The sequence below is a fragment of the Anarhichas minor genome, unplaced genomic scaffold (genome assembly GCF_050575085.1).
Source record: "Anarhichas minor isolate MPS153535 unplaced genomic scaffold, ASM5057508v1 ptg000025l, whole genome shotgun sequence".
NCBI classification, from domain to species: Eukaryota; Metazoa; Chordata; class Actinopteri; order Perciformes; family Anarhichadidae; genus Anarhichas; species Anarhichas minor.
In genome coordinates this window covers 6,184,466-6,472,180 of record NW_027466471.1, presented here as the reverse complement: position 1 = coordinate 6,472,180, position 287,715 = coordinate 6,184,466, and the positions used below count along the sequence as shown (strand labels likewise).

The window sequence follows — 287,715 nt, the reverse complement described above, 5'->3', positions numbered from 1 at the left end:
TCTCAACAACTATTGGATGGATTTTCCATTAAATTCTGTACAAAAAAAAAAGATTTTTGAAAAACCTCGGACTCTTTCCGTGGCGCCACCATGAGGTCGGGGGTCACTTTGTAGTTTTGAGTGAAATGTTTTCAACAACTGTGTGATGGATTGCAATGAAACTTGGAAAAGAAGTTACATAATACAAGCAAATCATCAGTCATCCATAAAAGAATGCACTGCAAAATAAAGGTGTGCAGACCTGCTGCTGCATCAATGTCTTCTGGCTCTCAATCACTCAGCTTTTCTTTTGTCCCTTTTCAAATACCAACGTGTTTGAGACAAAAAAAGGGGGGCCTCCCTCCACGTAATTCACCAGACTCTCCTGAAAAGTGGAACCGACACGATGACTCTTCAGCCACTGAATAAACAGTTTATGATAGATTTTGCTTAGCCCCAAAAAAAGGCAACTATATTTTGCTTTTTCTCACTTCTCCAGCATACTTCAGCAACCTTTCCCCAACTTCTCTTGAAATGTCCTCTTCAGATCTCTCTGTGAGCTGCGACAATTAAGATGAGACGTTTTTTAAACCGTTTTTTCAAACCTGATATACTGTAGTTTTATTGTCTGGCAGCCAGTCAGGCAGACGGAGCAGGAGACCGACAAAGAGAGAGAGAGACACACACAAAGGAGGCAGGCAGACAGGGAAACAGCTAGGTCTCTTTTTTCATGCTTTTGATTGAAAGGAAGCAGTAATCTTGGCATTAGCTTAACATCGCGGTGAGTGGGCTTGACAGGCTCCAGTTCCCCCTCTGTGTTTCCACTGTGCAAAGCCTGGGAGCTGCAGGTAGGCACACGCCCACCCGTCTGACCGACTCACTGTAACACAACACCTGCAAGGGTTCGAGCGCCTCTCCCCTTCAGTCTCTTCACACTCCGTCCTTCATTATCGCTCAGACTGAGAACAATGGGGTCAGAGCTGAGGCTCTCGCCACCTTTCCGTCTGGCTCCCTTCGTTTTTATTTTTTTAATGTTCCCTTCCTCCGTGCTGATGCTGTCAGGAAGTCATAAATGCAGATCTTTAGATGTGGCCCGAGTGGGGTAACGGAAGCGATTAGAGGGTTGTAAGGTTCAAGATGAAAGCCAGAGGAATTGAGTTATTTAGCAGAAGCCTCGTGTGTGTGTGTGTGTGTGTGTGTGTGTGTGTGTGTGTGTGTGTGTGTGTGTGTGTGTGTGTGTGTGTGTGTGTGTGTGTGTGTGTGCGCGTGTGCGCGTGTGTGTGTGTGTGCTCGATTCTTATAAACTCTTCTCTGTTCTGCCAGAGAGTGGCTGAAATAAAAAACAAAATCTATAAAAAAAATAGAAAACTAATCAGGATTTGTAAGCGTGAAACGGGAGGCTGTTAAAGCTTTTATCACTCGAGAGGAACAACACTTAGTAAGTTATGGTGTGAAAAAGAAAAAAAATTGATAAGAACGAATATTTGTATCCTCCACCTTCCAGATTGCTGCAAGTTTGCAGCAATTATGCAGATACAGTTATCGTGAACTGTAGAGAGGTCTCTCCCTGGTTAACTGCTCTTTTGCATTGTGGAAATGACACTAGCTCTGATGATTCATTTTGTTTAATTATTTTTAACTGATTATGATTTTGTTTACATACATATTTCTTAGCGTTATTGAGTGAAATTCTTAACTGTGTGAGCCGACCTGGTTTTAAAACGATGACAGTGAGCGTAACTATATGGTTAACAAGGATTATCCAATCACTGTAGAATTCACAAAACCTAATCAATCGAGGAAGTATAAGTCTGCTAAGGAAGTTCTATCTTTTAATATTTCTGTCCTCTCGGGGCATGAAGAAAGCAGTTTTCATTAATTTAATGTGTTCCCAATTCGTCACATACTAATGCTTTGTCAGACCCTTTGGCGTCACTGGCTAGCACAGCAGAAAGTGCGCAGCAAACACCATAAACAGTATATAGGAAGTGGACGTAGTCACCGGGATGTCACCCATTGGTTGGCCCGGTCCGCCTCATAAGACCCTGAAGGGTACCCTGCTCGTCAGTATCAGATGCAGAGGGGCGTGGCAAAGCATCGGTAATAGACGCCCTTAGAATGAGAACAGGCTGGCATTGGAGACTCCAAATGGAGCCCTTTCATTTGTCACAAGCTAACCTGGTTTGGCCTGGCCTGGTCCATGTCAACTCAGCTCAGCTATAACACCCCCACAAGGGAAATCTACAGGATGATGTATGGCCCTAGCCGCCGCATTAATGCAACATTTCCATAAGAAAAATTGCATGACACGGCTGATATAAGAAGTTAGCGATCACAAAGACGCTGTGACACAGCATGGGAAATTACTTATCGGAGAACCGTCATCGGCACTTTGCTGAAAATTGGTGATGGGAGACAGAGACAGAGACAGAGACAGAGACACAGGCTTTCCTGTGGAACGGCAGAGCCGAGTGGGTTAGACGCAGAGAAGGATCTTGTAACTTGTAGAAGTCTTCAGGTGACACTTGAAATACATTTCAACACCGATGTCAATTATGTTCTACACATTCTAACGCTTATGAAATGCAAAGGATGTGATTTGGATGTAATTTCACTCTGTTCTCCGCCAGCAGGTGATATTCTGGGAGTCTCTGAAGCGTAACCGCTGTTCTTTGAAACTCTACACCGTAATGACAGAGTTAATTGCTGTGCATATGAGAAACACGTCAGTCTCAAACAGCTTGGTCGGATTCTCCTCGTTTTCACATCTGTCCTGCGTGTCTTATATATCTGTCCTCCTTCATTTCTCTATCTGAAGGACCTCCCTTAAGGAAAAACGTCATCTTAGTCGTCGCACGCTGTTACATTTGCAATTAGCATGTGCACTTCTTTTTTTTCTGCTCATGCTTCCCAACCAGCTAAGCGGTGAAAGCGCTGTGGGCACTTGCATTACCGTTACATCACTTACAGTAGGCAGCAACAGGAGGAACATCGGGAGGATTGTGTTTCTCTTCCCTATGCTGATCACACAACATCTTTTACTCCATTCGCTTTTATCCCGGGGCTGTCTCTTACACGGCTGCATAAATGAACCGGCGGTGCTGCAGAGCTGCTCCACCGTATTGATTTTGTGGTCTCATTATAAAGAATGTGCCTCTCTTGTGGCACTGCAAAGCTCATTATGTAAACCTGCCATTCGGTGTTTATCAACTCACGGTTCAAGTCATGCAAATGACTTCTTTGACATTTGAAAAAGAAAAGAATTGCTTCCTATTTCTAACTTTTTGTTGCAGTGTAGATAGTTAGATACCCTCAGTGCTGTCTGCACAGCAGCCGTAAACACATCTTGAGTTAAATGAGGTTAACTAATAATCCAGCCCAATGTACGTACAACCCTCAAGGGATTTTGTTTGCAGGCTCCAAGTTAAAATGTTAATGTGTAATTAGCCTCCGCTGCTAAGTAGGATTTGTAGTCGATGCGTTGAGCATCTTGCATATAGATGTTATTTGATTATTTATGGCTGTTGCTTGCACTTGGCGCGATTGTACAGCAGACATTGCTTTACTTTCAACAGATGGATAGCTTTTGGGAATTTATTTTGCAACCTTTAAATGTACTTGTGGCCTTTTAGTTAGGAAAAGGTGGTTTGCTTCATAATTTAACGCAGGGTAGGAGAAGGATTTCAACTCGTCTGTTTGACTTCACTGGATGAGGGCTTTCCTGTAGCTAGTGATGTGTTCCTGTTGCCATGAGAAGTGTCTTACGGCCAGCAAGCGACAGACGTGCTAGTGTGGGTGTAGTGACACAACTGGTCTAATTGCACTGATTGGCTTGGCTCTAATCAGGTTTATAGACTGAGACGTTGGTTTCCTGAGGGATTGCATGCTTATATCACTTCTGTTGTGTGCCTTTGAAATACTCATTTTTTTCCGAAATCTCTGCCTACTTACCCCTGATTTCCGCATCTCTCCTGCCGCAGTGGGATTTACTGGCAGCCTTTAAAAAGTATTTCCCGTGTTGATCGCTGTGCTTCTCATATTGTACCTCATCTTCTGACATAACCGTAATGGTAACGACAATCACCGCTCCACTGCGGACCGGCAACGTCTGTTTGCAATAGGCCATACCACACTGTGTAATACATTTTCTTTTCGTACATTTTGTTTTTGCACATTAGCGGGGCGTCTCAATAATCTGCCTGCCCGAGCATTCTCATCTCATTCATTAGTTCAGAGCTGGATGTGAGCCGCATCGCTCCTACAATATGGTCGGTGGAGATAACAACATTCAGACACATTCACTCCGTACGTTGGCAACACAACAGCTACTGTGGCACAATGCGTTGTCAGTCAGCGGCCGTGGCCTCGCGCTGCGGTGGGATTGAATGTCCCGGTTTTATCGGAGATGATTCATAATGCTATTGGATATGATGCACTAACATTAAACAAGATACTCTGTTATCAGTATCACAACATCAAGAGCCAACACGGAACGTAATTGTGTTTTGCTTGTTCCGACCTCCGTTATGAATAAATATATGTCCTGTCATAGAGGGAAATGGGGAGAAACGGAGTCTGCGGGATGTGGTTTTATTCCATTTCTGAAGATGTATGTGATGTTTATGTGCAGGGAGGGCAGGGCCAGCGGAGAGCAGGAAGAGAAAGAGTAAACGTAATGTACAGAGAAGTGAATAAGGAACAGAGACAGACAACGAGAGACAGAGAGAGTGACTAAGACAGCATGTGCTCGTGGTGTGCTCTGCTCTCTCCTGACCCTTGGACAGCACATTACCTTGATGGAGATTAGCATCATGCTTGGTCAGATCCGATAGGCCCGTCGCTGTGGAACGGAAGGCCAGCTAGCCAGTTATCAGCGGGGACACAGACTCAATCACTTAGCATAATGGAACCTGCATCAAATGAGCTGGGAGCTCAACAACAACAACAAAAATGCCATTAACAGAGCTGAAATGATTTTTCTTTGATGGCGATTCCTGTGGCAAATGAAATCATGCGACAGTTGCCGACTTTATGACTGAAACAGATGTGATATCATGTGTTATTTATGAGGTAACGTGGCATTTTAATGGCTTTTTACTTCTTTTTTTGGTCACAAGGACGTATAACTGCTGTCTCCAGCATGCTGTCCGCAGTGTTACACCGCTGATGGTGCAGTAACGGAAATGCTCGCAAAGCTCGCTGAGCAGCAGCAGCAGCAGAGAGGATGGCATTAGGCACACAATGAGGCACAGATAGAGATTGTATCACACCTTGTAAAACTCTGAAGCACACCTATTATGAGGAGGCAGGAGGCTGCGAGATGTGAAAACTGCACCAGATGGATACGACGACAGAAAACCATCACACCTCTTATTTCGGTCCCTGCAGGCCACCCGCTTATATCCTGTGTCTGCTTTTTCCAGTTTTGCTGCGAGGAGAAGAAAAGAACACAACAAATAACAGCTGCATCACTGAGTGCTGAAGCACATGCCAAAAAAACTGCATGTATATATAGAAATAGTCTTGACATTGGAAAGTAAATTCTTTGAGGCATTTAGACTCCTTTGCCAGATGTCTTCACATTTTTTTGAGTCGTACCGCAGCACAAGGTTAAACACAGGCGCTATTTTATCATCAAGGTCTCTCTGCCTCTGTCCAAGAACCAGAGGTCACGTCGGTTACAGATACTGATGCATATGATTTGCATGCCTTCGTACATACATGCTGTGTTGATTATAGCTTTATGGCTGCTGAGACAAAGTCCTGCGAGGATAAATTAAAAAAAAATATATATATATATTTAAATCCATTTCTTTTCTCCAAATCTCCTTGAGCCTGTTATATCCATAGTGGAAAACATTTAGTGAGACGCCGTTTAATATTGACTTTGAGACTTTTCTCATTTACAGTCCGGGTCTGTGGAGGAAAAGGGTTTGTATCCATCAGTAACTCTTGTACCAGACAGCTATTGTTTTATTGATTGCGCATCCTCTTTTATTTGTGGGAAAATGACCCCAGGAACACAGTGTCCCTCAGCTGCTTCTCTCACACTCTAAATAGCAATCTAATTTCTGCTAGGACTCAAAGTACTTGTGCATGAATTGCTGCGAGTCTATCAAGCTTTCTCTTCTTCCCATTTCCCCCCCCCCCCCCCCCCCCCTCTAGAAATGACATAAAAAAATCATTTCAGGGCTCATGCATTTTGGATTTGGAAATACTTAACCAGAGACCCACAGAAATGGAATTCTCTGTTATGCTTCTCCCAGCTGATGGCTTAGCCGATGTTTACTGAGGACGAGAGCCTGAGGAGGATGTGCTTAACCCCTTGAAGTCTGGTCTGCCACTGCGTTTAGTTACTCCTGTGCCGGACACACGTTTCTAAACCATATTGTGTTATGTTTTCAACCCCGGGCAGCCTAATTTAAAGCGTTACTTGACTCGGCAACCTCGCAGGCTGGGAGTCCCAGGTCTGTATCGTGACTAAGCACAGCGTGGCGTGGCGCAGCGTCGCCTGAAGGGGCCCCGCAGTCGGCCTCCGTAAAGTGAGTTTCCAAGTAGAATGTGCATTACGCCGTGTGACAGTTTCAACACCCCCATCGCTGCTCCACGGGGCGCTGAGCTTCAGTCATTCCACCATCTCTCTCTCTCACTGTGTGGAGTTAATGTGGCATTTAGCTCAGTGACATTCTGCCATTTTCTTTCTTTCTTTTTTTTTTTTTACTGCTGTGTCTTCTCTCCGGCACCTCGGGAGAAACACTGAGTCTCAGTTTGCATCCTGCAGCTCCCACTGCTCTTTTGACCAGGGTCAAACTCAACACCAGGCGTATGGCCTTTGCACAGAATGACCAGCTCCTCTATGGATTGACAAAAGTGTGGCCTTGTGTGACGAGGTACATGAAGAAGTGAAAAGGGATAAACAGGGCGATGTCAAACAATAAGAGAGGCAGGCGGAGGACTGTATCATCAGACCAAAGAGATAATTGGATCAAAGGGAGAGACGGCGAAGGCCATGTGCTACCAAGCATGTCCTTATCAGCAGCAATTTTCCTTGCTTTGCCCACACAGCTCTGTATCAGCTGGGTCCAGATTGATTAAGTTGCCCCGCTTGTATCATCGGGAGCGATGATTGACAGGCCTGGGAGAGGTTCTGATATTCAAATGCGTAACCTCATTCTTTTTTTTAGTGGTGGTGGTGGTGGTGGGGGGGGGGGGGGGGTCTCTTAAGCACCAGCTGTGTGTGTGTGTGTGTGTGTGTGTGGGATGTGAGTTGAATGTGTGTCACAGAGTGGGAGCTTGTTTTGATTCGCAGATGCTTTTTTTCCCAGACAAAGTAAAAGAGCACTTTTTCTTCTTTGCTAGATCTGTTTTCATTAAGTCTTTAATTAAGTAGTGAGGGGAATGCAGAGCTCAAATGGCCATGTGGGCCTGGTGGAGTAAACAGGCTACAGCCATGCTAGTTTGGCTATGTGAGGTTGGCACTGCAGTGCTTTGAGCTAAATGCTAACGTCAGCATGCCAACAGGCTCACAATGGCAATGCTAACATGCCGATGTTTGACGTAAATGGAAAGTTAAGGGATTACAAATTATCATGGCAACCCATTCAGCGGTTGTCGAAACATTTCACCAAAAACCAGAAACGTCAACCTCGTTTTGGTGCTATCGAGAAGAGTCAGGAGTTAACCAAAGCCAGTAGGGTTCATCCTCTTAGGACCATAAATCTCACAAAGTTCTATGGCGATTTATCAAAAACCTGTTGAGATGTTTCAGTCTTGATTAGAATGGTGGATCCAACGACTGAATGACCAAACAACATCATATTCAAGAATATGGTGTTGTTATAAATGCATTCAATCTCCCGTTATTATTCATTTTAATACGTTGAGTACTCCTTGGTCGTGCCTGAAGCCAGAAACACTACGTGACATATTGTTTGACTCGTGCTGAACCTTTTAGCTGTTAGAGGTTTTCCAGAGTCATTTGGAGAGCCGCCCCAGCAGCCTAAGTTCTTGACCTACTTTTTAAAAACAATGTAGCGAGTCGTAGGTAGTTATCTCCTCTCATCTTTCTCCTCGGATGATTTTTGCTGGTGGCGGGGGTGTGATGTCAGTTTACTTTGGATCATTCTCAGACAGAGAACACCCATCAACCTCCCCTCCTCTTCCCGTCTCCACTTGGCTATCTTTTCCTTTTCTTTTCTGTTTTTTCCTCTCCACTTCTCCCATCCTTCCTGTCCTTTCTTTTCCTTTCCTTTCCTCTTCTTGTATAATTTCATTTAACTTTGTCCTTATTTATAAATCTATGGTAATTTGCTACAAAGAGTGTCCTCCACACATCCCGAGAAAGGATATCCGTTGCTTTGCGATAGATAATTGTTTTTAATGATTAAGAAGTACAGAGGCATGTCCAGGCCTAATGGCTTTTAGATCACAGAGGCAGAGTTATAAAGATAGCAGCTTATCTCCAGTCACTGAATCTCTTTGTTTGGTTGCAGTTCTTCCAAGTTGGCGCTTTGCCTCTGTTCTCTCGCCGCTCTTCTGTCCCTCGATCCCTCTCGTCTTTTTGAGTCGTCTTTGGCCCGCTTCCAGAATCAATCCGTCACCTCTTTAAAGAGAGACTTTCTTGCATTTGGGCCTCTGTTTCAACAAGGGCCTACAGCGACAGGGTGCCTTATTCATGTCCACTTCATTGTCTTTTAATAATCAAACCATGATGGATTGCGCCCATACAGATATGCATTTGAAAGCAACATCTAAGGGACTAAAAATGGGGGAGGAAAAAGGAAAAAACACCAGCATGCTTTTTTTTCTTCTTCACATAATAGCTTAAGGACGACTTGTTGGAGCGAGCATCTGAGTGTGTGTGTGTGTATATTGGATGCTGGTTTGGCTCTTGTTTCAAAAAAACACAGACAGGTTCCTCCCTCTCTATTCCCTCCTCTTATCATGGCCTCCTGGGTTCAGGCAGAGAGCTCCTCCTGTCTTTTCTCTCTGATTTATCAGGCCAGGGTTGACAAGTGTAAACACCTGCCAGAGTATCTTCCCCATTAGGGAGCCCTAGGTGGTTGGATGTGTTCCATTTTTTTTATCCCATATGGTGGATCAATGCATTATTCTCAGCTGGCTGTCTTTCTAAACATATTTTTTCTCTTCTACTTTTACACCTCGCCCTAAACACTGTTTTCTTCCAGCCTGCACGTGAACAGGTGTTACTATGGACGATTTCCTGAATCTCTTGGTTTAGCAATTTGGCATTCATGTAGCGGAGTTGTAAAAGTGTATGCTTTTAGCGTGGTCTGGTGCCGCGGATGTTGTGTTCACACCCGCGCATAACGCTGTGCGAGTTGTTTCGCACAGCAGAAACTTCTGAAGTGGCTGGAAATTCCCCCGCTGTTATTCATCCACCTGTAAAATCACTTTGGCATTTATTCAGTTCCAGCAATCATGAAAAGCAACTGGAAAAAGCAACACACAGGCCAACCACGCCTCTCTGTCAGATATGATTTTTCCTACTCATCTCAGGCTCATCTCTGGTTCATTTTGTTTGTCCAGGTTTTGAGCTCTTTTACATCCACCCATTCACAATGCAGATGACTTGAATTACTCGCAGGGTTTCGTAAATTACTTTCCGGAAACAACATTTGAATCGTCCACAGAACATGTTGTTGTGTGGTTGTGTTGACGGTGGTGTCTGTGGCTCATCGTGAGTAACAAAGACAAATATGTTCCCTCATAGTTTGGTCAAAGCCAACACTTTTATTACTGCACACAATTCATGAACGGATGCAAAAACACAAATACTCTTTCTGGCACTCGGACACATTTTCCAAAAATTCCAACAAAAGATACAAATAGCACCGCCTCCCCCACATGTGGTGACTGGCCACAGTTACAGACACGTAAGCCACCCCTTCGCTTTGGCATTCCTGTCATCCGTAAACCCTTCAGCACCAATCTGTGGACATTAACCAGACTGACAAATATAAACACAAGCAGGCTGTGCTCGCATCAAAGCTGTCAGACAGCATTTATAAGAAGCTGCTACTACCTTCATATTGAACACTTCCTCCAGACATGATCAAAAACCCGAGTGCGTGAAGACAAATCTCTTTTACTCTCAGTAATGACAATGACTCTAAAAAAGTTGAGAGAAAGTTGTTGAGACACAACACAGCGTCAATGTCTGAAGACAGAACATTCAACCAATGTGTGTCCTTACCCAACAGGTCAACTATTCCGTACAGCTGCGCTATGTAAAGCCACTGATAGCAGCTATTCAGAATATGTGACAAGGACTCAAGTACACTGATTGACATGAAGCCAGCAGTGAGGAACACACAAATAAATACAAACACAAAAGAAGTCCTCCAAGTTGTTTGTAACCACCCAATGCTGAAGTGCCTTAAACTTAATTCTCTCTAATGGCCTTCAGGGAGCGACTCCTCTGGTTACAAAAAATACGTCTGATTGTATAGAAGTCTATGAGAAAATGACTCTACTTCTCTCTTGATTTATTCCCTCAGTAAACATTGTAAACATGAGTTTATGGTCTCAATCTCAAGTTTCAAGTCTTCTTCAATACAGCATGATGTTCATTTAGTAAATTATGGTCCATTTAGAGTCAAATAGACCATAAAGCAGGGTATGCTTTAGGGCGTGGCTACCTTGTGATTGACAGGTCACCACCACAGCGTCGTCCAGTCAGGAAATTGTCCGTGTTTTTGTCTAATACAACTTTAAACCTATGACAGAGTGTTTTCAGTTCATGAAAGTTAATTGGAACATTTTTGGTCAAAAATAAATGTCTTATTCAATGTTTGGTTGTATCAAGCTCCACCCTCTCCCATCACCTCTGGTTGCAAGAAAACAAGTTGGCGACGGCCAAAAACCAAGATTCTTATATACAGTCTATGATCAGATCTGACACCAATGGACATCATTTAACAAAACCGTTAAATTACCGTTTAAAAGCATAAAACCGTTATCTGATCTTACACCACTATGGTTAAGGTTTGGTTAGGTTTATGTACAAAAGACGACTTGGTTAGCGTTCAGTAAAGAACAGCTGTTTGTGGCTCTGCAACAGCGTTACAATACTTCCTCCTTCCCCTCCTGACAGACGAGGCCGCCGGAGGGCTTTTGTCACGAGCGTAAACATATGATGTTTTGGAGGCGTTTGCTTAAACAACTGACACAGTGGCCTTTTCTCCCGAGGACGGCTCCTAAACACATTCAGAAGCATCGGCCTATCATCAACAGGTCTGCTCTGATGTAACTAAATGGCAGTCTCTCACTTCATTGAGCACTCTGATGGCTTGCACTGCGGGGGGCCTTCAGGAAATGAATGACTGGGACCTTCTTAAGATTAACCAGCTGTGTGCGAGTGTGCATGTTGGGAAAATCTGCCCTAACCAAGCTTGATTACGTGTGTCTGAAACCCTGTTTTTCCGTTTGCTGGCGCACTTAACAAGACAAACTAAACGTCAGTAACGTTTCCTTCCTTTTCCTCACCTGAAGGCCACCGTGGCTGACCTTAACAAAAGTGTGTTAGTGTGTGTGTGTTTAAGCTCCCGGTAGCCACAGCTAACATGTTGATGCCGCAGCAGTAATGACATCATTAGGCCTGATAATGTGTTTATTGTTCAAACTAATGCAGTTTGGGGCGATTGCCCCTGTGGGGCTGCTCCGTCTATTAAGAGAAAGTGACTTTTATGTGTTTTTGTCATGTTTTCCGGTCTTAGCTGTGTGAATTTTGCTTCTTGCAAGGATGCAAGATGACTGAGGTGTGTGTGTAGTTACTCATAAGATGGCATGGGTATGTAGAGGGATCCTGGGGGGTCCTTGTGTTTTTATTACCTGCTGGTAGCCTCCTGCCAGCATCCAGCTTGATTAACTCACCCCTTTCTAATTCACATACACACATACACGTACACAAACATACACACACACACGCACACACACAACCAGCTACTTTATCACTGAGAGTGTTTGGGAGGTTTAAGGGAATAGCAGCTAAGGTTCTCAAAATGTTATCTATTAAAAGCCTGAGGAGGAGGCACAGGGCTCCGTGTTACTCGTTATGTCTTCTCTTTGGTTTGCTTTTTCAAGGACAGCTTTTACAAGAGAGGAAATCCACACACTTCCACCTGCGCAAGTGTGTGTGTGTTTTTTTTTTTTACTGTAAAGTTTGAGCACATGTCTAAGCTTTGATTCCCGCATGCTGATGTTCTCAGTTTGTGTGCGCATTTAAACATATGGTCTACGGTGCTGTATAAAAAGTAGCATTTTAGATCAGGATTCAACACACACAGTCACACACGAGGGAGCAATTTGCTCTTCCACAAAAAAAGAGCGTAATTCGGTAAAGACTGCTTCTCGCTCCCTCCTGTTACCCATGTGTGGCAGCTGGAATAGCGAAAGGGCCCACTGGAAGGCTTCAGAGTTTCACTTAAGTCATTTTGCGCTCAATTTGCTTTGTGTATCGCAGGAGGCAGTGTGAGATGGTTCGGCTAACAGTTTTTAACATTCTATTACGCCCCATTGAGAAAGATGGAGGAGCACAATCAATCCCTTGAGGTTCATTTCAATGATGCAGCAGCATGCACAGCACCTCATAGTTGTTTTCACGTTTGATTCTGACATAAGCAAGTCATATCTGGAAAATATAATTACAGAATGATTAGACTCCAGCACAGATCACATGTTGTTGCCTTGCTGCAACCTCCATCCGTCATTCACTGTGGTCGCTCCCTCGGGGCTAAACCTCTCTGCCTCGTGCCACTTCCTGCTCATCAATCAGTCAATTACTGAAAAGGGACTTCCGGGGTCAAGATTGAGGAGAAGAACACATTTCAGTCCCTCAGCGGAGGATTTTAGTACAGAAGTACAGAAGGAAGAAAAAGACATTTTGCAGTTGGAAGACACAGCGCAAGGGTTGCTCGGTCAACCTTCGCCGTGTGATAAAGGTTGAGGGTGAGGGAAAATCCATTTGAGTATTTTTTTTTCTTTTTCTCTCGTAAAATATAGAGTGCAATGCAAGACATAAAACAGTGTAAGGATAGGAGGCCAAGGAGCGAGGAAGGAGGGAGGAGCGGCTTGTGAGATCAAGGTCGTTTCCAGGCTTTAGTATTGGTATTCTCCTCAGTGTTAAAGTGATTCTCCCAGTGAATAGTGTTTTCATTCCTCTCCTGAATGAGATTCACAGGAGCATGGAGAGAGAGAGGGAGACATGACAAAGAAAAGAGAAAGTAATTCCCCCTCTCTCTCTCTCTCTCTCTCTCTCTCTTTCTCCCTCCTTCCTCCCCCCCTGTGTGTTCCCCCCTCCGTCATACAATAGCGAATGAAAATACAGCGTGGGATAAACAACTTTTATCAGACTGAAGCAAATGAAATCGACTATTTTATTCAATTCTTCATCCTCGAAGCATCCCTCACTCTATCTACCCGGCAACATCTCACCCCTGCAGCTTCAACTGTGGGGAAAAAAGCAAGAAAAAAAAAGAAGTGCTTTATGCAAATGAAATGCTTTATTCTTGATTAGATTACAGACGCAATAATTGTCTCGGATGATTTATGGGTGTAATTTGTTGCCTCAAACCGCAGTAGGAAAAGCTCCGTTGCCATGGTTTGTGAAATGGAGACATTAGATCAACACAATGTAGGGCACCTGCAATAAAAACCACCTCAGTTGGCTCATGTACATTACATTAGCAAATTAGCTTGTTGAGCACATTGTGTTTTAAAGGTAAATAATCAATCAGATCTAGGTGTTCTTTTTTCTTTCCCAGGCAGCGTCAGGCTTATTGAGTGAGAATAGAGAGTCAACAGTTGGTGTTAAAGGTGCAGACCAAGCACAATGAGAAATGAGATAGAGAGGAAAGAAAATAAAGTACGAGCCCGCTGGTGGATCTTAAACCAAAGCTGTGGAAAAGTGGAGAGTTTAACAGGCCATACTGATGCACCGATTTCGCCCGCGATACTCATCTGCTTTTAGGAGTTGGGATGTGGGATTGCTACCCCTTCTAGGAGACTGACAAGTGGGCAAATTAGGCACTTGCCTCGCCACCCGGCTCCATCTCCAGGTACCGCTGATACTTTACAGGAGGGTTAATCTCAACAAGAGCTCTCCCACTTCACTAAGACCCTGTCACACACAGTGAGAGAGAGGCACAGAGACCTCCTCTGCCTGACATCGATCTATGACGCATATTACCTCCCTTATCCAATTATTTCGGTTTCGCTTGCAACTCGCCTCACTTGAGTCATCGAAAATGCATATATAAATATATCTCTGACAGATTGCAACGGGCCGTGCAAAACGCACAGACAGCTAATTCAGGTGGACTTGAATTTGTGTGGCTAAATCCTTTATTTTTTCTGCCCCCCCCCCAGCTTCTGCGTTTCTTTGTTTCACACAAAGAATGCAGGAACCGCGGAGGGAAAGTAATTGAGGAGGCATTCAGGTGAAAACAGATTTGTTTGACAAACTTTGTTTTTTTTTCTTTTTCTTCCCGCCTTCCCCCCATCCCTTTCCCTTCATCCCTCTCCATCTCCTCCTTGTCCACCGCTTCTGTCTCTTTTTGTGCAGGCTGAGGTAGATCTGTAGCAGAGGACCAGCAGCACCAGCAGCAGCAGCAGCAGCGGCGGCAGCGTTGGTGCGACCATGAGGTCAGAGGCCTTGTTACTCTACTTCACGCTACTGCACATAGCCGGGGCGGGCTTCCCTGAGGACAGCGAGCCTATCAGCATCTCACACGGCAACTGTAAGTTCATCTTTCTCTCTTCACTTTTCTGTCTTTCTTTTCTCGTGCACTGTCCCTCCTCTCATTGCAAAGTCCTCCCTCGCTCTCTCCCAGCACTCTTTTCCCTCTCCCCCTTTGTCTTCCTCTTGCAAATCCCCCTCCTCGGTATCTCTCTCACTTGCTCTATCCTTTCGCTCCTCCACGTCCCTCTCAACCCTTGCTTCCTCTGCCACCCCCGCCTCCCCCTGCACTGAATGCACTTTTGGTGGCATGGAGTGTAATTTGGCGCCCAAGGATAGGCCCTCCACACACACTGAAATGAAGGACTTAAAGCAGCATTTGAAACGGAGCCCACCCGACATCAAAGGATAATCCGCTATTTTTCTGTTGGGCTCCTAATGCTGTGTGTGATAGCATAGACGCTGTTGCAGGCTATAAAAGATACGGCCATTGTTTCCTCTGTTTCTCCGTGTGTCCTGCACCGTCCTATACCCTCTCTGGGACTGTCGCTGCACTTAGCGCTGCTGTCCAGGAGACCTGCTCCTCTCTCAGAGTGTTTGTTCAAACCAAGAGCTTTCATCCAAAGCCACCAACAATAGAACGATTGCATGGTACAGTGCAGCACAGTTTCAGCCTACAATTTATGGTCAGAGGAGAAGCTCTGCCAACACTTGTGGTGGCGTTTTCTTCAAGCTAAAACACACGGATTGACATTTGACCCTAAAACCCATGAGAGGCTTGGCAAAGTGTTATTACTGTCCTACAGTTACTGCAGTTATAAATGCTACACAGGCAGGGCTTTCATTTTTGTCCTCTCCTTGCAGACACAAAGCAGTACCCGGCGTTTGTAGGCCACAAACCTGGCAGGAACAACACGCAGCGGCACAAACTGGACATCCAGCTCATCATAATCATGAACAGGACGTTATACATCGCTGCCAGGTGGGTGATCATTGCTAGATTTTGTCCACAGCAAAGAGATACTGTTGCTGTTTTCGGACAGAGAGAGACGTCAATTCAAGAAGACGTTCGAAATAGAGCTTGACTGCTTGTCTTTATGGAATGAACGTGCAGGCCGCTGTAGATTATGATTAATTAAACTGAGCGAGTGTGGGTCCACCAGGATTATTAAATCCGTCATCACCCCCTCTCATATTACAGCTGCTGATTGAAGTTGCAGCTATGAACGATTCTTATCAATTGTTGCCAGTTGAGGATAGTGAACATGTGATCCTGTTTTAACTTGACGATGGCTGAGGGCTGTAGTTGAGCTATCCAACTGAACTTGCTGTGCTCTTTTCTTTTAAATATTTTTGGGATCAGGAGGGACTCATTGGGAGCAAAATGCTGAGACTTTGAAGCATTTTGCAGTCTGGTCTTTTTTTCTTTCATTACCTCTTTGTTGTTTTCTATTTTGGGCTTGCAGTCTGCCAGAACCCCTTTTACCTCGTACGACGTCTCTGCAGACTTGTGGCCTGTTTTTGTGAAACACCCAGGCGGACGCACAAACTCACGCAAACAGACACACACACATGCACGTGTACGGATGAAAACTACAGATGAATTAAACACTCATTTCAAAGAAAAGACTTTGGAGTTGATATAATCCACATTTAGGATCTTGATGCACCATCCAGACAGCCTTAATGCACCTTCTGTGTTGTCGATAAACAGTAACAGTTCAAATACAGACGTTTTGAGCCCTTTATTTGTTGGCAGCATGGGTGCTCTCACAAATCGATTCCAACAAAAACTCTTTGTTTTACTGCCAGGCTGTTTTTTTCCCCCCCTTGTTTGTCACCTGCCTTTATCGCCTCGTGTCTATCCGTCAATGTGTTTTTCACCTGCTCTTCTTTAATTTTGTGTGACTCATCTCTCAGAGATAATATAGCTCAATTACACCACCTGGAGACACGGAGAAAACCGATATTGATTCTGTCTTCTCTCTTGTCATTGTTATTTTAGACATGTTCATGGCAAAGTGAGCGGTCTATAAAGACAGTCAGCTTCATGTACAAAGCATCAACAGGCAGGTTTGCCTTGGATGCGGTTCCTGAATGTGTCTGCAGTATAACGTTACGGCGGCACTGAAGCGGCCTTAATAAATTGGATCCTTCTCTGTTTGTTCTGTGCCGTCCATGGCTAATTGAGTGGCAGGCTTGATTGGATACTGTTAAAAGCCACAATAGGGGTCTTTCTTTGTTTTCCTCCCAAGCACGTCAAATTAAGTGGCTGAGGGAGGCCGCTGCTTTAAGTGGCAGAGCTTTTTGACGTATCTGTGGTCATTAAGAGGAGGTGTGTGGAGAGTGGAGAAGGCAACAGAGCGAACGAGTGAGCCTGTGTGTGTGTGTGTGTGTGTGTGTGTGTGTGTGTGTGTGTGTGTGTGTGTGTGTGTGTGTGTGTGTGTGTGTGTGTGTGTGTGTGTGTGTGTGTGTGTGTGTGTGTGTGGTGCCAGAGACTTTGGTCTGCCTGTCGCCCACCTGCTCCACATGGGGTGTCAGGGGCCTGAGGGGTATAGGAGGGAAATGAGACAGAGGGTTTATTGGAGGGGTGTGTTTGCGACTGTTTGTAAGTGTGAGTGTATGTGTGTGTGAGAGAGAGGGTGTGTGTTGCCCGCTTTAGTATGCCGACCAGTTGTCGCATGGATTTAAAAGTAATTTCTTGAGTGTGACATGTGTGCCTGTGGAGGTACTTTGGGGATGAACGAACACGTGTTGGTGCGCCTGTTGGCGTGGATACTACAGCGCGTGCTCGTGCCTGCAGTGAGTTGTGTGTGCACGTGCGAGGTCACCTGGTGCGTCGCTCTCACTCGTGCATACTTGCTCAAAGCAGACGGGAATGCTGACACATGGCCCGAGGTATGTGGCCCCCCCGAATAACTGGAACGGCTGCCCGAGATCAGACCGAGCCGGACGGCCGCCATTGATCCGGACATAGAGAAGGATGTTGGAGTCAATAACATGGACGCACAAACGACAGCCAGCGCACAAAGATCCATCGTCACTAACAAGATATCGATGGAGACATGTACAAGTTGAATGACAAAGCAGTTTAAGGCAAACAGAGGAGACAATCAGCACTTCAGAAATCAATGTGAGAGCGGGCCAACAGTCAACCCTGGCAAGTCTCAAGCTACGAAACAACCAACAAAGCTGCAGGGAGAGAGAAAAACTAGGCAACATCAATAGTTGCTTTTATGACTGTTGTCCAATCAAATGACTTGTTTATTCTGGGGCCAGCATCTCACAGCTTTGCCATCATGCCTCTAGACCAGTGAGCCTCAGTTCTTGGTGCGCGGCAGCTTGCAGATGGCCACTGTGAACGCGGTCCAAAGCTCAACACTGTTTCAGCCTGTTTTCTGAATGGCTGCTCAGTGTATTAAGTCCCTTTTGGCTCCTGTTTGGTCGCTGGCAATCAAATCACAAGAGTTTTAAGCTGTGAGATGCATACAAACATAGCAACTGATGAAATTGTAAATAGACAAAAGTGGCTTAATCCACAGAGGGAAAGAGGCAAGTCTTTGGCAAGGGAGGAACTCAACAGATGCAGTGATTGATAATTCATCCTCGGGTTTGAGCCTTGAATGCAATGTATTGATTTGGTAGAATCAGACGCTCTCTTTGCAGTGCTGTGTTCAGCAATTTATATGTGGGCAGCCATTGCAGAGAATGGCTCCTGTTGATGAGGTCGTAGCTTGTTCAATATGTGTAAAATATCATTAGCCCTCTTAGACTCGCACATATTGAGCGTTGATTATGAATTCAATGCACGACTAGTTTCGGCCCTTAATATTATGAATCTTATTCCATGACTCAGTTTCCATCAGGTGCATTATCCAGAGGAACAGCACAGCCTGATCAGACAGCTGTCTTTTCATATGCAGGCGATCAAAAGGCCTCTTGTTTGTTCAGTTTTAACAAGACAGGCATTGGATTCTTTCACTTTTCATCAAATATCTCTGCTCTTAAGAAGAGGGATGCATAACAGAATCGCTCTCCGCACAGATGCAGTCTCACACAGAGAAAACACTTCTGAAACCGTGGTAAGAGGGGTTTTGTTTGTGAAGTCAAAGATGAACATGAGATTCAGCTCAGTCGGCTCATGTTCAGCTACTGTTTCGTTTTTTATTTTTATGGTGGCAATCAGCCGCACATTATCCACGACAAACTGAGACATGATTTGTATTAAAGTGCGGGCGATGAACATAAAAGCCTCTCCACGCACGAGCTCGGTGCTTTATGTGGGTCCCTGCCGTCATGCATGTTTGGAGGTGTTTAGCAGCAGAGTCACGTTTCGGTAAAAGCAATAAAGTGTTTTTGATGCAGTGAGAGATGGACGCAGGAGGATTCCTGCCCCAGCAGTCCATATTTCACGGTCAGGATACACTATGTTGGGCATTCAGGGGGAATTTATCAAAGTGCAATGGGGGGATTTATCATTCTGATCTCTGAAAACATATATATCTCTGTGTGAGTGTGCACTTGAGTGTGGGTGTGTAGATGTAGCCACAGCAAGCCATGACTTTGAGTTTTAGATTTTTAGAGTCAGACTATTTTTTTGAATATCGACTGAAGAGGCCAAAACTCCAAAGTGGGTCATGTTTCTGTAGTTTGTAACTGATTTCTATCAGTTAGGGTGACATTGTACTCACCAAGGTAAGATTAAGTAAGATTGGTGGGGACACAGAGCCTGAGGGGGCAAGAGTCGAGCAGTCAGGCAGTCAGACAGGTTGTAAACGAGCCAACAGTTTTATCAGATCATCTCGACCACTTTATTTGGAGGTAGAGCCGAAGGTGAGCACACCTGAAATATTGGTAATACTATAAAAAAAAACTATACGGCAAGTATAGACTCGATGAAAACCAAGGTTGTATGGAACTAGAATTTCCCTTTGAGCACACGAGGAGAAGAGACACTCCATACGTAATTGCGCATGTGTGTGTGTGTGTGTGTGTGTGAATGTGTTACTGTATAGCCTGCCTAGCGAGCATGCCCCAGGTCTCTCCACATGCAGGGCATAGTCGCCATTCTCGGCCCTCAGTCGGCTTTCACCATGGTAACACCAGCTGCACTCTGTGTACACCCCTCTATGAGGCTGGGAAGCATGGGAACCAGAGATAGAGTGTGTGTGTGTGTGTGTGTTGGGGGGGGGGACAGTGTGAGACAGGAAAAGATCAGTGTGAGAGTGCAGGACCCAAAATTTGTGGCTGCACTCACACAGAGACACAAACATCCACACAAAGACGCTCGCACACACATACAGGCTCAAAAATCGAGATTACCTTCCCTCCGTCGAGTCCTCTGGAACAGTCGTGCCTCTGTGGCCACGGTTCTTCCCTGTCGGGTCTTTTTAGGTCTCGCAGCGGAGGCCACTAGAGTCTCCATTATTGTAGCAGCACCAAATCCTGTTAAAACCCACTAATGACTGGGATTACACGGTTGCCTCCTCTCCCTCTGCTCGCAGCACCAGCGACATCCAGCCACGTCCACACTCTGAAACAAAAGCTTGCCGCTCCAGCGGTCGCAATCACCTGAATTACAAGTTGGAACTAAGTTTCCGTTAAAAACGTTACTCTGAAAAATATGTATAATACTTTTTAAGTTTTAGCAATTCGTCCGGCAAAAATATACAGAGCCTGGAAATAGTAATTGAGGTTCTCCAATTAGTACAAGTGATTATAACGGCAAGAACTAGAGTTACATGTTGTTGTATCTGATCTGTGGATCTGTGTATTAATTAACTGGACATTATGTTAATGTGTTAGGAATATTGATTAAGGGCATGTTCTCTCAGTTGGTGTGCACATAATTAATTCATTAGCACAATTTATGTTATTAAGTTAACTGGATGGCATGAATGGTAAATTCCCGTATTTTCTCGCCTGGAGATGTGTTCAAATATTTTTTGAGACCACTGAACGAAATTCAATCGATAAATGTAAAATAAAGCACATCTTTTATGCAGATGGTATGCATGCCTGCCTAACTGCGCCTAACTAAGTGTGCAAGCTGAAAACATGCACCTCACCCCACTGACCCAGACACACACACATAAACACACATCCACTCGCATACACACAGTCACAAAAAGGAGATGCGGAGAGGATGTAGAAAACCCGTAATGAGAACCTCAACCTTCGAAAAGAACAACCTGCCTCAGCTCGGGGGGGTGAGTGAACTCTGGCTTGTTGTATTTCATGCCACCGCATCAGTGAGGGCCCCTCGGTGCCCTCAGCCCATTCAGAACCGCCCCCTCCCCCCCACACACAGCCCGAAGGTGCCTGCTGGCTTCCCCGGTCCCCCACCCCCCCAATCCACTTTGTGAAGAGGATTTGAACCAGGAGAAAGCCAAAAACAATGCACAATGGACCCTCCTCATACCGCCCGTGATCCAGTTATGTAGAGAGAGGAATATGGGCAAAGAGGGGTGGCGGGAGGTGGAGAGGAGGGCGGACGTGCAGGCATTTAGCTTGCAGAAAAAGAGGGGCGGTGCATGGCCAAAGGTGCGGGCTGCATGCTAATCTCGTTCCTTCTCTATTTCTCCCAAGATAGTTTGACAAAGGCCCAGCAGACGGACCAGGCCGGGCCGGCCGTCACCGCGGAAGAAATGCGCTGTTATGAAAACGACATTCTTCCACACAAAGGCCCAGTTGTTGTGGTGGCCACGCATGGCTACATGTCATGTCCGACGGAGACCTTCTATGCCACTCCATCTCACACTCTCGCCCGCGCTCAGTTGGTCCACTGTCTTGCCTCTGACCATTCAGCCCTTTCTCTCTGTCTGGGCTCATCCTTTTACAGTGACTCAATGATTGTGTCCAAGAGGATATTTGCATACCTTCCGCCCCACTCACACAGTTTTTGTCGCTGAGTTTCGGGAAACGCGTCGCTCAACCGATGTCCTGGGCTCCTCGCTCGTCAAAGGCTTCTGTTATTTTCGTTTTCCCCAGAATCTCACGGTGTTGTTTTTCTCGAAATTTCACAGCACGGCCGCAAAACAGTAGACCCTTCTGTTTTGCGTAAAAACACTGTGCCATCCTCAGGACATGTTTGACTCATAGTTTACAGTTGAGAGTGAGGAAATGATAGGAAAGAGAGCTACAGGCAGAAAAAACATCCCTCGGTGGATTTCGGTAAATGAAGTCACTTGTGGAAAGCGTCCAAGTTTCAGGCCTGGCCACTCCAGATAAATTCTGACTGGACATATCAAGATATAAACAAATATAGGCTTTAAATATGACGTAGTGTGGATGGATTCAAGATACAGACGAGAGCTTTCTAATAATTCCTGATCATTCTGATGGACCCAGTCTGACTGGTTCTAGATTAATGTGACTGTGACTAAGGCAACAGAAAGAGGGAGTTCAACTAATGGCGAAGAGGAAAAGAATAAATGAACTGGCACTTGCAACTACTCACAGAATGCAGAGTATCATCTTGATCTGCACTTCATGAGTTATTACATAACTTTATTCAAAGGCATTTACCTGATCTAAAATGCGTGGGTGAGTCCAAAAACTACTCAAACGAAGTGGAAGAACACTCCTACAACGTTTTTCAGTCTCATAAATAATTTTACAAGTGAGACGTAAATATGTACATCTGTAATGTAAATTGATTCTACTCTAGGAAACAATAAACAATAGAGCACATATTTTCATATTCACACCGAGCTGCTCAGTGCAAATGGAAGCAGGCCGTTGCGTATTAGAATTAGGTCGGATCAGTACTCTTTGCAACAGCTTTGCCCCAACAGGACGGCAGCTTTCACTCAGACCAGTTGTTTAGTCTGAACTATTCTCAGCGGGCAACTGTCTTGAAATCTGACCTCGGCCTTAGGCTGCTAGGTCAGTAGGAGGCCTGTCTTCTTCAGATTTTCAACAGTCACAGCAAGAAAAGGTTTTAAAACCTTGAAACTCACATCATCTCCAGTGTGTTTGCTTATTCTTTGTCATGTCCTTTTGGAACAAGTTTTCATTCAAAACACAACTCTGTAAACGTGTTTTATACTTTCTCTCTCCAAAGGTTTGAAGACTTTTAGCAATTCATCCGGCACAAATATATATACAGAGGCTGGCATTAGTATCAACTTATTGCAACAGCAGGATGTCAGAGGTTGTTGTGGCTCACTTGTGTACCGACTTCTTTCCTTTATATCAACATTGTTAGTTTATTGCTTTGATTATATTAGTACTTATACCCTTAAGACTTGTTGCTTGTATTTTGTGTCAGCGCTACTGGCTGCTATCGGGTGCACGTACAACACTGTGCAACCTCATGTATAAACAGTAAAAGTTCTCAGGCAATGGAGGCAGTGGATCTACTGAGGGTATGGTACTGAGGGTATGGTACTGAGGGTATGGTACTGAGGGTATGGTACTGAGGGTATGGTACTGAGGGTATGGTGTAGTACAAACAACATGGCGTAGTCTGTTAAAATGATAACGTTTTGTTAGCACATAATTAATTCATTAGCACAAATCCAGTTGGCCTGGTCACACCACACAAAATCTGACTGGACTGTAAATATGAGTTCACATCTGACTTTCCACATCACCCCCAGTATGTTTGGTTATCCCAAATGTCCTTTTGTTTCCTGCATTCATCAATTTATAGAGTAGCCGCTTAGCTTATTGCGTTTTAGTTCAACTTTCTTGATAATTCATAAATCATTTCAGGTATTTTTTAAGCAAAAAAATAAATAAAAAATATCTTGTTGCAGCTTCTCTTCTGTGAGGATTGTAGAAGGAATATATTTGGGTTTTGGTACTATTTGTTAATCTTTTTTTTTACATTAGTCAAACCAAGTGATTTAACGATTAATCAAGAACATTCTGGGCAGATTAATCAATAACAAAAAAACTCCAATAGTAACAATAGTTTGTGAATGCAATGCTTTTTGGATGTCACATGTCAGATCCCAGCTCTGAATGGATCACTTGTTTTAAGCAGGTTCCAACCCTGCCAGTTGATTTTCATTGGTTATTAATTAAACGGAAATCACTGGCTTCCTGGAGGGTTGGAAATCAATTCTAAGAGTTCAAGTTTCCTCGGAAAACGGTCCACAATAGTGTTAACTCAAGTGCATTTGTAGTTAATGGTCTACAACGTACAATACCACCAGTGTAGTCCCTTAGACCGCGCCTTTGCTTTCTGTCTTCTCCTCATCACAGTGAGGTTGTAACGATGTGACTCACACACCAGAATGTGCCGTAGTATGAGTTCAGGTGCAGTGGTGAAGAAGGGAAAGGGTGCATGTGTGTGTTTGTGTGAGCATGTTGGGGTAAAAGGAGAGCAGCACGGGGGGGGGGGGGGGTCTCCTTGCACATGTGTGTGTTTAGAAAGCTGGTGTTGACACAGACACAGCCACTCCATTGTCCTTCTCCAACTCCAGTCAGGATGTTTGAGGGACGCCTCATCGCTTGGCTCGCTCTAATCTCAGCTGGAAACAAAACAAAATAAACCCCGCGGCTGGAAGGCCTCGGCCCCCGAGGACGCTGTCAGCAGCGGGACTAAGAGAGGCAGGAGACGGGGCGCATAGCCGGGACGGTTACTGTCCAAAATCACGGAGCAGTCGATTGCATATTACTCATGGGCTTGTTTTAAAATAACCCACGGGATTACACTAAATCTGCCAAGTAATCCTCTGATTTAATAGCTTTTGATTTAGCTTCGTCTTTTTTAATATAAAGTTTGAGTTTTATTATAAAGATATAAATGAAGTTCATTTAACAAGTCGGTGAACTTCAGGAGACGTAGCTGAACATTATAACGATATCGTCCATTACAGTTATCAACCATCATCCTTCTTTTCTGTTAAATGTGTCTTCGACATCTTAAATGTGTCTGGTGTGGATTTTCTTTCTTTCTTTAATGTAATCTTTCACAAATTACAGCTGCCATTTTAATAATCACATTTACTGTAGCCACATGTTGGTGTTTCCTGTTACCGTGGCAGCAAGGTGAAAGAAACACTAAAACAGGGGGCCATTCAGGAACCCTGGAAATTCAATCCAGATCAATTAGCCGGAGTGGTGAAATGGTCGAGCTACCACAGCGCCTTAATGAAAAACATTTCGCAGCGCAGTTCACTTGTTTTTTTTATCTCGGCAGACGGCACGGTGACACTCAGCGTGTGGCGTTTGCTCGAGAGGGAGAAGTTAAATGTAGGAAGGATGTGGCGGTGCATCTCAGTGACCTGAAGATGATCTCCTCCTTTCCTTTTCTCCTTTCATGGCTGAATATTACATGAAATTTGTTATTTCAATGGATTTTATAGAACATGAATTCTTTTTTTTAAAGAACAATAAACTGTGCTTTGAAAACCATCAGAAAGAATTCAGAAGTCGCTGCTTTGTGTTTAAAGATGTATATTCAACATTTTACCCTTTTATGGATTAGCATGTCAAATTAGATTTAGCATGAATGCAAAATGATGTAAATGTTCATCTGTATATCTGTGGAAGATTTCTTTATCATCTAGCGTTAAACTTGAATATGTTTGTTTGAATGATACTATCTATGCAGATCTATAAGTCACGTGATCAGTGGACTGTACACCATGTACACCGTGATGTAGAAGAGTTGTGTGATGAGACAGACTTTAGGGCAGACCTGGAAAGAAGTGACAAAAACAACAAAACAACAAAACAAAGCACGAATTTCACCGACAGAGATTTCGGCCCCTTGGCCTCACCGGAAAAGTGTCCTCTTCCCGCTGAGAAACGCTTGAGCGTTTGCTCAATTTCAACCTGCTCTCCAAGATTAATTATTCAATTTGGCCGTCGCAGCCGATAATGTACAGTAAACTGTGTTTCTTTTTTTTTTATCCTGGAGGACACGACGGTGGCCCCCAGGAAAGCGATATAAGTGGATTCATTTCAGAGATGCCTGTTCCTCCAAAGACTTTATTAGATTTAGTTAATGAGAGAGCGAGGCAGAGCAGGCTGGCTGAGCGCAGGTTAGGGAGCTGGAAACGTAATTAAGCTGCGAGTCTGACGACGCCACTGTTGCACACTTTGATTAAAAACACGTTCAGCGGCTAATCTCCGACAAATTAAAGCGGTTACATCGCTTGCCGCGGTCACCTTTGGTTCGCTCCTTCGAAACGAGGTAAATCCCCCACCCCTTCTCTTTATTGTCTCTCGTCCGCTCACACCTTCTTCTACTACAGCCGTACCCTCCCTCTCTGCCTGTCTGCACCCTTAATTCTCGGCGGGGTAAGTAGGTGCAGCTACGCACCAAGGCCCACCAGCCGGGCCCGTCTGTCGGGGAGGCAGTTAACCCTTGTGGGTTTTATGTCTTCCATATGCCCTGCTGCAGCCTATGCGGCCGGAGCGTGTAACACAGGAGAAGTCTGTATATTTCACTGCCCAGCACACACAAGTCTTCTTGTCTGAGCCATAATGAGTGTTGGTATAGATTTCCTGTGGCTCAAACACTAGGCTTAATTGACCTGAACAGCTCTGAGTGACTTGGCACCTCCCGTCTCAGCCCTTCCCCTCCTCCCTCACCCCTCCCACACACCCCCCCCCCCCCCCCCCCCCCCCCCCCTCGGGACCTTTCTCTGTGGACAAAGAGGCTTTTGTCCCCAGGCCTGCGCCACAGCGCTCTAAACCTTTGTTGACTGTTTCTGTCTGACAGAGCAAATAGCTCTGGCCTCCTTTTGTTTATTGTCATTTTTTTTGAAGTTCGAACAAAGTTTATACAAAGCCCCCTTTTTCTGACGTTGTTTGCTGCCCGCAGGGGGGGAAAGTAGAGGGGAGAAAAATAAATGGATTTATTGTTTGTTGAATTTTTTTGACTGTCTGCTGCTGTCTTGACTCTTATCTTCTCATCTCTCTCTCTCTCTCCCTCCTTTCTCTCTCCCTCCTTTCTCCCTCCCTCCCTCCCTCGCAGGGATCACATATACACGGTGGACACGGACACTGCCAATAGTGACGAGATCTTTTTCAGTAAGGTGAGTGAGACGTCCGCCTCTCTGAGGACGAGTTGTTCTCAGCGTGATCGACAACCTAACCCCTAATGACTCGCCTCCTGGGTGCCACTAGGTGTTTGTGTGTGCATGCCGCACGTGTGTGTGTGTGTGTGTGTGTGACCGTCAGCAGTCCTACTCACCACTCACCGGCGTGAGCCTGCCAAGCACGCCGCACTGACCCCGTTGAGAAGATTATCCAATCAATCAACCAGCAAACCGCCTGCGTCATCCGCGCTCGTCAGTGGGACAGTGGAAGAAGGGCTGATGGGTGTGTAACGGAAGCTGGGAGGACAGAGGAGAAAGTGGGGGAGGAAAGAGAGAGGGACAAAAAAAGCAGAGGGTAAGAGGAGATGAATTGCGGGGAGGATTGCGAGGAAGACAAGGTGCATCTGGGCGAGGAAGGAGCGCCTCATATTTACACAGGCCCCTCAGCAGTAATAACCCACTCTCCATTCCAATGCCACCACTTCTCTCCGGCATAATTTTGTTCTCTCAACGTAATGCATGCCAACAGAATTCAGACAAGACCGTTGTGGTGTGCAACAACCCGCCTACCCTCCACCTCATCCACTTCAATGTCAAAGCCCCGGCGAGTGGGTCTTAATGAGAGCGGGCTGCAGATGAAAGGCCAATGGGAGACGCGTAGATTGATTGATGACTGAGGGGTCTTTAATCAGTGGCCGAGCTCCAAACATGTTGTACGACAGCGGCGGCCTGAGCCGCCAGATCGGCTATAACCCTCATGCGACACGGGAGTGGGGGTGGGGGGAGGAGGGGTTGCCAGATATAACTTAGCACTGACTGATAAGTGTGTGTGACAATGAAAGAGACCGTGTATATTTCTGTGTTTGTAGTGGACTGGCAGGTATTGACTAGCGCTGACCTGCAGGCCAAGGCAGTGTGTGTGTGTCTGTGTGTGTGTGTGTGTGTGTGTCTGTGTGTGTGTGTGTGTGTGTGTGTCTGTGTGTGTGTGTGTGTGTGCTAGTGTGTGCACAGGGATGGCCAGCCTATCAATCCACAGAAATGAGCTCCGAGGCGGGATCTGTCCTTGGACAGACTCGGCTCTGATCCGGGGTCAGTATCGTATTTCCTCTTCCCCTGTTAGCGAATTAGAAGTTCAAGGAGGTAAACTAATCTCCAGTCAGCGCTTAGAACAAAGTTCACCTCAGAGCAGGTGCCTCATTAGGGGGATCAATGACGGAGAATCTCAGATGATGATTATTGATCCCAGTATGGATTGGTTATTGAGCTCTGTGGTGCCTTCTGTTTTTTTGTTTTCTTCATCTTTTTTTCGACTACCTTATTTTTTCTTTCTTCAGAAAATGACATGGAAGTCCAGACAAGCAGATGTGGACACTTGCAGAATGAAAGGGAAGCACAAGGTAGAGAAAACACACACACACACACACACACACACACACACACACTTAAACATACGGACACTTCAACCTCTGTGCTTTCTCCCCAACTTCATTTATAGAACAGATGTCACCCTATTCCTTCACAAAGCTCTTCTAGAGAAAATCACACATTATACAATACAGAGAAGCTGTAACAGACGTCATTTCTCACAGTCTCTCTGTTTCTCTCTCACACGCACACACAGACACACACACACACACCCACACACACATTAACAGACATGGAGGTTTAATAACACACTCCCTGCAGCTCATATTACATTTATATCAACGACAATCTTCAAATCAAATAGCAGTGCAATTGTGTTTTCTTTGGAGTTGCCGTACGTTCTAACAAAACTGTGAAAATGAATAAATATTTCATTACATTTCATATGTACATTACAAACGTTACATTTCATGATTACGCGCTTGATGTTTGTTTCCCATGCCTCCCACTTGCCCGTGGAGCACCGCATGCTGTACTTCAAAAGAAGGAAAGAAAGAAAGAGGCCCTTGTTTAAAAAAAAACAAAAATGTAGCTTTTAGCGTGAAAGTGTCTCTTATAAAAGACGCTGGAGTCTCATGACTTATGTCTCTTTCCGTCCCTCCCGGCCTGTGCCCCCCCGAAGGATGAGTGTCACAATTTCATCAAAGTCCTCCTGCAGCAAAATGACGACACCTTGTTTGTGTGTGGGACAAATGCTTTCAACCCCTCCTGTCGGACCTACAAGGTACGCGCACACACACACGCACACACACACACACACACACACACACACACACACACACACACACACACACACACACACAGACACACACACACTTGTAAGAACAGCTCTGTGGTGCTCTTTTCCCTTTTGAGAACCCAAAGGCAGGCCTTCGTTACACATGTGTGCATGTAGTCTCTTAAAACTCCTCTCTTGTTCTCCTCTGCCTCTCTTTTCATTCTTCCCTCTGTCACACAGATATTTTTCACATGCAACCCCAAGCATGCAGGAGTTTAGAAGGTTAGGGGGGGGTGGGTGGTGGAGCGATGAAGAGATGGACATAGATGGATGACTTTCACAACTCAGCAGGCCCTCCTCCTATGTCTTTATCTCCAGGTGTACTTTGACACGCTCTATTTAGAAGCGGAGAAACCTAACTACCTGGAGCGCCGTCTTGCATACACACTCACTGAAGGCACCGGCCTGAAATCCGACCCCCCCCCCCCCCCCGTAAATAGCCCGCATTCGTGCGGGGCGAGTCTGAAATAGTTTCAAGATTCCTTTCCAGAGAAGCAAAACCCAAGAAGACACACTTTGACGAACTCGGGTCGAGAAGGAGAGCAGGTTGACGACAAGATTGGCTCGATGGACAAAAATAAAGATGTCAAGAAGACATGGGGGGGGGGGGGGGAAGAATGATTGGCATACAGTGAAGCAGATGGACAAATACATTAAAAAGAAGGCATAGAGGCAGATGGAAAGACATAAAAAGCAGATGGGCTGCCTTCAGACTGAAAATGTCCCGATTGTTTTACTTCCCTACAGACATAAATCTGATGTTGAGTGAGCAGCATTGTCATCGCGTTGAGTAAAACTTAGCTCGTTCACGAGACAAGCTGCAGCGGCTGGGCTGACCTAGCGTTAGGAACGTAAAAGTCAATGCATGCCGCACATAAATCACTGCACATGACGGGTGATGTCAATCTCAAAATGTAATGTTTGTTAAGAAAACTATTTAGTCATGTTGTGAAAAATGACACATCTTTGATGAAATAGGTTTATTTCATCAAAGGATTATTTGTTTATTCAAATGTTTTCCTGTGTTTCAAATTTGCTCGGTCCAATTAGACCCGTATTTCAGTGAGTCATTAATGTGCCTCCAACTGCTCTTTCCCTTAAAAAGTAATTCCACCCACACACTGACTACACTGTAATTATTTTTGGTTGAATGAAATAGCCATTTTAGTCTGGGAATACCTGAATCAATATGCCATGACTAAGTTCAAATGAAATGTAAAGGCAGTCAAAGGAGGATATTGAAATTCAAATGCCTGGGCACGTGTGTGTGTGTGTGGGGGGACGGGACACAAACAGAAGTGTGCATGCACCCATACAAACACTGACAACTGTACAAACAGGCAAACACACATTTTTACAAAATCATCAGCCCCCCCCCCCCCCCCCCCACACACACACACAGACACATTGTACTGCGGGCAGGCTGGCAGGCTCTCTGGGCAGATACCAGGCCTTTGATGGCGTGCTGGGCTCATCCACTCTGTCTGGTAAAAAAAAAAAGTGTGTGTGTGTTTGTGGTTAAATCCACCTTGGCCACAGTTTGCCTCTCCATCTCCCCAGTGTGACAGCACTGAAAAGAGCTTCTGTTTCGGGGCCAGCCTCATCCCACATTAATCAACAGCGCTGCGAGGGTGAGCGAGAGAAGGGAGGAGGGGGGGGAGCAGAGGTGGAAGAGAGACGGGGGGGGCGGCAGATAGAACCCTGTGCTGTCTTCTCCTCCAACACCTTTCCTGACCGGTTACCTCTTTATTTTTTACAAACCCTACCGACATGCTCTCCTCATTAGCTCATCATCGAATTATACCGCCCCTCAGCTTGTGCTGGTATGGAAACATAACTTACACATGCATGCACACACAGAAAAAAACAAAAAACACAGACAGACACCTTGGCAGCCACGGCACAATCCTCACCCCCGGGCACCACACAGCACCCAAGTCCCTCTCTTTTTCTATTCATCCTCCCTCTCTCTCCCTCCTCTCCTGCCAGCCTCGATCCCCCCCCCCCCCCCCCCCCTCCTTCGCTCCCACCACTCCACCATCTTTCCCCTCTGTTGCTTTCTCCCTCCGTCACTCCCTTGCTGTGTTGTAATAATAAACGCCCCATCCAGCTGGGCTGATCTATGACTGGAGTCGGTTTCTCCGCCTGTTGCCGGGTGATGCTGGGGTGGGGGGGCGGAGAATCAGCGGGTCCCAGGTGAAGACTTGATTCTGGTGGACTGGGGAAATTCACGTGTGCCAAGTGTGAGATGTGATGAATGCAAACGGAGGGACATATCGTCGTAAACACACCCGCACATGCCTCTTTATGCTACAGCTCTTCCAGAAGATTGACAGGAAATGATATTCAATCCAAAGAAAGACAATAAAAAACTGTGTAAAAGGTCATCCATTGATAATTGCCAGGACACTTGTTTTGACAATTATGTCCATAAATAATCAAATTTGTGTCATATTCGTGCAATGTTTGTTCCCCATGGTTTTGAAAAGATCAATCTTGCTGGAATGTTGAAGGGTAAAATAAAAGAGGTTCTTCCTGTGTTGGTTCAAAAAAGCAACATGGGAGCTTCTGGCCTTGGGACCCTTGTTGCATGTCACACCCTTCTCTCTCTCCCCTATTTCTACAAATAAAGGCCAAAAATGCACCAAAAAAAAGGCCAAAAAACATCATATTTCTGTCAACAGCTGCAAACACTCTGGTTTCAGGCTCTGGTGGAAAAGGTGGTCAGGGGGGAGGGTTCCTCCTTCCTGGTTGCAGAGAAATGGGCCATGACTATTAATCTCCCAGGGAGATGTGTCCTTGTTTGGTTTACACAAGCGCTCCTGGCCCAGGTGTGAACTTGTGCACTTGACCTTTTGATGGTGGAAATGTGGATCGCATGCAAAGAAATGTGCGGCGATTCAACTCAGCTGCGAGCCGCAGGACACCGGTCTGAAAATTGATCGACGCGCCACAATCCGTGTTATGATTAATCTGTCAGCGGCTGCCCTTGCTGACACCAACAATTGGGACAAAATCATGAATCAGCTAATAAAAGCCATTATTATTCTGGAACTTTGGAAATGAGATTTGCCCCTAAGAGAATAAATGTGCACTTTTCAATGAAACAAACAAGGAAACAGATTCAAGCCAACAGTTATTAAGTGGGACAATGGCTACACTAAGTTTGTCCTCGGTAAGATTTCACAAATCCTTCAGCAATGATAAATAAAGCCCATAAAAGAGTAAAAACAACAGAGACACAGAGGCAGAACGTGTCCCTCACCCCGAGTGCTGTAGCCGCTGCTGAACCAATTATAACACTCCTGATGGGCATGTTTTGGATCTACATTGTGTTTGTCTAATTAATTAGCATATAGCCTATGGAAAACACCATAGAGCCGTCGTAGTAATTAATTCATCTGGAATCACTGCACCCCGAGCCAAGGTTACTGTACAATTTGTTTGCGGAGCTACGCTAGCTCCCTACAGAACGGCAAGTTGTCGAGGCAGCGCTGACAAAGTGTGACAGCGCTATGGTTCCCTTCCCCATTACTTTGAATTGTGCTGCTACAAAGCCGAAGCACTTCTTTCCTTTTTGAAGCCAGTGGACTTCACAGCATAATAAGGTTTGCCTGGTACACGAGGTAACAAAAACAAAAACAAAATTTCATCTGGTCGTTTAAACATCAAATTTCTTCATGGTCATTTTTTAAAATGCTGTAAATCGGTGTGGCAGATTGTTATTGCTCATTTTTTAAGTATTGGATGCAGCTTTGCACAAGGCTAACAGCTGGAAAGTGTGATCTCGGCCGTGTTTTGTTTTAATGCGCTCATGCCAACGTGACAGGAGACGGGGGGTTGTGGGTGTATCTGCGGCCGGGCTGGGAGTGTCTTCCTCTGTTCAAATGGCAGGAATAGATCAGTGACAGCCGGCCGAGCCCAGCAGACAGAGGTCACTGCCTCGGTGAAATCAACTGAGGAGACGGGGGGGTGGGAGGGGTTGGGCGGCTGTTGCGCGTGAGAGATACGCGACTGTTTGTGGCATGTCAGAGAGGGGGGACTGTTTGCGTGAAGGTAGCTGACACAGAAGCTGCTGACGTTGTCAAGCCGCACCCAGACGCTCTGATTCAGTGGACGCACCTAACCTGCAGCCACTCGCGTCCCTTATGATTATCTCGACCGAATCTATAATTACAGTCTGCCCTGTCTAATAAAATACATATCTTCAAACCAGCGTGCCTCCGTATATTATCCTACTCTAATTTCTGAAGAAACAGAGTGAATGAGAAATCGAGAAATGCGCTGCTGCTGGTGGTTGTGTGTGTTTGTTGTTAAAGGTCACTTGTAATTTTCCCTGCCAAATCAGCATCAACAATTTCTCTGGCAGGCTTTTTCGGCATTGCGTCGGAGTGCGTGTGACCTTTTTCAGTGGGCAGATGATAACCGTTTCCGCCGAGACAGGAATAGAAAACAAAATGACCTGTTTAGGGACCAGAAAGGGCGGCGTAAGCAGTTAGTTTGCAGCCTTGGCTCTCCTCTTTGTCGAGAGTGAGAGAGAGAAAGAGAGAGAGGGGGGAGGGAGGGGAGAAAGTGAGTAAGTGGAGTCCGAGAGATAGAAACAGAGATGGAGAAGAAAAAATGACTCCGTAGGCAAACAGTGTGTTCAATGATGTTCCCTGACCTCGGCCTCTGGACCAGCGCAGTGTGGCTTTCCTTCCCTCCTCTCCTGTGTGTATGTCTCATCTTTAGCCGGGGCGAGAGTGAGGGAGGCGCGATGGGGAAGACAAGCTGAACCCATGGGGGGGGACGATCGGTGACCTTTCACCCACATCTGATCCTGCGCCATGCCCTGCCAATCCCACTGTAACCAAACTTGGCGCAAAAAAGTTGTTTAAATTCCAATTGACAGAGATCATTTCGCTGAGCCCTGGACTACACGAGTAGTGCTTTTTAAACAGTGGACAAGGCCTCAGAAAAGCTTATGGAAATCGGACTTCAGAGGGAATTAGCTGTAAGTTTGGATAAACTACGCTCTCATCTTTTTCCTTGTCTAGGTGCAGAATTAAAACTAGAAATGTACCAAATCAGGGAACAAGTCTTGCCGAAGGAAAAGCTCTCAGCACAAGACGAAGTTGAGGCTGCAAAAACTGAAATAATGACTACTGTATGATGTGCTATTTAAAAACTACTGTGGTTTAGTAAAAAATTCTTCCCATTCCCCACGCTCAGGGCCATGTTCTCACCCATTTTTTCTCTGCCCATTTATTTTCTCTTCACAGCGAAAGCACAAACTTTAGAAATCAGGGCACAGCGGCGTACGGGTTAAAGATCTGTCTTTGAGGGTTGTTAAAGCTCTTCTTTAATGCCAGTAGAGGTTGAGGGATAAAGGATTGGCAGGAGGAAGCAAACCACGTCCACCCATGCTGCGGAACATGCTGCTGTGGAAAATGTCAGTTTTTTTGTTAATCTCCCTCCATGACAGTTTGCCCGATACTCCCAGATGGGCGGCTTTGACAGCTCTCAGGACGACACCTAAGTGGCATCCAGGGGATTTGGGTTTAGGTCAGAGTTAGATGGACTCTCTCCTTGGCTGGGCACAGCTTTTGGGGACTATTCTATCACAACACACCACATTTCTTCACTTTAACGCAGGATAAGAAGAAGGGCTTTTGGATCGTCATTGTTTTGACATTTGAGGCCATTTCTCATTTAGATCTGTTCCTCCAACCGGGAGCCAACGTTTCCTGTCTTAGTTGTATTTCAAGTCTGTTCTTTTGTTTGACAGCGCTACATTGTCTTGACCCGCTGTTGACCTCTCACCTCACTTGTGACCCTATAGTTGGACACCCTGGAGGCTCTGGGGGAGGAGATCAGTGGGATGGCACGCTGCCCCTATGACTGCAAGCACGCCAACGTCGCCCTGTTTGCAGGTAAGATTGAAATGCATCCGTATCATGTCAAATTTACAGTTTACTTATCTGTAATGGAAGTGCTAATGCAAGTCCTTTCCTGTGGCTTAACATGAGAGAACGTCACACAAGTTTCCGTGAGGTGAAAATAGATTAAGTATGTGTGATAGTACTCTAACTGCCATGAGGCGAAACCATTAATCCTAATTTCATCCTATCTGCACATATTAAACATTGGAACATGTTTGAGCTAGATGGGAGAGTTGAGTCTATTTGAGCAGGTGGATTAGTTGCGGTTGTGTTAAATATCGCTCCTAAGACCCTGCGGTGTCTTTCTTACGGCGATACCCTGACAACATGTCAAGAATGAAAGCCAATCTGTGTTACATGCGCTCGAGCAAATCAACAAACTGGAGGCCGCGTTTGCTCAGCGTCAGGAATTTCTCTGCTTTGTAGAACCCTTTTAGAAACACACCGAAAGTGCTTTCTCTAGCTTCTGCCGTCGTCCTCTTCATCTCCCGTTCGCTTTCTCTCGAAATGCACGAGCTCAAAAACAAGTCGCAAGCTGATGGGACCAGAATGAGTCGGCTTTCCGTTGGCTGGGGTGAGATTGTTCTGAGGCACCAGTACCCGCAGGCTGCTAAAGACATCCCGGTCCCCGTTCGCCTTTGCTGCGAACTGATTTATGGCGGTATTGATGAGCCCCCCCCCCCGCCTGTTTAAAGCAGAGGAGGAATGACAACGCCTATAGCTTTGACCAGTTAATGTGTAGCAGAGCTGCTTGGAGGGAGCTGGAAGCACTGAGTAATCAAGAGGGTTCCTCTGACTGCCATCCTTTCAATTATGTAGTTTGAGTTTCCACTGTGGTTATAGCCGAGGCAGGCTGAGGTCATGCTGGTGGCGGATTGTGTTTGTGGAGCATGTGGCGTGCACGTACGCTCACGCCAGTGTGTCGTTCTGTGCGCGCGTGTGTGTGTTAACGCAGGGCTCCAGTGTTTGTTTGAGCTTTGGAAGTGTGTTTGCGATAGAGCAAGCAATTACAAATGTGCAACATGCTTAAGCGTGTGCACAGCCCTGTTTGTTGTCCGTCAGAGAGCCTCCTTGCTTTGTGTGGTTCAGTCACTCTCCAGGTCTGAGCCATCTGTAACGTGTTTGTGTATCCAGCCGCAGAGAGCAGGAATCTCTTGAGTGGCTTTATGTATTTTTCTTTATACTCCCTTCACCTTTTTCTTTTTTTTTTTGTTCTCTTCCTTTATGGCTCTCTCTTCATTCTTCTGCCCTCTCCATCTCCACCTTTTCCTCTTATTGCTCTTTTTGCCGTCTTTGCGTTCCCTCTCCAGACGGCAAGCTGTACTCGGCCACCGTGACAGACTTCCTTGCGATCGATGCGGTCATCTATCGTAGCCTAGGAGACAGCCCGACTCTGCGCACTGTCAAGCACGACTCCAAGTGGCTGAAAGGTGAGCGTGGGACACACACACACACACACACACACACATACAAACAAAGTCTATGTGGCTGGAAAGCACCAAGCCGACTTGACAAGCTGGAAAAAAAACAACTTGTGTTTGCGTGCTCGACCGTGTGTTTGTGATTTATGATTTGTGTGTGAATGTAGGTACGAAGAGCAGCAGCACTTATGCTAATGCTGCATGCTCTGTTTGACGCAGTCATTTTGCCAACCTGGCCCGGTAGAGTTGATGTAGCCAGTAAATTGCTCTGCCCCGGGGAGAAACAAGCACAAGTCCAGCCTGTCAGAGCTCAATAGAGAGATCCCTCTCTCCTTGCATGCAAATTGTTTCGTTGATATAATGGATGATAGATTGAGGCACTCAAGGCTCACAGTCGGTGCCTTTCTGTATAATATGACAGATATTCTGGCTGTTTACTGTGAAATATGGTGTCAGAACTGTTTTGTCACGGTAAAAACGTCTTTTTTTTTCTCCTCCCGCAGAGCCCTACTTTGTCAAGGCAGTCGATTACGGGGGCTTCATCTATTTCTTCTTTCGGGAAATTGCTATGGAGTACAATACAATGGGGAAGGTAAGCACCCTGCCCTATTCTCCCGCTATTGTTTGAACCGTAATCAGAGGTGACTTCCTATTTACCAGGAGAATGAGGAAGTGCCTGAGGAAGCTAACAGGATATGGGTGTATCACATAACTGGAAGAAAGCTTTCAGGAGCTGTAAAGTGGCCAAACATTTTTCAGTAACAGATAAACGCTGGGCAGGATGCAGGACCTAAAATAGATCCAAAAACAAAAATGCGTGGACGTCTGGAGATCCCATTTTGAAGTCTAAATATACCGCTTGAATTGCACGTCTGCGTCCCTCCAGCAACGCTCCCGTTTGACCTATTGTCTGGACGTTTCCCCAAGAGGAATTTCACCCAAGTGTTTCTGAGAAACGAGACGGAAAGGTTGAAAAAGAAGCAGACTTTCCTCAGGTGTTACAGTAGCAGTCAGACATTTTTCTATTAATCTTCTCAATTCAGTTTTGGACCCTGCCCTGAACGAGTTTAATTGGATACCAGGTATGAGATAATCCGTAATGGAAATGAATCACTTGATATGTATTCTTCAGAATAAATTAAAGGGAACACACAAGAGAGGGTGAGAAAGAGAGGGGACGGGAACGGAGCAGAGGTAACGAGAAACAGAGAAATAATGGATTCGCCGCCAGAAGTGACAGCCATGTGTTATACAGGGCATGAATACAGATCAGGCCTCTCAATCTGCTGGGTGTTTTGAAAAGCAATGTCAGTATAATTATGCATGTGGTGGTAGAGCTGATGGTGCAGAGAGCAATTTAACATCCACTGAATGATATCTCTTCATTATTACAAAGTAGATTGGCCTTGCCTGACAATGTGAGCTTTATGGCAAATTGATCAATCTGCTGTGGCGGGTTTGTGTTCACTTTAGTTTTAATGTTGGATTGTTAAATTGCTATCTGGAATAAATATTTCGTTACACGAGTGAATTAACAAGCCTTGGCTGAGGTATTTGTTCTGTGCTCGTTCGTGAGTGTATGTGTGCCGGTAACACACAGCGAGAAGAAGTGTGAGAAACTGAAATGGTGTACGAGATGTTACAAGAAGTGATATTTCGGTATCAAGCGAATGCAAATTCTGAAAATATGACGTTACTCGACGAGCCTTGATGAAAATGTGTTTGGGATGCAGTAAACTCACCATTGACGCGTTCAGGTTACGCACCCTGTTTTTTTCCCTGATAATGCCACATGGTGAACAGCAAATCCGTGTTGTAAACGTTAGCCGTTAGCTACTGTGCCGCAAACAGCTAACATTAACGGGAAGTGCCATTGATTTATATCGTGATGCATTCAGGCACCAGTCACTAAACATTTGAATTGGGCGAAGGCAAATTATAACGCTGTCATGATGTGTTCAAATGTAATCTTGTAAAATGCGATTTTTGGCGAGAAACTTCTAACGATTGATGTAACCATATAAAATAGATATTAGAGAGTTGATTATGGGCTGTTTTACCTCTACAAAAACTAGTACACAAACAGTACTAAAGGAGTATGTTGAAGTACATGGGATCTACTGTTTTAGTTTTTAATGCAGGTGGTATCGACAACTAAACTTCGTGACATCCCTGGTATACAGTGTAACGTAATTCCACATTCAACTCGACAGGCTCCCCTGATCTGTGTAAAACGTTTTCTGTAATTCTAAAAGCTCTGTAATGTCACAGTGAACAGACCCATGTAGGCACTTGTGAGAGTGTGTGTGTGTTTTCTGTGCTTTTTCTGCATGCGCTCTTGCATCAGTCGTAATGCACGCATGGGTGAGCGTGTGTATGTGTGGTTGTCTGCAGTCGCCTGTGTGTGTGTGTGTGTAGAGATCTGGTTTAAATGCATGTTCGCTCCCATTCACACTGTTTACTCTAGGGCACTATTTCAGGTCAGAGTTAGATTTATTGCTGTTAAGTATAGTGTGACAACAACTAATTACAATACTGACTGTGTGATCTTACGGCAGAGATGTAATTACAGCGCCGGCTCCTATTTGAAGCCGTGTACTTTACATTTTCTGTTGCCAGGTGCTGACTCTTTAACAGCATATCAAACACACAAATGTACTCTTCTGTGTCTTTAACTTGCTGTAAAGTGATGAAATGTTGGATTAACACACTGCGGTGTCTCCCAAGGATTTCTATCATTCAAACGACCAAAAAGGGCCTGTAGTGTGTTCTGCCGGGAACCAAACGAAAACGTTTCGTATCCTCTGATGTTCAAAGTTCATTCTTGACTTTAAAAACAGCAGTTGAGAAAACAATCTCACCACCAAATCCTTTTATTGGCTGTTATTGAGCTTTTGGTCATATCAGTGATCTCCATTAGGAGCTTGGCCAGTTGTCATGGAAATGTTTTTGAACCGACTGAATACCTCTCTGCTCACTGCTCCATATTCAGAACCGTGGTAACGCCGTTCGGCTTGCTCAGACGCCGTCTTTACCATAGCAATGCTACTTTAGGAGCAACAGTGATTGGCGGTACCACGGTTTTGCACTGGCACAACTCACGTTGCCGCAGTTTCACACGCGTGTGGGGGAATTACAGTGGTTTTTACTTCAAAAAATGCAAAAGGTTCTCTCTCTAGAGCTAGTGCACGACAGACTCCGTGAAGAGGACCAGCTTCCTATTTAATATTGTATATCCAAAAAGATGAAATGTATTCTTTGGTTACAGTTTTGTTCAACCAACTCCTGGCCCTTAAAGGGGAACTTTCTCCATTTTTCTTATGTTTTACTTTTGTTGCTAAGCGAAATAAAATAACAAAATTACCTCAAGTGAATCTCGCAACGTCGGTTGGTGTTGAGCACAGCTGTGTGTGTGTGTGTGTCTCCGTCAGGTGGTGTTTCCTCGGGTGGCCAGGGTCTGTAAGATCGACCGAGGCGGCTCGCCCCGCGTCCTGGAGAAGCAGTGGACCTCGTTTCTCAAGTCTCGCCTGAACTGCTCCATCCCCGGAGACTCCCACTTCTACTTCAACATCCTGCAGGCCGTGACAGACGTCATCCACGTCAACGGGAGGGACGTAGTGATGGCGACCTTCTCCACACCTTACAACAGGTACCCACGAGGAACCTTTATACCAGATTTGAGGGAAGCAACAGATGGAAGTGATTCGTTGAGGTTGTTTTATTCGGCTATCCTCATTTACTCTGGTCTCACACGAGTTCACGCGTTGTCATCAACTGTTTTGCACTTTCCATTTATTAGCACGATCATCTTTCCTGCTTTGAAGGGCCTTTTAAAAATGCCCTCAATTCATCAACATTATGACAGTCTGACCTTTATTAGTAGCGTGTGGCCCATGCTGTGCATCATGCCAACAAGTAATTCCTGAGACCGCCGGGTCAACATTTACATGTCCTGTCCAGACAGTTGTGCTGCTCTTTTTTTGCATTGCAGGTGTTTCATCTTATTTCTCCCTTTTCAAAGTCCACATGCAGAGCTGCTTTCATATTCATAGGCAGGGGGAGTTGTTATCTAAATTGAAAATTACCACAAATCCACAACTCGGCTGATAGCTCGCACATATTGTAATTTTTTCCATTTTATGGCTGCTATTTAGCCGATAAGACAATTGCTTGTGACGATGCAATTGAGCATGGTTAATGGACATCAAAACCCAATGAAGCACCGCCTCTGAAAATTGCTATAAGCGGCAGTTTTGATCCTGGCATTAATTTTCCATTTCATAGTCAGGGGCTGAAATTAGAGGGAGCACATTCAGAACTGGGGGGCGACGCTCAGGGGTTTGTGTCGTCACATCGTCTGTGTGTCACTCGCTCACAGGACGGCTCGCTCACCATCCATCCGCCTCGGCAGCAGCCCGATGCAAACAGACACGTGACTGTCCAACTTTCAATTACTGTCATATAGCAGCTAAGCCAAGAATTAACAACTCTCTGACCTTACTCTCTATAATACCACCCTTGTGTACTCCGTCTCCCCGATGTCTCCATGAGTTTAACCCACAATGCAACAGCCAGAAAAAAATGCAGCCAGCTGTGAGAGATTTCTATTTTAAAAGAATAAACAATCCCCTAGTTCCAATTCTAATTTATGAGAGCAGATGCACGAAAAATGTAGAGAAGTGAGTCAGCAGTCTGTTATGCGTTGATTCCACTCGGATGGAAAGAAGCCGACGGCTCCGCTGCTAACACAAGACGGGTGCTTTTTCCCCCCTGAAATGAGAGGCAATAAAAAAGATAATCTGTTGTCTGGAGTTCTTGCCCAACACTGGACTTGTGATGAACTCTGATGCCTCGAGGCTTTTGGGGAAACCCAGTCTAGGAGGGACGGGTTAGGGAATGTGTGTCCTCATGAGGCTCGGCAGGCAGAGACACTGTAGCTCACAGACTATGCAACAACACTACAGTGTATGCACTGATGTAATGGCCTTGACACTGCAATCAATAGGAATAACTTCTACTATAATTAGCACCATGAATCAATGCTTTTAAAAGAAATGGAAAAAAACTGCATTGCTTTGTGAATGAGTGAGGGAAGTGAGGATAAAGAACTTTTACTTATCACGGCAAACTTGACCATATCACCCGGCGTGAACAAACAACAGCTATAACGAGCCGTCCTCGAGGGATTTAACCCCTCTGAGAGACGGGTTGCAAATCCTCGTTTCTGTCACTTGGTGATAGTCCAAACTTGGCCAGGTGTTTCTTTGATATGTTCAGATGAGAGGACCGTTTACGTGAGCTTTTGTCTGTGTGTGTGTGTGTGTGTGTGTGTGTGTGTGTGTGTGTGTCATGGCAGTATTCCAGGCTCGGCGGTGTGCGCCTATGACATGGCGGAGGTGGCCAACACGTTCACAGGGCGTTTCAAAGAGCAGAAATCCCAAGACTCCACCTGGACGCCTTTTCCTGAAGACAAGGTTCCCAAGCCAAGGTACAGCAGCAGTTAATTAACCACAGCACACGTGAACACAAACGCACACACAGGATTTGCACATGCATAAGTCACACAGTGTCTCTCTCTCTCTCTTCCTCTCTTCCTTCTCGCTACTGGCGAGATGTATGGTCCGCCTTGTCATTGCATAAGACTTGTTGAATCACGACGTGTTAATATCGCCGCATTTTTAGCTCGTGTTGCGTCACTTATCAATACGTCCCCTTTTTCACTAAGGGATTACACATCCTGTGTCACACCGTGGCGCACTGTATGCACACAGATACCACCTCTTTCTTCACAGTTGCACCCCCCCCCCCCCCACATCCCATTACCTCACCTCTCCCCCACACGCAGCTGCATCAAAGAAGGGCTCGGTATCAACAAATGAAGCATGAGATCATTTTACAGATGGCTGGCTAATTCCACAAATGCACCAGCCTGATCAATCTCCCATCTATTGCTTGCTAATTAGCGCGCTAAGAGCTGCTCTTCTATCCTCCATTAGAAAAAAAACTGATTTACTACAAAGATCCGGGCCACGATAATTGTTGCTACCCCGTGTGTGTGTGTGTGTGTGTGTGTGTGTGTGTGTGTGTGTGTGTGTGTGTGTGTGTTCCCATATGGCTGAGGAGGCGGTTCCCCACCAAAAGAGAGCGCGAGCTGTACTCTCTGTGAGTGCACATTTAATTACCTGTTTATGTTCAACAAGGTCAGACGTCGCGTGGATGCGATAATGTCGCCGAAGTTGTTGTTCCCGCGGCGATTGATGCGATGAATTTCATCTCTCATCTGCTTGTGCGTCCGGTCCTTTTTATCTGCAGGCAAACAGACGGAGAGTTGTGACAATGCCACCTAGGTCCGGCCCCACAGCAGACTGCTCTCCCATGTGTTACACCCTCATGCTGAATCATTTACAGATTTTTTTCCGTATTTAAGAGATGTCTGCTTCCGTTCGGCTCACCATATGTCTGTTGACATAAATGTAGCTGCAGCAAAGAAGATCTCATAGTAGGCCTACTGCCATTTCTTTTTTTTACAGTGACAAAATTGTTCTGCTTTCCCTTCATTCAACAAAATATTAATTTCTGAGGATAATTTAACATTAGCATCAGCTGGCTTGAACTCATCGCTTTGTTTGTTTGAGGAGTTCACCTCGAATAGTTAAATTACTCCGCTTCCTCTTGCAGGATTGCATTTTATAAAAAACTATATTAAAACAAAATGTTTCTTTGAAATGCTGTCCTTTCCCCTCCATAGACATGATAGAGATATAGGAATGCACAGAACGGCTGAAGGATTTTTCTTTATTACTGGATTCCCTTTATACTCGTGTCTACACACCACTACTTAAAAAAAAAAATAATTTCATTGGCAGACGAAGAAATGCATTTCTCTTGAGTACACACACACACACGCATGCATATATATTTTGGGTTTGGTCCTTGACATGTTGACAGTGTCAGACGTTCAGGGGCCAGCTGGCTAATATTACGTGGTCTGGCAGGGTATCAAAGACCACGCAGTAAAGGGGTTTTACAAGCTCTCGGAGGTGAGATGCCTACAAAGGGGATATGCTATCAAAAGCTGCTTCTTCTTTACAAGCAGCTCACCAACTCCCTGTAAAAGGATCAGATAGATAGAACGTCTCGGTGCTTTACTGCGAGTCCAGGGGAAAAAAAGACATGTTGTGTCCTCACCTTTGCCTTGACCAAAGCCTCTCGGCTTGCGAGTTTAGTCATTTATGGCTGTGCTCTCCTTTGAATTTATGGAAGTAGAACTTTCTGTCAGCTATTGGAACTCTGGCCGTGAAGAATTGCTCAATCAAAAGAGTCAATTTAACGCTAAAGGAAGGTCTGGCTCAAAACATTAGCATTCCGCTGTGGTATTTCACAACCGTCTTGGTCGGCGCTGAGCACGGGATGCGGCGACGGTGCAATTGCAAAATAGATAGCGCAGCCTGGGAAGAGGAAGAAATATACGGCCAATGGCAGCACCATCGAAGGGTTTTTTACTTATTTTTTTCTTCATCCCTTCTCTTCATCCCCCCTCCTCTTCCTCCTCTCCCTCCGTAGGCCTGGCAACTGCGCCGGCACCCCATCCATGGAGAAGTACAAGGTATCCAATGAGTTCCCTGACGACACGCTCAACTTCATCAAGATGCATCCACTGATGGACGAGGCAGTGCCCTCCATCGCCAACAGGCCCTGGTTCCTCAAGACTATGGTCCGGTAAGTATCACACACTCCAAAGGCTTCAGCCCCAGGACAAGAATTACTCTCATTAAAACACAGTGGCACAACACACACCAGCCGCTGACCTATTTTCTCTGCAGCAGAGGAAACTCTGATCTACACTTTACTATCTCTCTCCCAGAGTGGCCGTGTGGTGATGACAGAGTAAACAATTTGAGTTCTCATAGATGTTGGTGTTTTAGTTTCAAGTCCATTCTAAGCCCTTATTAAGAGGATGATCTCGCAAATTGCCTGTTTGAATCCTCTGAGGATCTGTCAAAGAGAGAATACTGGAGTAAAAAGTTATTTTGTCTGTGGTTGATTTTTCTACGGAGTTTCTGGAGTTGGGCCCATTTCCCCAAAAGCCAGTGTGCACTGTGGCTGATGCCGTTTGATCATAAAGGTCTGTCTGGCTTTTACAGCTACACTACCCAGAGACATTTCAGCCAGCCTCTTGGGGGGGGGGGGGGGGGGGGGGGGGATACGACAGCGCACCCCAATCCCATCGGCAAGGCGGAACTCTGCTGACAGCATTTGGTGAAAAGTAAAAATAAAAAAAACTGAATTCTAGCTTTTAATTTGGTCCTGCTTCTGAATCGCAGCTGCTTAAGATTTAAGGTCAGGATTGCTTGCCAGGCCCTTGACAGGCCTCAGCGGCAGCAGCATCACTTTAAAAAACGGGCTACATGAAGAATTCTTCACAGGTTTTTACAAATGATTTGCATCGTACCACCGCTGAGGTCTGACCTACATACCGAGCTGGCGGTAGGCAGAATACGAGCGGCTTTCATCAAGGTTATCCCCTATAACTCTCGCTGTTCATTAGTGCGCCGAATCATACAACCGTATTATGATTAACACATTGTATCAGTCTTTACGTAATCAGCAGTCGGACCATTTCATTTTGATTTGCGATGACACCGCGGCGAGCAGAGCCTCGCGTGCCAGTCAGAGGCAGGAGTTAAAAGCCTTATGTAAGCTCAAGAAGCATCATGAAGAGGAGTGAGGCCTTTTTACGATGTTTATCTGTCACGGTCTCTACGTACTGTAATACCATTCTTGAGCGGAAGTCAACTGGAAACAAAATCAGTAAAATGGTTTTAAACCTTGTTACGCCCTGGAGAGGACACCCCAATATCCGGCACGAGCTCTCGCTGCAAATTTTTAAAAAAGCTTGTCTGTCCTGAGACTTGCTGTTGCTGCGGTGGAGGCCTCAGCTGGCTGGGCACAGTGAATCAACTGGACGGGGGGGGCACTCTTGAGATTTTTATTATCATGAATAGGAGTGACGGTGAATGTCTTAGTCCTTGAGATTGTATTATTTCGCTGGGATCAAATCCCATTGACACAGTCCTTGGAGCTTCTGTTCAGCTTGAATAGATCCAGACCACAACAGACCTTCAGATTGCTGTTATTTTTTGATTAGATGAGGCTGGTGTCCCACGGAGCGTTTTAAGGGATATTTCAAGAAAAATCCAAAGGGTAGAAGGGATAAGAGGTTGTGCTGTGTTGTTTTAATGGGCTCATGGTGTAAACTGCACTCTGCAGTGAGGTTAAATTTACACTCATCGCATCCAAAAACAAGTTCTGGACCTTTTCACAAAGACAACAGTCAGTAAACAGTTAATGAGGGTGAAAGTGAACCTTCCTAGATTTCCCGATAAGCTCTCATCTTTAATCTTTAAATCCCATCTCCTTCAGTTAGAAACATCACCAACACGTGCATTTGCATGAAACACACTTGTGTGCAGACACTAGAAACTATAGTTGAGGGATAGATACCGGCATCTGGGATGCAATAAAATCAATGGTAAAAAGGAAATAGCCTCAAGAGGTGTTTCTTGAAACCTGTTCTTGTTATCTGATCACAAATAACAGCCACGAGCGCAACAGGTCTCCGATCCAGAATACGCTGACTGGCGTCTAATTTGCTAACTTGAATCTGCTTGGTATGTTATTTATTTAATTTTTTTAAGAATGATGAAATTTAAATTGAGTTTTTATCCACCTGGTTCTGATCACCAGCTGTCACAAAGTAGAGCTCACAACTGTGGCTGTTAGGAACGACCTGACATGCCCTATGGCATCGTGATTGAGTTTCTGTTGAAACAAAAATCAATTAATAAGATTATTAAGGCTGTGTAATCTCCCGCTGCTCCTTATTCTCTTTCAGACACCTGTCGTGAATGACGGAAGGCAGATCAATTGATTGATTGATTATATATATATTTATTTGGGCATATTTTTAGGTGTTTTTATTAATTTTTCTTTTAGTCGCAAGTATGTTTTATTTTTAAGAATGCAAATTTAATGTTGAATGTGGTTCAGAAGAAAGAACAGTTTTAAACATGAACATTCAATCCCGGCTGGTGTTCTTCATCAACTGACTGCTTGGTGTTGCTTCTCCCAGGTATCGTCTGACACGCATCGTGGTGGACAATGAAGCGGGCCCCCATAGGAACCAGACGGTGGTCTTCCTGGGATCTGAGAAAGGCATCATCGTCAAGTTCCTGGCCAACATGGACAGCGGCTTCCTGAACGACAGCGTGTTTCTGGAGGAGCTCAACGTCTACAACCCGGACAAGTACGTCGCCCTGGGTCTACGTGTGTGTGCGTGTGTGTGTGCGTGTGGATATAAATAGAGGGAACACATGGATACTGTTGCTACAAACAAAGGAAGGCCGGCTATTGCATATGTGTGTGTTTTAGAGTGTGTGATTTTGTTTCCAACCATCTCGAGACTCGGCCAAAGCCGCCAACCCACCAGCTCCATCAGTACCAGTCAGCTCCCCCGACCCAGGCTATGTAGTGAGGCCAGCCAGCCAGATGGTTACTCTATCATTTAAAAGAGTTTTATCAGGTTACACTCTGCCCGACCACAGCGACTAAATTAAAGACGTAGACCCTAAGGCCCTGGATAACGCAGCGCTGTGGTTCCCGACCTCAGCGGAGCCCAGCTCCTCCAAAACGTTTGGCTGATTAAAAGAAACAAGCACACACACATACACGCACACACACACATACCGAGGTCTGTGTTTGTCTTCAGAGCCAGCCTCGAATCTCTTGCTAAAATGTTACACTGCTGTTGGTGCATGCACACGGACGGCAAGCTAGTTGAGGAGCGCGTGCAAGCTGGGCCCGCTGGGGTGAGCGAGTTAAGCATTGTCGTGTACTTGAGGTAGAAGCGAATAAGGGAAAAATCAGGCGCAGCGTGACCCTTGCCAAAGCAAATATTTAGTTGAGGGGTAATGGATGAAGGGTGAACGAGTGGCGGCACAAGCGGAGGAGGGCAGAAAAGAGCAGAGGAGAGAGGCCCGGGAGAAGAGAGATTGAAAGAAGCACAGCGGAGGATCCGTTATTGTGTTAGACAGCCGAGGAGAAGGAGAAGAGGGGAAGGAGAGCGAGGACTTGACGGGAGGGCTTTCAAGGTTACCACTGTTTGTTACCTGACATGCTGCGGCCATGTGACGAGCCGTATGGAGGGGATAAAGGGCAGGTCCTGCCCTCTCTCCTCTCCCGCAGCTGTGTCTCCTTTCCTGCCTCCTTCCCGTGTCTCCTCTTCTGTCTGTGTAGCCGGGGCCGAGCGTCAGCCACCAGCCATCTGGCTTTAGTCGCATATACAGTAAGTGACTTTGCCCGTCTGCCTGCCTGGCCCGATTGTCGTGCATTACCCATTGTAGATGGACTCAAAAGCTCTAATTGAGAGCGTTAATGCGGGACGAGAGCATGGCGAAGGGGAGATTAAATCCCAGGAGCTGGATGGCGGGATGGAGAGAGGGAGTGGATGGAGAGAAGGGATGGAAAGCTCGACACGCCCAGAGGGATTAGAGTGTGTGCTCCTAAGGGGGCGAGCAGACAAAAGAAGACCGGCAGGGATGGAGGAATGGTAGAGTGGGGAGGAGGAGGGGTTGTGTTAGTGGGTTTTACAGTTAAGTGCAGTGTTATTGCTGACTGCTCACTGTGCCCATCTGTCTGTTTATCTGTTGAATCGGTATCACCCCTTTCTTTATCTCTCTTTATCTCCTACTCTGTTGCTGACCCCCGTGTTCTGGAGTCCAGCTTTATCTCTGTTCTCCCTGACCTCGCGGTTTGTCTTTCTGCCACATCTTAATCTTCTTCTCTTTTTTTTATCTCTTTAAATTAACTGTTAAATCTCATTCTATGGCCTCTCACATCTCTCCGTGCTTATTTTTTATTTTATTTTTTTTAACAATACTTTGTCTCTAAATAACCAGACAGTTGAAGAATAACCCATGTTCCATCCTCTCCTCCGTCTCCTAGGTGCAGCATAGACGGCGTGGAGGACAAGCGCATTGTCGGCATGCAGATCGACAGCAAGAGTCACGCTTTGTGGGTCGCTTTCACCTCCTGTGTGGTTAAGGTGCCGCTGTCTCGCTGTGAAAGACACGGGAGATGCAAGAAGTGAGTTTGATGTTTGCACATGAAAGCGTTCTGTCAACAAACTCCAGTTTACAATATGATGAGGGGCTGATTGTGTGTGCGTGTCTCACCTAGGTCTTGTATAGCCGCCAGAGACCCGTACTGTGGTTGGGTGTCAGAAGGAGCCTGCAAACAGGTGGTTGGTAACACAAAGTAAGTAACATGTTAGTTAATGCATTCACTGTATCAGCTCTTTTTAATGGACAGAGACACGTTCACAAAGCACAGGTGTGAATAATTAATTAAATGAGCTGAATGATTTGTTTTCATTTACAAAAACAAAGTTGCAGTAATTAAAACTAAGCCTCATCATTAAGCTGTAGTGTTGTTTTATTTGCCAAGGAGACTCTATTGCTTCTATATTTAGGAACATTGAGTATTTCATTATGAGAGAATGTTCACATGGGATTTTACAGTATAGACAAAATACTTCTACTCTGTGTCTCCTGTAATTACTTCGACATCTGTAGAATTAAGTCAGTTTTAGTTTATGTCACTTCTAAAGTCACTGTTGTCCCTCCCTGCGGTCATGGTGATCGTCCTTTACAGTTACAATACAGTAAAACATTGCATTGGTTACATAGCTACAACTGTAAGGATTACAGATACTAGAACCCAAAAGCACAACTCGGAGACAAGATACAAGTTCAGTTCTTTTACTAGAGTTCAGGCAGGGTCAAAACCGGGAGGTCAGTCAAAACAGGCGAACAAATCCAATAAGGGGCAGGCAAAAATCCAAGGTCGAAAACAGGCAGACAGGGTCGGAACAGGCAGATCATGAACAATATAAAGGTACGCTGGAGAACTTGGCAAAAACACACAAGACAATCTGGCAGGGAACAAGTGCAAGTGAGGGGACCTAAATAGTGAGGGCTAATGAGGGAATGGGCTGCAGGTGAGATGGGTGTGGAGGACCAGGTGAGGGGAATGAGAGATGATCGGGTGTGAATGGTAGGATCTGAAATGACAGGAGAGTTAGTAAAATAAGCAGACAGGATGAAAACAAACTAATATGAAGGGGAATTCGTGACAACAACTCAGAAAAGTAATCGACCCCTCACTAAGTCAAGCACAGACTGGCCAATCATAGCGTAGCATCAGCCGGCTCTATTCAGCTCTGCTCCATTGACTCTCATGCACTGGTTTCAGATTTCCTTCATTTTCAGGCTGTTTTTCTTTTGTGGATTTGGAGCTAGTCATGGTTAAACGTTGTGCTAGCACACCATTAACTAGCGTTAGCACTTTTATGCTACGCTAGCTAGTGAAAGTATTCTGAATGTCCACACATGCTTAATGATTGCAACAGTGAATAAAGACCTTCCCGGCTTTACAGGAAAGTAAGTGTTGTTCCTTCTGTCTCGATCGGTCAGGTGATGCGGTGGTTCACTTTTACACTGAGATCTGAAGGCTTTGACTTCTATCTTTTTAACCTCTTATCGCTGCTAAATCAGTTTGATATCCTGGATATATCCTTCAAACCCATAATGGAGATGTCTGCTTCTCTCTGAAATTGACTTTCCAAAAATTAGATCACTTTTATTCAGGGAGTGCGGTTAGTGACAGTGTGGGCTCCATGGTAGCTCTGACAGCTTGTTGGAGTAGCAGCAGTGGGCTTAGGGAAGGGTCAATTACTGATGCTGGAGATTTTGTAAAAAGCCTGACATATGTGTTTTGCAAACAACTTTTATAAAACAGTACCCCACCTTCTCTGTCACGCCCGGTGGCATTCCTCTCTCGATTTGTCATGTCTGTGATCTTTCTAATTTTATGGTGTGTAAGTGCAATTTCCTTCAGCTGAAAGCGCTATTGGAAGGATGAATGGAAGGAAAGTGTTGTTTGCCCCAGGCTCGGGGTTGGGTACGCCGGGTTTGGGAAAGCTCGATGGTCGCGGTAACTATAATTTGTGGCTGTAGTTATGACACCGAAGCAGATTACGCTTTCTGAAGAAACAGCATATAGAGTTTTGTGGTGGGGAAAAACATTTTACTGATGAAGTCATAACAAAAGGACCAGTGCTCCAGTGGCTATTTGACTTTGAATGAATTTGATCCCCCCCTCCCTTCCGCAAAATGATTGGTCTGGCACGCCAATATGCCAAAGGCACAAGTACACACAAAACTTGTCCTCAAAAAAACACACACGGAGAGCTATCCTATTATTATTCCGTAAAGCTGCAGCGGACTGATTGAGTTTCCACTTTGGAGCTAAAGCCGACAGAGGCATTAAAAGGGCGAATGACCTCCCTCCTTTACTGTACAATATTTCTAAGTGAGAGAGGGTGGGGGTGGGGTGGGGGGGGATTAGGCCCGGTAGGATCTGTTGGTCCGTGGTGAGCTATTCATTTGCCAGGCTGCACAGGAGGGATAAAACAAGGGAGGGAACTCAGAGGCATTTTGGTGCTAAATACCAAGGTTTGCTCACAGAAACAGAGACTCACCTTTCTTCTACTTCAGCCTCACTTTTTCTTTTCCTCATTAAAATCAGCACCCCTTCCCGTTTCCTTACATGTTCCTCTATTTGTCTGCCTAACCAGCAGCCTTTCTTACCTGCACGTCCCTGTCCGTGTGTCTATTTTATCCATCCTTCTTCTTCTTCTTCTTCTTCTTCTTCTTCTTCTATCTTTCCTCTGACATATTCTTTCCCTCCTGCACGCCTCCCCTCTTCTCTTCTTCCATCTGGCCTCGGCGTGAGTGTGCCAGCGTTCTCATGTGGAGTTATGCCTCTCATACTTACTGCTCATATACAGCTCACACTCTGGTCTCCTGCAATATGGTTCCCAGTCCCCCCCCCCCCACACCTTCCTTTTGCATATTATCGCATATAATTATGTGTGGTTGTCATTATGTAAACTAGGTGTACGAGTGTGTTTCACAGACAACAGTTCAGCATATTAAAAATCACGTTCATTATTGAAGCCATTGTCTCAGCCACCGGCCCTGACCGTGCTCTAGATCAGGGCCGGGGTCTCTTACACTGATTAAATCTGCACACTCATACCGACTCATAACCTGCTGAAGCCCTGATGAGTAAAGTCTGAGTTCACTGCGAGTGTTCTTTCTTGAATCAAAATGAATGGGCGGCTTTGATGAAGCATTACGCATTCTTTACACTACAGTGTAACAGTGTTACTCTGTACAGTGTATTAGGTCCCTCGTCGCTCATTCACTTCTGATATGAATAATGAATGATATTATTCCTGACCGGCATTTTGTCCCCTCAGTGCAACCACATGTCTCACATAATAATCACATCGGATGCAAGATGATATAAAATGCGTCCCTCGGCCGCCTCCACTTATGTACAGTGCAGTTTGAATCTGATTAAAACATGCATCATGCGGTTGCAGCGGGGCCTTAACCCTGAGCTGAACCGTCTGTAGAGTCACATCCGAACACAATGCACCTCTGTTGCTATCATGCAGCCGCAACGGGACGTGAACCCTTTAAGTTCATACTATAGTTCACTCACTTTCACGTGCGCCAAGTAGGGCTCAGACCCCCGCATCTGTCGTGCGACTATTCATTGTTAATTCATCTCGAGACCGATGGGATTTAAAACCTTGTGTCTTCATCTCAACAATGTCTCGCCAGAGTCTTTAACGTTATTAAAAAAACATGGAAACCATGACCGCGAGGTTGCCAGTGTTTTGGTTTTGTCAAAGAGGCCAAACAACATTTCATGGAAGGGTGGCACGAGGAAGATCCGGCAGCTACCAGGAGTGCTTGGACGGCATTTGTGCTCAGACAGGTCTAATTGTGCAACTCTGCGTCTGCTCTGGCTTAAATGTACCATCTCCGTCCCAATTAAGGTTCTGTGAAACTGGAGGGAGAGATGAATAGTAAACATGAATATACATGAAGGGTTTGAGAACAGAACAGCAGCAATTCAATTGTATTTTCCTCCTAAACTCTCCATGTCCTTGTTGTCAGGTTCACGCTCTCAAGTCTGATCGGGGGATAAGGGGCGGGTGATGCTGTTTTGGAAAAATCATTCTTCTTCATGCTATAATTGTGACCAGTGGAGGGTGAGGAAGATGAGAGGCCGGTGGACTGGCAGGAGGAGAAGGACTAGCAAGGGGGAGGCGGGGGGGCGGAGGAGGACTGTGAAAAGCTGTCATGCGTGACTGTGATCCTGGTTGACAGTTGGTCCGCTCTGTTTCACAGATCTCCTTACTGCCTGCTTGGTGGTCTTTCAGGAAGAAAACAGGTCTCCGTGCAGATTGCATCAGAAAATAACATCTCCAAAAAACTCCCGCTCTGCCCGCTCTTTCTCTCCCTCCGTGTCATATGATGGCCCCCCCAAGCATGGTTCCCCCTCGCTGCCCTGCTCTTCGCCCATGTGATTGGGACTACAGCCTCATATCTCCACTGAACCCAGATAACGGCAGCTGTTGAGAAACAGGAGAAAGCATATGAAAGTTCTCTGTACATTTTCACCATATTTTTTTTTATTTAGAGCAGGAGTTCTTTCTTACCAAGATCAATACCACTTTCATGTCTGTACAGTACATGTCTGCTGGAGCCAGCAGCAGATTAGCTTAGTTTAGCATAAAGACTGGAAACATGGGAGAACAGCTAGCCTGGCTCTCTCCTAAATCTGCCGAGCAGCGCAACAAATGAATACCTTATATCTCGTTTGTTTCTATTTACGGGTTTTCTTTGTGAAAGAGATTTCTTGGCTAGGACCTTGTTTGAGTCTCTGCTGGTTGCCCGGCAACTGCTCAGAGTCAGGTAATAGTCCAGCACATAATTCCTTTTTACACTTTTTGGTTTTTGTACGGGTTCAACAAACAAAATAAGATGTGTTGATTAGTGATCTTCAGAGGTGCTCTAGGTAGATTGCGTCACCTTTGAACTGAGCCAGGTAGCTGTCTCCAGTCTTTGTGCTAAGCTAAGCTAACCGGCTGCTGGCGGTAGCTTCATATTTATCACACCGACACATAAATGGTATCAATCTCATCTAACTCCAAGCAAGAACGTGAATGAGCATGTTTCCCGAAACGTTGAACCATTTCTTTAGGACCACACAACATAAGATGACAGTTCTTCTTACAGTCAAATTAAACATAAATCTATTTATATCGTCACTTCTGGCAATGAGTCTTGTGCCAGCTATGGATTTACAAGCCTGCCAGCATTCCTCATAACCGCTGATTTTAGGACTCCAGGGCACCTGCAAGGTGTTCTTTGATTCTGTTCCAGTGCAGGGCTTTCTGCAGCCCACACTGTGTGCAAGCACATAGGGTACGCTGTGTGGTAGTGAGCTTTCCTATAGCTCGGTTACTTTGTTTAGGTGTGGCGAGCCTGCATGGCCTGGCCTGTTTTCCGCCGCTGACCATGATGTCTCTGTTCCCCGCAGATCAGCCTTTGAGCAGGACGTGGAGCATGGTAACACAGATGGCCTGGGAGACTGCCAAAGTAAGCAGGCACTCTTCACTCTTATCTTTCCTCCTCTATTCTACACCCCCCACCACCACCACCACTCCTCTCTTCTCTGTTAACTCAGTCTCCCTCTTCTCTCGGCCCTGCGTTTTCCTTCTTCGCTGCTGTCACCTTGTTCTCCCCCCGTCTGTTCCGCCCTCACAATCCTCTCTTTCAGCCTCTTCCATCCATCTGTCCCTTTTCGGCTCTCGTCCTCTTCTGTCCTCCCCCCGCTGCCTCTCTGGTCCCCCGGTCAATAGAGTGTTGTGTCCACTTGGGCAAAGACTGGATCGCCTTTTTGCAATTGGCTACGAAAAACACAACACAAACATTCAGCGGGACCCGGGGAACAGGATCTGACTTGTGAGCCGTCAAACACAAGTCAGCCTTAAAAGCCTTGAAAGGCCTCTTTAACTCAATGTATATTTGATATTTTCATGTCCAGAATAACTGTTGGGACTCGTCGAATGTGATTTTATACTAAGCTGCTCAGTTTGCAAGACAAACTTCAGAACAATTTGACCTCAAATCACTCATCTTTGTCCATTTCATCTCAATTTCGACTGTTTACTCTAGAGTGAATGTAGGCGGCGCATTTTCCCTTCAATTTGATCAGTGTGTTTAGTCAAGGGAAGCCATAGTGTTGAACCTTCATTAGCTGTTGAGGCTATAGATCACCTCTGATTTAAAGTTCGGAGAATATCGAGCAGCCAGTCGATTCTGAATTACTTTAGAAGTCATGGCTTTTGATCATGTTAAAGCTCTCTTTACTGCCAGCAATAACACATTTCCCCTCGTTTCTTTTCTCCTTCTTCCAGACACCTTTGTGGCGCTGAACGGTAAGTATCCCACATTTTACTGTAGAGGCAATCAAATAAAAGATAGGAGTTGCGTTTCATGTCCCCCGACTCTTTAGCTCCGGCCACACCCCTTCATCTAGTCAATCAATCATCCCCTCTCAGGGAAATGAAAACTCCTCCCACACGTGTAAAGACGGGTTATTAATGACTCATGCTTTTAACTGAATTCATTTCGTTCCTTCTTTTTCATAGACGTTCCCTCCAGTTACGAAGGTAATGAAACGAAGCGCGGTCGGTGCATTTCACTTCTCGTAGTGTTTGCCCTTGTCCAGCCCCTTTTGGAGTTTAGAATAAAGGACGTAGAATTAGAAATTAGATTCTGTTCCCATTCAAATTCTATTAGACCTCCTCTCCCTCCTTAATTGTTCCAACTCCTCTTTACCCCCTGTGCAACATCATCGATTAGCCCTGACCTTTGCTTCTAATTGGATGGATCTGGTTGTTGGTGGTTTAAGACTTTTATAGTGCAGAAATGCCTCAGTGTGCACATTAAGCAGGACATGTGTGAACAGAAGGAGAGGGAGATTAGACTGGCCTGTTTAGAGTCGAGAAAGATCCGATGCGTTTCTGCCAACTGCCACCGAGCATGTGCAGTTGGCACCGACTCTCCGCTATAAAACAAAAAAAAAGAAGGCTTATGCAAACATGAGCAGACACACATTTTTCTGCTACCGCAAAATACTCTAATACCCGAATCACACACCGCAATATCACAATCACAGTGATGACGCGTTCATCGCCCGAGTCGATTTCAAGAACGATAAACAGATGTGATGAGCCTGAAGCGGAGCCGGTCGGTCTTATCCGGAGCACCCACACATCCACCTTATTTTTATGGTTTTCAGTAAATCTCTCTGGCTCTCACACTCACACCCATACCTCGCAGCTGCCAGATCAAACAGTCAGATCCATACAGAATGACAAGAATAGATATTTTACAGTCGTTCCAGAAAGCCCAGCTCTCCCTCTCTCTCTCTCTCCCTCCCTCTTTCTCTCACCCCTGTGGCTGTATCCCCACTGTTCTCCTCCCTCCTTTTGGAGATCCAGGGTCAGAAAAAGGCATCTGTGTTGGTGTGCACCCCTATAGTGCTGAATATGCTCCCATAGGCTTGGCTGTGTGTGTTTCCACACACACACACACACACACACACAACACCCAGTTTACAACACCCCAAACAAAGTCTTAGCCATTACCCAAGCCCCTCCGTCTATCTGTCGGTGGTTGATATGGATTTGAAGATAAATAAATGCCCCCTCTTCATCCTCCTCTCCTCCACTCCCGACTAGACACCCTCGCCTCTCTTTTAATCTGTAGAAAGAGAGGGATGTGCATCCGTCGGCAGTATTTATTTATTCTTTCCTCCCTGATCCGCGGAGGAGCTCTGAGGCTCCGAGCTCTCTCTCTCTATGTGTGTCATCTGCCTGAATTGCACTTCCCCTGGCGGTGGGGGAATGAATTATAAAATAGGCCTGTCACACTAATCTCTCAGCCTTGGGCCAATAGTTAAATAAATCATTTTAATGATTGCCGTGGCACACGGAGGAGGAGGCTCCGGGTGGTGTTGTGCGTAGTCTACCAGCAGCATCACCGACGTCAGCCCCCGTGAAATGCTCCTCCCCTCTTCAAACAGCATAAACACATATTGAAAAGGCACTCGCACATCTGCACACACACACACACAGACACACATTGCTGTCACCTCCTCCGTGGGGACAGCTCCACAGAGGCTGTTGATAAAAGTGTTGTCAGTCTTCATCTAGGGTGGATGTTTGTTTTTTTATTCCATTATGTTAAATAAAGTATGTAGCTTGTGCAAAACTGTGTAGGGTGGCTTAAGTGTTGGCATGTGGGATGGTAATGTGATTAGCATGGTTCAAAAATAATCAGTCAGACAAAGCGTATGCACAAACTCTGCTTATGAAAGAAAATGAGACAAAAAAAAAAAGAGGGGGCGGGGCGGATGCAGGAAAACAAACATTGTGCGAGAGACGTTCGGCGATAGACGGGGAGGAGATACAGTAAGTACGATCCATCACCCACAGATGAAAGACACTTTGCTGCAATTGTCACTCTAAGGTGTTAGAGCACATCCGGCGCCTGCTATTCTTGTTGCCATCTCATCATCGGTGTAACTTCCCGGCAGCGTTATGATACCCTCTTCAACTGTTGGCCAGCGATTCGTTTAGCCGTTGAGGGATTTAATTACAGGGAGGAGCCAAATCAGAGAAAATTCATTAAGTGTTAACGACACATTTCTCATGATTGATCTAGACTTGCTAAATAAAGATTACCGGCCGTGCAGGATACGAAACGTTCGGGAGACATTTGGTTTAAAACGTAGAAACGTGGGTGTGAATGGGGAAATAAGCGGAGAGGGCGGAAGGAAGTGGAGAGGTAGGAGACATTTACAGTTATTCTCATTGCAGATAAATCTGCCAATTATTTTCCCAATTAATGATTTAGTCTATAAAAATCAACCACAAGTACTTCTTTCCAGAGCCCAAGCTGTAGTCCAAAACAAAATAATATTCAGTTAAATGTCACATGAAACAAGGAAAAGCAGCAAATCTTGAGAAGCTGAAATCAGAAAATCGTTAAAGAAAATGACCAGTTGTTTCAGTTTCAAAGCAAACTTCATGCTAAATTGAAGAAGAATTGAAAAGTTAGGATCAGAGTGGCAGAACGCTTGACAAGAGGAGGAGCATGAACGGAGTTAGAAGCGCTGTACAGCTGAAGAAAAAGTTTCAGGCAGACTTCTCGACGGGAGCGAGGGAGAGAAACTTTGTCTCTCGTCCTTCATATCAAAGGTAGGCACCCTATGGTGAATGTGGAGCAACGTGATTGTACTCTGCTCTGCTCTGACAGGCCCAAAGGAGCTCTGACACGTCAGTTAGAACAGGAGGGGAGAGAGTGAGAATGGCAGAGAGTGACAGGGAAAAAAGAAAAAACGTCTATCCTGAGAAACACACACACACACACACAATTGCTAATGAGTTACCCCGGGGTCACCAGGGAGAAACACTTTGTTGCATCGCACAGCCAAGCAGATGTCCTTATGTGTGTGTCTGTGTGTACGCTTCAAAGGAGGAATAGATGTGTGTGTGTAGGTGTGTGTGTGTGTGTGTGCGTGTGTGTGCACCCCTGCTGGCCTGTGCTCACAAGCACTGAAGCCTGTCCCCGTCTGCCTCGAACGTCCGATAACCTGTGTTGTGTCCGGCAGGCCACCACCACCGCCACCATCACCGCACCCTCTCCCTCCCCACCTCGGCCCTGCCCGAGGCTGCCGAGGGCCCCCTGGGGCGGGGCCGCATGGTGGAGCGGAAGGAACCCCCCATGAGCTCAGACAAAGGGGAGGACCCCTACGTAGCCGTGCCCTCTCAGACCCAGCCCGAAGCCAATGGTAAGCCTTGGAACACAACAGCGAGCAGTCAATTTGGTCCATTGTCACCTGTGGCAAGGGAGGGGGTGGGGGGAGGGGAGGTGTGGGGGAGGTTTGTGTAGTTGAGATTTACGGCTGCCTTGCTGCTTCCAGCTGACGAGGTGTAAAGATGGTGGACCGCTTTCTCTCCAGGGAACAAATTGCCTCACACTGTGCACGTAAGCCCCCCCCCAAAGAAACGTATGCAAACACACCTACGTCGCACATTCAGACACATACACATTCTGCGCTCGTTAAGACCCATGCGTACGCGCACACAGACAAACAGGCGCACTCGGCACTTGGATTTATTATCAATGGGCCGTAATGTCCCACAGGAGATGTAATATCCACACCATTACACTCTCGGAAGAAAAAAACGGCGATATATTTATTTCCCGGAGAAGATGGCCCAGGCGCCGGCTCTGTCATGCTTTGTGACACAGTGACATGACATTGAACGCCCTTTTCCTCCCGTGGTAACAACCTGCCTAATGCCGCACCGCCTCAAGGACGATTCGCAGGATAAATGAGACTGAGGGAAAAGGAGAGGAAGGAAGGAGACTAGTGTAGAACGACACCCATCGGAGGGGGAAGTATGAAAAGACAAAAGGTCTCTGCAGCATGTTTTGTCCCATAATAAAACCTATTGCAGAACATGCAACATGTCCCTGCTACATTACATACCTCATGCTATTAGAGGCAGCATCACCATGAACTTGAAGAGATATTGATTGTTAATAATGGTGATTCATTCACAGTAGGGGCTTTCTATAGACATACATGTGTATAAAGAAAGATATAGAGAGAAAGCCAGAGCAGCTAATGAGCTAAGAGATTTTGTCAGTGAAGTTGCTGTAAAAATGTCTTTTCATGCTCAAAACCAGCCTCAGTTTGTGCATTCTCTCATTTATTAACATTACGTTTAATTCATAGCGCAGCCAAGTCGTCAGGAAATGATGTTGACATTTTGCAGAAACCTACGATGCCAACATTTTTTTCTGGCGACTGTTCTCTGCTTTGCACAACGTCAAGCATCCAATGTTCCCCCAAGAAATATATCATAAAACCACTGAACTTTCACAATGCCAGGGAGTCATTTGAGATCACTATGAAATACCTTCAGAGCAGTGGTACGTATCGACAGGTATATCTTTTTTGTGAAGTGATGCCACTCGAATTGCACGAGAGGCACAAACCCGGAGCTTGCCAAAAAACACATACCGTCTCTCGTGATTACAAGCTCTACAATAAGGTGGTTCAGTTTGTCACGGCACGCGCTCCGGCATCACCGGTCTATGGAATAAACAGAGGCAGTGAATGTCAGCTGGAAGCAGTGAGGCACAAGTGGGTAGATCCAAAAGCACAATGGTGGCAGAGACGTCAGACAGCATGCCTGCAGCCAGCATCACAACATGCTGCCGCTGCCCTTGTTGCCTTTACCTGAGCAGGTGTAATACTACTCCTAATCCTCACAATTAATGGTGAGGCATGCTAGTATGTTTTTAATTATTTTTTTGGGGGGGGTGGGACACACTCAGGTAACTGCAACAGGGCTTCACATTTCAAAACAATGCTTCCTGCTGTTTTTTTTCTGTACGATCATTATTATTATGATTTTTACGAGACACCTTTGCAGCTTGTTTCAGTATTTATCAGTTATATTTCAATTTCAGCTCAACTGTCTTTTCTTTGCCTTTTCTATATACGAGTCAGCTTTGATGAGATTCGTTTGATTTTCTTGTGTTGGTTTCTTGTGAGCAGTTCTTGATATTTTGCATGGCTTGGTCTGAGACTGTTTTTTTCTTTTTTTGCTATTTATATATTTGCCTTTTTCCTCCCTTTTCATTGCTTTGATGGTATTAAGCACAGTTTTGCCTCCATGCAGCTTAATGCTTTTCAGCATGGCAAATCGAGCACCACAGTGAACAGTATTCATTTCCCGCTCCACCCATCCTGCCTCCTCTTCCTTCCCGTCGCCCTCAGATTTTATTGGCTTCAGGTGTCAACTGTACTGTGAAAACTTAGCAAACTGCGTATGTGAAAAGTGGAAATGGAATCAATATATGAGAAATGATTATGGAGACAGAAAAAGTATTTTATCCCGCATTTTAATGCCACGGAGATAAATCCATGCAGCGCACTTTACAGAAGCAATAAGGAATAAACATTTAACCACGCCATCAATCTCTCAAATTAAGTAAAAAAAAGTGTATGCTTGAGTGAAAACATATTAGTTCATATCCAAAGTCGTTTGCAAGCTTGTTTGCAATTTAAAAGAAATTACAATTACTCCCCAACTTTTTTCATTTGCAGTTGAGACATTGTGGAATCTTATCTGCTAATGAATATTACAGTGCTGCCAATATGTAATAGCCCGACACCACCGTAGTAATTAGAAATGCTGCAAAGTGATGAGTATTCACACGCTGAGGATATTTTAGCACCCAACAGCATCATTATCCGGCATTCCAGTGGGACCATCGCGGTTGCCAGGTGGCCGCTTGTGTTTCACAGTACATTTGAGCTTGGTGTTTGTCTGTCTGTCTGGGCCTCATCTGTCTCCGTTATATTTTCCTCCACCCCTGTCACCCGACCATACACCTCTCCCCTTTGCCTACCATCGCCCCAGACACGCCACTTTTCCACCATCTGCTGCCAGTGTGATCAGCCTCCCTTCCACAGGACCTCTCATCTGACTGGGAGGATATGTTCCAAGGCTATACCTTACCTAGTGCAAATTAATTCCTGAAACCAATTTATGGAGCCCCCCCCATCGCCCCTCCCCCCGCCTCTCTCTGTCTCTCTTCCTCCTCCATCTCTGCTCCTCCTCCTCCTCCTCTGTCTCACCCCTTGTAGTCTGTCTCTTCTCCAACTGGAGTCATATCTCTTCCCCTGTCTGCAGGAATGAATCCTAGCCCTGCCCTGCCCCCCCCCCCCCCTGCTCTCTCTCTCTCCTGTTTTCTACCTCTCTCTCCATCAGGATTGACTCCCCCACCCCCTTACATCACCCCCCCCCACCCGACCTGTAGCCTCCGCTGTGTTGCTCCAATTTATGGGTTCATTACAGCAGCAATCCAGGGAAGAAGGAAAAGGGGAGGAAAAGGGGAGAGGTGGAAGAGAAGAGGAATGGAGAGACAACAGGGGATGAGACATGGGAAATGAGGGAAGGGGAGAAGGCGAGGGGGGGACACATGATAAAGATTTATTAAACATAACAAGACAATAATGTAGTGGTGAAGGTTATAAGGGAGGGAGTGCATAGATAGGAGGTGGACAAACTGGCTGAAAGACAGAATTGAAGAAATAAGATGGAAGAAAGGGGGATAAGAGAGGATATGAAATGTAGAGAGATACAACGGTGTTTTTCTCTATCCCTCTGTCGTTTGTTTTCATACGGGGTCACAATTTGAACCCTGAACTGTCCACGTTTCTCAGCCAACTCAACTAATCTTCGGTGATGTAAAAATGTATACAATGTATGTAGTTTTTACTTGCAAAGCTAATCTATTTAGAAAGAAAAGGTATAACGTTTTTTATCAACACAATAGGTTTTGGAAAACATAAAATGTTGCCACTGAACATATCAGCAAAACATCCCTTGATTTTGTGTTTTTCCTACAATATCTGCACCAAGCAACAAAAGCATAATTAAACCTTCGATGGTGTCATTTTAAGGCAATCAAAGTGAGTGTGAGTGAGGCTGCGTTTCCACACTGCATTTTGCGTCAACGTGGAATCGTAGCACCAACCCCCTGGTTCCCCCTCAGTTTAACACTGTTAGCTCTGTCAGTATTTTTACTATTGTTTGCACAGTTAGCTGCGAGCCACTGGCTCAGCCGTCCGCATGTTGAGCGCCGTTTAGAGATACAAATGCTCCCAGTCCCATGTATTGCAATCTGCAAGGTGAGTGAAAGATAAGGGCCATGGTTAAATATTTTAAAAAAAGAATCAGTGACCCCGAACACCCCCCCAATGACTTGCATGTGGTATATACGTATATACACTAATACGTAGACAATCGAAAAACAAGAAAAATTGTGGAGGGACATTAGTATTACATCAACTTAATTTAGGAGACACGGTTGTCTCATGCTCATTATGATTCACAGGAGAACTATTCACAACGACGATGCAGTGTTTACATCTAGATAAACACCAAACATGAGTTCGTGATTTGAAATCTGAGGAACCACAATATTTTTTTCCCAACATCACGTTTCCAAAATATGGCATTATGATGATATTTCTTCGCCATTAGACGAGAGCGTCTGAAGTTTATTGAGAGATACGATTTCCCTTCATGGATTCCACGGTAATACCAACTACTACGACTCTGACAGCTGCCATGCAAGGCTCATTTTCAGCTGCAGGCAGCTCTCTGACACCTGTGTGCCGAGGTGAGGCTGGGATGATAGAGGGGTAGGATGACCTCGCTCACACAGGGATGCAGCTCTCTTTTTTTCATGCCAAAAAGTCTTGATAGCTTGAGCATTTCGATTCACCTCACTTTCTGGAAGGCAAGTTGAAGGAACATTTCACCATCGTTATTGGGGGTAGGCGTGTCAATCTCGAATGTTAGCTGTAGTTATGGGGTGGGGGGGGGGGGGGGGGGGGGGGGGGGGGCTGTCAAAAACATCCAGTACTAGCAGAGAAAATATCCCTTTTTTTTTCTTCAGTCAAATTCTGGTTTCAATTTGCAAACACAGTTGTGCCTGTGCTGTTGAAACACCTAAAAAAGCAAAGTAGTGTGGTAGGTTCCCTCTAACCACTGAGAAATTCAAGTTTTTGGCTTCACTTTTAAGAACCGCAGGTTGCTGCCTGGTTTAGTATAGCCATTTCTCATAAATGTAGTCATTATATAAATATCACACATTACCTTTCAGCTTTATTTCTCTCTCCCACTAGTGAGCAAAAGAAGCCAGAGGAAGGATTTCTTGGTTCTCTCCTTTCAAATTACCGGTCCTTGGAAGCGAGCCGACGAGATTAGACGCTTTAGTTTAACATGAACTCTGCTCACTGTCAGATGAAGCATTCAGCTGGTGACATTTTTTTCAGGAGCCTATGAGGGCGATTGGGCACATTGGGTAATTTAATGTTGGTAGTTTCATATGTCCTTGCAGTAGAATGATAGGATTTAAGTTAATCCCATAAAAAAGGATGATAGGATTTAGGTTCGAAGTTGGTGAGGTGGTCCTTTAAGGTAGGATGACTGCACTGTAGCAAAGAAAAATACGTTTTTTTTGGGGAGGGTTTTGTCGAATAATCCTACGACTGTCATTACAACACCTTCATTAGTGTTTTAACAGCAGGATTTTGTTCCTTGCCGGCCAGAGATTGTGATAGATCTCTGTGAGGCAGATTAATTATTCGCAGCTCTTTGTGAATCATAACAGAAACAGTGGACTGGATGTTTTCCCGGTGTTACGCACTTCCCCGAGTGACGTCAAGCTGTAAACCATAATTTCCTCCACTGATTAGCTTATTGTTCTCTCAGGCCGCTTTTGTTTTTTCAACACACATTCGCTGCTCACTTTTCCATTTGAATGTTTTGGTTATGCTTTTCAGTAAGACCTTCTCGCCTTTCGGCGGTTTCATACAAAAGCTTTGCTTTGTCTCTTTTGGAGACTGAATCTCATATCACGGCGGCTCAATCCTTTTGTGCCTTTGCAGCTCGTCAAACCCACACTCAGCTGTCATTATTCTGCTTTGAACTGAATTTAAATGGCCACGTCCACGACGTCCGTGAGTGAGCCACTCATCGAGTAGATACCGGCTGAGTCTTTGTCCTGGGCCTCGACAGGGCCCGTTTTATACAAAAACATCTATGAACGATTATCTATTATCACTGGATGAATTACAAAAGATCTCACTTCAGTCATGCATAGAAGGTGGAAGCTTGTCACACATTTTCAGCAGTCATAGCATGATAAAATGCACTTGAGTGGGTCACCGACAGTGACTCAGTAAGATTGAGTACTACTTAACAGGAGTTAACACTATAAGGGGGGGGGGGGGGGATCGTGATTGAAGATTTCAACACTTAAATACCTCGACATGTGATGGAGGTGGAATTCAGAAAGAATTGCATTAATTGTTGAAGCTGTGTTATTCACGCTGGGCAGCGCCTTTTCACAAGTCTATCCCCCGTTAACACACCGTGCTGGTGTCAACTTCAGACATCACCCAGCTGATGATTAACGCTCCCAGGGAGGTGTAATTCAGCTCGATCTCCTTTGAGCATTAAATACTACAGTTTGTATGCACGGAGGTGGATAGGTTAGTGCATCAGTGTTAATACCTGAGGCGCAGAATGATATAATTAGGGCTTTAATTGTAACGTAACTGACTCATCAGTATGCTGTGTACTGACTCTGGATTGTCTGATGAATGCTTTAATATTGAATAACACCATTAATGCGAGTGCCTCTCGAAACGTAAACATACACAAGACTTAATGGGATAATATCCTAACCCGGGATTAAATGGAATTTAATGAATTGCTGTCATCATCTAAACAGCATTGTCCTTTAAAAAAAAAAAAGATGAAAACAAGGCAAATAAGAGCTCTCTAAAGCTCCCGCCGCCGTGCAAGCAGAACACGCTCTTCTCCCGTCCTTCATCTTTTTCTTACACTCCGTTAGTTATTGAGGTCCAGGGTTCCGCCTCTCAACAAGTGGCACGTCAGCGAGCGCAGTTTGGTCTGATTAAGATTCCTATCGCTCTGCAGACAGTGTCTTTGTGTAACGGGCCCCGTAGTCAGAGGTTAGGGTCCTCGCCGTAACCTCTCTGTGATGTTTAACTACCTTTGAAGTTTCCCCAACACCAACACAAAGACGAGCCCTGTGGGCCCGAGTCAGTTGGTGCTTCTGAAGAGATTAAAACGAGTGTAAGGGCGCCTATGTGTGTCAGACAAGAGAGAGAGAGAGAGAGAGAGAGAGAGAGAGAGAGAGAGAGATATCATTCACCCGCTCCAGTCACAGCAGATTACAATTTTCCCGATTCACAAGCAAGTTTTGCCGACCCCGGCTGTTTTGACAGCGAGAAATATCCGAGTATCTGAGATATGTGTTTAATATCTGAACGTTGAGGCCCGAGGCGTTGTCATATTCAAATAAATTCGACCGCTGAGAGAAACCGCAGGATGCCTCGCGCTGCATTCTGGGGGCGAAGGCAAGAGTTGAAGCCGGGGTGACGATGCATCACTGTACAGTCAGGACCTCAGCGAGACGAGACTGAAGCGGGAAAAACTGCGTTGATACTTCTCAAGGTCACACAGTTGAAAAGTTTTGAAAAGTTTTGCCAAGATCGCAAAAAACTAGCGGCGTAGCCAGCTCGATTAGAAACCCTGAAGTCCTGATTCAACAAGAGACAGCCCTGCTGTGTCCTCCGTGGCTACTTACATTCTCTTTGATGTGAGCATGAGAAACAATTCCTCACATGAAAGATGGAAGTCTTCAAAATTTTTACTCTTTTTCTTTCTCATGCATTTTACCCAAAGGCCTTGGGCTAAGTACCATCCGGATGTGTGCACGTGAGTGATGGATGGAAGGGGAGGGACAAATAGAAAGAAAGGGTTTTTTTCCCTCTTAAGAGGCAGACAAGAAGAACCAATGCAGTGCAGGTTAAAAAGGGGCTTTAACCTCAGCTGCCACACCCGGAGCAGAAGACAAGGATGTGGCTCCACAGTTCGGCCTCCTTCACCGGGACGGACAACCGTTCGGCTCTGCTCCCCTCCGTCTTTGACATTCAATGGGAAATCCGAATCTAACCTTTAGAGGCAATAAATTTGCTGTCATGAAAATTCATAACAGTTTCGACTCGCTCTTTCAGCATGTAAGGACCGAAGACAGAGACGGATGAACGTATTTACATTTAACCAGGATTATGTAGAGAAAAAAGAGAGGTTTGCCAAAGTATTTGTTTACGCTCGCGCTTTCATTTCCTAAGAGTTTTTCAGGGCTGTGCTCTCTCTTCTTGTGCATCTTTTGTTCGCAGCAGCTCTCAAAACGCCACCACGTCACCGTTGTGGTTCTCCACCAAAGGAGGATAACCCACAAAGACCACGAGGTTATAACTACAGCCTTTTGCACTCGACACATGGAGGCCGAAAAGTGCAAAAGAAATAAGGCGGAAGTCAGAAAAAGTGATTCGTTAGTAGCAGAAAGTGGGGAGGAAAAAGATGTGGACAAAATGAAAGATAGCAGCGAGGAAAAGTATGTCTCTGGTTGTCAGGAGTTACTTTGTGAGATGGGAAGCAGATGTTTGGTTGGAGAGGCCGGCCGTTCGGGTTGACCCTTGATGCTTCACTGCAGACAGCACTCATCACGTCTCGCGCTATCTACACAGCCAGGCGCGTCCTCGATAAGAAACCATTTTGGCCCGAAAAGACATTTTTTTTCAAACCTTTTGTTTAACACTAAATGAGTTACGGCCGAGCTGCGTCTTGTCAGCACTCTATTAAAGAGAAACGTTTATTTTACAATAAATGAACAGAGCAAAAGTAACAGCTTTTTCTTTCTTCTTTTTTAAAAAAATCCAGGTCGAGCTTCGGAGTCAAAGCAGAGACTCTGGGTATTGCTCGGTGCTTCACGCGATTTAAGTCACGTCTTTGGACTAATGAAGTATGACTGCAGCGAGCGAGGATTATGGATGTTAGTTTAAGAGAGTCTGGATTTCGCTTCCATGAGAACAGATTAGCGCGTTGTCTCTGTGTCTGTGTTGTGTCTCGCTGAGGAGACACAGAAAGGAGATATTCTCCGAGTGCGTCCTCGGTGACACAGACGAGCCGAAAAGCCTAAACACGATTACCCCGGCCCCTTCAGGATTTCACTGATTTATTGCAACTAACGCTTCATTTGTGCCGTCTTCTTTTTGGAAAAATTGCAGAACAAATTGAAACACTTCTATTTTTATCTACAAACAAAAGTGAATTCATTCATGTCAACAGAAACTTGTAAAAAAGACAAAATTGCAGCAATATGCTTGTTGACAATTGTTTTGATTACTGTTTGCAGCTCATACACTAAGTAAATGGGGTTTTCTTTGTCAGTGTTCTTCAGGCAAACAAAACATCTGTTCTTGACACCTTTATATGAAGTCCTAGTAAATGAAAATGATTTCTGAAAGCTGTTATACAGATCGTATCACTCACATAATGCTTATTCTAGCGCCTGGATTCACTGCAAACACACACTGCACAGCATAATGGACTATTCATACACATGAATACCACACTATTGTTCTTAGTTATGTCATCTAGAAAATCTTCCACATGGACAGTGAATAAAATATAGTATGATATGAGCACACACGTGTAATCGAGTCACGTCATCGAGACCAGCGGTGCACTGTGGGAGCTTTTTAAACGTGACGGAACCCACCTGCCTGATCTCCTGTCTGGGGTAACTTATCTGTGTTGGCCACGGGTCATGTATGAAGGCGTTATAAATCTCTCTGCCGTGGACCGGTGTGTTTAACCCAAGCAACAGAGTGCTGCATTAGATGTCTACATTCATCAACAGGCTGGAGGTTATCATCTGTGAGCATGTGTGTGTGTGTGTGTGTGTGTGTGTGTGTGCAGATTGGTGTTGACCCCATTTTATTACCCGCAACCCGCTGCCAGGATGCTTCGCAGCTGCTTTTATTGAATTATCTTTCATTTGGTCGCATCGCAGCGCGTCTTTGAGAGTGGCGCTTTTATACAAGACACTGATGATACAGCTCATTGGATTTAATGCTTAATCGGAGGCTTTTTAATGTGTTCTCTGTGATTCATGAGATTGGATGCGAGATGTATGAAAAGTCCCCCATTTGCATCCGTTAGGACAAAAGGGGTTTGGGTATTTCAGACTCCCTTTATCTGCGCTCATATCTTTATTTCATTTCAGCAGAAGGGTTTTATCGAGGATTTAAATTGTGAATCATAATCACCCCTCCAAAACGCATTTTCAGTCTAAAATTGGATTTTCTGGGAAATATTGAATGTTGCTACATCAAGCTTCCATTTGTGCCCCTTTTGAGAAGGTGTTCCTTATGACGGGATAAGCCCATCTTCATTTGCATGTTTTTGATGAAATTATTGAAACCTCTAATCTTTTTACCCAGAAAATATCTTTTCATTGTAGTAATTCAATATTGTTTTCTATTATTTTGTTGATCTAAAAATAAACGTCTCTCCCACCAGCCTTTAGAAACAAGTTCCCACAACACACTGCAGCAGTGTAATCTCTCGCAGTCTCAATGTCCTCTCCGCGTCTCTCTGCAGGTGTGATCCGTGAGAGCTACCAGAAGGGTCGTGACCAGCTCGTTCCCGTGACCTTGCTGGCCATCGCCGTCATCCTCGCCTTTGCCATGGGCGCCATCTTCTCTGGCATCATTGTCTACTGCGTCTGCGACCACCGGCGGCGAGACATAGACCTGACGGGCCGCAAGGAAAAGGACAACCACCACCTCCACTCCCGTCGGGGTTCAATGAACAGCGTGACCAAGCTGACGGGCCTGTTTGAGACACAGGCCAAAGACGGCCGCCCCGAGGCGATCCTCACCCCTCTGATGCACAACGGGAGGCTGACGCCGAACGGGAAGATGCTGATAAAAGCAGACCAGCACCACCTGGACCTCTCTGCTCTACCGACGCCTGAGTCCACCCCAATGCAGCCGCGTCGCAAGCCCAGCCGGGGAAGCCGGGAGTGGGAGAGGAACCAGAACCTCATCAACGCTTGCACCAAGGACATGCCACCAATGGGCTCGCCCGTCATCTCCATGGACCTGCCCCTGAGGGCCTCGCCGGGCCACATCCCCAGCGTGGTGGTCCTGCCTCTGCCGCAGCACCAGCACCAGCTCCAGCCTCACCTGCAGCAGCATCAGCAGTCCTACCAGCACGAGTACGTGGAGCAGCCCCACCACAGCGACCACGGCATGGGCCACGGCGTCATGGACGACCAGGGGGCCACCCTGGAGTACAAGACGGTCAAGGGCCCTTGTCACAACCTCAACATGGTGGATCCAGAAGGGGTGCTGCCGCCGCGCGTGCCCCAACGAGAGGCCTCTCTCACCATCCCCCCGGCCGTCCCACAGATGGGCAAACGTCTGGAGGTCCACTCGTCAGTCTACGGGCTCCGGAAGGGATCGGCGTCCGGAGCGTCCGGATCCTCCGCCCTCAAGAGGCACAACACCAACTCATCTAACTCCTCCCATTTGGCGAGGCATCAGAGCTTCAACCGCGTGGAGACGCCGCCCCCGGCGCCTCAGAGGGTGGACTCCATACAAATGACAGCACAGGGCATATCTCTGTCACGGCAGCCTGGAATGAGCTCCTACGGGTCACTGCCTCGAACGGGCATCAAATATCTCAAGCCCGACGTCCCACCCAAACCCTCCGTGGTCTCGCTCTCCACAAAAGTCAAGTCCAGTGACTCCTGCACATAGTCAGGTACTTATCCGGTCGGTCCAATGTGAACAGCAGTGAAAGGGTTGTTTTTTTCCGAACAAGAGAAAAACAGGGAATACTGTACAACTTGCATCTCTTTTTAGTGTTTTTTTTGTTTGTTTGTTTTTGGTGTACAGTACAGTGCGACACAATTTCTTTTTTTCTTTTTTTTAAAGAAAACACTTTCTTTTTATATAAATATGTAAATATTATACAACTGGTTGTCGTCATTTGTTTCTCGTCACGGAGCTCATGCTCTGGCTGACTCCCAGTTCCCCTGTGTCAGCACACATGGGAAGGTGTGTGCTACTGAAGCAGAAGACGATACTTCATCCGACGGCGCCCTGTAGCATCCAAGACGGTGGCTCTCTTGTTTGTGGTGTCTTTGGCCACCGGGACTTGACTTGATACTTTATCACGCTGGTAAAAAAAAAAGAAATGAAAAATAAAAAAAATAAAAAAAAAAAGCACACATGCAGACAGCACTGGTGGAGGGGGTTTGGAGAGTTGTACAGTACCTTGAGGACTGGGAAGTCTGAGTGACGAAGCACTCTGAGCTCGGACTGAAAAGGACAGACGGCTCTGCCGAGTTCTGTCAGAAACTGTGAAAAAGCCTCTCAGTGTTACAGCAATTAAGTCCTGCCTGGGTTTTAACTGAAAGCCTGGGCCAGAGGAAATCTTCTACTGTACTGGTTACTGAATAACACATGACTGTTAATACTAATAGCTTGTTGTATTTATTTTTATTAAGTGCTTTTGAAAAAACAAAAAACTTTCTAGGCTCAGAGAGAGAGAGAGGGAGAACAGAGAAGAGATCTTTTGATATTAATGAATCAAGTGTAAGGGGGGGGGGGGGGGGGGAAACGTATTTAAAGTCATTAAACTGGAGCCCGTAGAACTTTCTTGATGACTGAAGGTCCACTAGGTCTGACTGTGTGCTCAGTGGGACCTGCAGCTTGAGATATATGTGACCTCTGCGACAAGGAGGAGATATTTATTTTAAATGTGCCAGACAGGGACTTTTACCTTCGTGGACCAGAATTCCCATGGTTTTAGACCAATCATGAACAAAAAAAAAAAAAAAGACTTCCCCAAGCTCACCCTTTCACTCCTCCGATGAGCATCCCCCTCCCCCCCAATCAGCACTGTGGTTTTTTTGTGTGAGTCCGTAACATTTGTCCTGATTGGTCGCTGGCTTACCGGTGCCATCAAAGCTCACTGTTGCATGATGCAAAACGTAAGAGAAGCAAATGCTGCAACAGTGCGGGACGCGTACAAAAAGCGGTGCCTCCACCTGGCTGGAGCGTCGTCACGCGGACCAGCAGGCGGAAAAGGGAAAAGTACAAAAACATCTGGCCTGCTTCTTTTTCCACATGTAAATTTGTGCCTTACACCCTAAAGTAGTGACAACGTTTTCTTTAATAGCTGTTGACTTTGTCTCCTCGTAGTGTTTCTTATTTTTATTTTTTTCTTACGTCATGATATTTCCCTGGTTTGATAAAACTGCAAATTAAAGAATGTAGGTGTTCTTGTTGTAATTCTGGTCCCTATAGACATAACACACTTACAGTCGGGAGGGAGGAGAGGAAGGAGCATTTCATTTCAATTCCTTCTTTCTCTCTCTCTCTCTCTCTCTCTCTCTCTCTCACACACACACACACACACACACACACTCATCTTTGTGGTTCAGTTCTGATTGTGCCATTAATGAGCTTAAAGCAACCCTTTATGTTGTGCTGGCAGTGTCGATGAAGACGTTGTGAGTGTTTTCGATTTTAAATTTTTTTTATACGATTTAAAAGTCCTGGTATTTTTTTGTTTCGTTTTTTATTTGCTATCTGTTGGTTTGGAGTGATGGTTGATTGACTGAATAACCGAACACTTAACATTTGTTACTTGGGAACGCCAGTGTAATGGGTGTCTTTCTGGTGCACTGCAATAATAATGCAGCACTAGCAAAACGCACAGCGTGGGATACACAGAGGCACCCGGTGTACCACTAACACAGCTCCAGGCTTCCTGTGTGCATCGTGACGCTGGCTTGTTAGGCCGTCGCATAAACAGGCTGGTTCCTGTGAAGAAAGTTGACGTTTCAAAACAACAATTTGAAAGAAATGTACCTTATTTGCCCCCCTTTATGTAAGAGACAGGTTTGAGGAAGCTTAGTTGTTTTTTTGGGCTTCACTAACTCTCCTTATCAAAGCCTCCGTGAATGGCCGAGAGTTGGACTAATCTGACCTTTTTGTTTTTTTTTCTGCTGTCACTTCCCTTTTTACTTGAGGATTTTGATTGATCACCCTCGCCTCCCCCAACACTAAAATCAAACGGAGCACTCCCTTAGTGTTGTATGTGTAGATAGGTAACAGTTTTCTTGATGTCAAGCAATTTTTCTGTTTCTCAATGGAGGAAAGCCAACTATGTCTCAATCCACAGCGAACGTGAGAAGGAACGAGTGACCCGACTGACGTGTCGAGAGACGCTTCCGTTGCAAAATGACGGGGTCAGGGGACACAGAGTGGGACAAAGCGAGAGGAGGGTGTCCCCTTCAGACGGTTAACCCATTCATTACTAAAAGCTATGATCTTTAAAGTGCAAATGACCCAAGATTATTAAGGAGGGGGGGCATGTTTACTCTCGAATGCCACTGCATTGTAGATCGGTTACTCCACACTACACTACTGCGGGTGCAGTTTCTGCAACATCAAACTCTTGACGTCGGTGGGGTTTGACCATTTTTCCGACTGGACTGGGGTTTCGACTGTGACGGCTGCTGTGGACAGTGAGGTTCTTTGGTGTGTGCCTTTTTTGTCTTTCACCCTTGTTATAATACACTGCTATTAGATGCAAATCGACTCTCTTCTCAACGTTTTTGAACTTTGTAAACTTGTAAGATATTGTGACGTCACAAAGTTTTTTGACCCTACTCTCTCCACTTCCTTAACATCTGATTCACAGCTTAATGTATGTTGTAAAGAAAAAAAAACTCTTTAATTTAATGCAAAATGTAATAAAAATAAAAAAAGGAAATAAAATTCTTGTCATGAAGACGGTGATATGTCCTTGACTTTTTTCCCGTTTGTTTCTCTGCCTCAGGTGGTTATCTTTACACTCGGAACATCTTTAATTGTTGAATTTGTGCAACACTGTTTGGGGAAAACCAAGCCAGAGTTTTACACAGGATTTGAAGGTTCTTTCAATTGAGAATCCATTTTAAGGGAAATATTGTACTTTATGTTTTACCTCAAGTACAGTTTTCTTCTTTGTTTATAAAACCTTTGCCAACCCCTTGAGATCCAAGAAACTTTTCTTCAGAATGGGATTCTTCTTCTGATATAAAGCACATCTAAGTGGATGGAAGTACTTTAAACTGAAGAGAAAATGATTTCTTTAACTTCATATCGAATACGTGAAAACAAGACTATGAGCAGAGGGAAGAGGCCTCAAGTGTACGATTCATCCAGTCAGTTAATTGGAGCAAACAGTTTGACGGAGATTGGGAGCAGCTTTCTGTTGGCAGGCTGGTACAGGAGGCACTCTAAATCACCTTTTAAATTACAATACCTGTCCACAGAGGCATTAGGAGAAGTGTAGTGAACATTCCAGGTAATCCATTTAACCCCATACGGGAAATCAATAACCTATTCTGAAGACAAATGCAAGAGAAAGGAAGGATTCTAAGAAAAGAGGGGCTGATAGTTTATTTTCTTTAGTTAAATTTTAAAGTTAAGAAGCAACAGTTTGCTAACAAGTTTGACAATATGTCTGGTTCCCTCGACAAAAAGCCAATGTGATTTTACCATCGTATTTTGTATTATTGCAGAAAATAAACTCTGTGGCAAACACAAGTTTATGATACTTGTACATTTTGTTCAGCAAGATAATCTTCACAAAAGAACATGGCTTTTATGATTTGTGACATTTGTAGTGTAATTTAGCAACTTGTTAGCAACCGCCTTTTTAAAACACTTAAATCATTTCCAATTAATGAGCTTGTGTTGACCACAGACCTAATTTCAGGCCTCCAATCAAAAAGCAATTCAAATAAAACATTGACTTTGAGATTATGGAACCCGGAAGTGCAGAAAGGCTTACTAATTTCCTGGTTTTAGGACTCATTCCTGCAGCACTCTAAGCCAACAGTCACCTCAATGAGCTTATGACAAAAAACAGCAAAGCTATAGGGGGAAGTAAACTACCTGGTTAAATATAAGAAGTGTTATATTAACCGTGTCAAAGCATCCTTGTCTGTCTCACATACGCTATGACTGGACGTCTCTGGTTTAATGAAGATCTTGAACAGGCCATCATCAAAGCACAGAGCATCAGTGCTGACTAACACTGACCAGAACAGCTCCTATGTCAAATCAAAGTCTTTCGTTTCACATGTTAGCACATCCTTGGTATCACTTTGTCAAGGAAATGTGGCTTTGACGGGTAGGTTGACAACTCAAGCCTTTGATCCTTGAGGCGAGTCATACGTTGCAAGCGCTGGTACAAGTCAGACCGCGCACGGAGATCAGATAACCAGGATGTGGTGCAGCTAATGAGGCCTGTCGCTGCCCTCACAGTGATGCATTGTGCAGCTTCCATTCAGGCACCCGTGTGTTGTTGTACTACTCAGAGATCAAGATTCAGATATTCACCACTAAATCTTTCCCAACATGACGAGAGCACAATGCTATCCAGCGGTGACTAGCATGAGCCGGATTTTTTTATCACAGAGTCAGTCAGAGTGCGGCTTCATGGCCTCAAAAGTCGATGTTTAAGGGGTCAAAACAGGTGAATCCTATACTTCTTTGTGTGTGTGGGGGGGGGGGAGGTGATAGATTCAGAGATAGAGACAACGTGGCACAGTCAGGGCAGATGTCAGGCTTAAAACACATGCAAGTTATCCAGAGCATGAAACTTGATCCGCATCAATGCTAATGCAATATTAAAGCTCGATCCTAATGTACCTGAGTGGTTTCATTATTTCAGCACACTTTAGTTAGAGACTAGCTATCATGTTTCTCACAAGTCTTGATATTGGTATCCATGTAATAGTATATTGTTAGTATAGTGTTGAATATATTTATATTTTCTCTTAATGTTGTGAATTTTTGCTGAAAGTACGAAACAAACTTGGTGTACAGAACAGAAGGAGTATTATATTATATGAAATCAATCACGTTGTTCTCACTGTGTCTGCTGCTGTTATTAGTTTCCAGGCATCATGGGAAACGTAAATTAAGTTTGTGTTGCTTTAGCCTGTGCCGTTAAGGTGGAGAGTTTCACATTATATATCAAGTTTGTTTTATTTCACGTTAATAATCCTCTCAGTGCAGTCCAGTTGCACAACAAAAGCTAGTGCATTGTTTTGCAAGATTATGGGGTACCATTAAAATGTACACTCATTAGTTTATTAGGTGTTCTCACGTAAGAAGTGTCTATATTTTGTACATTCAATTTATATCAATGAGGGGAGACTAAGTATAAGAAACCCCCTCTCAGTACAACGCAATACAATTTGGCAGCACAAACTACAGCTTCTAACGGGACCATGACAGAGAGATTGACACGTCTGAACAGAAACTGGACATTATAACATTTACGAAAGCTGGATTTTATTGCAGGGCTGTTGGACTCCATTAGTCTCGGCTGTTTATCTATTTGGCAAGCGAGTGTACATAATGCATGCAGTGTCTCAGTCAGAGAGGCAACTAAGAGTGCCAGAGAGACAAACCTGTCTATGAAGGATTACTTGATGTCAACTGTCCAAAAGGGACAGCTGCAGTGCTTTTGTGGCCTCATGCACTAATACCTTAATGCTTCTAGTAATCTAGAAGTGAGTTTCTCTTTGATTAGCAGTTTCTGTAGGAACACCGTATGCTGCAAATCCCTCCAGTGTAAATCGGTAGCAGTCACTCTGGCTCATGACCCGACATTATGACCCGTCGATCCAAGAGCTCGATGGCTCTTTTCCCTGCCAGCGACAGCTACAGAGGGCAGCCTGCCAGACATTCAAACAATCCCGGCAGCCAGTCACCCAGCCAGCAGATCAGCTAACCAGCTAACCAGTCAGCCATGCACTAAGCCCTCCAGCCAGCCTTTAAGCAAACCAGGTAGTCACTCATGCAACCCCCGCCCTCCACCAGTCCAGCAACACTCTAATCCACCCTGGCCGTGGCCCGGCAGTGCTCATTTCAAGTGCCCCGCAATCTGTGGTCACAACAAGCTTAGCCATGCGCTAATCCCCGCAGTCCCATCCAGCAATCATTATCCCCGCACTGATACTGATAGGCCTACCACTGCTGCTCTTAATGGCACAGCATCCTTTTCTGCCAAAAAATGTCTGCTGTGCAGCTACAGCGACACAGACACGAGAGACAGAGACACAAAGGCACAAAAGGTAACCACATTATAAACCCTGTATCGATTCAAATAAAGTCAAAATACAGGGAGACACGCACATGTGAGCACACACACACATTAACACACTCCTAAGTAATGTGTCTCATGGGAATGATTATGGCTCTCTATGAGTCATTAATGGAGGTCAATAGGCCCCCTAACGGCCGTTCTCCATGTTGGTTGGTTTGTCGTTAATGTGTCATGGGATAAGTACATGTGAGCTTCAAATTTTGTCAATTACTTTTACATACTATTTGAGTTCAAATTATTTTCTGACACAGAAAAAATAATTCAACTGATAATTAAACATAAAAAAATCTAAACAACAATCTTTATATAATAATGAATGAATAATCTAATCATGAATTAAAATGTGTGTTTATCTGCTCTAACGTAAGCTGCAAACATTTGCATGTTTGGCTAACTACCTTACTACCTGTAGTAGCATTACTTCCAAGGCTAAGGAGCATGCTGACTAACTACATTAGCTAAAAAAAAAAAGAGCCTTGTTCATGAAGAGGACACCCACTTCTGAATCCTAAATGTTATCAGAGATGAGGGTAAGCTAACATTAGCAGCTTTATCTTGCTCTTTCCTGGATTTGGGGGGGGTTTGCAAAGCGAGCTCAGACATTATTACCCGAGATAGCATGACATTTGGCATACACATTGGTAAGTCTTTTTGTCCTAAAAGATGCTACTGAAGCTCAGCAGCCTACCAACAATGCCTCTTTACAATTTTGAGGATTTGTTTTCAACCAATTCATGGAACGTTAGCTCAATTAGCTAGCTAGCTATATCTGCGACCAGCGACTGTTGTATTTGAGCCGGCAGAATGGACTGTGTCAGGCTGGGAATGAAAAGCCTGCTTTTATCTTCCTCAGTCTGAAATCTGGAACTCAGTGTTCGATAAATGACTAAGAATCTGCATTGGTAAATCTGTCGCTGTTGTCACTGTAAACTGCATTTGTGCAGAGCTGGAATAGAACGCTTGACAAGCATAGCAACAGTACGCTTTGTTACGGGTCAAAAGGGGAACTTCTTATTTCAGTATTTCTAAAATCCTGACTCCAGGGGAGATGCATATATAGCTTATTGTTGCTCTCAACCCGCCCCGACAGACTGCTCACCATAATGAACTAGAATATAAAAAGGAAATAATGGATTGAATTTGCCCAGCGTCATTGTATCTGCACTTTTGTTAAATATTATAATGGTATAATATCCCAGACCTTTGTTTCATCTTCACATTTCACTGTGTTGCTGAGGATCTTTGTGGTTTAACAGCCAGTAATAATTACTCACACCGCACCTTATGTCTTGTGCACTCAACAATATCTGCTGCACTTCATATTAAGCTGATTAGGTCTTGCAGTAATCTGGACGTTGGCCAAACTTCAGTGCAGAGCAGACATTATTGCCCTGACAAATACATAAAAGCACACTGGAGACATGTTATCCTTGTAGGAAGCACATTAACACGTCCCGAGCACTTAAACTGCACTAAATGTACCCTTAAGGCATTTAGGTGGCCTTGTTGTGAAGTGGAGAGACCTGTATGGGAGTAAACAATGAAATGGGCCTCCATGCTGCTGATGCTGCTATTGAGTCATAAAGCCTGGCAGCCACAGAGAGGAAAGACAAATGTAAAATTCAAAGAGATTAAAATGGAGAGAGGGACTTTAATCACTGAGTAAAACCGTGCAGTTTAAACAAACTACAGTGAAGTCAGTCTTTGTGTTCGCACGATTACGTAAGTGTACCTTCATGCATCTTTCTGGGAATTTGAATGCCCACATTTATGCGAAATTGAAAATGTGTGACTTCTAATATTCCATTAGCAAGAAACCTGCCTTTGTTCCACGAACTCAGACTAAGACTCCATTAAAATGTCTTTGAATGGTTATATGACTGAGGCTCTCTGACGGGATGCGTAAGCACACTGAGCACCGTTGTGGTGATTCTACTGTAACAAGCTATTCTTGTATGATTTCCAGCGCACGAAAGCAGGCACCGTTCAGCTCAAACTCCTCAGAAGAACTCCAGCAGAAGATTCTCGGCAAGGATTCACAGGAAGGAGGGCGAGAGCAACGAGCTCGCATACTTTGAAAAAAAAGCCTTGGGCTGTGAAGAGGCAGCGAGAGGAGAATACCTCCGAGACTTCTGATGGCAGAGCGAGCAGGAAGGAGAGCCAAGACTCGTTCTGCCGTTATAAGCCCCGCGCCGCATCCATAGACCAACGAGCAGGGGAGAAATTGGCAGTGGGAATAAGGGCAAGACAGTGTAAATTTGGAGCACAAAAGGCTTAAGGGGGCACTGTGCATGTATCCCTGTGCCCCCCCCCCCCCCCCCCACACACACACACACACACACATACAGCACAGTGTGCACGGGGGCTTAAGAGGTGGCTGAGGAGAATGACTGGCGAGGGGATCAAAACAAAGCCCATGGGGTGATATTGGAGGGGAGCTCGGGGGACTTGGGATGGAAGTTTTGCTTCTCATCTGCCGGTCCCATGCACATTTGGACGTGCACACACTCACACACATATCTTCAAAATGTCTCAGAGCATAATGACCATAAGAGAAGGAGAGATAACCCAAAAAAATAATAATAATAAAAAAAGACACATCACCAAGAGAGAAAAGTCATACACACACACACACACACACACACACACACACACACACACACACACACACACACACACACACACACACACACACACACACACACAGAGAGCATAAGGCTCTGACTATTATTGCCAGGAGTGCCACTATAATCCTGTGAAACAGTGTTTGTGTGGAGAAACTTAGTTTTAGTGGGCAGGAGAAAACATCCTCCGAAAAAGTTGAGAGAAGATGCCAATCAACTTTACACCACAATAATCTGTGACCTGGTTTCTCAATGCTGTCAACCTCTTTGAGGGGTGAGAATCACAGCACAGCTACATCCAATTACCTTGGTTTCAGGGCATTTCAACGATTTCTGCTATTTTCAAAGTCCCAGTGCAGAGCTGGCCCGATCAGAACACTATGGGTGTGTATATATACGTATATATATATATATATATATATATATATATATATATATATATATAATGTGGAGCAAATAGTGTAAGTTGTATTTGCAAAAGCCATCCTCCAACAGCATTAGAGGGTGCGGCGAGTAGCAGGAAAATGTGGTGACAACGTATACGGATAACGAAAAAAGTCTGAATTTATGGGATTGCAGCTGCCATTAATGGTGTCATCCTGTGAAGAGCCCGGAGTCACAACCGTTGGTGTCAAAGATATAAATGGGAAATGTCATCTGATTTATGATTTGCGCATATGTTGTTAATTTTGCACAGGACGGACTGATCAGTGCGTTTGGGTGTAAACAATTCCTTCACTGAGCTATAAACCCGAGCAGCCACCCTGTTTTATGTTGCTGTGGGAATGATAGATATTAAACTATCATAATCAGAAAACTATTGAGAGAGTTTTAGCCTGACTTTCTGTCTCTCAATGATACAGTATGTAGCACCAAAGAAGATTTGAAGATTGAGTCTTCTGAACTTCTTAATTACAACTGAGGATTACATTTCTTTTTCTGTTGATGTGCTGTTTGTGTTTAACCTTGAATTTGGCAAAGTAGTCAGATGGTCAAACAGCATCTTGCCAACATTTGAATTTGGGAGGTTGTTTGGATATTCTCCGAGACCCAAAATGTAAACAATTTTAATAAATTAAAAAAAAACATTACAATCCAATACATATTCAAAATGTAGCTTTATCTTCCTCCTGTTTCTTGTCACAATAAGAGTTCTCTTATTTAAATTCAGCAGCTTTTATTTCCATTTGTTCTTTTTCTAAAAGAACAGCAATATTTCTTTCATAAACTTATTTCAAATTGCCACCATAAAGTCTTTGTTTGTCACAGACATACAGATAGGGCTGGTGGCTTATTCTAAGCGGAGAAACATCATTTTTATAAAAGAAATGTTCCAAGCATGCATGACACTCCCATGTAACTGCAGCTTACATTTGAATTGATGTAAAGATCCACTCACATTTTTAGTAGTAACTTTTCACGATCTTTGAGCCAGAACTTGCTTCAGTGTCCCTGCAGTGTTTAAAAACGTGAGAGGAGGAGGTCAAAAGAGTAGTGTGTTGAAAGTCTCACCTCCCTCCCACCCTCTCAGGCCACTGTGACAGGAGACGGGAGTGAAGACATGCACGTGTGAAAGCTGCCACATAGTTGTTAATTCGCCGACAGGGCTTCATCCATCTACTCTGAATACGGGAATCTACTCTGTCATTTTCTTTTTGCTCTTTCACCCCGTGGAGATGTTCTCTAACTTCGTACTTCCCTGAACAATAGAGCTGCTTCTTAATGCTTCGGCTGGGTATATTTTAGTCCCGTCATTTCTGTTTATTTCATATAATCTTTCATTGTATATTCATTTAGTACAGCCCTCGTCCTGCTGTGGCCCTCGCTGCTTCTTTTTTTTTTAAAGCCTTCAGATTAACCCGGAGACATGGAAAATGAATGAGCATGTCGTCAGCAATGGAGATCCATGGAGATTCATGAATGTTTACTTACTGCTCTCCCTAAGTGCCGGACATTCAGGAGAGGAGACGGTAACGAATGGATGAAATGCAAATGGGAATAAAAGATTTATTTTCTTTCTAAAAAGGGGGCCTCCTCACAATAATTGATTGACAAAGTGGTTTCTGCATAATATGCATTATCTTTAATGTAATATATTTCTAAACTAATAACTATAAACACACGCATTCATATGCAGAATGTGTGGTCAACGAGACGGAAGATTTTGGTATCGGAAGCGTTCCAGTTTGTAGTAGTACTGATGTTGGAGCAGGCTCTGGTTGAATGTCGGTAAACAGTCTGCGTGGAGAGCAAAAGAGGCAGAATGTAATGGCTGAAATACAATCTCAGAACCGACTAGCTACCGTCTGACGAGGATTTCGCTTTTTATTGGTTAAGAATGAGCTTTTAAACTGGCTACTTACTCGTCTCTCAACTCCAACTCCAGTCTCGCATCTCAAGTTGCTCATCGAATAGTAAACAATGTCTGAGCAGTGCACGAAAATGGAAGTGACCCAGACGCTGACTACGCCGGGATCCCAGAAATATCGCTCCTCACCTCCAGAGGCTTATCCGTTGTCAGACCAATAGCCGATGGGTTCTGAAATTGCATGCCGACAATGCTGATGTTTAGCAGGTATAATGTTTACCATCTTCATCTTTTCGCGCGCAAAAACTAAAAACAAAGTGAAGCTGAGGCTTATGGCTAGTTTCTCTCTCAGGTATTTAATCAAAAACCAAAATATTGGATAAATTAAAACGTTGACCTGATAATTGCACAAGATAAAAAGTTAGAGGATGACCAAAGATATTATGAATCATCCTGCCGGTAACACGGATTGAAGTTTTATTGCAATTTATCCTTGTAGAAACATTTCCCTAGAAACCACAAAGGACAAGTGCCTTCAGAGGCACTTAAAGAAAAAGAGAGACCACCAAACTCATCAGCTTGGTCCTCTAGGGACAAGGTCGGTTTATCATTTTGTGCCAGAGATAGTAGAGGTATTTCTGGAAGTGGTTGACGGACAGACTGGTACCTCGTACCATCCTGCTAGCGTCTCTAAAACATTTTTTTCTTTCTGTTTTCTGGTGTAGAACACCAACTGAATTTTCTAAAAAAGTGCCAATTTCAGAAAGATACAGACATAGATGCCATCTATGCTGGACTGAATTCTACTTGTGATAAGGAAAAATGGACCTACATTTGTGAATGAAAACATGTTCCCATTTAAGATAGCAGCCCTCATCCATCCATCTCACATGCTGGTCATTCAACCAGGACCTTAACCACGGAGACGAGGCGCCCGATGGCTGCCGATAACTGTTGCCATCTGGGATTGTTTGGGCTTGTCGGACACAAAATGCAAAGAGAGAGAGGTGTTGCCCCGGTGATTGTGATCTCGCTTCTCTTTCAGCAGCCATATGCTGACAACAAGAACATCTAACAGAGATCACATGGTGGATTTGTGAGCATGTTTCACCCTGCACCCCGCTAGCCCCGACGCCGGCGGAGTGGAGTCACATCACCAAGTTAAGAGGAAGTAGCTTAAACTCTTCCATCATGTTGGTTGAGTGTAGCTCGGTTACTTACAAATCACCGTATCATTTCAGACAGCCTTGACACCCCGAGATGGATAGATACTGTAGAAAGTCTATCTAAATCTCTACAGCACAGGCAGGTGGAGGTGCTTTTCAAACACTTTGCACATCATCTAGTTTGCTTGTAATGTCGCTGAAGGTACGATGTCAGACTGGGTGCAAAGCAATACATCCTTACAATCGCATTATAATTAGATAGCTGTGATAGAGCGGACCCAGAAGGTTGAATTCTTTTTCTCGACCACATTAGCGCAAACGTGTCCTCGGCGCCACACGCCTGAATGGAATTACAGCTAATGCAAGAGAGTTCACCAGATGTGTGTGTTAAAAACAGCAGCAGGAGCGAGAAGAAAGTCAATTGCAGAACGTGGGAAGAACGGTTGCTTGTGTAACATCTTTGGCTCTGACACAGTCGGGCAGAGTCGGCCTCGGACTGACGGGCCGAGGTCGAGCTGGTGCACGCCCACAAGACTGCAGGAGGGGAGAGGTCACTGGATGTAATTTTGCACGAGGAATCTCGAGGTGAGCGTCTGCAAAGGACGGGTGAACTCGAGTAGATAGATGTGATATGAGTGCAGGTAATGCACAAAGGTGTCGTGGGTGTAGAGGATATGCTGGGACGTAAATATGATGCAGATCACCCGGGCTCAGTGTGCTGCCATTACCAGCAAGTACTGCACGCACATAAAAAGAGTTTTCACTGCTCAGATTTACTGCTCATATGATACGAGATGATTGTCTCTGCATTCCAAATGGTTGATGCCTTAAAAGATGACAAACTCATCATTTCGTCATTTCATATCCTTTTTAAGTGCAATGTGCATATGGGACACTTTTAGTCCGCGTCAGTCAACAGTTTTCCTGAACCACAGGCCTGTGTAAGCACTTCCCTTTCTGCCAGATGAGCCTCCTTCCATATCTTCACACATTACAGAGCCTCTCTGTGGTATCGGCCCAGCACTGGTTGTGTGTGTGTGCAGGCGTAGCTGTGTATAGTGGCGGCCGTCGTCCTAAACTGCAGTTTTGAAATGGGGGAAGAAAAATATAAAAGAGGATATCTTACTGAGCCACAGATGTGGCCACTGAAAGCAATTTATTTATTTAGTTTTTTTGCTCCCCAGAGGAATAGTTTTTTAGAAAATACCGCAGATGTACTGCAGCACTGAGAAATGTGAGGAGCTGGCTAAGCAGTAGATAGCAGGTGTGGAGAGGGTATAGAGAGACCCATTTAACAACGAATTACTGAGCATTATATGATAAACATATAAAATGACTTTATTTTTATCACACTTTTCCTGAAAAGATGCAGCCGTAAGTGCTTCAGATAAAAGGTTTAGTTGGTGACTAAAAGGGACACCAGAACCACAATTATCCCCCATTTACAACGTGCTAAAGAATGGATCTATTATAATAGTCAAGTTACTCCAATAAAGGACATTTCTGTTTGAGTCTGTAATTAGCAGAACAGACGAACGAAGAACAGATTTAGGATCTGCGCCAACTGTAGGTGTTTTTACAAACTATATCCCAAACTCGGATCGATAGAGATAAGGTTGAAAATTAGCAAATTTCCTTTTATGGTTTTAGTGGATGTAAAGCAGGGAGTTTTCATTAAGTCTCATACTGTCATGAACTTGACACCCTCTAATGCAGTGATTCTCAACTGGTGGGTCGCGACCCGAAAGTGGGTGATTTTTATTTTGAAGGTGATTTTTTATGCAGCGGAGTGCCATCTATTCACACTCCTTAACAATATTTGGTATTATTTAATACCTTGCTAATATCAGCAGAGGATAAACTGAAAACTATACCTGTCAAATGACACTATAAGTAGACGAATTGAAGACATGTAGGATGACATCACACACCAGACCACAGCTCGAATTTAGGCAAGTGGTCATTTTGCATTACAAATGGACGAATCTACAGACATCACAAACAAAACAGTTTTACTCGTTTACATGAAACGTGTGTGGGACGGGGACTTACAGGAACAATTTCTCTGCACAAGAGAGCTCCCTATACGACGACTGCAGAGGACATCTTCAGCTCAGGTTCAAACTGCACCATCTTTTTATTAAATACATTTGAGAAGTTGAAAATGTTCCTCGATTTGGGTCGCGGCTTGTCATTAAGGGGTGATGGTGGGTCCCGCAGCCAGACCAGTTGAGAACCACTGCTCTAATATATAGTTCTTATTTTTTGACAAGAAACGTTCATGACAGTTCACTGCATTTATGAATAGCACATTTCCCGTAACAATATACATTATTATATATTATGGTTAGGTAGTTACTCCAGCTACAGAAGCATTAAAGTAGCACCCCAACTCACGCAACTTTGCTATCTCACAGTCGCTGCTGATTGGTTGTGTGCGTGTGTGTGTGTGTGTGTGTGTGTGTGTGTGTGTGTGTGTGTGTGTGTGTGTGTGTGTGGTGTCACCGTGTCTGAGCTGGCTCAGAGTCCTCTGCTCTCATGTCGGCTGGGATGAAGAGCTGTGTACAATCCATCAACTCACAGCTGCGACTTACAGCCTGGTGGTTGGTCAAGGTCACACACACACACACTCACACACACACACACACACACACACACACACACACAGACACAGAGAGCGAGAGAGACTCTGTCGTTGAATATACATCCTAATGACACATACAGCATGTCTGTGAGATAACTACACATCTCTGAATCCTGACATGGCAAAACAAAACGTACGTGTCGAATCTAACCCCCTTTATTAAGTTACAGAGAAACTAAATCATGCAAATTTGAGTTGACGAAAAACACCACTGGGATGTCCCGTTGGCGAGTTGACATGCACCGGTATCATTAAAGGTCACGGGTTCAAATGTGGTTAATGATTCATCCCTTTCCCCGCTTCCCGTGTTTGCTCTCATTCGCCGCCATATGTTGTCTGACAAAGCATAAAAATAGCTGTGGAAAAGTAGCTGAACGCGTCCTACTTTGAAGCAAACAGCTGCACAGTCTTCTGTTGGGTTTGCGAGTGTACGCTCATCCTTTCCACTAAAGATCAAGCGATCTCAAGTCAAGTCGGCTAACATCCAATCAGAACCGATAGCCCCATCGCATAAAAACAGAGAAGCGGCTGAACAAATTGATTGCTAGTTGTAATGTCCGTCCAATTAATTTACCTTTTTCGCAGCTGAGGCTTTGTGGAGAGGTCGACTAATTGCTGCCGCTGCCTCCGTCAGAGCCATCACAGCGCTCCGCTTCAGAGAGAAGCCAAACGCGTAGCCAGAGGGGGACCGGCCATCTGGAGAGACTTTTTTTTGACCGGCTGGTCAAATAGTGGGGCAGCGGTGTATTCGCAAACACTGGTATGAAATAAACCCCTGAAGTCCCATGCTGCTGCTCGATGGTTCTGCTGTAGACTTCCTCTCAAGAGACCAGCTTCATATTTTCCAGCACAAATTTAGCCCTTTTTAAAGATTTATATGTGAAATTGTCAACAACAGCTTCAAAAGCAGATTTAGTTCATATTTTTAACAAAAGAAAAAAAATGATGAAACGGCACTACATGAATTGCAAGATGGTCCGCTGTAAGTGTACAACTGATATAATTGGGTTTAATGCTTCTAAGCTGTTATAATTGTCTGTTTCGAGCTGGTAAGTTGGATTCTAGCACTAAAATAGTTCTCACTTATGATATATCCTCTGTGAACACCTGGATTGTGTGAGCAGTTTACATGTATGCCACTTTGAGAATTTAACACATGATAATGAATGGACTGAAAATACAATGTTTCCATCACACACGCGCGCGCGGGTTCACCGTTGGCCCTCCCATGCTGACGTTGTGTGGCCCCTGGTGGGGCACAAACATACACACAAACACACTGCTGTTGTTGCCTCTCTATATTTAATTCAGACCACACAACTCGTGTGTTGATAGTCATTACACGGATTACCTGGGGCCATGATCACATGATGTGTGACGAGGAGAAGGTAAAGCGTGGGCCATCTGGTCTGCCTGGGTGGGGCTGAGGACACACACACACACTCACACACACACATATTATATGTATACACGACAGCAGGAAACACACACAGTCAAAAAAGGAATTCATAGCTCGAAGAAAAGCAGAAACAGCATTATCCTGATTTAACCCAGATTTGAGCCTTAATTAACCCGTAAATTAACCTCTAAATACACTTTAAACAACACATACAGTATGCCAATAAATGATGCCAAGTTTTTTTATGCTATTAAATATTGGCTACTGTTCATTCAGGGTTATGCAGTAAAATCTCAAATCCAGTGACTAATCACGTCCTGATTTCAACTATTTACACTGTAAAACCTACGAGGGAAGTATGTTTTCTTTGCATACTTTATCTATTATAACATAAATGATTCTTTATACACTGCATCCAAGAGTTGCCCTTATAGTAGAGTAGGAGAAGTGGCATGAATACAATTTGTAGAGAAAAACCAAACACATTTGTAAATTCTTGAGAAACACCTGCGCAAAAAACTCAGATTCAAGGCTAAAATGTTTGCCCTCTAAAATCCAAACCGTTGAATCTTTATACATAATAATATATTCAGTGGCATATCAACATCCATGGGCAGAGATAGCAGACATATTCACAGCCTGAATCTGTCCTTCAATCTTTCTTTTTCTTGTCCTTCAACAGCGTCTACGTCCATTGTCTCTTCCTCCCTCCTCCCCCTCCCCCACCACTGTTGCATTGTCTCACATCTTCTCTCCACATCCTGCTATCAGATCCCTTCATCTCTCTCCTCTTCCTCCTCCTCTTCCTCCTCCTCCTCCTCCTCCTGCCTATCAGCTCGGCCACCGACCTGTCACTTAAACCTTGGAGCTATGGGACACAGCTGCCGGATATCTGTAACCTCTATGCATACATACACACAGACGCAAGCACACACACACACACACACACACACACACACACACACACACACACACACACACACACACACACACACACACACACACACACGTGTGATTGTCCCCCGCTGCCCCTCTGGACTGTGATCAGTGGGGTCTCAGCTGGCCTGGCCATCTCTTCTCTGAGGGCTGCAGAGATCAGTGAGTCCTTCTGGGTAATGACTTTCTACCGTGTGTGTGTGTGTGTGTGTGTGTGTGTGTGTGTGTGTGTGTTTGTGTGTGTTTCTGAATTTTCAAACAACTGGAGACAAATTTGGAATTCAAACCGACTGATTGGGGACGGCTTGTCTAATTAGGGACAAAACAGGGCGTCCTCAATTAGTTTTTCGGCGCAGCTGCATTGGGTGCGTCGGTCGACCTGTGGGAGTCAGAGATCAGTGAGTCTAGAGGAGGCCGAAGGAAATGATTTTGAGACAATGTGCGGAGATGTTTGTTCCCACACCACACTGCCCGGCCGATTCAATAAAGTCTATGTGGCAGACAAATAAATCCACCACATCATGACCTTGCCCCGCAGAATGTACAAACATGTGGCTTTTCATACTGTACAAGGAGCTGACTGAGTTCCAATGATCACTAATTCATATTGAGTCATGTTTCTGCCCACATGATGATTCTGCTCAATATTCACACTCTTTAAAGTCCTATGTTTTCTTTTTAGCTCTCCACCAACTCCTGAGAAAAATATCTGGCTCTTTAGCTGCTTAATGAGCCACTATGCTCACCAGCTAAATGCTATCAGTGTCCGTCTGCCAATTGGTGCTGAGCAGGTAGTGTTTTTAGGTGTGTGCTTAAAACAGCATGCTGCAGCAGCAGGAAATTGCTCTCTGAGAGCAGTCAAATAAATCATGCTAGACAACCAAACACTGAGCTGAAAGACGCTGAAATGCTCCGAAGAGCAGATTCGGTTGATAATCCTCTGTGGGTTCATCGCCAAGAGCGGCCACTTGTTTATTTGTTGACATTGTATATATATATATATATATATATATAAAAAGACAGGCTTTTGCGTTATAAATATGCAATAAACGTGTGATTTTTCAGAGGGAGGTATAGGGGGGAGTGTCAGTTATGGGCCAGTGAGTTAATATTTTTTTTGTTTATTCCATTCCTCTACTCGCATTGTGTATGTACGCTAAAGGGAATTCATTGTCGGTCAATGCAATACCCCCTAAAGGAGGCTTGAACCAACACTATGTGTCTATCTGTATGTATGTGTGTGAGAGAAGCTCAATAATGTGCGTGTTTGTGTCAGCCCAACATGTGCTTGTACAGTACATGTACCAGCAGTTGTGCATATGTCGCACTGTATGTGCATGAGTGCGTGTGTGTGTGTGTGTGTGTGTGTGTGTGTGTGTGTGTGTGTGTGTGTGTGTGTGTTCTCCAAAGCCCTGGAGGTCATTGGTGAGATGATTATACTTCAGCTGCATCCAGGTTTGGAGCACAATCTGCTGCACTTCCACATTGATTTCCTGTCACTCCAGATGGAAATTCATACTGTACACCAGGTTTGGACCAATAACCCCCCTCTGGCCTTCTGTGTCTCTCTATCTCTTTCTCACACAGGCATATGCGCACGCACACGCACGCACACACTAATCATCCTAAGACTGATGAATGATACAAAGATAGCGGGTAAAAGGTGAGGGATCAGTCTGGGTTTCTGACAGGTCACTGATGGTTTCAGTGAACGTCCAGAAATGTATTCTCTGGGATCTGGACGAACTGTCAAAAGGGGTTATGGGCAAAGGTTTCATACGGAATTTTAATTCTCATATTTAAAAACGTCCGACATGTTATTGAAATTCAAATGACCGTCTCCCTCAGTATTTCTCAATCCTACCACATGAATATGAATGGAGCGGTGGACCCCATCTGATGCTTCCTCAATATGCATGAGAGGAGAGGACTTGATGAATTGCCCCTAGATCCGTGTACGGTTCCCCATTTGCGATTATTGGACCAGGAAACCAATTGTTCAATAATGAGAAGCATTTACGCCCGCGCTGGATGGACTTTTAATGTTATTTGGGACCCGGCCCTGTTACACGAGGGGTCAGGGGTCGTGCGTCTCGTGAAGGGAGCATCCGTCACACTAGACATTTGGTGTTGACCTCCGCGGAGAGTGGAAGCTGTGAGGGCGCTGACGGTTCACTAGCAAAGGTGCAATGAACGGGAACGCACAGAAACACAAGCAGGGAGCCATGTTATGTGGACACACACACACACACACGTTCCAATTTGCCCCCCCCCACACGCCCCCCACGCCACACGCTCATTTAAAAAGCTTTTTATTTCAGGCAGTGATTGCCGGCTTTAAACATTTCTTGTGAATGAGGGCTACCATTAAGGCTTGTTCATTGCTGTGCTAACAGCCCCGCTCCCACTGACAGGTCAGGGCTGCGCAAGTGGAGACACATGAGTGATGACATCAGCTGGTATTTATGCAAAAAAGCTGCCACAAAATGAGAACCATAATGTGGCGTCACGCCATGTAATGGCTTTCCAGCCGCCACATTTGACCTGTGCTTTAGATTTATTTATTTTTTAACTACAAGTCTCGATTTCTCCTCGAGGTTGGCAAATGTGGATTTGAGAAAGTCTTTGGACCGTATAAACAGTGGTGTGAACTGTATTTTTGTCCAAATGTATTTTGCTGCGCTATACTCCACTAGAATTCAGAGAAAAAGATTGTACTTTTTACTGCATGACATTTACTTGACAGCTATATAAATAAATGATATTAACTTGACAGCCATGGTGATTACTTACTTATGCAGATTGATGCATATAAAACATGATGCATTCAGTACTCGGGTAGTTTAAGGATACGTCCGCCTCAAAGTCAATGCATCAGTAATAAATGGTGGTTTTGAATATATAGTAATTGCACATTGTGCATTGAAAATATGATTTGAGTACTGTAAAAGTACACAAGTATGAACAGCATAAGTGAAGATTGTATTTGCTCATTATAGTTTGTGTTTGTAAAATGTGCATTCAAATATACTACTGTCACATATATGTAGTGGAGTAAAAAAGTGCAATGTTTGGTTCTACAATGTTGTGGAGTAATAATCATACAGTAACATAAATTAATGTAATTGTATAAAGTAAAGTATCTTAAGATTGTACTAAATACAGTATTTGAAGAATAATCTAATAATATTATATTTATTTATGTATATATGTATAATATATATACACATATACATATGTAGACATATACATAAAATTCTGTGTGCGGGACATTAACTCATAACAGAGTATTTTTCTCATTTTGGTATTGCTACTTTTTGCTATTTTAAAGGATTTGAGTACTTTGAGTACTACTAGAATTGATTATCAATTGTGTCTCTATGCTGTAATTATGACGCAACTTCCAAAGAATGAGTTTGATGCTGTGCTGAAGATAATTGTGTTTGGATTATGTTTGTGTCTGTGCAAAGAGGTATTGGATGGAGATGACCATTTGTTGAGCTGTTTTCCAGCTGTAGTGTAGTGGAGTATTGTGTTGCTCTCTCTCACACACACACACACACACACACACACACACACACACACACACACACACACACACACACACTTCTTCCATAATTGATGTGGGAGATGAGGCTCCCCAGGGGTCATCTCCTCTCTCTCCTCATCCCTCCCATTTCCTCAAGCTGTTCTTGGCTGTCTCCTGCTCACCTTTTCCCTCTCCTTCGACTACTTCGTCTTTCATTTCACCCCTCCATCCCCTTCCTTTCATCTCGTCCATCCATTTACATGCCTGCTGGCCCTCATCCATTTAATGTGCTGACAGTGCTGGGGGTTACCAGTTCGGCTCCAGCAAAGCACTCATAGTACGAGTCGGCCTTTATTTTGCACCTCCTCTCCGTTTGCCCTCCTCCTGCGCTCCTCCGTGTCTATATCTGTATGTGGCGTACAAACTCCCCCTCCCCCACGCACACGGACACACACACACAATCCTCACTTTGCAATTTTCACTCACACACAGACACTTGTGTTCTGTCTCTCTCCATCCCCTCAGAGACTTTTATCACAATGTACCTGGGTCCCTCTCCAGATGTTAAGTGTCTTCCTGGCTGGTGGAGATAGTAAGGAGAAGCCAGGCGCGCACACACACACACACACACACACACACACACACACACACACACACACACACACACACACACACTCTAGATAGAGATGTAAGGTGAGGAGAAAGCTGAATTACTGTGAGAACACTCCCATGAGCTCAGACCTCGCTGGTCACCCTTTGGTAATCTTATATTCTGATATACAGTGCTGGCACTATATCTCACCTCGCGTAATGAATTACTGACTTTACATACAGTGTGTCTCAATTCATCACGCGCGGCACTCGCGCACATTTTTTCTAGGTAATTGTGGCACAATGCGATTTTACGTTGCGTTAAATTCATCATTTTCATTGGATTTATTATCGAGGTTACTGAAATGGAACGTGTTTTATTGCTGGAGTGAATAAAAAAAAGAAAAGAATACACACTTCATAAAATCACTCCGACTGTCCAATGAAAGAGAGGGTTTTTAATACGCTCCGCTATTCAGATATTGAAAAAAGAAATATCTCGTCTTTACAACCCTCGCCCGGGCGCTAATCAAAATGTCCTGATGAACGCAGATCTGTGTGGGACCTGAAATAAGTTTTGGGAAATGTAATAGGATCAAAAATTAAATCAATCAATTTGCAGGGCACGAGAGTGATTAAAATCATGACCACCATTCATTTTTTACAAGATTACTTTTAAAAGGTTCCTGGATGTTAAAAGTGTGATTGGTTTAAAGTTGAAATGAGCCCAAACATTAAAATCACAAACCACTGCAGAAGGTTTCTTTTGTAGACGATGGTGCCTGATTGGCCCAGAGTGTTATGGGTCACGCTGTAGCCCGAGGAGGCTGTCTGGTGGCTCTGTCTGGTTAGGGGGGGCCTTGCAGGCAGGCCTGGAGCCCAGAGAGGGCCCCTGCTCCCTGGGGAACATCCGACCATCCTTAGCTCACCAAACCAGCAGATGGAGACGGACTAAGTGGCGATCGGCATGCTCTCTACAATGTTCTCTGAGAACAACAGGGATATAAGTGAAAACACGACCGTATAGAGGAGCAACAATGAATAAATCATCGGGCTGTGACTCCTATTTGACTCCTCTGTGTTGACAAAAAAAACAAACAAAAAAACAGCTCTTTGACACATGAATCAATGCTTACGAAAAAGAAGAAGAAGTGACTGGATGGATTTACATGCAGTGGATGTACTGAACTGATGTTATGTGGCAAGAGACAAAGACTATTTTGAGACATCTGCGCTCTAACAGACAGCATGGGGGAGAGCGACAGAGAAGACGGGCAGAGGGAGACATGAAACAAAGTCTGCGGGCTGGAATCAAACCTGCAGCACCCAGGAGTCTTTACATTATACACAGAAAAACATGAGGTCTGTTCTGCCAAGACGGGGGAAAAAAAAATCATGCCGAGGTGAAGAGGAAATGTTTACTTTTGCCTTCAGAAAGTTAGCAGATGTCTTCACTCAGTGTTGTTATGGCCTTTATAGAACCGTGTGAATTAATGTGATCTGCTCTGTCATAACAATTTGAAAAAGCACTTCTGATAATACTTTATTGCTTTGCTTTATGTGAATTGTCAACGCAGATGGAGCACATCTCAGGCCAACAGGATTGATAGGACATAATGGTAAAGAATATGAAGGGGAGAGGGTTAGAGCTTTGAGAGTGTGATGGCTTTCTAATGTCCATAAGACCGGGGATCATTTCAGAAATGCAAAATAGTTCTTCCATCCTCTTTCTTTCTTTTTTTTCTGCAGCCTATCCTCCAGCTATTCTGGCTGTGTTTATGGGTAATTTGGACCTGGAAATGGTGTTCAGCTGTGCCCATTTCACCACCATCATACCAATCACTGACACAAACAAAATGCTCTTGGGTGTGTCTTTAGGAATTATAATGAATACTGAATCAGAACTACAAGTCCTGCTCTTGAATTTTTTAATCTTTAGCCATGTTAGCGGCGAGGACATATGGACTACTTTGGTCCAGACTGAAACATCTTAGCAACCACAGAATGGATTGTCATTACATATTCACGGTCCACAGAGGATGTACCCCGAGGACCTCGGTGATCCCATTACTTCTCCTGTACTGTAGCGCCGCCAGCAGGTTGACATTTTTGGTTCAGAGTGAGGTTAGCATGTGGTGCTAGCATTCAGCACCACTGTGTTTTCAGTGCAGCGTTATAATGAATCCCACTGATCTTCGTGGCAAGACCCGCCCTGCGTTGATGGTTGAGGCAAAGACGATTGGTTAAGGTTAGGCCTTCGAGTAGTTAGGGTCAGGATAGCCCATTGGTCAAGGAATAGGACCCAAACCAATCGGATTACCAGTACCTCAACGTTGCATGGACACCTGGCCAATCCCAGGGCTTGAATGCTTCACAGGGTGGGTTTTGCCAAGAAGAGCAGTGGGATTCATTGCAACACGTCAGAACAGTCTCAGAGGTGGTAGCATTGGCTGTAGACTCTTATTTTTTCCATTGCTTTCACAGACATCAAACAAGAAGAACATCTAAATGTAAAAACACACTTCGACAGACACAAAGAGTCAAAGGCCAGGTGTGCGTCTGGTCGCTAAAAGCTGTGGTAGAGGCTTTTTAGACGGATTCAATCTAGCTTCAGTGCATTACAGCAACCGTAGAAACCCGCACAAACAACAAAGTAATTATCCGCAACAACTTATACACACGCATGCAAACAGGTTACTGACTCATCTAAATGAAGGCCAGGAAAATAAATTAAGTTTGCCCTCAGGGACTTCTCGGAGCAAATCAGCATCTGAGACTGGGAAACAATCAACAGAATATCTGGTACTATTAGCAAAGACTCGATCAAGTGATTGACTTAGAAAATTATAAATGCAAGTAATATTGATTCGAATGTGGTCTAATCTAAAAAAATCAACATTGTTTTACTTCCGTAGACAACAAATAATTGTTGTGGATCATTTTTATGAAGTCAAGATCAACATATTAAGTTGTTTTTTTTTAAGTTTCCAATAATGAATGTTATAACACGTTTGACCAAGTCTGCTTGTGGACAGACTCACCTCAGGACGACACCCAGAAGCTCCTCGGCAACGTAAACAGTTGACGGCTTAGTCTGAAACGTCTTGCGGAGGTCAAACCGGCGCAGCAGCACGTGCTCCCTCTGGGTTTCACACTTGGCTCTCGCACATGCTGCACATTAGTCGATTGGATCGCACGATTACAGCGGCTCACACCGGTTGAATGGGCTGCAGTCACGCATGTTGCAAAGTGGGTTTTTTTTTTTTCAGCATCGTGAAACCTGTAACGTTTGCACCGCCCCATGTGCGCTTAGCCGGAGGCGCCGTGTGAAACATTGAATCAGACACGTTCAGAGCGAGACCCAGTTGTGTTTACTCCTCAGAGACAAGCTCATTTACAGCGAGCGCAGAGCGGCTTTTACCACCTCTCGCATCGCTCATGATCATCTAAATATTGTGACAGGTGTGTAGAGAGGACCACCGCACGGTAGCACTGATGGATGGGGTGAAGCTCGGAGAATACGTCGTCCTCGTGTTTGATAAAGACAAACACACACACACACAATCACACACAGCGCCTCCAACCACTGAAAGGTCCTTTTATACGTGTCGAAAATCTGCAACAACCAAATGCAAAGGAAGCGACGACTTGATTACAGCCGACACCAGCGCTGTGTTGCTATGATCCCATGATGGAGAGGCGAAGTCGGCTTGATACGATTTAGTTCAAACGGACATTTATCTTCCTCAATTTACCGCCGGTTATCAGTGAGGCCTTTGTACCTCCATTGCTGCCACCACGCACCCGGCTAATTCATTTAGCAGGGGTCGATGAAATGTTTTAGTTTCAACAAGTCGGTATGCGAGACTCTTCTTTGGGGGAATCAACCCTGCTGGGTTTTACCGAGATGAAAACTGATGCACTTGTTTTTATTCTGAGAGCTCTAAGTGAAAACAGTTTAAGGGTGATCAGACAGGTTAATGAAGGAGGAAGAACGAATGTGTCTCAGTGTGTGTGTGTGTGTGTGTGTGTGTGTGTGTCTTTGTGTGTGCGTGCGCGAGGGGGAAATCCACTGTTACAGTTTCACTTTCATTCATTGAAAAAGCACTTAACTAAGTCCGCTGACTGTCCAACTGCCACATTCCAGATGGGAGCAGCTCTGAGTTGACATGTAAGGATGTAAGGATGCTGATCTGAGTGTAGCTTTCAGTTAGTATAGTCTGCCCACAGCATTTAGGCTTTACAAGCAGTAGCGAGTGATTTGAAGACCTTTTCACCCTGGATTTTGCCTCTCATGCAACACACAAGCCGCCCAACTGCAGATACTATACTCCTAAAGCTGAAAAAAGTCCCCCGACTCTTAAGTATAATCATTAAGCAGATTTAATTTACAGATTCTCCTAAAAAAAGACACCAGACTGGACTCTTTGTCGTGCTTTTTGTGGCAAAGATAGAAATAAAACATTATTTATTGAGTTAAACATTTAATTCTTGACATTAGAAACTGCAGCTTGAATTTTTTTGTCATTCATTTATCGTTTATCAGAATGGATCAGGTCTTGAGCACGGTGTGTTATTATTGGGCTGGTGCATTCTAACATTATCAGGGAAGGCATGACGACCGATTTAATCATAACTTATGACATTTATATTACTTAATTGTGACATTTGTGGCATGTTAGCTACAGCTCAGCGTGCAGCAGCATCTCGTGTTTCTGTAAATCTCCTTAGTGTACACGGCAAACACACACCTCTTTAATCTGCCCCCCTGCCCAGGAGCCTCTCTCCTATATCCACACACACACACACACACATACACACACACACACACACAAACACGAATACCTCAACCGCTACAGGTCGACATACACTGCGAAGACAGATGGTTAATTGCGAGCACCCGACTACACATGCGACCTCACTGAAATCCCACGATGCCACTAAAGCACTTAACAGGTATTCAGTTGAGCACGGAGCACGGAACATCCGTCACACACACACACACACACACAATCCTCGCTGCTGGCACTGGAGTCTTGGAGCAGCTGCCCTGCTACACACGACGAAGCGGGCATCATCTGGCAGCTGAGAAGAGCCCGTCAGTTATCGCACATTCGGACAGACGTATAAATCCTGTACTTGCACGCACGCACACGCACACACACACACAAGCTCTCAGGAGCACACACGTCATACGGTTAATTATAAAGTGAGCCACGCGGATTGAATGGAGGTGATCCGACCGTCCATCCTCTCCTCTCTGTGAGTAACAAACGCTCGAGTTTCACTGCAAAGAATGCGGCCTCATGAATTGTTAAGCATAACTCTATCAATAAACAAAAAGAGCAATAAATAAACCACAGAGTTAGTCGGAGCAAAACAACAGACTGGCAGGCAGGCGGGCAGGCCGAGAAAGGCGGCGAGCGTCCCCCTTTGTGTGTGGGTGTGTTTCTGTGTCTGCCGGAGATATTCTGCACAACAATGCGTGCTATAATAATCTTGAGACACTGTTGATTATGGAAGGGGTGCGGGGATTTAGGGGGTGATTTACAGGAGAAAACATGGGGAAGGCAGGCTTTGGAGGAGACAAAGGGAGTCTGGAGGAGTCCTGTATGCTGGAGCCGATGGAGAAATGTGCAGCACCAATAGGATTTTCTCAGTGGACTCCAAGGTACTGGGATTTGGGAAACAGGATTAGCTGCTGTGTAATAATGTGGATGTGATGGGGGTGGGGGGGCAGTGTGCTCAGAAGAGTCAGCCCATGTGGTGTGTGTTTTTGTGTGTAAGTGCATGAGAGTGTGTGTGCGTGTGTGGAGTGGGGGGTTGAAGAGAGCAGTCAAAAGGATTAGGAAGGTCCCCAAGAATGAGATGTTCTTCTTCACCCTTTCTCTCCGAGTTTAAAGATAAGATTCCATTTTTTTTTTTTAGGGCTGGAGGTGGCAATGAAACATGAAAGAGGCTGGTTGGTTCAGCAGGTGTGGGACATCGCTCACCGTCTCCTTTGACTTGTATGATCACTGTTGTTAAAAGGAAATGGGAAATAACATCGCTGGCTGATTCTCCACATCACGATAGACACATTCCAAAAAAAGCAATGCAAAATCCTGACTCTTCAGTAATTCATTATGCAAACATGAAACTTTGATTAACACAGTGAAGGATGTTTTTGTTTTTTAAAGTAACTTTGCAGACGACAATATTTATTTCATTTTAATTCCTGAGAGTCAGGCGGCAACCTCCGGCTCTTCAAAGTGAAGCCGATGCAGAAGTGGCTCAAACCTGCATTCTCTCTAATGGCCATCAGGGGGCGACTCCTCTGCTTACAAAAAGAAGACAGATTTTATAGAAGTCTATGAGAAAATGACCCTACTTCTCACTTGATTTATTCCCTCAGTAAACATGAGTTTATGGTCTCAATCTCTAGTTTCAACTCTTATTCAATATAATGTTCACTTAGTAAAGGATGGTCCATTTAGAGTCAAATAGAGATAAAGCAGGATGTGCTTTAGGGCGGGCTACCTTGTGATTGACAGGTCGCTACCACCAGTCATTCCTTCGCAGTCCAAATAAGGTCACTTCTGTTTTCTGCTGCAAAAAAACAAAGATGGCGATGGCCAAAATGCCGAACTCGAGGCTTCAAAACGGCGGTCCACAAACAGATGCGTGACAGTCTATGCTGAGAGAATATATTTCTATGTTGATCATTCAGCAAAATTAATTCTGGGCAACCAGCTAAAACAAGGCGACATTTGTGGATGACTTTGGAGCCATGCAGCCTTGTGTTACCAACGCAAAGCCTTATGGTCTCCAAGGTCCCCCGAAGGTGCAACCACCACATAAATGACGAGTACCGTGTTATTTTTGATCAAATCTTGTTTCTTCAGAACCAGCAAGGCTACCTGAAGTTTAAAGGCCTGCTCAGTGGGGTTTAAAGAGAGGCAATAAAAGAAAACACAGCCAGTCCTGCCATACTCTATCACCACAACTGTTGTTTTTCCTGCTGTTGTTTGTTGCATCAGCTTCTTTAAAGATGTGATTGTTCTGTAACAAGTGTTACTGGCTGTCTAGTAGCTTCCTATCAGGGATGGTCATCTGATGTGTAGCTGTATGATTGACTGGTTTTGAATCCCTCTTCTTTTTCTTAAAGGGGAACTCAAAAGAGTTTACACATCAAGGTCTGTTGACAGGTCTTGGGGAGTACTACCAGTGAAACAAAAGCCTTTTGTGGCTCCAGAGGGAGCTAGACGAAGTCAGATAAATTGTTGACAAAGCATTGGTTAGGGCTGAAGACTACAAGTTTAAACATGAAAACAAAAGCTGTGTGTGTGGAGTTGGGAAGACGTGAGGTTACCAGACCTCCTGTTCCTCATCTCTGCCTGAGGCTAGCAGCTAGCCACTGCTAGCATAACACACCAGAGTCTTGAAGCAAACCGCTAGTGGCCGCGTTGTTACAGACACCATGTTTATGATCTCAGTTGCAGATGTTTGCTGACCAACCCTAAATGCTGATTCAACTGGAGATATGTTAAATTATGATAGCAATTCACCGCTGACATCCTGTTCCCTTTTCATTTGAAGTGCACTTAAAGCTTATTGGAGACATTGAGGAAGATTGGATCCTTCACTGATGAGTAGCACTTTTACAACAGAAGAACACTCAAAGAAGCCTGGACACTTCGAATACATTAATTCATGGACTAAACACACACACACACACACACACACACACACACACACACACACACACACACACACACACACACACACACGACTTAAACAATTTACATAATGTTAGGATGAAAATTGTTTCCTGCTCCATATTTTGAGATTGTTACAGTTTTAGTGAAAACCATAGACTGTATCTAAGAAGTGGACATCGTCACCATGACGTCACCCGTTGGTCGTTTTTTTCAGCCTCAAGTTCGGCATTCTCGTTTGAAGTGACATTTGAGGGTGGAGCTAAGTCCAACTGAACGCTGAATAAGACATTTTTACTCGACCAAAACAGTTAGGATTAACTTTCATGAAGTGAAAACACACTGTGAAAAGGGGAGAAGTTGTAAGAGGACAACACTGACAACTCCCAGACCGAACAACGCCGTGGTAGCGACCTGTAAATCTCAAGGTAGCCCCGCCCTAAGGCATGCTCTGCTTTATGGTCTATTTTACTCTAAAGGGGACCATGATATACTAAATGAACATTATTCTGTATTGAAGAAGACTTGAAACTGGTGATTGAGAACATAAACTCATGTTTACAATGTTTACTGATGTAATAAACCGAGAGAGAAGTAGAGTCATTTTCTCATCGACTTACAATATGACATCTTTTTGCAACCAGAGGAGTCACCTATGATGGCCATTAGTAAGATTGCAATTTTATCGCACGCTTCAGAACCGGAGGTTACCGCATGGTAACAACCTTCATGATGGCCTTTTGTAAATACATATTCTGTCCAGATACAGACTACACACACTGCCTTATTTAATTACTCTCATCTGCAAAGAAGGTTGAACCAAAGAACCGTAAGCACTAATTCAGGATTTGTGGAGACATTTCAAGAGGATGTGACATGATTAGCTCTTGACCTTTGCATGAAACTACATTTACTCTCCGTCTTTATGTCTCCCTCCACTGAAAACAACCTGATAAAGCTGCAGTGTACAATATCTTTTCATACACCTGTTTTCTATTCTCTGAACAAAATGTATTAAAATAAGAGTAGTGAAGGTGGAATTTTATATTACTACATTTGCACCTCAAGAAACCACCAGATGAAACACTACCGGCACAAGGAAAATAAAACTAGATGAATGGGGAGGAATAAATAAAGGCCCATCAGTTTGTATTACTGTGGTCTTCACAATAATAACAGGGTTGTCCCTGGGTCCACTCTACTTCATCTCATCTGCGCTTCATTTAATGTCCCTGCTGGAGAAACTGAACATTTTTTTGGGACAGCAGAATTTGGGAGCAGAAGTATATTGCAGGGCTGCAACACTTCCCTGCTGAACACAGATCTGGAGTGACAGGTTAGGAGGTGACTAGTTCCCTGTTCCTACTTACAGCCCTGACCTCTGATCTGTCATGTCACATCTACAGTACGCTGCCCTGACAAGCCTGCTGCTGCTCCACATCACACCCAGCTCAACTCTCTCTTATCTGAGTAGCCAGGACATATTTTTATGTATTTTAAGTGTACTTTTTTCCCTTGAATTAGTAAGAAAGGTCAATTTTTTTGCAAATAAAATAAAATACATACAATATTAAAAATAAAAGTAACATTATTGTTATATATATATATATATACATATATATACACATTTTCAAAGATATCAAACTTGAAGAAAATAAATTTGTCACCAATCACTACATTTAAACCCTAAATATGTAATTATGCTGTAGCTAAAATTGCTGACATGACAGCTGTATAAAATTAAAGAAACAACTAACGATAATTTGTATTTATAATCTGTTGATTTTGTTTTGTCAATTATATTTTTCAATAAGCCAGTCCTCTTCAAATTACTCTTTTTTCGTCCGACCAACAGCCTGAAGCCAAAATAGATTTAATTAAAATAATTTAATACAAAGAAATGTAGAAAACCCTCATATTTCAGAGGCTGGATTACATTTTCTTTTTTACATTTCTGCTTAATAAATGAGCAATCAATTATGAAAACCATCGCCAGCTCATCTTCTGTCCATCAATGAAGTGATGGATCAACGCTTCATGTCAGGATTAGATACACACTGTTCAAAACCAGGCTGTTAATTCAATACAGACTGTTAACAGAACGATTTGTCACACGAGTCAGTGGTTTGCTTGTTGAGCTGATATATTTCCTGCTTATAAATAACTACAGAGTTATCTTATTCCCTTCGGTCGAGCTGAGAACAAGGTCAAACGTGTGCTTGATGTGTATTGAGTTTTCTGCGCTGGCCAGGCAGTGAAAACCTACAAAACACACAGAGAGAGGAATTCTGTAGATTTATTCCGTTCTTCCAATCGTCTTAATTGAAGAGTCAACAACAAAATAAAAGCCTCCCTCTTGACGGCGTCCAAACAGACTTGGCAAGTCCTGCTGGCAGAGAATATTCATCACTGGACAGAAAACTTAATTCCCTCTCCATAACTGCAGGACATCTGTGCTGAATTGGCTGAATTGGTTTGTAACACACCGTGTTCACTGAACTGGGGAGCAGAACTTCCCCATCAGGTCCGACACAAGACCAGCTCCGGCTACAAACTACCCAGAGGGCTGTAACAGTCAGTCATCTCTCTGTCCTACTTTCCCTCTTTTCATCCTCCTCCTCTTCCTCTCATATCTTCCCACCCTCTAACTCCATCCCCCCATTTCACTCCTCCGTCTCTGGGAGGAAAAAGCAGCACTGGTCTGATTGCTCTAAAGCGCTATCGACACCTCTTTCTGGACGTATCTGGGAAAACTCCACCGTCAATAGGATTCTTCAGTTCGCGTCTCGGATGTGCAGTATTTGAATACGCGAAATGAAGTGAAAAGACACCTGCAAAGGATAACCCAACAGTATTAAGAAACAAGCTTCCATTTCCCACCCCCCATTTTTCTCATTTCATTTCTCAATCACTGGCGACAAGCAGAGCAAATCAAAAAGAAGTGCAGAACAACCAATAAGGGCAGTGAATGTTTTGCACAGACCTGCAAGGTGTAAAACTGGTGACTGCACATATTGTAGATTTCAACGTGTTCATGCCCCCATGTCATTCCACTCCATTTCTTTACAGGACTCAGCCATATTTGAGCTGGTGCGGTACAAATATGTTGCGTTTCCTACAACGAATAAACGATGACAGTGAATATATTTCAGGCTGCACTAACGGTTTCCATCAAAAGGCAAAAAACTCATTTGCAGTGCAAAACGTTTTCCAATGCAATGAGTGGTTATTACGGTACCAACACTTTGGGTGCACTTACAATTGCTTTTATCTGTAGCTAAAGTGGTTACCGTGTTGTTGCCGTGTGTCCTGGTCTCAACTCTGGTGTGTACAGATTCATCATAACGAGTACAAGTGGTGGCCAATATAAAGATTTGAGTTCAGATCTCAGCGAGGTGGGGACAGTCAACGGGACAATTTATCAAACGTAAGTTTTTCAGCGTCTTCTTTGTTAGCGGCAGAAATAACAAAATATGTCAAATTGAATGCGTTTATCCACAGTTTTACGTGTGCTGCTCGTTTGTGTACAGTCCAGAGTGGACCGAGCTGAGTTTCCGATCTGGCGCATCCGATCTCAAAAGTGGCATTGAAAAGACAAGTGTAACCACGGCCATAGACGGAGACATACAGAGACGGAGACACAGGCAGACGGAGACAGAGGGCAAGTCAGACTAATAGAGACGGGTGCAGCAGGTGCGGAAGACAGAAAGAGAGAGACAGACATTGACAGACACACACAGAGAGAGAGAGGGGGAGGAACGGAGGAGGATAGTGAGCTTCCCGGGCCGTGAACCTTCCATGTGTAGAGGCATGGTGCACCATCTGTGTTGAGACTGTTTATGCAACACACCGCTGCTGCAGACGCCCTGCAGACACACACCCCGCACCACCTTGCCTAGGACATCACAGGGCACATGCTCCACTTGGTGCAGGGATGAAAACGGCAACAAAAACAACAAATTCAGCAAAAAAACAAAAAAAACAGGACGACAACCAGACAAAGTCAGGGAAGGGCCAGGCCACACGTCTGACACCAAGCACAACAGTGATTAAGTTTTACATAAAAGAATAATGTGAAAACTTTAATTACAGGGAAGGTACACACATCAGCAGTAAAAAGCAGAGCCAACAGAAATCAAATGGCACAGAGTAAAGGAATAGAAATAAGAAACATGGCAGCGCATTGCTGCCACCGCTTGTTACCCTGCAACACAACGCGACCCTAAAGAGCAACGACGGCTGTCGACTGTTCCCTGTCATGAGGCCCAGAGTCACATGCGAACACTAATCACAGCAAATTCTAATTTATCAGAACTGCAAACAATGAGGCACGACACAGTCTGCCACAGCTACGCGCCGGAAAACAAAGAGAGGCAAGAGAGAGTGAGAAAGAGAGGACAAGACAGAAAAGAACAAACAGCAGGAGTGATGTCACACGTATTGACAGAGGAGGCCAGACATGATGGGGCTTGTGAGGACGAGAGCGAGAGCAAGAGGCAGAGCGAGCGGGGGTAAGAGGAGGCCGTGGGAGAATGACCAGGGGAGACGGGGAGGCTAGCGCATGGTGACAGTGCTGTCGTGTCTTGGCGGTGCCAGTCGGACTCCAGAGACGTCTTCAGCAGACACTGGCTGCTCAGATCGTGACCCTCTTAGTGTGGGAGCAGAGCGGACCAGACGTTCAACCCTCCCACCAAACAGGGATTGTCCAATCGTAGCTTTTGCAACCATGGGGCTGTATTAACAGAGTGTTTCCGACTACAAGTGTTTTTTTCCCTCTAATCCAATCTGCTAACGCTACCATGTGTGGCTAACACGCTTGTTGCTAACAGAAGTAACCACACATATTTTTAGCTAACTGCTAACTGCTAACTTGACTTTGTCATCATCCCAAAGTCGTTTTCTCATGTAAAAGCAAAACATACCGTTTGAAAATTCTAACAATGGATCATAAATTGAACCTTTTTGTTGCCTGTCCTAGTAACTTTATATGTATTTCTATCATAGACATCTGAAGAGTATTATGTTAGAAATAAACCGACCCTATCTTATAATACAAGAAGAAAGCATTGTCTTTATTTTCCTGTCCTCTACATGGATCATCCACTGGTGGTTGTGTGATATGATGGACTGTAGAAAAAGGGTCATTTAGCACAAGGAATATGGGGGAAATGCAGCACGGCAACAACTACATAACCTCGGTGCATGCACGGAAGCTGAAACTAAAGATAGATCTCCACCAAAATGAAGGGGACATGCAGCATCAAGGCTTCCATATCACCATCAGTGACTGATGCAGACCACAGCATGTCGGCCTAACCTGCTCCAACAGTATATATAATAAATCACAGAGAAAACAGTAAAAAAAAAAAAAGATAGCAAATTTTGTTCACTTGGGCAGGTGCACTTTAACTGCGCCAAGGTCGACTCAATAATATCATAACGCGAGATCAAAACCGCAACTTGTTTATTGTAAAGTCTGCCCATCTGGCCGAGCATCTCGGCTGGCAGCTGGATGAAAAGATGACTCAAAGAGATAATGTTGGGGAACGAGGGGAAAGCAAGCGATGTGAATCATGAGTAAGGCCCGCAGTGAGGCGGGTCCCGATTGGCTCTACAGTGGAAGCCAGACCAGACTGAGCCAGACTAGGCAGGGTGCCCAGCGCTGCCACCTAGGGCAGTGGACCAGCAGAGAGGCGCTACAGCTGAATCGAGTGTGCCTATTCGTTATGCCAACTGTGCAGCCAGCTAGGCAGGGCATGGAAGCAGCAACAAAGAGAGACAGAGAGACAGAGAAAGATGAGAGCTTTAGGAAGACATCATGGTCATGGCTGGAAGGGCTTGGAAGAGCAAAGACTTAAAAAATAAAAGGAAAATGAAAGTAGGACCGGAGAGGACGGGAAGTCGGTCTGAAAGAGAAAATGATGCATCTGCTTCGAACAATGGAACAGCAGGACAGCAGCGGTGGTGTGACCTCTGAATGACATAGCCTGCCTGTGCTATGCTTCTTACTTTCCAGTCTTAAAGTGCAATGCAGCCCCATTAACTATACATTCTGCATGCCTTACATTAGTTAGTACAGTAAAAAGAAAATAATCAGCTACAGTAGCTTCTTGAAGCATTTAGTCTGGTCTTCTGCCCTCAGTATGTGTGTAGGTGCACAGCGATGCAGCCAGCTAAACACCCTGCCAATGAAGGTTAAAGGCAGGAGTTGGGCTTTGAGGGTTTTACAGGAAACAGCTGTGAAAAAAGCATTGGACAGCAGATTTAAAGAAAGGGAGTACAAATTAGAGAAAAAGCTCCACTAAGTCCCCCTCCGGTGAATAATCCAGTTAATACAGTCAACAACAGTTACAGTAAAAAGAGTAAAACAGTTAGCCCAACAGAATGTTGTCTTGGCATCACATTAGCCTCACGCAGTAGCTTATGGCTAGCTCGGGTAGCACTTAACTTTGTGATCACAGAAATTCTAAATCAACAATCACAAAATGGATATAATAAAAGAAGCACATACATTCGGATTAACAAGACTAAAACAGTCCTTTCATGTATTCCAATGGAGAAAAACAACCCCTTTAGCTACTGAACTCTTGCAACATGTTGCGTGGATTACTGTTACATCATTAGTAACATCAATTTATTAGCTTTAGTTTTATTGACATTCATTCATTCATGTTTTGGCATTACGCTCAAACTCAGAAACCATGACTGCAGCAGATCCGTAGATGGACAAGCAGCTCCTGGGGCAGAGAGAACAAAGACGTGGGCTCATTTCAGACGTGCTGCAGCACAAAGCACAACGCCAGAGAAAATAACAAGCAGGCTTAATGTGATGACGGCTGATGCTGGTGATATGTTTTGTAATTCAGTGACATAAATGTGTGACACCGGCATGTAGTCCCATCTCGGGTTGATAAAGCAAACTAACCAAAAAGACAAAAAGGAAACTTTATATGTCAGAGCAGTTGAGAGTCTACTCTGATTTTTTAAGGACTGCAGTTTAGAAAGTTGAGGGTCAGTAATAAAGAGTGGACAGTGTGGCTGAAGAGGACAGAGGCCTCATACGACTTATAATAACCCCTGTCCGGAGGAACACTTTGGACCTGAAGATACAGAGGAGAAAAGAAGCTTTAAGGGCTCGGGGTAAAGTGTCTTTATCTGTACAGGAAGCGGAGGCTGCCGGGTCGCGTGGGGCTCCAGGCTGGGTAGAGGAGATAGCGAAGTCGAAAAGTTGTGGGAGAGTGTTGGTAGAGATCATGAGGCTGTGAGAAAAGAAAGACAAGTTTCAGAGCGAAGCGAGGTGTCCCTGTTCATTTCATAAAAAAAGAAAGGAAGAAAATGAAACGAAATTCCATTCAAGTCAGCAACCTTTATATAAACAAGACACTGGGGTTATAACTTCTTCTGTCTGTGCCCGGCGGCAAGACGCAACCCTACCAGGATAATAACAGAGTGCAAAGAGAGGCAGAGACACAGGAGTTGAAAAGGATACAATTTCAGAATAGAAAGGGAAAACTGATAATCTGAGAGGGGACCGGCCACAGGTTGGTTATGGGGCTGAAATTTCGGCAGGAAAACAAATGGAGAGCAGAACCGAATATTTGACGCGGCTATTCCGCTGGAAATAGATGACGGTGCAGAAAGATCAAAGCCAGAGGAATGATACGTGACCATTTCAGCCACTAGCAACACAGAAAAGTGCGTGAACATGCTCCTGCATGCAGTGCCAATTGTATGGCTGATGCTCTGGAGACGGTGTGTATGATGAGAAGTGTGTTTCACGAGGAATCAAAGGGAGAGGAAGTGTCACCGAGAAGCCTGAGTTAACAACCGCAGAGTAAACAGAGCAGCACAAGTGACTGAAGTGCAAAGTTCAAAAGAAATGTGAAAATATTTCATGAAAATCTATCAACCTGCACCTTAAAAAAAACAAAACAAGAGAGTGTTTATTTTAAGTCACATCTTGACGAAGCAGAGCAACGGCGCCATGATGACAAGACTATCTGCTGCTGAATCAAATGCTGGTGAAAGCGCACATTTTTTATGTCCGTTGTGAGAAAATGTCATGTTTGTCACTCATAGTTTTATGTTAATCTGTTAGTTTTAAGATTTGATTAAGATCCACCACATTTTTTGATCCATGCCAGCTGGGCTGGGATCAGTTTCGCAAAGCTGACGACAGGCTCTTGGATTACGTCCACAAAGTGCCTCAGATATGTCACAAAGAGGCTACAGAGGTTTGGGATCAAAAGCGGAGGCCTCATCCACTTTATTAATAATGCATATCAAGGTTAGTGGTACTCCCATTTCTAACTCCAATCACTGCAGTGCCAACCTATTTCCAAACCTCCTTGGGGCAGAGCTGGTTGGCTGCCAACGGATGCTTCAATAATTTAGTCATCCAATTTAAAAAGTATTGCACACAGATTCTTTATAACAGGACAAGCTCGGCTTACATGTCAATCTTTTGAATTACAGTGACGAGCATGTGGACACCTTTTCCTGGTTTCTCTTCAGTGGTTTCATGTGACGAAAGATGCAAAGCATCATTTCTATACAGTTTCCTGAAGGCTACCACACATCCTTTTGGACATTAACTCAACTGTCAAACAATCAGAGAATCTGGGAATACTGGGGAAATTGCATTCCTGGAAACCTCTGAAACATGAAATTGTTGAAGTGTTACCTTTATCTCAGTCATTCACAGCATAAAGAGTGGTGACTTTAGAAATGTGGCAAATACTGACGAAGGTTTCGCAGGTTGGTCCTATTTTCAATTCAGATAGTGTCCTATTATAGCAGCACTTTCAGCGAGGGAGCGCAGTGATAAATATTTTAATTACAGGGCACACAAAAGAGGCAATGGCATGCAAAGCAGATTGTTCTTGACACAACACAGATTTGTTGCGACTACCGCTCTGCTATTGTTCACGTTTTATTAGCTGCTCTCAGCTTGCTAGTCTATTGTGACGGGTTGTTCCTCATAAAAGAAGCCGGTGCTATCTGTGCAGCTTAATACTATTGTTGTGACTCTTATAGCTGTTGTTTATCTTTTACAAAAGACACTCATGATGGTGTCTCTTTTGTCTTTTGAAAGCAGCGAGTTGGGCGGATGGAGAATACTGAATACACACACACACACACACAAGCATGTTGTCCATAGTCCACACACTGACACCGACACAAGCACTTACTGTATAAATGCACTCACAAATGCAAACGTTTTGTCAATGGTACAGTTGGAGGCCACGTCCACAGTTAAGAAAGCTGTTTGTACAATGAGTTCACTTACAGTATAAGAATAGGTCGAGGTGTTCGACGAGTCTTTTAACAAGAAGTATTCTACTCTGAGAGGAGCGCTGATAACTCGTTGCTTTCTCAATAAAAGACCACTAAAGCCACTGAAACAATTTTGGTCTGATAAGTCAGTGGTAAATAACTATTAACCTTATGAGCAGTGCTTGTAAATGTTAGTTTTTGTACTGAATGGAACGTGACAGCGTGGACCAGTAACAGCCTGAATGCACTACAACGTGCCCTAGAAGGGTTAATTCAATGTTGGACGTATGTAGTGAAGTTGCTTTGAATGGTGACCCGACGGCTAAGATAAAATGTGCGCCTTGCGTTTAGCAGAACTACGGTGGCGGACGTGAAAATGCAAACGTACCTATCTAGAGCCAGGGTTTGGTTTGTCCGTTCTGGGCTACCGTAGAAACATGGTGGCTGGCTTCGTAAAGAGAACCCGCTCCTTTTGTAGATACAAACAGCTTATTCCAACGTAACAACACAACAATCCTTATGTTCAGGTGACTCTACACTAAGAAAACAAACGTATCAATAATATATTCCATTTCTACCAATAGATTCCCAGCAATGCTACACAGTGTTCCCTTAAAACACTCTTACCTTTTGGTTTGAAAACAACAGAGCAGTGTATTTCAGTCATAAACCTGGGAGGCTAAGGGGGGAAGCTGGTTGGTCAGAAAGAGCATGCACTGTTACTCGCTTATTCATCATTTTCGGAAATCGATTCACTTCAGTGGAATTGCCTCAATTGCTCGTGGAGCTCGAGTAAATTTGAGTGGTGCTTTCACACTTGGGTGTCATGCAAATTTCCGCTGTTGACCACGTGACACTGCTTTCCCTCTGAGCAGAGTCTAAAATTGAGATAGCATCCACTTTTATGTGACCCCTGTTCTGCTGAATAGGAAGCACCGTCAATTTCTCATTCGTGCCTCAAACAAAACTGCCTGTATCCAATGGTGGCCCCTGCACAACCCCCAAAGTCACTATGCCATTGTCTGAGCTTAGAATTTGACATTTGCTGGTGTGGCCGAGCACTTCACAGGGTAAAGCTATGTAATAATGCCTCTCACTGATTTGGATTTTCTGTTTTCAATGGAGGAAAACACCTGCTGAACATGGAAGGCCAGAGCGATGCTTTTAATTATGTCCCCATTACTATGGGCAGTAAACACTGGGCTCAACTGTTTGCTTGCTTTTGTGCATCAGCTATCAGTGGCTGTCATCCGTGGCCGAGCTCTGTCGGCCCTGTAGGACCGCTGCCTCACACCGAGGTAAGTCCATTAGACACTTATTAAAGCTAGAAAAGCACAGCAACCCCCCCACCGGATGGCCGCTCTGCAAAAAACAGCAAGTGTGTTTGTGTGGTGTCCGGCCCAACATAGCTAGTCTCATCACACACACACACACACACACACACACACACACCGGAGCTTGCAAACAGCTTTGACAAGTACACGCAGAGACACAACCGCACACACACTCAGACACACACGCCGCCTATCGCTCTCGTCAGGACTCTGTGTGCTGTGTTCTGCTGGATCTCAGTGTGAGCCTCAGTGTGTGAGTCTCTCTCTTTTTTTTTTTTTTTTTTTCCAGGCGGCCATCTCTGCTCGGCCCTGCCATCTGTTCTCCACGCTGTGGAACACGGTGCTCCCTCTGGCTGCAGGTGTTTTCGCATGGTGGCAAAACTTGTCAATTGGAGTATGAAGGAAAAAGTACTCAGGGCAGAAATGGTCCAGAATGAGGCTCAGACTAGTTTTTTTGGGACTCTTAAGTCACTCAGTGAGTCATTTTCCCCCCAGTTTTTACAAATATAGTGTGTGTGTGTGTGTGTGCACTTGTATATCTATCATTATGAGGACCAATTACCTTCAGAGCGAGGACATTTTTGTAACGTGAGGACATTTTGGGCGGTTCTCCGTTCTTCAAAGGCCTGTTTGAGGATTCAGACTTGGTCTTAAGGTACAGGTTAGAAGAAGGTTAAGTTAGGGTAAAGGGCAACTTAATGCATTATGTCAACGAGTGTCCTCACAAAGATTTAAGTACAGGGATGTGTGTGAAAAAGATTTTGTCCAAATTTGTGTTTACCTACATACTGTATGTGTGCTCATATCTCCATTGAAACTGTCCGAGGTTTAATGTAGGAAAAAAAAAAGAAGAAAGTGCTGATGGTCGGCTCATTTCTTAGGATATTTTTAATATCTCCGAGGGTGGCAGTTGTAATTAGGGTTCCCATAGTAAGTTCCATTTTACAAGGCAAGGTGGAAGTGGGAGCAATTTTGTTGTTTGGTTCAGTCTGTATTTTAGTTTTTATATCCTCTCTACGTGCCAATTATCCCATTAACACAGCTGGCCACCTGCTGAGGTTGGACACTAAAAGCAACAGAACTGCACGGGAAAGTTGTCTGGAATGACTCGGGTGACTGAGGGACACGTTTTTGAAAGGAAAATTACGTTTGTGAACCATTTTCAAGAAGTACCTCAATTATACAGAGACTAAATCTGTATAATCTCATATTCCCTTTGATCTATCCATCCATCCGTCCTCCACTGCAAAGAGAAGCAGCCTAAATGTCCTTCTCCACAACCTCAAGCTCGTCCTGGGGGACATTAGAATCTCTCCAGTGTGTTCCGCTGCTGGACGTGTCCAGAATACCTCCAAAATTAAATAGCCAGGAAGCATCCTGACCAGACAGCGAAGACATCTCTTTTTCAGCCTGCTTTGTGTCGTGACCTCTTTCTTTGAATCACTAACTGTGGCCGTAATGAGCACAGGTATATTGGTAATTGGGTAAATTGAGGGTTCGGCTTCATCTTAACCACGACAAGCCGGTAAAACACCTGCGTCCGCCAACACTGCAACAAACCGAACACCTGTTGATGTAACTCGTTCTGCAGAAAAAGCACGGCTTCAGACTTTGAGGTGCTGATGCTCATTTCATGGTCGTCATGAATGCATCCGTGAGATCTAATGAGGTCAACAGAATCATCAATTCAATCAAGGTACAATTTTTATTGCAAGCTAATAAATTAACATGTTATTACCTGGTTTATAATGTGAAAAAATAATGTGACAAACAGTTTGGAATTAAGTGTACGCAGATTAGTAAGCAGGTAAAAGTTGAGTACACTGTCACTGGTCAGCAATGAATTGGCCACTGCCATTAACCCATGTGACTTTTATCTCTTCTTTTAATCTTTACACTATCATATTTTTGTGTAATTGTTTTTGTATACCTGTAAATTAAATACATTGGTGTATTTATGCTTGCAAACCAGCTTGCCTTGAAATGGCCCTTTATTTTGAATAAAACTGAAAACTATTTACATTGATGTAAGAAGTATTGAACCAAAAGCATGTAAGTAAGGAAACCTACACAGCAGAAAGTAAGCAGACAGGAACAATTGTTTTTCTGAGCTAAAGTCAATTCTTTATTTTGATCTGATGCTGTTGGGTTTACTGAACCTGCATGGGAGAACAACACGTGGGAGTTTGGATTCAGAGGAAGAGAGGAATTATGCGCACACACACACACACACACACACACACACACACACACACACACACACACACACACACACACACACACACACACACACACACACACACACACACAGGTAGGGACAGATGCATGAACAAGGACATATTCATGCATCCATCTACACACACACACACACACACATACACTGGAGGTCCGCTGTGCCTCCCAGAACTCCCATCTGTTGAACCAGCAGTCCAGGTTGGTCTTAATGAGAAATAATGAGCCTTCACTAAATAACAACAGCTTGGATGGATTTCACCTCCACTTCAGATTTAATCAGAACGGCATGAACACTAGCTCCTTCTGCAAGTCACTAAATCCATTTGTTTCAACTCAAAATAACATTTCATTGTTTTGAGGGTACGAACACATTCTTAAGATCACTGACTGTTGACAGATCAGATTTTTAACATCTTAATGTATCTAATTCTCATCAAACATTAAGTTCCTCACTGCTGGGTATAGAAAATGTCACAAAGAAATGCGTTTGAGTACAATGGCTATTGACAAAGGGGATTTTCCCACCATCGTCTTAATGAAGATATACAAATACTTAAGTACTGACCTCACTTGCCTCTTGAGTACAGACCTGCATGAAAAGGAGCTCACAGGGGAAAGAAACTCTGTCCTTCAAAGTTTGACATTTTTCTCAAATAAATCAGAGCAAGAATGGAATTTCTAGGCCTCCAACAGCTGGCATAGCTGTCAGCGAAAAATCTAGCTGTGTGTGTGTGTGTTGGGTTGGGTTGTACAAAGAGCACCAGGCATCAAGTCAGGGTATCCAATTGGCCTTGCACGATTTCAAGCTGGAAGAAAGAGGAGAAAAGGTTGAGTGAGTGTTTGAAAAAAAAAAAAAAAAAAAAAGAAGTACACAAAAGAAATGCACGCGCACACACACACACACACACACACACACACACACACACACACACACACACACACAGTCAGAAAAAAAAAAAAAGAGCCACAAAAATGTATCAAAGTATGAGGTAGGCAGGCAGATGGATTTTTTCAGGCAATGTCTGTCAATCAGGATGCTATGGAAGGTGGTGAAACACATGACGTGAACGTGGACACATACATGTACTTACACACACACACACACACACACACACACACACACACACACACAAAAATAACAGACCTTGTTGTAGAAGTCAAGAAGCTCCTGGTGGTTAAAATCAACAAAGACATTTTCCTGAACCTGGAGAGAGAGCGAAAGAGAGGCAGAGAGAGGAGGGAGAGGGAGAGAGGGAGGGAGGGAGAGGGAGAGAGAGGGAGGGAGAGGGAGAGAGAGGGAGGGAGAGGGAGAGAGAGAGAAAGAGAGAGGGGCATATGAGCATTGGAGAGCAAACAACCCAACAAATATGAAAAAATAAGTTCACAGAAGTACGAGAACGACAGAGCAGAGGGTAAAAAAGCGGCATTAAGAGCACACTCGTAAGAGAGTAAATGAGCCAGACTTGTTCAGTGGGCTTTCTTGTGCTTTCTATAAAAAACGTCATTAATTATTGCTGCTCTCTGGCCAGTGCGTACTACCCTCGTAAGTCGTATCCATCAGAGTTTAAAAATACCCCCGAGGCAAAGTCACTGTCCACAGACCCATCACTCCTTCACCACTCTGTTTAAAGATGAAGCCAAACAGAGACCGGCTGCATCACGGAGCACGATGAGCAACACATTGTTTCACAATGAACACATGCAGCAACCTTGCAAAAGCATGCAACGTAATATGGAAAATATAAGGTCCACCACGTAACAGTATGGAAGCTATTCTACTGCTTTTTCGCTTCTTCGTGACTAATTGAAAACACACGCAGTGCAGGTCATCTGATGAAGCAGACCGATTCGTTTAGCATGCAAGGAAACACACAAGCTAACGAGTTTCTCATGTGGGCCTCTGCATCCGAGTTGGAGGGAAAAAAGAAAGAAAATATGGTTAAAAAATGTATTGTCCATTATTTTGAAGTATTTAAAGAAAATGGGATGCAGAGAAAACACAGGCCATCTTTGTTTCTATAATTCCTTCTTTCCTTCCTTTAATTCGAGGGCTAGAAAACTCAACTTCATCATCTGAATATAGCCAGCTGCACTTCAAACGAGTAAAAAGAGACAAGAGAAAATAGTGCCAGTTATAAAGTATAAGGTAATATTAATAAAACGTGCTACCAATTACATCTGTTTTCATGCTGTGTCAATTCTTTTCATAACAGTTTCTTGTGTCATTATGTGCTTACTCTTATGTTCACCTGGGAGCCGTTTGCTGTTTCTCTCTCCTCTCTGAAAAGACGTCATCGAGGGAAAAGTGCAAGAAACCAAGAGCAACCATCACCGGGCCGCTATCATCATTACCATCAGCCCATCACAAAACCAAGGGCCAGACAATAATCCTCCCCCCCCCTCCCCCTTGAATGGGCGTAATGGCGAGACACTTTATCACACCCATCATTGAGAAAAGAGCTGCAATATGTGAAATGCTTTCTGGGTAACACAGAGTGGAGAGGGCAGCTTTGTAGCCGACTGAAGTGCACTCAGTGCCGTCGTGCGAATGTTGATAATAGCGTCGAACTCCTGGCACCAACTAGGAGGGCACAAAGAAAAAGAAATCTGCGCTGAAAGACACTAAAAGCACACGATTGTACAGCTCCTCTCCCTGCAGTTTGGTGCTTAGAGACTAAATAGGGCTTTGGGGCTTGAATCTACATGCAACTGGCTGGCTGGTTGGGGGAGGCCATGTGTCACAGCAAATTAATGACAGAGATATTAATTAGAAGCAACGTTAAAAGTCCATAAAGGAGAGCACGAAGAGCAAAAGGTTGCCTGTCGCCAAAGCCAACGACGCCACGGCACGAGGAGAATGTAGGACAGCCGCAAGGACAGGTGATAAAACAACTTATTAAAGTGTTGTTACTGAGCGAGGCGCAATGCAAAGAGGAGGCGCATCAAAGTGGCTCTGCGAGGTGATACATCATTTCTCAGAGCAAACAAAAAAGGAAACGATTTGATTTGAAATACAAATTGGGCGTGCAGTCGAATTAGTTGAATGATGAACACACCCCGTCTGTGCATCCAACAGCACCGATCTGAGTCTCAGCTCACACACACAGACACACACACACACACCGTGGCAAACGTATCGTAACGGTGGAGAGTCCGGCGCTGCATAATCAGCTATTTGGGTTTTTGACTCGGGTCAGAGCGACAAACACCAGCCGAGTTGGAAGAAGAAACAAAACACTCGTCAGCTAACTGAGCCGTCTCTGTGACTGACTATGTGGTGAGACGGGGGGCAACCGTCAATCCAGTGCGGGGATAATGATGTCGATCAAAACTAAGCTACAATGAAGACAACGAACCAGAGTGTAACACTTCCTGTCTGCTGCACATGTGGTTGACGATGAAAGTGAGATTGACGGTTTGTTCTGACGAGGATTTACAGGTATGTGTGTGTGTGTGTGTGTGTGTGTGTGAGGAACAGTGAAACACTGTTTTGTCTTGGGAACATATGCACAAGGGCGCATGTGTGTGTGTGTGTGTGTTTGGCCCATCCCATTGTTCCTCAGGGTTGAGATTTTACCAGGCAGTAACCCAACAAGGCTCTGACAGATCTAGGCTAACACTAATGGGGATAGGATGCATCATCCTCATCATCACAGCCCTGTACTAACAGGACGCAGACGCACACACACACACTCAGACACACACACAAACCTGTCTTCATCTGCCTCGGTGCCAAAATCCTGTGTGTCAAGATGCAGGAAACAGGATTAACTCATGAAGATAGTCATGAATTCACTTGCATCTGGTGTTCCATATGCAACTACATGTTGGAGCATGTTATTGCAATGTAGGCTACACACTATGGGAGATCCGACACACGAGAGAGAATACACTGACGAAAGGAAAACAGATAAACAAAACTAATTCCTCCAAAACCGATCCTTCGATATGTCGAATGTGCCGAAATGTGGGACCAGGCGTTGTTGTGCCGCAGCTCCGTAAACGCTGTCCACAAGGTTACTTGTGCAATTCCCCAGAGGATGAGCCAACAAAGTCACGGAGGGATAATTGTGGAAGAAGCTCCATACGGATTACAGCACAAGCCCTCAGACTCACACTGAGGTTAACGCAATGTTGAGGCCTTTCTGGTTTATTGCAATAACTGGGTATTATTTTTCCTTTATTCTTTATCAGTAATAATAATATCGTCAAGTTAGATTATGTTATGAAGGGAAACAGAATTTTGAAACAGAATTTTGAACCAACTCTGACTTGATCATAAAGACTTCCTTATTATTATTCATTATTTCATATTTAAAAGGGTCACAATCAGAGACAGACGGCATTTATGTGACTTGTATTTGAAATGAAATTATTGACAAAATGGAATGTGATAAAATACTTTAGAGTGAAGTGATTTTGTGTTTTCAAAATACTCGATATACTTCCTCCATGATTCATAAAACATCAAACAATAAATGCATCTTACAAACACACACAGTGATTTTGTAAGCCCACACTACTCACAGTAATCTAGTGCATCTTGTTCATCATCAGAATACATTCTCATCACTGATGTATATGTGTTGTTTTTTAGTTTTTACTTTAAGGATAAAAACAATTTAGTTAAAAGGTGTTTTCGGATCATATTTTCAAATATATATGATGATCAAAACTTACCCTTCATACAATTCCCTAGCTCTTTTTTTCCTCTCATTCAGAACATATTGAAGACACAAAATCTGTTTGTTTTTGTTGGAATTTGTGTGAAGCACCACTACTGGGTGGACTATATATATATATATATATATATATATTTTGTTTCCAGATCTCAGAAGTTACTGCAACAAACACATTGATACTAGAAACAGAAATGATGGCCAAGACTATAAAAACAAAAGTTGTAATATGATAAACCAGCATTTGCTTTTACATAAATGGATGCAAAAAAACAACAAAGAAAAGTCTCCTCTGCCAGTGACTCATCCACATGAATGACCTGTAACTGCTGCACGGATGTTAAGAGGAGAGAAGTGAACCAATCAATGTATTCCAATTCCAATGCAAAAATAAATGATTTTTTTTTAAATGACACGTTCAACAAGCTGTGCTTTTAACCCATCAAGTGGTTCCTGGTGTCAGTGGTGTCGGTTTATATAAGACCACATGTGTAGGGCATGGAGCGCGTGGTATTTTCATACCACAAGGAGGCTGGCTGGATGCAGAAAGGCACTCTTCATCAATTATTTGCCTCGGCGCAACGAGGAATAGCTCGGATTTGATATACTTGTCAAAGCAGTGAATCCTTTCGTCGCTGAGTGCTTTACGGGGACTGCTTTTATCCAGTGAGAAATTCAAAGAAAGGCAGGAAGGGAGTAAAAGAAGAGGGAGTTAAAGATGACAGGGGAGGGAGATTGACGAAAAGCAGTGAGGGGAGGGGAGGAATAGGTACGAGAGAGATGAGCAGCAAAGTGAAAGATGAGGAGGGGGAGTGAAGAGACACGGAGAGCTTAAGCAAAGGAATGAGGAAAACTGTGATAACCCAAGGGAGCTTTCATTGTAACAAACAAGCAAAAAGCATCTCAGACATCAAACTGTAAAGGATTCACCGACAGAAGGAATTTGTCTTATATCGAGAGATTTAGCTTCAAACCTAATACGATAATAACAACAAAGCTGTCTATAAATTCACAGAAAGAGGAGGAGGAGAAATGGGACACTTCTTTGTCTGCGTGAATATCGTCTGCCAGGTGAAGCGATCTTAAAAAGAAATATGCACGGCAAAGTCCATACCAGACAGACACCAAATGAAGCGAGTCAAGTGTCAATCAGTCTTCTGTGTGCTTCTCAGCTGTTTATGTGCGAGGACGGCGCCGCGCGGATCAGCATTTGAGAATTCTAATCACTGTTCTGTTGTGTGCTCGTATAGAAGCCTTACATCTCCTCGCATCTGAAGACTCCGCTGAGCAGAACAGGGTACTTTCATCATCATTAAAGAACATCATTATTGTTTTCTGTGGCTCTCTCTCCCGATTCTACACCTTTTATTTCCCTTTTTTTTAATATATATATTGTCTTCACTGTCGCCTTCATCAACCCCTTTTGTCTTCTCTTTTTCCTGTAAAACACATCGTGACTTCTGTTCTGAAAAGCCGTAGATAAACAAGGTTTGCTTATTAGCTTGCATGCATGTCACAGATTATCATTTTTACTAGTTGCTGCAAGGCGGCAAGCTCCGGGTCTGAGAAGTGAAGCCAATGTTGAAATGTCTTATACTTGTGTGCTCTGTAAGGGCCATCAGGAGGCGACTCCTCTGGTTGTATAGAAGTCTATGAGAAAATGACTCCACTTCTCACTTCATTTATTCCCTCAGTAAACATTGTAAACATGAGTTTATGGTCTCAATCTCAAGTTTCAAGTCTTCTTCAATACAGCATGATGTTCATTAGTAAATGATGGTCCATTTAGAGTCAAATAGACCATATGCTTTAGGGCGGGGCTACCTTGTGATTGACAGGTCGTTTCCCGGTCTGGAAGTTGTGTTTTTTTTGTCTCCGAACTATAATCCTTTCAGTGTGTTTTCAGTTCATGACAGTTAATTGTAACATCTTTGGTCGGCCAAAAGTGTCAGCGTTCGGTTGTACTTAGCTCCACCCTCTCGAGGGACTTCTGGTTGCAAAAAACCAAGATGGCGAAGGCCAAAATGCAGAACTGGAGGCTTCAAAATCACAGTCCGAAAATCCAATGGGTGACATCACGGTAAGAACGTCCACTTCTTATATACGTGCATATGTTCGCTGCTAGCACCCTCTTTTAGACTATTAATAGCCCCCCATTAAGAAGATGCAAGGTGCTACGTTAGCGTGGGTGTGTTGCTTTGAGGTAGCAATCAGGAGATAAAAAGAGTTTCATGACCACCTGTGTGAGCGGTAAATCAATGCTTATCAGACACCAAAGCACTGATATATAATACTGAAACAGACTGTAATTTTACAAATCGCTGTTCATATTGCCATTTATTTTCCAGGTAAGAGCTCTTGCATGTACTTGGGTGACCAACGAGGTGCATTGCTGGAAGACGTTGCGTTATGTCGCAGTACAGTTCAGTTCAACCTTTTTTTGACGGATGAACCCGCATTGTTGTGCCAGAGTCCCTGCTGGTTAACGGCTAACCGGTGCAGTGGCTAGGACATGATTAACCTCATCAGCTTCCCACCCTGCAAACACTAACAGTAGTTTGTTGGAGCACCCAGAATGTCAGAAATAAAACCAGGGCCTTTCAGTGGAGGGACCAGTGTTTTCCCTCTGTGCTCTATCTTACAGCCCATGTGGACGACCTAGAGCTTGTCATCTCATCCAGAAATGATGGCAGAGTCACACAAGGTCTTAATTAGCAGAAAAACAAAAAAAAACAGAACAGCTCCATGTGCTCTTGGTAAATAAACAAAGTGTAACGCTCGACATATATCCCGCTTGGCGTCACAAATAGCAGAAACGTTGCCAAAACACACATTGATTACGGCAGTAAATAAAATTTAAATGACATTCATGCAGCCACAACTAGCACTTAGCACCAAGGAATGCACAAAATGTGCTGCGCTTCATCCCTACGCCACTGAAATGAATAAATATGAAGCAGTTTTGAGTGTGAAAGTTCAGAACAAAGACTCATCATCCTGCTTATCTCATCTGTTTATTTCAATAGGACAGCAGCAGCGCGGCATTAAATCAGCATCAAAGAAAGGGTAACTGTAATGTCGCCGGCTCAAGCGCTCTGCAGAGAGCGGGTGTGTGCCACATCACAGGTCCTCTGTGAGTCTGCTTCATTACGTGCCTTCTGTGACTGCGAGCTCTTTGACAGTTTGTCTGATCGCAGCTCTCTGCCGCTGCCTGGTCGTTGACTTTTGCCTGACGGAGAGAAATCTTAACAGAAAAAGACAAAGAGGTAGAAAGACTGGCGGCACGCACCGGAGGCTGAGCTGTCGGCTTTTTTGGCAAACCCTTTATCCCTCAACACACTCGTAACAAACACACTCTGCTCTTTCCTGGCTGCTTCACTGTAATTTACACACACACACACAAGCAACACTTTAATGTTTTTTTGGGCTTCACCACACATCCTGCACCATTATTAACCCCCCCCCCAAAAAAAAAAACTCTACAATCCTTTCTGTTCCACTGTTATGTTGCCATGGGTACACGCATTGGTTACAAAAGCCTGATGACTGAGTGACTGCCGGGTCTATCTTTCTATCTGGTCTATCAACTTGTCTGCGCGCTTGACTGCTTCTGTCTGTCTGTCCGTCTGTCTGTCGGCTTACGGCAACCGTAAAATATGTGTCATTACTGTTTGTCGGTTAGCTCACAATGCATGCATGTCTGCCAACCTGTCCTCCTCTCTGGCTCTGTGCCAGCCTACATCCACCAGCTCCCCTGGCTGTCTGAGCTGCATTCTGCCATATCTTGCTGAGGGATGATCGGGGGGGGGGGGGGTTGTCTGTCACCGTGGCACGAAGACACCGGGTAACAGATTCCACAAACAGGTGTCCATGTGGAATAAAGCATCTCATCATCACTAATATTGTCATAACAAAACTAAAATCAGGAATGAGGAGAGATGAAATTGTTTTTCATAACTCAACTGCTTTGTTTTTTTTGGTCCACGAGTGAAGCTAACAACCACACATCTGTAGCTCTGTGTATTTGGTGTGCTTGACGATGCACAAGATTGTGTGTGTGTGTGTGTGTTTGTTCAGCTGTCTGTCGCTAAAATCGGATACTCAACGCAGCTGTGCTGTCAAAACACATACTTTTAATGTCTCAATAAAGACTTTTTGTCGTGTGCGTCAGTGCTACAGGTGTGCTGCCTCCTCCTTTATGTTGAGCGAGTTTTCTGTCCATCTGTCTGTGCCTCATCAACACTGTTGAGGTTTGTGTAGTTCTCTGTGGAGGTCAGGAGGAGGAACGCGGATGAACTGGAGACCGTCCAAGAAAGGTTCATCCGAGGAGAATAACGGATTCCAGACTGGCCCAGTTTAATTAATAGCGCGCTACTCATTATGGCACACTAAATCAAACTAAATGTAATATATCATGCGTCTAATACGTGTTTTTACAAACAAGAAGTGGATGGCATAATAAGGCAATTACAGTACGGTGACTATTGACCCACACCACGTTCAGAATGACACCATCTATTAGAGCCAGCATTTCTCAAACTCTGCTGGGTATTCACTTTGCAAGTCAGCTGGCAGGCTATTACGAGTGTGTACACACAGTACAGACTATTAGCCTTTGGACTGGCTTTAGTGTAAACTGTGATGAATTGGCATATAAGTGGTCGGTCGTGGGTGTAATGAGACTTCTTGAATCCCCTGACTCTAAACTTTTGTATTTCTATTAAAAACTTCCACTGTGGACTCATATGAGGGTTTTTTTCCAAACAAAACATAGCTTACATTCAGTTACTGGAACCCTGAAATATTGTGCTATTACACTGTGCATTATAACTGTGACGTTGCATTAACAGAAACACTTTCACTTTTTAGTTTACCCACTTTTCCTTAATTCTTTTTGATTCCATCTATTTTACTTGTGATTTCCAACAATTCGACACAAACCATTCGAACCAATCGGAACCTAGAAAACATACCGAGAAAGAAATGGAAATATGTGACAATCCAGCAAATTTACCGTCAAAATGACTCAGCCTGTGTTACCTTGAATCTTTGAGGCCTCCACGGTGAACAGAGAATGAATAAACAGGGAAAGGTCTTGATGAATTGAAGTAAATGGGGGCAGCAAAATGATATCAAAACATCCGTTTACAAACTCTCGCACATCTCGAGCAGTACAATCCAACATACATATAATCAGATATCATTTTGCTGTTGTTAAATGTCGCCCCCCATTTTCTTCAGTTCATCTTTCGGACTTTTTTTCCGTTTTTTGATTCTTGGTTTGCAGCGGAGGCAGGAAAACTTTCAGGTAACACGAGTGGTTGAAGCACTCCTTTATTCTGCCGAAGAAGATCACAAGATTGGATCGAAAGCCCTAGAAGAGCTGAATGGAGCCTGAGGTGGAATTGTTTTGTCAATTCCCAGAATGTTGTTGCAACCCCCCCGGAAATCAGAAATCAACTCTCCACATTTAACTGTAAGTATAGGTGGAGAGAGAAGTACCGACAGCCAGAGTTTTCCAATCGGGAGACGGTGACTCTTACTCCAAAATTGACCTTTTGTTGTCGTGGAGCAGTAAAGACTGTATTTTCTCTGCTTCTTGCATGGTGGTCTTCCCACATGTGATTGGCATAATGGAGTGTTTTAAACCCTTGTTTTTATTCAGAAACCTGTTGTTTGATGTTTTAGGTGTGTGTAACATTATGCTACGGAACTCATTTGTGCAGAAGCTGATCAATTTATCACATCACTTAAAGTGCAGTATGTTTGACCGGGTGTCCATTTGGATGGTAAAATGTACCACTGAACAACAACATGGGCCCTGCAGCTCAATGAACATCTCCAATAGCTTCGGCTTCTTCTTTTAATCAACTGTAGCAGTCCACAATGTCCGGCTCCTCCTATGTGTTGGTTCAGCAGCTCAGTAGCTTTACACAAAACTGCAACAACAACAAAAATCAATAGTTCAGAAAACAACCATGTTTAATCTTCCCATGACCCTTTGAGCCCATAGCCGTTCAGAAAAAAAACTTCCCGTATAGGAGCCACATATGCACTGTGTATTGTTGCTGAAAGGGGCGGGGGGGGGCATCCTCATCCACAGCAGTGCCCTGTAGCCATCGCACAGTGACATACACGGAACCGTCGACTGCAACAAATAAGAGCTGTCAAACCCAAACACTGGAAACTGTCAATCACCTCCGGTATTTATAACAGAAATGAGCACCGGCAAATATGTGCACAGACACACATGCAGGCCCCCCCCCCCCCCCCACACACACACACACACACACACACACACACACACACACACACACACACACACACACACACACACACACACACACACACACACACACACACACACACACACACACACACACACACACACACACACACACACACACACACACACACATTCTCTTAAATATATTAAGAGAAGAGAGGAGAAGATATTTTCCAAACCTCTCTCTGACTTACGACATGCAAGAGATGACATGATGGAAAAGCCTTCCCGTACAGCGAGGGGCCAACATGTCACTCACTCTTTCTAATTTCAACGATTTGGAGAAAACACTTGGGAATGAACGGGCCTGCTTCATTCCAACAGTCTGAATGTTTTACCCCTCTTAACTTTGCTTCCTGTTTCATTTTCAACAGGGCCTTTTGATAATGCTCTCATTCCATCTCAACTGTGAAAGCCACAGGGAGTAAATAACAGCAGAGAGGAGTGGACTGTCTGCTGCTACCCAAGAGGAGAACGAGTGGGAACTTTGACAACAAAGAAAAACAAGGCAGGCAAAAACAATAAACAAACGAGGCTTTTGCTTTGTTTTGTGTGGAGACAGGGGCCGAGAGGAGGCAGCAGGTCCCAGGCCCGACAGGATGAATTCCTGAAAACACACCGGGACGCGCACACACACACACACACTCTCACACACACTCACAAGGCTGCACATATTCTGTACACCCATGGGCATGTGTATACACAAGCATGCATAGGTACCAATGCCCACACACCCGACAACACAAAACAAAAATCACACGCAAATGTAAGTGGTAAGCTATACACGCACAGTGAAGAGTACACACACACACACACACACACACACACACACACACACACACACACACACACACACACACACACACACACACACACACACACACACACACACACACACACACACACACACACACACACACACACACACACACACACACACACACACACACACACACACACACAAAGCTATACTGTGTCACAATCAGTGCCTTCTATGTCTCTTCCTGTCGTGGTGATTCTCCCGGTCCCTCTCTTATCTGGTCTCCATCTCTCGCGGGCAAGATGCATCATCCCCTCTCGATTTATTCCTTTTCTTTATCCCTGTAACTTCGCCTGAGCTCCTGCATGTCTCCCCTTGCATTAAGTGACGCCTTGTTATAAACAGCCCATCAGTGAGCTGTCCATCCGTAGCCCGGCAGTGGAGTGACATTTATTAAGAGTCAGCTCTGCCTGCAGTCTCTCCCTGCCTCTCTCAGCATCCCCACATGAATACAGAAAACCAATTAGAGGAGGAACAGGGCATATGTCTACATGCTCAGAGAGGATAGGCCACAAACACAAACAAACACCTAAAGAGATACAGCAGACAGATGGAGGTATGGATGGAGGAAGAGAGGAAGATAAAGGGAAAAAGAGGAGAGGACATAGAAGAACAGAGGAGAGGAGAGAGTTGTATCCCTGTAATAGCTGAGCTACTGAAAAGAAGCTCCTTTGATTAACACTTAACGAGGACCTGAAACGTGCATGTTTTGGCACTGGCCACCTTGCATAAAATCAGATTTTAAATGTTGTTTAAACCACATATATGACAAGTTAATTTCCATCATTTCTACCAATGCTACTTTCTGGAGCCACCGTGCCGCCATGTTGGAGTGACGTCATTGCAAACGTAACAGTGCCGGTATCCCTCCGGCCGTATTCCGAATGGGCCGTCAGGTGGTCAACACTTAAAAAAGTAAGATATAGTGCCAACAGTAAATCACTGTCCCTTACGTAGGTTCGAGATGGCTACGATATTGAAGACATCCTAAAACAGGAGGAGGACCACACGATGGTGCTGAGGATATACGGTGGGCGGTAAAGAGTGGAAGAGAAAGCGGAGTGTGTGCGGTCAACAACTAGTGGATGTGTCCGCAGCTACATTTACCGTGTGCACGTTGGCTTGGGAGTGATTGTTTTGTGTTACATACTTGTTGATTAGATTGGAAATCCACTTAGTAAATCATCTTAACATGGTTGTGCTTAACACGCAGCGCCTTAATTCAAAGAATTAAACACAATGGGATACCCCACATAGTCAAATTGTGCGATTTATGAGCAGCAGGAGGTAGCTGCCGGGGCTAAACAAATAACATCCTCGGTGGTGGGCTAAATAGGTCAATGGCTATTTTGCCTATTGGTTTTGTCTCACACGGCTAAAGTCACCTGTGTCCTGTCTGTGCAGTTTGAGAGGGTGTGCCAGTTCATTATTTGTTTGTGTGTATGTGTGTGTGCATTGTCCATCCACCTCCGCAATTAGAATCCACCACATCCTGTGTTGTGGTTGGGGACAATGGGAACATAACAAGGCTTCCACCGGAGCGTACCGCTCCCACATCCGCCTCTTGATTCTTCACATGCTAAGCAGCAAGACGCAGTACAACACAAACACGAGTGACACATGATGATGATGATGATGATGATGATGATGATGATGATTATGATGATGATAATGATCAACATGTGAGGAATCCATTCATATATTAATCCCTTGGAGGAGACAGGAGGACAGGGAGGATTTATCTTTGCCTTTCATGAAAAAAGCCTCCATTCTGGAAAAGTTCCATGTTGGCTTGAGACAGAACTTAATAGTTCTGCAATGTTTGCACAGGATGTGGCATCTGGCACCCAAGACAACAGTAGGCAAAACAGGGATTGTACTGCATGTACAAGGTGATAGACTGTTTACCAAAACATGCCACTGAGCTGTCACGTTACCTCGCCCTCGACAAGGAAGAAACTGTTGTTATTGGCACCCGAGCAATTTACAGGCATTTGTGCAAAAGTCACTCGGGTTCCGACTTCCCTTCAGATTCCTTCTGCTCCTGCTAGTTTGTGTTGTTCGGGCAATTATCATTGGTAGAAGTTAATAGACCTCAGGAGTCCAATCAACCAGAGTAATTAAAAACACCTGTGGGGGAGTGAAGGACCTTTAACCCTGAAGAGTACCGCTTCATCAGGCTCATTAAAAAAGGTACAATGAGCATAAATAAGTGAAAACAACCATTCAATTACTACTAAGTGATGGTACGCGCATGTGTAAAACAGGTTTCACTCAAAATTTAAAAATAGTAGACTTTTTAAAGAATCAATTTCTTTTTTTTCATGAAAATAAATAAATATAAAATTCTTTAAAATGTGTTATACATAAATATCAAATGCAAATTATAAGGAATAAAAGTACATATTTAAAACAAATAAAGTACTATGTGTAATATAGACTTCCATCACAGCAGACATTGTTATAGCAGGAAAAACACTGGCATTATATAATAATAAAGGTCCCAGTCCATTAGAGTTAAACATAAGGACCCTGATTGTTACACCTGTACATTTCAGGTTATGTGGAGGCTGAGTCAAATGGTCAGCTGGGAAAATGGTCTAAAGGCATTTGAAGATTATAAAATCGAGATGAAAGGAAACACAGACACAGAGGAAGAGATGGACAGACAGGCAGACAGACAGACAGGCAGGCAGACAGACAGGCAGGCAGGCAGACAGACAGACAGACAGGCAGGCAGACAGACAGGCAGGCAGACAGACAGACAGGCAGGCAGGCAGACAGACAGACAGACAGACAGGCAGCGACAGCAATGCTGAGTCTGAGAGAACATAGTGGCCTCTGCTGGGGGGGGGGGAGGGTCATTCGTCAGGTCATTAGGTTCCCCAGTTAATGAAATAATAGAATAATAAAGAATCTCTCTGTACCGTCCAACACAGAGAGTGGTTGTTTCTGTGTGGAGTGTCCTCTTTCACCCACCACTGCCCACCCTACACATGAATACACCTCCCCACACACACACACACACACACACACACACAAGCCCCCTTTTCCTCACTGTGTCCGTCCTTCTCTTGTGTGTATACACACACACACACACACACACACAGCTGACTGTCTGTAGGTGGGCAAGGGTGGGATTTTCACACGCCTCGCTCCCCAGAGCCCATTCAGTACAGTACGCAGCATGGCAGCAGGACACACTCACAAAGCCTGGGATTGTCTGCACCCAGTGGGCCACTCACTGAAGTAGAATGACAGAAACACACTGAAGCACGGATGTAGATAGAAACACACTCACTCACTCTCTCACACACACACACACACACACACACACACACACACACACACACACACACACACACACACACACACACACACACACACACACACACACACACACACACACACACACACAGCATTCAGTGTGTATTTCTGAGAAGCAGAGGCCTGAACAGAGTGAACTCTTTTTGGGGCTGACAATGAGGAGAAACAAATGGATGGACAGAGTCACTATCTGATTAACTTCTGGACTAACTAGCTGACTGACTGAAGAACTAACAGTAAACTCTTAACCTCACTGTTGGCAAATAAGAGTTTGGACTCACTTAACTCAATGGATTTCGTACCGAGCTTAACAGTCTCGGTTGCAATCAGAAGCGTTACTGTATAAACATTACTTTTTATCAACAATGCAGTCAAGCTTTTGCAAGTTCAGCTGTTCCACTTTGATGGCCCCCCTGCTGTGTCATAAAGGGATTTTGTTTTCATTTTTAGCAGTTAATTCATAAATAATAGCCAAGGCCACCATTCAGGGACTTTACAGAAATAAACATTTGAACGCCGCTTACTGTTCTCTCGATATAATATTCTGTCTTGCTTATTTTCTCTGGCGTGGCAGTAATACAAACATCTCTTTCTCACTCTTTCTTAATTAATAAACATGCACTGTTTCAGGGCTGATTTCACAGTGCTGGAAAGGAATGTGGCCAATGCATAAAAAGTGTAGAGGCATATGTGTTACTCAGTCAGTCTTTAGTTCTTCAAATTCCATTTTTATGAGTGTAATGTTCTTTATATCCTTTTAATATGCGCACACACTGCACTTTTAAGAGTTTGATTCGTGCAGCGTGGTGTAAGAAAGAGGCTTCTTCTTTTTTTTCGGGCCCAAGTACATCCAAGGTCTCTCTCTTTCTCATTCACTCCTTGCCTCCCTCCTCTCCCTTTCAAGTCACTGGTTCAGCCTTAAAACACACAGCTTTTGTCAAGTATGTTCTCTTGTGCCCTCACTTAGTGTGTAGGTGCACAGCTATGCAGCAAACTACACACACTTACAATAAAGGTTGAAGACAGCGTTTGGCCTTTGAAGTTTTTACTGGAAGAAAAGTCGAAACGGTGAAAACAGCGATGGACAAGACATTCAATGATTGCAAGAGTTACATCAAATATATCGCCAAAGCGAATTAATATCAACAAAACTGAAACCAGCAACAAACTAACCAGCCGTGCTCAAGCAATGGTTTCAGATTTTCTTCCTTTTCAGACTGCTTTTGTGGATCTCGAGCTAGTCAAAGATAAACAAAGTGATACTCGTTACCCAGAGAGGTTGTAAGCAGACATGCGTTTCTACAACTTAATGTTTTTTTATGCAACAAGTGGAATGTCTCATGCAGTTGTCCATTTGGGCAATTGCAATGTTAACAGGATCTTTATTAGCATCAGATATTCAGAAAAAAATATGTTATTGGAGATCGGTATTAATGCTTTCTAGTCACTGATCCCTGATAATGCTACATTGTGAACCACAAATCCTTTGAAATCTGCAAGACGAGCGCTAGTTAATGTTAGCTGTAAGTAGCCGGTTGGCAGCACAGTCCTGCTTGGCCAGATAACGGAGCTAGGAGCGTAGCAACATTTGGAACAACTAACTTAATTGTTGCTTATTATATTGCAATTCATTACCAGTAATCGCGGTGCCTGGCTCTTCTGTCGACAGCACAGGTAGCATTTTTTCGTTTTCCCAAAAATGTTATTTTATGTATTCAGGACGTGCAGTTAGTGATATTGTGGGCTTGATGGAAGCACTGACAACTTCACAGAGCAGTAGCGGGGGGCGGGGCTTAGTAACGGGTCAATCAAAGATGCAAAAAAGAAGGCATAAATACTGCATTTCAAAGAATTTAAAGAACATAAAATGTTGAGGCAATTACACACTTTTGGATAAAATAGTAAACTAAATTAAATCTTATAAAAGATTATGATTGGGTCTTCCAAATATTTGTGCAATGACCTCATTGGAAAGCAAAGCTACCCGTGAACTGACTTTTAGCTCTTCCTTAAATGAGCCAACGCTGTGGCTTGTGGGTACGTTGATTTGACACCAAGATAAACACAAGCTGAAAGAGACATCTGTTAGCTAGCGATGAGGCTACGTGTTTCCACTGGATATAAAAGCATACTAAACAAACCACCAAAAAAAAAACATTTTCTCATTGCTTCCACATTGTGGAATATACTGTTATTCAGTACTAGTGTCAAGCTACAATGTGGGCTACATCTGGTTGACATCTTACAAGGGCTGCGTGCATTTGCGGCGCTTCAGAGGCAGCACGGGAACATCTGCGCTGGTCAAATGACGATGACTGGGACTACCGCACCGCCGCCACCATCCTTCCTGCTAGCCTCTCGCTGCTTGGCAGCCCAAACTTTAATGAAAAACACTTCCGTGCAAGCGTGGAGCCGAACAAACATGCGTGCACACAACCGTATTCCATGGGGGTTTGAAGGCATTGGAGAGCTTTTTGTGGTGCCTCCGACACTTCTGAACTTCTATGACAAACGCTCTCTGACCAATTCTTCTCCTCCCTCTCTGTGCCGCGATCCTTCGAACTTCTCTCTCGGGAGGTAGAGCCACATTATTATTCGACCGCATGGGAGTCTCTCGCTCTCTTCCCGAGGGTACTATGACAGCTCCTCAACCCCTCTCTCGCTACTGTGGTCAGTGCCGAATAGAAACAGAGTCTGGTTCTGATCAGCCCTCTATTCGGCACGTCTGCAATGCGTCATCTGCCATATGCTGCGGTTGACGGTTTCTCCGTGGCCTTACAGTCTATAAGCCTAAACCAATATGAGAGGAATAAGTGCCTCTCCCTTTGATTTGATGCATTGCCATTGCCTCGTGTCAGTGAGTGCTTATGGTGCCCGAGGATAACGACAGAAATCTACCATTCAAGCTCTTCTTTTGGGAGTATTTCACTTTACAAAAGCACCATTTTATTCGTTTAGGTTGGCTGAGTTGTCATGGTCATTTCCTCCACTAATAACCGTTAGATCCAACTTCCTGTATCAGCCAGGTTGCATTGCAGATCCAGCCAGCATCGCCCAGAGCCGAGCCAACGGCAGCAGGGAGAGACACACACCATGCCATGTGCAAAACAGTTTTTAATAAATTAATCTGGGGCACGTTCCTCATCTCTTAGAGGACTCAGGATACTTGATGTTTGACATCAATGGAGTCCCAAACAACTGTGCGTATGATACATCTTCATTCAGCACATTTTAATTACGTTCCCGACACATACGATGTACCAAAGCGGAACTCGACTTTTTGAAGCCCAGTACAAGGAGACACATGACTGATAGCTACTCGTAATAAAAGCGAAGTCATGCAGAGGTCATTTTTGGATTGCTGATTAAACCTCTCCATATGGGGCGGTGGAAGGAAGCCGTGCAGGCCATTAAGCTTTGGCGACATCAAACCGGTCCTCCAGCCACCTAAACTTGACAATATTAATCTGACAAACTGGCCTGGTTCACGACTATTTCACTGATGAATGAACTTGAACACTTGTAACAAAACCCTCCAGAGAGTCTTAAAATCCAAGCACACGCTTAAAGACTCATCTGAGACAAAGCTCGGGCATCTTTTCATCATCTTAAGAGGAATCCCAAGGTTTCAGCCACTGTGGTGAATTTGAGTAATGTGAGCAGCAGAGTGCAACATATATATATATATATACTTTATTTATTCACCTCTCTCCTTCCAAACCTCCCACTCGTATCTCACACGTATCCACTTTACTCGCCTTCCAAAAAAAACTTTCATCTCTTAAGCTCCTATCAGCGTTTTTCACTCATTCATGCGGTTTTATCACTGAGGTGCTTGTGACTACGAGATTCACAAAAAAGATGTGCATTGATGGGAAGTTGCTCTCGACAAGGAAGTCGGCTCACTGTCGTCTTAACGTCAGTGTGATCTCATCTCTCAGCATCGGGTAGCATCTGTAAACGGCGGGGGGAGATAACTCCACAAGAGCCTGTCGTTTTACTCCAAAAAAGCGACTCGCAAATAGAGAGTATACGAACATAGCACGCAGCATTGAACACTGGACAAAGACGGAGCGAGGAGGAGGAGGATGGGAAGATGGGGACAAAGACAGGAGCCTAAAGATGCCATTTTGAGAGTGAAGCAAGCGAGAGACGTTAATCCGTTTCATAGTCATGTATGTGGTCTGTGGGAGTGGCAGGGGCTGGGCTGGCCTAGATACATGCAAAATGAATAAAGCCATAACATCCTTTGATAGGAGTCTTTGAGAACGTGTCGAGCTCCGAGCAGCATCTGCTCCCGCTTTTAATCTGGTTAGGGTGTTCCTCTAATTCCAGCCGAGTATTATCGTCATCAGCAGGCGTTACGGATAGGAGGATGTGGCACGATCGACGGGACGCACTAATTTGGTGGAAAATAATGTCAATAATCCCTCGTTAATTCCATTTCTCAGTGTGCACATTTCCCTCCGTCAGAGACTTTGAGGTACACAAAGCAGCACCTGAGAACAAACTACAACACCAACACAATGATTTTGATGAATAATAAAGCAGCTGACTCGGGTGTAGGAGTGGGGTTTGATTCTTGGCTCTCTATCTCCAACAATCTGTCCTATGTGGCCTATTTAGCTCAACCAACATCCAGCATCTGAAAACGACCAGACCTCAAAGTGTGTGAAGCCTCTCCCCGCGCTCATCATTACCGTGTTTGTTTATCTAGTCGCTCCCTCAGAGGAACATCCAGCCTTGTTAAGGAAGGAGAAGAAAGCTTTAAAAGTGGAAATAAGGCATACATTTCGGTCCGGTCCCAAGACGACGCTGCCGCCGCTGCGCGCCACCGAGCTATTTCCATAATAGTAGCTTAACAGGAGCTAGCCGGCCGAGCGAGGGGCACGTCGCCCTCATTAAGGCACTCGCTCAGGAACAGATTAGCGCTTCATTAACATACAGAGAGAAGCGGGAGGGGAAATTACCGTTTCTCCATTTCACAGTCTAAAAGGCAGGCGAAGACCAGAGTTAGAGATAAGTGGTGGGGAAAAGATGGACTCAATTTGGGGAAAGATAAAAATCGATGTACGGTATAAAATGTGCTGTTAGTGCATCGTGAAGGCCTCTGGCCGAGAATGTGCGAGACGGAGTTTACCTCTCTGTCCGTCTGCACCTGGATTTCTTTCAGTCTTCGTCAGTCGCTCTTTCATTCTCTCTGCTTTCACAGCCTCTGTCACTCTCCTACATTCCCACTGCCCTTTGCTTCTCAGCAATTCTCATTATGTTACATTAATATGTTATATTCATTAAATCTCGCTATAAAGGACAGAATCTCGGTATGCGTGTGCGTGTGTGTGTGTCTTCTGCATATCTCGTGAACCATTCAACAAATCTACTTCACACTTGGTGGCTATATTGCCGGGGACCGAAGGACGGGCAGTGCTGAGGACGATGCAATTTGGACACTTTCAATATTAATAAACTTTAAAGAAAGAGTGCAGCAACGGGGGCCGTAGGACAGACCTGCCGGTCGATGTGGCTATTGAGATTTTGTGAGAGAGGGAACATCTCTGCGAGTATCATTGTTTAGTTCAGATCCAGATCAACTGTATTATCCAACACAGGGAAATGAATGGTCCAGTGCTCCAGACATGAGGACAATACAAAGTTCACGGTAAAATCAATAAAAACAATAGCACAACATACACAATACGACCGCAGCATACTCAACATATAACACATTTGATCAGGCCTTTTCTGCTATATGTCCCACCAAAAGTGACGAGAACAGCGTTTTCACCAAACATTTCTCAATTCTCGGCGACCAGAAAAAAAGGCGCCAAACATGGAGCGCTCAGTGCAAAATAGACGTTCAGCGCATCGTCAGGCGGCTGCCGTTTGTAGCATATCGTAAATATGCGGCGATCCTATTGGCCTCAGGAAAAAACACTTTGCTGGACACGGCCCCTAAGTCCCCGTGCCACCCGCATCAACAAAGCCAGACTCCCCTCCTCCTAATTAGCCTGATGCTAAAAGGGTAAAAAGACCCAGTAGGACAGTGCAGTGAACAATGGACTGGCTTCTAAAGAAGTCAACCTGCTGGCAGGAAAGGTCATGCTAAAGCTATAAATCCCAAAGTTGTTTTTTTTTAAATAATAAGCTCCTTAAACAACATGAATGCACTTCAGACGATGACTTGATGTTTATTGAACTTGGAAAACTCCTCTCTGTCCGTTCAGATTCAAAAGTCAAAGATCAAGAAGCAAGTTCTCCAGAAGAGATTAATTAGGCCTTTTGCAGCAGCGAATGAGTAAAAAAAAAATAAAAATCGTGGTCAAACAAAGCCTCTGAGAAAAACTGCGATTAGTGATTCTTCAAGCTAATTCTTCAAATGCGTGTGGACACTGTGTGCAACAAAGTCCTGCAGGCCTTCTGTAAGCCTGCCCTGCACCTCTTCATCTCCTAATCTTTAAGTCAGAGATTCCGTTCAAGAGCTTTTAACCTTTAGATTTTTTTGGGCCTAATTAGTGAAACTACCTGTCATAAGAGGGCAGAAATATCCTGACTCTCACTGGAAAACCCAAAACTTAACTTGTAGAAGTGTCTAATTAGGAAAGCTACCTGCAATAGGACACTTTCCATAAGGGACAAATTAACTTTTCTCACCTCTAACTTTGTGTTGTGACTCTAAATGTTTCTGACCCCCACTTAACTAAATATTTTAACCTTTCTGAGATGTTTAATTGGGGAGGGACCTGCCATCGCACTCTGTCCTATTAGCATTTAACATTGGGGAGATTTGAACGCCTTCTACTTATACCTGCATCCTGAATGATCCCAAAAAAAAAAATCGAACTAGTTTGACATTCGCCTGGATCTAATTAGTGAAACAGCATGCCATTGGAATCTGACAAATTTAAGACATGCCCCCGGAAACTTCCTTTCTGTCGTCTGTGCCCCCTGCTGTTATCAAATTATATAGTTACACCTGTAGTCATTCAACACATTGTCCCCTGTATGCTACGGACACCTTGTCTTTCTATTTCCAGGGCTCTCGGGGTGAAGCTGATTATCTAAAGGTTGGTGGGTTATTATTACCTACACACTCTGAGCTGACTTTAGCCAGGAGTCACTCAGACTGAACAATGGGCTCTAGGCTAATGAGCTGTGCTTTATTCTGTAAAGAAACGAATATACGTCCAACCTCTGTGAACTCGAAGCTCACCGAAGACACATTAAGTTTACGGGTGGAGAAAAATCTCTGGAGTCACTATTTTGTCTTTTTTTGCTGCCCCTGAAATGTGTCCCTTGACACAGGTTTGTACTTAAACTAAGAGGAAAGGTCAAACATAAGATAAAAGCTTAGAGGGAAGTTTATAGCTTTACTGGACTGAGATTTGTGCTGGAGCCCCGTCTTCTTGTTGAACGTCTACAACACTGTGAGACGGCCTTATCACTAGTGTAACTGTGCCGTTTACAATGACTATCAAAGAACACATCCGCTAATATAACATGTTTTAAAGTGAAAAGTAATAACAAGCAAATCATAAAAGAGAAAGATTTGGAGAATGCTGCTATTATGCTACAGATGAACCTCTGAGGCATTAAAAATGCAATAAAAAAACAGCTCTTGCATTATTTATTTATTTTCATTAAATTTCCCCTTATTTTTCAATAATGAATTTAAAGTGTTGGTTTTTAATTCACAGTTATATATTGAATCATTTGTTAAAACTCTGAGCAGATCTGCGGTGGGAATCACTTTTCTAACCAGCGAGATTACAATTTAAATGACGACTCAGACTCAAAAATTGACACGCAAAGCCACAAGCTTTATAGAGATAAGACTTCTGGTGACACTGTGTTGTGATGTGATGTGATTGATGTACAATATACTAAACTTACCAACTACAACCAATTAGAAGAGTCATTTACATAGCTATAATATACAATACGAGTCTTAAGTGTGACATTCTCCACTCGTATTCCGAGCGAACGAATTAACTACTGCTCTCGTATACTGTGCTGCTCTCCCTTCATGAAACACCTGTACGGTACAGTCTGCCGTTATGGCTGCAGATAGGATTAAATAATATATGAACCATACAGACAGGACCATTACTGGCAGTGGGAACATTGAATTACGGCATAATGAGCTCAACCTGTGCTGTGAGGTTCAGTCACATGTGAAACAATCCCCTCTTATTAGCCTGCTGTATGTCTCGGGTGTCAGAGTCAGCCACCGAGATGGAAATTGAAATGAAAGCAAGGAACCACGCTGACTTGTAACCTTGTGTAATATTAAAAGGTGCAGTTGGACATTTCGCGAAGTACACTTCGGTTTTTAGTGTGTTTTAAAAGAAAGTTATGCAGTGCAACCTTACAATGACTACAAAATTCCATTATATACTTAACTCCACATGAAAAATTGCTCCCGTAGCTGTGCCTACGGTGTGATAGAATCTGAATTGTAATGTAATAAAACCCCAAACTGTCATTTTTACCTTCCTGTTTGTGAACAAATTAAAGAAATGAGATATAGCATGTTAATTGGTAAGCAGGTGCATTTTGTTCTTTTTTTACTTTGGATGGAGTCAGGCTAGCTGTCCACCCTGCTTCAAGTCTTTATGCTAAGCTAGGCTAATCACCTCCCAGCTTTTGCTTCATACTTGACGCACAGACATGAGAGTGGTATCGATCTTTTCATCGAACTGTCGGAGAGCAAGCAAGTGCATTAATGAATTGTCTTTCAGTCAAACAGCATCAATACAATCAAAAGTCTGTTGTCCGAATTAATGATTGTAACAAATGTTTAACACTAAAAGGAATGGGAAGTTCAAGTTTTTGTTTTCAATGTGTGTAGTTCTGTCTGATTCAATGTGCTGAGGAAGATCATGAGATTCAATTGAAAGCTCCAGAACAGACACTAACGTCATCTTGTGATGAGATTGTTTTGTCAACTACCGTTTCCAACCTCAAGATATTGTCATATAAATCAACCGTGGCGACATAATATTCTTATTCATATTGTGATAATGATTTGAACCATCTTACCCAGTGAACATACTTTCCATAATTCTAATTAAGAACAGAAGTGAGAGTTTTGCCACAGCAGTAGAAGTAATATCTGGATCCTGCAAAGCAATTCATTCCTGAAATAAAATCCAACCCTGAGAAATAAGATCACAGACCGAACTCATCCCAATGCAGTAGCCTAGATTCCTTTTCTGTCTTTCAACATCTTACAGAGTGGGAAAAAACCCCTGATATGAAAGCTTTGATTGTACTTTATCCTTGAAGTGTGAAAATGTAAACAAAGCCCAAGTAAAGAAAGAGAGGGGCGGGGGGGGGGGGGATTCAAAAGCTCTCCTTTAGTCTTTCATGACCAAATCAAAACATACCCAGTGTCTCTTTGTCAACCCCTTCACGGCCTCTCCCCCTGCCCCGGCTGCTCCATCCGTCCATCACGCCATGTTTTTCTAACCTGAGAGCACACGCTCGTACACAAAACACACCACCATCTCGTGCCGCGTCCACGCTCACATGGAGCAAACACTACACACGGGATGCTCACAAAGGCGCGGGCACGCACACGGTAACACGCGCGCCACCTTTAACCCCCCCTCCCGTTTCCATCACTCGGGTCGTGATAGTCTCCGAGATGTGAGAGACAGTTGGAAAGCGTAGCCTCTGCCGAGCTTCCTGAAGCGCCGGAGTTGTTTTTGAGCCACGCTTTCCCTATCTCGGGTCAAAAGAACGCTTTCTGCCGGATCATCAGCTAGCGAGCTTTGAAAAAGGGCCGTGAAAGGCTTTCCGATGTTTTAAATCGAGGTTTGCGAGCCGCCTCTCTCAAAAATGGGTGACTTCTGTTGACTTAAGTGCCTCGCCAGTGAGCTGCCATCTAACTTCAAAACTAAGTGGTGCCCGTGTTAATAATAAAACGCCAGCCCATGTCACAAGTATATAAACCAAAACCTCAGCCTAATAGCTACAGAAACTTTAAGAGTTTTGAAAACTGAACAAGTAACACAGCCACTGGCGAGACTGAAAACATGCCTTTAGAAAGAATTAACTAAGTTTCAAACCATTGGTGACAGAGATGAACCCTTAAAAAGGTGATGCGTGTGCAGTGCGTGTGTGCGTGGGGGGGGGGGGGGGGGGGGTGGTTGTAACTGTCTCCCTTTGAGGGTTTCTCCCATCCCTGCTGTGACTAACAGGATTGTGGGGATTTTCTGACGTAATGGCAGAGAGAGAAAACTTAGTCGGGAGCCACTGCCAAAAGGCAGGGGGAGGTTTTTATTTTTCATTTGTACATCCTCGCCATCCATACCCCACCTTCCTCCTCCTACTCACTACCCTATCTCTTCACTCTGCTCTCCACACCAATGTGTCTTTTTCAGAGGCTTCAGAGCCCGGGCGTCTTATCGACGCTTCGCAGGTCTACAGGCAAGGCTGAGGAGAAGCTCCTGTCAACCCCTCTCTCTCCCCGCTATCAGCCCCGTGGCAGTCACAATGAGGCTGACATGCATCCTCAAGCAAGCCCTTTCCCACCGATGGAAATACAGGCGCACACACACACACACACACACACACACACACAGGTTTATCAAGCCCAAACAAAAGTCTTGCTTAGACCAGAGTAATTTTCCTTCAGGGCTTCGGCGGAAAGAAAAATTGTGCTTAATGGACATAATTGTGGAAGCGCTTTATGAAAACTGTCAAGAGGAAGCAGACCAGTAAATAGAGACCGGGTGAAGCTTACAGCGAGCTGACAGCTTATTCTAATAAGACGCTGAACACATCTAAATCCTATGCAGCCAGTGAAAGGCAATGCAAATGAAGGGCATTATTGCCGAAGTGATTTGAAGGCATAAATGACAATAGCGTTGAGGTCGACTTCCTGCTATTCTCTCTTCTAAAAAAAAACAAAAAACATCTCGCCGAATGTGCTTTTGTTCTTCACGGTCACAGAAACAATCATAATATTTCCCTCTATATCGCCAACCGTTTCAGAAGCATCAATCGGCCGTGCGCTTCCCACGTTTCGCTCCCGTCACTTCCCGGCCCACTGTCATGTTTATCACTCTTAGGCGAGGAACACTCATTGACAAATAGAGATGGGGTTTACTGTTGTAGAGCCGCAAAGAGTCACGTCATGAGACAAAAAGCAATAATAATTCTAAAAACTTTCCTGCAAATCAAATCTACTGTACGTGTGCGTCTTTGGCAGGACGGAGAGACGTGACAAAACATGCAGGCTGTTCAGTTCTTTGTCCATTGTTCTCTCTGGCTCTGCAGGTGAGCTAAGCAGACAGGCAATCTGAATCACCCCCATTGTTTTAATTGGTGACCCGGCAGGAATCAAACAAACACACACACACACACACACACACACACACACACACTGAAATAACTACTTAGGTGCTTTGAGGTGAAAATATCTTTGCAAAACCACTTACTGCAGAGGTATGTTTGTTTGCATGTGTGTGTGTGTGTGTGTGTGTCTGTGGAGGGTGTGTGAGTTGGAAGGAGGAAGAGGTGGGGGTGCTGAGGCATGACGGAGAAACGCATTTCCGCATATTAAAATTACTGCACCCAAATGAGCTTGGGTCTAGCAGTAGGCTTCTGAAAAGTGCAGAGAGCGTGCCAGAAAGATCTGCCAGGGTCATCTATCTATATCTCACCGACATGAAAGTTTCCTGGCTGAGAGAGTTTTGTCACTGACACCTCTTAATATAAAGTTAACATTTGTGCGGCGCGTGAAACCATTAAAGACTCCGGATGAGGTTCGCTTCCCCCTTGGGGAAATTCGTGCTCTTCATCTGACCCATCCCTGCTAATTAGAAGCAGCAGGCACTTTGCAGCGCAGCACCGAGTGACCAATTTTGCTTCCTTGGTCAAGGCCAACAGCAGGAGGATCCCCAATATCTAACACTTTCAGGGTTGGAAGGAAAACAGCATGCGCCATACATAGAAGGAAAAAAACATGCAAATGCGGGAGGAAAAAGATCAGTTTCAAAAAATGTAGCGCAGAAGAACGTAGAGGAGGAAGTTCTGCAAGGCTTTCACACTTTTCTTCCTCCATTTGTCTTGCTCTTTATCTATCGTGCATGAGCAACAAGCTCTTCTCCACAGGCTTATTTTACCCCTTACAGATCATGTTCAAACTGGCAATATGAGACAGCAGAGTTTATATCGTTGGGTTTACTTCTCAAACAAAAAAAGAATGTACCCGAAATGAGAAAAATATTGCCTTGGTGTATTGAAGCGTGTGACATTTACCTCTGTTAACCTTTGCTTTCTGTGGGTTTTCCCTTCACAGCTGCAGGCGGAGTTAAGTCCCAGCTGTTTTACATAACGCAGAGTCCAGCTGTCCTGACATACGCAACGGGATGGGATGGCAATCACCTGCAGGGTGCATTCACTTACAATAGTCTCCCTGGATGTTTGTGTGGAGAGGTGTGCAAGAGCATCGATATCATCTATGCACGCCGTGCGTTCGGGGAAGAAATGCGTGCTAGTATTTGTGTGTTGCTGCTTTGTTGTGTGCACACGCGCTCACATACAGCATGTGTATGATGGGGCCAAAGCCTCTGAAACATCGAGGCAGAGGACGCCTACGTAAACAAGTGGGTTCTGACACTCGTGCTAGACTTAGAACAATGAGGATGATTTCTCTACACCCACCACCGCTGGCATGTTCTGGCCTATCTGACAAGCTGTCATCTTTGAACAGCATTGTTCCCTCTGTGCTACTGCATAGTAACAAAATGGAGCGAACAAAACTGTTTGTGTAGGAGAATAGCACAGATTGAAGAAAAAAAAAAATTGTCATACTGCAGTGCATAATCTCCGCCAATGGTAATCATTTGAAAAGCCAAGATAGAACCATTTGTATTGAGTCTTCCTACACTGGTATTACTCATAGACTGCATAAGACATGAACGTAGTCACCGTGACGTCACCCATTGGTTGGTGGAAGCCTCGAGTTCGGGTTTTTGGCATCGCCATCTTGCTTTTTACCCGTAGCCTAATTGGTTTTCGGCAACCGAGAGTGCGAGAGGGTGGAGCCAAGTACAACTGAATGCTGAAACATGACACTTTGAAAATGTTACAATTAACTTTCATGAAGTGAAAACACACTGTGAAAGTTTTAAAGTTGTAAGACAAACACGGAGATAACTCGCAGACCGGACAACTGTCAATCACAAGGTAGCCCCGCCCTAAAGCTGCTTTATGGTCAATTTCACTCCAAATGGGACCATCATTTACTAAATGAACACCATGCTGTACTGAAGAAGACTTGAAGCTAGCGATTGAGACCATGAACTCATGATCACACTGTTTACTGAGGTAATAAATGAAGTGAGAAGTAGAGTCATTTCCTCATTGACTTCTATACAATCTGAGGAGTCGCCTGGTGAACACGTGATTAATGTTGGAAATTCAAACAAAAACACTTGCTTATGTTTCGTGGGTGGGTGCGTGCGTATTCATGCGTTCTGCCTGCACGTGATGCATGCACAACCTGAGAGTGCATGCGAGTGTCTGTATGCCTGTGTAGCATCATTAGTGGAAGGTCAGTGTGACACGAGCAACACTACTTCATAAATAATGTAAAGCGATACAAAAATTAGACTTTGTAATTATACCTCTCCACGGTACTGTGGGTGCTGTTTGCATGTAAGTGCCTGTGTGTGCCTGTGTGTGTAAGTGTGTGTGTGTATGTGTGTGCATGCATTTGTATAATCTCTAATTAGCTCCAAGAGCATACCAGTGGCTATTAAAGTGTTGCATTTGTTAGAGCTGGGGATGAAGACGGCAGCGCGGGGCTCAAAATGCCTCGGTTCAGTAGAGTTTTTGTGGTTCGGTCCATGTGTACGTGTGAATAAACAAACTCACAAAAACGAATATGTGAGAGAAAGCGAGGAAATGGGGAGAAAATAAGTAAGAGAGAGACAACATCGAGAAATATGCATGCTCACAGGCTTACACTATATTTGTATGAATGGGCACGAGTGAGCGGCTCATGTTTATAAAGTGTGTCTGGCAGTGAGCGTATACGCGAGTGTTGAACTTGTAATCATATTCGTCCCCATCAGGTCAGTCCCAGTTTACACCGCCACGTCCAACCGGTGACTTATCCTCAAACAGCACGTGGCATTTGGCCGCTACTCTACTGACATTTAGCGCTGACCGATGGGGGACGTCACGTCACTCCAATTAGAGGGAACACTCGGCTGTATGGCAAGCTGTTCGACAAACCTCGGCTCCTCCCTGCAAATTTGGGGATGAATTATTGAAAAGGGCAAAGCTGAGCACCTTGATGAGGTTGGCACATTTGGCCGGCTGAACGGTCAGACTGACACAGCTTGAGGAAAGAGGAGAAAGGCCACTGCTATCTCAGCAGCTCAGAGCGAAGCTGCTCCGCTGGCTTTGTCTGCCTTATCACGCAACCCTTCTGGGCTTTCGCCCAGCTCACCCCGAAGACCGACTGCAAGTTAATATAGTGCAAGTGAACGTCGGGATTCCTACAACTGTCCTCCTGGTAGTCTTTTATCAGAATGCAAATGGGAGCCCACGCTGCTCCCGGGGATCCAGGGTCCAGTGCAGGGTGCTTCAGGTAGACTTCAACCTCTGAACCCCAAAAAACCCAGGTCTTCTTTTTAAAAATCACTGTTTATCATAGTCAGAAGCTGTTAAAAACACATATTATCATCGTATTTTCAACCTTCTGACGGTCCATGAACACATCATGTGTGACAAAGGCTTCTGTCAGGGAAAGCATCCAAATTTAAGCTTAAAGTTGTGATATTTCATCAAAAACACTTTCGTCTACATGTCTGATGTGAAATTAGGCCCAAAATAAACCGTTTGCACTAAACAGATTCTATAAAAAACATTAAATGATGCACTCCTCAGCGCAACTGGGAAGCCATGATTGACTCGGCTGTTGGATTTCCATTAAAAAAAAAAGAAATTCAACTTGATGGTTTCTTTTTTTACTGCAGAAAAGACATGTATGAATTATCTCTACTTCTAGCCATGGCTGTGCTGATTCCATAGAGGTGCAGGACTTACTGTATATATTGCAGCAAAAAAAAAAAAAACAAGGCCACAGTGAAAAACATGTCACAGGAGCATAAAACCTTGAAACTACTTTCAGAGGGTCAAACATTTGCTCTCTTTTAATACAGTAGCCATTTAGAGAAGTCAAACAGCTCGGTGAGAAGGTGAAAAGGCCACTGATATCTTAGCTGCAGAGAGAAAGAAAAAAGAAAGAACATTTTCCTTTTGCCTCTCTTATTATGAACACCTCACTACAACATGATCTCGTCTGTGGTACAAAAGTTACAATATGTGTGGAAAAGAACTCCCTCTTCAAGTGGAAACGAATCCTCGGTCGTGTTTTGTTCCAAGATTCTTTGTCACGGTCAGAAACAAAAAGTAGCAATGAATGCATTCAGACACACAATAAGTATTGTCATACAAATCATCACATAAGATGAATGTTATTGCTGATAAATTGTGTGGCAAAAAAAAAAATCTGAGAACACAATGATGGGACATGAAATGTTCGGCTTCATAAACAGCTCAGTGTCACTGAATGGAAGTTGGCTCTTGATATTCTGAAATATTGCAACAAAGCGTGGCCCAGAAAAAGAAACCAAAAAAAAACCCAATATCTGACTCACAGAAATGTCAGCTGTGGCGTTGGTGCCGTCGCCAAAGCACAGCCGATCAATTGTGCATCAGGGTATCGAACACGCGCGTTTCTTTTGTTTTCAACAGCAGGCACAAGGAGACGAAACAGAGAACTCAGACCATGACTGTTTATGGATTCTTTCCTTTATAAATATTTTCTGCCATCAGGACATTTATTGAAATGACTTAAATCCAGCTGATTGAAATCTGATTTCCATTTTTACTTTGTGTTGCATTTCAAAAGCTTCTAACCCAGTCACTTGACAGCTAAATGGGAAAAAAACACAGCCACACGCCCACCCAGATAACTAAACTGTTTCAATGCTGCTGTGGCTCCTGAATGTGTGCGTGGGCCTCTGTCATGTGTTTGGGAAACGAAGAGTGTCCCCGCAGCTGTCCCCGAGTGTTGATTGAAGCTGCCGATGACAGAACGGTGGCGCCGGGTTCTTCCACATGGTGCTCCCCGGGCCCCTGACCCACCTAATTGGTTTTCAGTGTTTGGAAAAAAAGGCCCAACCGGCGAAGACGCGACTGACAGTGTGAACGATTTCACTTTCGGATTCAACTCTCTGTATTATTTACGGGCGAGGAGCAAAAGTTTCTGAAATACGCTCTCCGATATCCAGATGAGGAACCAGACGTGTAAGAATTCTATACAGGGGCGCTTTTAGGTGATCGTGTATGCAAACTTATGCTTCCTCCACACACACACACACACACACACACACACACACACACACACACACACACACGGTGCATTCAAAGACAAGTCAGCCAGCACACACTGACACAGCAAAGAGAATATATGAGGGCTGCATCAGTGTGTCTCTGTGTGAGAATAAGTGGATGTGTGCGTTTGAGAAAGGGAGATGGACAGTGTGCGTGTGCGTTTGTGTATGCGCTTCAGAAAGAGACAGACGGGATTTTTGTTTGCGTGCGTGCACATTCAAAGCCTTCATATCTTGCCGCGGCGCAGACTCCGCAGAACCGTTCTGACAGTGCAGAAGTACAAACACTGACACAAGTTCTGTGGGAGTTTTTGCTCCAAACAATACAGAAAGAGGCTCGTGCTTGTGATCAAAGTTGCAGAATAACCCAAGGAAACATCACTGCATAATCCCGGCCATTAAAAATAGGGCTCATAAATCCTTGTTCGACTTTGTTGCGCACAGAAAAAAAACAAATGTCAAACGCATAATGGACTCGGAGGCGTAAATGTTAAATTTAAATCACGCAAAGCGTTTGACACGGAGTCTAAAACAAAACAGAAGGAAAAAAAGTGTTGCTCGAGCTCCCGGTTGCCTTCAAAATGACTTTTTCCCGCTCCGCAAATAGGCCAAACTTCAAGACCTCCTCACGTAGCTGAACAAACAGCCCCCCCACCCCCCTTGCTCAGCCTCTTTCACATCAAGATGTCAGCTAACTTCTGAAGAAAGACCCGAAAAACCACAACAAACAAACTCTTCCTTCCTTCCATGCATGCATCTGCGCCCAGCTCTCGTCCCTTGAGCTCCGTTTTGACCAACACGCCTCCCAGGCTGATCTCTGCCCACCTGCCCTGCCTCAACCATCAAGGCTAGACCAGATATGGCTTTGACAAAAGGGGGATTGGGGGGGGGGCTTGATGTAGCAAAGCTACCTGCTACAATCTTTTCTTGTTTGATGGGCCACCATCTCTTACCAGAGTGACACAGCTGGATTCAGCTCAAACCAGGAGAGAACCTGGCTCCACCCACACATGTTGGGCTGCACACTACAAAGACACCGGAGACAGACACACGCTTTCATCCCGGGCTATGGCTCCTCTTCACGGCGCCAATCAAACATTCATAACAACTCGCTTTTTTGGACTTTTGACAACAACATCCTTCTCTGCCTGCCTATCTGTTTCCTTTCTTCTTCACAATATTCTGCCGGAAAACACAATGAGAAAGAATGGCAAAATGAGTTTTGTCAATAGCGCACGGCAACCTCTGTTTCATTCTGCGTCTCTTTACTACTGCGATAGTGCTCAGAGCCATAACGCCTGCCTCTATTATTAGCGTTGTAATAGAGGGCTGCGGTTGTGAGGATCTGACAAGGAGATGATAACAAAAGTGCTTACTCCTCCGTTCTCCCCGCGCTCCTCCTATATCATTTGGAAAATAGTCGCAGTGCAGCAGCAGATCATGGACGGCTAATGGCCGTAGAATATCACCGCTGCCACGGCGAGCAACACTCGCCGTTACTCAATTTGCGCCGACATTAAAGAGAAGATCATTAAATTTAAGAATTTATCTGTTATTCCGCTGCTCCACCGCGCTCCCATAAATATCTGAGATCAGGCACAACGGCCAGACGCCAAGTGAAGAGGAGGAAGTAGGAAAGAGTCGGACTCGTCAGAGCTGCGGAGGCCCGGAGTCGCTCTCAGGATTGGGCTTCCTATTATGGACTCACAGCTGCTTTGTTTGAGATTTCATGCCTGGTGGTTTTTTGGCAGCTTCAACCAAAACACGTATCTGTACTCCCAGAAAATGCCCAAGGGTGCTTTTCCAGACGCATTTATCATCTCTCCCCCCCCCCCACCCTCCCAAACGATTGTCTTTGGAGGAGCTCCAGATCAGACACCTGGTGAACCCATGAAGTTGAGTCGGAGTTCAGGCCTTCAGGGAGTTTCTTCCTCCTGTTCCCGAAATATGGACCGGACTCTGTTTGACCAAAAGGAACAAGCAGGAATAAAGTGCATGAAGATCCTCCTTAAAGGAAGATTCCACTTTATTACAACTTGGGTCTTATCTTTGTAGTATTTTGTTTGTATCTTGTTTTGAGCCAGTTGTGATAAACTCATAAAACACAGTCAGCCCATCAGACAAAAGTTTAGGCAGGTTATTAAAACAAAGTGAGATGTGAAATATGAAATATATGCACTCATCCATTATTATACAGGGAAACTGTGTGCGCTTATCTACGGCAACTATGGTGGGTCAAAGTTGAAGCAGGACATTGTTTTGTAAAATGTGAGGGATGTTTACAACGGACAGTTTGAGAAATAATCTTTACAGCTTTAAGGATCTGTCGAAAAAACTGAAGAATGAATCTGCAGCTACGTCGATAATCGATTATCTTTCACTAGAAATGTCTCCTATTTTATGGTTCCAGCTGTTTTTCTTAACGGGATATCTTAAGATTTTGGGTTATTCCGGCGAATTGACTAGCCTGATCAATCGATTGATGAATCAAGAAAATAAACAATCGTTAGTTGCAGAACAACTCTTTTCAGTTGGCTTTTCTTTCTTAATATATAATCTGTGGTTTTTGTAAGATCATGTGATCGCTCGTTCTCTTCTTGTCCCGTCTGACGTCTTTTTAGCGATGTGGCCACATTCCCAGATCTCAGCCTATAACCCGAGTACAATGTTGGACAAAAATACAAAAAAGATAAGACCCAAGTTGTATGAAAGCAGAGTTTCCCAACATGCGCTGACCAATTAACATCTCAGCAGAAACCAAAGCATACCAAGGGCCCTATCCCAGCCTGGGAGAAGATGTGTGAAAACCTACTGCTGAGAATGTGTGACTTTTCTATAATGTGAAAAATAATTATAAAATAAAAAATACCACACACACACAAGTAACATTGTTATTATACTGCAAGTGTGCCTGATCTTGTTCTGCACGCCTGCGTGCTTGTAGTGAATTTGGATCTGACTGCAGTAAAGTAGTAGATTTTCAGGGGTGTGTGTATTTGGAGCGCTAGAATAAAGCCTCCAGAATAAAAAAAAAAACCTTCCCAGGATGCTACCTGAAGTGTGTGTGTACGTGTGTGTATATTTGTGTATTTCCATGTCGGTGAATTTGCCTCAATTTATAAACCTTTACTTCAAAATGTATACCTTTCTGTATGTGTGTGTGTGTGTGTGTGTGTGTGTGTGTGTGTGTTCTGCCAAGCCTTTAAGAAAGTGACATATCGGAGCGGCTTCCTGTATCTATAATTCATAGCGCATGCTCTAAACAAAGACCCGAGTGTTGGGCTCCCATCCGACAGGCTACAGGGGAACCAAGACGGTTGCTGAAGCTGCAAACAGAACATAGCCGGGTAGCTAGGACCCGGAGCTAATAAGAGGCATTACAGGCTGTGATAGCAGAAAAGAGGAGACAGGCTGACAGCCACATGCGGAAATAATGCTGTTTTCTCTCCGTCTCTTCTCCTCTCCGCCCTGATGGATTCTCTCTGACCCACATTATCAGGAAACAGACAGGCAGACATGTAAGCAAGGTCGCACTGTGACTCAGTGCAACGTCTGCACCGAAACAAAGGCTCTTTCAACGCCGTCTCATTTTGCCCTTGTTGTGGCAGACACCTGTAATCTCTCACTCACACACACACACACACACACACACACACACACACACACACACACACACACACACACACACACACACACACACACACACACACACACACACACACACACACACACACACACACACACACACACACACACACACACACACACACACGGAGGAGAAGCATGTAATATTTAGAAACCCCAGCTCCAACCGTGGTCGGAGGGAAGATGCAAGATTCATAACCGGCTGGCTGTTGAGGTTCGTCTCATCTGCTGCACGGTCTGAAGCTTGTCGAATCAGTCATATGCACCACTCTTAGCTAAAGAAAGACTTTCTGGGCCATTTTCTTTCCAACTTAAAGGTGGGTAGCAGTCAAAGATATTGTTATATCAGTGAACGGCCACTCTTTTAAAGCTCTGATAGAAAGGGGATTCAAATTACTCAGTGACACTGAAATGATTAGTTGATTCATTTCTGAGATGTGTGATCAATTTAACATTCAAACCCGCAATAACTTGATTTTTTTTTTTTTTTTTATTCTGTTACCATCAGCTATATGTTGATACGGCGAACTTGTTGGCAAACACATCCAGGCACCATTGTCATTCATCTGGAGTCGTGTTCCACCTGATGAATGTAACATTCTCTCTCTCTTTCTTAGCTCCGTTTTTTTCAGTCCACTACCAACTCACGGGGAAAATATCTGCTTCTTAAGCTGCTACAAGCTCCACGATGTTCACCAGCAAACCGTTTGCCGCCTGGTGCCGAGCAGGTTGTGTGTTTCTGCAGCCTTTTCCACGATGACAACAGCAGCCCTGTCGCGGCCCAAAAACACCGCTCAGAGCAGCGAGAGTGAACCAAAACAGTAAAGTCGTGGGCCTGACTGCTAAACAAAGAGCTGAAACTCATTATAGAGCTCTGAAAAGGTGATTCAGGTCCTCTGTGTACACTGTGACACTGTGAACATTGTCGTCTATCATCTATTATCTCCCTTAAATTCCAGACATTCCCTTGAGTCAGTTGCGTTAGAGACGTAGTCATTTGACGATCTGACAACCTGGCAAACGTCCAACAAACACGTTAACTGGTTGAGTTACTTTTGTAAACAATGAATGTGACTCTGTGTTACGTGCTCAGACGTATTGTGATGATAGCATACAAACTAGAGAAGTCATGGAGAGCCATAAGGTCAGCAAACTTCCTCCGCAATGTCAGCTACACAGAAATACAGCATCTATGTGAGGTTTGCAAACATGGTCGTAACCAGACCACATTAGGCTGCAGCAGCAAGAAACCCAGAGTGTACTGTATGAATATTCATTTGCACTTCAGATTTTGGACAATTTGGTCAAAAAATATCAAACATCTGCTGCTTCTGGCTTCTCCAATGTGAAGGTTTGCTGCTTTTCTTTGTTTCCCATCATTGTAAATTTAATTATCAGACAACAAAAGAATAGTTTGAAGTCCCTTTTGGAAATTGTGACGGCATTTTCACTCATTTCTGACATCTAACAGACTAAATATTGAGTCAGTAAATAAAAATAAAAAAATCATCTTAGTTGCATCCCTGAACTCTGTACCGTCACTGTTTAAAGGAGCAGTGTGTGAGATCTAGTGGTGAGGTTGCAGATTGCAAGCAACAACATAACCGTCCGCTCACCACTGCCTTTCCAAGCGTGTCGGAGAACTACGGTGGCCTTCAGGTAGAGATAGGTACCTTTAGAATATTACTCCCACTTTTTTTTGAGCTGCTCCTATCAACACTCGGTTCTCTTTCATTACTTAGTTTAAAAACTAATAGATTCAGAACAGGATTAGAATTTATTCATATTTTGCAAATAACGAAATATAGTTTCTAGAGCAGCAATAGTAATGTTTACAACAGCAAAGTCTCTATATAAAGTCATTACTGGAAACACATCTAAAATGTCAATATAATAAATAGCATTCATGAGTTTATAAATGATAATCAATAATGAAGAAGTCATTCCTCCGGTCCTCTGTCCTCCTGGCTGCTTTGGCTCAACCAGCGGGGAGGCTTGTCCGGGCTCTCGCGCTGTGCTTGTGTGTAATCACAGCGGACAAAGTCGATTGAATTAGGTTTCGCTTTTGTTTACATGTTGATGCTTGTTGAACAGATGTATTGATAAAGTATTGGCTTTTTACTCGTGAATGGTTGATTGCAGTAACGAGCAACGTTGTCATCAACTCGAGTGATCTTCACATCCACTGGTTCACGTGAGTGTCTCCGCCGCAGCCTCTGAATGCTGACTTCGTTCCGTGTGTGTGTGTACTTTGTGTATATGTGTGTACATGTGTGTGTTTGTGTAGTTGGAGGAGCTCAGCCCCGACAGAGAGAGCAGAGGAGATGCTCGCTGCAGCGTGACAATAAATTACACCACAACACTGAAACGTACTACTATAAAGCACCAGTAACGTCGGTGCTTATAAATACGCCGGTCTATAATAATTCAGCACTGGTGCCCTTTTAATACTGCGTTTCGGAACGCATCCTTTAGCTAATGTAAAAAACGCGAAAGGCTCTCGCTCGAGACGAAAACAGAGTTATGCATATTGTATTCCATTTCAGCCAATTAATCCCCCTGAATGTTACCCACCGTCCCTTTAAAATATTGCACACCTAATTCCAGCACGTTGTTAATATAAAGCTGCGGCTCTTAATGGTGACATCAGGTTGTCAGTTTCAGCAGCATTTGACAGCCTCATCATACATCATAGAACGGCAACGGCACGCGCTGCAGCGTCTGTGTATTCAGTGTGCATTGAGATGTCACGACGGCTCCACAGGGCCCTTCCTCACGTCTGCTCCTGTGAGCCTCGCTTTCAATACCTCCATTATCGGTGGGACACGCATAATGGAAATGTTACAGACCGCTAATAGCAGGTGGCACATGTGGTGCTGTAAACACACAAATTGTCATGGGCCCCAGCTATCAATGTGATGTTTGCTCCAATTATCACAAAGACAAATGGGGGGGGGGGGGGGTTTCATTAAGGTGTAAAAAACAAACAAACAGAGGAGAGAGATGGCGAAAAGAGATATGTTGAATATTGAAAACATAAAGATGACAGATTGCAGGGTTGGCCAGATAATGACACAAAGAAATGGTACGGAGGTGGCAATGATGGAGTGGGAAAAGTAGCCTTTCATAACTGATGGAAGGATCATTTCTTATCTATTCATATGTCACGGTGACTCATCCTTTAGAGCAGCCAAAAATAGCTTTCCCACCGACTGCGCGCGCACACACACACACACACACACACACACACACACACACACACACACACACACCCCGTCTCTCCTCTCATTCATTCTCCTCAACTGAAAGACTGAGCAACAATCAGAGGATGTGCAGCAGAGGGTGGGGGAGTGAGGGAGGAGTTGGGAGTGTTATAGTGCACAGGTAATAAAGTGTGAATATGTTTAATGAGGAGAGAATTACGTTTAATAAATGGCTGCATGTTCCTAATCGAGGCCTGAGAGCTTACATGTACTAGAACGGTATTATCATTTCATTGTTACTGCTCTGTTTACAAGAAGGCAGAATGTAAACACAACTACTTTTGTTGTGTATATATATATATATATATATATATATATATATATATATATATATATATATATACATATACACACACACATCACAACAATAAGTGCCTTATGATGGTTATACGATGTACATCCAGAAAGCCTCACTACAGCGATATCTTGAATAAAGAAGGTCCAACAGAGGAAATGATCAGCAAAGAAATAATACTGAGGGTTTTAAAAGCAACGTGTACAGTATATTCTATTTAAATGGCACCTGACTAAGAAAAAAAAAGAAATGTCTGGAAATAGCGCGGTGCTTTCACTTTGTTTGTTCACACCTCCCACACTTCCTAGGCGGGAGGGTGCAAACACTGAAAGGAGACAAATCACATTAAGCACCTTAAAAAACTGTGGAACCCTGAATTGGGATGACTGGAGCTGGCAGTTTATCCGTGGGCAGAGGGAGCTCTGCCTCTGCACACTGTTTATCCGAGGCTTACTGTTTACAAGACTTCCAGCTCAACCCCCCGAGCCTTTCAACTCTTGTATTTAGGCCATGCCCACACCATCGAGGACACATCGGAAGATTCCGCGAAGCATGTAAAAGCGGGTTTCTGGCATAGAAAAATTGAAAGAATATATTCTAGTCGGTTTCTAAAAGCTTGCTGTTTGTAAAAAAAAGGGAAATATCTTCTTTCTTGAACACCTGTGCTTGAGTCCGTCTTTTGACTTGTGAAATAAATGATCACAGGAAGAGGAGGCAGTGGTAACAGAAAGTTGAGTTGAGGATATGTTTCCCCTTATACAAAGCTGTAGAGACAAACAAAATGGAATATTCAAACTTAGACGTTTATGTTGTGTTTGGTATTCACAGTGCATCACCTTTCATCAACCAATAAGAGCTGCAGTGCTCTGCAGTGGAAATATAAATATGGTTATATTTATAAAAATATAACCATATTTTCACGCACGCACTGATCTAACATTTCCTAAAAAAAGGTCATCCCCGGGTATCTTCTTAAACCGAAAATAAATGTTTAAGTGCCTCTAAATCGGGACGCTTGACGCTGCAGAGCCAGGGAGAACGGAGACACTCACCGGCTCCGGCGCCAAGATAAACGAGCCAAGCAACACAAGCCGCGTGTGAGCCATAACACGGCGATTACGACGGCGGCGGCTGGTTTATACCGTCGTCTGATACGGAGAAAGAGGGAAAGGTGCCGCGTCATGCCAGGCCTCCGCTGCCAAGCCCGTAAACTCTGTCGGTCATCCAACGGAGCTGGGAGACGGTGCTCTGACTGACGAGCAGACGCCGTGGGAGAGCTGTGACTGTGCATTCTGGCCTATCCCGGTGATGATCAACAAGTCCAAGTTCATCGAAGTTTCTTCCTTCAAACTTCACCTCAGAATCTGCTCACTACGACGCGACTCTGAGAAAGCATTTGGGACAAAAAGCTGCTTCGACCTTTAATCTTCTAAATGTGCGCGGCGTGTCTTAAACAAGAAACCGAGGCTACAGCCAACGTGTAGTGTGAGCCTCGCCGGACCATCGGCGTGCCAGGTTTCTAGGATAAGTGGCACTCAACCCCTTCAGCCAAGGGCTCCTTTTTTCGAAACAGTATGCATTTTAATGTATTAGCTTGGCACGCGGTTGGAGTGCGGGGGGAGGGGAGGGGGTGTCACGGGGCAACAAACCGAGCTGTGTGTGTGTGGGGGTTCGCGGCTCGCACAAGACGAGTAACGGCCGCTATTCACGACTGTAAGGCCCCGTTTTTCCCACTGCGTGGCAGAGCTCGAAGATCGCCAAGGCAGCCAGCCTGTGCCCCCATGGTATGTAGACACTGTCGCTCTCATGCACAAGGACAGAGGACGGGGGGGGGGGGCTAAAATGTGTGTGTGTGTGTGTGTGTGTGTGTGTGTGTGTGAGAAAGAGCGTTAAAGAGAGAGAGAGAGAGTTGGGAGAGTTTACAGTACAGCTTGCAGGAGACAACGTCCGCTGCCCCTCCGATAAAGCAAAAAACATTTCATCACTAACCGACAGACATAAACATGGCGTCATCAACAAACACACTGTAGTTATGATGAGAGACAGTGACGCTTTCCACCTCTTTGCAGTGTTATTTCAGTTGTAATCAGATTTATGCATTTGAATCAGAATTTAGCAAATGTTTTGACTGTAAGTTTGTGCTCGTTTTAAGTTCGGTAATATGTAATATGAAAAGAAAGCGTTCTGTAGAATATCATGTTTATAATCCTCACAATGAAGTCTTGCATACACCGCTTCTATTCAATTTAAATGAATACACAAGCACAGTATTTCACTCGCGCTTTACACTCCAGAATTGTATTTATTTTTTACTCTTCGAGACTATTTTTTTCCCTTTCATGTGCGTAATGACAGGGATACCGAGGACTGAGGCTGCTGTATTGTAATGAAAGACGCGGTGTGACGTATCGAAAGGTATCGGTACCAAAAAAGCGATACCCAGCTCGACCAAACACGTGCCACTCTGAGCCCAGAGAGCGTTTTCTAAAGCAATACTTTAACTTTCAACTAGACAGTCGACGCTGAGAGGTGCGGTGTTCAGTGAGACGCTGGTGACAATTTGTTGATACAGGCGGAGGAAGCGCTCCGTGCCCTATCATTGCATGTGGGATGACAACAGTGCCAGGCTCCAACCCACTCATTAGAATCATTATTTCAAGGACGGGAAGAAGCCTAAAGCTCATATCCTTTCATTGCCATTACACCCCGTCTCAGCGGCATGCAAGCAGACGAAGACGACCGTCGTCACCATGAATTGCAGCACAATGCAGAAAACAAAAAGAAAGCTGCAATGATCAAAACCGCACGAACAACAATGCCCGGACCTGCTAATGATGCGAACATATATCTGCATCAGTACAAATATTCTGCATTCAAATGAACCAAAAAAACATCAGCCAACTTTCACTGGAATGAATGGAGGTGATTTGGCTCCGTGCTTCTGCAATCAGCGCGTCTTGTTTAAACTGAAATAGATTTCCCACCCCGGCATAGTTCAGCCAAGAGGCAGAGCAGCCTCTCTGAAATGAACTCCAACAGCAACATAAAAAAACACACACATGCATGCACATCTGAAAATCGGAGTCTTGAGCACTCTTTTACCAGCGCTACCGGCTATGGCAAAACGGCACCACATTATCAGGGGATTAATGATTACTTCACGAGACGAGTGTGAAACAAAACCCCAGAGAAATAAAAGCTGATCACAGGACTGGAGAGATGTGGGAATAAAAAGGAGGGACGTTAAATCAATGAGATTTAAAATGGGAGTTGCAGTTGGATTTGCGGGGTTGAAGGCTTCCCTATCTGGGTGTCAAGGCATGTATCGTGGGTGTGCTGAACAACATCCAAACATCCCCAAAACACTCCGGGCGCCTTTTGAGAAGCAAAAGAATCTGGGAAAGGGACTGGCTGGGGGAAAGCAGGAGAGGAGGTAGAGGGAGATATAGAGAGTGTGTAATAGGGAGAGAGAATCAATGGGTGCCATGACATCATCGTATGGCAAGGAGCAAGGAGCGGGGTGCCGAGGAGCAGGGGGAGAGAGAGAGAGACAAGAGCACCCACAGTCGCCCATTCCGCCTCTCGGGGCCCATCCTCTGGAATGGATAAGAGGCGAACAATGCGCCCCCCAATGAATGGCATCCCAAATCCCACAGGAGAAAAAACAAATCACCAGTGGGAACGAGGGGAGGGCGAGGGGAGAGAAGGAGAAAATAGACGGAGTGAAAGATGGAGAGAGAGAGAGAGAGAGACCCTTAAAAAGATGTGCACACAAAGCAACAAAGCATCTCGGGACATGTAGAGCAAGGCAAGTAGAGATTGAGGACAAAGCTGCCTTTGTCCCTCCAGGCTGGTGGGTGGCTCGGTGGAAGGATTTGAACACGGCAGCGTTTACATTCGGAGCTCTCCGATATATTGATCGGGTCGTGTAATCCCTCAAGCGATCAATGGGAAAAGGTTGGATGGACTCCGGGTGTTTGTCGGGTTTACATGACGGGGGGCACGTGGGAGGCGGGAACGGGGCTTTGCGCCACTCCCTCAGGGGAGCTTCGAGGTTGCGCTCGAAGTTTGGCCCGCCGCTCGAGATGCCGGTTTGACGGAGGAGGCGCGGGGCAGGGTTGGATGTTCAGGGACCCTCCGATCACAGCACCAAGTCAAAATGGGATGTTTAATTGCATTCCTCATCACACGGCGTTAATAAATAAAGTCACAGCCGTCACTGGGAGGGCTTGATTTGTGTGTTTCCACGCAAGTTGTGTGTGTGCGTTGAAGACAAAGAGCTTCCGCTCCTCCGTGATTACAACACTGGCGCTGGAAGCCAGAACAGAAGAAATAAATTAGAATGACAAGAAGGGAAGTCTTTCATGTCTGATGCTTTGATAACAAAAAAACAAAAAGAAAACAAGCAGGTTCCCACAAACTAGAATAAGTCGGCTCATGATTTCGGAGCTAGCTGGGGACAACTTGACACAAAATGGAAGATTCGCTCATGAATAAGTCACAAATGAAAGAAGAGAAAAGGACGAGCTGCGTTATGACATTTATTTTTGGGATCAACAACAAAAACAGAAAAAAAAGGAAGATGCTGGAAAAAGAGGCAGAGCATGTGTTGAAGTAGAATAAACGCGAATGTGAAGGAGTCAAAGAAAGTGATGAAAGAAGAAGAAAGGCTCTGATCTGGCAGAAATGTGATCTTTCTGACAGTTCAGAGGCTCTTGTGTATGAATGAGCACAATTAACAGCAGGGCAGCTGTGATGCTTACAGACGCTCCTACGAGAAACGCTTTTATGAAACGAGATACAGCTGGAACGTCATTTAAAGCAGACACTTTACTGAAAGCACCCTCAACTACTTTGGCATCCAAAAGGTACAGTGAGGGGAAAAAAAACACTTGTTTTCTTGTTTCTTGGGCTGCAAGAAATTAAACTACGGTTTTGTTTTTCAAGATATCGATTTGGTCGTACAATGTGACATTTAATAAAAGAACTGCGTGTAGTTAAGACGCAGGAAAGTTTGCTTTTTAATTGAATTTGTAATGGGAAAAGTGGAGACGAGACATTGACCAGAAGTCCAGGACGCAGGTCCCAGAGAGAATAATCATTGCCTGAACGTATACTGAAATAAAACGTACCTCAGTGTAAAGGGTTGGAGAAAGGCTGCGGCTAACCTCTTGACTTTTTTTTTTTAACAACAAATGAATCAATTGGTCTGCAAACTGTTGCTCATATTGTCCAGCTAAAACAGTCCAATGCTCACACATATTTAATGTGATACAAAAACATACAAAAACTGTGAATCCTCACATGTGAGGAGCTAGAAAACGAAGGACTGGGGTGCTGCTGTTTTAATACAAATGCTACAACAGTCTACAAAGTCATTCTCAAGTTCATTATCAACTATCAATTTTAGCATCCTATCAAGTATCTTGGGGACTCCCACTCTGGGAGAGAGATGTCTTTGTTCATACATTTTGATTGAATGTTCGAGGGAGAAACACAAGAAAAATCTGTTTGGGATTTGGTCTTGAAGCTAGATTAAGTTCACTTCCCCCCTTTTGCGGTTTGAAACCCAAAGGAGCTTTGCAGTATCAATTCTCATCAAGTCGGTCTACAGCTATCAGTTAAACATTTCCTTTGAAGTCTGAGCCAGCGAGTGGAAGCTACATCAGCTCACTAGCTCTTCCCCCGTCCCGTTGTGGCCTAGCGTGTCCACAATAAATATTGAAATCGCCGGCGGATGCCTCGCAAGTGGATGTTCTGTATTATGAATGTCACCCTGCTCTTGTTCGGTGGAGCGGTGGCTCACTCTAATGCCACAGCACAGAGAGAGAGAGAGAGAGAGACACACCACGACTGGCGAGGGACTTCAACTCTCAGACTCAAAGCGACATCAGAGTGTCTACTTGCATGTTTATGAATAAAAAAAGAAGATGGATACTGAGGGGAAAAGAAGAGGGCGAAAGCGATAGAGAGAGTGAGCCAGCACTCCGTTTCACCAAACGTTCAGCGTTCCCCAGAAGAAGTGGAAGTTGTCACGACGTCACCCATTGGTTTAAGGACTGCCGTTTCGATGCCTTGAGTTCGGCATTTTAGCCATCGCCATCTTGGATTTTGGCAGTCGCCATCTTGGGTTTTTGCAACCAGAAGTGATACTAGAGGGTGGAGCTACCGAAGTACAAACGAACGCTGGATTAGGTCATTTCAGGTGACCAGAAATGCTACAATTAACTTTTACAAACTGCAAACACACTGTGAAAGGGTTAAAGACGAGAACACGGACAACTCCAAGATCGGACAACGCTGTGGTAACGACCTGTCAATCACAAGATAGCCCCGCCCTAAGGCATACCCCGCTTTATGTTCTATTTGACTCTAAATGGACCATCATTTACGAAATGAACATCATGGTGTATTGAAGAAGACTTAAACTCGAGATTGAGACCATAAACTCATGTTTACAATGTTTACTGAGGTAATAAATCAAGAGAGAAGTAGAGTCATTTTCTCATAGACTTCTATACAATCAGATTACATTTTGCAGGAGTTGCCCCCTGATTGCCATTACATAGAATGTTAATCACAGTATTTTACATACAGTGGCATACACACAAGTACAGTAGACTCAAAGGAGTCAAAAAAAGAACAAAAAACATGTTTTTTTGGGGGATAATCAGGTTTTTTTTCTGTTTAAGCTTAAAGCCATTTAGATTATCCAAACGTGTTGCTTAAGGTGCTGACAGTAAGTAGAACCATGTAACCTCTGATAAAGGGTTTTGAGTATACTTAAATGTCTCGTTTACAAGCCAAAAAGCTTGTGAACCCCTGAGCGAGATGACTCCTGACGGCCCCTGGTACTGATGATATGGGAAGTCTGCCTGTTGCATATTTCTGGAACAAGGTCGCTCTTACACTCTTAATGTCAACCGCAGTCCATGACGGTGCCAACTATATCGTCTTTCCCCATAAATGATTTGTCAATGCTTGGCAGTGTTTTAAAAACAAAACAAAGACAGACTGCGCCAGCTGTTTTAAGAATATGATACCCACTCATTAAAAGCCTCCTCATTATCTCTCCATCAAACACTGAATCTGTTCTTTTCCTCCTGTCTTATGGCATACCTGGAGCTTTCTACTGCACAAATTAACTGAATGTATTATTACTGCTGCTGATTCTGTGCCCAATATTTTTTGAAATATGACTAATGGCACTTACGCTTACCTTGATCATATATTAAATGTTTTATTCATAATGTCCCTCTTATTATGGTCATCTTATTTTTAGCTACTCTTTGCTTGTTCTCCTCAGGCTTACTTGTTCTGTATGTTTTATGTTGCATGTTAATATTGTTAAAGAAAAAGTTGATCGCAGAAGAACGATGACTGTCTTAATACCACTAAATACATGTTTACTACATTGCTCAATCATCTGAAAATGTTAGCAGCTTAGTCCGAAACACAGTTGTAAAGACTTAAATTGCTGTGCACTCATTCAGGCTTTCACCACTCAGGTTTCTTCTTCAACCCCATGTCAGATGATTGTGGTGTTGGTGTGTGTGTGTGTGTGTGTGTGTGTGTGTGCGTGTGTGTGTGTGTTTCTTGGCAGAGAAGCAGGCATCTTAACCTACAAAACGAATGATTTTTTTCTTCAGTAATCTTTGTGCATCATATTCTTTGAATCTCCTTTTCCTCAGCAAGAGAGTGTAAGATATAAAGTGACCGATTAACCACACAACATAAAATGTTGTATTAGTGAGTGTGTGTGTGTGTGTGTGTGTGTGTGTGTGTGTGTGTGTGTGCGCGCTACACCCTCCAGCACGAAGCCACTTACTGGCGTTTTTACTTGCTTCTCTTCGAGCACACCTTTATGCCACAAAGACCAGATCTCTGCAGAAAACACAGCTCATAATTAAAATGAGTAGATTGTGCAGGCCTACTTCTATTTCAAGGTCTGAGCTGTTGGAAAGGAACTCGACTCTGGATAGTGTGCTTAAAACACAGATAAAAGCAAAGATTCTTGGTGCTTCTTTAGTGTTTTAATGAAAGGGAAACTCTGCACATCATTGATACAACTGTAACTGCCTGAGGGGAAGAGACATTCCATCCAGAACATGCTACTATTAGTACTTCTACTATACTGCCATTAATCCATAGTTCACATCCAATTATACAGCTCTCTGTCTTTCCAGATGTCTCATATCTAGAGAACCATTGATCCGATCCACTTCACATTTGGCGGGTGTTTAGCCGGGGACCCGAGGGAGTGCTTCTGTCCAATTTGGTGCAATTTGGACACGCGATGTGTTCAATATTAAAAAGGAACTTTGAACAAGCAAGCGAACAGCGATTCAGCAGCGGGGGCGGGGCTTCAGGGCTCTGAATCCAGCATGTCATCCGCAGCTTGCTTTACAACAGAACTCTTCTTCACTTCCCTGGAGACAACACGAGCGTATAGCCAACAGGAAGCAGAATCAAACCGGTGTAACCGGGAGTACTTGGGTGTGTTTTTCCACGCAGTAAGACAGTATCGAGTCTTACAGCAGGGAAATACAAACTCATCACACTAATAACGTTACCACCAGCAAAATAACTGCTATTTAAACCGATGCTCTGGTTTACAACCGCAGGGGTTATGTCCAAACAAACGACCAATATGCATGTTTGGAAATAATCTCCACTCAGTGAATTCCACCAATGTTTGTGGCTGGTCAGATCAGTGACTTTGGGTTTTTCGGGTGCGTATTTAGTAATTTGGGGGCCCAGGCCAACACTGTCTTGCTTTACTCTTTACCCTCTCTCTAAATGTTGGTATTGGCACTGGTGGAAGAAGTAGACTGACTCAAAACATTTTTTTTTTAATGCCACACAGTAAAAATCCTGCATGACAATTTGTACTCAAGTGAAGAGTGAAAGAGTGGCATTATCAGCACAATGTACCTACATTTACTGAGCGTCAGTTCAAGGTAGAGCCTTCAATTCTAATACGATAAGAATATTATGGCTCCACATTTCAATTGTTATATTTTTAAAGTCAAGTCTGAATCTGCAACGTAACCCCGGAACATTTCTCTGTCAAGCAAATGTAGTACTACAATGCTTCCCTCTGAGGTAGAAGTACACAGGAAGTAGTATACAGTTGAGTTGCATATTTTCTTTACATGATGTTGGGCCTTTTGTAAGTTATTTCTGGGTACAATGAGTAACAAACTTCAATAGGTTTCATATGTAAACATCATAATAAATCAGGTTGCCTACATTGCCTCAAGGTAAAGTCTTCCCCAGGTGAACAGAGTGCATTTCACTGGAGTATCTGACCGTGAGAAGTCACGACCTGAGCGTGTGACGCAACTATGTCATGGCAGGTGTATTCCTGAGGACCAAAGGAAGCGCAGTGTTGAGTGTGAAGTTGTCTGTATGAGCTGTTCTTGTAAAAGCTCCTGTTAGAACAGCCATATTATCAACGGGCACTGCTCTAGTTAACAAAGGAAATTGACACAAATCCCCCACTCTCCTCCACATGTATTATTGTTGTTGACGCCTATACCCATCCTTCTCTTCATCCTTTACCAATGTCATCTCTCTGTTGTCATCCTCCAATTTTCCTCATCCCCATTCCTATTTTTTCTGCATCCTTCCCATCACCTTCCCCTGCATCCTCATCTTCTTCCTTCAATTCCATGCTCAGATCCTTCTAATGCCTCAGCTGCTTCTCCTTTGGGATAACAGACGAGCTGTGCAACAGGTCTGGCATCATACCTACGATTGAGGGCATTCCCACCCAGCCTTACGGGGATAAACTGGAGATCTCACCCTTGAAACATTAAGGGGTGAGGGTGAGGACATTCACCAGTGCGCGGATGCACAGCAACTTTCCACTGAAGCCGATACAAATTCAGTTTAGAGACATAGCAGCTCCCCTGGGTGGGGTGTTATACGCCGACTGCTGCACGGCAACAGGAACAGTGATCTATAATTTCAATATATGTCGTTTTGGAGGCAGAGGGCGGAATTTTATAAAGAAGAAATCCCCCCCGACAATAAATGCTTCAATGAAAACAGAAAACAAAATCTAAACATAAAAGCGGTCCCCTTATTTGTCCAAATATGTCGTCCACATCTCCTCCACTGTACTGTGGATATACCGTGTGTCACATGAAGGAGATGTGAAAAGCTCCCGGGCAGTCCTCCTCCTCCTCGGGGAGAGTGTTAATGAAGCAGGAGGCTGGTCAGATGGGGGAGTCTCTGACTCTCCACCTCGGTTCCAAGCAGTCAATAATATACAGACGGCCACCCTCGCCTTTTCCTCTCCTCTCCTTCCATTTTCTTTCCTTTATCCTCTTCATCCCCATTATTTTACTCCCTATGTGTTTTCACTCCATCTCCCTCTCCCCTCATACCTCCCCTGACCTCCTCTAATTTCTCCCTTTTTTTCCCAGTTTTGCCTTCCCCCTTTTCTGTTACACTGTTGGCAGTGAGGATGTTGTAAATCTGCCTCATAATTAGCATGACACTGGCAGCTGAGTTTCACTTTGATTCGCAGCTAATTTACTCCTCAGTCATGGCAGCAGCAGTGTTTTGACAATCCGGAAGCTGCGCCGAGCAATTCTCAGAGAGTTTGGTAGGAAACAAAGTTACTGTCAGGAAACTGTGATTTGAAAACACACCGGTGGAAATGAAAAAAATAAAAACCATGCATGCTCAAAACACAAAGTTAAACGAGGTATCCTATCCATCTCTCAGATACTTTACTGCCCACCTGGGGCGCTTTTCCGACCTGTGAGGCAACAGTGCCCCCTGCAGTTCACCGGAGGAGGTGAACCCCGGCGGCGCTCAGTGAAGTTGGTCCTCTACACTTTTAACCAGCCTTGCTTTAGCCCCCCCCCCCCCCCAGCTATCTCCTCCCACAAGGGGAATTGTGTAAGTGGATTTAAATAAATTAATGCCTCTTCTGCTAGCCTCGGGAAAACACAGCAGAAAATAGTCCAAAACAAAAACAGAAGAAAAAAAAATTCTAACTGCTGTCACATTCACAAAGAACATATATATTTTTTTCTCGCTCAAGCCTATAGGCCCGCATTTTAGGACGGCAGCGATTCGAATATGTCATGCCTAATTCCACGTTTAGGCTGAGCCGGCATTCTCTGGGGACTGAATACAAAGCAGCCTGAAAGAAAGACACTTGACTAGTCAGCTGGAACAACGCTATCCAGGCTTCGGGGCATAATCAGTCCCACCATTTTGAGACCAAAACTGCTTTGAAAAAAAAAAAGCAGTCATAACTAAAATGATTTCCAGCGTCCAAGCCAACAAACAGCCGCCCTGTGCAGCGTTTACAGTCTGCAGAATACAGTTCAAATGTTTGTCAAAGCATCGAGGGCACTTGACTCGTGTTATCTGGCTCAGTATGTGGGCACATTTGAGGTCGTTAGAAGAAAGGAAACATTAAGTCATAGCCTGGTGAGGTCTCACTCCTTCTGCTCCAGCAACAGAGCAATGCTTCTCCCAGTGGAAAAGAAAGAAGGGAGTGAGGGGGGGCTCATGAGGTCTTGGCTATTAGAGTAACTGCACAGCATTAGCTAATTGGGATCCAAACAAACTCCTCTGAATACCAATGAATGGGAACAGGGAAATCTAAAGTCAAAACCATATTTGTATCATGGTCCTTGGTGTTTTCTTTTTCTTTTCATCATACAAATATTTAGGGCAAGGATGCTGCACCAAAATCCTTTATGTAATATGCTGCTTTAAATTGACTCCATGCAAAGACTGAGTACTGAGAATATAAAGGAAACCATATATAAGCATCACTAATAAGGCACACAGACTGAATCTAAAACGTATTGTCAACAAGCCTGGATACAGTTCAAAGCTAGCCCCCAGAGAACAAAAACACCCTGGAGGTTTCTGATAACAAGCTCCCGGATCTCTGGTCTTTACACTACAGTTACTCTGCAGCCAGATGTGCGTCTACCTCTGGGTCAAGACAGACACCGGTGGGATTACCATCCATTAGCAAAGAAAGAGGGACAGGTTGGGGATGCTTCTCATTTGGCATAAACAGGGAACAGTTCTCACAGTGTCCACTCTGGATAATACGTTTTTTTTTTTTTTTTAAGTAGTTAGTGTGAATAGTATTCGCGAAGCAGAGCAAGAAAACTAATGACAGCTGTGTAGTCTGTGTATGTACGCATGTGTGTGTCGGTTCACACCTCAGAGTCTTCATTGCGAAGCCCCAGTTGGAGGACAGCACTGGGAGACTTCAGTCTGGCTTGGCTGGACTGGGCCATCTGCAGGTTCAACTGCCAGCCGACATACTCCAGCTGCAACACACAAATGGAGCCAGTTAAGTCAATTTAATAGATGCCCTTGACACATTTTATTTTTTTTTAGACTCTATGAAAAGCTGTTTCCCACAAAATAACAGCCCAAGCTGAATTCCTAATGAAATATATGTATATTTATGAGCATATTGATATTGCATTTGGGCTTTTTTTCCTCAAGCTCTCACCATCTGACATTTTTTCATCGCTACTCAAACATTACTATTGTTTAATTCATACAAAGCTCTTTGGAATCGATGATTTTGATAAGCACTATATAACATAATTATCAGAAATGAAAATAGGCAGATCAAACTGTTAAATATTAATTATAGTACTCATTAACTTCGAGACATTCTGTTGTATTTGGTCAAGGGCTGTCTATAAAGACTATTTCACAAATAATCGATTAATCGCTATCGGTCTAAAAAACACCACAAGATAGTAGAGTACACGGTGATGTCATCAACAGTCATCAACAGTCCCAAACACAAAAATATTAAATTTACTATATAGCAAATTGGCACATTTGACAACCTTGAATCAAATGTTTGGCCTTTTATTTTTGCTTGTTCCATTATCATAATAGCTAAAGATTCATTTTTCATTCAATGAATGGACTAATTGATTATTATTAATTGATTCATTCTTGCAGCTCTGATTTGTTCCAGATTTTCTGACTTATTTTGAGCTTATTCAAGATAAGTTGTGACTTTCTCACTTTTGTGTTCCTATTTTATAAAGACGAGACAGCAAACCAAGACACATTTCACGACTTATTATTGGCTCGTTAGCTGACCATGGACTGACCAGATGACCTCGAGCTAAACTTATCATAAGCAGCCACTGCATTACCACACTTATGAATATGGTAATTACCATAGACATTCAATTTAACTCTGTAGAACTTCTCAAAGTTTTAAGCTACCTTGTTTCCAAGCTGCCTGTTGTCAGACTATAACTCCCAGCCAGCTGTAGCTGCAGCGTGATAGATTAGCAGCACTGAGTCAAGGCAGGCCAGTTAAGTGTTTTATGATGCAGAGAGAGGCCGTAATAATAAACCATGTGTGACTTAATGGGTGCTTCCACGGCATCAGACGACAGGTGTGAGGTGGGGAAGGGCTGGGCCACATTAATACCACAGGAACAGCGTCCTCATTAGCATGAATAAACATTGCAGCTCAATGATGTCTTACTGATTTTCTGGGAATAAAATAAATGGAAATCCAGTCTGATTTATGTCTGCATTTCCTTGCTCCATCGTGTTAATATTTTTGTTGGGTGTGTTGTGTGGCACAATCCCAGCAGCAGTTCACTCATTTAGAAGAAGAAGAAAGCAGGGAACGAAAGGGTATCCTCACTGTTCACCGCAGACAAAGACAAATGTCTTCATTCTCCTGAAAGCAGCAACGTTGATTAAAACGGCAGCGGGGCTAATCAATCAGACAACTGGCAGTGGGCAACATAAATAATAACGTCCCGTCAAGTCCAGCCGGGAAAAGGTAATTCCAGTGAGCAGTGCACCTCAACGAAGATCGTTATGGAGAGACATTAGTCTCTTTAGCGTCAAAGTCTGGACGTCCGAGTCTTCCACCTGCCCTTTAAACGCAACATGCATTTGTGGATCGGAGGCTGTGAGGAAGAGTCTCAAAACTCCACGCACAAACACAACCTAACCCACAAATGTCACGTGACTGGTGCAATAAATAAATACAAAAAAAGTTTATATAAGTAGAATACTGATATTTGTTCAAGTTGGGTTGCATTTATGTGTTATATTGTTTTGCATTCGTTCAAATCAGTTGGTATTTGTTTGTGTATTGGAAAACGCATTTGCAACTAATTACCCACAAAACACAATGTTAAATCTTGTTTTTATTTGTGGAGCTAGAAACATTGATTTGTCTCCAGTACTGAGAATAATTTCTCTCCATAATTAAAGGGATAGATCATCTTAAAACCAAGAATACATATTTTCCCTCTTACCTGCAGAGCTATTCATTCATCTAGATTGCTTTGGTGTGAGTTGTCTAGTTTTGGAGATATCTGCAGTAGAGATGTCTAACTTCTCCCCACTATAACGGGACTATATGGCACCCGGCTTGTGGTGCTCAAAGCGCAAAACAATATTTTTGAAAAACTCAACAGCAATGTAATTTTCCAGTAATCATGACTCGGCTACTCAAGATAACCCACAGACCTTGTTGTGAGAAGTTTCATGTAAGAACTATTTTCTCATGCGCGTATCACCGCGCTGAAGGAGGAGCGATACTGCTCGCTCACCTAGCGCCACTGAGCTAGCTAGCGTTACAGCTCAGCCGAGGAGGACGCCGCTAACGTTTCCGTCTTGCATTGCCATGAGCCTCTCGTCTATGAGTAGATGCACGCTTCCTTCTGCGCAGCGATGCGGTTGGTGGGTGTACTTCGGTAGAAAGAAAATAGTGCCGACATAAAACTGCTCACAACAAGTTCTGTGGATTATCTTGAGAAACCGGGTCATGATTTCTGGAAAGAGACTTTGCTGTTAATTTGTTTTAATGTTTTGTTTTGGGGGGGGGCGCTTTGAGCACAACAAACCCAGTGCCATATAGCCCCGTTATATTGGAGAGAAGTTAGACGTCTTTATGGTCGATATCTCCAAAACTAGACAACTCACACCAAAACAATCTAGATTGATGAATAGCTCTACAGGTAAGAGGAAAAATATGTATTTTTTTATTTTTATTTTGGGGTGAACTGTCCCTTTAACCTCTAGTTTGATCGGTGTTTAAAAAGCGTCACTTTTGGGACAGCGGCTGAGAATTGCATGACGTATCATATACGGCTAACATGAGGAAGTTGTTATAAGGTGGCAACGGTATGAATCCTATAAAAGAGCCATTCATCCTACTCAAAGTCTCAAAACCCTGCTTTCTGTTCAAAGTGGATTAGAAAAAAATATACATGTAAGTTATGAAGTCAAAAAGTAGCAGAGGTTTTTTTCCAGGATCAATGGCTGTCACGGCCTTCTGCTGGCAGCAACAAATTCATGGGGGAAGAGAGAGATGACTAGCGAGACCCGGGCAGGTGAGAAGTCTGATGTGACTGATGGTTACACGCTGCTTATTTACTGGCTGTTAGATCTTAATTCCCTTGACTTTGTAAGGAATGCCGTTTGATGTGTCAGTGCTTAATCAACTTATAGGGAGGAATTTAAAAAATGGATGTGACAACTTGTGAGCTGCGAAGGAACTCTTTGTAAGCCAAACACAGCTGGAATGAATTCACACAAAATCCGGTCGGTCTTAATATGGATCGTGTTGATTCTCAATTTAGTATGGAGTGACTATAATGTGTTCTCGCTAAACAGTGCTCCGCTCAAAGGGATGAAACAGTGTGAAAAATGAAAGCTGTAATTACAGAGTGTCTGGCAGAGGATTAATCTTACACGTCAGCAACATGCTCAGGTTGAGGTTTGCACTAGTAGACGTAGCCAAAGTTCAGAGCTACAGCTGTCTGATGGTTAACAACGGATGAACAAATACAGTTGTTGATCAGCCTCACCTTCTTCGGAGCAAAGGTGTTTTGCTTTAGTTTCTCCACCAGCTCGGGTCCGGCCGCGGCCCAGGTTTGAGAGAACACCTCGGCCTTGTCTGGGTTTAGACGAACCGCCTCCAGCTGTTGCTGCAGAGAGGCCGGCTTTACGTTATGATACACCGCCTACAGACAAGAGGAGATACGGGTTAGAATGACTTTACATACCATTAACCGTGTCTTACCGGTGCAACAGTTCCCTCTTACAATCGTATTCCTATTCAACTCTGTACACTCAACATTGCTACAATACAACAACTCATGATGCAACAGTGACCCCAGCTGGAGAGATGGACTCACAAGGAGATCCACACTAACAGGCACAAACGCTACATGCCAATTTCTACCCGTCTCACTTTCTTTCTGAAAATATGCACTTAAGCAAAGTAGCAATAGTAACTTTGCATGGTCATTTACTACATTATCTTTTTGTTTTCTGATGATTTTTCTCAGTTAAATGCTTGTGTGTAGTAAACAAGCCCTGGAGGTAAATATCAAGTGGACAGACTATTCTGTCTGCACTGAAACAACATACTGAAGTGGGTTGAAGTCATGTTATTTCTTTCCCAATACCAAAACAATGTAAAACTTTTTCTTTACTTACTTGGCCTCCTCCATCACATCTAATACCTAATGTTGAATCCTTCTATTAATTATATTTAATAACTAAATATTAAGAATTAAAGAACAATCATTTTTTTTAAATAACTCAAACCTAATAAAATTACACTATGAAGAAAAATGAGATGAAACCCTCACAGTACTGTAACAAATGTCAGATGACCCCCCCCCCCCCCCTCACCTGCTCGAGTATAAACGCAGCAGTTTCCAGGACTAGATTGAGAGCCCGTTTGTCCAATGAGAGAGCAGCCTGAAGTTTCTCTTCCTCCTCGTCACTGAATGTCCGCTCGCCCTGTGTAGGAGACATGGTTTACTCTGTGTTTTCAAGAACTGGAAAGAATAATTGAAATGCTAATTTCTGATTGAGAGTCAACAACTTTTCAAAATACTAAAATATGAAACATTTTTAGATTGTGTGTGTGTGTCAGAAGCCAGAATACAATGCCTAACAGTCCAAATTCAATATAATCTGACATTTGAACAACCACCGTGGAGTCAACCATCACAGATTAAACTAATACCATTAACAATCGCTCTACTTAGTCCATGCAACAGGAAGCCATACCAGTGAGGCAAACCAGTTCAATGTAGTTGGTTACACTGGTGCTTTTCAGGCTGTGACATGTCAATGTGTTTTTTATAAATATTCTCATTAAACAAACGGTGTATTACTTTCTCTCAGCAAATCAAAACACAGAACTCAACAGACAAATTGTTCTTAGCATTAATGACTGACACCTTGACAGCCACCTCCTCCACAGGGCCAGGCATGCGTGTGCATTCATTAGAGCCGAGTGTGTGACTGATGCTCCAGTAAGTCATTATGCATGCACTGCTCTCTCTGGCACTACAGCTTTGCAGCAAAAAGCCTCAAAAGCCTCTTGTCTTTGGCTCGGTTAACAGTGTGCGCAGTCTCCGCACCTTCAGATGAAGCTTTTGTATGATGCGGGAGATCAGCCTGGAGAACTTGTTCACATCAATCGCGTTGATGAAAGTCACCGCTTCTTTGATGCTGTGTTCGGAGAGAAGAGTCGGGAGTGTTAATGACGGCGGCGCAGAAAGCGCTCAGATCTTTTGAGTTAAGAAACAGAATCACGGTTCACTGCCTGATGTCATACATGAAAGGTGTGTCACGCTGGCTGTCATTGCATTTCAAAAGGCACTTCTATACATTGACAACAAACAGACATCAGCTATAAACAATACAGCAGTGACAACATACAGCATCAGCAAATAGAAGTGTCTTCTATATATTGCAATAGGTTCCACGGGGATAAAAGCATCAGTATGAGGGTGAAGAGTGAAGAGAGCACCCTAAAATAAGGTACACGTGTGTACATAAATGTTAAGACTACTACGCACACACAGACATAATAGCTACTGCAGAGTAAACAGGCTGTATGCTGAATGATATTGAAAGAAATATCTAACTTTAATATTTTCTTACTGATATTGTAATAGGGATATGATTTGTGATTTTTGAGGGAATTGAAAAACATAATAAAATTAATATGGTTTGATTTTTGTCTGTACCAAACAAAGATGTTTTCTATGGATATAATGTGCAGGATAGGACGTCTCTGCAGCACGACAATATTTAATTTAAAATGGTATTTTGACACACATTTCGCCTTAAACAAATATGTGCACCTCCTGTGATTTGAAATATGCAGTAGCCCATAATGAAATTCCAAATAATTGTGCAGCCCTACTGTTTTCACAGCTATTTCACGAGTTGTACATGTGTGCATTAAAAACTAAGTTAGTACCACAAAGCTAATACACTCCATCAGAAGGGAGAATTCCTACTTGAGTCAGGTAGTAGCACTACAAACATTGATGCAATACAAATGACAAGCTCTGACACATTTGAGACGTTTTCACACACACGCAAAAACACTACATTGACGTTACAATGTAGTGAAAAACACTACATTGACGTTAGTCCACACATGGCATGTGTTGTATTTCATTGGTTTGATTGCCCAATGCTACCTAGTTAACCGAAAACAGTGCATCATAGCTACATGTTTTGGAAACAAATTGTAAGTCTAAAACCTTTTGTCTGCAAAGTGAAATGTATCCTTTAAGATTTTACTTAATTTACATTTCCGTCTGAAATATTGTGGTTGATTGTACAAAGTCTTAATAGAAGAGGAAATAGACTAAAAGGACATTTCCTGACAAGTTAAATGTTACTTCGAATTAGAAGTAAGAGAGCAAGAAAACCGAATTAACACGCAGCTTAATGAGGACAGCAGTAACGTAAGTCATTCCCACGCTAGTGTAACGTGTTTGCTAAGGTCCATGTATGCACCAGATCACAATACCGGTAACTTTGAGGATGCCTTCCTTTCTCGGGATTTGGCTACAGGTCTCTTCACGTAAGATAACGTTACTGGAAGGATTTATTTTCTGTAAATACAAAAATAAAAGCTGCTTACCTTTGTGTTTCTTTTAAAAAAGAAGTCATTATTGTCTGTTGCTTTCTGAAAATGAAGAGTTGAAAAGTGTCAAAGCAGCAGCAGCAGCATCCTCTCTGTTGTCATTCCTTCTTCCTGATGTCACGAGATGACTCACGTGACAGTCAAAGCTGCGCGATAATGCGCAGTAAAATGCAGGATCGAGACAAATAGATAAACTATAGAGACAAATGAATTCAAGTTTAAAAGTGTGTCACTGCTGTATTTCTAACACAACAGTGTCGACAACAACTGTATATTAAAGCCACTGTGACCACGCAATATAATTCGTTGCACCGTAAATTGCATAAAAGCTGCGCACGATAAAGTATCTGCTACAAGAGTCACTACGGAATAAGCGATGGACAAACAGAGCCGGCACCAAATGCGCGACAGCAGAAGAATCATTGTTGTTTTAAAGCAATGTTTTAAAAAGGCTAGGTTAAGTTACACTTAATAATCTCACTGCTAGTAGATGTACCATATATCATATTCTAAAAATAAAAATACTCCATTGCAAATAAAAGCCAATGTTACTTAAGTAAAAGTACATAAGTATTATCAGAAAGTGTTCAAAGTAATTGGACTCATTATGTAAAATGGCTCTTTTCAAAGTTCATAATATATTATTTAGTTTTTGTCACTAACAAGCATTTCATTGTTCTTGTTTGACAATGTGGTATATTAGTATTATAGTACTGCATCCTATCAAGTATGCATATCATGTCTTTTATATGTAAAGGTGTGACAAATAAATGTGGCAAAGTAACAATTACAACATTTCCATCATAAATGTAGAAGTAGTAGAAGTATAAAGAAGCATAAAATGGAAATACTTAAGTGTGTACTTAGCTACATTCCACCACTGCTTACTAGTACTACTCTCTAATAAATCAGGGATTATGTAATAATTCATGCTTTTGTTATGGTTCATAAATTATTTATTAATGCCTTATAGGTCTGTGGAGACATTAATAAGACAAATTATGGGTTGCCAGGTTATTACAAAAGCCCCATTGGCTGGTGTTAAGCCTTTCCTTTTGGAAATATAAATATATATACAGTATATATATATATATACAGTGGGTACGGAAAGTATTCAGACCCCTTTAAATTTTTCACTCTTTGTTTCATTGCAGCCATTTGCTAAAATCAAAAAAGTTCATTTTATTTCTCATTAATGTACACTCAGCACCCCATCTTGACAGAAAAAAACAGAAATGTAGAAATTTTTGCAAATTTATTAAAAAAGAAAAACTGAAATATCACATGGTCATAAGTATTCAGACCCTTTGCTGTGACACTCATATTTAACTCACATGCTGTCCATTTCTTCTTATCCTCCTTGAGATGGTTCTACTCCTTCATTGGAGTCCAGCTGTGTTTAATTAAACTGATTGGACTTGATTAGGAAAGGCACACACCTGTCTATATAAGACCTTACAGCTCACAGTGCATGTCAGAGCAAATGAGAATCATGAGGTAGAAGGAACTGCCCAAGGAGCTCAGAGACAGAATTGTGGCAAGGCACAGATCTGGCCAAGGTTACAAAAGAATTTCTGCAGCACTCAAGGTTCCTAAGAGCACAGTGGCCTCCATAATCCTTAAATGGAAGAAGTTTGGGACGACCAGAACTCTTCCTAGACCTGGCCGTCCAGCCAAACTGAGCAATCGTGGAAGAAGAGCCTTGGCGAGAGAGGTAAAGAAGAACCCAAAGATCACTGTGGCTGAGCTCCAGAGATGCAGTAGGGAGATGGGAGAAAGTTCCACAAAGTCAACTATCACTGCAGCCCTCCACCAGTCGGGGCTTTATGGCAGAGTGGCCCGACGGAAGCCTCTCCTCAGTGCAAGACATATGAAAGCCCGCATAGAGTTTGCCAAAAAACACATGAAGGACTCCCAGACTATGAGAAATAAGATTCTCTGGTCTGATGAGACCAAGATTGAACTTTTTGGCGTTAATTCTAAGCGGTATGTGTGGAGAAAACCAGGCACTGCTCATCACCTGCCCAATACAATCCCAACAGTGAAACATGGTGGTGGCAGCATCATGCTATGGGGGTGTTTTTCAGCTGCAGGGACTGGTTGCAATTGAAGGAAAGATGAATGCGGCCAAGTACAGAGATATCCTGGAAGAAAACCTCTTCCAGATTGCTCTGGACCTCAGACTGGGCCGAAGGTTCACCTTCCAACAAGACAATGACCCTAAGCACACAGCTAAAATAACAAAGGAGTGGCTTCGGAACAACTCTGTGACCATTCTTGACTGGCCCAGCCAGAGCCCTGACCTAAACCCAATTGAGCATCTCTGGAGAGACCTGAAAATGGCTGTCCACCAACGTTCACCATCCAACCTGACGGAACTGGAGAGGATCTGCAAGGAAGAATGGCAGAGGATCCCCAAATCCAGGTGTGAAAAACTTGTTGCATCATTCCCAAGAAGACTCATGGCTGTACTAGCTCAAAAGGGTGCTTCTACTCAATACTGAGCAAAGGGTCTGAATACTTATGACCATGTAATATTTCAGTTTCTTTTTTAATAAATTTGCAAAAATTTCTACATTTCTGTTTTTTTCTGTCAAGCTGGGGTGCTGAGTGTACATTAATGAGAAATAAAATGAACTTTTTTGATTTTAGCAAATGGCTAATTTAAAGGTCTGAATACTTTCCGTACCCACTGTATATATTACGGTTCATAAGGTGTTAACGGATCACATGCAGCCCTTTCCTACAAGTGTGGAAATGGGCTGACCAGGCAAAGAGTTTTCACAACCTAAAATGTATTCTTAAGAACTGCTCATAACAGATGTATAAAGCATAAGTGATGTTTAATTAATTATTAATAGTCGTCAGTGGAGCATCATCACCAGGGACGACGTAATGACATGCTGCATCTACAGACATACGGCCTGTTAAGTATACCATGTTGGCAATATCAGATGAGAGTAAATCTCAAATAAGGCAAAGACAAAGGTTGAGTTCTGACAGTTTATTATGTTGAAAAAGAGGGAAAAAAAGTCATGCACAGATTCAAATTAAGATAATCATTTGATAAGACATGATTAATCATTTAAAAATAGTTTGCATACAAATAAGAAAAGAGAATCATTTCAGCATATATATCCATGTTTCTGTCACACAGCAGATCTGTAATACAATAATATTCTTTGCACTGATTTTACAAACGAGCTGTAATGCATGACTGTCAATACTGTGGCAGACCTGTTGCCATTTGGAATTCAAAATAGTTTCATGCTCTTTCCTCTGATTCATTTCTCTGGTCTGGAATAACCAAACCAATAAGACTGTCCCACAACGTCACCACCTGCCACGCTCTCTCCTTTAAGTAAACATGAAATCATTTCAGTTACAAACTGACAGATCTGGTCTGTAGCAGCTGAACGTCGAGAACCAACCTCCATCGAGGAAGAAGGAATGTACCACAAATAAATAAATACTTCATTTTTCCTTCCAACAGAAAGAACGAACAAAACACGTAAAACCTTTATTTTTTTCCTTTAACAGGAAAAAAAAAAGAGAGATAACACCAAAACAAGGAGTATCAAATCAAACAGTACCTTCAAGCTGTATAGTTTGGATAAAAGTTAGTAATTTGAGGTTTTGGTAAACAGATTGCATTGCGGTAAACATTGGCTGACATCTGCAGCTTCACGGTCTCGCTGCCACTACTTGAAGGAGGGTAAATTTGGCACTTTGATGCTGATGTCACCAATGTTGATGTTTCTGGGCATTTCCGGCAGGTTCATGTTCTTTACAGCTGACACGGCACGAGCAGGCGCTCCTGCAATACCGGCCTGTACACACACACACACACGCACGCACACGCACGCACACGCACGCACACGGAGGGGTTGATAAGATACAAATCAGTGGATTAAAAAAAGAAAAAAAAAAAACACGTTACACAACAACACACTGAACAGTGGACATCGGACACACACTGTGCTAAACAAAGCACTGGACAAAAAATATAAATAAAACAAACAGTCAACTGCTGACAAAATGCAAAAGCACCGACAGCGACTAAGACAGACAATGTGTGCAAATGTACATTCAGATGCCTTCATAGCTTCATATGCACATGCACTAGTTGGTTCTATAATGACTTACATCACAACCAGAGGCAATTATGAATCAACTGTGAGGACACACTGTACTAGACCATTCGCTAAAGTTTGATGTACTGAGAAGTACTGGACATTCATCCAATGGACAAAAGGCTGCGTTGCTTTGGAAAGTGAACCCACCGGACTCTGGAGGACCGATAAGGGCAAAAATGCAAGGAGAGAACTGGGTAAAGAAGAAAAAAATGGATTTGGATGTGAAGACGGGTAATGATGTTTGGATAGATAGGTTTGTATAGAATGTCTGTGTCATATTTTGAAAACATGTCAACATACTATTAGCCATAACAATACAGGTGTTACTGTATTTTTAGTGGGTTCGATGACTTCTGGAAAAGACTACACACGACTGTAGCTATCTCAATACATATTTGTGAGTGGCGGAATGAGAATATTGTGCCATTTACAAAGCTAAAGTGTTAACTATTGATGACATGAGGAGGCTGTGAGTCTGGTCGTACTAAAGTACAATGGGAAATCTATTCTCAGGGACAGAGGGGGGCACTTCACTCTAACACAATGAATCTCAATATGTAACCGTTGAAGAGCAATTGAGCGTTTTTTTTAAAGGAAAGCATCAGGGTAGTTTAGCTTTATTTTGGAACAATAAAAAACATCCGTGGAGAGTGAATGATGACATTTTCGTCTCAAGTGTACGTGCAGACATTTGAGAGTCACTGTGGTTAGAGATCCCCCGAATGAATCTTCAGCAGACAGACCCAAAAATGACCCATAGGGTTTAAGCCACCCTAGAGAGCTGTATGTTCTCATTGCCTCCGTTAGGAGCACATTCAAACGAGCAGCCTCGTAAATCATTTAGTGATATGACGCGCAGAAGCTACGTCTGGAATGTGGATTCGTCCACTTCACTTGTTTTCACAAGGTTATTTCAATGGACCGTTTGTCTTATGGGGCAGTCCTCCTTCTGCCAGGAATCAAGGAGACTTGTGTTGGAGGGAAAGACGACCGTGGCGTATACCGGGAGGAATGCTGATCCAGCACATGGGCTCAGTATTCAGGAGTCAAACTCAAGATATATATATATATTTTCCTCACAGTGGGGTAGCCTGGAGACCCACTGTGCAAGTCCATAATACTGGGTTGTTAATCAAACGCTGGGTGATTAATATGTACAGAAATAGCAACAGCAGCTGTGTAGCACACGACAATGGCTCGATTCTCTGGTCTATGTAAGTTACAATTATAGAATGCTGGAGCATCACTCCATCTTCTGTCTGTGAGAGAAACGGGATAAAAAGTCTACAGTAGAGGGTTTATATTGTTGGTTTGAGGCAAATTATACGTGTGGTTTAGAGGGTGAGGCCTTAAAGGAATAAGTCATCATTTTGGGTGATGTGCTAACCTGCTCTTTAGCTGAGAAGCTTCATACCACTCTTGTGGCGCTTTGGTAACAGTTACAGCTAGCTCATCTTAGCTGAGCACAAAGGCTGGAGGAAGCAGATATCTTCTTATCTAACTAAGCTAACTAGCTGCTAGCTGTAGCTACATAAACATGTCCTGGTTCGGACTGTGCAAGCCGCTTTTGTCCTGGTTCGGATGTATCGGTTGAGAGGCACTATCTGGTCTATTTTCTTCAGCGATCACCATCGAAGTGTAAGTAATATTAATTCATACATATCAAAGAAGATGACAGTGAAAAAGTCTATCTGTAGCTACATATCTACCATATCTTCTCATCTAACTGCAAGAAAGCAGAAGAGAATATTTCCCAAAATATTGAATTAGTCTTTTTAGGCCGGACAAGTTTTGATAGTGTCACAGTCACATGCTTTTGCCACACAACAAGACAACTCTCATTTAATAATTATCATATTTTTGTTTTAAAAAAATGGGCTTAAGAACAATTAAGGATAATTGTTAATGAAAGTAAAATAAACCTCTCAAGCTTGTTTATTTATAATTCTTTAAACTACAGCGGGTGGACAATATAATAGGTACACCTGACATTATGTACAATGCACCGCCAGAAACTACAGCTTCAGAAATTAGCATAGAGTTGAAGAACCATCTCTGTGACACAGTCTCAAGTAACAGCAGCTCAACATTACAAACTTTATAGTATTTATTATATTTATTTATCGATTGTAGTAGACTGCATTATACCGTCAGCTGCTTCTATTATCCACCACCTGTACAGTCACCGGTGGCAAAACATTTTTGGGTCTGCCATGGAAGATTCCTACTGTATGTTAGTGAAGTCAGCTTGCTTTTGCATGGAGGGCCTTTTGGTGAGTCTCAGGGTGGGGAGGGGATAAACTTCAGTTAAGGTTACAGTACTTGGTTGTAAATTTAGCAGTACCTGTGTCTACCTGTCCTGCCTGGTAGACTGAAAGATAAACGTCTGTAAAGAGAGAGAAGAATGGAAAGAACTAGACAGGGTCAGGAAAAAGAGGAATGAGGAATGTTAAAGCAGATTAAAGTAATTACAGTTTATCTCCACAGGAAAAAAAGTGAAAGGACCTATCATAGACCACATCTTTGAAGCCAAAAATGATCTGAAGCTTTGCCCACAATCAGTCTTATCGCCAGAAATACAGATAATAATTGAGAAAGTTTGGTGAAAAAAAAACACGAATGCCACTTAATGAGTCTTTGCCAGTCTGGAAGTGGAACAGCTTATTCCTTGTTCCCCCAGACACTGCCCTCTAAAAGGACAATGCCATTTTGAATTAGCATCAGTGTGAAAAACACACTGCGGTCTAGGGTAGGTCCAAGAGGGAAGGACGGAGCAGCTGTGATGATTGTAGAACAGTAAAGGACTCTGCTTACAGAACATCAATCAAAAAGAAGATTCGGTGTCATTAAAAGCACACAATGCAGGTCAGATTGTTAGAAAATGTTTACTTTGTTAGCACTTAAACTTGAATTCAAATGTTGGAGCGCACAAGTGAGGTCAGCCAGTTAAAACCCTGACAATGTAACCCCTTCAGCTCCTTGTTAATACAACAAATTTCTACAACTTTGTGTGAGCGTTTCTCATTGCAAAAGTCGAAAAAAAGGACTCCCCAATAACTCTGCCTCAATGTTTAGACCTCATCCCAGTGCTTTGTGAGCAATTTAAATACAAAGCCACTGAAGCTCGAGGACCGTCGGGGGCTAAAATCCACATTAGGCAAAACAGAAATGATTTCATGAAATTGTCTCTGGCTGTCTTTCTGATTAAAAGGTTCCAATAAGTAGACAAATGTTTATCTGCTCGCAGAAGCTGTATGGAAAGCAAAGCCGTGTCCTTGCATAGAGTAGATATCTAAGCAAGGACACGGGCTTATAGATGTAACAAGAAGACACTGAGAAAGCATTTTCACTCCAACAATAAATTCAATTCACATCCTCCTCTAGAATGATAAGAAGCCTACAACCAGCCTGCTTTCACCAAGATATGTCAAATCCACATGACTAGAAGATGGTGATTCAGTGGTCACAGCTTCTGGACAATGGTACAGTTAAGTCTCCAATGACATATGATGCTGTATTTCACACTGAGGGATACAGGAGAGGAGATGTTGAGTCTTGACCTATGTTGAGAGCAGTGCAGCAGCGAGCTGGGAGGCCGAAAAATAAAAAAAGTAATAAAAGGAGCACGAACACTCAGAGAGTAGGTGGGGAGAGCATCCACGAGGGTCACTACTGGAGGGGAGCATGCAGGTTGCAGCAGACACACATGCCCGCATACGGTGCACGGTAACGGCAGAGAGTACCGGAGGTTGGGGTCAAGTCGTACAGGGCATACAGCGGACGGGGGAGGGGTCAGGCTTACCTCGGACTTCTCCATCTTGTTCTGGGAATCCACCTGCGTGATGATTTCGTTCATGTTGGTCTCCAGCACCATCCCGCCCATCACCATCTCTGCCAGAATGTTGTGGACCTGAGCAAAATAAGATATTTCAAATAGAAATAGTACAAAATGTACTGATTTAACCTTAGGTGACTTGTTTAAATAACTGATATTCAGTTCACATCAGATCACAGAAGACAAAGAAAAGCAGCAAGTCCTCCCCAAGGTGAGAATGTTTGCCATTTTTGCTTGAAAAATTACTAATACTACAAATCAATCATCAAAAGAGTTGCTAAATAATAATTAATTTATCAATTGATGGACAATTTACATTGCAGCGTGTATTTAAGTTGCTTAAAAGATGTACAGTCATTTGACAAACCAATGATGACTGGGCCAATTGCTCAACCACAAAATCTGGGAAGTCACTGAAAATCTGTGACAGCAGATAAGTGTGACGCTGTAATATGAGGCAATAATAAATCAGGCTGAATATTACGACTAATTTCTAGAATCAAATATTCAAGCGGCTTTGTTAATGTGCAACACAACAAAGAGACAAACTGTTATAAAAGCATTTCCTACCTTGTCTACGTGGAAAATTAAGTCGAGCTCACAGACATTCTCAAAGCATTTGTCCAGCGTTTCCACAAATACCTGAAAATAGAAAGAATGTAATGTTAAGTGAAATCACCACCTACGCCTCCGCCAACCAGTCATGTTTCAGTTTATATCCATGTCTGGCCAAAATATCATCATTTCATCCTATTAGATAATTGTGTCATATACATATACATAAATTGTCATAACCAGCATAATCAGCATATCAACGTTTGTGCCTAATTCCCTGAAGGCATTCCTGAGATATTAGGCTCTCGAGAATGGACCGAACGGACGGACGACTCAAAAACATAACGGCTGTCGCTGGCACGGAGGCATTAAAGAAAAACAACTTGGAAAGTGTAACAGATACACTCTGGTTTCTCAAGCTTTTACCTGGATCAAGTCTAATATCCCGAGCTCACTCTCTGAGGAGTCCACACAAAACACAAAGTACAGTGTGGCGTAGTGTCTGTAGATCAGCCGGTAGTCCGATCCTCCAATCAGCCTGAAACACAGGGGAACAAGGAAACATCACACCTGTCCTGAGGGAATACATTACACGCAGGACCATCGGGTCGATCACCGGCAGCTGCGCATTGGCATGAAGACATGAGTCTGTGCATTAACATGCCGTAAACATGTTATGGCACAGATGTGTTCAGACATGAGTCAACGCATGTAAAGATAGGACACAGAAACATAAGATATGAAAGATATGAAAGCTGGTTTGACCTCAGTGACTGTGGACATGTTGTAACTCGGCCTAATCCTGTGTAATCACACAAAGGGAAAGGTGAATTAAGGGATTTTTGGTGGATGTGATGACACTCAGTAGTTGCCTAATCATTACACTATAATAAAAAATAACCATGTGGCTTTGGTGTGGCCCAAATGTTCCTCAATAGAGAGGGGAAATGAGTGCGAGAGGAAGAGCGAGCGCTGATGTTTCCAGAGGGAAAACGACACCTACTTTGTTCCTCATTCATGAATGATGGATGTTACCATCGACTCTCATTCATAAAGCTTTCCTTCACAGCGCGAAAAACGATCAAGTCCAGTATTTACTTCCACTCGCGTTTAGAACACAGTGTTATTGTTGCCATGCTTACATTCCACCTTCCAGGAAATTGCAGACGTTCTCATCTCTTTTCGAGACCAAGTGGAAGGTTTCCCTGATGATCTGCTGCTCCGTGTCTTCACTCTGCGGGAACGACGGGGAAACAGAGAGCGTCAAAACAAAGAGGAGCTGCTGAATAATGAGCTGTTTTGTGCACCTAATTGCTTCCAGTGAGCCATTTCATTACGCCTATCCAGAAGACTGGGTTGGCGGTTTGAATTCCCTTGGCCTCTCTTTTTCTTGAACATATTAGTTTTGAATGAAAAAACATGATGAGTACACTCAGCGTTCTCTTTATCGTATCTAAACGTACACTAGTGCCCACAGGCTACACACGCAGTGAGGTCATTGTGCCAGCTGAACCAAGGCAGGCTCATCTTATTGTTAGCTAATGGACGAGGTTAGGTTCAAAACCTCAAATATCCTCGGGCTTGTTTGCAAGCACCAAATCATTTCCTGAGTTAATAAGAGGCCAAAAGATTCAAGTCTCAGTCGGTTTCTAAATGTCAGAGTTCTGCATTATGTCATTTTGGGGATGAAACATATTGTAGGCAATAGATATTTAAGGGGAGACACCACAGGTGAATAAATGAAATATTTTACCCATCGATAGACAGGAAAATTCAGAAAATACAATAAAAAGATTTTCATAAATGTTATGCTTAAATATGCAAATGAGGCAGTAGCTGATTAAACATGTGCTGAGGTGCACACATTTCCATAAGAGATATCTGAACGTTGGATAAAGCCAGGTTCAGCTTGTGTCATCTTGTTGACATATTACAGTCAAAGGTTATAACAGAGGGATTTGGGGATATCTCTTTGCTAAAATAATCAATTTCCCTCTCGTGTTTTTAGGAATAAAATGAATCAGGCTAGGATTTTTGCACACAAAGAAACCTCAAACCTCACGTTTGTGAAGTTGTTTCCAGCTAATGTTAAGCTTTTTTTTATTTTAAAAGGACATCCAACGGTTCACACAGTTGCCAATTAATCAAGTTGCTATGTCCAAGTCACCTTGCTATTGTGGCAGCAATATCAAAGAATGGGCCTGCAGCCAACCGTGAGATATAAATCCAATTATGAGAACAAGCAAACGCAGCTTGCCCAACAAAAGGATATTACATAACCTGGTATAGTTGCTACCTGCTCGGAGTTTCCCCGGCGGAGCAGGTGTGTAAACTTCACTCCAAGCTAAAGACAATGGAGCTAATTGAAGCGCTGAAAGGCCGCTGGTGAGAGCACGAGACCCTCACGAGGGCTTTATTAAAGTCATGTGACACAAACAGAGTGACCTCACTTCGCTGGGTTTCACCAGCTGCACTTTACACGATCATTTGGCCACAGTCCTGTTCGCACAGGCTCCATAAGGAATGCGATAGCTTCGCTTCGGCTCGTGCACGTTTAATTATTCATATATATTTTTTAAAGGGTTCAGACTGACATCTTATACACGGGGGGCCAGTTTGAAACAACAGCACATCACGGGGCGCTTGTGAAGTAGCCTGAACACACCTTCCCATTCAAACAGTTTGCGACAACATGACATGAACGCATTTTTTAAAGGTATAGCTACATCCGCCTTGCTTTGCTTTAAGAAAACATAACACAAAGTGTCTTAAAAGCCACAGCTCGCTATTTTTTTAATTCACTTCCGCCTGTCACAACCTCTATCAACGATAAGATATATGAATAGTTAACATGTTACTTACATAATGCTCGTAGAATTTAGAAAGCCTCGGTTTCCCATGGTTGTTGAATATTAAAATGGCTTTAATCATGACTGTAGCTGAGTGCAGGGAGGCGGGGGGAACAGAAAGGGGTCAGTCTGCGGAAGACTGTCGACTGTCGTGAACCCAGATCCGAGTGAGGGTTCAGGGCTAAATCCCGTCTCGATTTAAGGGTAATACGGGATAACTTCGAGCTACACGCTGCTACTCCTCCATCGTCTCTTTACGGAAATATTCCACGTCAAAGGACCAGTCACGCTCTCCTCCTCCTCCTCCTGGTACGGCGGCCGCGGTGGTTCAAACCGAACCTCCGTCTGGCGCTGCAAACCGCAGAGGGGAAATGTGATTATTTATTGCTGATAACTTGGATCACCCATGCAGTGGTTTGGGTTTGACTGTGTCTTTGTCTCAATTTCATGTGTTTTGTCAAAGATGTATTCATTCTTATTGCGTCCCCTTGTTCTTCTTAATGTTTTGATTAGGTCTTATGTATATGATTTATGCTACACCATTTATTTTTGTTATTTATTTAATTTTAAGTGGTAACTAGTTTTGACCCCTAAAATGTGAAAAAAATGTAAAGAACAATTACATTTTTCATCAATTTGCCCATGTATAGATACTTATGAGCTGTTGTTTGTTTTGGCTATTTAGCAAATAACACCTGCGGTCACTTTATTACAATTGATCCTGTTCCTTTTCTAGTATTTAATAACACATCAATTTCAACAATTCAAATGTTTTTTCCACAGTTTGTTGTAAACACAGTGAACATTGTATGTGTGAAGCATGCTATGGTAATATATTATTAAGAATAATTATCATCATCATCTAACATTGCAGAATAGGGGAATACGCAAACAAAAGTCTGCATTCACACATAATAGCTCTATGATTGTACTTAATAATACGGTAAAAAAAAAAGAATAATCATAAGGGAAGTTTTTCGTGCATTTTTGTTCCAGAGATGTTTTAGAAATACTTACAAAATAAAATGATAAAAAGTCTGCAGTGGGAACATTTTTTGTTCTTTATTTATGGAAATTACATTTCCCCAGTCAATAACTGTTCTGTTGTTTGCATGAACAGACGGAAACAACACGTGGATTCAAGCAATCTATGAACATCAGCACCTCATTCATTTTCCACATTAAAGTTACATTAGTTTTTTGGAAAACCAGTTTAGATGTAATTTTCCATCAAACCAAGTGCATCAGTTTACTATCCCCCATCAGTGGTACTACAGGTGCTGGTCATATAATTAGAATATCATCAAAAAGTTGATTTATTTCACTAATTCCATTCAAAAAGTGAAACTTGTCTATTATATTCATTCATTACACACAGACTGATATATTTCAAATGTTTATTTCTTTTAATTTTGATGATTATAACTGACAACTAAGGAAAATCCCAAATTCAGTATCTCAGAAAATTTGAATATTGTGAAAAGGTTCAATATTGAAGACACCTGGTGCCACACTCTAATCAGCTAATTAACTCTAAACACCTGCAAAGGCCTTTAAATGGTCTCTCAGTCTAGTTCTGAAGGCTACACAATCATGGGGAAGACTGCTGACTTGACAGTTGTCCAAAAGATGACCATTGACACCTTGCACAAGGAGGGCAAGACACAAAAGGTCATTGCAAAAGAGGCTGGCTGTTCACAGAGCTCTGTGTCCAAGCACATTAATAGAGAGGCGAAGGGAAGGAAAAGATGTGGTAGAAAAAAGTGTACAAGCAATAGGGATAACCGCACCCTGGAGAGGATTGTGAAACAAAACCGATTCAAAAATGTGGGGGAGATTCAGAAAGAGTGGACTGCAGCTGGAGTCAGTGCTTCAAGAACCACTACGCACAGACTTATGCAAGACATGGGTTTCAGCTGTCGCATTCCTTGTGTCAAGCCACTCTTGAACAACAGACAGCGTCAGAAGCGTCTCGCCTGGGCTAAAGACAAAAAGGACTGGACTGCTGCTGAGTGGTCCAAAGTTATGTTCTCTGATGAAAGTAAATTTTGCATTTCCTTTGGAAATCAGGGTCCCAGAGTCTGGAGGAAGAGAGGAGAGACACACAATCCACGTTGCTTGAGGTCCAGTGTAAAGTTTCCACAGTCAGTGATGGTTTGGGGTGCCATGTCATCTGCTGGTGTTGGTCCACTGTGTTTTCTGAGGTCCAAGGTCAACGCAGCCGTATACCAGGAAGTTTTAGAGCACTTCATGCTTCCTGCTGCTGACCAACTTTATGGAGATGCAGATTTCATTTTCCAACAGGACTTGGCACCTGCACACAGTGCCAAAGCAACCAGTACCTGGTTTAAGGACCATGGTATCCCTGTTCTTAATTGGCCAGCAAACTCGCCTGACCTTAACCCCATAGAAAATCTATGGGGTATTGTGAAGAGGATGATGCGAAATGCCAGACCCAACAATGCAGAAGAGCTGAAGGCCACTATCAGAGCAACCTGGGCTCTCATAACACCTGAGCAGTGCCACAGACTGATCGACTCCATGCCACGCCGCATTGCTGCAGTAATTCAGGCAAAAGGAGCCCCAACTAAGTATTGAGTGCTGTACATGCTCATACTTTTCATGTTCATACTTTTCAGTTGGCCAAGATTTCTAAAAATCCTTTCTTTGTATTGGTCTTAAGTAATATTCAAATTTTCTGAGATACTGAATTTGGGATTTTCCTTAGTTGTCAGTTATAATCATGAAAATTAAAAGAAATAAATATTTGAAATATATCAGTCTGTGTGTAATGAATGAATATAATAGACAAGTTTCACTTTTTGAATGGAATTAGTGAAATAAATCAACTTTTTGATGATATTCTAATTATATGACCAGCACCTGTAAATGGGTAGAGTCGGTTTAACTTTTAGCCACAAGGTGGAGCCTCAGCACATCTGCTGTTGATGAGGTATTTCAGAGGACAACTTGCAAAAGAACATTGCAAAGAACATTCTTTACTTTTTAAGACCTGCGTGTCTTCCTCAGCCAGAGAGGATTTCCCCCCCGACTCAAGTTGAGTTTTAACAGTGGTTTGGACCCGAACCTGTGGTAACCAGTAAAATGTTGACGATTTAAACTCATCCTTTTCTGAAAAGGGTGAAAAGTGTGCAGCTCTCAAGCAAACATTATCCCTCTGATTTCTCTAACATTCCAAAGTGTCCTCGAGCAAGACATTGCACTGAATGTCTCAGCCAAGCACCCTGACACCTGCAGTGATATTTGATATATTTCTGAGCAACCACTGGTCCACAGCGTGTAGGAATAAAACACTTTCTAAATGTACGCCATATGTCCCACAGTAACTTCTATCAAATACTGTGGAAGCTTGCACTGGCATGTTGCGTGCCTTCAGGCCTCTTCTGTACTTTCAGCAACTGGAGCCTCTCCAACTGACTGTTTGCATCTGATTTACAACATTATTCTGTCCCACAGTTACGTTTTTAACGTTACTCCTATTGCTTACTGGTCTCAGGTCAGTGATCTGGGGCTGAAGATAGAAACGGTGCACTGATACATACCCAAGATGCAGCAGCTCCAATGAAGACTTTTATTTCTGACACTTGCATTTCACTGATAGTGGGCTATCCCTTTCACGTTTTATTTTCTCATTTAATTGAATTGCTATATTACTATTGTTTACTAATGTTTCACTCACACCCTGCATGTCTTTATGGAATCATCTTGTTTGACAAGATTCCTAAGTGACGCAACAAGGACACACCTGTGTGCATGTGCCAGTGCCTATTTGCATCTAGCACAGCATCTGCAATCAATCACTTTCCCATTGTCCTGATCCTCCTTTTTTTTTGTTGTTGTGACACCATTCAAACTTGTTCCCACCCCCACACACGCACTTGTATTTTTCCAACCCCACTTTGTTTGTGAGCCTCACACACACCTTGTGCAGTGTGTCGATGACTGAGTTTCTGGAGGAGAGGGCCCACAACAAACAATAGAAAACGAGACTGGACATCTATTGTTGGAGAAATGGCTCAGGGAGAAAGAGAGAGAGGGGGAGGGGGGGGGGGGGGGGGGCTGTGTTTGTGGCAACGTGGTGGAATTGGACTCAGAGAGGATTAGTCCAAGTTGCCTGCAAATAACTGCATATGTTTTTGAGTGAAAGCATGCAAAATGAAAATATATAGAACATGTGTTATTGCTAGTGAGCGAGTGTGATGAAGATGCAGCCGCGTTAATTCTATTATTGGCAATATTTCATTCTGCGCTCATGATGAAAATGTATTTAAATTAGACTGCGTGCTGTGGGCGTCCACCTTCTCCCATAATGGTACAGTCCAACACCAGCTCGCCCCCAAATTGCAGCCCCAGCCTATAAAAAGTAAAGGACTCGCCGACAGTTGGTACAAGAGAAAACCGTTGTTTTTAACTGAGCAGAACTATCTGAAAACAGAACCCCCCTCCCCCCCCTCCGCAGAGAGATGGAGCACACCGAGGTGGTGAAGCCAGAAACTCTGGACGACCTGATCCAAACCCTGCACAAAGTTTTCGAGAGCGACAGCATCAATGTTGAGGAGGTTCAAGACATAATGGAAGCATACGAGAGCAACCCCCAGGAGTGGATGAAATATGCAAAGTTTGACCAGTACAGGTAAAAAAAACAAAAAACAAAAAAAAGCTCGCGATTCGCAATGCTTCGGATATTGTACCGCAATTTACTAATCAGTTGTTACTCATGTATGATGCAGCTGCACTTTGAACTCTTGCTCCGTCGCTGTCTGTCACCTTGGCCTACTGTGCTTTTGTTTGAACTATAGTCCAAATGTTTGTTTGTTTTCCAATCATATATTTTACTTTTGTTCTTATTGTGTCTATATTGTATGCATGCTGCTTTTACTTTTTATTGGGGGGAAAAAACACTTTTTCTGGCTGCTGTAGAAAAACAAACTGCCCTTGAAAAAAAGGGAATTTATTGGGTTATTTATAAGTTTGCAAATTACTGAATGCATTTATAACATTGATACTATCAGTCTAAATGTTTATAATTTCATAAAAAAAAACAAAAAAACATCGTTCTTATATTTGAATGAAAACCATGTTGTGGTTTCCATACAAAGTAGGGATATGGTCACATGTTATTTAAAGATAAGAGAGAGAGAGAGGGGGGGGGGGGGAAGAGAGAGAGAGAGAGAAACAAACTGAATTCATATTCACATTGAGCTGATAGCCTCAAACAAACCAGTTTATTCTAAATGTTTTATCTCCACAGCGGAGTGGCTTCTCACTACAAAATATGGGTGCTCTGTTCAGACGTTTTCAATGACTCCGGTGTTTTGATTAGTTTAGGGGAGGGGTGGGGCGCTCCAATCAACACCGAGAACGGACGCACACCCAACTGACTGGGACTGCCTGGTGTCCGCACTTTGAGCCGCAGCTGCCTCGAACACATTTGGACACTGACGGAATAGCACGGAGTAGGAACAAAAATACCAATATTTACAGTCCGAGCAAGGACGCAGGCTGTCAACAAGTTATCTGTGTGGACATACAATGAACAGTAATGACCCCATTTTGTTGTCTGCCCCCCCAACCCAGGATTTGAATTCAGGGGACAGATAGTGTTTTTAACAATAGAAGTGATGCATTACAACTAAGTAATCCCACGATAGGTTCACTGTGGAATAATGGAGGTGGCTCTATAAATGAAAATCAAGTTTAACATTTTTATCAAATAAACCTCATAATGGTTGAATATTGGTGCTCACATTGATAGTTTATCCTATCTCTCTGTTCTTTTCGGGTTTTTTTTTTAACAAATCGTCCTCTCTTGCAGGTACACAAGGAACTTGGTTGACGAGGGCAACGGGAAGTTCAATCTCATGATTCTGTGCTGGGGAGAAGGCCACGGCAGGTGAGACACTCGTTTATTACAAAATATGATCACGCTGTGTTTTTCTCATCCCAATATGGAATCAGCAAGATCTCACAGATCACCGCCGATTAAAAGCTATTATGGCCGTTGCATAAAGCTATTAACGCTTTATCTTCTGTGGAAATTCAAGTCAATAGAGATAAGAGAGGGCTGTGTTCTACAGACAGACAGGAAGTTATGTAAATGTTATTTTATGATATCTGTCGCTTGTCTCACTATGTCAGCAAACGCCACCTGAACCAAACGCCTGTGGAAACGCACTGATCCATTTAAGTCTGTTATCATGATAATATCTATGTCTTTATATGATTGATTACATAGTATTTGACTAGCAGATAGCACTAACAGTAAGGCTTGATGGTTACACACATGGCTTTATCGGCCTGTAATTCACAAGAGCGGCATGAAAAAAGTTATGCAATTGTTGAGTCATTACTCAAAAGAATATAATGAGACAGCATCTGCCGCTCTGGAGGAACAGTGTGCATGTCATGACACAAGGAAGAAAAGATCTGGAGTTCCTGAAAACGGTCTCACCTTGTGACAGAATCCCATCAAATCCTTCACAGGGCAGATTGTTTTGAATGTTTCTTTTTGGTCATAAAGAGAAGTGTGTTCTTCTCAGAGTTCTGACACTGTGTTCTCGTGCGTTTTCCGTACGATTTGCAGCAGCATCCACGACCACACAGACTCCCATTGTTTCATGAAGCTGCTGCAGGGTCAGCTGAAGGAGACGCTGTTTGACTGGCCGGACAATAAATCGAAAGGGGACATGGTCCAGAAGTCACAGAGGATTCTCCAGGAGAACAAGGTTGCTTACATAAACGGTGAGAAACCGGACTGTGTGCTGATTGTGTCTTTGCTTTTTGAAGAGAGAATCACCCTTCTTCAGAAATGTATGCATCTTGATTCTGTTACAGTAATGCTTGTTTGTTTGTTTGTTTGGGGGCAAGGTGCGATAGTGATTCTTCACAAAGTGCTGCAGGGATGACATATTTTTTGTAGGCCGTAAACCGGGAGTTAGCATCGCACCGGTTCCGTCGACACAAAGCCGACGGCACGTTTCCATTGGGTTTTGGATTATTTCAGAAAAATAACATCTGTGACAAACAAACGTTTATGTTTTGTTCAGCAAGATAACCGTCAACAGATGAACACCGCTTTAGTGATTTTTGAAGCGTTAATGCAGTTGTCAGAAGTAAAAAGCTAACGTTTAGCCATTTAACCGCCTTTTTTAAGACACGGAAAATCCTCAAAACTTGCAAGAGGGGTATTTACTGATGTATTTTGTGATATCGTAGAACAAAACTTTAAAATATCTTGAGCTTGTGTTAACCACAGATCAGGCAAAACCCATTAAAAAAAAACATTGACTTCAAAACAAAGGAATCAGAAGAAATGCTAACTTACATCCGCATTTTAGGCCTCATTCCTGCATCACTCTATGGGTTAAAACCTTCACATTATTATGTGTTCAGAACAATAAAATAATTGTTCTTTACACGTTCTGTCCCACATGAGATATGTATTATCTCTGAAACAGTCGGGACTAAGTGTGTCACTTTTTACAGCACAGTGATACTGAAGTTTCCAACCTCTGCAGGGACGTTTTGTCAAAACAGGACTGTAACTGGAACAGCCAGTTCTGACTTTGAATAGCTGGTCTCTCTCCCTAAAATCTCTGCTGACTTGAGTATTTCCTCAAAGCCATCAGAGCCCTGGTGTGATGTTTGGTCTCACTGCCAGGAGCGGGCCCGCAAGCCCCATTTCACAGCATTCCAGCGGCTGTCTGAATATATTTTTTTCCTTGTTCGTGCATTTGCACATTTCAGACTCCCTTGGCCTGCATCGCGTGGAAAACGGCAGCCACACAGAGTGCGCAGTCAGTTTGCACCTGTACAGTCCGCCCTTCCAGACCTGCCAGACCTTTGACCAGCGGACGGGGCACAGGAACACTGTGAAGATGACCTTCTGGAGCAAATACGGAGAGAGGACTCCATTTGTAAGGGACTTTTTTTTTTATGGCTTTGATACATATTCAATGGAAAATCTACAGTAACCAAAGAGAATGGTTTCTTGGTCTTTGGACAGCCAAACTTTGCAAAGTCAAATTCTGTAGGTGGAAGTTATGATTGTGGGAAGTTAAACCCAGAGATGTGTGATATTCTGACAACATGCACAGTAGAAAAACAACTTTTTAATCATAGCATTGCATGCAAAACACTGACAGCCTAAATATATACATTACTACATACTACCACCACACACAGGACCACTCACAGACTTCCTCACCCCACTCTGCCTTATGAGCAGGAAGTGGGAGGTTTTTATGGCGTGCTGATACTCTCATTAAGCACAGCCTATGAGCAATTAAAGCAGCACCCTTTGGAGATTTAAGGATTTAACAGAAAGTTTCCATTTGCTATCCATTACATGTGTTTCCAGGTGCTGCTGTTTCAGCAAAGCTGTTGCTTTGGCATGCAAGAAATGTTGTCGCCGTTTAAAAAAAAGACAAAAGAATGAACTTTTTAGACATGTTTCCTTTGAAATTAAAATTCCAAAGCGCTGCACGTTGTGAAATGACGAATGAAAGTAACACAAGGATGTGAAAACAAGAGCGCCTACGCCATAGGATTTACGCCACTGACAGTGGCCTTATCGGAAACGTACAGGTTGCATAAGTACACCTTGACCAAGTCAGTGCATCGGATTGCAACACCAAACAGAGGAGATAAGATAGCAGAAGTACTGTAAGTGAGCACACAGCGAACTTAACTCGCTATACGTCCCTCGCTCTCGACAGTGGTCTGAGGTTGTTGTTGTTTTTCTGGATGGATGAGCGATTAGGTGCCGTATCGGGAAACTTGAGGTCCAAATTAGGAACCTGACTGAATAACCCTGTTTTGGCTCGGACTTACTGAAAGGCGAAGGGACGTGTAATTCTGTGACTAATGATCTGACTAATGGTCTGTTTTTTTTTTTCTCAGGAATCCACAGTCTCACAAGAGAACAACTAACGGTCACCAAAGGAGGCTCTGGGTGACGAAGGCATTTAAAATGACAATGTTGTGAAATTGATTCGAGGGGAAACTGCTGGGGGAAGCGAAATGTGGACCTGCTATGACTAAGCAACCCATTTAGAAATCAGGAGCGGGCCGGTTCAAAAGGACAACCCAGTAATTAGAATGGCTTTATCGCTTGCCCAGTGTTGAGCTTGGCAAATACTGATGAGCACAGGACGAATGCATGAATAGGCTCGTACATGGATTGAATCTGCCTTTTGTTTGCTGGGCCTGAGGAGACCCTTTCCCAATAACAACATTCCTGTTTATCCACGAACCTGTGTAACCACTCTTTTGTAAAGTTATGGCCCATAGTCAGAGAGTAGAGCTTTAGCATTAAAAAAATAAAATAAAATAAAAAAAGTGTGTGTGTGTGGGGGGGGGGGGGATAATATTGCTGTTATAGTGTTTTAAATTTTATATCTCAAGAAAAGGAAAAAAAACCCAGTTCTGCAATCAACAGTTTTGTTATCGGTGGAGCACTTTTATAACTGTATTTTACTGTCAATTTATGCCACTCAAAATTGTCTTAACATCTGTTGAAAATGGTAAACGTGTAACATCGTTTGTATAACCCAATTACAAAGAAAAAGGTTTGTTCTATTTGCATTTGGAAAAAAAGAAAATGTAAGGCTTTAGAGTTGTGTTGTTTTTTTGTGCGATGGTTGTAATTTATTTGCAGGAGAGTGCATAAGAGCACGAGAGAGAGAGAGAGAGTTTAAATCGGCACGCCTCTGTGTCACTCCTAAATGTATTCATACTCTGACCAGTAGGAGCCTTTTTGTGTTACTAGCGGACGACGTGTTTCGATGAAACTCAAACCTTTTCTCAGGATTTTGGCATATTCTAATTGTAGCTGTATTTATATATATAGTGCGTATAGCTTTCACAGCACGGCGCCTCTCATGACACTGTCAAAATGATTTCCGCGATGCAGTAAAGGATAAATCTGGCCATAACTGTAGACCAATAAACACCATTACCCTTTCTCAGAACCTCATGTTGTGTTGTCTTCATTTTTTTTGGTCATGAATTCTATGTGTCTCATACCGTGTGCAAGGAGCACATGACATGCATAGAGCTTGTTTGTGCAAAATGCATGCATTCATGTGGGCCTTCTGGTGTGGGCTGCTGGGTGTTATCGTGCACATTTGTTAGCTTTAGCACCTATAAATGATATATATATATATAGGAAGTGCTGGCTAGCAACCCCTAATGGTTCATTAATAGTCACATAAAAGTACATTGCAGTCATTGTGCAGCAATGTATCTACAGATAAGCCCCGTCTGGCTTCAGCCTGGCAAACATGCCAATGCTAGTGCATTGCCCTCTGTACTTTGATACCGGGAAATTTTGATTGTCATCAATTTGACCAATAAACAGATTGCTGATTAAAGTACCAGATATACTGAATGATGTCTGTGCACAACTGGCATCTACCTGGCAAACAACCAAGTATGTTAACCGTGACTCTGTGTGTGTGTGTGTGTGTGTGTGTGTGTGTGTGTGTGTGTGTGTGTGTGTGTGTGTTGTGTTAGTAAATGAATTTGAAAGTTAGGGCGCAATCGAAGACAGGCGAGCATACGTGCAAAACTCCATTTCCCCGCACAATTTACACATTATGGTTGCCAGCGGCTCCGGTGATATGTAGCCAATACTTTATCTCGTCCCCTGTACCAGTTTTTCCTATCCAGCTAGACTGTTATGACCACACAAGAGAGTAACACTGTATGAGGTGAGAGGCACATGATTCAATTCCTATGTGTTGTATTTCAGGGTTTCTACTGTATAAACCAATGCATTTTCCATTGCATTTGTTTTTTGCTGTTTGTATATGTGTAAAAAAGGGGGAAATGCACAGTGTAGTCAGTGATTTTATGAATAATCTAGCAAAAGTAGCTGTAAGTGGACTGGGAAGTTACTCAAATAAAGTCAACAGTGACCACAAGCCAGTGAAACTGAGTCAGCCCAGCTCAAAGTAGACAATCCACGCATCCAATGTGGCATTACAAATGTAACTTCTGCACAACCCTTGACTTGACTGCCCTTTATCTGTGTCGCCTCTTCCTGATAACATCCAGCCTCTCGTTCACTCAGGCCCCCCTCCAAAAGAGATGGACAGTTTGGTGACGCAATAAACACACGTCATCAGTCACATTTCGACACTATTTGCCTTCGCTCAGAGCACACGGTGTTAAATAAATGTCCTCAGGTTTTTCTCCATAGCAGGTCAACCGTGGGATGGCCTGCGGGCCAGAGTTACGTAAGCACCTAGATTACCCAGCGATACACCTGTTGTATTAGAGCAGTGGATTGCCATGTGCCTGGCTGAATGGGCTCATCCAGGAGACCTTTATGGTTATGTCCAAGAACTCCATCAATGATCCCCTTATCAATAAAATGCTATCTTATTTATCTTCCTATTTCACAGGGCGATGAGAAAATGAGTGTAAAAATGATTATGGCCTTCCGATGAATTTTTAGAAAACTAAAGTGAATGATTATGCATGTTTGGACATGTTTTAGTGATGATGATGATGATTGTGGCTGCCATGCTTTACTTACCAATTATTTTTCTGCTGCACTTGAATAAAGCCATTGCATTTGTTTTTAGCCAATCACACCTGTCCTCTTTTACTTTCTATCTTTTTTTCTAAGTTTATCACTCTATCTTATGTGTTGTCCGTGTTTCAACTGAAATGGGCAAATACAATTTTTCACGTGCGAGTGACCTTTTCCTTTCAATTATCCGCTGCTGTTTGACCGATGCCCATGCAGTTCAATGCACCGATCGTTTGGCGCCACCGGAACCCATGCTGAGCAGACGCTGACTCAGACACATGTAACCCACGGGTACAAGTTCAAGCACAGTTTGCATTCCTGTGTTACGTTTTCCCAGCTACCTGTTGAACTTAGAGTTTGAACAAACCACAACGCGTGTCAGTTTTCTCATTGTAGACCTTGTTAACCTTGGATGATATCTCCTGTTGGTCCAGATAGAAGGAGGCTTGGCATGAAGTAGCCACTGTGTGTCTTCCTGAAATATTTGGATGTCAGTTTTCATGTGGCGTCAGTTCCCCCCCCCCCCCCCCCCCTCTTTTCCTCACCTACATACACACACTTTCCTTTTCTGAAGAGAGGGTCTGAAAGGACAGAGGGAGTCTTAAAGGCCCCCTGAGGCAAATTTGTGCTAATGGGCGGTATAAATGAACTTGTCTTGTTAGCGCTCCTACAATAGTCTCCATATCCATGGCGCGGCTGTCAGTTATGGTAGAGATCATAAAACATGTCAGGCAGTTTCTCACACTGTTTCCTAATCCGTCGCTTTGTATGAGATCGAAAGTGCAAAGTAGAGCCTGGGACCGCGTGCCGTGACGATAACAATAAAGCCAATGTTGTAGAGTCTTCTAGGACACCGAGAGAAGCGGAAGAGCTTCGATAACTTACTTATCGAGGCGGCCTCATAGACAGCGGATAGCACATATGCTGTGTTATCAACAGCAGTGTGGCATGACGGCCCATTCTTTTATTACATGGGAGTGATAACGCCAACCGGGCCTGCACCGTCTGGGCCTTTCAGCTCCCTAATTCTACGAACCATGTGGCCTATTCACATGCTTCGACATTTCGATTTTCAGCTGTTATTTTTCTAATGTTTCCATTTGGTCGCTTTTTCCAAAATGGCTACTCATCAGACAGATCTAAACTGACTCACAAGAGTCAGAGTCATTCATTACTCTCCAAAAATTCCAGTGTAGAACATAAAGAGCACCACACCTGGGGTTTAAAAACAGTACTCAAGGAGTCTTCAGCTTCCTCAGTGTTTCCATAAACACAGAAGTCACAACTCTTACTTTGACAAAGTTAAGGTCACTTTCATTGTGACTCTTTCCTTGTTCCTTTTATTACTAACGTCACTGGAAAGTGCTAAAACTTTGTGTTACAAGTCCTCAAAAAACGGCAATATCGGTCCTAAAGATTGCTAACATTAGCCACCATGAGCTAATGGTCATACCAGACCAAGCATGACTAGAAGCAACAATGTATGAATTCAACTCTTTGTTTATAAGGGGCTATTTTTTTCTTTCAAAAGTTACATAGTCATGCTTTAAATTGAATTAATGTATTAACAACACGCATTATGACATGTTACACAAGATGATGATGATTGTACTGTACACGAGGGGTCTGCATGGCCAAACCAGTGACGTAGCTGGCTGTAGCAGCTTTGCATTAACTGTGAAGTTAAAACTTAATCATGCCGTCAAAACATCACAGCCGGCTGTCACACATTGTCCGTGCACAACACAGTCCAACTCCGGCTGATGTTACTGGCAGTTGTAACGCAAACAAAAGCCAATCAAAGGAGAGATGTGACGAATGACAGCTTGTTCGTGTAAAACTATCTTTGTACTGAATATCTCTCTGTGAGTCTCTAAAATATCAGAACATTATTTGCAAAACTGGTGTCCAAGGAAAAAGCGCCACAACACACGACCACCAGAAGTATAAACGATGAAGTAACACCGAGAAGACATCGGAAATGAAACAGCTGTACTTTTTAGCTTTTATTTTTTTCCACTGGTCAAGTCTGAGGCTCACTTGTAATGGAAAACACGCAAAATAAAACATTTGCTGCATCTAGAGAGCGAGCAGACACAGGTCCAGAGGGTGTTTTGGCACAATTTCACCCACTGACAAGGTGCATTGTGTAACAGGTTTATTTAAAAATATTAGGAACAGCAGAGTAACCACTGAAATGTACGTCAAAACGGACAAATTACACACACATGAAAAATCTCTTAAAACAATAGTGTCAAACAGCCATAAAAACAGTAATATTTAGCATTAAAAAGCTACCAAAGGATGATTTTCCTCTGAGGTCTGATGAAACAGGATCACATTGGAGGGAACTTGATTCGCGGATTTTAATTGAGACTTGATTGGTGGTGGGGTTAGCTTGAAAACCCTAATATCTACTACCACACTTAATGAATTAAAACCATTTTCTGTACTTATCCAAGTGCAAAATGCATCTGCTAGACTATAAAAATACACAACTGCTTCAAAAATATATTTTTCTCTCAATCTGTAACTAAAATTAAACATTCTAGTAGGATATTCAACTCTGTCTGTGCTTTGGCTTCCATGCAACAAGGTGTTCAATCCACTTGTCATGCTACGACTTCTGGTCTTGCGTCTTCCAAAGATTTCAGAATAAATCTACAGTTCAAAAACAGAAGGCACTGAGATCACAGAGAGGCGGAGCTTTTCCCATTTCTCTGGTCGGTAGGTCAGAAGGACTCATCGTCTGACTGCCCCCCCAGAGACCTGATCTGCTCCACAGCCCCCCTCTGACCCTGCCTGACTGACTGTCACTAGCCTTCCCTTTCCCCTGTTCCTCGACCCCACAGACTCCGCCATGTCACTCATGATGTCACTAACACTTGATCCTATGGAAAATCCCCCGTGAGACCCGCTGCTGTGGGAGGAATGGCCGGCAGCGTAGCTGCTGTTGTAGCTGTGTCCGTGGGAGCCGTTGCTTCCGTGTGAGTTGCTGTGGTTGCTCTTGGGGCGGCTGGACCGAGTCTGAAAAGTCTTACTGAAGGGAACCATATCGAAGGAGTTTTGGCTACGGAAGCTGCGCTCAGAACCTGAGTCATGCTGGCTATCAAGCTTTGAGTATTTGTCGGGTTCCTCTTCTCCACCGACACCGGGGTCTTCTGCAGGCCGGGAGGCCCGACTGAAGGTCAGATCTAGCAGCCTGTCTTCACGCAGAAACTCCCTGACAGAGGACGGAGGTCTGGGGGGGGTGGTGTCGGCCGGACTACCCGGGGGAGCAGGCAGGATGCCGCCTACCTGAAGACAGAAGTTGGAGGTTTGATGAGAAAAATGGAATAACAGACAAAGTATTAAAATAACCTCTTTAGGAACTATTACAAATCACCAGAAGACACCACAATACAGGCAATACTCAAAACCTTAGTTATCTGTGTAACCCCGGTTCACTGAGTAGCATGAGTGACATTATGGGATACGCTCCCTTAAGGAGCCACATGAATGAGAACTTGGTGGCATCAAAAATATAGATCTTCAAATTTGAGATGTTTATACAATATGTCAAATTTATCTAATTTCATAATGAATCAATATCAGTTTTTTTTCTCTATAATGAATATTACAAAATAACTATTGTTGCACCATCAAATCAATTAATAAAATGATAAGTTGATTGATCAACAAGCTGCATGAGGCGATGTTTCATCTGTCTGTGGCTGACATGTCGCAGATACGGATCGACAAATATACAATCTTTATAAAAAGCTTTGATAAAGGAACATATGAGAAGTGAAAACATTAACAGTAAAATGAAATCCAAACAGCGTTGAATGGGAATTGTGTGAGAACAAAACTCTATTTTGACTCGGGGTGAGTAACAGATCACCCACAACACGACACAAAGAAATGACGGGAAAAGTGACCGGAGACGCATAATGAAACTGAAACACTCTTTAAACTTGATGCAACTCAGCAGTGTTGCAGGCAAGGAGGCAAGTTTGTGGTGCTGTTAGAATGCAACATTGGCGACATGGATTTTTGGGGGTTGTTAACAAACTCAGTGCGAACATGAAACTGAAGGTATAACACCATCACGTCGCACTTTCAAACATTTCCCAATCATCGCCTTTGCATACCCTTATTGAAGACGGCGCGTCAGTCTTTGCCTCCCGATGCTCTAACCCTCCAGGCAGTGACGCCGCGCCGTCCACATGCGGTCCTACTGTGGAGGAGAGCTGAGGTCTTCCTGGAGGGGGGAAATCCGACTTGTCGATTCCAGCCATTGAAGCGAGCTGACCAAGGCTACAAAAGAAGAAAGAAAGAGGTGAAGTTAATTTAAGTCAAAGGTCACATAAATGTCATTCAGGCACTACTGAAGTGTATGCCGAAATAATCTGACAGGGTGAATTGGTAAAAGTACATACAGGCTACCCCCTTTTCCATGTAAATGAAATACCAAGAGGAGGCCACATCCATTAAGATGAAGTACTTGAAGATGTAAGTGGTAGTAGATGCCCTGGTAAGAATGGCTTCCATAGCTACAAGCCTCTTTGCGCATATTGTGTGTTTATACTGTAATATTGCAGGATTATAAAGCAATAGTTTACTAATACAAATGAGTATGAAGCGCTGCTGACTAATGAGCAGGACTGCAAGGATACTTGGTTTGATTATGTTCACTGAATAAAAAGAAGGAGCGACTGCTCCCCACCTATTTACTGCACCTCATGGTCTCGGTTTCAAAACAACTCAGCATCCTTTAATGGCCATCGACCATGAAACAAGGTGAACCATCAAAGAAATGCATTCAAATCACAATAAAAAATGACGAAATAGAGAACAGGCTGAAATTTAGCAAAGGAAAGTGGTGGTTGTGTCAGAGTGAAACTCTGAACTGGACTCAGTGCCAGGTTTCTAACTGGAGGGAGCCAACCGGACCAGAACAAACAGACCAGTGTTTTTAAAGGTTATCTCAGAACGAAACAGAAATCCTCCATTTACAGTAAAGAGGCGATGTACAAAAAGTAGCCCAGCCTTTTGCCATGAGTCACATGAGAGGCTGTCCTTTTCATGAACTATACAATCTTTGTAAAAAGAGAAGCATTTGCTACTTCTTTAATGTAAAAAAAAGAATGATATGATTGTAAGTTAAGTCCCCTCAGCAGTTTTAATAATGAGCTTTCTTAAGGTATCACACCTAACTAAAAAAAAAAAAAAATCAGAAATAGATGAATGGATGATTACAGTTGTTATGGTCGTCCTACATTGAATACACTGAAAACTAACTTAGATAAAGGAAGGTGTGATGAGATAAACATGAATAGTTTAATTGAATCCAAACAACTTTCTGTTGGGGATTCTGTCGGCCCAGGGTGAGTAACACCTGGTGGGAAGAGCAGACGGGAGGATGGAAAAACTGAATGAGCAGAGATGCATAATGAAACTGGAAGTTGTGTAGTCAAACAAAGACACTCCTTTGATCCACCTCAACCCAGAACCAAATCTACACGGTCCGAGTCAAAAGTGGGTTGAAAACCCACCCGGCGTCCTTGAGGAGATCCAGGAAAGCGTGGAACTTGGTAAACGAGCTCTCAATGCTCTCGAGGACCGCTTCATCTTCAAGAGCACTGAGAGCGGGCGCTGCTGATGCAGAGCCGCTGGCTGCAAGCGCCTCCGACAGGGAGAGGTTGTTGTCACGAAGACGGGCGTTGTCCAACTCACACTGAATAGAAACGACCAACAGACAGAATAAAAGGGCGTCTTGAAGCCAGTCTCTCGTTTCTTCATTTACAAAACCACTGACACAATGCAGCACCGAGAGCTAAAACTAACATAATCATCCAAAAAGCCGCTTCAGTGTGGCTGACCCACCCTCAAGCTATTCTAACTAAAGCTAGAACAATAAACTGGTGACTGCTGCAAAGACAAATAGCAGGGGAGGAAAACAGAAGAAAAATAAATCATATGTTAGTGATCATCACCTCCATGAGCCTCGACTCAGCTTTCAGTCTGGCTCTGCGCTCCTCTGCCAGCCTCAGACGACACTCCTTTAGCTCCATCTGCAGGGCGAACACACACACACAATTACACGGCATGCACCAAGTTCTTCAAAGTCCCAAAGCGTTGCCTTTTTCCTGTACACAAACCTCAAAATTATGACGATGTGACTCACCTGCATATGATTAAACTTCCGCCCGGTGATCCTGTCCTCGAGGCCAAGAGAAGGTGGTCCCTGCTCCACCTCCACTTCTTCGTCTTCCTCACCCTCCTCTCCCTCTGAATCAGACTCCACAGTAACCTTCACGGTAGCTGCACCCTGATGAGAACCATGCATTTTCAACAGGTGGTGGAAATACAGTTTGGCTATACTTGACAGGCTACTGATACATTTCTACAACGCTTTCATTCATTTCTACAGTAACACACTGTCCGTAAACACAAGAGAACTCACCTGAAAGCTTTGATCCGTCACACAAACTCCAGGAGGCATACCTCTGCAACAAAGGCATCCATCAACGTAATATCAGTCTTTGATTCACTGAGAGACACCTGGCGAAAGCTTTGTCAATAAAGGAGGAGTAATCGTGTGACATCAAATTCATAGTATGTTCTATTCTGGATGCTTGTGGACACGTGTTTCGATAATGCAGCCAAAAACTGTTTCAGAAATAATAAATACGATGTGTTGCATTAATACACGGAATACATTGGTTCACCAGCAGCTCCTCACCTCTGGCGTCCAGCTCGTGCAGCAGCACGCCAAGGCACATAACCGGAGGGGGAAGAGGGCTTCTGTGTCTGAGCATCGCCTGAACTCCGTCCTGCAGGAGATGTTCCTTTACGAGCGGCTGCACCAGAGAGAGAGAGAGAGAGAGAGACAGAGAGAGAGGTATGTATTAAGTTATGAGACAGCATGGCTCTCTTCATCTGTTGATATTTTACTACAGGGTATCTGAACCAAAAGTATCTAACATTGCTGGCCAGCAGAGTTCTTACCATGTCTCCAGATGACTTAAAAGCCAAGAGGTGAGGAGTCAGAAAGAGACAATTTGAGTACGAGATAATAGACACTATCTCAAACAGATCTAACGCTGAAGGTTGTGTTCACTTGTGCACAGGCTGGAGACATGCGGATGTGCATTTCAACTTTGTCTAAATGGAAAATCGGAAATCCTTTAAAGTTAGCAACTTAGACAGTTTAGGTCAGCGTGGGGAAATTAACCTTTATAGACACTTACAGCCACAAGATTAGATACTTTATGAGCCTGGTGAGGAGCTGAGGTAAAACCTTTCCTAATGTTGATAAAAAGACAAGATATATTTCTCTGGGATGATTATGTGGCCACCATCACAAACTCAATATATTTTGTCTGTCTGTTTGAAATCACGGACAGGTGTCTATAATATAGCTTTGTGAGAAACAAAACAATAATGTGTACTTATACCTATCCTAAATGTAGTTTTTCCTCTGACTGTGCCGGGTAGTGCTCGCCTCTTTGGACCAGAAGCTCTCTGTGGCTCTGAGGCTGCAGGCTTGATCCAGCAGTACTGCAGCACAACATGAGGAAGACACAACTATGAAGCAATCACACAAGTACACACCACTCATTCATTTAGACTCTGAATGATGGCATTAGCAGCTCAAGACACTCACCTCGGATGACTGTCTGTCAGCATTCATCAGTACTTTCTCTAGTAGAGTTTTGATTAGGACCCTGTCTGTAAAGGGAAAAATTTTTTTTTCACATTTTTGGGTTTTCAGATACGTGTCTGTACAATTACAGTATTAAAGTAATTACAGAGTTATGGAGCAATATTAGCAATTTTGCCAGTATGAAAACAGTACTTTGGAAACTGGGTTAGAATTAGAATGGAACAGGGACACGCAGGTAAATAAAAATCTAACAGTGCGCTAGTTTATTACACCCACAATTTCAAAAGTGCTGTGTGGAACAAACAACGTACCAATAACGCATCATGTTTTGAGCTTCAGGCAACTTCTTACCAATTAAAGGGTTACTGCGAATATCCAGTACGCAAAGAGCAGTGTTAGTTTTCAAGGCTTCCAGCAGACGACGAGCTCCTTCGTTGGACAGACCGCACCTCTGCAGGTCCAAAGCTGTTCAACCAATCACAAAACAGACACAGAAACCCTGAGAAAAAAAATTCCTACGACGAGGACAACAGCGACAAAAACAAACAAACTTTTCTTTGTCTCGTTGCATTTCTTTCAAACCCCCACACCAACTGACCTTTAACCCACAGGTCCTCTGCCACTTCATGCGCAAGAGCAGCGGCACCCCGGTCCCCGATCAAAGTGTTAGAGTTCAGGGTGACGCGGCGGAGACCTCCCATTCCCTCAAACTGTGGCTTCCGATACCTCAGAGACTCGGCCCATGCAGTACCATGCCTCTGCATTCCCTGATGCTGAGAATAAAAAATGCATTCTTTATATATATATATATATATATATATATATATATATATATATACACACACTACATGTATAGTCCAAAACACATTAAAATAGTATGGTTGGTAAAGTCTTAAAAATGGCATATCACACCTTGATGATGTTGGCCATATGCTCTGCACCTCTCCACGTGAGATTGCATCCTGTAAAATCTACCGTCCTGATGCTCGTAGAATACTTCACACTTTGGCAGATGACTGAAACATATGGAAAATGGAAGGTACATGCTCACACACAGTACAATCCTTTGAAGGCTTTCGGAACCAAAAAAAAGGAACAAACCCTGTGAGCATACATACCCTCTAAGCCCTCATCAGAGATTGGACAGTTAGCCAGAGATAGGTTTTCCAAGACAACACTTTTTGAAAAACCCTGAAATAAAAACAAAACACATATTTTTTACACAGAAATATGGAGAGAAAATGCTACCGAGCTTATAATTCTGTGCCCGTCTCTCTAAATAGCTAAACAAATAACAATATAATGGTGTAAACGTTACTGTTTACACTGCAGATCATATTCTCAGGCTTTCTTCTTTTTTTTTTTTACCTTTGTCAAGGTGATGAGGTCCCTCTCTCTCAGTGGAAGTCCATTGAGCTGCACAGTCTTGAGGTTGGGAGAGACAGCCAGACACTCTCTCAGGGCCTTGCACAACTTAAATGTCATGTCCTTAGAGCGAATGGCTGGGATCCTCTTCCTGAAGCTAGACTTATAGTACCTTCTATCTGAAATGGGTGGTGATATGATTAATGTTACATATGCAGAATTGGCAAATTATTTCCAGTTTAAAGGTTGAACTTTCTAATTCTACTCATCCTGTACTTGTTTCAATAACATGAGTGATATAAAAAACAAAAATTCCCCACTGTTACTTTTGGTATCAGGTTTATTGCCAGGCCTTACCTGTGTCTCCAGAAGCCAGACCAGCTTGGTATGTGCTACTTATTGCAATGTGGTGCAGGTGTTTGTTGATGCAGATGGAGCTGAGAATGGGAGGCCAGTCTGTGAGTTTGACCCTATCGCCATTAAAGTCCAGCATCCCCATGTCAAGGTTCATCTTAACAGCCGGGAGAGGGACCGACTCCTGTCTGGCACAGGCAAAGTCATAGAATGCCATGAAGTCCTGGGCACCCCGCCGCCGAATCTGAGCACTATCTTGAATCATCTTTGACCTAGGGACAGTAATATTATTGAACAATATTATATGAACAATAAGAACAATTCATGGTGCCATGAGATGTCATCTTTGGTACTAATGGGAAAACTGCTTTAAAACATCGACATTTCAGGTACGTATACTGCCACTTTCTGGTCGTATTAGTAAATATTTTGATATCTGTTAACAAAGATGGTGTTCCCATATACAGGTAGGGTAACACACATTGATAGGCATTACCTAAAATGGTAGAGACAAATAGGGCCACATATGTTTGATAGCTCTGTTATTATAAACAGATAGTAGTGATAGTCTATAGCTGTGTCTGTAGAGTCTAACGCTACACCTCTCCTGTCACTACCTTTCCTCCATAGCAGACCTCCCTTTAAAGATAACGGGCCACATATTTCAGTGTATCTCCACGTCAACGTTAAACCTCACAGAAATTCATAAGCTGAAATTAGTTTCTCGTATTCATTAGAGACATAGTAGAAATGCACTGTGTAGTAGTCAGCGGTAGCTTAACGAGTGGCGTTAGCAAGCTAGGCTCCTAGCAACCGTTGGTAGTGGAGGAGAGTAGCAGACTCGAGAGCTGCTATCGAGCCCCGTACACGGTCATGTTTTAACTGTTCTTTCATGTATTATTAAACAACATTGACTCCAACTGAAACCAATTATTGTACCTGACCAAAGGCTGTATCGTCGTGGCTCTGTTCCCTCGGTGGTCCTTGCCACAATTTGACAACTTTTGTTATTGTTGACGATGTGCACGAGCGCTCAAAAGTGGCGCTTGTTGTGTCAGTGAAGCCCCGCCCACATCTCTTCTTCACTGTGTTGTATGCGAGTTCAGCCAGAGCACTGCTGCCACCTACCGCAGACCATAAGAGACTTCCATGATATCAGATGTGTTTGAGTGGAAAGTCTTGTAAAATGATGGTTTGTTTTGTGTGGCAATATCAGAAAAGTGAAAGCAGAAAGAATACTCAAGATGCTGTGTTTAAAACTCATTTAAATGTATTTATGGATGACAAGAAAGTGTACAATAGATTTTATATGCTAAATGAATCCATAATTTATTCCAACAGTACAGGCATTATTTAGAATTAATTTAATGGAGATATATAGTATCCTACGAAAGAAAGAAATATACTTGATAAGTGCTATTAATAAAGCTTTAACCCTGATTATTGGTGAACGCTGACTTATATCACCTTTGATAAGCTTTCAGGATCATATGATAATATGGTAATATGATTCTATGTTATTTCTGCACATGCACATTTGCATATATATTTGCACAATGGATAATTAATATTGTAATCTACAGTAGTATATATAGTAGGATATGTGCTTTAATTTCCTTATTTATTATTCAGTTGAATGTATTTTATAATAAACAGTTCTTAGTCTCAGCCTGTTCTTGGGCTGCTGTGACATGTGACTTTTCACCAAAGGGGATCCATAAAGGCGTATCTTAGTTTATGTGTTGTCAAACCAAAAACGGGAAAACGGAAATGGGCGGTCGTATTTCCGTTTTTGGTTTCTGAATTCAAAAACGGAAAAACCACAGAACCAAAGTCAAAAACGAGCCGAATTTTGTTCCTTTTTTGTTTTTTCCTTTAAAACGAGACGCAGACCACAACATGTAACCCGGAAATAAGAATATTTCAAAATAAAAATGAAGGCAATATAATGACCGTATAGAAATGCTTAACGTTATATAGTCTGTGATGCAAGCACATACCAGGGTAACATTAGAAGAAAACACATTAATGAATATAAATAAATAATCCCGGGCCGATGAGAGTGTGTTAGCAGCAGTAGTAGCGATTTAATTTAACTTATCCATGTACACAGCAAGAATCAACTTTTCTATTAATCGGTGCATTGTTTGATGCAATACAGTTCGTGATATAGTTTAATCAAAGTCATTTTTGTGTTCACATAAATGTTGCTGTTGGCACTGATATTTCTTTGTCCACTGTATTGTGTTGATTTAGTGAACGCAGAGTGTAAGCCGGTAAGGATAAGCAAAGTGTTCACCCGTTCTACCACTAGATGGCAGTATAAGTGTATTTAAACCATAGATTTAGTCATATTTACCTGTGCTTTTGTTAATTATCTAGGTTATTGATACAGATGTATTTAATGCGGATTTCTAACTGGATTTCACTCAATGACCAAACAACTTTTCTTTTTCCTCCTTTTATTTTGGTAGGTTCAGCATAGTAGTTTGTTCACTAAGCCACTTAGTGTAGCTTCCTGTAGTTTAGTTTAGGTAAAAAACCTTTCAATAGAAAAGAAACAGAAAACAAAACCCATATTCAATATACAAATTTATGTAAACAGGCAAAGCATTTGTTATAGTTTGAGTAATAAAGCACCAGTGCCACATTATATAATCTAAACATGCCCTGCTATATTAATAAAAGTATAATTAGGACACCAAATGTTTTACATTTGAAATAGTTTTGTCCCCAAAAAAAGAATGAAATGATTCAGACTTCCATTTAGTGGATGTCCCACAGTGTCACATTACAGAAGAATCCTGTTGAACTTGATGTTGAATCAGTTTGATTATTGAACTGTAAATATGGATTGAAGAGGTTTAAACTGTGATTAGTTCAGCTGATATTCCAACAGTGCAAATATGAATCACCACATTGTGTCTGTGAGTGTTACACACTAACAGGACTAGGTACTAGTTTACATCACTCATTCAACTGCTTTTATACTGTAATTCAATATTTTGGCTGGCCAAGCAAGACAACAAATGCTACACGATTACTAAAGTGTACAGAGTGATATATTGATGTACAGTCTCCCTAGACCAATCCAAACCCAGTGTCAGTGCTACAAATAGCAGCAAGAATGTCTCTTTCAAAGTTACAGTAGTCTTTGTAATGTCCTGGAAGTTTCAGCTCCACCACGTTAATATCCATATCCTATCCACAACTGCACGAGTTTCCCAAGGATGCTTGGAGACGCTTCCAAAAAAGAATAGTCAATATTTAGATAGATAGATAGATAGATATAAACTTTATTCATCCCCAGGGAGAAATTAGTTTGTAGCAGCAGCAATTTACAGAGTAAAATATTACGTATGGAAATGTTTCCATCCTTTTAGGCAGCAATTAGTGTCAGTTCATTTCTATGAAACTCAACTTGCAAGGACTTCAGGACAACCATGTTTGAGCAGTACTTGTTCATGCAGTGATGTGATGTAGGTTTAACTTTTAAAAAAAAGAGATCAAATGCTGACTGTGATCATATCAATGCAACACGTTTCAGATCTCACCAGGTTAATGTTTATTGTAATGAAGTGAAACCAATGGCTGCCAGAGGGTAGAAAACACATGTCATTTCTGAGAAAGTAATTTGTGTGAGTGTTTTTGACTTGGCGTCATGGGGTCACTTACCTGTGGTGTGCACTGTACATCAGATGCTCTTGTAAAGAGGAGGGGAATTGTGTCTTTCCTCTCAGTTAGCAAAGGCCAGATCGGTGTCTCTTTTAACCCCCTTCGTAACTGTTTCACTTGTCTTGAGGTTCTTCCAAGGACCTGCAAAACATTTGCATCACAACAGAAAAGCAAAGCAGCCTTACTAATCTTTAACTAATAGTCTAATTAGCATTACTTAATAAACTCATCAACATCCATCTGTGTATGTCACAATAAAGACAAAAATGTGAAAGACAAAATGTTGTCCTACATCAGAACTTCAACTCTGATTAGTCGGTCTGGTTTGTATGATCTGTTAAGTACACAGATCAGAATACTCACAGCATGGAGGAGCAGTTTGTCCAGCAGCCATCTTCTGTTGTCAGATGTGACTGCAGGCAAATCCCAGGACAGTGCCAACTCATTAATTAGGTTATTTTCTTCAGATGACATATCTGCTGTCCCCTCCAGCTAATAGTGACAATTCGAATTAGAATAGATTAGAATTCCTGATTTCTCAAGACTTGCATAATATTCAGATTTGATATACGACAAATAGGGAGAGGACAACTTGTCAATAACTATCAATTACGTGGTTGACAACACCCACTGGTCTCAAACCACATCACAAATAATAATAAGGGATAATTTTGTATCCCTTTTAAACAGCATGTTGGGAACCTGTTAAAACTGTGTTTGCTCTAAAAACACATTTTACATGATGACATCAGTCACTATAATTACATGTTTTAAAGAAATGTACTTTACTACGTTTATGGTTTTAATATTGCTTCAGCACCCCCTGCTGGTTTAAATTAGTAAACTATGTGATTGTGGTATTATAAATATCTGCCAAAAATTTCTGACATCAGGTATTACTTTTATTGTCCTTGCCCCGAATTTTTATCATTAAAATCTTACAGGAAAAATGTATTTTACCACTTTGATTGTCTCACGGATGTCAAGGTCAGCACACTCCTTAATATCTATTATGGCTTCTTCTGGGGATCCACCAAAGAGCACATGCAGGATAGCTGGGCTGAGTCCTCCCAGGCATGGCCCACTATGGAGGAATGAATGACCAATCATTCGGCCAGCAACAACAAAGAAGTCACTCTCCAAAAGGGAATGCCAAGTGGAGGGAATCAGATGATCTTGTTCCCCCTCAAAAAGAAGAGTTCCTCCTGGTACTTCAATTAAAAGAGAAAAGTGAAAGAACATTGATAGTGCAGAATGTAAAGGACATAGATATTCAAACTTTCATACAGAATTAGTAAGGAAATATCAATCAGCCACTGAATACTTTGGGTGACCCTGTAGAAACCTACAGGGCCACAGCAGCTGCGTCACATTTGTTTGTTTTTTAAGGTTTTAGGTATTCTCTGGGTAAGTAGAGACAGATCTGTTGTCAGCCTGGAACTGGTGCAAACCAAACACAGAGCCCGATAGCTGACAACCAGCCATCAGCCAAAGTGAATATTCACTTACCAAAATTCATCTCAAAACCATACTGAAGTTTGGACATGATGCTTGCAAAGAAATGGCGAGTCACGCCATCACCAATTGCTGGATCTCCTGCAAGTGTGTAACCAATTTACCCTCGAGTGTGCATGTCAAGGGGCAAGCCCACTCAACATTAGCCCTCTTATAAAAAGAAAGGACTGTCCTCTGTGTCTCCAAGATCCATGGTAAGATAGAATGATTTTCCAGTTGCATGCCGGCTTAAAATGTCTTCTTTGAATCTCTTTGCTGCCTCACTGGGATTCGAAAGAATTTTCCAACCTAAAAAGAGTTTTTAAATTATTCCAATTAATACTGGATGAATTGATATGTAGAGAGCAACAACTTATTGCAATAAATCATGTAATGTTTAAATGATGTAACACACCTGGGAAGCCTCTCTCCTCAGTGGGATCTAGGTCAACTATCTCAGGAGCAGCCACATGTCCCTGAGAGGTGGCACGCAGTAGTTTGTGCTGCTGGCCCTTGTTGTCTCACTTCCCTGTAGTCTTGTCAACATGCCCACAAATCTACCTTCACTTCGGGAGGCACTTTCTGTTGTCGCCACAATTTCTACCTCACCACTGCTCTGTGATGGTCTTGGGTAAAGAGAAGCACGTTTTGTTATTGGGGCCAGTATATTTTATATTACATTACACATTCACAAAAACACTGCAACTACAAAAGAATGGTCATATAAATAGAATAGAATAAATCCATTCAAATTCAACTTTCCCTCAAGACCAATATTCAGGATCATACAGGATCATCCACATTCAAAATGCTTCACATCTTTTGGCAGACTCCAGAGCCTAATGCTTAATGTCTGATGTACGACTACTTGACAAATGTGACGTTTTAGTTCTGTAGAGCGATACCTCACGCATTCATCACTGTGAGCCTTGATTCTTGTAAAAGGGAACTCCTCTCCACACGTCACACATTTCTGAGGTGCCAACTAGCTCATTACTGCATTCTGGTTGACATGCCTGTAAACAAGATCATTTCAAAATGTAACACAAGCTATACTTGTGTAAATGTTCATACTCATGCCATACTCATGCCATTTTCATATGGGAACACCAATTTAAAAGTGAGGATCTTACAGGGTCCAGATTCAGGTTTCTTTGGAGTGGTCAGATGAAAATTGTAGCGTGACCAATCTGTGTTTGTGGATCTTTCAAATGTCTCACATGATAACCCTCATTGGGACATGGTATGATGATCAGTTGGCGACCGTGTTGTTCCAAAGATTTTGAGCAACTCAAATCCTCCCCCTTGTCTGAGTTTTTGATATGCCTCTAAAATAAATTCTCTAAAGTCATCTGGATCTGTATGACTACCTGGAAATAGAAGATAATAATCCAAACAACCGATCTAACTTGAAATATAATAACGTTTAATGTTTTTCAAAGGTAATTCAAGAAAAATACGTCTGTCAATCATGATGCCTGACTTACCTTGGAATGTAAGACGTTTTCCCCTAGTCCTGCAGCAGCAAGTCTATCTTTGGCGTGTCGGTTTATCCTCAATACAACAGAAAGAGTGAGTGTACAAATGAAGTTGTGCAGGCGCAGCAACAGTTCACCTCCTTGTCGTCCTTCTCCCTCCAATGTGTGGACTAAACAGTCTTGAAACCTCGGCTAGAATCAAGTGAAGAGGATAAGCTATAATCAATTATCTACAAGAACACGTTGCAGAAAAAACAAGTTGGCTAACGATATCATCGCACACTTTACAGGAATGTGATCTGACGCACAGCCTGAATAAATACAGTGCATCCGGAAAGTATTCACAGCGCTTCACTTTTTCCACATTTTGTTATGTTACAGCCTTATTCCAAAATGGATTAAATTCATTATTTTCCTCAACATTCTATACACAACAACCCATAATGACAAAGTGAAAACTGTTTTTTGCAAATTTTTGCAAATCTATTAAAAATAAAGAACGAAAACATAACATGTACATAAGTATTCACAGCCTTTGCCATGACACTCAAAATTTAGCTCAGGTGCATCCTGTTTCCACTGATCATCCTTGAGATGTTTCTACAACTTGATTGGAGTCCACTTGTGCTAAATTCAGTTGATTGGACATGATTTAGAAAGGCACACACCTGTCTATATAAGGTACCACAGTTGACAGTGCATATCAGAGCATAAACCAAGCCATGAAGTCCAAGGAATTATCTGTAGACCTCCGAGACAGGATTGTATCCAGGCACAGATCTGGCGAAGGGTACAGAAAAATTTCTGCAGCATTGAAAGTCCCAATGAGCACAGTGGCCTCCATCATCCGGAAATGGAAGAAGTTTGGAACCACCAGGACTCTTCCTAGAGTTGGCCGCCCAGCCAGACTGAGCAATCGGGGGAGAATGGCCTTAGTCAGGGAGGTGACCAGGAACCCGATGGTCACTCTGACAGAGCTCCAGTGTTGTTCTATGAAGAGAGGAGAACCTTCCAGAAGGACAACCATCTCTGCAGCACTCCACAAATCAGGCCTGTTTGGTAGAGTGGCCAGACGGAAGCCACTCCTCAGTAAAAAGCACATGACAGCCCGCCTGGAGTTTGCAAAAAGGCACCTGAAGGACTCTCAGACCATGAGAAACAAAATCCTCTGGTCTGATGAAACAAAGATTGAACTCTTTGGCCTGAATGCCAAGCGTCATGTCTGGAGGAAACCAGGCACTGCTCATCACCTGGGCAATACCATCCCTACAGTGAAGCATGGTGGTGGCAGCATCATGCTGTGGGGATGTTTTTCAGCGGGAGGAACTGGGAGACTAGTCAGGATTGAGGGAAAGATGAATGCAGCAATGTACAGAGACATCCTCGATGAAAACATGCTCCAGAGCGCTCTGGACCTCAGACTGGGGCGACGGTTCATCTTCCAACAGGACAGCGACCCGAAACACACAGCCAAGATAACAAAGGAGTGGCTTCGGGACAACTCTGTGAATGTCCTTGAGTGGCCCAGCCAGAGCCCTGACTTGAACCCGATTGAACATCTCTGGAGAGATCTGAAAATGGCTGTGCACCGACGCTCCCCATCCAACCTGATGGAACTTGAGAGGTTCTGCAAAGAAGAATGGGAGAAACTGCCCAGAAATAGGTGTGCCAAGCTTGTGGAATCATACCCAAGAAGACTTGAGGCTGTAATTGCTGCCAAAGGTGCTTCAGCAAAGTATTGAGCAAAGGCTGTGAATACTTATGTACATGTTATGTTTTCGTTCTTTATTTTTAATAGATTTGCAAAAATTTGCAAAAAACAGTTTTCACTTTGTCATTATGGGTTGTTGTGTGTAGAATGTTGAGGAAAATAATGAATTTAATCCATTTTGGAATAAGGCTGTAACATAACAAATTGTGGTAAAAGTGAAGCGCTGTGAATACTTTACGGATGCACTGTAAATCACTCATCACCGGAGCCTGGTCGAAGCCATGAGTGCTGCTAGCTAGTTTTTTGACGCCGTCCACAGGGATGATTTGCTAGGAATCAGTTACTTCTGTCTTGCTCCCATACTCGGGTGAGTGTGAGAGACTGAGGGCTTGAGATGGTGTAAATAGGAATGGGACAGCACTTTGCTGCAACATATCACGTTACCATGAAAACGACAAGAAATATGATGTATAATTGTGTGTATTTATTTTATACTTTGTACTCCCTGATTTGAAAGTCTTCAGGCTCTTTCCTCACAAGTTGAGCCCGCAGCTTCTCACTCAGCAGTACTGGTTGGATGGTGTTGAATGCACTGGAGAAATCAAAGAAAGTGATTCTCACAGAGCAACCGGATACGTCCAGGTGCGACTGAGCTCGTTGCAGCAGGTAGATGATGGCGTCGTCCACCCCCACATGCGGCTGGTATGCAAATTGCAGAGGGTCCAGTGAGGATTTCACCTGCGGCCGGAGGTGGGCCAAGACCAGCCTCTCCAGCACCTTCATCACATGTGATGTGAGGGCAACTGGTCGGTCGTCATTGAGGCCAGATGGTGTCGTCTTCTTAGGTACAGGAACGACGTCTTCCACAGCACCGGGACTTCCTCCTGCTTCAGGCTCAGGTTGAAGAGATGTTGCAGAACATCAGACAGCTGGATGGCGCAGGTCTTCAGGACCCTGGGGCTGATGCCATCAGGTCCCGCAGCCTTGCCTTGGTGGAGTCTCTCCAGCTGTCTTCTCACCTGGCCAGTCGTCACAGAGAGGGGGGTCATTATGTCGGTGGTGGCAGAGCCCTTTGAAGTGGAGGGCTCTGAGTCCATGCAGCTCACCAGGGGGGACAGAGGGGGAGGTGTTTGGGAGGTGTGGTGTGTGGAGGAGACAGATGAGGGCTCTGAGCTAAACCTATTGAAGAAAGAGTTTAGCTCGTTGGCCCTCTCCAGGGAGCCCCCTGGTTGTCTGCCTCCAACCTTGAAGCCGGTGATCTGCTTCATCCCTGTCCACACCTCCTTCACGTTGTTCTGCTGGAGTTTGGCCTCCAGCTTCCTCCTGTAGTGTCCTTGCACTCCCTGAGCTTTATCTTCAGGTCACGCTGGACTGTCCTGATCTCCTCCCTGTCCCCAGACCTGAAAGCTGCTTTCTTCTTGTTAAGAAGAGCTTTCAGGTCACTGGTGATCCAAGGTTTATTGTTGGGGAAGCAGTGTACTGACCGGGATGGAATGGCGGTCTGTTCGCAGAATTTAATGTATTCAGTGATACAGTCCGTCATGCTGTTGAGGTCCTCCACATGTGGTCCACAAAGCACATCCCAATCCGTAGACTCAAAGCAGTCCTGCAAGGCGTCAATAGCCTCCTGAGACCACCTCCTCACAGACCTGGTGGTCACAGGCAGCCTCTGCACCAGAGGAACATACCTGGGTGTCAACAGGATCAAGTTGTGATCGGACCTGCCAAGCGGGGGTAGGGCAGTAGCACTGTATGCATCCTTAGCATTAGCATACAGTAGGTCCAGAGTTTTATTGTTCCTTGTGGGGCAGTCAACATACTGGTGGAAAGTTGGCAGGGCTCTATCCAGAGTGGTGTGGTTAAAGTCTCCAGTAATAACCAAAAACGCACCAGGATGTTGACTCAGCAGTCCAGACACAGTGGAGTGGATGGTGTCCACTGCTTTCTCTGCGTCAGCTGATGGCGGGACGTACACAGCCACAACAATGGCGGACGTGAACTCCCTCGGCAAATAATATGGACGCATCCCCACGGCTAACAGTTCAATGTCCGGGCTACAGAAGCATTCCTTTACACACACATGGTCGGGATTGCGCCACCTCTCATTCACATACACAGCGATCCCGCCACCTCTCTTCTTGCCGCTCTGTACAACGTCTCTGTCCGCCCGAACAGTCCTGAAGCCGGGCACCGACGCACTGTGATCCGGAAAATCCGCGTGCAGCCATGTCTCCGTAAAACACATGACGCTACACTCACGGAAGTCCCTCTCGGGCTTTACCAGCGCGCCGAGCTCGTCCGTCTTATTCGCCAAAGACCTCACGTTCCCCATTACAATCGCCGGTACCGAAGGTTTATATTTCCTCCTCTTCGCCCTCCGCTTAGCGCCCGACCTGCAACCCCGAGCCCTTCTCCGTAACTCCACCGGGATCTCAGGCCTGACGCCGGGCAGCAGCCGCTGTCTGCTCAGCGCAAACAGCTGATCGCGGGAGTAAACAATGGCCCCAGTCATCTGTGTGGCTCTCTGTTATAAAGAGGGAGAAAAGTAGCAGAAAAGCCACGAGAAAATTTGAGAAAAAGTTACGGTCCGTTGTCTAACCATAACTTACACTAAACGTGAAGGAAAAAGAACTAAAGAAGAGAGGAAAAAGTGGAAAAAATACAAAAAAGTAGAACACACAGAGGAGCTGCTGCGACAGGCAGCCGCTGGCACGGCGCCATCTTGCAAGATCAAAGGACGTCAGTTCAGAAACAGACTCTATAGAACGGCATGACGTCACAAAGAGATGAAAGCCAATCATATACCTATATATACCCCAGACTTTAAGTCAACAAACTAGTGTAAGCATCGTGGGTGTATGATAAAGGAATTAAATCAGTCCAACACTTTTGGGTTTTTCATCATAACTTTAGTCAAGCTTCTAATCTTCTTCTCCCGTCACATTATCCCCATCACATCAAACCCCGTAAACAGCGCCAAATAGTGGTCATACTTGATCAACACAGGATTTCAGTCTTACACTAGTTATTGAGGACTTTCAAGAGACACCAGTGGAAAGAAGAAAGATAAATATGTATAAGCTAAAAATGAAAGACCTTTGGAAGCGTCTAAGGAAGGTAAAGCATCGCAATGATGTCAAGTCGGTCCCACTTAATGACGTTGAACAGCAGCCAAAGGTGGCTGAGCATGACAATGTCAAGTCGGTCCAACTTAATGACCTTGACCAGCAGCCAAAGGTGGCTGAGCATGACGATGATGTCAAGTCGGTCCGGCTTTCAAGAGACACCAGTACAGTGGAAGGAAGAAAGATAAATATGTGTAATCTAAAAATGAAAGACCATGGGAAGCGTCTAAGGAAGGTAAAGCATTGCAATGATGTCAAGTCGGTCCCATATAATGACGTTGAACAGCAGCCAAAGGTGGCTGAGCATGACGATGATGTCAAGTCGGTCCGACTTTCAAGAGACACCAGTACAGTGGAAGGAAGAAAGATAAATATGTGTAATCTAAAAATGAAAGACCATGGGAAGCGTCTAAGGAAGGTAAAGCATTGCAATGATGTCAAGTCGGTCCCACATAATGACGTTGAACAGCAGCCAAAGGTGGCTGAGCATGACAATGTCAAGTCGGTCCAACTTAATGACCTTGAACAGCAGCCAAAGGTGGCTGAGCATGACAATGTCAAGTCGGTCCAACTTAATGACCTTGAACAGCAGCTAAAGGTGATTGATGTCAAGTCTGCCCAAATGAATGACCTTGGTCAGCTTGATGAGAATCATGAGATTTGTCCTGAAGAGAGAAGTTGGTGGTTTCGCTGTGCCAAAGGTCTACTGATCGCAGGAGTGTTTCTTGGCACCATCGCTGTCGTTGGACTGGGAATAGCGAAAATTTTAATCTATGAGTCTGATATATGCTACTCGCAAAACGACGTATGGTGATTAGCACAAAGACAACATGTTGTGAGTGTGATGCCCACCAATGTGTTGTCACATGTGTGTTATGTATTTTGTTTTCATTCACAGCCAATATGTTTTAAAGTGAGCACACTTGTTTATTCCAGCAATAGTTTTAGCAAACGTTTAGCATTTTAAGACCATCCTACAGTTATATTCTGTTATCCTTCATGTTCGAGACTTTCTATCAATCTTTAACTTTGAATCTCATAACTTTGAATCTCGTAACTTTCTGTCTCATAGTCTCATAACTTTCTGTCTCATTTAATTTGTTGTAATTCTGTTATGCTGTTCTACACATGACATCTATATATATATATATATATATATATATATATATATATATATATATATATATATATATGACGTCTAGCACGGCAAAATGAGGTGACCTTTTTATTTATCTACTTTTCTGTTCTTCGAGGTGGGTGTACCAGTGGGTGGGACAGGTTTGTTGTACATAAACACACACATACATGGTAAATCTGTAGACACGCCTGCATCACTCTACAAAGTAAATACATAATCATCACATTATACAAGCACAATATGCTCAAAAATCAAATGACAATAGGATTGGCCAGTAGGTAGAAACCAGAGTGCCCAAATTATTACTTGTCCAACAGAAAGAGTCAAATTAATCAAAAAAATAAATAAATCTGTTTTATACCACTGGCATCACTCCTCAGTGTGTTTTGCTGCAATCTTTTGATTGCCTTGCCATGTTAATGGATTTTTCCAGGTCTAGATCTTTTTCCATGCATTCCGAGTATGGAGGACAGAAATGACTTAAGTATAAATAAATAAATGCATTAATAAATGTTTGAATACAGAAATAAATGAATAAATATGTGTCTGTATGCTATTGAGGTGGGAGGTCCTAACCTCTGTCTAAAGCAGGATTGGTCACAGGAGTGTGATCGCTTTTGGTCCACTACTTCTGTCTTACACAGTAACGTTGAAGTTGGCTAGCCCGCAGACAGCTGCCATCTTAATCTTCACCTACAGGCTCTACCAACAACCATCACTGCTGCCTCCACCTGCAGATCCTCGCAGACACCTGCCGCCTGAACCTTCACCTGCGGCCATCAACCTCGGCCTCCACCTGAAGACGCTGCCAGATGACTCTAGCTCCACCTGAAGCCTCCTCCATCAACCTGCACTGCTGCCTCCTCTCCTATCGCCATGTGAAGACCATAGCGGAACAGCAAGGACCAGAGACACACTCGTAAATATCACCTCTCAGATAACAAACAGAAACATAGCTGTGTCATAATAACATGTCTGGGCTGATGAAGTAAAGCTGCCTTTCTGTTTACATCCTTCTTCTCCTCACAGCTATTTCCACACATTGACTGACTGTGATGCTGAACTTCATGGACCAGAGAGAGCTCTTCTTCCTCCCACTCAACTCAAGGTAGAGTTGATCAGCCGGATGTTCAGCAGTGTGAGCTATTTGGTAGTGTCTCAGTGTGTAGCTGTGCTTCTTCAGCTCATCTGATTTTTTTAATGGAGGGTTAGTGATGCGTGTTATTTCAATACAACACATGTTCTTTGTGGTTTCCTCCAGACCCTGTTGGACTTCACATCCAGATCCACCAGGAGCTGATAGAGAGCCGATGAGGACGATCCCTTCTTCCAGAGCTGTGTACCAGAGATGCTCCGTCCTCCTCCACATCCTGCACATTCGCCACCGACTCCTGCTGCTCCTCTCCCAAACTGAGAGCGCCCCTCCCTGTCTCAGTTCCACCACCGCCAGATTAGTGGAGGTCTGAAAGATGTAGAGACGGCCAGTTAGCTCGCTCTGTTACTGTGCACGTGTAAACCTTTTCACTGTTGCTCAATAAATGTCCATCATTCTCTGCAGTCATCAGATCAGTCGTTTGTGTCCACAAGAGTTAACATAAAACAGACACGTTCATATTAGAGATCATAGTCAGTTTTTTTTATGTTTTTTACTTCAGTTTAGCAGCAGATATTTTTACTTACTTTTTACTTTCTGATGAATGAGTTGATACAAATTATTTATTGGTTAAAAATGCTTACGTATGTTTATCACTGAAAAATACTAAATCATCATCTCTTTCATCATCACCATGTCTTTGATATATGAAATTCATGTCTTTAATGCTTTATAAGCACAATCATAACACATTATAATGTATCTGGCGGGCCGTGCATTTTATACCTGGGCCTTCACTGCTGTCTTACCACCTAATAACCTCATGATGGCGCCACAGCTACGGTTATTTGTTTCTAGGGGTGTAACATCATGTATTCGTATTAAACCGTTCGGTACGAGGCTTACCAACCGAACAATAATACTAGTGCATTTGGAAAATGCAGAAGCTTAAATTGTGGTAAATATAATGTTTTCGGTGGAGACACCGGTCTGTCTGTCTGTTTAGTTTCCGGGTCAGCGTCTGACCCCGGAAGCAAAACAAAACACAGCTGAGGCACGTATGTTCTGCGAGGCTATGCTAAACTAGCATAGTAAGGAAAACAACACGCACAAACTCACGCTACATTCTCCCCGCAGCGTTTAGGCAGCTGTTCCCTACTGATTCAAACAGGGCTAAGCAATCGCCACACAATCCCCATTTATCCAGACCATAATTATTGTTTGTAAAAGAAAACAACAGCCCAAACAGATTCAATTATCCGGACCCTCAACCCACGCAGGACGGTATGCTTCGTAATTAACGGATAATGCATATGGTCAAAATCGATGTAATTAACACAATGACGAGAGTAAACTCACAAGAACCATCACATATATTCACAACAAAGCATGACAAAACAATCCAGCAACACTCACACCAAAGAGCAAGGGCCATTCAAATATTATTTACAGCAGGGAACACTATCCATAAACGACACGATAGGCAAAATGAACACACTGCAGATGTAAAGAAAACAAAAGCAGTTTCACTTACCAAATGCTGTTCTATTTGTCCAGACAATCGTGGTCCTCCAGAAATCGGATGAGAAGAGCAGCAATGTCATCGGCTCTCTTGTTGCCGGTAACATAAAGCCTTATAACAAGGCGTACTATAGGATAATCTCATCACTGGTAATCAAGGCATCACATATATCACCTGCAATAACTTGTCACCTTTTTTCCTGGCTGGTTTCAGTGAAGTTTCTTCATGTGTGAGTCCACAAATATTTGAGACTTGAGATGAATCCTCATATGTTAAGTTCAACTTTTACTATTCAGTTTGGATACAACTTGTTGTATTTCTTATTTCAATCACAAGATGGTGCCATCATATTTAAAGCACAAACAGGTGACAAGTTAATGCAGGTGATACATGTTATGGTTTGATCACCAGTGATGTGATTATATTATAGGATGCCTTGTTATGTGTAAACATGTTTTTGGAAATGTATAAAAAGTTGTTTGTAACTTAGACTTCTTCCTTCTGACTTAGTAAAAACCACTCCTCCTCTGGGTGTGTTTGTGTGTATGTGTGTGTGTGCGTGTGAGAGAGAGGAAGAGAGAGAGTGTACTGTAGCATTGCATTTGCCATCTGGTGGCTGTATTGTTACAGTGCAAGTCAAAAGTTGCAAAGAAAGACAATACAGAGATTTTAAAGCCTGTCAAATTATTTTAATCAATATTAATATTTGCACAAAGAAATGTCCAACACCAGCAGAATGACTTAGTGGATCTTATTGATCCATGACAAAATGGAACAAATAACCTATCAAGACTGACAATGAGCAAACATGTCATTTGTTTGTGCGTTTTATTTTTCCAGCTCAGGGAAAATGTTCATTGTTTTGCATCATTTTCTTTTTTTGAATCATGATGAAAGTAGCATTGAATTGATTACATGTAATAACAAATTAATACATACAACTAATTAATTTCTACATTTATGAACACAATGTACAAGAAGAAAAACAACAAAGGATTGTCACCGGCCACTGTATTTTATTCCAAATAAGTTACAAACAAACCCCTAGTATAGTAGTGTGCTTAGTACCAAAACAACGTAGGTTTTGCTGTGTTCACATAGGCGTGTGAATGTGTCACAGTGTGTATATTACATGTGCGTATATTACACATTCATATCTACACACGTACATGTATGAAAGCAACAGCAACGTTCTGTGGTTTGGGCATCTGGCTGACACTTACACATTGGATACTTTTAGGCATATTTGGGTTTTCACGCCTTACTGACAAATATGAAACAGGACTCTGAATGACACAAATATAACAAGTAAATACATGATGTATACAACTAATGCAAATTAACCATAAACATGAAATATCAGATGAAATAATCAGCATTAAATAAATCTGTATCAATAATCAGAATCAGAACCGTTTATTGCCATGGTATGTTGAACATACAAGGAATTTGACATGACGGGAGGTGCATAACATTTAACAACAATCAACAACAATCAACAGTGGAAAGTAGAAACATTAAAATTTACAGAAAAATATAAAATAAAGTGGAACATAAAATAAAGTGAAATATAAAATAAAGTGCACAAACGAACAGATAACAGGACTATAAACAAGTGAGATGTAAGTGTAGTGTAAAAGTGTCGAGTGTAATAGAAGGGATGTGCAGGGGAGTGACCGGTAGGAAATTGTCCTGGGGATGACAGAGTCAGTGGGGGTCCCGGGCTCTGTTAATGAGCCCGACTGCCGACGGGAAGAAACTGTTCATGTGTCGTGAGGTCTTGGTCCTGATGGACCTCAGCCTCCTGCCAGATGGAAAGGGCACAAACAGTTGTTGTCCAGGGTGAGAGGGGTCGGCTACAATCTTTCTTGCTCGCTTCAGGGTTCTTGAAGTGAACAAGTCCTGGAGGGACGGCAGGTTGCAGCCAATCACCCTCTCAGCAGAGCGAATGATGCGCTGCAGCCTGCCCTTGTCCTTGGCCGTGGCTGCAGCGTACCAGACCGTGATGGAGGATCAGAGGATGGACTCAATGATGGCAGTGTAGAAATGCACCATCATTGTCTTTGGCAGGTTGAATTTCTTCAGCTGCCTCAGGAAGTACATCCTCTGCTGAGCCTTCTTTGTGATGGAGCTGATGTTCAGCTCCCACTTGAGGTCCTGGGTTATGATGGAGCCCAGGAAGGGGAAGGACTCCACCGCGTCGACGGGGGAGTCACACAGGGTGATAGGGGCTGGTGTGGCTGCATTCTTCCAGAAATCCACAACCATCTCCACTGTCTTTAGAGCGTTGAGCTCTAAGTTGTTCAGACCGCACCAGGTCACCAGATGGTCAGTCTCCCACCTGTAGGCGGACTCATCCCCACCAGAGATGAGTCCAATGAGGGTGGTGTCATCCACGAACTTCAGGAGCTTGACGGACTGGTGACTGGAGGTGCAGCTGTTCGTGTACAGGGAGAAGAGCAGAGGGGAAAGAACGCAGCCTTGGGGGGGGACCGGTGCTGATGGTCCGAGAGGCTGAGACGTGCGTTCCCAGCTTGACGTGCTGCTTCCTGTCACACAGGAAGTCTGTGATCCACTTTCAGGTGGAGTCGGGCACGTGCAGCTGGGAGAGCTTGTCCTGCAGCAGAAGGCAGAGCTGAAGTCCACAAACAGGATCCTGGCGTAGGTTCCTGGGGATCCCAGATGCTGGAGGATGAAATGAAGGGCCAAGTTGACTGCGTCGTCTACAGACCTGTTGGCTCTGTAGGCGATAATAATAAGCTAGATAATTAACAAAAGCACAGGTAAATATGACTAAATTGATGGTTTAAATACACTTATAGTGCCATCTAGTGGTAGAACGGGTGAACATTTACTTTGCGTGTCCTTACCGGCTACACTCTGCGTTCACTAAATCAACACAATACAGTGGACAAAGAAATATCAGTGCGAACAGCAACAAATAAATATCAGTGCCAACAGCAACATTTCTGTGAACACAAAAATGACTTTGATTAAAGTATATCACGAACTGTATTGCATCAAACAATGCACCGATTAATCGAAAAGTTGATTATTGCTGTGTACATTGATAAATGAATATTAAACAGCATGTAGTCAACTACTGATGCTAACACACTCCCATCAGCCGAGATTTATTTATTTATTAATTTCTTGCATACGGTCATTATATTGCCTTCACTTTTATTTTGAAATATTCTTGTTTCCGGGTTACCTGTTGTGCTCTTCGTCTCGTTTTAAAGGAAAAAACAAAAAAGGGATTTGCAAAAACGAAATACGGCTCGTTATTTGACTTTGGTTCTTTGGTAAAACAGATGACTAAAACGTACACGGACCCCCATCAAGCCCTGATTATACATTCCGTAATTATTTGGCTGAATTCTTTGGGTCAAATTCATCATTGTGTAGTTTATTGTGTAGGTATTACAATCAATAATTGGTCAAGAGGTGCATTTAGATGTAACGTGTTACGGCATAGAAAAGTTTACATCACATGTTAGAAATAATTACAGGGGGTCGTTGTATTGCACATGAGCATCTCCACGCTTACTTTCACATTACTCTAGTTAACGCCTCTGGCATTGGAAGCCACACAATCGGTAAAATCGTCTCCAGCAGAGTCCTGACGAGAGGTTTGGACTGGTGTCGTGACTCTTATTTATGGAACCGTCTTTCCGGTATGACTTTAATGCGGCAGGACTACGCCCTCTCCCAAGTGAAACAAATCGTATAGTGGAAGCCCATTGGTCAGCACAAGTGTCAATCAAACGCCTGGTTCGCTCTATTCCAGTAATCCCAGCCTCCTCTGGATTCATTGGGAATGGTTTTACTCATAGGTTTTACTACACAGCAGCGCAGACCAGCACGGGGGCAGGATTTTAAGAACTTGAATATTGGATATATTTAGCCGACATATTCAACAGCACTGAAAAGGATTTCTTGCTACATCAGAGGTAATTGTTGTGTTATTTGTGAACTTTTAACGGGAGTCCGTAGATGACAGCTAACATTACTGAAGCTAACGGTAGCCGTGTTTTTCCAAACACCAGTGGCCTCTTCTGCGTGTGTGTGGTGGGGTGCTGGCTGACAAGTGAATTTTAATTATTTTTTTTTATCATTTAACCCAGCCCGTACAATTTAAGTACACTGCCTCCTTTGATAAGATGTTGTTGAAATGATGGCTAACCGAGTGTTATCACCGTCTGTTCGATGTTTACGATAAGACGTTACCCATCATGCTGCCCAGTTGCTAATGCTAATGATGCAAACTGTTTTGTGATGATGCACTTTGGGATACCTGCTGTATTCGCCACTTTTTTTTTTCTGGAGGACCTTAATCAGAATTGGAAAAAAAAATTAGCTATTACATATAAACAGCTAATAAGTGTTGAGTAAACAGGCCCGTCTGCTATTATTATGCTTGTGTCACGTTAGTTGGGACCCCAAAGTTGTGATGTGACAGTATGACAACGGAATTGTTTTCGTCATCATGGTTGTTTTGTTCAGATCAACTCATTTTCAATGATCATGTTTTAATATTTTGAATGCTACAGCATAGATCATAGGCTGTTTGCTCTCGCTCTCTTGGTCTCAAACCGATCAGGACCATGTTACACTATGGTGTGCGGTCTGCATGCACACAAGACGAGCTGTTCTTCTAGCTGTACACATAAAGTGTGTTCTGACACAGAACTAGGTGGAGAAATGATCTCTAATCTAGATTACATCATTTAACATACCCTACTCAATAGTTGGCTACCTTACAGTACATACTAATTATTTTAATATGTTTTAATGAGGTCTTTTTTAGAACTGTACCACTTTTTTAAAACAGAAAAATAATAATAAAAAGGAGACAGTTACGGTGTCTTAGCAATCATTCCTAAACAGCTGTCACCCTTCAGTATTATAAGGAAGAACAGTTGTTTGTGTTGTGTCCTGTTCCCAGTGTTTTTTTACAGAATAAATCTGCCTTAGTCCAATATGAGGATGAATTGTAAAAAAACAGGTAGTACGTTTTTATGCAATTCATCCTCATATTGGACTAAGGCAGATTTATTCTGTAAAAAAAACACTGGGAACAGGACACAACATAAAAATTGTGAGCTCATCGCAGTATTACTCAATGCATGAAACACTGAACATTAGTCATAACAAACTGATTAGAAGGCGCCGACTCGTACCTTGCAGGACAATGGCCGCCCTGTTTGTGTGTTCTCACTTGGTTGTGTCTGTGCTAAAAAGGGTCAGACTGGTTTGTGGATTTCTCCCAGAGTTGGACTGGAATGCTTTTGACTCCCGGTGTGTGTGTGTGTGTGTGTGTGTGTGTGTGTGTGTGTGTGGGTAGTTTTATTATCTTAAGACAGTCATTTAAAAGCAAAATAATATAAAAGCAAATTGTGTACTTCTCAAGTGACTTTTCAGTTTTTTAATTTTTTTTACTCACTTCCTGTTGCTTTCAAGATTTACATTCATTAAGGATTAGAGGGAAAGGCAAGGAAGGAAGGAAATGACATGCACGCACACACACACACACACACACAGGAATGAATGTCCCCTCTCCACTGAGGTCAGAGCACACACTCACCCGTTAACTCTGCACTTTTCACTTGCATCCGGTCTTCTCTCTCTCTCTCTCGTCCCATCCGAGGGTCAAACATAATCAGCAGCCACTTTAGCTCATGTTTCAAAACGTCACCGCACTTCTATAGTACACTAGAGGCACTGTGTGCTTATTTCTTCTGGCCGCGGTGGTCATCGTATGACAGCGTAATGACAGCGTCGCTGAGTGTAGGCCGAGAACATACAGTTCGGCTTCAGCTGCCACCCCACACGGTTTTAGTAAAGACAACAGTATATAAACAGAGGTTTTATTCTTAGTTTAAAAAAAGTGGTTGCGATAGTGAGGTGCTGAAAGGTTGGTGGCTGTGTTTATTGTGTAAGTATAAAATCTCTACTACTGCCCCGCGGCAAAGTGCATATGAAAAGCTGAGGTATTTCGGAGTAAATTTGGCTGCGGCTTCAATTCTTTTTTTATTTTTGTCCGGGTTTTTGCTGCAGCGGGATTAACATTCCACTTTAAACTTAACTTCAGGATGTCTTTTAGACTGAAACTACTGTTTCATCAATAAATAGGTCGACAAAATGTAAATAACTGACTTTTCCCCCCCTCAAAAATATCAATAGATTAATTAACCATTAATTCCAGGTCAAAGCAAACATGCATCGTATATGCACTCGGCAGTCACCGTGATTGTTTTGTGACTTGCACAATCCCTGACTAAATGCTGGACTGTGTGTTGCACGTCCTGACTGAGAGTGTTCAGTATTTGACGACCAGAGTTTAGCTACTGTGGAAAGAACGGGGGACAAACGAGGCCTTTCGCACTGAGCAAATTTCAGGTTCCGAGAAACGATTGCATCACAGGGCGGTCAGTCGTCCGCAGTATATTCTGTGTGCCATTTTCCACGGCTTACCCCGCACAGCTGAATGGTCAAACAGAACAGTGGCAAAGTCCAGTGTGGAACGAGGCGGAGTTAGTTAGGTGAGGCTTTTCTTTCCTAAAATAGAACCACTGCAGGCGTACGGATGAGGTCTGGCCTTGGGTTTTTAAGTAACAGCACCCTCCTCGTGGTTTTATTTTTTTGTAGTGTGTGGTCACATTTATTACCACTACAAGGACAAGGATCAGAGCCCAGCAGAGAAATATTGATTTGCGTGTTTGTGTGCATTTGTAGCTATCAGTTTCTTGGTGAGATTTCCCAGAATATGTACCCCCCCACTTCCCATCAGTGCACTATGTATCTTTTTCTTTTTTTTTGCAGGGCTCAGACGGTATTAGTATATATTGGAGGTTGTTAAATGTTTCAGTCTGGTGCTGAAGTTGGAAAAATCGCTAGGATCCAGGACTGCTCTCTTCATGTGGGGACCCGCTCGGCACTGCAACGGGCTCAGAAGCCCTTTTTTGGTTCAGACACACACGTGTGTGTGAAACATTGACTCCACACACAGCTGTATTTATGTTGAGCCATGCCTCTGAATTTCATCTGGAGGTGAGGTTTTTGAAGACAGCAACACGCCAGAAGACTTTTAAAACCCCCCCTCAGCCAAATTTCCTTGTTACCCACGTCGAAGTAAAGAAGTCGCACTGAGAGTAGTGAACGTTTCGTGTGTTCTTTGGCTACAGAAATAGCCAAGTTGCTAGATAGAGGCTCTGCAGTATTTACACAGTATTAATAGCAGCAGCAGCAGGCCGCCGGCTGTTACACTAACATAAAAAAGTAAATACAAATTTGCATTGAAAACAGCAACCTCAATGGACGTGGCCTTCAACTTCATGCGTTTAGGTTTAATTTGCTCTTTTAAGACCATATGTGAAACCGCTTTAGGAGCCGGCAGTAGAGTCACATTCCAGGTTTGAAACTCCTCCCTCACTCCCACTGCTGCGAAGTGGTCTGAAAGGAAAGAAAAAGTCCATAGTGGACCACATAAAGGATTCTCAAAGATGTTCCTTTAGACTTCATAAACAGGCCGTGTTCTGTCATTTAGCTGTTGTAACAAAATTTTATGTTGTTTTTTGCTTGGGTCTTTTTTGAATTTTTAGATTTTTAACAATACGTTTAATGTTCTTAAAAGCTCCTAGGAATCCTTTTTTATCTGACCTACACACATGTCAGTATTTCCAGTAGCCTCTTGTTTTTATCCTTGCGTTTGATCTCTGTATCTGCATTCTGTCCCCAGAGTCTTGATAGAAATGAAACCAAAACAACTGGTGGTTTGGAATGAAACTCTGAGCAGTTTAGTTAGATAAGCAGGCTAAAAACAAAAAAATGTGTGTCTGTCCTTCTTTCCCGTAATGTAAGCTTTCTCTTCCCTGAAACCAGTATTTTGTTTTTCACCATACACTGGCAGCATGTGGCACCTGTAGCAGCTTGTTTTGCTCACTGCAACTTATCTATTACCAGAATCTGACTTGTCTGTTTGCCAAAGACGCTTTGCTGGTCCGTCTGTGTGTGTATCCTTGCGTTGAGGTCGTGTTGTGGCAGTAATGGGCATGGCGGCACTTGAGAGCATTGTTTTATCGAGCTACCGAGCTGTTTGAGGCCTGTGCCAGCCTGTCCCAGGGGGGAAACCAGACAAACTGCACTGCAGCTTCTCGTTCACAGTTAAACACACGATAACAGAGAATTAACACTGAACACTGTTCAACTGACACTGAACATTCACACACAGACTCATCAAGCCCGAGGCTCATTCATTGCAACATGTTATTTTGTGGTGTAATCGGGCATCTTGTCTTTCTATTTGTAGAGAACAGCGGTCACATGCACTACAGGTTGGACATTGACCCGACTTTGTATTCCCTACCGAGATGTTTTTGCAGTAAACCAATGGCGATCTGAAAGACTTTGTATCTTGTTCTGGTCACTTTTTAATGTGATTTTGTTGGTTCCATTCTTACGCAATTATTGCATGGCAAGTTTTTGATCATATTCTTTATAAGGGCTGAAACTAATGATTATTATCGTTGAAGATTAATCTGCTGAATATTTTTGGTTAATCCTTTGGTCTGTAAAACGTCAGAAACAACCAATACTAGTAGATAGTAGCAGTTGTTTGTAGATCACCATCAAGACCAAGTCTTCTAGTACCAGGCGACAACCTCCGTGTCTGCAAAGTGAAGCCAATGCAGAAGTGCCTTAAACTCTCATTCTTTCAAATGGCCAGCAGGGTGGTTGCAAAAAGAAGTCTGATTGTATAGAAGTCTATGAGAAAATGACTCTACTTCTCTCTTGATTTATTCCCTCAGTAAACATTGTGAACATGAGTTTATGGTCTCAATCTCTAGTTTCAATACAGCATGATGTTCATTTATTAAGTGGTGGTCACATTTAGAATTAAATAGACCATAGAGCAGGGAATGCTTTAGGGCGGGGCTACCTTGTGATTGACAGGTCTCTACCACAGCGTTGTTCGGTCGGGAAGTTTTCGTGTTACAACTTTAACCCTTTCACAGAGTGTTTTCAGTCTCATTCAGCATTTGGTCGTACTTAGCTCCACCCTCTCGTATCACTTTTGCAAAAAAACAAGATGGCGACGGCCAAAATGCCAAACTCGAAGCCTCAAAATCGTAGTCCACAAACCAATAGGTGAGGTCACGGTGACTACGTCCACTTCTTACAGTCTACTTTAGTACAGGGGAACTGGATAAGGAACACGGGCACGCTTTGTATAAACAGCATTGTCTTACTTGTGTGTTTCCACATCTGGCCTGAAAGCAGCTGCCTGAGAGATGTGTTTTCTTGTGCTGGTGTTGGATTTTCCTGGCAGCTGTGCCTCTGACTTTGGCATACATTCGTACAACAATTGGGAGTTGGCAGGGAATCATTGCAGGCATTCAAGAATGCTGCAACAGAATGCAGCTCTTCCCCACAAACCGATCATTGATACGAGCAAACTATCCAAACCTTGAGACATTTAATGAGATTACCGCGTGCACGCCGACAGAATATTCCACAAAATAAACACATTGTGTTTGCGTGACCCCAACTTCACAGTTTCACAACACCCGCCCTCACCACGACGCCACAACAACAACCTGAGTGTTGACAGTCTTCAGGACAGGAGTTTAATCTTTTTCCTCTCTTCTGTGCTGTCTTTTCCCACAGGGCACCCTGCGTCTGTGTCTTGCCTCTTAAATGTCTAGCACGGTGTTGCTGTAGTGGAGAGGACCACCACCTCAGGATCTGCAGACAGGGACTCGGCCAGTTGACCGCCATGCCTTGCTCAAAGCCTAACTGGAGCCCTCTGTGGCTCACCTGTGTCCTCCTGGGCCTCACGGCTGTACATGTCATAGCTGGTAAGGGCCGAACTACACGCAGGGAAAACTTCTCAATGCAGCGTGATGTTGAATGCTGTGTATGTAACGTAGCTGGTCCGCGTGGAAAGGTTGGCTCTCTGTTTCTACGGGTCTGATACTAAAACCATTTAAATCCCTTATTGTTGTCCCGATCTTCTTTTTTTTCTTCTTCTAGTCCTTACTGTACCCCAGCAGGTGAGCCTGTCAGCTAACAGGTCTACACAGCAACTGTCCATATCCTGGCTGGGAGGAGCAGCGGCAACCTTCGACCTCCTGATTCTGAGAACTGAATTCAATATAACTGTCTTCTACGTAAGAGCACTTCTCTTTAATTTCATTCGTTCTCGTGCTTCTCTCATTGCACAGCTGTGCTACAAGTCGGTTTCATTCTCATGTGAGAGGAGCTTTAGCCCGACCTGTTGATATTTGCAGTTTTAAAAATCTAATAATAATATATCCTCTGATATAGATGTTATGCCACCCACAACAACGTAATAATCCTCATTAATTGGCTGATATACGTTGGTACCAGACATGTCTGCAATGACCTCATATTAGCCATTATATTTAGTTTATTTGGCCGCACATTTTGCTTTCGTAGCTTAATTGGCATGATAATTCAGTACAGTAATAATTATTTTCCTGCTCGAGCTACGACTGTGATCACCAGCGATCGTCCACCCGCTTCATGTTCCATCTGCCCCTCACGGTGTATTGCCTGCAGGACACGGTGTCCGTGACGGTGAATCAGGAGAGCGGACGGCACCAGTGGGACTGGACCTCAGTCGAACCTCTGGAGTGCACATCGCTGTCCGTCAGAATCCGCTCACGAGACGGAGAGACGACGAGTGACTGGAGCAACACTCAGATACTTCAAGGTCAGGGGGGGGGGCAATATTTACATCCGTATACATCATAGGACAGCGATAATTAGAGAAACATAGAGGCTGCATTGCCTGACCTGTCAATTTGGGATGATCATTTCAATTATTTTTCTCTTTGAAATCTCTTCCTTAAGCCAAAACAAATATAGATCTCTATTTATATCGCCCTCTCCCCTTTTGTCTCACTTCTTCCTCCCTCGCTCTGTCTATTTAGGAAACGATCTCCCCAGCAATAAGAAAATCCAGGTGTTACCCCAGGACAGAATCGTACCCGTGGGGGCCAACACCACCTTCTGTTGCATTATGGCGGAGGGGAAGCAGTTCGGTACCATCAAATACGGCAACACGGTCATGCACGAGACGCGACTGAGTAGGCGAAGTTACGCTGTTACGGCTGTGAATCAGGGACTCTCCCACCAGACGGGAACCAACGTCATTTGTAACGACAAGCTGAAGTCGGACCCTTGGGGATCGGTGGTGTTTGTTGGATGTAAGAGGATTTACTCTTCGGATAAGAACTGAAGTGTGAATGGTCGTCTTATGGAAGATGGGTGAATGTGCATGGATTGACAGAGAGAGAGGGAGTCGGCACAGAAGTAAATATGATGTTGCGGCTGAGATATTTAGAATAAATTCCTGGTAGTTATTTCTGTCTATGTGAACTTTATTTCTGTGTGTACATGATTATGCCATTGAGTGTCTACACGTTGTCCCCTTCCCCAGATCCACCACTGCCCAGTGACTTTGTGTGCGAGACTCATGACTTAATCTCAGCTGTGTGCCAGTGGAACGAAGGACGAGACACACGCTTGTACGGCAAACGAGGAACAAGCTACACGCTGAACAACAGGTACCACAGTCACAATAAAACTCAGCAAGATGGCTGTAACCTGACCTGAAACCTTGTGCTGTGGTGGAAACCGTAGGGCTCGGGGTCGAGTAGCAGAACTGCAACACACTCAGACACAAAAAGCAGGCTGCAGATGCTAAAATCCATGGAGTAGGACACAAGCTCGACACATCACTGATTCGGAGATCTGTTTCATAACAGCTCACGACCTGCAAAAAGTGAACCCATAGGACCCGAGAGCCCCCCACGGGGGGCTGTTTTAGAGTGTGTAGCATTCAGCGTGTCGTAGAAAGCATTTTTCATAAAGAAATATGATTATTGCTCCAGACATATTAAATATCGAATTAACGGGAAAAGTCCGAGCAACATCATCATACCAGCCATTGTAAACACTGCAAACACAATTATACATGAACTAGTATCATATCTGAAAGATATCTAGAAGATTTGCCACAATTTTGGCCAAAAATCGACAACCTATGCTCTCTCTATGGCTCTCTGATCACGAAGCAGGGACCGCACATGGTGGATGAAGACATGCAGGAGGGGCGTGATTCGACCCGTAGACGAACAGCGTCGTCGAAATTACTCTCTTTCAAACCGTTCAAAAGTTATGGGTATACATGCCAACATCAGTCACAAGTCACGAGAAACGCAATTGGGTAAAAAAACTTACGTTTTGACGGTTTTGGCGATGTAAAACGGATTTATTCCAGCCGATTTCGGCACAGCTAGTCGACAGCTAGACGATTCTCTGAGGTGGAGCAATCCATGTAGAGAGGGGGGTTCGCCCTGCATTTTGCGATTTTTAGTCAGTAAACAGACCCGGATACGATCAAACACCCCCGCATGGCTCCCGTTGGACTATCCCGCATCTAAAAAGCTCTCACACGAGTAAATCGGACAATCACAGGCCTTACCAGGGTCACATAGACACACATTATGAGCCATTTATTGTTATGAATGACAGATATGACACATCATAACTGCTCAAAATTATTCAAAATGGTGTCAAACTGATTTATTAGGATTATTGAACACTCTTAGTGATAAGAAAAGTGAATATATAGTTAATATTTAGTTATATATTATATAAAATTAGTATACAGCAATGCAACAGCTGGTTCCGAAAATCAAAATTTTGATTTTTATGACCATTTATGCTGGCCTGCTTCACTCAATCGAAGTAAAATGTCCTCACAAAATGTTGTGAGGACATGTAAAACGTGTTGTTCTATGTCTGTGGCGTATTTTTAGGCGTGCAGCTGCATTATTTTAAAAAAAAAGAAGTTCAATACAAGTGCTTTTTTTCAGGTGAACCTAGAAATGTTTCAATTTGAGCTGTGCCATAAGTGTATCAGTTATTAACCAGTAACATATACACAATATTTACACAATTCAACACATCTCACAAGTGTTACCAGTATTCTAGCATCAAAATGATTAAAATAGACCTTGTAGTTAGAGCTGGGGACTCTCTTGTGTATGGGTATGCAATTTTCGAGCAGAGGCCTAAAAATAGGGCTAGGGTCCTATATTAATTAAACATGAGAGTAGCTTTTTAATAGTCATGCTAAACTCGCATATCTGCTATCACAAAATCCTGTGGCTATAACCAGCCAAACCAACGGTCAATTGCGTCCGCGTCACGTAAATCGCCACCTAAACGAAGCAACAAACGGCAACGAAACAGGTTACGTGTGAAAAGTCTGTAAGATATGTTCACGGTTGTGGACACATTGGAAAAAAACAAACCTAAACGTTCTGTTGTCTCTGTACCTGACTAATGGTCCAGGACACAGAGGTGGTAGAGATGGAATGACATTGACAAGCCAGGATGTGGTTTAATGTCACTTTTCTTCTGAGAAATGATCCCTGCATTATTTATGATTGCCTTTCTCTAAAAAATTGTTTTCAGCCCAGAAAAAAAAAAAACAGCCGAGAGAGAGAGAGAGAGAGAGAGAGAGAGAGAGGATGACAAGAAATATAATGCACTTAGTCTAAGTAACCACTTGCTGCTTGCGTGTGTCCATTTAACATTGATAGTGTATTGGCTGTCTGCCAGACCTTTTACAGGAACCGTCAGACGGCTGGCTTGAAGACGAGTTACATTATGAGTGTCTTTGTACCTGTGAGGTTTTGTGAAGTGGTTACATTTTATTTTCCATTAAATTAAATTGTTTTTATTTTCACATTCTTACCGAATCTGCTCTTTATTTTATTTTAATCTGCTCTTTATTTTATTTTAATCTGTTCTTTATTTTTTATTATTTGTTTTCTTTGCAGGAAATGTGATTTTAGCAGGATGCAGAAGAAGCATGACGAGTGGCGTGTGGCCCAGTGGGAGGGTAACTGGACCCTGGTAGCCGCGAATCCTCTTGGCCGGCACGTCCTCACTGACTCTGCTGAGCTCAGGCACAGAGGTAGCTGTTTCACCCTCAACGGAAGAATTTATAGCATTTTTCTTTTTAAATTAAAGGTAAACATGGACATAAAAATAAAAAAACAGCACACTGATTGTTGTTTCACCCTTTCTCCTCAGTGCGTCCAGTAGCACCAGAGAGCCTGAACTCTGTTGTCCATGCCTGGAACACCACTGTGCTGTGGCGGTGGAAGTACATCTATTCCTCTCTGGCTCTTGACTGCCAGGTAGAGCTCTCCTCCCAAGGGTACAAAACAAAGGTGAGTTGTCTGCGTGCATGCTAATGTTTGTGTGTTGCAGGGAAAGACCACTGTCCGGTTTTTCTTTGGTGCATATGCCAGTCAGACAGATCACTTCCATTGTTCTACCACATATCCATTACAACCCGCTAACGACCAACCACATCACTCTCTACGAACGCACGCTTGTATCGGCATGTTCTCTCCACGGGTGCGACCCGTCGATGTACCAGACAGTAACGAAATCTCATCCTCGTGTGTCCAGCGTACCTTCTCCGGTCTGGGCCTGCGGTCGGTGGTCCTGTCAGACCTCGTCCCCGATGAGGATTACAGCGTTCAAGTCCGCTGTGGTGCCCAGCAGAATTTCTGGAATTGGGGAAGCTGGAGCAAGCCGCTTTCCTTCAAAACCAACACTTATGGTAAAGGGTTTGTTTGTGGTGACTCTTTCATTTTCAGATTTCAAGTCTTTGAATAATGGTTTCGTCTATAAAGGTTTTGCAAATAGTGAAAAGTTCACATCACAAGTTGTCAGAGCCCAAAGTGATGTCTTCCGATTGCTTGTTTTGTCCAAAACCCCAAATTGATTAAAACAAAACAAAGAAAATCAGCAAATCCTCACATTTTAGAAGCTGGAACTGATTAATGATAAAAAACTGAAATGATAAATTGAGCATCGATCAACAATCGACTAATTGTTTCTGGCCTGTGATAGCAGGTTCATGTTTATTGACTTGTAGCTAGTAATTCATGTTGCTACGTGCTGATATAATCTAAAAATAATTATTACTAATTGCGCCGAAGTATAACTAAAATGTAATATTTTCACTTTGTTAGTAACAAAAGAAGGTAGACATTTTATTACTGTAAACCCCACTGAGTGCAGGAGTTCGTATGGGGACGTAAGGAAGTGGACCCTGCTGTTTACAAGATCAATAATAAACTTTCATGCTCAAGAGATTTATTTTACATTTTTAGTGTTCATCCTTTGTTGCTCTGTGATTTTTGTGTTCATTTTCAGATGTTTTTTCTCTCAGTTCCAGATGCTCTTGATGTGTGGATGTGGATTAACAAAGACTACACTGCGCAGGTCATTTGGAAGGTACGTTTTGTTTTGTTTTTTGTCTTTGACTTGAATTGTTCTAGTTTTTAATTGTAGATTTACAAACGATTTGTTTTACTGCAGGGAGCACAGATTTACAGCATGTTCACACAGACCACAATCAGACGATGCAAGTTCCTGCCAGGGTTCTTCTGTTTTAATCGTTATGCTTTGTCTCTGGCTTTCTTTCCTCTTCCTCCTTTTACTCTCTTGACCGGTTTTCCTGACTTCCTTCCCCTTCCCTTGATTTCTTCCAGCCTCTGACACAAAGACAAAGCCATGGTCTGATCACACGTTATGAAGTTACGTTCTGGAGCCCCAAGGAAAATCGACAGCGCACAGAATTCTTCTTACCGGATACTTCTGCGGTAGTAATCAACCTCACACAGATCGCAACCGTCAGCGGTGACGACAAGGTCACGGCAACCGTCATTGCGAGGAACGCCGCGGGGGTGTCTCAACCTGCAAGTGTACATATACCACTACGTCTGACAGGTACGTGGAAATGGAGTGTATTTAAGTGTGTATGTATATATATATATCTTGTGTTTTCTGTCCATTTTTTAGCACAGAAAGCAACCGTCTCTTTGGTTCCACAGTCATAAAACACTTTTCTCTTGAAAGCAACAGTTACTACACGTTATAAAACAACATGGAGACACACAGTTTCTACATTGCTGTATTCATATTTTCACCTTTCCAGATGTGGAACCCGGTTCCGTGTCCAGGGCCGTTTATACGGACGGAGGCTTCCCTCTGTTCTGGCAGCGCGACGACAACACCACCTGCGCTTCTGTGGTAGAATGGTATGAGGCCTCCTGCAAGTGGAACTGCCCTGTGAGGTGGATCAAGGTGGCCGCCGGAACCACCAACGTCTCCGTTGAGTCAGGTATGCCGGCATCGATGCCTCCATGTTTTCAGCATATTTCAAATGTACTGTACCGTGTTATTTTTGGCCATGGACAGTGTTTTAAACCTGTTTTAAATATTTGCCTTCAGCCGACTTCCAGCCGGGCGTGATGTACTACATCTCCCTGTACAGTATCACCTCGGAGGCACCAGAGCTGCTGCAGCGCTGGCAGGGATACATGCAGGAGCTGGGTAAGGACAGCACGGCGTGTTAGCGGAAGCATTGACTTCAGAAATCGCATTTTTATCGCTGACTCTCTGTTATGCCGGCTCCGACCCATCTCTTCTGTTCACTCTCGCTTCCTCCCGCCCTCTCGTCTCCCACAGTCCCCTCCGCTTCTGTCAGACTTACAACCACCCAGCAGAACTCTGACATTCTCCTGACCTGGGAAGAGATCCCGCTGGTCGACAGAAGAGGCTTCCTCCTGGGCTACAACGTTTACGTCAGTAGCGGCTCCGAGCTCAAGCTTCTCGGTAAACGTGTACAAATGCATGTGTGATTCATGACGGCATTCGGCGAAAAGCATTTCTTTTCGCACATCCTCATTTCTCTCGTTTTTTGTCTCCCTTTTCTTTCCTTCCCTCGCCTCTCCGTGGCGTTTCACCCTGTCCTTTGAACAGCCAATCTGTTGGACCTAGGAAGCAGGTATTACACAGTAAAAGGCCTCTCTGAAGACTCCTATAAGTTCACTGTCAAGGCCTACACCTCAGCAGGCGAGGACACAGGTGTCACTGCCTCCATAACGCTGGAGCCATACAGTACGTGAATGTGTAGTTATGTGTGTCTAGCTCCAACTGCTTATTCTACAACCATTACTTTTATTTTAGGCTACAGAATATTGCACCTATGAATAGATGTTCTATTGCTTAAAGTCTAATAAGTACTATTCCTACTGTCTTGTCCTGACAGCTGATTGGCTGATACTGGAAATCTTGGCTTCCTTGGGAATCACAGCCGTATTCGTGGTCATCGTCATGTTCGTTTGCTACAAGAAAAGGAAATGGTGAGTGTGTTTTGCTGCGGTTTTTTGGGTTGTCTGTCTGACTGGTTGCTGGAGGCATTCAACCTGAGACGGTAGTTCTAGTTGATGTTATTTTAAAGTAACATTTTGCTTGGTCACCAGGGTGAAAAAGGCGTTCTATCCAGACATACCCGAGCCCAAGCTGCCCGGCGATTGGTCCAGGTCACAGGTACAGTACGAGTCTAATTCAATATGACCCTCACCACTAAACTAATCAAGTGCTAATTCTATTTAAAGAAATTACAATTGAGCGTTCCCTATTTTTTGATCGTCCCTTGTGAGAAGACGGTGGTCGTCTCCCGTTGAAACTTACTCAGTGGAGTGTTTGAACACCCGGTGTGTCTTACAGGAGCCACTGGATGTGAAGCCATCACCCCACAGTTTGGTCCACATGGTGGAGAGGCCCGAGTGGGATTCTAGCAAAGAGGTGCTCGTCGTCATTCCCGAAGAGGAAGAGGATGAAGACGGGCTGGGAGACGAGCCAGCTGACACCGATGAGCCGGCTTCATTGCGCTACTACAACCACGTGGTAGACGAGCGCCCCATAAGGCCGCGCTTCCCAGACTCCTCGTCTTCCTCCGCGTCCTCTTTGGATTCGGCACGCACCGATGTAACGTACACGGGGATCCAGACCTCAGGGTCTTCCTTGGTCTTCCAGCTGGATCCGCAGGGCTCCTCCGAGGGCCACCAACCCCAGGCTGATCTGTCCTTCTGCAGAGGAGGAGGAGGAGGAGGAGGAGGAGGAGGAGGAGGAGGAGGAGGAGGAGGAGGTTACCGGCCCCAGATGCAATCTCGAGCCCCAAGTGACGACACAGACCTAGCGTCACCCGAGCCTTTCTTCGAGCCCCAGGCTGCCAGCTCCGGGGGCTACAAACCCCAGAGCTCCTGGCATTTGGACTCCCCTGTGGAGGCCGGGGAGAACGACGGCCTGGCACCCTCTCTCGGGTCGCCCACCTCAATTGCTTCCACTCAGTTCCTCCTCCCTGACGGAGAGGAGCATGCAGATGAGAGGCGATCATCGTCGGCGGCGACCTGGTTCACCAACCTGCTATCATCCACTAAACCATGAAATCATCTCATGCTCACTACTAGCAGTCAGGCCGGGGAGGATGGGGGAGGGGGAGTAACAGAAAACCTTCTGATTCATTGCTGTTACCAGTGTCATGCATCAAACAAGCCTCACCCGTACAGTGTCGGTAAATATCCCCCCTGATGTAGCACTACATTCTTACAGTTGCACTTTGGAAGCAGCTCAATCGTGCTATTTAAGGTGTTTATTCCAAACATCCAGAAATATTGTTGATTTTCTCCGTCATGCAAATATCATAAATCAAAACCTGTATATTTGTATATCAAATCCTTTCTATTCTGACAGCAAATCTCTTTCGTCATACCTCTTTTCAACCCATATTTACTCCCCATGATGGGCATTTAGCAACGGCACATCCTGTGTTTCAGCTGGCTGTATCCAGCTTTTATCTTGCATTTCAGATGTTTTTATTTCTTGTCGATGTGAACTTTGCCACACTACAGAAGAAATCTGAAAGCAGGAAGTTTTCAAACCTAATGACGGATCTGTAAAAGTAAGGGACATTTATTTTTATTTTTGGAAGAACACTACAAAAGAACGGTTTGGGCGGAAGGTAGCTAAGCAGACAGCATCCATGTCTTCTGCCGGTCCGCTGACAGCTGGACAGCTGATGAGCTACTGAAAGGAAAAGATGATTTTAGAGGCATGTATAGGTGGCACTCTCTTGGGTCAGTACCAAGGTAGCTCCTATCATAACAGATCTATTTTTCACAAATCACTGTCTGAACGGTGAGATGTCAATTGAAAGATGTACTTGTGATTATTTTAAACATATACAGGAGTGGAGCTGTCTGGAATTGTGTGGGTGATGAGCCCCCGTGGATATATACACTGATATAAGCTAGCACATGAATAAAAACTAATGTAATTCAATTAGCAAACACACTATTATGTTACTTTGGGCTGTTTTTGTTGGTTTCTTTCTTTAACCAGTAAAGGTTTTTTGCAGTATTTTTAATTTTTTTTTCTTGTTGAGAAATACATTTCACAGTCAGGCCAGTGTCTTCTTCTTAATGTTTCAACGTGTCGCGCGTTATCCTCGAGTTAGGGGATTCGTATTGAACAAAGTATGAGAACTCACTTGGATGGGTTATTACAGTGTCGGATGATTCTTGATAAATATAATGCTTCCAGACATTTGCACCATGTCGGCCTTGCTCCTAAATGTTTATGTATAATGAAAAAAAGAATATGTTACAATAATGCAGTTCAGAAATGTATTTTATCGGACGTACAGTTCCCACTGGCACTGAGCGTTGCGTACAAAGGATTTTAGCAAGCGCTGAAACTATCTAAACGTTGGTTACATTATATGTGTGTGCTTGTGAGAAATTATTTTTCTTTGGTCGCTTCATGTTCAAGCTCAGAGAGGTGGCAGATAATGCATTTGATGTTGATTTGCTGTGCTTGAGTGCTTGTTTGTTTTTAGGGAGATCTTAGTCTGCTATACATTTTAAGGTTTTTTGTTTTGTTTTTGTTTTTCATTTCATTTCAGATTTGTCCTGAAGCCTCCTTATACATTTTGTGACTGGAAAAATGGACAGTGGAGAAATCCTATACAGGGAAATGAATAGAGAATTTCCAGAAATGCTATCACTTAGTTTTTGATTTGTTTGTTTTTGACAAAAATGTGTAGAAATGACCTTGTAAATATCGGTTCGCCCGACAGCACTTTGGCATCTCCGTTATGGTGTGAAACACAGGCCACTAATGGCCAAAGTAGACTCCACATACTCCATTTGCTCTCCACTCGCGTGTACATTGCGGGTGTTGAGGATGCACCATTGGCTCGGCTTCCCAAAAGCATCATTATGCAAAGATGACAACCTTTGACATGGTTAGCCAGCAGTAACCAGGATGTTTATTTTCTATTTTTCAGAGCCAGTTTCTTGCTGACCTGTGGTTTTATTGTTTCTCAGTGCCTCCAGACAACAAGCTTTAAGTAAAAACTACTGTGACAGGATTGATGACTAACTTTAATGGATGGCTCCACTGATGAACTGACGACAGGCAGGCAGTCCTCTTTGACTACTGGGGGAAATGTATCGCCTCTTTCTCTTTGTCTTGTAGCACTGATCATTGGGGAAAGTAGTTGAAAGAATTGTACACCTTTCGCCTTAGTAGAGCGTGAACCAACCAGCTGCATTGTGAGATCAGGGGTCACTAAAGAGAGTTTAAATATGCCTGCAGATTGTTTTCCTTTGGAGTCTGCTTTCTCAAACAAGCACGGCTTTGGAGAGCAACCTATGAACGCTGTGTGTTACATGCTTTTATGTTGATTTGGATCAACGAAACGGCACCTTTTAATTTTTCTCTAAATCTTTGTTTTTATACAACCAACTGTACATAATTGTCAATTTATTTCCTTATACAGTACAGAATGATATTCCCCAGGCTGCAACAGGCAGTCAATGTTGACCGAACAGCTTTCTCGAGAGAGTAAAGGCGAATGTTTGTGTTGACACCAGATGCATAGAGTCCTACGACATGTGGAGGCATCACACTTTGACTGTATAATGATAATTGAAAAATCGTGAAAACTGAATTTGAATTGTGATCCCGTCCTCTTATAGTAGTTCAGCCTGCTTTGCATCCCGATCTCATCACTGCAGTGTCGCTTAGCCAGACGCATTGTAAGCAGGACTAGAATAATCACCACGCAGGCTCAAATGTGGCAACTGCTGACATGCAATTTTCCTTCTTTTTTTTTTTTTTTTTTTTTCATTGTCCATACATGTTTTTAATTGGAGTAATATTTCCTCTGTAGAACATAACAATTCTGTGCTTCATACAGCAGTGTACGCTTGCTATGTTACACATCTTCATCTCTGGCCTAAGATGTTTTTACAAATCGATGCATGTTGTGTAAAATACTACTAAGAGAACAGCGGCTCATAAATCCTTTAAAGTCCATGTTTACGTTACCCGATAGCTTTAAAACACTAACGCAGACTAATGTTGTGCATGGCAACATGACTAAAGTATTGCGCACCCGAGAAAGGCTTTCATTTTCTGAAAAATGCTTTAAAATTCCATGATATTTTGCAGAATACTTTACTATTGATTGACCGACGGTGAAGTGCTTCTGAGTTCACACGTGAATGTTAACACTAATAACACTAATTGAAATGCTACTTGTTTTAAGGCAATAAAGTTATCTGTCTGGCCACTTGTCACTTTGTCAGTGTTTTCCTTTCCACTTCTGTGCAGATGTGTGCAGGGGTTGGTATGGTGTTGAAAAACCTGAAGAAGTAAAGGAATTTGAGATAGCAGTTTCCAAGCGTGGATACGTTTTGGAAACATAAAATGAACCCTGAAGGGTTTTGAAAAGTAAATATTGCCCCACAAATTTCAGTTTAGATCGACTGAGAAAAATCGATATTAAACAATACTTTAATGATCGGGCAGCTCGATTAAGTCGCTTGACGTAATGTTTGTTCTCTGCGTGGGGTCAGACCCTAACCTTTTATTATTATGTTTCATGTATACACAATATACTGTATATAAGAAGGTATATACACAGATGTTCCAGTGAATGTACGGCTGTAAACATTTGTTACACAGCAATGGAAAAGTCTTCGAAATGTAAAATATATATGAACCCTGCATTTAAATAACCGTCTGTTGTTGCCGGGTACATTTTTCAGTCCAATAATGTTTTGATTTTCTTTGCTTCCTAATTAGTGCAGTGACGTGTTGCTAAAAATACATTCGTCCCTGCTGACCTTCAGAAGTGCGGAATTGTACTGGTTCTGGATCAGTTTGCAGTCATTTCATCCCTATGGTTTTAATTTGGGAGCAGAAAAGAAATCTGGTCCACGGTCAGCTGGGCCCGCCCACTCCCACGAGTGCCCCCCCGCCGAAGCACGCATCCCTGTTGACGTGTCACCATGGCAACAGTGCACCTCTGGAACATCCTCCGCTCCTTGTTTTTCAGCAGTTATTAGCGAGCTAAAGAGTCACAGTGTTAACTACTAACACGGCAACTATTCATGTAACGGTAGTAACGTTATATAGTCTGAGTTGAACTTTGAAGAAAGAAGATGTCGGATATATTGTGCAGGTGGCTGAACGAGGAGCTCCGGCTGTCGAAAGCTGTTGGTAAGTGAGACTGAAGTGACTGCCTGTCTCACGTTAGCGTGGCTCATTATAGTTACCTGCTAGCTTAATTATGCTAACTCGGTGGTTTGACGTTAGTCACCGATAACTGTGTCCAGCGTCACGTTGGCACACTAAAAGGTCAAATGCATGTGAATTTACAATTCTAACTAAGCAGCTGTTAACTTATCAACACAGGCATGTCATTTTAAATGGTAGGAACTTATTTTTATAAAAACAAAAAAAACCTGTTAGCTAGCTCCATAGCTAGGTTTGTGTAAGTTAACGTTTGCAAACTAAAATGTTCAGGTGTTCAAACTTTAACGCTAAATATTTTTGTTTAATTAACCTACTTTAACGTTTGTCCAGTATGTTTTCAGTCGTAAGCAACATAACGTTGGAAATGTCACTGTTTGCGTAAGGCAAGGTGAAGCGAGTTTATTTTCAGCAACAAGGCAATTCAGAGTGCTTTACTTGAAACATCAAAAGCACCGAGACGAAGTGCAGAAGAAACACACCACAGAAGGACACTCGAATACAATTACAAACGGTCATAAGTTACATGCATGTTCCTCTTCACAGATCCAAAGACCTTTGCCAGGGATTTCTCCAGTGGTTACCTGATTGGGGAGGTTCTGCACAGATATCAGTTGCAGAATGATTTCAGTATGTTTATGAAGAAAGAGTAAGTTGCACTCTCTCGTTTTCTAGCTATATCTATCCTTTCTTTATTGCCGGAAAAATTGCTAACTGTCACTTGATTGTGATTTAGAGTCTTCATGAATAGTAAAGTTAATCACACCTTTTTCATAGCACCTCCATCTCCAGACTGAATAATTGCACCCGTGTTGAGCCTACTCTCCGGTTGCTGGGGATCTCCTTCGACATAGACACAGCCCAGGAACTGATGCAGGAGAAGCAAGGTGTTGCCACACGCCTCCTCTACCAACTGTACGTGTCGCTCGAAAAGAAGAAGACAGCAGAAATCAGCGGCACGTTGATGGACATCCTGCAGCCTGCAGTCAATGTTGGCCTGCACGAAAAAGAGCATGAGATCTACTCTGATGTAAGTAGTACAAACAAAATGTCATATATTTTTGTGGTTAAAGTTTACATTATTAATTCAAACACAACGTCAATATCTACAAAAGCATGTGTTTTCAAGCATCTTACCGTCTTTGTTTTGACGTAGCGACTGCATCAAGTGGTAAAACGTGAAGCAGAGCTGAAGCTACAGAAAATCTCTCGGCACTATGAGGAGAAAAGCCAGCAACTGAAAGACAGGCTTGTTGAGACCCATTCCATCCAGCAAAGGAGACAACTCAGAGTCCAGGATGAGAAGAGACTGAAGAATATTGAGACGGTACTGGAGATATTGGATATTATCATGCAGTATTGCAATACATTCCCCTGTATTCTTTTAACATAAGGTGAAATGTATGACCGAACTTTAAGGCAGTCTTCAGATTTGTAATCCACATTTGACATATTGTTTCTCAGTCCCAAATGTCACACAGCAGCATTTTGGGTGTTGGACATTAATATAATACTACTAATGGAAAGGTCATGCTAACTAGTGGGTAACTGGTTATGTTGCAGCTGCGGGTGTGTCGTCAGAAGCACAATGACGTCATGACTTGTAACCAGGCCACCATTGTCCAGGTGCCCAAGCCACCTCCCTACACTTCACAGCTCAACCTAAAGAGGAGGCAACAGCAGCAGCGCAGAGAACAACAAGTGCAGGTGTGATCCAGATTAGATAATGATGTGATCATTTACCGACACACAGAGGGAAGTTACGTTTCTGACACAGGGTCAGCTATAAAGTGGTGCCCACAGAGTTTGTAGAGGCTGATGCTGGCTGACAATGAGCCTTACAGGTCTTCTTCAGACCAATAGCTTGTTATTGTTTACAGAGGGAGGTATTCATTCAAAATCTATTTCTCTGCAGAGGTTTTCCCAGGGATTTTCCAGATTAAGTAGGAATTTTAACTGATGACCCTCAGTGTACAATGCTCCCTATAAGGCAACCATGCCTCAAGTTGGACAACAATTAATTGAATTTCTCACAACACACACAAACAACAAATGAGTTTATTTTTGGTATCTGGTCATTTTGTATGCAGATAGTCCAGACTGAAATAACCCAGTTTGAGACGAGGAAGAGACTGGTTACTTATGGTTTTGCTTCCTCTTCAAGGTGAGAGAAAATCAAATATTAAATTTAGTATCATGTTGTATAAATGTTTGTACTAGTGGTGTTGTATTGCTTAATAAATCATCATCATCAAACATTAGGACAATGACAAAAGAAAATGTGATTTGAACCTTTTAAATTCTAGTGGTCAGCCGTCCTCTGGAGGTTTCCCCATCGGTGGCATCAGCCAGGGCTTTGAGGTCCCTGGAAGTGGAGCCAAGCTGACATTACAATCTAACAGCAAGTATATACAGGATATCCGGCAGAGGCTGGAGGAGAATGCAGTAGCTCGCGAGCAGAGAGAGAAAAGACGAGACAGATTCCTGATCGAGCAGGTCAAGGCCCATGAAGCTCAAGAGGTGCAACTTTAAGTTGTTGTTTTAAAAACATATGAAAAACATGTTTTAAATAAATCTCACACATCCTACTCTCTTTGACCTCACAGTCTGTTATTTGGCATTCATCATTTCTAACCCAAAACCACCTCACCCTGCAGGAGGCACAGCGGGAGGAGCAGCTGGTGAAGCGTCTGACGCGTCAGACTCAGCAGGAGCAGCGCTTGGCGACCCAGCTCCTCCAGATTCGCGTGCAGAAGGACGTGATCCGGAAGAACCGCCTGTTCAGAGAGCAGCAGTACCAGCAGCGGAGAGAGAGGGACTTCCAGGAAGCTCTGGAGAGGGAGGCGGTGAGATAGGATGAATAAGGAAGAAGAATAATTCTCTCTGTTGTCGCTTTGTGTTAGGCTGCATCAGTGATAAGTATGAGTAGTGTCATGGGGAGAGCGAGGGCAGGGTGGATTTAGCTAGTTTGTAACAGGGTATAAAGAGAAAGAGAGCTAGGGGGACTTTAGAGACAGATCTGTTATGTCCTTCAACTTGAAGGACATAACAGATCTGTTATGGCTTCAAGTGATCACACCTGTACAGTAGACGTAGTTGAAAAGAAGGCAGATAGTTGGATAAATCAATGCCTCGCAGAGGATACAACCATGGTTCAGCTTGGTTTCAGTGTTAAATATTCAGTATGTTGTTGTGAAGTGTGGTCATAGTGTTATTGTCCTAATTTTTCAGGCAGATTGTCGCACTGTTAAGTCTCAGTTTCTGTGGTTATTTGCCATTTACTCCTAAGAGTGAAATAGTCTTTCTTCAGAGATGATTTAGGGAGAAAATCAGACGATTAAATGTACATGCTTATGAAAGCTTTAATGGGGTATTATTGATATTGTGTCTTTTAGCAAACTAGGGAGCTGTATTCATTGTTGTCTGCTGTTTAACAGCAGTTATTCAGTTATATAGCAGGTAAAAAAAAAAAATCTTTCTTTTTTTTCTGCAACCTCCAACATCAATAATGTACTGATTCCAAAAAATGATGTCTGTTAGTTTGTTTCTCCATCATTTTCCACAAAAACACGTAGTCATGTGTTTTGCACAATAAATGACCTCTGTAATATCTTTCATCTTCCTTCATTACTTGCACACTGTGGTGATTAGCAGCAACATGTATGTCATGCCTTCTCCACTCACTCCATCTTTCTGGCTGGGGCCTGGTCTAGGCTCTGGCTCAGCAGGCTAAGTTGGACCGTGCCGAGGAGATCAGAAAGGAGCTTGAATTCTGTAACAGGATTGCTGCTGAGCGAGCTCAGGGCAGATACAAGAAGCACTTTCAGACCTGCAAGGACATTTTGGAGCAGATAGTGGACTTGGCCACCAAGGTTGGAGAATATCGACTGCACACTGGGAAGTACGTGACACAATATTGCTTTTAATGATACAGAAGTAGAAACATGCACACAGTATTTGGGCTTGAAACCTCCAAAAGTGACTCATGGTCAGTGGATTAATGAACATGTGGAAAATATGAAATGTGTTAGAAGCAATCAATGTAACAGGAAAGTTCAGCTTTACTTAGCTCAAGACACACAAGGGTCAAAACCAGGGAAAACAAATCGAAGGTGCGCAGACATGGGAAAAGGTTCAAACAGGAATAAAAAATGTTAAAAGGTAAGCAACGCACACTAGAGAATCTGGCAGAGTGTAAACAAAACTAGACTGGTATAAGTACTGAGAAACTGATGAGGGAATGGAAAAGCAGGTCAAGGGAATGAGATGATTGCAGAGCAGGAGGGAGTTATAGGGTCTGAAATGAAACGAGAGTTAGTGAGATGGCATGAAAGCTGAAGAGATGAAGAGATAGACTAAGTTGGGAGGAGTCGTGGCAAAATATGTCCTTTCAGTATTGGTTTGACGCTATCGTTCATCTTGCTTCATCGATTCTCTTTCTTTCTCTGGGAAAACATTGAAAAAGACATTTCAGGAAAGTATTGAAAAGACGGAAATCTGACTGAAGTCTTGTCTGTAATGTTGTTTAAAAACAAGCTCTGCTTCGTCAGCAGTTCTAATAAAGATGGGAGTCGAAAACATCAAATACCACTATTGGAAACATTCTTCTGCAACTGACCAGTGGTCAAATAACATCAGGAGATGTCAACATCCTGTCTGCTCATACTCACGATCAAATGTATAATCTCCACAGATACGCACCGCCCACACAACCCTGCTCAATATTCACTTACATATACATTACATATCAGCTCTTCTACTCATGTTTGGATTAAACATATTTTGAAATAGTTTGATGATTTTTAAGGCTCAATTAAGAAAACAATTAGATTTACTTTGAATACATTTGCGCTCATTAAATCTAGCTTTGCCTTGTGTCATTTCTTGTGCTGTCATGTCCAGTCTGATTCCAGAGAAGCCAATGAGAGAGTGGAAGGAACTGCTGTTCAGTGGCCTGCCTCTCTATGAGCCGATAAAGTGCCAGCAGCCAGGGTTTGAGTCCTCTGCCCCACTAGACCCCGTAGAGCTTGAGAAGCAGGAGATACTCAAAAACCAGGACTATGATGAATACACTGTGAGTTTCAAACACGCGTGCAGTGTTTTTTAAATCATGCTTGCCCACACGCCCTGAACTGAAGCCCTGAACTGAACTGTCTTGAGTGCTGAAGGTCCTCTTTGTCTGAGCCGTATGTCGTGTTTGTCAGAACATGGTAGGTGAGTGGGCGTGGCCAGAGGAAGCAGGCGAGACCAAATTGCCCCTGACCAACAACAACATCCTTGGACACGTAGTCCTGCGACTGAGGAACATTGTTCGTCAACCCGCCGTGGAACCCTCCCCGCCTCCATTTCCTCACTATACCATCAAGGCCTGTGTCCTGGGCAAGTTTTGCTCTGGGAAGACCACCTGCCTGGCCAAGCTTGCTGAAGGTACACGGCATGCAATCCAAACACAGATGCAAGCACACGCACAAACACAATTTTGCACCACCTAACTGCGGAAATGTGGAATTAGATTGGATGGCTTATTTGTTGCTGAGTGTGTGTGTGTTGTTTCCTGCTTCAGCCCATGGCATCTACGTCTTATCAGCTGACTCACTGATCGAGGAGGCGCTGAATGCTCACTACAATGGAGAGGAGGTTAGTCAGGTACAGTAGAACAGGATTGTAACTTCACTAGTATCCCTTTTTATTTAATCTTCTCAGATTGTTTTGCTTCAAAATGGCTTTTCAGGAAGATAAGAATCTCACTAGTCTCTCCTGCCAGAGCCAGAAGTGTATAAACCGGTAAACGCCGTAAGAGGTCCTTCAATGATCGTGAACATTTAAAAACATCCCTCTTTGGACAACAGGTACAGGTCCCAGAGCAGCAGGAAGAGAAAGACGGCGAACTACTGCTCACATCCTCCACATCACCGACGCCTGGTGGGTTACTGGAGCTAGCATGATTCTATGTTATGCTGTTTTATACTATGGGTTACAGTGTTGTTGTTGTTTTTTTGCTTTTGATGAAAATGCACTGCATATTACATGTTTCACACAGCTGCTTGTTTGATGTGATACCTGTCACTCATAATCTCATTGTTTTTCAGATCTTGACACTCAAGAGGAAAGCAGAGACAGCATTGTAAGAGTAAGTGTTGTTCATGATCTCCTGACTCTATTTCGTATTCATTTATAGACAATGTAACCTGTACTCAATTTATATCACTAACCAACCTGATTAAAAATTGCCATTGCTTGCTAATATAATGGTGACAGTAGGGAGAATGGAATAATTAGAAATGTTGAGTTATAAAGGTTTTTGTTATTTTATTTCCAGAATTGAATACTAAACTCTTTGTACCTGCTTACATGTGCTTATGCAGCTGTCTACCCGGGCCATGCAGGGAGCAGCTGCAGAAAAAGAGCTGAGGAAAGGCAACGCCATCCCTAATGAGCTGTTAGTGGACATCATGGTAGAGGCTATCAGGTGAGCACACAACCTGTGTTGCTATGAAATACTTTATATGAGTTGTTTTATCTCAGTTTTACCATAAGCAATTCATTTCACATAGTTAGTATCCCAACAATACTAACGGCAAACCCACAATCGCTCTCTAGACAGTGAAATATGGTTTGTGTCCTCGATAGGCAGGTTCCAGCTCAGTCAGGTTGGATCCTGGATGGCTTTCCAGTGGACATCACCCAGGCCTACCTGCTAGAGAAAGCCCTGGGCGGGTCTGTAGATAAAGGGAACGACGCTGTAAGCAGCAGGACAGAGCTCGTTGCTGATCCTAATCCACCCAAACCTGCACCCCCCCCACCTCCTGCACTGGATCTGGCTCTGCTGCTGGATGTCCCTGATGAGTGTGTGGTCGGACGTCCGTTCAGTCAGACGGGTACGTTATACTAGTGTGAGTTTAACGGTATGTGTCCGTGTTCACCCAAACATTGTGTGTTGAGCTGGCGAGTAACCAGTCAAATGTAAATTATATGTTGGTGTGTTTATGTGGTGCTCTTGGCCCCAAACCTGGTGCAGAAACGGATAATGCTGCTGCTACAACCTCCCATCCCACAGACAAGAACTTGTATCTGGCACAGATTCCACACAGGTAAAAAAAAAAAAAAAGAAGAATCAAATAATTAAGTACATTACTGCTACTGCATGACTGTTTGTCAAATATCTAACATCGTTCCCCCCCCTGAAGGATCACAGCTTTTCAGGACACCTGGCCAAAACTAGAGAAATGGTTTGGAGGAAGGCAAAACATTTTGGTCTGTGTTGACGCAGATGTGGACGAGGAGGAGCTTCACAAAAGGGTGGAGTCCGTCCTGCAGCGGGTTATGATGCAAACACAGGAAGGTGACCGGTTGTCATTTTAGCGTTAAGCGAAAGTCTTGTGTGTATTCAATGTCTCGCTCAGAATCAATTTCTTCATAGTGCTGTAAGATTAAGTTTGTTGTTATCAAACACTGATGATGAGATTCTCTCTGTTTCTACCTCAAATGATGTATAGCAGACAATTTGTCCTCCCTGAAAGAAATGCAATATTTACTCACAATATTCCGATATGTTGCCTCATCAGCTTTTGCCGCTCTTCCTGGTGACGATGTAGTGTTGGACAGTGGGAAAGATCCGGACTCCTCCTTTTCAGCTCCACCTCCACCTGAAGACCAACCTCAGGGCCTCACAAACGAAGCGCACGACGACGCAGAGTCCGATTTCAGCCTGAACAAAGAAAAAGCCCAAAGTGCGAAGTCACTGTCCAAATCCAACAATGGTTTCATCAGTAGGCTGTGGATTACACATTCATAATTATACCTACTGATCATGATGTGGTTAAGACATGTTTTCCAACTGAGAACGAGTGGATTCTTTACATACATGATATAGACAGACTTTATGTTTTCTAACGTGCCAGACTGATATATTAAGTGTTTGGATCTGTTTGAATATAAACAAAAAGTCATACATTTATGGTTCCTAGCTTTAATAGCATTCGACTAACTTGACAGACTTGTTTAAGGGGATTTAAATATGATTATATAATATGATACTGTTATTATTGATAATCATTAATGTCTATTAATGATATTCAATGAATATGAATCATTTTACGTTAATATAGTTTTCTTCTTGTTAATCAATAGTGCTATCTAGCAAGGTGTCAACTCCCTCAGTGACCAATGAGGACTCTCAGGGAGTCCCCGAGAACCCACCGGAGTCGGCCTCTCCCTGCCCAGGTTCATCCAGCTGGGTCTATGTGGATGAACCCCTTTCTCCGGTAGGATACAACTCCTTTTTATTTTTGTTTTGCTCATCAGAGTTAGAAGAGCACTCCTAATCTCTTCCTTTCCTGAAAGAATCTTGTCGATGACATTTGACCACATATATGACATTCAGATGCACTCACTGGGGGTCGCCACAGGGCGGCCCTCTAACATGATTCAGCCCGTGGACCTGTGAAAATAGATGTCCTCTATCCAATGCCCCCTGCTTTGCAAATCATTCCCCCTCCCCCTCCCCCCATCTCTATCTCCAGGAGCTGCCAGAGTCCTTGTTTTCCCATTGGGACACGGTGTGCGATTCGTACGTGAACAACATAAAGCCGGTGATGCATCAGCTGCGCTCACAACGATCTGTTATTAACCTTCACCTATTCAACATCAGGTATTCTGCCTTTATAAGTAGTGTGAACATGGTCCTGGTTCTGGTCCTTCCCTTCAGAGGGCCCAGCAATACATTTCATGACCAGTTAAGAGTTCCTCACAGTGACTTTAATGTAGTGTTAGTACAGGTAAGCACATAACCAAGCATTTGCTTAGTGGACACCTTTCTGTGCCTGTCGTTTCCCCATTTATTTATTAATTTGATATCTATCACTGAAGATGATTAAATCCATTTGAACATACATCTTTTGCAGAGCCACTACTATTTTGTTAGCTACAATCAATTGATGCTTTTTATCCTTTTAATACTAAGTTTTGTCACATTAGTTTACAGCTGCAGATGCAGAATGGAAGTTGAGTATTTATATTTAGCCTCTGAATACAGTTATTTTTGGATACAATTGAATATGACCCAAATGTTCATAAGATAAGAATTAGAGGACATTTATGTTAATAAAATAAATATTACATGTATTACTATGTAAGTATTACCTGGTTCCCCGTATCTGTAGAGAGGAGTACAAGCAGTACCTGGGGCGTCCAGAATTAAGGCAGGAGTTAGTGTCTCATTGGCAGAAGGACTTCAACAGCATACCTGATGACATGAGAGAAGATGAGGATACCAAAGCAGAGCTACAGCTGAGGCTGGATGTGAGAACAACTTATAATATAATACAATGCAAATATTCTTAAACTGATCATGTTTACCCGCTTCAAAAAGTTTAAATGCTAAATATATGGAGATGTTTCGATATGTCTACAGGAACTGCGCGAACGTCTGTGGGACATTAGTGACAAGCGTAAGGAGGAGGACGAGAAAGAGAGCGCTAATCTCATGGGTGACGGTTGGTTGGAGGAACACACTGCCGTCCTCGTCAACCACCACTCTGTACTCGTGCAGGTAACGGTTCTGTTTCTGTGTCACCATTTGACTGAACAAACAGTAGTTTATAAACTCACGCTGTAGGGACTACTTCCTCTATTCTGTGTGTGTCGCACCTTTTGTTGTGTCGCTGTGTTTCTGGCGTAAAGGCATGTGTGTCTTTTATGTTCTTCTTCAGTTTGACTTGCAAAAACCATAATGTTGGATTGTTTGTGTTGTCCAGGTAGAGTTGGACCGTTTCCAGGACACACTCTGTATTCTCAGGGTCTACTATTTGAGCATGTACACACAGGTGCTACCTGAGCTTCCCTCCAAGTTGGATTGTATCTCTCTACTGGACCACACAGAAGTTCAGCACCAGGACGAGAGGCAGGAAAATCACTATTAATAGCAACCTTAACTAAGTTGCAACAAGATAATATGGCAAAATGACAAAATTGTAAATAGTTTATGGATAATGAGTGCGGAAAGTGAAAGATTTATGTTGTTCCACCAGCACTGAGCCAGCGGGCAGAAGTGTGAATGACAGTCAGATGAATGGCAGAGAGGACAAGAAGAAAACTAAACTGTAAGGGAGAGGCACTACCAACAGTCTGTTTGAAGATTAAATGGATGCTGTCATTTCCTCATAGTCCAAATGCTCCCCAGCACAAACATATACTCACACACAAACAATCTCCTCCTCTTCTCCCGTCTTCCCCTCCTCCGCAGGCATCCTGACTCCAAGACAAAAATCCAGGTTGAGCCAGAATCAGTCAAGGTCATTTAAGCATTCTTAACAATGTAGTTAAATGTGTAATTGTACCTCAAAACAACAAACAAAACACCGCCACTTACATTACATTTTACCGATGATATGGCGATAATCTAGTAAGAGATATTGACTCTTTTCATTGTGAACTCTAGCCACCCCATGAGAAACTGATCTCCAACTATGAGGAGGCACTCACAGCAATCAGCCAATTGGTAATGCTTTGTGTGTGAGAGTTTGCATGAGCATATTATTGAGGTACTAGATATATGTTTCTTCTTATTCCTGACATGTATGGGTTAAATATGTGTGTAGGTGTCAGCAGAAGCCCACCAGGGGGAGACGCAAGAGCAGAAGGAGAAGGACAGTAATCAAGAAGTCATAAACAGAATACATAAAGAATATGCAGCCGCACTGGATCATGAGGGTATGCACACACAGAGATCCACTAGTTTCTTTATATCACAAGATATTCAATCATCATATGGATGTACTGTCAATATTCTAAGTGGCTCTTATTTCTAAGAACTGTGTCACATGAGATATACATCACGTGTATCCATGTTTGTATTTTTATATGTAAAACATTAATATGCTTCTATACTTGTGTTCCTATATGTGTGTGTGTGTGTGTGTGTGTGTGTGTGTGTGTGTGTGTGTGTGTGTGTGTGTGTGTTTTCCAGAGAATGCAGCAAAGGCGCGCATTGCGCTGGTGAAAGCTCATGGTCTGGTGATGGTGCAGTCCCTGCAGAGCAGAGCAGAACAGACATTAAGCGACATGGAGAAGTGGTTAGAAGCACACTATCTTGCAGGAATGAAGAGGTATGGTACAGTAAGAGTGCACGGTCATGTATGGCACGGTATGGTGTGGCTCACGTGTGTAAATAGAGGGACTTGAATGTGAATGAAGCAGCCACAGTGTAACACTGCACTGCTGTCCCTGTTTTATTAGTTGTTTTCGATTAGTGTGTGAGGAATGCTTTCTGTATTTTATCTCCATGTCATGTCACAATGGTATAAATGTGAGCCCCCAGATATAAATTGTTGGACTGGCGGTGTTACTGTAAGGTTTTCTTTTTGATTCTATTTATTTGTCCCAAAAAAAACAGGAAAGATTTCTAAATTCATGACAGCCCTTTATGTGCTCTTGCAGAAACTGTTATATAATATAACATTAAAACACACAGCGCTTGTGAACAACAGTTTCAGTCCCTAACTATACATTGACGACATGTATGACGTTTTATCTGTGCCTGTCTCCTTTTCTCTAGTATTGACCAACTGGCAGAAGTGGTCGGCCACCACATAGACGCTGGTGCTGAGTTGCAGAACGAGCTGGTGTTGGTACGTAACAACCTTTTAATTGTATTGATTTTTTTTTTTTAGTATCTAACCCAGGTGGGTACTGTATAATGTAGTGCTCACTGGTAGCCGGATGTTGAATGTTGAATGTTCTTCCAGCATGTGACCACAGTCTCCTTTAACTCACTCCTCCCATTTTAAGATTCCCTAAATTCTCTTCTCCAGCAATGTACTGACTTCTACTTGAATGGAGACTGCCACATGGTGGCCAGCCCGGCTCTGCCTCCCCGTCCACCTCCTCTGGAGAAACCCACAAGGTCCACGCCGACCATCACTCAGCTAGAGTCGCTGCAGCGACAGCTATGCGACGTCGCTCCATCAGGTTAATACACGGGAGACAAGTTGCAATGTTATTGGGTCTATTAATCCAGCTATCCAATGATCTTTTTCCTTCCTTTCTGACTTGCAGGCCTTATGTCCAGTGCTGATTTCTTTAGTTTGCTCATGGATATCATCTCTGTAAACATGGGCAGAAACATCTTGCCTGAGCTCTGGATTAACAACAATGAAGCACAGGTACTTTTCAGCACTGTATTCCGGCAACTTAAAACACAAAGTAGAGTAATCATTTATTTTGTCTTCGCCTTAAAGCACCACATTGCAGAGAAAGCAAAGGAACATACAAACATTCTTGCACCACACTGTCCGGTTACCATAAAAGAAACATTGCATGGCTTACAGGAGCATTGTCCTTTTTCTCTTCTGTCCCCAGTTGTTGGAAGTTGTATCCCTCCTGACCGACGCCTATGAGTTGATAGACTGGCGTCAGTTTCTGCTCAGTGCTGCCCTCCCTTGGCCGCTTCCCTCCTTATCACAGCTGCTGGTCGTGCTGCAACGTTTCAAGGCAGCAGATACTGGCGACACAGGCTATGTTAACGAGGAACAGTACCTACAGGTCTCTACCGTCACTATAAATTCTAATTCTCTGGTCAGACACTCAAACTGTGTTTTAAATCACAAAAAAAGTCCAACTTTGGATAAACCTGTATCTTTAAGCTGTCTATCCACTCTCACCGCCCCTCTTTGCTCTTGTGGCATTATCATGCACTGAGACCCTCTTTCTACAAGCAGGCCTGGGTTCAAGTCAACGTAACAACACATTTAGTGTATATTGTACACTTTATATAGTATAAAGTGGAAACTGTAGCTTCCTAGACGTAAAAACAAATGTTTAAGTTGCTCCTCTTGACTCCTTTCTCGACAGACAGAATTGTGGTTTTCCAATGATAGTGTCCAGCCCGTCCCAGAGGACCCCTCTGAGCCTCCTCCTTATGACCGTCTGGCTAACCTACGCAAGGTAACTCAATTCCAATGTAAACTTTCATTGTCATGGTACACAAACGATTTAAAAGGCATAAAAACAATTGAACAAAGACAAAAGAGACACGAAAGAACATAAAAAAGCATCACCCAACTCTTTTAACTATTACTATGAGAGGACTTTTCAGATATTTTCAATTATAAAACAGAAATGAATTGAAAACACAGACTTATAGAGGATACCGTCATCACAATGCCATCAAAGGGGTCAAACATTAACATCTTCCAAATGAACCGCACTGCAAGTACTAAATAAAATAAATGACCAGTAACATTTGCCCCCGTTCTTCCTTCTCAGTTCTTTTTCCAGTTGTTTGCGGACCGCTCTTTCTCTCCCCCCCGACTGGATTACGTGTGCATGCTGCAGTACTTTGCGGCCGACCCTAACCCCAGACAGGGCTTCATCAGAGCCCTTAGTGTTGTGCTGGGACAGCATCTCAAGTACTCCTCCCCGGACCACCTTGTCAAGGTGAGTAAAGTAATCTCCAAAGAGAAGTGAATGAAACTTCCACTACTTCATCTCCTGTCATCAAAACATGATCATATATTCTGTCACCAATGTCTTCAGATGGTTCTGGGTTATAAAAGAAGACAGGTGGTGGGATTTATAATGCCAACAAAGATTCTGTAACAGCATGTGTCAGGTTTTCCCAGTAGTTTGTCATTCGTTTTGAAATGAAACATGCGAGTGTTAATGTTGTAATGTTGTGTACAGTCTATGGCCAGCATAGAAGAGGCTGCCGAGCTCAGCGCCTCAGAACTCGATGGAGACTACAAGGAAGAAGACACTCCGTGCGCATCAAGCGGTTCGTTGGGGGAGACGGAGGTGTCCATCCCTGCTCTCCTTGCTGTCATCTGCCACAAAGTCACCACGATGAGAGACGGCAGCCCTCTTCCTCCAGGCTGCCTGAGTCAGGAGGAGCACACTGAGGTAAAAGCCCTGTGAACGTTCAAAGTTTAAGGAAATACATAAATGAAAAGGTTTGAATTCACTATAAGGAAATAAATTGTTGACTAAATGTAGTAAACATGTAAGATTTAATCTTCAGGTCAGCATAATTAATTTGTCCTCAGCCAGGTTTTTTGTTTCCTATTATGCCTTCATTCTTTACATCAGTGTGCATATCAAGGCATGGCCTTTCGTCTAGTTAAACTTCTTCTAGTTAAACAACTGATAAGGCTGACGAGCAAATCTTTATGGGTTTCATGATTAAAAGGTCACTTCCCAGACTTGTATTACAGCAGTGGGTGTTTTAAAGGGACAGTCCATAACTAATAGAAAATAAATTAGACAAAAAAAAATACCGAACCCCCCCAGTATACTATACAATCCAAGCAGAATTCTTAACCACATTATTAAAATGAAACTCATGGTAACACTCTTGATCTCTGCTGGCCTCTAGCAACTGGTGCGTGTGTTCAGAGAGCTGGACTACAAGCCTGAGGACTGCGCCCCCTTCTCCGTTCTCTCTCAGCATCCTTTCATCCAGCACCTGATGGAGACCTCAACACACTACCAGTTTGTAGTAAGTCTCTCCATGTCGGCTCGTCTGTTTGTTTGTTTTGTTCCCCTACAACACCGTCCGTTAGATGAGAATCCACTTAATCCCCCGATGCTGTGATCAGTCCCACATACTTATCATCCAAACTGTTCACCATCGCATGCGTTACCATTCTTAGACCTACACAAGGTTTCACCTTTAGCTTTCATCTCTCTCTCTCTCTCTCTCTCTCTCTCTCTCTCCGCCTCTCAGAACATTCATAGAGTGCTACTGGCCCATCAGGATGACCGAGAGCTTCCTGAAGAATGATATCTACACAAGTGTTCTCATTACTTAAAGTGTTTGAAGTGTTGAATAAATCCATCCGCGACACAACTTGTGTCAGCATGTAGACATGTCTATAACTGATGACGGTTAGAATGACACCATAAATGAAATGACAACAATAAAATCAATGATGGCAGGATTGACCCCTCTTTTTTCCCCTGACACACTCCAGCAGTTTTTCTGACTGACTTGTTCTTCTAATGACCTCTCTGACACAGAACAGCATTGGTCACGGTCACAATGAGCACATTGTCCAGGATAACCTACATGTCAAGCCTGACTTGCCAGCAACTGCCTGCCAGGGCACCCACAACCCTATGACAGTCCACTCAGCAGCGATATGTCCCGGTAGCTACTCTATTTAGTCACTGCTCTCTGTCCACCAGTCACGTTAATGTGCATGCAGCCTTGAGAGAATGTTACTCCTGTTAACATTTCTCTAATTTGATACAACGAGGGCTTGGGGAGCCACCCCTCTGACCCACCTCCCTTTTTCTCCGTCCCTCCCTTCCATGATCGCTGCAGGTCCGAGGCTCTCGGACCTCTCAGTGTCTGACTTGTAGAGAAAACAGAGCTGCTCACATGTGCCACATAGACAGACTCATACTCGCAGACTTTGCATCCAAAGCCTCCTGAATGATAAGGAATAAATCCGTGCCTTAATGTCGGAGCTTTTACGTTTGAGGCGTGAAAAAGCATACTGGATACATTCTAGGTACATTGAACAAGGATTTCGTTTTTTTTCCCCCCGTGTCGACATGACACTGCAAACTGTATGAAGGAGTCTTCGTGGCTCAAACGGACACAAGATCAAAAAGAAGACTTTCAGGATTGATTGTGGTGCACTGAAAAGAGGATTTTATCAAGAATGTTTCATTTTCTCAGTTTTACGTTGGTAATCCCGCGTTTTCTTTCCTGCTAATATCTTGTGGGATATTCTTCATTTGTCTGGATACAACTCCAGCACCAGTTACTCCCTGGATTCAACTTTGTCACTGTATTAGTGAGTTAAAAGGGCAAACTTTCTCTTTACAAGGAATCCAGTTCACGCAGCAAGGTTTTCATTCCAGTTTATTTTGGAATTGGAAGACTATTTTCGGAGGGCTTTGGCTGCAGGTCAGCGTGTGGTACTCTATTCACGACATGGGGATTGTGTTTTGGATGTTTTCTCTTCTGGCTCTTCCAGTGCTTCAGTCTGCCAAGATCCTGACTGTCAGTCTAATTGGTGAGTAGCAGAAAAGTGTTGAAATGACCTTTACTAATAATAATAGAAACATTCATTGTGAATATTTGTTTAGAAATATGAGAAGAATGAGCATAACTCCTTGTGGGACTGGTGAGCGAGGAAAGTGCAGTAAAAGGTAGAGGTTGCTTAAAGAGTTCAATTTGCTCCAGTATGATTATAAAATGCAAATTCACGTGTTTTGTTGCAAACAGCCATATTGTGACATTTTAATATTATATAGGTGGAGGCTTCAAATAAGCTCAGAGGACTTTCTGCCTCTTCCTGCACTGTGATATTATTTATCTCTGTTATGTTTGTGTATTTTTTTAAATTGTGCAAAAAAATAAACAATAAGCAATGTGTTCAGACAGCATAGCGACAGCACAGTCATTTAGTTTTGTCTTTTCTTCTCCCCTCCAGGAGGAAGCCACTACTTGTTATTAGATGAAATTTCTCATAACCTGCACCAGCACGGCCATGAGGTCCGCATGCTCATGCAACTGGGAAACCCTGTTATTACAGGTAAACTGTACACACACACACACACACACACACACACACACACACACACACACACACAAACATACAGATACAGAAAAGAAACTTTCTTTCTCATCTTTTCTCTGATGCAGTCACTTTAATCTGCATGTAAATGACTTCAGATTGCGGTTGAATTCTCCCAGGATTTTCCTATGCAGGCCGTGCAGACAGTTACCAGAGGAGCACCTGGTCCTTAGGAGAGAAATACATCAAAGAGTACAACGGCTGGTTCCTGGAGCAACAAACACAGTTTTTGCTGGGAAGGTATAATGGGCAGACTCGGTTACATCGATTGAATCATGTTGGGAGAAACGCGCTCTTTTGATCTCGTTCTCGGTCTGGAGTCTGATTGACCGTCAGCATTTTGTGGCGCTTTAATTTATCCTAATATGATGCCCAATTTGTCTCTCTTTTAAGCTTCTGTAGTTGAAATAGTTGAAAATATTTGCATCACACTCCCCTTTGCCTCTCAGTTTGTCTTTCTCATTTTCCCTTCCTTTCTCTTTCTCTCAGGGACAACTTAAATAACTTCCTAAACTTCATGGGGCACCTGTCCTATCAGTGTGACAGGCTGCTAGGGGACAAAGAGATAATAACTTTCCTCCAGAGGGAGCGCTACGACGTCGCCATCCTTGATGCGTTCAACCCCTGCTCCTTCATCCTGGCACGCAAACTCGGTACACCGGCTGTCTTATCACTTTGGTTTTTGTCATAATTACCATCATCCTTTAAATTTCTAACTTTGTATATTACCCATCAGTACCTTTGCACTTTAGTATTTCCAGTTGTTTTTAAATGTGCTAATTCAGATTTATAGAGTTTTATTCATTTAAATCTGGCTACATCAGTTCCATTCCCTCTACTCTTGATTTCCTCCAGGTATCCACTACATAGCTTTCTATCCTGGCACTCTGAACGGTCCTCTGTCTGTCGCTCTCCCCAGCCCAGTCTCCTACATCCCAGTCTCCAGCTCCCAGCTGTCTGACCAAATGAACCTTTTGGGTCGAGCAAAGAACCTCTTTTATTCTCTCTTGGCTCCCATAGGTAAGAATACATAGGTACATAGGAGATCACATATTGTCAAGGGGTATTATCTGGCTTACTTAATAACATCTTCAGTGTACAATGTAAAAGCCCCCCTAGACATGTTATTATTCCAAAGGAGCACTCTATTTCTTCTCATACCTCATTCTCCTCTCATTTGTAACATGCCTAATCTATCTGGAACAATATGTTCCAGAAAGAATGTCTGCAACTAGCCAGTAAGTGGTTTAGCTAATACCCACTGACAAGAAATTACCTATAATAATTCAATCTGAGTGACATTCAATAATTTTTGTAACTTTTTAAATGTGTCTCGTATCGAAGTCCAGGGACTTGTATGGTCGACTTTTAGGGAAGTAGCCGAGCACCACCTCGAGTCAGGCTCGCCCCCTGGAGGTCTGGAGGAGCTGCATCAAGGAGCTGAACTGTGGGCCTTCAACACCGACTTCTCCCTGGAGTTCCCCCAGCCTCTCATGCCCTACACTGTGCTGGTGGGAGGTCTGCTGAATAAACCAGCGAAGCCTCCGGAGCAGGTCTCTTCTCTTGATACACCTATGCGAACACATCCGGGAGCTTTTCAAACTATGCAACCATGTCTCACTCATCCTGCCGCACTCAACCTCGCAAGTGTCCCCTTTTTGCGTATTTCCTCTATTGCCCAGGATCTTGAGTTGTGGATCTCCAAATTCGGAGAGGCGGGTTTCATTGTCGTGACTCTGGGGTCGATGGTCTCTTCGGTCTCTGTGGACGCTCTGCTTGTGGAGCTGGTGGCTGGCTTCTCTAGGATCCCTCAGGGGGTGATCTGGAGGTAAACGCATGGCACAATTCATACAGGCACTGTTAGCATGGTTTGTCACAGATCTCGATTTTTGAAAATACATAGAAGGGGAAAAAACTCACATGAAATGTCAGGATGTTCCTAAGCCCGCAGTGTTTTGCCTGCAGGTATGACCCAGAGCGATGGCCGTCTCACCTGGAAAGACCTCCCAATCTTAGGCTAGTGGACTGGCTGCCTCTCAATGACCTGCTGGGTAGGAACTGTCTGCCTCTCTTATCCGAACCCTTTGGCACAAACATAAAGGCGGTTTACAGTGAATGGTGGCTGTCAAAAGGCCATTACAGGTGTTACAGGAATTGTGGGAATTGTCTAAAAATAATGAAGACACTGGGCCAAGACTGTAGCAGACAGAGGCTGGGTCACTGCTGCACTGCAGCTCCATTCTCCCCTCTTATCCTCTTCATATATAAAGAAATACCACAAGACTCCAGTGTATTTATCAGTCTGTACTACCTCCAAACACTCAGTGATTTCGTTTTTTCTCTATTTCCTGTTTACCGCAGGCCACAAAAAAGCACGTGTCTTCATCACCCACGGTGGACAAAACAGCCTGTTCCAGGCAGTGTACCATGCCGTTCCTGTGCTGGGAATCCCTCTGTTTGGGGACCAGTTTGACAATGTGGTGAGGGCTGAAACAAAGGGACTTGGCCTCACCATCAACCCCACACACATCACCAGGGAACTGCTCAGCTCCACCATTCAAACACTCATGCAGGACGTCAGGTAGGTGGACGGACATTTGTGATGCCAGTAGAGCACAGAGACGTCCGTGACCGCCCTCCTCTTCTCCCAACTGTGTCTCCGTTTCTAGGTTCAAGTCTTCAGCTTTGTCCCTTAGCAGGATCCACAAGTCCCATCCTGTCCCCCCAGCCCTTCGACTTACCCAGTGGGTGGAGCACATCCTGCACAGTGGAGGTGGAGCTCATTTAAGGCCGGCTTCACTGACGCAGCCGTGGTACCAGAGATACCTGTTGGACTTGGTGCTTCTTCTCTCCCTGGGGCTTCTTGGACCCGTAGTTCTCTGCTTGACTTGCTGTAAGAACAAGAACAGCAGGGACAAACACAAAAAGATTCAATAGCAGTGCTGTACTAAGCATTTCAGATGTAAACCTCCGTTCTGTGTTACTCGTTTATCTTCGACTTGAATACTGTACCGATATGGGAACTTCAAAAAAACAAAAGAAAGAATTCTCGCTACCCTAAAATAGTGCAGATGTTCAATGAATAAGCAATGCTTGTTGTAACTGTTTCATACAATTCACCTTTAAATAAACAAGACAATTACCAAAAGTTTAAATGTGGTTTCAACACAAGTTGCCTTTTTGATCCCATTGACACTGTTGCTCAACTTTGCTTTTCATTTTCAGCATTTTTTTTTTGTACACTGCAAAGATTTTCACTAACTGTATTTCCCAGTTTCACTTCAGTGGAAAAGCCCGAACACCAAGTGCCCTGACCTCTCCCCTCCCAGCGCCATCGTGTCTACCAGACGTCTCATTTGTACTGCAGCGCCACATTGTCCTAACACCTCTGTGCCGCTTTGACCTGGCCGTGCTGCAAGCAGCGGTGGTTGACAGTACGCACGCAAACACGCACATACACCCTAACTAAGCAATGCTTTTGTGTTGTCACGAGCCACGTTAGGGTAGATGAGTGAACGTTATTGTGTGCTGCTTTGTTTGTCTAGTTTGGATGTAGACAAGGTTTGGGTCATAGTCATAGAATATATTGTAATTCTCATAAATACGCTCTACCTGCAAGAGTTTGTGTGCGTGCGTGCATGTGTGTGTTTGGGGGCGGCGCTATGCTCTGCTGGCTCTTCAATTATTAACCACCTGCAAGTCTCAACTCTGACCCCCACACCCTCCTCTCATGGTTTCCACTGAGTCTGCTTCCCCGTTTCTAAACAAGACACAAAAGCGAACAACGATGTTTCACGGTCAGCGCTCAAGCCACAGTTGAGAGCAGACCAGGCCTTGAAGGACCCCCACCCCCACCCCACCCAAGCCATTCTGTCCTCCCTCCCACTCCTCACATCTGTGTTGGGGGTTAGCAGGGAGGAAAATATAGATTAGCAAGGAAATAATGACCAATTAGGACGGCTTGTTCTCTGCCCATTCAGCTGTCCATTCTTTCATTCCTTTCCCTGCATTTTCATTTGTGCCAGTGAGTCTTCCTCTGTCTCGCACGCAATCCAAAACAGACGGGGCAAAGCAGCCAAAGCATGACGGGACAGGACCACTGGGAGAAAGAAAGAAAGAAAGAAAGAAAGAAAGAAAGAAAGAAAGAAAGAAAAAAAAAAAAAAGACAACAGAGGCGAATAAAAGGAAACTTTAATGAAGCAGAAGAAGAACACAATGATGCAAAATGAAACACAGGAAAGTCATAGAGCAGAGAAGAAACAGAAAGAATAAGAGACAAAAAAAAGAGTTAGAGGAAATAATGGTCCGAATACCACTGAATAAAACAGACAATGGGACAAAAAGTGATAGGCTGTGTCACTTTTAGTCATTTTAATACCTTAACTGCATTTAATTTATAATTTTGCAACACATGTTTGGCTCGAATTTGAATCATTTATTTTATTTTATTTTATTTTATTTTATTTTATTTGCAACCATGAGTTCAAAACAGGTTTGCTTCAGGTATCCTGCAGTGAAAAGCATAATAAGATAAGAAATTAAAATACCGTCATTATAATCGCATCACAGAGCCATGTAAGCTGCAGAAAGGGGATGTTGGTGCAAAGGTTGTGTCCTTGAATCGAGCAGAAGTGAATTAAAAGCTCCCTACACGTTTTGATTGGGCGACATTTTGATTTTGCACAGTGATCTGATTCGGCCACAAACACATTCATCACTCAGGTGATCGTGATCGGCACGATTCAGAATCAATCTGCTCTCAAGTCGGCCCAATCAGAGCAGAGCTGAACGACACCGTCTGGTGCTCTCACATGAGGGGCAGAGCACGCCTCTAATAGAAAAGGAACTCGAAACATCAAGGTCAATTTAAAAGAAGAAATTAAGAAATTATTAATATATTATGTGTCTAGAAGAGCAAATAATATATTGCTATTTTCTACTTGTTAACGTTTTTTTCTGGATGATAAATGGGATTAATGCTGTACATTTGACTACATTTTTGATATGATTATATTTAACATATGCTTGTCTAATATTGATCTCAGTCTTTTGTTCTTCACAGAGGTGTGCTCTGCCCCCCCCCCCCCATGTGGGAGCACCAGACCGCGTCGTTCAGCTCTGCTCTGATTTTGCCAACTCGAGAGCAGATTGTCTCATAATCATGCCGATCACAATCACATCATGATGAGTGTGTTTGTGTCTTTATATTGCTGGTTCTGCCTTGTGTTGGTGGTTTGATAATACCTGACGAAGATCTCTGTTAGATCAAAACGGCGCACAGTTAAATTACTCATGGCCTTTAATAATACAGTGTGTGGATCTTTTGTTTGATTCTTGCCTTAGTTAGATATTGACACCCTTAAAACGTGATTAGTTTAACAAGCTTTTTTGAAGCCGGGGCTCTGATGTGAATTTTGTACAAACGTGGGGGAAGAGGATGTTCAAACAAACCTGTAGCTGGCATTAGAAGTGGATACACAGCTGCACACTTGTCAAACGGCTCATCACAACATTGTCCAGTAAGTTCAAAGAGGGAATAAGAAATAAGTTTGATAGGCTTCTATATCTCTGTACGTCTCTGTACGACTGCAGTAGGAGCTGTGTCCGCATTCTCGGCAATAAGTCAGACACGTTCCCGGTGGGTGTTGGCCTCCGCCAGGGCTGCCCTTTGTCACCGGTCCTGTTCGTGATTTTCATGGACAGGATATCTAGGCGCAGCCTGGGGGCGGAGAACGTCAGTTTCGGGGGTCTCGGGATCGCCTCTCTGCTATTTGCAGATGATGTGGTCCTGTTAGCCTCCTCGGATCGTGACCTCCAGCATTCACTGGGACGGTTTGCAGCCGAGTGTGAAGCGGCGGGGATGAGAGTTAGCACCTCCAAATCTGAGGCCATGGTGCTCTGCCGGAAACCGGTGGATTGCTCCCTCCAGGTGGGGACGGAGTGCCTACCTCAAGCGAAGGAGTTCAAGTATCTCGGGGTCTTGTTCACGAGTGAGGGTAAGATGGAGCGGGAGATCGACAGACGGATCGGTGCGGCTGCAGCAGTAAAGCAGGCGCTGCACCGGACCGTCTTGGTGAAGAGGGAGCTGAGCCGGAAGGCAAAGCTCTCAATTTACCACTCGGTCTACGTTCCTACCCTCACCTATGGTCACGAACTCTGGGTCGTGACCGAAAGGACAAGGTCGCGGCTACAAGCGACCGAAATGAGTTTCCTCCGTAGGGTGGCCGGGCTTAGCCTTAGAGATAGGGTAAGGAGCTCGGTCATCAGGAGGGAGCTTGGAGTCGAGCCGCTACTCCTTCGCGTCGAAAGGAGTCAGCTGAGGTGGTTCGGGCATCTAATTAGGATGCCTCCTGGACGCCTCCCACTGGAGGTTTTCCAGGCACGTCCAACTGGGAAGAGACCCCGGGGAAGACCCAGAACACGCTGGAGAGATTACATCTCCCAGCTGGCCTGGGAACGCCTCGGGATCCCCCAGAATGAGCTGGAACATGTTGCCGGTGAGAGGGAGGTCTGGGTCGGCCTGCTTGCCCTGCTGCCACCGCGACCCGACCCCGGATAAGCGGTGGAAAATGGATGGATGGATGGAGGCTTCTATATAAACCTTTCCTGTTGGCTCAGTAAGACAGAGGAGGCTATAGGGGTTTGGCTGCATGAGTGTACTCTGTTCTGTGTGTGTTGGAGTTCACATCTGTGTTGTTTGTGGGTTAGAGCCCCATCTAGTGACCTGAGAAAAAGACTTCATTGAGAGTGAGACTTGTGCCTCATAAATCATGGCTTCCTGGACCAGAATTAAGGCCGATTCTAGAAATACTCAGCTGTAGAAAAGTAAGGATATTTATTTAAATACTCTCATTAAAGTTACAGCTTTCAGGATCTGGTACATTACTACCAAAGTATCACTGTAAATATTTGTTTCTCGCTGTACTTGGCTTCTTTGCAGATAAATATTTTACAAAAACATACACACAGCTGCAGGTTTCTCAAGTCTAACACAACAGCTCTGCACTAAATCCTACCGCCAGGTTATGATGCTCTGATTCAACTGTACAATCCTTTTGGAGGATGTAATTGTATCGCATTTTATCAAGAGGTGTTTATTAGTCTATTCTCATTTATATAGATTGGGTGGCCAAAATATTAAAATTGAATGAATAGTATTTATAATAGAGTAGTTTTAGTATAGAAGGCACATTGATAATTTTATTCAAGTAAAGGATCTGAGTACATCTTCTACAACTATATATTTATATTAGGCGTAGTTATGTAGCGTTTATGTACATTCAAAAAACATAAAATAAAATGCCACATAAGCGTCCATCAGTTGCCAAGAGGGCGCAATGTAATTTTTAGTGGATGTTGCTTATAAAAGGCTTGTGACACACACGCGCCTGATTGGTTAAAGTGCTGCCGTTTGATTGGTCAGTGTGGACACCGTGGGCGTGGTTTAACGTCAATGTTTATGTAGCCTGCTGCCCGTGTATGTAACCGCACCAAGGACTCTGCAATGTGATTTGATTGACCATTCGTCTGTTTTCGTACCATTCTATCCGCGGTCGTTAGCACATTATGCACCAGCCGTCGACATGGGGGACCACTAGCAGGTGAAACACGGAGGAAACCCAGGAAAACGCCGGAATGGCAGGCGCCTTTGGCTTCAAAGGCTGCCAGAAGATTCGAGGTCCGCAGATTCGGAAACTGCTCGAGGCGAAGGACTTCATTCTCTTCGACTGCGACGGGGTCATATGGCACGGGGAGACGGCGATAACGGGCGCGGCGAAGGTGGTGAGCTCGCTGATACGGCACGGGAAAAACGTCGTGTTCGTCACCAACAACTGCACCAGGCCCCGGGAGAATTACGTGCACAAGTTCTACCGGCTGGGCTTCACCGACGTGATGCTGGAGCAGATCTTCAGCTCGTCGTACTGCTCGGCTCTCTACCTGCGGGACGTCGTTAAGGTCCGCGGCCAGGTGTTCGTCATGGGCTGCGACGGAATGCGCAGAGAGCTGGAGGAGGCGGGCATCCCCTGCGTGGAGGAGGCGGACGAACCGGGCGCCACCATCTACGACTGCGCCCTGGCTCCGGACGTCAAGGCGGTGCTGGTGGGACACGACGACAAACTGACTTTTCTCAAACTGGCCAAAGCCTCGTGCTACCTGCGGGACCCTGACTGTCTGTTCCTGGCCACCGACAACGACCCCTGGCACCCTTTGTCGGGTGGAAGGATACTGCCAGGTAATGGTGGTGATGAGGCTGTGTCTGTTGAAGCTCGGCCCCCTCCAGTGTTTTTTTTTTGTGTGTGTGTGTGTGTGTGTGTGTGTGTGTGTGTGTGTGTGTGTGTGTGTGTGTGTGTGTGTGTGTGTGTGTGTGTGTGTGTGTGTGTGTGTGTGTGTGTGTGTGCCAACCATGTATAGATCACTGACCGGGCACAGGCCCAAGGAGCCCGAGAGGTCAGCTCGAGCTGGAGCCTGGAGGAAGTGTGATGCAGGGGCGCCCCCAGTAATGTTTAATGGGGGGGCACTGAAGTCAGTATCAATATGAAAGTTAAGGAAATACATATTTTGGTTTTATATTTTCCAGTTACTAATTATCTGAAGTGCATAGACAGAAAATAGTTCCCCCAATAATAATAATAATAACTCTCCAGTTTTAATCCTGTTTCCCATTGGAGAGTGTTTGCGTGAATCTGCTGTGACATGAAGGTTTGTAGAGGATTCAGCCTCTGTTCATCTCCAGCAGGAACCAAACAATAGAACGTAATGTTAACCTGCTCATTCTAGCTGCGGTAAACATTTTATGTTGTCTAGAATACAATCATACACTGCGGTGGATTAACCATGGCTGAATTGAGCCATTCTTCTGGGCCCCACCGTTCACAGAGCAGCGTTATTACGGTCTAGAACCCAAGTCAGTGTCCGGTACTCCCATTCTGAAATACCACCTGGCCTCAGGTCTGTGTCGGCTTGATTGAACACTCATTTATTGAGGCATAAATATGCAACAAGGTAGTGCATCGTGAACTGATATATTAATGCATAATACAGAAATATCTCAATTTTACCCGGGTTGGAGGAGAGGAAGTGATTCACTCTGCTCTTACCTTTTTGTATCATCTTTACCCCCCCCCCGGAAGGTTCTGGGTCCCTCACTGCAGCCCTGGAGGTGTCCTCAGGCCGCAAGGCCACCGTGATCGGCAAGCCCAGCCGCTTCATGTTCGAGTGCATCTCCAGCCAGTTCCGGGGGGTGGACCCCGCCCAGTGCCTGATGATCGGGGACCGGCTGGAGGTGGACATGCTGTTCGGGTCCAACTGCGGCTTCGACACCATGCTCACCCTCACCGGCGTGTCTCAGCTCGAGGAGGCCCAGGAGTACAAGGACAGCGAGCTGACCGACAAACACCGCTTGGTGCCCGACTACGTGGTGGACTCCATCGCCGACTTCCTGTCGGCTTTTGAGGAACAGGAGGAACAGAGCAATTGACGGGAGTCCCATCGCCTGGCATCCATTGCTTCTACTGCATTTCCAACATACCTATCCACAATGATCAATAACCAGAAACATTCCTCACCAACAAGGGCGCTGTTTATGACCAAGACACGCATAGGACAGAATATTCTCCCCCCCCAAAAATTAATCAAGAGTAATCCAGTGCATACCTCAGTGTTTCTTCTCGTGTTGTGCCCATTTGTGACTTGGCAGTTGCTGTAGGTGTTAATATTAATCTATGAATATACTGCACTTTCTTCTCCATAGAGTTCACCGGTCGGTATTTTTGTAAAGCCATGAATTGTTCTATAATGGCATTCATCTTTTTTTTGCCAAAAGGCAGACATGTACTTACTGAGGCAGAATTGTGTTTCTCATGTGTGTTTAATCCATGGCGAGAGATAATAAAACTGTGAGAGACTTGAAATGATAATCTGCCAGTCAGACAGGTGAAGCGTACGCTCGCCTCTCCGTCACGTCTGTGCCGCTTGTGTCAGTATTCATCGGAGTGCTAAACGGCTTACCGGATCTCATAGTTAGAAAAGAAAAACCCCACAGGTCATACTGCACTGTTGTGAAATGTCGATGTTGTTAATGTTTGCCATATAGAGCATGCCAGCGACGGTAACGGCAATAAAACCCCTGAAAATGAACCCTAAACATGTCGCTCATCTGTTGGAAGACCATATTGTCCTCTTCTTCTGTGGTTGTCTACATCAAGCACGATAAGAACGCCACAATCAAAATACAATATGTTCTTTTAATCATTTCACATGAACTCACCATTCCACTCACTACTACTGCAACTCCATATCCAGCATCCCTCCGAACAAACATCAGTTAAGTGTATTGTAGGGAAATGCACCGTCCCATTGTTGTCTTCTATGTAGCAGAGCTTTGTGCTTTCATTTAAGCGTGGGGGCATTGCAAGTGCAGCACTAAAATTATATGTATAATATATAAGATTAAAAATGTTGAGTTGAGCTGTAATGTCAACCAAGGTTTACCAAAATCAGGAAAGCTGTTGGGGATAGTTGTAGCTTTGCTGCGTGTGAAACTGAGGATGTCCCTTTAGTATGAACTTAAAATACAGTAAGGATTTAACATCTTCAAAATCAATAAATCAGCATATGTACATTTTAACTGACTTTATTCTACATCACGTCTCATGTGGCAATAGGTTGAGCTGACGAATAGTTAAAGACAGACTGTCACACACGTAAGGACTTTGGTTGCAGTGATCGAGTCGCTTCGTGTCATTCTGGTCCACCACGCTGTGAAGAAAGAAGATAGAATACTGATCGGTAAAAAAACATTATGTACGAACAAGAAACGTGACAAAGGCTCCTTAATATTCACACTGTGGATAAAACTTTATTTAGGTTTACACCTTCAGCTTTTTGCAACTAGTTACAAGATGTCTTTCTTCACATTTCAACTGTTAAAATCTACAGGAGTTTAAAGTCCAAAGAGTACAACGCAGGTTTATCTTGAGTCTAGGACAAAGGTTATGTTCTGACTGATACCTGAAGTCTAGAGGGGCCCTCACCTGGATGTAGTCCATTTCCTCTGCCGCCATCGGTCTCCTGCGGTACCTTGCAGGTAGCAGCTGAATAGAGGCCAGCGAATCTGGCGTGCCAGAAATTGGGGTCAGAGGTACGTGAGGTCGTGATGACAGAGGCGGCGTCACGGTGCTGTGTGGGGAGAAGTTAACCGCTAATGTTTTCAAAGCCTCTTGGGCTAGGAAAGGAAAGAAGAAGAAAGGAAGAAAAAGGTCACTGATGATAAAAAGGCAACTCACGGAGCACCGAGCAGGAATCATCGATGAGGAAATGCTTATTTTCTAGAGTAACATTCATTCAATCCTCGCTAAATGTTTATCATTTACACCATGAAACAACAAAAGGTTACGTATCAGTGACATCACCATGAGCTGTTTTTAGGGTGGGTTCATGTAGGTCATCAAGTGACTATCAAACCCTCATTCACTCTCTTCATGCTCACCATTGGGCCGTGCGATGTCTAGTCTTTGGGGGAACTTGATCAGAGGAGCGTGAGGCCGAACTGCCTGCAAACAGACACACATTACATCAGACAGCTGTGTGGATTTAACAATTGAATGATAAAAAGCACAAGCACAAGGTTTGTTGTGTGATTGAAGTGATGACCGCAGCCTGAGACTGTGACAGGACACTCGCACAAAGTGTCTCAGATAACAGCAACTTTGCTTCATACTATTGCTGCAACTAATGATCAGAGTGACAAAAAACAAGTGACAGACTGAGATGAACAGTTAAAGTCATAAGGCAAGAACAAGAGTCCTGGTACAAGCTTCTAACGTGCAATATTTTGCCTTTTTTTTCTTCTTTTTAATCACTGATTAGAAACTAAATTTTATACCGAACAAAACTAAGCAAACGTGAGGCATTCTTTTAAAACTATTTTCAGACTAAACAATACATCAACTAACCAAAAAAGAAAATGTAAAATGATTGGATGCAGTTGTAATCCACATAACGCTAAACATTGTTTTTGATATTTGCTGGGATACAGTATCTTTGTCAATGAGCGAGAGAACCGAAAATGACAACATTCACTGAGCGACGTAATAAGTTAACAGACAATAAGTATGTGTCCTAACTTTAAGTTATTTTCTTAGCGCCACTTCTTCTCTGTACAAAGCTTTCTAAAGCTAAGCTAGTTTCCTCCTGAACAGAGGACTCTAGCTAACAGTCATGACAGACTGAGCTCACAGCCGTTTAAAATGTCAGTGACTGTTCATGTAGAATTAGTCAGTAAACGACTTGTTCTGCTGCTGCTGTCTCAACACGACAACATATTGCGGTTAAACAAGGACATCAACAAGGGTACGGCGGTGTTTGTCACCCAGAAAAGGCCTCGCTAAAAAAGCTTATCAACTGTAAAGAACGTCGGAAAGGCGACGTTTTTAATGTCCAACGTTAATCTGACCTCAACACACCGATGTCTACCGTAATTCAAATTGTGGAGCGCTGTTACCTGGATAATTCGGGCGGCGGGTGCTGCCATTTTGGAGCTGACTTTGCTTCCCATGACGACCCCGCGGGTTCACTTCCGGTATAGAGACGCTCCGTGCAGCTGCCGAAAGACACCACAAGATGGCGGTGCTGTTATTGTAAACTGTTAAATCTATACCATAACACGCAGAGTGCTCCAGAGGATGCGGTTCATGGGAATGGTGCGGAGGGATGGAGGGGGATAAGATGCCTCTCTTGAAGCCCAACTGTCACATGAATAACATCAATAATCTTTAGGTGATATAGCAATAATATGAATCGTCTAAGGCTAGAATGTTAATAACATGGCTGAGTTTTGAGTCTTTAATTCTATAGGCTAACGTCACCTTACGTCTAGTCATGTCTTTACCTCTCTGGCGAAGCGGCCGTCAGATATGTTGTCCCAGCGGTTGTCCTGCGAGGTCAAATCCTCAGGCCATACTGCAGCCTTATCATTCCGGGTTGTGAGTTAGCCTCCTGTCAAAAAGGGACATACAAAAATAGACCAATAAAATACCTTAATCCGCTGTAAAGCACAACCAGTCGAGGTCAAATGAGGCTTTAAAGACTTTTATTCCCCATTAACCTACTAAAAGGGCAATACTATTGTCTGTGTGATACCTAAAATGTCAATACAAGACTACTGTGCTAGGGCAAAGACAAATATCGTACCCTATCTCTGACTCCACTCCGTCTTGATAAAAAAAAAAAGGTCAAGGAAGGCTTGTCCAATCAACGACGAGGAAAGTAGCAGAGATCGTTTATAATGGAAGATGTGTCACCAGCAGAAAATTTACAGTCAAGCACAAGCACGAATCTCTCAAGCTGCTTTGCAAATACATAGTAATGACATATAATTGAATGGAGGTAGACGTAACATCATCCCACTCTATGATTACAGCACAAATAATAGATAGTATAACCAAATATAGCTTGGCATCTTGTCCCTCTATAATGTTAAAGAGTTACAAAGAGACTGTTTTTTAAAAATAACTGGAATGGTCAAAATCAAAGCAGCGGAGGTTGGATTTCTTCAGTATTTGTCCCCTTCATGGATCAAAATGCTGCATCCTAAATCTCCATAATGTAACTCAATATCATTTTTCATTGGAGCCCTCCCTGCCTGGTTAATGTGAATCTCTTATAACTCCATGTTTATGTAACATAAACTCAAAATTAAATGACGCTGATGACATAAATCACTTGTTAGCAACTTTTTTCTGAGTATTCTCATGTGTAAAATTATAATTTAGAATTCATTCATCTATCTTTAATAATGTAATACAAATGATAAAACCATTCAGCAGTTAATACTGTACATAAAGTCTTGTAAGATTGACTTGTGAACCTAAAATGATCATAACCTTTGAAATAATAAGCGATAACTTTTACAAGAAATGAACACATTCTCAGCTTGTTACCACTACTGCTAACTAGTGGCGTATCTCTCTTATAAGGCTCTTTGTAAGTGCGGTCAGTTTCATGTGGGCCATGATATCACAACATGATATCACAACACCGCCATCTACTGGATCCCTCATTCATTGCAGGATTCTCTAAAGCCTTTTGCTGAAATTCCACGTGAACCATTTCGACATGGTTTAAGTATATTTGTTATAAATGTTTGTGTGCATGGTGTCATGATCATCACATATCTACAGATGATGGAACTGATAAACATCCATCCACCCATCCACAGCAAGAAACTACATCTCAACAGTCGAGTGGCCAATTCACATTTTATTAGATCTTCTTTTATTAAACAAACTGGTCCAGAGTCATGGAAAACAAAAAGGTCCCGATCTAAACATGGGCCGACTCCTAACTTGACAACACCCCTGTGGCTGCGCATTCTTTCTTACAACCAACAGCAGCACAGTTTACAGATATAGTGCATGCTACTATATGTGCTGCGTCAGTAGCTGCGCGCCACGGCTGTCTGACCCAGGCCTGCTTGCCGGCTGTGTGACGGAGACTCAGTGGCTCTTTGACCTGTCGAACAGCTGCGTGAGTTGGTCCTGAGAGGTGGCCTCTTTCTGCTGCATGAGATCATTGTGGCCCTTGGTGACGCCCCAGCTGTCGGGGGCAGACATGGAGGGACACAGGGGTCGACCAGATGCCGGCTTCAGGTTCTCCCAGTAGTCACGGCGGGCTCTAGAAGAGACAAAGAGTCACACAAGTTAGTACTCACTGGTCTCGAAGAGCTGATTTTTCACACTTTAGGGTGCCATATTTATGGTATTCAGTAACAAAAGTCTCCTCTGACCTGGCTCTGACCCAGGGCTTGGTGTGCATCTCTAGACCAGCACCCCAGTTGCCGTGCTTCTCTGACGCGACTGGGAGGAAACCCCTCTCGGGGGCCAGCTCCTCTGCAACAGCCCTGATGTGGTAGGGCTCAAATCCACAGCAGCCGCCGATGAAGTGGATGCCAGCGTTGAAGGCCTCTCTGGCGTACTTGTGCATGTCCCAGCGGGACAGGATCCTGGGCTCCAGACCTGACAGGGGATTTATACACATTAGACCCCATAACCGTAGTTGCTTTTGGGTTACCTTGCAGCAGTGGGATGCAGTGCACCAGCCGGAGGGCGTATGCGCACGCACACTGAGAAAGCACTTATTTTTAAGGTGTAATGTTATATGTTTGAAAGAAAATGCAGCGCGGTGTTTGATTACCGAAGGGGAATTCTGGCAGGTCGATGAATCCCTGACAGTTGCAGTCGGGGGTGTGGTATGCCAGGGGCTGCACCATATAGTGAGCCTTCAGCCCGGCCTTCTCCACTCCCTCCTTCATCATCTTGACAGCTTGCACACAGGTCATGGGGTCAAAGTGGCAGTTGACGCCAACAATCTGGGCACCTACAGGGGAACATGCATTGGCGTGAGCTGGCTGTTACTGATAAGAGGAAGAAAAAACAGGTGGAAGAGACAGAACCAACTGTGGTTTAAGGATTTATGGTTTGGGTAAAATCTCTCAAATCTCAAATTTGGCTGATTCCCTTTTAGATGGTCAACATTTCTGTGCTGGCGACTGGACGACGCACAGAAATGTTTTGGCACGTAGGCTGGTCCCAGTTATTCATTCTTAATACCAGTAGACCACGAACAGATTGTCTTATCTCGTGTCTACCGGTTAGAAATCTTGCCCTTGCCACCTCAGGAAATACGGACTAGTCACACTACAGAGAGCTCATGTGAGGAGAAGATGAGTTCATGTGAACCATTTTAAAGTTACATTTGCTTTTGGCATCCAACTACAGGTTGTGCTCATGGGTGTATTAAAGAACACTGTACCCACCGGCTTTGACCAGCCTGACGGCACACTCTGCAGGTGAGACGCCGTGCATGTCTCCCTCCGGTCCGATGCACATGGAAGCAGCCACAGGCTTCCCTGTCGCCTTCAGCACCTCCACGGCCCACACGGCCTCCTCGACATGCTCAAAGTACTGCAGGACAGAGACATTATGAACATCCACGGAAAAAGAAAATGAGGGATAAATTCAGTTATGATTAAGTGATGTTTTTATCTTTCTTAATCTCTACCTCAGCAATCAGGAAGTCCACGTTCTTCTTCATGAACACGTCCAGCTGTTTCTTCAAGATGGCCTTCACTTCTGTCTCACTCTTGCAGCTCAGGTAAGACGGAGTCTGACACACTCCACCGGCCACCAGGGCGTCGCCCTCGTCGGCGACCTCACGGGCCAAATCGCAGGCGGCCTCATTGATCTGAGCTCCCTGCGGGTCAAAAAAAACAAATTATGGGCGAAACTAAGCTGAGAATCGTTTGTGCCAGTTTTCAGCGCACGGACAACCAGCCACCTGTGGAATGTTCTGCTTATTCTTATGAAAGTGTCGCGATGGCCAATTGGACTTACGGTGTAGGTGACCTTGTTGCCCCTGTTCTCCAGTTTGTCATCGCTGGCGTAGAAGGTGAATGTCTGCATGACATTGGCCCCGGCCCTCAGGAACTCCCTGTGCAGCTGTCGCACTGAAATCATCAAATGAACCAACGCACGATGAAGCAAACATACAAGCAAATCCATCTAAAGTGTGACACATGACGCACAAGCAAAGGTAATTTGCAGGGAACCAATGCAGAGGATAATGAAGCAGCCATTTAGAGTCCAAACAGAGTATTGAAATTGGTACAACAGCTCGTTCTCACCTGCTTCAGGGTGCTCTGCGGCAGCTTCAGGCGTCCAGGGACCGGCCTTCACGTAGCCCCTCTTCTCCAGGGCGAACACGAAGCCTCCATCGCCGATCACGACCTCTCCAGCGTCGAGACGCTCCAAAATTCCCTGTGGTGACGGATCAGTGTGAGCTCAGAATGATGTGGATTGAATGTGACTGTCAGTCAGGCTGGAGATGAGCCACTGAGGCCAAAGAGTCTGTAGGTTTATGTTCAACTTGACAGCAGCTGACACCGGCACACCACTTTGTAGTATAGTCCCTGGGCAGCATCCCCCCCATCCCCCCCCCCCCTCTCAGTGACCTTGAGAGTCATCAAGAAAGCAGCACATGTCATTTCAGAGAGCAGCTGCACGGCTCCCATTGACTGATAGACCTGAACCTTTTGAATGCCACATGCTTGACTCTCAAAGTGAAATTAAGTGAAAGTGAACAAACTCTTTTCACTTTCTTGGTCTTTAGTACACTTGAGACCGGGGTCTGCAAAATGTATTTGCATCCACACTCAGTCTGAATAATAGCAGTCACTGTGGTGAGCTTGAAGTCACTGCCCTGCCACTAGATTGTTTATAGTTTTTTTTATTTTTTATTGATAGATTCAATTATTTAAATCCAAGTAAAGCCCCACCTGGTGTGTGCTCATGTCATGAACGCTCACCAGATCCCCATCGGGTCAAACCACACCGAGAGTCAGATTTGTCTGTTATATTATTTGTTTGTATTTGTTTTTATATGTATTTGCCCTTTCATAAAACATGACAAATTCTGGAATTTCTACAATAATAAAACAGCAATTAAGAGAAACTCCTTCACTAATTTCAAGAAGAAATACCTCACGTCACTCTTAGAGATTATCATGATCACCATCTATATCATGAGCTGAAAGGAAAAAAAACTTGTCAGTTTAGTTGGTTCCAACTCAAGAGAGAAAAAGAGGCATCGAGAAGAGTTTTAATAATTATGTCACTTTCTATAACTTCTTACATACATCCACATCCTGAAAGCATAAACAGCCTTTAGACAAAAGTTCACACATACCTTCTTTGCTGGTGCCATAATCCTGCAGCTGTGTGGACTCCTGACTGCTCAGACTTTGAGAGGCTGAAGCGACATTAGAGAGGAGCAGGAGGCCACTATAAATCTGTCTGAAGCAGGGGAGGGGTCCAAATGGGAGCTGCTCTGATTGGCAGCGGGCAAATTACACAACTGCAATGTTTACGCGGTCCCCTCCCCTCTTTTAACTGAATGAGAGTATTGTGAGTGTCCCAGTTAAATATGGCTGTTTGGTCTGTTTGTCTGGTTTCTGTTTTTTTGGACCCCTGAATAGACGAGTCCAACTCAATAGTGGGCAGTTACCAACAAGGCTTGAGTCCCTTCTAAATCGGTGCATATGTGAAATGTGTGACGTATTCATGGTTATATTTTGTTGTGGCACTCCAATAGCACTCATTCCACACTGACAACACGTAGACATGAAATTAGGTGACACACTGAGGTTTATTGTTTGGGGTTTACAGAGTAATACTCCACAAGTGGAGCATCGCTGTTACAAGTGCTTTTTCATCTTCAGACTGAACTCGGAAAGTCTTCTTCCCGCCGTCCTCATGCCTTGGCCTTCTTCTGCATCTCCAGCAAGTGCTTCATTTCCTGGCTGCTGGTGGCCTCTTTGTGCTGCAGCAGGTCAGCGTGGCCCTTGGTCACGCCCCAGCTCTCTGGCGTGGACATGGACGGGCACTTGGGACGACCGGATGCGGGAGCGAGATGCTCCCAGTAGTCCCGACGGGACCTAGAGGGGGCGGAGACACAAGTTAAACAAGATGTACCGAGTAATATACTATTCTTTAACACATGTGCATTTCAGTATTTTGAGTATTTTGGCTGGTTTACCTGGCTCGGACCCAGGGTTTGGTGTGCATCTCCAGACCAGCACCCCACATTCCATGCTTCTCTGAGCCGGGGGCCACGATCCCTCTCTCAGGGGCCAGCTCCTCTGCTATGGCCCTGATGTGGTAGGGCTCAAACCCACAGCAGCCACCGATGAAGCGGATGCCAGCCTTGTAGGCCTCTCTGGCGTACTCGTGCATGTCCCAGCGGGTCAGGATCCTGGGCTCCAGGGCTGAGGAAGAAAAAAGGAGACAAATGTAAGAAGCTGAATACACAACTGTTTTTTTTCAAATGTCCGAGCAAATTATATTACCGAAGGGGAATTCTGGCAGATCGATGAATCCCTGACAGTTGCAGTCGGGGGTGTGGAATGCCAGGGGCTGCACCATGTAGTGAGACTTCAGCCGGGCCTTCTCCACTCCCTCCTTCATCATCGTCACAGCTTTCACAGAGGTCATGGGGTCAAAGTGGCAGTTGACTCCCACAATCTGGGCACCTGGAGAACAGAGGGAATTTTTTTTATTGCCGTATCAGATAACACAGCTGACTCTCAAGTAAAGAAACATGTGGGTAATATCGTACCGGCCTTCACCAGCCTGACGGCACACTCTCCGGGTAAGACGCCGTGCATGTCTCCCTCCGGTCCGATGCACATGGAGGCAGCCACGGGCTTCCCGCTGGTCTTCAGCACCTCCACTGCCCACACGGCCTCCTCGACATGCTCGAAGTACTGCAGTGAGAGAAACAACACAGTCACCACTGAGCGCTCACTCGCTCCACTAATCCTATTTTAGATTGAAGTCGCTCCAACAACGACAAGACTTGGAAACGAGAAGTGGATCTACCTCAGCAATCAGGAAGTCCACGTTCTTCTTCATGAACACGTCCAGCTGTTTCTTGAAGATGGCCTTCACGTCTGTCTCACTCTTGCAGCTCAGGTAGGATGGAGTCTGACACACTCCACCGGCAACCAGGGCGTCTCCTTCACTGGCTACTTCCCTTGCCAGGTCACAGGCTGCCTCGTTGATTTTGGCCCCCTGAGAGAACATCACAGTTGATGGAGAAGGCCACAATCAGTACGGGATAAAGCGGTATTTGTTGTAAATGTTGGCTGATATAGTTGGCCACTCACAGTGATTTTCAAGTTCTGACCCCTGTTCTCCAGTTTGTCGTCGCTGGCGTAGAACGTGAAGGTCTGCATGACATTGGCCCCGGCCCTCAAGAACTCCCTGTGCAGCTGCCGCACTAATGGAAACACACATGTTTGAAGCTTTTAGGTTTGTGTACCTTCCCTCCATGTGGTTTTAGACACAGCGTGTGAGTGTTTGTGTCTGTCGTACCAGCCTCAGGGTGTGTGACGGTAGCCTCGGGGGTCCAGGGCCCGGCCTTCACGTAGCCTCTCTTCTCCAGAGCGAACACGAAGCCTCCGTCGCCGATCACCACCTCCCCAGCATTGAGCCGCTCAATGATACCCTTTGGGAGCAGAGAGATTTAAGCCAACACATCACTTAAGCTCCATGCTGAATGGCTTATCAACTTTTGATATTTTGTAGGTTACCTAAAGGGACAGTTCCAAAAACATTGCAAAATCCTGACCCGGTTACTCAAGATAATCCACAGACCCACAGTTTTGAGCTGTTACATGTAGGTGAAATGTATGGTTGGAAGTAAATAGTTCCTACAAGGTCTGTGGACTATCTTGAGCATGACTTCTGGAGATAGAAATTGCTGTTGACTGAAGTAAATGTATTTATTTTGCACTTTGAGCCATGTAGTCCCATTATATTGGGGAGAAGTTAGACATCACTATAGCCGATATCTTCCAAAACTATGCAACTCACATTTAAACAATCTAGATTTATAAATAGCTCTACAGGTAAGAGGGAACATGTGTATTTTTCAATTTTGTGACGAACTGTCCCTTTAATATCTCTACAAATACAACAGGGAAGAGAGACCAGACAGACAACATGTTAGTGATTTAAACACAATACAAGAGCATTTGACAACGAGAGATGTGTTGCAGTTTGCAGAAAATTCATGACAAATGTGTGCAAGGAAAATGTTCTGATACCCGTACAAAGGTGCAGAGATAAAAGCAGTTATCCCCCTGAGATGCTCCAGCAGTGACTGCTTTAGTCTGGTTGTTTCACAAACCACATGCACGCTCGCACATACAACCTGACAACCTGACAACAAGACAGCACGGCCCATGGACCAAGAGTACAACTACAACCCACAGTAATTACATGCCACAGTTTTGCATCAACAGAATCTCTGCAGAATAAGAAGGCAGTAATATAAATGCAGTATCGTCTGCATAGAGCTTTATATACCTTCTTGACAGGTGCCATCTCTTCTTCCCGGTTTCAGTTGAAGCACTAAGCACTTGGTAACAGCGAACCCCTTTTTTTGCCCAACGAGTGCAGAGAGTCGGCCCTCACCAACTTTATACTGCTGGGTGAATATGGGAGGATTTAATTTCATTGCCAAATTCATGTATAATTACCACATCTCTGTTTGGACATTGTGCAACACAGTCTGGCTCACAGATCAATGATGAAGGTACGGGCAGCAGGTGGTTCAGCTGAGACAGGGACATACTGTACTTCTGTTTCAGAAAGAGCTATGTGCCTGTTTAATGATTATATTAATATCTCCAGTTGACCATTAACCATTCGTGCTGTGTTGTAAACTACAGTTTAGTTAATTGTGGGTCACTGTGGAGTGTAACACATAAAAGAAAGGGTTAGTTTAAAATGTGAGAGTTTACTTTGGGAATGCAAATTAGTTTCCTGCAAATGAGCATTCGGTAAAATGTTAATATGTTGTTATTGGTTAACCAGCCTGGTTACATCAAACCAAATCCTCCAGGTGTTCGTCTCCTTTATGTGATCCTGAAAACGTCTGATGCGATTAAAGTTATGGTGACCTCACAGCTGGAACTGTCTGCAAAGGCCTGAAGAGATAAGCTCGCATTGTGCACCTCGGTCCAATACCTGCTAGTCTTGAAAACCAAGCTGGCAATGGTCCATGCAATGTGAGGTGACTGATTGCAGCTTCTATATGTTGTGGATTTATATGAAGATCTCATAACAGAAGGGTAGTTTGTGTATCTTAGTCTTGTGCAAAGAAGCTATTGCAGAACTATAACAAAAGTAATTTTCAAGCAAAAATGACAAAAATGTGATAGTCCCAGCTTCACCATGGTGAGAATCTTTTGTTTCTACTTGTCCTGCACTACAGTAAAGTCAATGTTTTTGGGCTTTGTACTGTTGGTTGAATAAAACAAGACTTTTGCCCAAAGGACATTGCGATGGATGTTTTTTTAATCATCTCTTTTAGACAGAGCGATAAATCAAGAAAAGAATCCACAAATCATTCAGCTGGTTGCTGCTCTTTGTTTTAAATAATTCAGTCCAACATTTCTGAACCATATTCTCTTAACAACAGAAACCAGTATAAAGCAACACTGCTGCATGTGGAGTTTTCCAGTTTAACCAGTAACACCTCCTTTTCTGCCCACATCTTCATCTGTGGCCTTTTTTTTTTTTTTTCATGCCCCGCACACAGACATGTGCTAAAACATGTACAAATAGGCACGGGCACACACAGGTACGGGGGGGCATTGACCTTCAGCGGACCGCTGATGTGTAGCTCTGTCAGCTCTGGGTCGAGCCAGTTTCAGGGGGAGTGAGATAGGCCTCCCTAAGATGTTTATCAACAGAGTCAAAGTTCAGAAAAACGCCTCCCATCTATAGTTCACAGTAGGGTTTCATCAGCATGTGTCCGACTTGCACAGATCCTGTTACCCTCTGCGGATCTAATGGAACTGTTCATAAAAGTGTTGCATCCTAAAAATGTATTGCCGCACCAGTTTGCAAAAGTCTGCAAAACTATGCCTTTAGGGAAATTCAAATGTTTATAGTTATGTTCCACATGATAGTCTCTGACTCAAACAAGATAAATATGAGGATAAGAAGGACTGGGACTCTGTGTTCTTTAGACTGTTACATCACAGGGCAGCCCAAAGAAAAAGTTAGAAAGTTACTTATAAAGGTTCCTCAAACTGGTGGGAAGGCGATGGCTCTCTGCTTACAACCCAGCCATTCATCAAACAGAAAAAATAGTTCCACCACACAGTTAACTGGCTGTATTAAGAGCGGAGTGGTCTTTTTTACTATAAGGTGTAGAAGTTTCCCTTGCAGAGGCAACGCAGCAGGACCAAAGGGAAGGTGTTTAAGTGTACATGTGTGGTGCACATGTTTTTTTTTTTTAGGGAGCGATTGTCCACATGTTTGTGAGTGTGTGCGTATGTGTTTGTGTGTAGGAGCAGAAATAGCTCAAGTGTCACTGAAGTGCTGAGTGAAGCAGCAGATCTCCACGGTGGAAGAGACCCCCAAATCCCAAGAATCCTGTTCTGAAGAGAACACGTGCCCACTGACTGATCCAATGGCTTGTGCAAACATACAGTGAAGGGACCAAGGAAGCTTGGAATGATGAAATCGATTATATAAAGGGACTTCTTTCTTCCAGTGATCACCTTTTGGATTTAGACCTTTGTCTCTTTTTTACAACCTCTCCTTTGCCTGTGAGGTTGCACCATAAATCCAGTTCTGTGAAATCTATATATCTATCATATCCCATTTCTTCTGAGGTCTTGCAGCTATTCCAGTTCAGAGTATCTGCCGTTGACCAGCAGCTGTACAGAGTGACTTTTATCTCTTTGCAGCCACAACTAGTTCTCGCAGGCTGAGGCTGGATCTGAGGCCGTCCGTGCAGTTGCAACGGGACGAAAGGCAGAGGGTGAAGGGAGAAGGGGCCGACGACCAACTGGAAGGAGGGGGGGGGGGGGGGGGGGGGGGCTCTTCACAGTTGGGACAGATCTGGAATGGTTGAAAGAGGTGAGGGTTGGAAGTGAGGCTGGCTGGGAAAAGGGCCAAATTTAAGGCATGAGAGAACGGAGGATGAGCGTACGCAAACTTTTGGAAGAACGTGCAAGCCCGGCTCTTTCTGTGGGGAGCCACGTTCGTTGTGTGAAGGTCCTCGGCTGACAATGATAAAGTCCAGGTTAACTATTAACTCCTAATGAACTGATACAGTGTTGCTCTTTTGGTCAGGTGGCAACACAAGTAGGACAGAGAGAAGTTGGTGTACCACCCAAACATGGGTTAATGTTTTTGAGTTGTGTGCTCAATTGTTTCAGTCTGGTAACTAAATATGCAGAGTTTGTGATAGTTGGGCCTGAATGCAGTGAACCTCATGTGCATCGTTACATGCAAAGCCAGCACTGACCCACCTCTTCTCTCCCTACATAACCTCCACACATGGTCCGTTGTCCGCGTTGCTTCACTCTGTCCCCCCCGTTCTACAGGGACTCCCTGTGCCACTGCAGCCCCCTGTTTACCTCCACCCCTTCCTCTGGTCCAATCACGGCTCAAGCTGAGGAAGACATTCTGCTGACACCAGCCATTCTTTGCGGATTTGTGGGCCACAGAACGACAGATAGGGAGAGAGACGCTAAGCGGGAGACAAAGAGAGAGGGAGAGCACTGCCGTCTTTGTATGCTGGTTTCATAAAGAAATAGCATCTGGTTGCACTGCACCAATCATGACTTCTTATTAGGTTTTCAAATGTTTAAAATGTACTAAACAAGAAGCAGCCATTACAAATGATTCAATGTCATACTAATTTAGGACACAAGAGGGCCCACTAGTGCACTTCCTTCAGTTCTCTCTCTTATGCACACTTGAAACAGGTGATATTTTGCACTGAGGTGTCCACAGCTCGCCTCCTTTTTCACTCTATGTACTTGAATTTGTCACACCTACACATTTTGTATTTTATATTATAGTAACAATAAACCTAAGTGACACATTTTCAGCACATCAGAACACGCAGACTGATTTGTTTTCACGGCTACAACAGTTGCGTCACATACATTTTGTGACAAACATAAAGTTAAGGGAGGGATGGTTTGATCCGACCAACCTGTAGCTCACTGTAATAAAGCGACTTTTCATAACATTCTTCTTTTCATTGCCTCTTGGTGAGAGGCCTCTATGGAGGGTTTACAGTGCCTTATCTTTTAACGGCTCCTAATCTCATGGCAACTCAACAGCTGCTCCCTGAATGTATACAAAAAAAGGAGAATAAATCATCAAATAACAGTCAGATGAGTGGAAATAAAATCCCGGGCTGGCATGCATGCATATCATTGATTTGTTCTGTTTTTTAAACCACGGCCGTAGGGTTATGAAAAGCATTCTTGAGCAATGAGCCGCTTCAAATATCAGATTGAGTTAGCTGGTGTGCGTTGTTGCCCTTTTGTTTGTTAGCAACCACAGACGTGTTGTCCAAACACAATTCATGAAGTCACCTGCATCCAACGGGTTGTGTTTATTTTGGCAAAAGACGAACAGCAGTGTAACGCTGCTGATGCTAGTTAGGTTTGAACGCTCGGTGTGATTTTACGGGATTTGGGTCCTCCCCCGTGTCTGTGGCTTGATTCATATGTTGAGATTAGTAGAAGGGTTTGTCAGATAAATTAAATTTGGATAAGCAAAGAGTCAAAATGTTTGTGTTTGTGTACACCAAAGTACTCTTCAAAATCACCAAATAAGATGATCTCTAGTTTAGATATTTATGACTCAGACACAGATTGAATAGCTTGCTGTTTTTGTTTATCAGATGAAGTCAAATACAATTTAGTTATCTGTCATGTTGAAAATGTGTCACGGCAGAGACATCAGAGCATTTTCTGTCTTTATTTCTAAAGACTGACATCATGCTCGGCTTGTTCCAGCAGGGTCTGCTTGCTGTTTGAGTGACCTAACTCCGTTGGGATGCTCTGCTTTGCTCTGTTTTTGTGGCACAGAGTCTTGTGTCACCTTTATGTCACACTTTATTTGCCTCTCATGTGTGACCTCATTTACAACAACAAACCGTATACTGCTGGGAAATTCCTCCCAAAACAAAAATGGAAATGATGGATTCTCCCATTTTTTGTTTTTTTTCTGAATGCCAGGTCTCTGACCACACTGTTGCCTACTGTATGTTTATGTTTACCTCACTGGACTGAGACGTTTTAACCCATAATTAAGCAGAGTCTTTCTTCATCGGCTGGCCGTACATGGGTGTGACAACAACATGAGCTCACAGTATTTGAAAAGGAATGTAAAGTTATATTGAAGTTTATAAAAACTGGACAAAAAGTGATCTGTTTTGTCATTATGGTTATATGGTGTTACTTTGTTAATATTCAAGATCTGATTTATGCTATTAAGGCGAAGTTTCACAGAGTGTAGAGGCCTTGAATTCTACTTATTTTACTCATTTTGCGGCTGGCTAGTTAGCCAGCTACCTTGTCAATGCCACCATGCTTCCATGCTAGCGTTACACCGGCCAAAGAAAACCAGCCCAACAGCAGGCTGCTGGGCAGCAGCAGCAGTGCTAGGTCTATGGTCCCTTTGCCTCACTCCTTGCCGCAAAGAGGCCCCTTCGTTGTGACAAAAGCATGAAGGTTCTTTACAGACTAGCTAACCAACTAGCCAGCTCTGGAGATGGACAATTAGCTCGCTAACTAGCCAGCTGCCCTCTCCGGAGCTTCCGGCTGCTCTCCTCCAGGCAAAGGGGGTTGGCCATTATGGTCCCATTGGTTAATGTTAACTTTCTCAAGGAATACTCCCGGTCCTGGAGGGTGACGGGTTGTACATAGAAACTTGTATTTTCGTCATTCATTATAAAAATAAAAAAACAAGAACAGCACTTGCTAGCCAGCGTTAACTAACATGTTCAGAGAATTATTCTGCCTCCACCTACAGATATACGTCATCATGTTTACTAAAAGTTTTTTTTTCTTTTCCCATCCCATCAATCACCTTTCGACCTCTCAGATATATCTTGTGATCCACTGGAGGGGTCCCTCAGCTCAGGGTGAGAAGTAGCCTACTGCTTTATACTGTGTTGTACATTTGTTCATGTGGAAGCTTTTGAGGCATCTGCTAAAGTCTGTTTGTGGCATATAAACCAACTCCCACATAAACCTACAATTATTGTATCACTACTTTGTTCACCCATGCAATCCAAATACAAAGCCCTTGTTCACACAAAGGCCACCACTCGCATGTAGCTATTGGTAGCTTTAGAATCAGTACAGCTATATATTTAAAGAATGCTCTGCAGTTAAAACAATTATACTGGCCCTTATTTTCACACACAAACACATATCCGACATGCACCAGGAATGGCATCATCAAGAGAGCGTTACTTCCTCCCCACAGCCACTAACCATCAAACCCAATCATCTCTCCCAGGGTCTCTTAAGTCTTCTCTGTATTTCCCCATGGTGTTACCCTCAACATCTTCCTCACTCTGCAGACCGGAGGGCTGTGGTGACCACACTTTTTTTTTACTATTTACAGACTTTCATGCCTCCCACAGTGTTCTCACCAGGACGACGCACACAGAGACAGATCTTGGTGTGGAAAGAGGAAGTCCAGAAGGCAGGGCCGACCAAATGACACAGTGGCTCTGCCGTGGTGGAGGAGCGGCGCACCGTGTGAGCGAGGAGACAAAACTGTGAGGGTATGAAGCTTGAGGCCGTGAAGAACGTCAGGAGGGCGGCGTAAAGAGCTGCACTCAACAAACTCCCACTGCAGCATCCCACAGAGGAAATAAGAGCTGGTGTTAACAGGCTGGGAAGAGGAGTTGCTGTGCTTTTTTTTGTTTTTCTGTCGGCTCGTACAAAATATACACAAAAAAAAACCAGCAAGCAGATAGTATGCAGTAAATACCGATGTGGTGAAACTCATAATGTTTGAGTTATGGAGGGGAAGCTTTAAAAAGTCATGATGACGCATGTCTAAAGTGGTCACGAGTGGACCCTCATCAATGTGGACACTTGATGGGATCTTTGCTAACATCATTTATGATAGTCTAAACCAAAAGAGCTTTACCCAGCATGCGTCACGTGTGTTTAAATAAATGAGAAGGTGAAATAATCACATGACAAGCTGACTGCACTCATTATATTTATAAAAAGACTGAAAACTGCTTCAAGGAGACATTCTTCAACGACAACATTAGACAGTGAGGAAGCATGTTTATTAGATTCGGATGCATATTCTCTGACGGGATAAACAAAGAGACTGAAGGCATGAAGCTGAACAAGTGTTCACTAAGACAAGGCTCGAGGATCATCCCTCCACCATTCTCTTCTCGTGAGAATTTGAAAAGAAAAAAGCGGCCTCCCAAAACACACCAGAACCAGCATGTTTTTCCAAACCTGTCTGTAAATGATACCTCGGTTACTCAAGTGACTCTTAACAGAGCTGCGTAAGGCCTTCATCAATCTACATGGACTTCCTGTGGCAATTTATCACCGGCACCATTTGACATCGCTTACAAACCACACAAATCCTTCAAAACATGCAGTTGGGGCCCCGGCGTCATTCACTATTCCCCTCTGCCATGTATTTCCCCCCCTAAAATATTCATATGGTCCTGGTGTGACAGTCAGTCCCTGAGTTGTCACCGTTCCACAGACCACATTGTAATAAGTGTGGTTTATGGGTCCGGCTCAGCTCCCTGAGTGAGAAGAGAGGAAAGAACACAGTTTCTTCTCTACAGGAGCAGAAACAGCATGCAGAGGGAAGCTGATCTCAGATCTTTCCTGGAGCCTCCCGTGAAGAAAACAAGGACGGAGGTTCTCTTATTACTTGGTGCTGCTCGGTACAACAACGCAGACGTGGAGACACTGCTGTCTACGTACGATTACATCTAAAAAACAGAACTGTCAAGTCAAAGTTCAGTCTAGTTATATAAAGTTCCGCGTTGTGGTAAATACAGTATGTATTTTTGCATTCTTGAAAAAAAGTTTGATGAGGTGATCAATATCACCACTCTCGTGTGTAGAGTAAATATGAAGATATAGCCAGCAGCCGGTTAGCTTAGCTTAGCATAAAGACTGGAAACTCTGTCCAAAGGTAACATAATCCACCTAGAAGCACCTCCAAAGCTCACTAATCAACATGTTATTGTTTGTTTAATCTTTACATAAGCCAACGTGTATAAGCCATATGTTTTAGTTTAGCGGTTTGGCAAGAAAGCAGATGGATGTATTTCCAAAAGTGTAGAACTATTCCTTTAAGGATAAATCCAAGCAATAGAGGGGGCCAGTGCCCCGGTAATATTAAGCCTGGACTCACTGTAAATTGGTGTTTCAGTATCTTGCCCAAGGGCACTTCGACAAGTGGACTGAGGGGGCCAGGGATCGAAACACCGACCTTCTGATTAGTGGACGACCACTCTACCTCCTTGCTTGAAATATTAGGAACAACAAAAGTCGAATGTGGCCCGGTCTGCCCCCCCATTTTAAATGTTTAGAGCCACCACTGTCAATGATCAGCATTTGTTCTATTTCAATATAAGAAAAATATTGACTCAATTTGTAGGAGAAACATGTAAATCGTACAATAGGCTCTTAAATTATGCACATTAAAAAGATGTCTAATCAAATTAAGATTTTGATGGGTAAATGTGTTAACCCAATTACATTGTTATAATTCTATATCTATAATTCTATTTGCATATTCCACATTATTATTTTCAATTGTCAATATCTCAGAGTGTACCCTACGTAAACTGTGAGAAAAAAGCTTTGATACACGAAAGTAAAGAAAAGGGGGAAAAGTTGTAACTATAAAGAAGAAATTGCGAAGGAAGCGTGAATAAATGAGTTGGCTCCACGTGTTTATTGTTGGGAGTTTATGGGAAGCGGAGTCGAGTCCAGGAACTCGTCATCATCTCTGACACTTTTCTTCTTCTTCTTCTTCTTCTTCTTCTTCTTCTTCTTCTTCTTCTCTCTGAGACGAGCGGAGCGGGGGGAAGGGAGAAGGGGGAGGGAGGGAGAGAGGAGAAGAGGAGAAGAGGCCGACGTCAGACGGCGGTGGGACGGCTTTACGTGAGGGCAGAAGGAATGAGAATAATAACGTCCTGAAGAAAGGAGACTCGAGTGAATGAGAGTGTGGAGAGCTGCGCCGCGCGTGGAAGATAACCCAGCGTTTCAAAACAAAGGACAGCTACTTCTTCTTCTTCTTCTTCTTCTGCGCCTGCATACATCTCTCCACGCCGACTTCCCGTAAGTAGAAGACAATGCGACAAGGAAACGTGTAGCGTAGCTGTTTGAAAGCACTGATGTCACACATCTCCTCTTCGGCTGGCAGGTTTCATGTTGCCAGAAAAGTGTCATTAATGTAACGGTTGTTGTTACAGGAAGTCTCGCTTGTGTGTTAAAGTCCCTGTAACTGTCAGGAAAAGACTCTTTTCTCAGAACCAAGCGTTTCATTGCACAAAGCTGAGTTTAATGCCAGCTGTTAGTAAGGAAGTTTGCATGCTGCATTGATTCTGACGCAACCACATGAAGACAACCCGAGTGGTGATGTGTTTTTTAGTTTCTTTGGAGGGATGTGGACTGGGAGAAAGTGAGGCATCTAAAGGTGCAGCTCTGTGGTCCCACAACATCTGGCAGCAGCTGAAAATCCCAGCACAGTGTCTTATTAGAGAAATCACCTCCGCCAGAAGCCCAACTGCTTATTACACAGCTCTATTTTATTATTTTTATAAATTGTTTTTATATCCCAATCTGTCTTTCACACACGGCCGTGCACGCAGCAGCTCCTCTGTGTCTCTTTCCACCGCAACCCCACGTCCTTGAAGTGCATGGAGGAGTTCCACCCATGTGAGAGCCACCCATGGAGCTCTCTGGCCCGATGCACGCTGAGAGGGGAAGTGGCTCCACATCATAAACTAAACAAAGCCAGGAAAACCGTTGCGTGTTTATTCTAGCCGAGTTCAAGGACAAACCATAGTGACATGATGAGTGGAGGGAGTCGCCGCCAACTTTCAGAACTTTTACACTGTTATAAAATCAGATTTTTCTTCAATGTCTCACAAAAATATCATAGGAGTTATATAGTATGCTGCTATTATGCTGTAATTGACTTTTGGTGTGATTGCCCTAACCCTGCCGTCTTCTCCTAGATTGAGTTTTGACAACCGCCCGGGTGAGAAGTGCAAACTTGTTTCGTGTCACTGGATCTGGATGGAGCAATGTGAAGGTGATGGCAAAAGGAGATTTTTTTTTTCAGTGGTGAAAAAGCAAGTTGTGCTTTCTAGTAAATGCAACAAAAACTGTCTTGTGGCTGTATGTCAAATTGATCTATTTTGGTCTGGTTTATACGAGACAGAAGAGAAATGTGTACCGGACTCTTCTGTGATTGATTTCAATCTGTGAACATCAGCAGAAAGTTGTACGTCTAGGAAGATGGTCAGCGATTTATGAGTAGAACTTGTAGAGGATAAGACTAACTAACCATACAGATAGCCATTTCCAGTTTGTTACATTGTTGCTTATCATAGCTTTTTAGCTTATTTGATGGATTCTCTATCTTCTTGGAGGGCCACTGTTCCCCATTCAATTCCCCAGAGTGTGAAAATCATCTTGTAAACTCTAAATTACCCGGTTTTCACAGCGCAAGCAGTAACTTTCCACGATAAGTCCACTGATCGTGTGATGTAAAATCAGTGAAGTGCCCCTTTAATGCAGAAAAGTAGATCAAATCTCCAAACTGTTATAATATAAAGTATACGCAACTATTAGTCATTAGTCAACATCCTAAAACCTCCCGTGCGGACCCTCAAACATCACTGTAGAAGGGACAATCTGGAGCTGTTGAGAAAAAGCAGAAAGTTTGTGTGCATCCATCATCTTTGTAGAAACAAACCATTGAGCAGAAGGGGGGGGGGGAGTACAGCGTAGGCCGTGTCATTCCTGACTCTTTGTGTGAGTGAATTGTGAGGGTCACTCGGGGGCTTTTGTGCGTCAGAAACTTTGGGGCCCCTACGGAGTCGGCGCGGGGGGCCGGGGGTGTTGCACAGATTGAATAGGTTAGGGGGGCCACGGCGGCCGCTCTTTGAGGACCGGGGAGGTGCATTCTGGGCCAACGGTGGCATGTCTTTTGAGAGCTGAAGAGCGAGCAAAGGGTGGGTGGTGGTTGGGGGGGGGGGGGCGTCGGCACGTCTTTGTGCTGCCTTTGTTTGAGTTGAGTGGCACCAGATGAAGCGGGC

General features: G+C 43.7%; 13 protein-coding genes and 1 pseudogene across 29 annotated transcripts; 7 read left to right on the top strand and 7 right to left on the bottom strand.

The window, feature by feature from the left end:
- The first annotated feature begins 14,386 nt into the window (after window positions 1–14,386).
- On the top strand, window positions 14,387–70,012 carry sema6a (sema domain, transmembrane domain (TM), and cytoplasmic domain, (semaphorin) 6A). 2 transcript variants are annotated; one of them, XM_076099595.1, is made up of 19 exons: window positions 14,387–14,738; window positions 15,542–15,659; window positions 26,616–26,676; window positions 28,014–28,076; window positions 28,727–28,828; window positions 34,704–34,794; window positions 36,114–36,233; window positions 36,728–36,816; window positions 39,656–39,873; window positions 41,581–41,712; window positions 43,788–43,943; window positions 46,357–46,530; window positions 48,228–48,368; window positions 48,462–48,539; window positions 53,745–53,803; window positions 54,625–54,645; window positions 54,859–54,879; window positions 57,888–58,067; window positions 68,353–70,012. In XM_076099595.1, the coding sequence occupies exons 1-19, from the start codon at window positions 14,639–14,641 to the stop codon at window positions 69,513–69,515; spliced, it is 3,087 nt and encodes a 1,028-aa protein (XP_075955710.1). In that variant the 5' UTR covers window positions 14,387–14,638; the 3' UTR covers window positions 69,516–70,012. The 2 variants fall into 2 exon arrangements, with proteins under 2 accessions (XP_075955710.1, XP_075955711.1); XM_076099596.1 differs by lacking the exon at window positions 54,859–54,879.
- A 41,114-nt stretch (window positions 70,013–111,126) lies between these two features.
- commd10 (COMM domain containing 10) lies at window positions 111,127–169,518 on the bottom strand. 3 transcript variants are annotated; one of them, XM_076098782.1, is made up of 7 exons: window positions 169,364–169,518; window positions 167,841–167,931; window positions 167,101–167,211; window positions 166,269–166,424; window positions 162,615–162,725; window positions 112,820–112,879; window positions 111,127–112,481 (listed from the first exon to the last, which is right to left on the bottom strand). In XM_076098782.1, exons 1-7 carry the CDS (start codon window positions 169,390–169,392, stop codon window positions 112,443–112,445), a joined length of 597 nt encoding a protein of 198 aa, XP_075954897.1. In that variant the 5' UTR covers window positions 169,393–169,518; the 3' UTR covers window positions 111,127–112,442. The 3 variants fall into 3 exon arrangements, with proteins under 3 accessions (XP_075954897.1, XP_075954899.1, XP_075954898.1); XM_076098784.1 differs by lacking the exons at window positions 111,127–112,481; window positions 112,820–112,879 and adding an exon at window positions 127,846–128,024; XM_076098783.1 differs by lacking the exons at window positions 111,127–112,481; window positions 112,820–112,879 and adding an exon at window positions 154,937–158,837.
- A 2,837-nt stretch (window positions 169,519–172,355) lies between these two features.
- Window positions 172,356–181,056, bottom strand: ap3s1 (adaptor related protein complex 3 subunit sigma 1). 3 transcript variants are annotated; one of them, XM_076099410.1, is made up of 7 exons: window positions 180,755–181,055; window positions 179,035–179,126; window positions 178,319–178,430; window positions 177,908–177,979; window positions 177,305–177,412; window positions 175,847–175,888; window positions 173,061–173,196 (listed from the first exon to the last, which is right to left on the bottom strand). In XM_076099410.1, the coding sequence occupies exons 1-6, from the start codon at window positions 180,821–180,823 to the stop codon at window positions 175,853–175,855; spliced, it is 489 nt and encodes a 162-aa protein (XP_075955525.1). In that variant the 5' UTR covers window positions 180,824–181,055; the 3' UTR covers window positions 173,061–173,196; window positions 175,847–175,852. The 3 variants fall into 3 exon arrangements, with proteins under 3 accessions (XP_075955524.1, XP_075955525.1, XP_075955526.1); XM_076099411.1 differs by lacking the exon at window positions 173,061–173,196 and adding an exon at window positions 173,203–173,692 and having other exon boundaries at window positions 180,755–181,056; XM_076099409.1 differs by lacking the exon at window positions 175,847–175,888 and having other exon boundaries at window positions 172,356–173,196; window positions 180,755–181,051.
- Window positions 181,057–185,124: 4,068 nt separating this feature from the next.
- Window positions 185,125–190,733, top strand: cdo1 (cysteine dioxygenase, type I). Its single transcript, XM_076099599.1, has 5 exons — window positions 185,125–185,395; window positions 186,578–186,655; window positions 187,346–187,503; window positions 188,509–188,678; window positions 189,664–190,733. The coding sequence occupies exons 1-5, from the start codon at window positions 185,226–185,228 to the stop codon at window positions 189,691–189,693; spliced, it is 606 nt and encodes a 201-aa protein (XP_075955714.1). The 5' UTR covers window positions 185,125–185,225; the 3' UTR covers window positions 189,694–190,733.
- Window positions 190,734–194,294: 3,561 nt separating this feature from the next.
- On the bottom strand, window positions 194,295–202,740 carry cep78 (centrosomal protein 78). The gene is made up of 16 exons (XM_076099397.1): window positions 202,611–202,740; window positions 201,675–201,943; window positions 201,321–201,496; window positions 201,071–201,143; window positions 200,865–200,968; window positions 200,551–200,725; window positions 200,304–200,417; window positions 199,953–200,017; window positions 199,744–199,846; window positions 199,029–199,146; window positions 198,750–198,792; window positions 198,471–198,614; window positions 198,280–198,357; window positions 197,839–198,020; window positions 196,435–196,600; window positions 194,295–195,598 (listed from the first exon to the last, which is right to left on the bottom strand). The coding sequence occupies exons 2-16, from the start codon at window positions 201,934–201,936 to the stop codon at window positions 195,044–195,046; spliced, it is 2,358 nt and encodes a 785-aa protein (XP_075955512.1). The 5' UTR covers window positions 201,937–201,943; window positions 202,611–202,740; the 3' UTR covers window positions 194,295–195,043.
- Window positions 202,741–204,250: 1,510 nt separating this feature from the next.
- Window positions 204,251–217,372, bottom strand: LOC142957475 (uncharacterized). 11 transcript variants are annotated; one of them, XR_012956138.1, is made up of 8 exons: window positions 216,920–217,348; window positions 208,328–208,510; window positions 207,974–208,210; window positions 207,256–207,856; window positions 206,307–207,149; window positions 205,710–205,838; window positions 205,347–205,487; window positions 204,251–204,914 (listed from the first exon to the last, which is right to left on the bottom strand). XR_012956138.1 is itself a non-coding variant. In XM_076099332.1 (8 exons), the coding sequence occupies exon 2, from the start codon at window positions 212,539–212,541 to the stop codon at window positions 211,315–211,317; it is 1,227 nt and encodes a 408-aa protein (XP_075955447.1). In that variant the 5' UTR covers window positions 212,542–212,553; window positions 216,920–217,372; the 3' UTR covers window positions 204,251–204,914; window positions 205,347–205,487; window positions 205,710–205,838; window positions 206,307–207,149; window positions 207,256–207,856; window positions 207,974–208,210; window positions 208,328–211,314. The 11 variants fall into 11 exon arrangements, 10 of the variants coding, with proteins under 10 accessions (XP_075955447.1, XP_075955446.1, XP_075955452.1 ...); XM_076099332.1 differs by having other exon boundaries at window positions 208,328–212,553; window positions 216,920–217,372; XM_076099331.1 differs by lacking the exon at window positions 216,920–217,348 and having other exon boundaries at window positions 206,307–206,557; window positions 206,856–207,149; window positions 208,328–213,742.
- LOC142957681 (uncharacterized) lies at window positions 209,041–209,764 on the top strand (annotated as a pseudogene).
- A 3,282-nt stretch (window positions 217,373–220,654) lies between the features above and the next one.
- lifra (LIF receptor subunit alpha a) lies at window positions 220,655–238,455 on the top strand. The gene is made up of 18 exons (XM_076099235.1): window positions 220,655–220,860; window positions 226,577–226,767; window positions 226,943–227,079; window positions 227,492–227,645; window positions 227,866–228,141; window positions 228,375–228,501; window positions 230,788–230,924; window positions 231,044–231,183; window positions 231,428–231,581; window positions 232,197–232,261; window positions 232,519–232,756; window positions 232,965–233,150; window positions 233,261–233,362; window positions 233,498–233,644; window positions 233,792–233,929; window positions 234,081–234,174; window positions 234,295–234,361; window positions 234,542–238,455. The coding sequence occupies exons 2-18, from the start codon at window positions 226,686–226,688 to the stop codon at window positions 235,259–235,261; spliced, it is 2,964 nt and encodes a 987-aa protein (XP_075955350.1). The 5' UTR covers window positions 220,655–220,860; window positions 226,577–226,685; the 3' UTR covers window positions 235,262–238,455.
- A 79-nt stretch (window positions 238,456–238,534) lies between these two features.
- Window positions 238,535–254,467, top strand: spef2 (sperm flagellar 2). Its single transcript, XM_076099667.1, has 38 exons — window positions 238,535–239,383; window positions 239,963–240,065; window positions 240,194–240,446; window positions 240,573–240,743; window positions 240,980–241,123; window positions 241,507–241,580; window positions 241,723–241,936; window positions 242,074–242,262; window positions 243,130–243,317; window positions 244,319–244,490; window positions 244,621–244,843; window positions 244,980–245,062; window positions 245,266–245,338; window positions 245,506–245,546; window positions 245,782–245,885; window positions 246,047–246,294; window positions 246,435–246,507; window positions 246,604–246,758; window positions 246,982–247,185; window positions 247,547–247,680; window positions 247,939–248,066; window positions 248,578–248,716; window positions 248,829–248,966; window positions 249,172–249,317; window positions 249,445–249,516; window positions 249,660–249,708; window positions 249,855–249,914; window positions 250,015–250,126; window positions 250,383–250,521; window positions 250,971–251,043; window positions 251,227–251,383; window positions 251,471–251,577; window positions 251,774–251,956; window positions 252,266–252,358; window positions 252,680–252,850; window positions 253,097–253,312; window positions 253,785–253,907; window positions 254,136–254,467. Exons 1-38 carry the CDS (start codon window positions 239,326–239,328, stop codon window positions 254,190–254,192), a joined length of 5,067 nt encoding a protein of 1,688 aa, XP_075955782.1. The 5' UTR covers window positions 238,535–239,325; the 3' UTR covers window positions 254,193–254,467.
- An 83-nt stretch (window positions 254,468–254,550) lies between these two features.
- On the top strand, window positions 254,551–259,137 carry LOC142957680 (UDP-glucuronosyltransferase 3A1-like). The gene is given in 12 exon segments (XM_076099630.1): window positions 254,551–254,558; window positions 255,327–255,342; window positions 255,345–255,435; window positions 255,856–255,957; window positions 256,119–256,239; window positions 256,489–256,652; window positions 256,855–257,019; window positions 257,344–257,552; window positions 257,682–257,827; window positions 257,965–258,050; window positions 258,361–258,580; window positions 258,669–259,137. Coding segments are annotated over 12 exon segments (1,596 nt in total). The 3' UTR covers window positions 258,937–259,137.
- Window positions 259,138–263,440: 4,303 nt separating this feature from the next.
- On the top strand, window positions 263,441–266,136 carry pdxp (pyridoxal (pyridoxine, vitamin B6) phosphatase). Its single transcript, XM_076099185.1, has 2 exons — window positions 263,441–264,232; window positions 265,131–266,136. Exons 1-2 carry the CDS (start codon window positions 263,635–263,637, stop codon window positions 265,475–265,477), a joined length of 945 nt encoding a protein of 314 aa, XP_075955300.1. The 5' UTR covers window positions 263,441–263,634; the 3' UTR covers window positions 265,478–266,136.
- An 87-nt stretch (window positions 266,137–266,223) lies between these two features.
- On the bottom strand, window positions 266,224–269,216 carry kgd4 (alpha-ketoglutarate dehydrogenase subunit 4). 2 transcript variants are annotated; one of them, XM_076099187.1, is made up of 6 exons: window positions 269,191–269,216; window positions 268,889–268,995; window positions 268,502–268,600; window positions 267,488–267,551; window positions 267,033–267,223; window positions 266,224–266,757 (listed from the first exon to the last, which is right to left on the bottom strand). In XM_076099187.1, the coding sequence occupies exons 3-6, from the start codon at window positions 268,553–268,555 to the stop codon at window positions 266,740–266,742; spliced, it is 327 nt and encodes a 108-aa protein (XP_075955302.1). In that variant the 5' UTR covers window positions 268,556–268,600; window positions 268,889–268,995; window positions 269,191–269,216; the 3' UTR covers window positions 266,224–266,739. The 2 variants fall into 2 exon arrangements, with proteins under 2 accessions (XP_075955302.1, XP_075955301.1); XM_076099186.1 differs by lacking the exon at window positions 269,191–269,216 and having other exon boundaries at window positions 268,889–269,161.
- Window positions 269,217–270,494: 1,278 nt separating this feature from the next.
- Window positions 270,495–273,759, bottom strand: LOC142957531 (betaine--homocysteine S-methyltransferase 1-like). The gene is made up of 8 exons (XM_076099423.1): window positions 273,742–273,759; window positions 272,681–272,813; window positions 272,391–272,503; window positions 272,059–272,250; window positions 271,814–271,961; window positions 271,192–271,374; window positions 270,785–271,013; window positions 270,495–270,672 (listed from the first exon to the last, which is right to left on the bottom strand). The coding sequence occupies exons 1-8, from the start codon at window positions 273,757–273,759 to the stop codon at window positions 270,495–270,497; spliced, it is 1,194 nt and encodes a 397-aa protein (XP_075955538.1).
- A 546-nt stretch (window positions 273,760–274,305) lies between these two features.
- Window positions 274,306–276,941, bottom strand: LOC142957529 (betaine--homocysteine S-methyltransferase 1-like). The gene is made up of 8 exons (XM_076099422.1): window positions 276,924–276,941; window positions 275,928–276,060; window positions 275,720–275,832; window positions 275,433–275,624; window positions 275,170–275,317; window positions 274,901–275,083; window positions 274,591–274,819; window positions 274,306–274,489 (listed from the first exon to the last, which is right to left on the bottom strand). The coding sequence occupies exons 1-8, from the start codon at window positions 276,939–276,941 to the stop codon at window positions 274,306–274,308; spliced, it is 1,200 nt and encodes a 399-aa protein (XP_075955537.1).
- Window positions 276,942–287,715: the final 10,774 nt, after the last annotated feature.

Excerpts from the sequence above, each read along its gene's own strand:
- kgd4 (XM_076099187.1), bottom strand. The coding sequence starts at position 268,555 with ATGGGAAGCAAAGTCAGCTCCAAAATGGCAGCACCCGCCGCCCGAATT. Across the intron at positions 267,552-268,501 it reads CCGCCGCCCGAATTATCCAG|GCAGTTCGGCCTCACGCTCC; the intron begins GTAACAGCGCTC and ends GTCTGTTTGCAG. Across the intron at positions 267,224-267,487 it reads AGACATCGCACGGCCCAATG|CCCAAGAGGCTTTGAAAACA; the intron begins GTGAGCATGAAG and ends TTCCTTTCCTAG.
- pdxp (XM_076099185.1), top strand. The coding sequence starts at position 263,635 with ATGGCAGGCGCCTTTGGCTTCAAAGGCTGCCAGAAGATTCGAGGTCCG. Across the intron at positions 264,233-265,130 it reads GGGTGGAAGGATACTGCCAG|GTTCTGGGTCCCTCACTGCA; the intron begins GTAATGGTGGTG and ends CCCCCCCGGAAG.
- ap3s1 (XM_076099409.1), bottom strand. The coding sequence starts at position 180,823 with ATGATTAAAGCCATTTTAATATTCAACAACCATGGGAAACCGAGGCTT. Across the intron at positions 179,127-180,754 it reads CTAAATTCTACGAGCATTAT|AGTGAAGACACGGAGCAGCA; the intron begins GTAAGTAACATG and ends TCGTTCCCGCAG. Across the intron at positions 177,980-178,318 it reads GGATATTAGACTTGATCCAG|GTATTTGTGGAAACGCTGGA; the intron begins GTAAAAGCTTGA and ends TTCTATTTTCAG.
- spef2 (XM_076099667.1), top strand. The coding sequence starts at position 239,326 with ATGTCGGATATATTGTGCAGGTGGCTGAACGAGGAGCTCCGGCTGTCG. Across the intron at positions 248,717-248,828 it reads AGCTACAGCTGAGGCTGGAT|GAACTGCGCGAACGTCTGTG; the intron begins GTGAGAACAACT and ends ATATGTCTACAG. Across the intron at positions 249,709-249,854 it reads TTGAGCCAGAATCAGTCAAG|CCACCCCATGAGAAACTGAT; the intron begins GTCATTTAAGCA and ends TGTGAACTCTAG.
- commd10 (XM_076098782.1), bottom strand. The coding sequence starts at position 169,392 with ATGACTTCTTTTTTAAAAGAAACACAAAG. Across the intron at positions 166,425-167,100 it reads CTGCGTTTATACTCGAGCAG|GCGGTGTATCATAACGTAAA; the intron begins GTGAGGGGGGGG and ends TCTTGTCTGTAG. Across the intron at positions 112,482-112,819 it reads TTCTTGACTTCTACAACAAG|CTTGAAATCGTGCAAGGCCA; the intron begins GTCTGTTATTTT and ends TCTTTCTTCCAG.
- sema6a (XM_076099595.1), top strand. The coding sequence starts at position 14,639 with ATGAGGTCAGAGGCCTTGTTACTCTACTTCACGCTACTGCACATAGCC. Across the intron at positions 14,739-15,541 it reads CAGCATCTCACACGGCAACT|ACACAAAGCAGTACCCGGCG; the intron begins GTAAGTTCATCT and ends CTCTCCTTGCAG. Across the intron at positions 58,068-68,352 it reads GACCCAGCCCGAAGCCAATG|GTGTGATCCGTGAGAGCTAC; the intron begins GTAAGCCTTGGA and ends GTCTCTCTGCAG.
- lifra (XM_076099235.1), top strand. The coding sequence starts at position 226,686 with ATGCCTTGCTCAAAGCCTAACTGGAGCCCTCTGTGGCTCACCTGTGTC. Across the intron at positions 226,768-226,942 it reads GGCTGTACATGTCATAGCTG|TCCTTACTGTACCCCAGCAG; the intron begins GTAAGGGCCGAA and ends TTCTTCTTCTAG. Across the intron at positions 234,175-234,294 it reads TGCTACAAGAAAAGGAAATG|GGTGAAAAAGGCGTTCTATC; the intron begins GTGAGTGTGTTT and ends CTTGGTCACCAG.
- LOC142957531 (XM_076099423.1), bottom strand. Across the intron at positions 271,375-271,813 it reads CGTCAGGCTGGTCAAAGCCG|GTGCCCAGATTGTTGGCGTC; the intron begins GTGGGTACAGTG and ends GTTCCCCTGTAG. Across the intron at positions 270,673-270,784 it reads AAGCCCTGGGTCAGAGCCAG|AGCCCGCCGTGACTACTGGG; the intron begins GTCAGAGGAGAC and ends TGTCTCTTCTAG.
- cep78 (XM_076099397.1), bottom strand. The coding sequence starts at position 201,936 with ATGATTCAAGATAGTGCTCAGATTCGGCGGCGGGGTGCCCAGGACTTC. Across the intron at positions 201,497-201,674 it reads TCTGGCTTCTGGAGACACAG|ATAGAAGGTACTATAAGTCT; the intron begins GTAAGGCCTGGC and ends CACCCATTTCAG. Across the intron at positions 198,358-198,470 it reads GGAAGTTTAATCATATGCAG|ATGGAGCTAAAGGAGTGTCG; the intron begins GTGAGTCACATC and ends TTCGCCCTGCAG.
- LOC142957475 (XM_076099332.1), bottom strand. The coding sequence starts at position 212,541 with ATGACTGGGGCCATTGTTTACTCCCGCGATCAGCTGTTTGCGCTGAGC.
- cdo1 (XM_076099599.1), top strand. The coding sequence starts at position 185,226 with ATGGAGCACACCGAGGTGGTGAAGCCAGAAACTCTGGACGACCTGATC. Across the intron at positions 185,396-186,577 it reads GCAAAGTTTGACCAGTACAG|GTACACAAGGAACTTGGTTG; the intron begins GTAAAAAAAACA and ends CCTCTCTTGCAG. Across the intron at positions 187,504-188,508 it reads CAAGGTTGCTTACATAAACG|ACTCCCTTGGCCTGCATCGC; the intron begins GTGAGAAACCGG and ends TGCACATTTCAG.
- LOC142957529 (XM_076099422.1), bottom strand. Across the intron at positions 275,318-275,432 it reads TGGACTTCCTGATTGCTGAG|TACTTCGAGCATGTCGAGGA; the intron begins GTAGATCCACTT and ends CTCTCACTGCAG. Across the intron at positions 274,490-274,590 it reads AAACCCTGGGTCCGAGCCAG|GTCCCGTCGGGACTACTGGG; the intron begins GTAAACCAGCCA and ends CGCCCCCTCTAG.